We start from the raw sequence: 288,358 nt of genomic DNA on the forward strand, positions 1-288,358 counted from the left end.
TGCAGAGCCAGTGGTTGCTTTGAAGGCGATTACCAGTGCCTTGAATTTGATGCGAGCGGCTATTGGTAGCCAGTGGAGTCTGATGAAGAGATGCGTGACGTGCGCTCTCTTCGGCTCGTTAAAGATCACCCTCGCCGCTGCATTCTGGATCAGTTGCAAGGGTTTGATAGTGCATGCCGGAAGGCCTGCTAGAAGAGCATTACAGTAGTCCAGTCTGGAGAGAACAAGAGCTTGGACCAAGAGTTGTGTGGTCTGCTCAGATAGGAAGGCTCTAATCTTCCTAATGTTGTATAATGCAAATCTGCAGGACCGGGTTGTTGCAGTAATGTGGTCAGTGAATTTTAGCTGATCATCGATCACAACTCCAAGATTCCTGGCTGTCCTGGACGGAGTTATGGTTGATGATCCTAGCTGAATGGAGAGATTGTGATGAAGTGAATTTTAGCACTTCCGTCAGTGAAACAACACAGCCTATAAAACAAAAACGATTTTCAGTAAATAATGGTAACCTCAAGAATATATGAAAATTAAATATTAGTTAGAAAAATATTTGATTCATACCATTTCCCCGCAAAGATGCGTCATATAGGCTTACCGCTCTGCGCTTTGAGAGGAATGTGGGACACTGAATAGACACCTTCTTGAATATCTTCGTCTTCAGATGTTCTACTGATGTTGCAAAGCAACACTTGCTGTAAAATGTCTGAAGAGCGGATTTTATTTTCCACAGGGTCAAGACATTTAGGCAATGTTTGATTATTCACTGCCAGAGAAAACGAAACTAAAATCACCAGTGTGTGTGTGTGTGTGTGTGTGTGTGTGTGTGTGTGTGTGTGTGTGTGTGTGTGTGTGTGTGTGTGTGAAATGCGCTATTCAAATAAACCAAACTTGACGCGCCTTACCAAGTTTAATAACAAGAACAAACTGTGTTAAATAAAATTTGAAGTAAAAAGATATTCGTCTTACAGTGTTTTTTATACTTTCCCACAGTAAAGGATGTGAATATTTATAGGCTAATAGACTTAATTATAAGCAAACGAAAGGAAGAAACGTTTATAATCCCCTGCGAACATGGGTGCGACGTGAGTGAAGATTTGGGAAAAGAAACGAGATGTCCATGTCCATTGGGATAAAATGGACTAGGGCTATTGTTCAAATTCACGGAAAATCAAGTGACCATATCCAGATCGCAAAACAGAATGAAAAAGAGCTCTCTGACCATTATTTCCTTTCTAGGCTAAACAAAGCTTTGTGCTTCACTCCTGTGGTAATATTCAGGTGAAACAACATTCACATACAAAACACTGGGTTAGTAAAATAACGAAGTTATTTTTTAAAAAGTAGAAAATAGTATTTATGTAAAGAGATATATTAAAATAAAAAGAGCTCAACTCTTAAGTGGAAGGAACCTATTTTTTCCCCCTCACATGCAACCTAGCGGATGAATCATTATTTGGGTTAGTAAAAATAACGAAATGATGGTTTTAAGAGAATAGAATGTATATATGTAAAGATATATAGTATATTATCTACCTATTTACCTAATTCCGGTTCTTCAAAGCTAACGGATTCAGTGTATTTTCGTTTTGTCATCTTAATTTGGTAATTATTTAAGTGAAAAATATTTAGTGTAGGCCTATATATTTTATTAATTTTATTTATATTTTATGTGATCTATAGATCTATAGGCTGTTTGCACGGTAAAATAAAATACATTTTGGCTGCTGTCTGTAGATTCCTTCATGCACAACTCGTATTCTCTCGGATGTTTCATATGCAAATGTTTTAACAGCGGCTGTTGTTTAGGGTCCTTGTCATCACGAGACAAATCGCCATTGCAAATTGAACGCTTAGCTCAACTTGAATCGCCTTCTTTTGACTTAAAGTATACTGCCACGTTTTCTGTTCATGAGTTCCATTTTCACTTTCAACAGCGGCGTCATTACGTTCCACCAGCGCATAGTGCAAGCCTAGGGTTCAGGTTCGGTGGAAATAAATTCTGAGGTTCGGCAGAAACCGAACCCAGTCAAAAAGCCCAATATTCGGCCGAATCCGAACCCGAACCCTGGATTCGGTGCATCCCTAATTGTAACCTGTTGTCAGGCAAGTCTTTGTTTCAAGTCAAGTCAAGTCAAGTCAAGTCAAGTCTTTATGTTTTGATTTATGTTAAGACTTATGTTTAAATAAAATAACTGCACTTGGGTCCAACAACTTGCCTCGTCAGTGGAAACTGTTACAATATGTCACTTCCGTATTGGCTTCAAGAGAAACTGCGGGAGGTTGCCGCTTGGTTGAAACTTGTAAAGGAAGAGGTTTGATATTTCCGAAACACACTCAAAGCGTTTGACCAATCACAACACGCTGGTCCAGCCGACCAATCAGAAAACATCGCACTTTTCAACCCCCTGCGAAAGGAACGAAACAGGGGTGTGTTTCTCGTACAACGATGTACTCACTGCTGAACTGCCATAGTACGATGCATCACTGAAGAAATCAACTAGCTCGTCACGGCCATTTCCTAAAACCTTATGTTCCCTTTCTGGACTAGTTTTGGCTACTAGGGGCCCTCATTGTGTTTCATTTCATTTTTGTCATTGTATCATGTGTTATTCTTCTTTCCTGAGAGTGATTTTAAGTTGCTCTGTTCCTCTGTTCTTTGCTCAGTGTTTGATATGTTGAGACCAACCTCTCCAGTCTTTTGGTAAATCCCTCTTGTGATTTTCTCTGGATCTATTTGCTCTGTTTGATTATCTGACTTTTGCTTTTGGTTGTCCTTATTTTTTTCTCTTTGAAGTTTTGTGGGATGTTTTTATTTTACCTTTTTGGGAGACACTCATTTACCCTTTGATGTTTCTAGACCTTCTTTTGGCTTTTGGTATTGACTCCTTGGAACAACTTGGAGTTACAGTTTTGGAATTACTTGCTTCTTTTTGAAACATTTTGGATCTTCTGTTTGGAATTACTTTCTGGACTAGTTAAAGAGACATTAAGTGTATTCCCTGACTGAGCTCTCATTTCTGCAACTGGGTTCTCGCCTTCTTGCCTTCCTATATTCAGCCCTCACAGCGTAGTTCTTACCTTGGTCCTTACACCTTATTGCCCTATCGGTAAGCCCCTCCCCTCAAACGCAGATGAGCCAATGGCAGTTGAGTATCAGTTGCGCTGGGACCGGAACTCGGACATCTTTAGGTTTCAGCGCCATAGAGAAACATTGGAAAATCCGAAGCTCTCATCGATTTGATGGTGTTTATGCTACAAAAATGGTAAAACTATGTGTCTGGGGTACTGTAACACTGATTCCAGGTATCCTGAGAGGATTTTCTGGTTGTCATTCTCTCATTAAGTTACGATTAAAGTCCCTGTTAACGTACAAACCGAAATAACTAACTATTTCACAGTGACAGCTGTCATTGTAAGACATAGCAACTCTGTTTGTTTGTCCGAGTTAGCAACAGTAACTAAGGGGGGGCGGGGCTTACCAATAGGTCAATTGTCACAAATTTGTCGTTCAACCACGTTGGTTAATGATGTCACGCTCATGATGGAGTAATAACTTATTTTTTATGAATCAGTTTGAGATCGAATTATTTTTAATAACAGACATGTCACCTGAGGAATTTCTAATTTTTCTCAGTTATTTTGCCTTTATTTCCAAATTCAATCATAAGCTCGTTCTTGCATACTAGATGCTGTTTACGAATGTTCATTGGAACTATGGTTTCGGGAAACACTGACCCATTGAACTATGCTGACAAAGACGGAACTTGCCACCATAGATGAATAATGATGCTTTCAGGAAACGCACCCCAGAACGTTACTGACAGACTCGGAAGAGAGGAGCTGCAACAATATGAAAAATATTGTGTTTTTTGAGCGTTCAAGCATGAAAATGAAATGGTAGATGCCAAAAAATTTTACTTTGTAAAAGGGCATAATATGGCCTCTTTCAAATTCAATGAACTCTTAGATTGAATTTTAACATTTCCAACACTTGGAACATTTCTAAAGTGAATTTTCTAGTAAGCTAAATATTTCATCAGCTAGAAGTTCTTATCTGGGTAAAACCATGTTCTTGTGGGCCAATTTGCACTTGGGCCCAGATCTACAAAAAGCTTGCGCCAGCAAAAATCCTCTTTTGCTGTTAAAAACTACTGTCAGGATTTATTAAAGACATGCAGTGAAACATTAGCGCTGAAAAGGAGTGGACAGGGTTATTTTTGAGGCTGACCTTATTGCATTGTAGGAGTTTCCTTTTCAGACGCAAAAGTTATGGGAGGAGACTATTTAAATGAATCATGCAAGGTGATTTACTAAGGTTTGAGCTTGTCAATTTACTGGTGTTTGCGCCATTATTTACTGCCCACAAAAAGTCTTATATGTCTTAAACCATGTCTTAAGCACGATCATTCGAATATACTACCAGGTTTCTACTGATACAAAGCTTAATGCTAATTGCTGAAGTAACCCTTTAACAAAGATAAATAAATGATTTATAAGTGCAGTTCATTATTAGTTCATGTTAAAGGGTTAGTTCACCCAAAAATGAAAATTCTGTCATTAATTACTTACCCTCATGTCGTTCAACACCCGTCAGACCTCCGTTCATTTTCGGAACACAAATGAAGATATTTTAGTTGAAATCTGATGGCTCTGAAAGGCCTCCATTGGCACAATGGCACTTTACACTCTCAAGACCCTTAAAAGGTACTAAAGACGTCGTTACAAAGTCCATCTCACTACAGTGGTTCTAAAATAACTTTATGAATCGGCGAGAATAGCTTTTGTGCGCAAAAAAACCCTAAATAACGACTTACATAGTGATGACGATTTCAAAACAAGGCATCATGAAGCTTCGAAGCGTTATGAATCAGTGAGCCGAATCATGATTCGGATCGCGTGTCAAACCGCCAAACTGCTGAAATTTGGCGATTCAAACCGCTGATTCGACTCGCTGATTCATAACGCTTCGAAGCTTCATGATGCCTTGTTTTGAAATCGTCATCACTATGTAAGTCGTTATTTAGGGTTTTTTTGCGCACAAAAACTATTCTCGCCGATTCATAAAGTTATTTTAGAACCACTGTAGTGAGATGGACTTTGTAACGATGTCTTTAGTACCTTTTAAGGGTCTTGAGATTGTAAAGTGCCATTGTGCCAATGGAGGCCTTTCAGAGCCATCAGATTTCAACTAAAATATCTTCATTTCTGTTCCGAAGATGAACGGAGGTCTTACGGGTGTCGAACGACATGAGGGTAAGTCATTAATGACAGAATTTTCATTTTTGGGTGAACTAACCCTTTAACTAATGTAGGTAACTAATGTTAACTAATCAAACTTATTTTAAAGTGTTACCAAGAAATGTATACAGGTTTGGAACAACTTGAGGGTGAGTAAATTACATCATTTTCATTTTTGGGTGAACTATCCTTTAACATATTATTTGGAATGATTTATGAGCAGATGTCCATTTTTTTCCTATTGTTTTTCAATGAAGTCCTTATCTAGTAAAACCAGTGGAAAGGTCATGCAATTGGTCAGAACGTGTAGGAACCCTTGTGCTGGGTAATACCACAGTTTCAGGGTGCACAGCATACGGCATACGCAATTTCATTATCAGAAATGTCAAGTTGAGAAATCACTTGAACATTAGTGAAAGAAAAACTTTGCAACCCTTTTGACCTTAGCAGGCTCTGTTAACCCCACAATGACATCTGGGTAATATTGATCTACAGTTTCTTATTTACTGCCTGTGTTACACCAAGTGTGAAGGGGAGACGACAGCTGAGAAACAAACAGAACAGAACAAATCATGACCTCCTGCTAAACGTCACTGCTAGTGATATTGAGCAACCATTACTTAAGTTGATATGAGGATTTTAATATCAATACCAATATCGAGCAGTCACAGTTGAGATGAGAAGATATTTGGAGGCTGTCACCAGTTGATAAATGGAGTGTTTTGATTCCTGTCATTAACTTAAGAGATAATAAACAGTGCAGTGAGCTATTGGCATTGATCTGTGTGGGGCTATCTAGAGGAATTACTTCCTATTGTTTGACTCGCACAAGAGAAATTCATCGATTTAGGTGGGGACACCATTAACAAGAACTTCCATTTGAATGTAATGTTTTCAGACACTTAATTGCATTTTATTTGCAATTAAATGAAAATGTATTAGTTTCAATTCATATTAAAGGGGTCATGAATTGAGAAATCAACTTTCCCTTGAGCTTTTGATATATAAAAGGTCATGGTAATACCCTGTTAAAGAATATCTTGTAAGTTTCAGAACTGAAAACTTCCAGGTTTGTTAAAGAAAAGCTTTTATTGACAACTGGCTCAACAAACGCTTGATCTGGGAATGTGCCTCCCTGTAACGTCAGAGTGTGGTGAAACGCCGATTTGTGCATGGCATGTTATAGATAAATAACATAGGCCTACGTGGACTTCAAAACAATAAACATGCTGCATAAGCTTCATTCAGATTCCAATATTATGAATGCATGGATGAAATTTATTTGTAATGAATATCCAGCTCACGTGGGGAAGACATTGCACGTCTGTTCCATTTCACCACGGATTCGTTTGTAAACAAGAGACTGGATTTACAGACAGGATGAGATTACCTGAATGAATGAAGCAACACACTTATGTGAGTAAAACAGTTTTTATATGTGACAGTATTGTTACAGATCATTTTATTTCTATTGATTATGTGTATATGTCTAACTGAACATAAGTTAGGGTTGTTCACTCTCTTGACTTGATATTAGAAGGAACAATACACTCGCAGAAGTTTTGATCTGGCTGATTTGTCTGACTCTGCAGTGAGGCTTAACTGTGCGTGTGTGTGTGTATGCTAGTGATGCACGGTTCGTGGTTATATCCACCGATCAGGCGGGCCAAGTAATAAAAAATAACATTCCAATGAATTGCGGGTGGATGAGAGATAATGCGTGTTTGTTTGATAAAGACATTTTGCGAGCCCAGTGGGCGAATCATTCCAGTTGCCGTTTTCCCACACGCTTTCAAAATAATTCCTCACGTGTACTGACGGGGGAGCCCAAGCTCATTATAGTATGCAAAGCTTATCCAATCGTAGCAGTGGGCGTTTACTTCCAAGTCTTCAATGCAGCACGCCCATAAAAACCGAGCGTTCCATGAGAGAGCCTCAAAACCAGGGTAGAAAATAGCCTATTACTTATTCATTATGAAGTGACAAGTGTCATAGCAGCCGCCGAGACGCACAGAGTGCGCCATAACATCCTTTTCAACACACTCAGATGTATCTAATATGATAAACAGAGCTGTGTTATCTCATACTCATGACCGGAAAAGCGGAAATGGCGTTGGCATAATAAAAGTCCCGCTGCTCACGAGGCGTGTGTTGCGTTCATCTTATTAACAATCGCTCCAGCGGCCTTGCTCAGCTCCACAACACTCGGTCCTGCTCTGTTTCATACTACAGTAACGTTAATAATCGCATCCATGAACATGATTTCTCCCTGAGTCCTATCCTGATTCTTTCCCACCGGTTGTGAGGTGAAGACCACGTCCCAAGATTCTGCGCTCAAACTTGGCGTCATCAAACTACGCCTTTGTTTTGAATAGGCAACCTCTAGCAGACGGAAAAGCTACATAGTGCACCTTTAAGTGCACTGTAAAAAGTGATTTTTTGACCTTGTAAATAAAGATAGCATAATTGAAGTATATTTTACAAACAAATCCTATTTTGTCTTTTTACTTCAAAATGTCATGTTTAATTCAATAAACTACTTGAGTTTTCATTTTAATTTATTGTGCTTAAATACATAAGTAAATTAAAATGGAACTGCCCAAGTAATATTTACTTAGTGTTTTGACTAATGCAAAAAATGACAAACGCAAGTAAAACTTACTCCATGAAGCCAGGCAATCTATGCGCATGCTTTCTGGGGTCTTAATGGCGCGCAGAGGAAAGCAACGGAACATTTTCTCGAAGTCTGATGATACACGGTAAGTTGTGAAATATTTGTTCATTGGTCAATTTAGTTACGTTTGCTGAAAAGTATAGAGCTATTAGGCTGTCTGCAGTCATGGTGGTTAAAGAGTTTACGCATTGCTGTTAATATATAACTTCGAGTTGAGTTTGCTAAAGAACCGAATCATCCGTTATTAGCAAACAGTAGCTTTGCAGGTAGTAATTTGTGTCTTGCAGACAGTTCTTCTTGATTTAGTCTGTCTTAATTGTTTCCCTCTTTCTTCATGTAATAAGAGATTTAATGATGGTAAGAACAAATCTCTGTGTGGGACTTTTGTCACATAAAATTAAAGAGAACATACAACTTACTGTACATGATTGTAACCACTTTGCACTTATTTGTGTATTTGACAGGATGACAGCAAAGACATGATTAAAGATAGCTTCACCAATCATGTGATGAAGATCATTGTACTGGGCAGCACTGCAGGAGAGGACAATGCTAACATAGCTGACTTCATTGAGGGGACTGAGGTGCTGTTGTAAGAATCTCACAAATGCTTGCCTTGTGCTCATGGGCTTCATTTACTCCCTGAACTTAAGCTAACTTTTTTCAGCAAGTGAGATTGTTCTAAAAATGTTTTTTTTGTTTTGTTGTTTTTTTCAGGAGTGTAATTCAAATAAAACTCAAAGAAAATGTCTGTCAGTGTGTTTTTGTTGTTGTTGAAAACATCACTGTTATCCCTGAAATTGTTTTAATTCAAATTATTTAGGTACAATAAACATAAACTCCAACAGATTTGTTCAATTACGAAATGTTTTTCGTTTGTTGTACGATTTGCATGATTTTTTTCATTCTATTTAATTGTTTAAATTAAATGCACTTAAAGAAGCCTATTTTAGTCGGTTGTCAATGCAACGTAATACAAGGAAGATGCTGATTGGCTCTTTGAAATGAAGTCAGGCATGGATGCAGCTGCACGCATTTTTATCAACATTTGCTGCAGTATAGGCCTTGCAACTTTACATTTTGGTCTCAAACAGCTAATACATTATTAATCCCTAATAAATTAGATGTATAACAGTTAGCCAGTAAAACAAAATGTAAGTTTAGGCTGTGTATACACTAAAAAAAATATTTTACGATACTGTTGACTTTATTTAAACAATTTATTTTGTTTAAGGTTTTCATTTTGAAATAACTAAATAAATCAACAGAAGACAAAAGAAGACATTAAATCTCTGAAGATCTCAGCAGGATTAAACAACTCCACACACAGCATTACCAGCTTCACACACTACTAACCAGACTGACTTTATTTCTGTCAGACCATGATGGAGATAAGTGTTTGTTTTAGTTGGACTCTTGACCTTTTAACATTAGTTTTTTTTTTCCTTTGGCTGCTTTAACTGTGTGTTTAAAAAAAACACTTTAGTTATGCCAAGACAAGCCAAAGAGAAAATTTGATCAGGTGACTTTGCCTTATTGATGATGATGACATCATCATGTAGAGGTTGAATCACTAATCTCATTCAGACTCAAATGTTCTGTTTATAGAGGTAATGTGTTATCAATTTTGTGTTTACGTGACGTAAACAATTTTGTTTACGTTTAAAGCAGTCAGCGAAACATTTAGTTAAAGAGTCAAGGGCCAAGAGCCCAACTAAAACGAACACTCATCTGCATCATGGTGACCTAAAATTTAAGTTAGTTTGTTAGTTCAATTAACTAAAAGTTTTTAATTAAATGCTGTTGAAATCTTAAGTACATTAAACTGGAAATGTTTTGTTTTTTCAACAAGACAAAATTAACTTTTTTAGGGCAACGAGTTTCCGTAAATGTTTTAAGTTCAATCAACCTGTATAGGCTTACAGTGTAGTAACATATCACAAATTATATTAAGTAATGTTTAAATCATATTTGAAGTAAAGGTTACTCAGGATAACTAAAAAAGATAACTAGGATTCTTATGTAAAAGACATGCAATAAATCATATAATATATATAAGCATTACTTAAGTAAAATTTACAAACAAAGAGTCATTAAAATGTACTGGGAATTCCCAAGTAAACTTAACTTAAACATTTCTAATTAAAGCTACTAATAATTATGTATAGATTTTACTAGCCTTTTCTGAGTGAAAATTGTTTCCAAGCTTTTTTCAAGTAAATCCTACTCCACATTTTTTACAGTGTGGTGAAAGACTGAGAAAACTTGCAAAACGTCAAGTTGTCTAGTAGAAAACGATTACTCACTGAGAGGACACTTTTTCACAGACGACGTCACAGAGCGAATCAACTGAAAATAGCCTTAATTTACATGTATTTCCCTTCTCCTTTCCCCCCCACATCCCACTCCACTTCATACTGAGAGATCTCCCAAAATTTGTGTGATTTGGATGTAGGTTCTCACTGTACAATATTATATGTGTTTGATATCATAATATTTAGCATATTATGATGGGTGTGGTTTTTGGAGCATTTGGTCTCTTCTTTCAGTCCAAGCAAATGGGAGCTTGATCCAATTTAAATTCCCTTTGTTATCATGTATTTCCATTTGAAAGAGGTTTTGGTCTGGTCTGAGTTACTTAAAGAGTGTCTTAACAAGTAATATTCAGAAGTCAGGTATCAATATCTTATTCTTTGCTACAGAGTATTTGATGTTGTGTATGGATTATCTTTGAATTGATTATGTAATAGGCATTATACACTTACCTGACTGTTAATAAATTGTAAAATTTTTGATCCTTTCTGAATTTCTCTGTAATTATTAACTATCTCCAGTAGCCTACGGAACGGTATAATTGCAACAAAAAGTTAATGAACAGAATGGTTAAATATGTGACTAACTATTAAATATAAATGACCAAACAACCAATTGGCATTCTATCCTAAATTCGACAAAATGATAAATGGACCCTTCAACCGCAGCTCGTTCCCAGCATTGGAACGAGATTTTAGATTTCAGTGGCCTTATATTTCATTAATATTAGATTATCTGTAAGAAGTGTTTTAAAAATGTATGTTTAAGATTTGAAGTGAACTACAAGTGCACAGTCAGCACAATTAAGTGCACTTCATTTTCACAAGGGTGTCACTTTGGATATATTATATTTTCTTAGTTTTAATATTTTGTATTAAACACAAACACTTCTCCGTAATAATGATGTAAATGCAAGAAATTATAGTTCCAATTCATTAAGCCAAATTCCCAAAGAAACATACACATCATTATGAAAGGGAAAAACCACAGAGAAAATAATGTCCTAGCAGTTACTAATGAGAATTTGCACGCTTGGTCTGCCAGCTGTGAAAGTGACCTGATTTCATAATGCACATGTGAACGTTTTCTTTTTTTTACCCTCCCTTCTGCCATGTCATGAGTCTGGACTTCAAAATAAAAGGAAACTAAATTAAATTAAATAAAAGTTCCCAAGTTGGAAGAACAGAGACTCATCTGGGACTCTTGAAATCAGCCAGAAACAGCCTTTTACTTGCCACCGTCTTGTATCTAATGAATTATTCAAGCTTGAGCATGTTTCCTGATGTGAGTCCATTTTCTAGATTGTTGCTGGGGCATCCTGAGCTGCGCCGCTCACACACTGAGAGCAGAGTTTCCCTGCATGCCCTTTCCTGTAATGTGCTGCTGGGTGGAGTGAATGAATGCTGAAAAGCTGCTTGAAACTCTTTCACTGTGTGCAATGGTTTCTGATTCATGATGTCATAAAGGGCCACTTCAGGCAATTACACATGCATTAGCCCACACAGCGCAGGAAACAGCTCCCGCTCGCTCTCAGGGCTCCGGTTACCGCAGTCTCTCTCTTGCAATTGCCGGAATTAACTTTGTTTTAACACAAGTCAGATCCATTTGGAAAACAACTGATCAGCTTCAGCCTCTTGCCACTAACAGATGGATAAGTCATTTGCAGTCAACAGTAATAAGTCTCTGTATAATATCTAAAGAAGAGGTCTTAAACTTCCAGTCCACAGGCCATATCCAGCCCCTGAAGTTGATAGTTGAAATTTTTTTTTTTAATTGCCAGCTACGGGTCGCGTTTTTGATCTACAAAAAATTTAAAAAATAAAAAACCTGTTTTATCCTAGCTTCATGCATTCTTTTTTTTATTAACACTTAAATGTGGTTAAGTTTCATAAAATAGCAACATTTTGAGCAAAAAGCTAAGAAAGTCAATTTTTTGTCAAAGATTTCATCAAAACACAGATGGAGTAGATAAAGTCCATCCACACCCCCAAAGCTTCACAGTCCTACAGCACGTCCTGGGTTGACATTTTATTTCCGTAACATTAGGCAATTTTGATTTATATGAGGTTTAATGTTGATGATTGCGTTATTTTACATATACATATGATTACACATTATATTGCTTGTTTCTGAGTCTTCTTCGCATGTGTTTTGATCAGGAGATTCAGTACTCTTTCAGGAGATGTCATAGCGCCCCCCTACCGTATAACAGTGAAAACACGGAAAGCCGGAAAATTCTGTCAATGGCGGGGAAAGAGTTAATACACTTCCTTCTTCTATAAATTTATTATAGTTTAAATTTATATTAAATGCAATTAGCTGAACTTTAGAGTGCCCACTTAAATAGGACTTAAATGCAGCTTTATATGTAACTTCATAATTATTACTTTATTGTCTTTGAACTGGTTAAAGTGTACTGCTGGATGTATGACACAAATTTATGGTAAATTGAATATATTTTAATGTCATTTTTAAATTGTTGAGAGGAGAGGAGAAGCTAGGAGGGGACACTACATTTTCAACTAAATATCCAAATCAATTTAATTACTAAACTAAATTAAATACATCAACTAAATTACTGATCTGCCCACATTGTCACTGTATGATAATTGAAATGAGCTAGATGACATCACTGTTGCGGCTGTACAGCCGAATCAAATTCTGTTGCATTATTTTCCTGTTTAACACTGTGAAGCTGCTTTGAAACAATCTGCATTGTAGAAAGCGCTATATAAATAAAGTTGACTTGACTTGACTTGAGATAAACATGGCGGACTGTGTACAGCTCACTTAGGGCAGGGTCTATGCTAATATGGCGGAGTCCGTCTGCAGTTGTGGGCGGGGCCTAATAATATGTGACGTTACACTGCTAGAATCCGCAAACGGCTTATTCTGAGCCACTACTTATATTTATTTACCATTATAGGGTTGTGTACACACACTGCCGACACACATTCATGTTCAAACACCATGTAAAAGTCATTTTTTTGCATAAAGGTGCCCTTTAAATATTACTTTAAAGTAAAACTTAATTTGATATTATTACAAAGTGTACTTAATTCTTTACACTTAAGTGGCCTTTTTTATTAGGGTACGGATCATGTGACTCACTGAAGACTGGAGTAATGATGCTGAAAATTCAGCTTTAACATCACAGGAATACATAATTAAAAATGTATATATATATTCAAATAGAAAAAAGTTATTTTAAATTGTTATATTACTGTTATACTCTATTTTTGATCAAATAAATGCAGCCTTGGTGGGCAGAAAACTAATTTCAAAAACATACAAAAACACTTTAGACCGGTAGTGTATATAATAATAATAATAATAATACTCTTTTTTTAAATATAATTTTAAGATTTGAAGTACACTACAAGTGCACATTCAATACAATTAAGTAAACCTTTTCACAATGTATGATTTTGATATAATATGAATTATATGCTTTTTTTAATGTTTGTTTAGGATCTTCACAGATCTATGTCCGCATTTATAAAACGTGTGTATGCACATATTTGATCTTAGAGAGTGTATACGCTAACGATTCGATTTTGACATGGAAAAGTGCTTAGCGCCTCGTCAGATTCTAAGCAGGTGTATTCACTTTCCTTTTGACTTTTTTGAGTCAGAGTACTGCAGAGAAGCAGCAGCAATAATCCAATTAATTAAAGCTGCGAGCAGCGATGACGGGCCCAAGCCGGTGGCACCGCCACACCGGTGCACGTTTTTATTTGAAGTCAATTTGAAGTTTGAAGTCAATCGGGTGAAAATAAGATGGTGATTCAAAGCATTTTTGAAAGTGACACACTTCCTGCTGCCAGTTGGTGGCGCTATAACTTTGACTCACAAAATTCATATCCATGCGATCGGCTTCCTACAAATGATATCCTATATTAAATTCCAGAGCATGCGTTTTCGGAACAACCCATAATAGCTCACTTCCTGTTGGGCTGACGCATAACTTAGAGCACGAAAGTTGTTCGGCCCGATGAGGTCTATATGTGTACCGAGTTTCATACATGTACGTGCAAGTGTGTTTGATATATGGACCAAGTTTTCAGACCCCTCTTAAGGGGGCGCTGTCGAGCCCCCCTGCCACGCCTGGGTACCCGCTTCAGCCCGGGCCTGATGGCCGCGCATTCCGACGCGTGTGCAAAGTTTCAAGAGTTTTCGAGCACGTTAAGTGCCCCAAAAGTACCCGAGAAGTCAAAAAAATAAATAAATAATAATAATCTTTAGGGGAACAATAGCGCCCTTTCAGGGCTTGGGCCCTAATAACAAGCAGCAATACCGGGGCCAAGCGCAACAGAAGCAAACAAGGAAGCTAGCAGCAGACCAACTGAACAAATGAGTAAAGACATTTGGAGACAATTTTAAGCAAAAATGTTAAAACCCCACATTAAAACATTGAGTTGTATAGAGCCAATGTCATATTATGTTTAATTATAGCACCACCAAGAGGCACAATCCTACCATTTCTTATGTGTCCTCAGAGTGAGCCCATACATGTGTGTCAATTTTGGCGAAAATATCTCATTTCGTTATTATATCGTTATCATTTCGAGTTATAGACATTTATATGAAAAAACACGTAAAAAATGACTGACACCTGACTTGATTGGACAGCTCTTTGATTGGATTTTACTACCCCTTACTATCAATATTTTGACATTTGGGGATTATCGAATAGCTATCGGCCTGTTTCCGAACTTCTGACGCTAGTTTCGTCTAGATCGGACATCAGCTAGCGCTTTTTAAGCGCTAAATTACAACGCTGCACAAACCATACGCCGAAACTTGGCAAGTCTGGTATTGTTGGACTCGGCAAGGATTCAGGAGACAAAAAAAGTTACTGAAATGAAAAGAAGTCAACCACACCCAAAGTTATAAGCATTTGGGAAGAAAAAAAATTATCCACTGTTTATCGAAAACGATTTGAGAAATCAACTTGAATTCCATAACTTTTTGTCAGCATGGTCTGAAGAGGATCTGGTTAAATTTTTGTGAAAATATGAGCAACGGCCCAGGAGGAGTTCGCAAAAGTAGGTTTTTCGGTTAAATAAAAATGGCAAGAATATTTTCATGACGGAAAATTATGTTATAGGGTGCAATTTAATTTTGTTTCTAGCCCTTATGGTTCAAAAGTTACTAGCATAAACATGAGTCAAACTTTGGACTGATGGTGGCACTAGAGGGATTGAGTTAGAGACTCCAAATTTGCTTCACTGACAGTTGGGACTATCCTCTATCTGTGTGCCACATTTCATAACTTTCCCGCAAGCGGTTCTATGGGCTGCCATAGACTCGCATGGCGGAAGAATAATAATAATAATAGGAACGCTAGCGATTTCCATAGGTGCCTACGCACCTTCGGTGCTTGGCCCCTAATAAACCCCTGTTAGCATAATTACACAGCATTAAAGTTCACTTAGTAGCATTCTTTGTTGCCACACATGTACATTATTTAATCAAATCTATAGGCTATAAAATGGCCTATAATGCAGAAATTTGCATCTGGAAGTGGTGTATGTACCTCTTGTATGAGGTTTTTAGTGCGTACATTCCTTTTCTCTGAATCACGTGTATGCATATTTGAGAAATGATCTTAGATCAAATGTAGGACGTTTCTACAGAACATTTTATAAATGAGACTGTTGTTGTATTATTAAAAAGCTGTGAGAAGATTCTTTAAAAAATTCCCTGTGTGGCACAGACAAGACAAAAGCAATCAGGTTTGGAACAAAAGGAGCTGAGTAAAAAATGACAGAATTTGGATGAAATTTCACAAAGAAATGTTTTTTTTTTTTTTTTTGTGAGATTAGTGTGGAGAAAGAGACGAGGTAATGCTTTTTCTTATCAGCACTGCCCTGTATTGTGGACCTTCCAACTATGAGTCACCAGCGAGTCTTAGAACGAACTCAAAAATGGAGCATTCAGAGAAAAGCACAGGCAACCTGACTCATCTACAATAAAAAGCACAAGAACTTTGACAAACTATAGAAACAGGGAGAATTTATTTAAAGCACTTTGTCCCCTACATAGAAAAATATGATTGATTTAAGTCAACAATAATAAATAGAGTACCTGTATTCTTGCAGGCCCCGCTGATGCGTACAGTAGTACAATCAATATCCAGTTTTCGCAACACAGCAAAGGCACGGGTTTTTACCGTAAATCTGCAGTCTGATGGGGCGGAAGGGCATGGGTGGCGTATGAGGGGTGAACTCAATATGACCTGGAGGAGCGTTACTTTATAAAGACGGGACACAACATTGTGACAGCAGCCACCGGTACAATACATCGTACAAACTTTCTTGTCAGGTTTTCCGATGTTATTTTTTCTTTTACAACTTGAGTGACTGATGCTGAATTGGACATTGGATTATTACTTCAGGACTGACCAGAACGTGACATTTTACACAATAAATATCGCTTTCAATGACAGAAAGTGTTTCACCGACAACAAATATTTAGTCCTTGAGAAACTTGGATGCTCTGTTTTTTTTTTTTTTCATGGTCCCTTGAGTGGATCTCAATGCAAATGTACATATAATCATATATCGTATAATCATAGTTGATAATGTCATTTTTGAGTAACAGCATGTAGTGCAAATTTTTTAAAAGTGATGTGAGTTCAGAGCAGGTATACACTATGATACTGGATGTTTATAATATGCGCCATTTGTTATAAATGCAGCAGTTATAACGCTCTGATCATTCCTCACCAAAATCATAAATGACTAACATTCGGGACCTCCGAAACCACACAAAATACTCTCTACCGAGCATTCAAGCTTCTTTCGCTACAAGCAAATCAGTGTTTCTAAATTAAAAAAAAAATGCGATTTTCCTTTTTTTTATATCGTGTAAAACATACGTAGGCTGTAGGTCGTTGTTCATAAACTGTTTCGTCTTCGTTAAAAACAAAAAAATACTTTTAAATATTTTAAATAACAAGGAAATTATAAGGCTTAAATGTCCCTCTTGTCTTGATGGCCTCCTCACACTTCAGTCCAGCAGAAGAGTCTTTGGAAAGCTCATTCATTTCTTGTCCTTTTCAGCCCATCTCTACGTCATCGGATGGTTTTAGCCAGGTCCAAAGCTGCGTGGCGCCATGAATCACTAGCCGCAGATCTTTAGTGAAGAAAAAGCCCTGATTGTCAAAAAAGGTCTTTCATTTTAGACTATAAGAAAGTGAGTCGTCACAAACGTACACCGATGTCCTTTGCGCTTTTTTAGCAGTTGAAATGTTTGGTCGAGTTTTCGCCACCAGTCTGATGTCATTGGTTTTCACAGTTCTCTGCTGTATGACTTATCAAAAAGTTGATTAAAGCTCTGATTTTAGCAGGGCAGCTTCGTACCTCTAGACACCGTAACATGTAGCAGAGCAGCATGTTGGCTGTTGAGCCTCAAACGACTAGACCGAGCCATTCTCCTCTGTGCTAAAGTACATTTGAAACGGGTTTCAGATGTTCCTCTGTGCTGTGAGGTACTTGAGAGCAGCAGAACCGTACTTTCGAGAAAGGTCTTGGTGGAACTCGTCCTTCAGGGTCGTCAAGCAGTAGCGGTAACTTGGACTGGAGCGAAACTTTGAGATGTCAAAGCTGGGCGCGTGGGGCATGTGGATCATGAAGGCATTTGGTAACACGATAAGATCATACTCCTTTGGAACATGGAAAAGGGACAGGTTAGGGGCATTGGACACTTGAACTGGCGGTAGAAACAGGCCAAACGTTTTTGAAAAACCTTACCTGAGCATCAAGCTCCATGATATGGGATACTTTGTTCCAGCCAAAGCCAACGAATCTCTGGTCGTACTCAGGACAGTCTCGGCGCACAACGACATACGGCTCAAAGTCTGCCTCCCATTCCACCTTGTATGGCGTTGTGGCTGTCCTCCATTTGGCATAATTGGTTGGCGCATGACCCTTTGTCCAGACATGATACCTACATTTCAGGGAAGTAGTATGTGAATGTTAGTGCTAATGCATGAACTATTATGTCTGGCCTTTTGAAAACAGGCCAATGATGGGATGCTCATTGTTTGTCCTATTAATTCATTCAAAAATATATTAAACATCATCTTTATTCAATATCTTCTATAACAGGGAATCCCAAACTTTTTTTGTCAGATGAACCCCATTGATCTAAAATATTAACTTGAAGATTTTCAGTTAATATTTAAATAATTTAATAATTTTTTTATTTTTTTATTTTTTTTTATTTTACTTTTTATGATTTGATTATTAGCTTTTCTTGCAATTCCCCTAGTTTTAATTTCTGAATTCAAATATTTTTGGAGCAAAAAGTTGAAAATCAATCAATCAATCAATCAATTTTTATTTATATAGCGCCTTACAGCAGCCAAAAGGTGCACAAAGCGCTTTCCAAAACAAGCATCAAACGACAACATAAAAACAAGTCCAACCAATCAAGCCCAGCACTAAGAGTCAAAAGCTTGATTAAAAAAGTGTGTTTTCAGATGTGTTTTGAAAACACTCAGCACCGTGATGTTTCGGAGGTGCACAGGGAGTGCATTCCACAACTTTGGTCCTTGAACACTAAATGACCGGCCTCCAAACTTTTTATACCTGTATGTTGGGGTAACCAGTGCGATATGATCAGAGGAACGTAGTGTTCTGGCTGGCTGATATGTTTTTACTAGATCAGTGAGGTATACTGGGGCCAAACCATGGATGGCCTTAAACACAAACAACAGAATTTTATACTCCACCCTAAACCGCACTGGAAGCCAGTGAAGCGAGCGGAGGACAGGGGTGATGTGTGACCGTTTCGATGTATTAGAGAGAAGACGTGCGGCTGCGTTTTGTACCAGTTGAAGGCGACTGATGAGTGATGTATTTAGTCCAGTATAGAGGGCATTACAGTAGTCAATCCTCGAGCTGATGAAGGCGTGAATTGCTTTTTCAAGGTCGGCTCTGGACAAAAAATATTTGACCTTACTTAGAAGTCGTAGCTGGTAAAAACTCGCCTTCACTACTGCACCAATCTGTTTATCATACTGCATGTTTTTGTCCAAAATAACACCCAGGTTACGTACAAACGGAGCAAACTGAGGTGTCATAGGACCAAAGCTACAAGCACTATTAGAGGAATCCGGGCTGAACAGGATGTACTCAGTCTTTTCTTCGTTTAAATGAAGGAAATTCTGGGAAAGCCACTGTTTGATGTCCTGAAGACAATTATAGAGAGGATCCAGTGACGAACGATCACTCAGAATCACAGGGAGGTAAATCTGGAGGTCGTCGGCATAGAAATGAAAATGAACGTTGTGTCTGGAGATGAGTTGCCCAAGTGGCAATATGTAGAGTGAAAACAGAATAGGACCGAGAATGGAACCCTGCGGTACTCCAGATGACATAGGGGCAACTGAGGAGGCAAAGTCATTGAGCATTACTGAAAAGGTTCTATTAGTGAGGTATGAGAAGAACCAGTTCAGCACCACTTTCTGCAGACCAGCAACATGTTGTAGACGAGAAATGAGAATTGCATGATCCACAGTGTCAAATGCAGCGGTAAGGTCCAGTAAAACTAGAACCATAGAGTTTTTTCTGTCAAGTGCTTCAAGAATGTCATTATGTACCCTCAGTAACGCAGATTCAGTACTATGCCTGGTCCTGAAACCAGATTGGAATGTATCCCCAATGCTGTGTAATTGCAGATGAGCCTGTAGCTGGGAGTAAACAAGCTTCTCCATCAACTTTGACAGAAATGATAGGTGAGAAATAGGGCGGAAGTTTGATAGAATGGAGGGGTCAAGGTTGGGTTTCTTAAGCAACGGTCTAATGATGGCATGTTTGAGAACTGTAGGAACAGTACCCAAAGTAAGACAGCTGTTTATGAAGGAGACAAGGCAGGGACCAACGGTGTCAACAGCCTCCTTCAGAATCCTTGCAGGAACAATGTCTAAAGGGCAGGTGGTAGGTTTCAACTCAAGGACAGCTTTTTTGAGCTCCCCAAGAGTAACTGCCTCAAAGTTCTCTAGCACACATTGCGCCGCACGAGACGGCATGACAACAGTAGAGTCTTGAATAATGGATTGCCTAACAGCCAAGACCTTGTCCACAAAATATTGCTTGAATGCATTACATGTTCTTTCAGAAACATCAATCAAGGCTACAGACACCGGATTAATAACAGAATTAATAGTATTGAATAAGATTACAGGGCGGTGGCTATTGCTGTTGATGAGATGAGAGAGGTATTGTCCTTTAGCTTCTTTCAGTGCTCTCTGATATGTGGCCAGACTGGCTCTAAACATCTCCAATGACACCTGCAACCTATCCTTCTTCCATTTTCGCTCGAACTGTCTGCATCGGCGCCTAAGGGACCTAGTTGTATCATTGCGCCACGGGTCCAGAGGACCATTAGTCGACTTCACCTTAAAGGGTGCAACAGAGTCCATAATCTGGGAGCAGACGGTGTTGAAGGAAGAAATGAAATGGTCCGGGCAAAAAGGTGATGCTAACTCAACAGAAGCAAAGTCAGAAGCGGAAAATGAAGCAATAAAATCTTCAACAGTAGATGAGGTGATAATGCGACGACGATGAGGGGCAGTAGTTGTAGGTTAGGTCAGAGTGATACAGTCCTGATATCATAATAAAGAAAAAAGTCAATCAAATCTTAATTAGTTTATCATAATCTTTTATTATTATTATTATTTTAAAAATACTACACTGATTAAGTGTTACACCGAATAAGTCTTTTAAAACTTAATTTGACTTTTTTATGACAAAGTGAGGTTAGACCAGGTTGAAAAATGTCATGTGGTATGACCACCCAAAGACTAAATGATATTTATGAATATTTTTTAAATGATTAAGATGTGTACACATGTGTTCAAAGTGTAAGAAAATTGTTAATAATTGTAAATAAAACTGTTAAAAAACCATAAACAACTCAGCTCGTAATAAAAAGAGAATCAACATTGGCTTGGCTTTTCGGAGATGTCGAGAACTGAGGGATCTGAAATGTTGGAAAAGAGGCGCAGAGATGGCACAGAGATATTTTATTACTCAACAGGTGCGTAAAGTATTTTAATGAACAGATAAGAGTTCATTGTAAAGCATTATCTATTGTGAAGGGTCGTTTCATTATGGTTATTGTAGTGCTGTGATATAATTTATTTTCAAGTACCATGTGTATTTATGGGTATAGCTATAGTAATGTTTCTTAACTGCTAGAGGGCCAAAAGTTAGTAACTTTAAATATCTCTTGAAAAGAAAAGTTTTTAAAAACCACATGAAAGTACATTTCTAAAAATATGGTACATGTGTTTTAAATTAGATTTTTCACAAGAATTGTCATTTTTCTTTATTTCGGACAACAGGATTTTTCATTGATCCTATTATTAACCCTTAAATGCATGAATTTTTCGCCAACCATTATCGCATACTCGGGTCTTTAGTGACCCGGATCTATATATATCCAAAACGGATGGATCTCTACCTGCCGTTATACTATAAAACTCTCCTGATAACAATTACAGGAACAATTACAGAAGAATAAAATAAAGCATATTTCGTTACCTTTTGGAGCTTGGAAGGGTTCAGTTTGAGCAAACGTTTTTATACCATCATCACTGTCCTCGTCAGAGCTCATTTCCCAGTACATTCAGCATCTGGCTCATGTTCGTGATCTCAAACATATTCTCAAAACTATCATTTTCAACATCTTCGAAATTAATATTTTGATCGCTGACAGCTTCTTCACCTGATCCCCCATCAAGTGACAGTGACACCAATATTTGTTTGCGTTCAGTACTTGCACTGCAGTAAAACGCTGAGCCATTTCAAGTTTTCTTTTGTTTTCTGCCTGCAGTAACTATGAGTGAAACGTCACTTCATCACAGCGACCCTATACTATTTTTTTTACAAAAAATGGGATAACAGGCATTCTTTTATTATTGTTTTCTTGTTATATATTTATATTTTTACCTTTTTATATTTATTATAATGAATTGATGGAGGAATACTAAGAAGGTTGATGTCTAACTTTACAAAAAATGAATGTGGAGGAGGGTAGTGAATTAAGTCATGTGTCACTAAAGACCAGAGGTATGCATTTAAGGGTTAATTGTGAACTTCCTTGAGATAGGATTATTTTGAATGTCTACTGTACCTGAAGGTGTAGAGAGTCCCCATGTCGAGCATAGACAGCAGCTCGGCCTTGGATTTAGGGAATGAAAGGCGATATCTCAACGTCTCAAAGGCTGGCACAACCAGAGCCTTCTTGGTATTGGCCATGTCCAGTTGGACTATACTTCTTCTACATGGAAAAAAACAAAACAAAAGATGAATTACAGAAATGTATCCATTATATTAACAGATTATTCCTAACAAATTGACAGCCATGAGTCTTACCTGAGGTAATCATAGAGGCCGTACATGGGCAGAAAATCTACATCAGTCAGAAAAACGTAGGGTGTGTTGACGTTGTGGAGCGCCACATTGCGTACCAGATTGACAGGGTAGAACTGACCCTCCTTATAAACGATGTGATAGCCCACGTTCTTGCGGTTTTTGAGGACTTCAGAGGCCTGAGCGTAGCGCAGGAACTGCTGAGCCTCGGCATCAGACATGTAGAGGGCCAAACTAATGGGGCCCTCCCAGTGTTTACAGATCGCCTCCAGCATCTGCAGTCTGTGGACAAATACAGTGTCTCTGGTGAAATTTTGGGCAGTAATTGAAGTGAGGCAAGATAACAGGCTATTTTTGATACATTTTTCAAACCTGCAGGGCAAGCTTTCAGTATTAGCACAATTTGTTCTGATCTTCTCTACGTCTAACATTTCCAGTTGATACTTGTTTCAAAGACAAACAATGTTGCTATGCTGCATAACGCTCATCTTTGTGAAAATGACAAGACTACTTTATGGGAAACAAGTTACAATGATATAAAAAAAAGCCTGACTTTGTTTAAAATAGCTCAGTGGGGAATATTAAAAGACTCTGAATGGAACATATGTGACTCTGGACCAGTCAGAAGGCTAAAAATTCATGAATTTGAGATTTAATAAACTGTCTATTGATGTATGTTTTTTTTAGGATATGACAATATTTGGCCGAGATACAACTATTTAAAAAAAATGGAATCTGAGTGTGAAAAAAAAAAATCTAAATATTGGTAAAATCGCCTTTAAAGTTGTCCAAATCAAGTCCTTAGCAATACTTATAACTACTAATAATATATTTTTATATGTTTACAGTAGGACATTTATAAAATATCTTCATGGAACATGATCTTTACTTAAAATCCTAATGATTTTTGGCATAAAAGAAAAATCAATAATTTTGACCCATACAATGTATTGTTGGCTATTGCCATAAACATCCGTGTGACTTATGACTGGTTTTGTGGTCCAGGGTCACATATTAGCCTATTTTTTACCCAAAACTCAACTTTAAACAAGTTAATTTTAATAAAATTAAATACAAGTCATGGCAATTAATGAATTTAATTAATCACAAATAGAAATATACTGTATGCTAGCATTAATTATTATTACTTTTTTGGTATGCACTGAACACTTTTATATTTTTTGACCTTTTTGATTGTGTGCTTGCTTTCATGCCATTATACTATGATAATTAATTTTTATAATACATTTTTTTAAATAATTTATTCAATAAAAATCCATAAAATCCACAGGTAGACTTTCCAGGATGCATTCTTAAAAAATAATACAAATATGTAAAACATTTTTTTAATAAAAATTATAAGAAAACAACATTTCTTTATTTATAAAAAATATATATATTTTTTCTAATATTTTATTCTTCTATTGTTGGTCTATTTACATATGTACAGATCAAGGTTAACTGCACTTCTTTTTTCTGCAAAAAAAACAAAAAACTGCAAAGTCTTTCTGAAAATAACATGAAGGTTTAACATGTTTTGAAGATGTTATTAACTTGCAATGCTGTAGTAATCTTTTCTCATTTCAATCAAAGTGCTGCACAGGGTTCATTAAACACGACAATGACACTTCTGTAATTAAATTGCATTGGCATGAGTGGCACAGGCGTGTTTGCAGATTCGTTCAGACAGTCCGTCATCCTCACCTGTCCATAGAGAGCTGTGCGACCAGTGTGATGTCCGTGCCATCATCTGTAGGTGTGTATTCATACTGCAGGAAGTACAGATGCACCCTGTGCACCATGATTCGCTCCCTCCTAAAATCATAGCACTGGTCGTCCTCATCTAACTCCTCTAGTGCTTGCTGAAGCTGGAAAGAAACAATAATAATATGCTTTATCAGCTGTGCTGAGGAGGAAACAAGCAGGCTCTGGTCATGTTATCCTTTGAGACTTTACAATACTGTTTTTCCTTGTCCTAATCCAAGGCCGAGCTGCTTTTAGACATGGGTATTCATTACTTATTAAGAATGATCCATCTTAAGACTATAAACTCCCTCGTTTCTGTTCCTTTTAAGTCTTCATTTTCTCATAAGATATATAAGTATTGCCATCTGCTGCTTAAGGCCCTGATCAGACAGAACGCGTTTTTCAAAAAAAAATTTATGTTGCTAGTCAACCCCCGAATCAGCTGTCCGGTCAGGCTAATCAAGGTAACCGTCATCACAACGGAAGGCCCGCCTCTCCATTCATTCGATTGGATAATGGAGAAAAAAGACGTGATGACGCTGGGCGCTTTTCTGCTCAGAGTTGTTGTTTTTTTTCAACTTCAGGTGTTTAGAGCGCTCCTAGAAAAACGCGAGGCACAGCAGGCGGTTAAAACGTGAGGCGCCCGGGGGGCATAAACAGCGCACAAAACGCTCACTACCAATAGACAACCATTTTAAAAAGGCGCCTCTCACTGTAGAAACACATTTTGTCTGATCGGGCCTTATGCTGCGTTCACACCAAACGCAGATTGAGCGTCAAAATCGCATCTACCGCGTCTAATTTCACACGCGAACATTTTGAAAGCATTCGCGCGTCCGCAGTGAATTGGACGCGTGTAGAAATCGAGCACTGGAAGCGAAATTGACGCGCATTCAAGGCACTCCAGGAGAAATATGTCATAAAACACCACTCTATCTCTTTTCATTTTCATTAAACATATATATTAAGCATTAATAGCCACACAAATGTGGTCCAGGCAACTCCTACATTATCTTCACTGCATGTATATTTAAATATCCTTAAAATATAAAGTTATGAAACTTCTCTTTGCCCTCAGTCAAAACGATTTGGCAGACAACAAATTATAGATACAGATTTGAGCTTTAAACAACTACATTCTCACCTGAAAAAGTCTTAAAACTACATTTTGTGACACAATAGTAGTATTTTTAAATTATGCAGCGTTTCTCATCACGTCACTTTACCACGTGACCGCAGTGAGCAGGCTCCTGATTGGTTAACGCGGCGCGAATTGACGCCAAAGTTCAAATTTTTCAACTTGGGTGTCAGACGCAAATTTGCTTCAAACGCGTGAATGCACAAAAGCACCATTCGCGCGTATAGCGCAAGACGCTCAATTCGCGTACAATTCGCGTGAACTGGAAGCGCGAATGAGGCGGATTCGCGTCCTTCGCTCCGCGCAAAACGTGCCGCGGGACCTCCAGACGCGCGTCATTGAAATCACTCGCGCCAGACGCTCTATTCAAGTTTGGTGTGAACGCAGCATAAGGGTGCTGAAGACATGCCCTATCTTTCCAAAACCCAGCCCGCGTTCACGCCATGTCGTAATTACCGTACATAAAGCTCTGTATGCTTTTGAATTGCTCTCGAGTTACTTTAATGTCATACACCAATCAGCCGAACACACCTTAAATCTGGTCAGGTGGTAAAGCAGCCACGTGGTACAAGTTGTAGCTCTGGGAATATTATGAGTTTACACGTTGTAATTATAAGTTCTACAAGCACGCGTGAATGCACCTATATATGCACGTACACAGAGATCAGAGAGTTATTAGAGGGAAATCAAGTGCCTTTTGATTATCAGTCAACCTGAACAATGAGCTAATTGTGAAAAGCAATGCTAGCAAATAGCTTTTCGTGAGACCATGCTAAATGACTGGCAGGAAGAAAGATACTTAAGAACAGATTTACTAACTTGTGCCACAGCAAACCCTCTTTTGGCATTAAAAAACTACTGTCAGGATTTACTAAAGACGTGCAATGAAAAATTTGCGCTGACTTTAATGCATATGCGTTTGTAGTAGTTTCTCTTTCAGACACAGTATTTATAAGAGGAGAGTATTTAAACTAATCACACAAGGTGATTTACTAAAGTTTGCTCTAGTCTATTTTAGGTATTTGCGGCATTATTTAGCGCCCCAAAAAGGACATGTATTAAACCAGACGCTAATTTGCGCTGCTCTTGGTAGATTGCGTTGATCATTGTGGAAATGATCCGGCTTTGTCTGTTCTTTAATTTGCGCGTCATCAGTAGATCACTCCCATCAGCGCTTCCTTTGGTTTTGCGCTCTCACGCTAATTTGCCTTGTTTTGTAAATCTGGCCCTTAAAGATTTACTTAAAGGGTTAGTTCACCCAAAAATTAATTACTCATCCTCATTTCATTCCAAACCCGTAAGACCTTCGTTCATCTTCAGAATACAATATATTTTTGATGAAATTAGGCAGCCATGTCATCGCAACTTTCAAGGCCCAGACAAGTAGTAAAGACATCGTTCTACGTCAAACGCCGGCTTACCATTGGCCAACGCTGAGCACGTGAGCACCACGACGCATGTGTGTGATGCTGACGCAGGAGCTAGCCAATTGTTAGACACTGTTCTGCTGTAGAACTTGGAAGCGCTGTAATTTTTGTTTGATTTTTTGCAGACAAAAAGTATTCTCTATACAAAAAGTATAATATTAGGGTCGAACCACTGTAATCACATGGACTATTTTAACATCTTTACAACCTTTCTGGACCTTGGAAGTTGCAATGACGTTGATGGTTCAGGAACCTCTCGGATTTCATAAAAAATGTCTCAATTTGTGTTCCTAAGTTGAACGAAGGTTTTATGGGTTTGGAACGACACGAGGGTGAGAAATTAATGAAAGAATTTTCATTTTTGGGTGAACTAACCCTTTAAAGTTTTTTTCTTTTTGCTGTCTACAGATCCTAGTATTGGTTTCTGTCTCAGACAAAAAGTAATTAATGTGAGAAGTGAGAAAGATAATTTAAACTTAATATAAACTAAATAGTGAGATGGAAAATTACTACTGTGAGAAATAAAGTTGGGAGAAAGTCACAAGAAAGAGTGATATAAAGTGGGAATTACATGTAACTCATGGAGGGCAGGGTCATGAAACTCTAGAGGGCATCGGCTGATACGTCCTTTACATGCCATCAGTAATCAATCACATCATTACCGCATGACACAAGCTGATTGCTGCATGACTCTGCTGATCCTGCAGCCAATGAGGTTGCTTGCTCAACATTTAAATAGTCTGTGGCTGAATCCGAAATCGCCCCCTAAACCCTCATTAACTATTCCCTACGTTGGTCCACTAATGTAGTTCACTTGAAGGAGTGAATGAAAAAGAGTGCGTGAAGTCGGACAGCCGTTGAGTGTACATCGGCTGTACAATCGTTATTGCGGTGCAATGTGGGATTGAATGAGTGCACTCAATAATGTCCACTATGGTTTCAGACACCAAATGGCTGACCCCTCAAATAATGCCCTATTTGAGGGTATAGGGGGTGATTTTGGATTCAGCCTGGTTCATTGTTTGCTGTAGGCCAGTCCTGCAGCGTGCAATCAGAGTTCTTCTGAAACCCTCTACCTCCCCCAGCTCCACCTGCCTAGGTCTGCTATGGGATTTATGTCTATCAATGCAGCAGCAGCATATCTAGGGCTGTACAATTAATCGAAAAATAATCGAAACCGAATTCAGATCCTCTAACCGACGTATTTTTCCCATGTCGGTTATTTTGGTTTTAATCACGTGACTCCGCCCCGGACACATCAAGTGCAGTTTGCAGGCACACAGAGAGATGCGCAGGAGCAGTTATCTTTGTTTATAGATGCCCAGAATCACTATAGTAGCTGCATGTTTTACACAGTTTATACAGGTAAGTTAATTGCCATTCTTATAGCCTACGCGCTGCCACACACACACACACACACACACACACACACACAGACGGCGCGCGCAAGCCCCGAAAGCAGATCGCTTTCATTTTCGTCCTCATAAAGTTTGTCAAGTCAATGCGTTTAAAGGCTTGCCAGTTTGAACATTAAAAGCGATTGTGCACTATTCAAAAACAACAATACGGAAAACGTATCCCTTCAGTGCTCAGCTTTTTTCTGTGACACAGAGCCGAGCCGCGTCTCTGACAACGCGCGCGCGCCCTGAAGGCAGACCTCTTTCATCTGCGTCCTCACAAAGCTTTGTCATTTGTATGTGTTTTAAGGCCTGCCAGTTTGAGCCATTAAAGTGATTTTAGACCATCAGATGTGTATTATGTTGAACTAATGCCTGATATATTGTGACAAACGAACACTCAGACAGAAGCTCGCACATCACATGAAGATCGCGCGCAGAGAAAAAGTAAAGTAAAGTCACTAAAGTAGCTTAGAAACTCAACCGTTAAAAGCACGGTATGAGTAATTCACACACACCATCACTCTATCATTAATGCATTCAAATAAATGTAATGTAGGTCTACTGTGCTAATGTATCTGTATCTGATGTACAACAAGCAGAAATCTGCCCCATAGACAATAACTGCTGAAAGTGAACCGTTTCCTTCGAATATTTTAAAATCACAAAGAAATGCACTAGCACTTTTCATTAGAAAAAAAAAATCCACCTTTAATAGTAGAACATATTTACAGTAAAAACCTTATCAGGAACTTACTCAACCTTATGAGGGCAAAAAATGGAAAGCAAAAAAAATAATCGTTCATTAATCGTAATCACGGTAAAATGTTCAATTAATCGAGGTTTTTATTTTTGGTCAGATTGTTACAGCTCTAAGCATATCTTACATGCTCAGTGCAGCGTGTCTGTGTATCTATTAGCAGTAGAAAGTCCACAGGCGACTTATCCACGTGTTATCCTTGTTAAAGGATAACAAGGCACAGGTGAGACTGATAAATCACTATGTGATTAACAAAAGAAAACAAGGGCTGAGTCGGAAATCGCTCCCTATACCCTCAAATAGGGCATTATTTGAGGGGACAGCTATTTGTAGTGGTATCCGAAACCATAGTGGCTGTTACTGAGTGCAATCATTCAATCCCACATTGCACCGCAATAACGAGTGTACAGCCGATGTACACAGAACGGCTATACAAATTCACTCACTCGTTTTCATTCACTCCTTCAAGTGAACTGTATTAGTAGACTAACGTGGTGAATGAGGGTTTAGGGGGCGATTTCATATTCAGTCAAGGGAACTAAGTAAAAGAGGAAGTAAATACAGGGAACAACGGCAACAGAAAAACAGTTCAAAATAAAAGTCCATATAACAAAACCTCGAAACACAAAACCAAGGGAACATGTAACACTTCCATAGCTAAGCCAAATGTGCAGGATTAAATTGAGCTACTTTTTAAATTTTAAATTGATTTGTTCCCTTTTATGTATAAATAACATTATTATATTATGTATATATAAAAATATGAATTAAATATATCATCTCAGGTAGAAGCAAGCTTCCATAGCCCAGGACCATCAGATAGACCAATATATGATACCAATTAATACATACCAATTTTATCATGCATTTTGTATTTTTTGTCAGGTAATAGAAATATTTTCTGCATGCTATTCCAAAAAAAATGTAAAAATACTTTGGCATAATCCTGCATAATAAACTACTTAGGTAACTCACCACTGTGCTCTCTGAGCTGGCCTGACTGGGACAGCCGAAGAGTTCTCGTCGGAGAAGATTCCCATCGTACTCCAGGAATGTCAAGTAAAGATTACGGAAAAATTCCACATGCTTGTTTTTTACCCTCAGCTTTTTAGGAGAGTTCCAGTGAATGACCTGCAGGAGGGAGTAATAAAACTGAGCAATAAACAACTTCAAAGACATCGTTTCCATGCTAAAATGGAAATTTGACAGGAAATGAATGTGTCGGTTGGGTGAACATTTGCATTAGAGACGATTTGTAAAACAAACTGTGAATTTGGCAATGATTAAAGCAAAGCTCGAACCAGTTAAAGGGCCCCTTTTTACTTCAAACGACTCATAATTTTTAAATTCCTTTGGGTCAGTTTGGTCGTTTATACCCAGCATACGGAAACATTCCCCTAATATAGTTACCTTTAGATCTGACACCTCAGTGTAGCACTGCTCAGAGCGAGTGTGATCCGATAACTGTACGTTCCAGAAGCACGGAAGCTGATGCACCAGAACTGGGTTCTGTTTTATGAATGCGTTGAATATATCCTGTGAAGACATAAAACAGTAACGTTTTTGTTGCAATATACAACAATATTCAGCAATGCTTTCATCATCGTTTAGACAACTGTTGCACAAAGCACAATCTCACAAGTCCTATGAAATAAATTCTTCTTATAAAGTGTTTTTGAATTGTTCATGAAGGACATGGACCTGGTCTGCCAGGGATGTTGAAAGCATGCTCATTAGCTCTCTCTCAGCTGTCAGTCTCCACATCTGTTCCCAGCCGATCCTGCGCAGTCTCTCAAGGTAGAGTAAAATCACACCTGCAGCCCAAAAAAGAAACACCTGTTGTCAAATGGACCACCGGAGCAAACTATTTTCTATTTTTTATCCTGAAATGAAATTTGACATAAGCAGTGCGCTCCTTTTAGAAGTGATAATGCCTGTGTGCTCATTCCTGCGAAGGCTACACAGCAACCGATGAATAACCCCAAAAAGGGGAAAATACTTCAGAGTAATTTATTAGTTTAATATTATATATACACTACCAGTCAACAGAGTTTTTTTTTTTTTTTAAAGAAGACTTTTTTGCTCACCAAGGCTGCATTTATTTGATAAAAAATACAGTTAAAACAGCAAAAATTGTGAAATATTATTACAATTTGATATAACTGTTTACTATTTTAATATATGTTAAAATGTAATTTATTCATGTGATGTAAAGCTGAATTGTTAGTAACATTACTCCAGTCTTCAGTGTCACATGACCCTTATTAATATTAACATTTCTGATTATTATCAATGTTGAAAACAGTTGTGTTGCTTCATTTTTTGTGTGGAAACTGATACACTACAATTCAAATTTTTAGTAAAAATAAATAAATAAATAATAATAATATTCAGAATTAAATTGATAAAAAGTTAGAGTAAAGATATTTATATTGTTACAAAATATATTTCAAATAAACTTTCTATTCATCAAAGAATTCTAAAAAAACAATATGCGAATCACTGTTTCCACGTAAATATTAGGCAGCAAAAACTGTTCTCAACATTGATCATATTAATTAATAATTGAGCAGCAAATCAGCATATTACAGTGATTTCTGAAGGATCATGTGACACTGAAGACTGTAGTAATGATGCTGAAAATAAAAATAAAATAAAATATATTTTAAAATGCTTTCAAATAGTAAACAGTTATTTTAAATAAATTGCTTGATTATAAAAAAATTTAATTATTCCAAACCGGTATATATATATATATATATATATATATATATATATATATATATATATATATATACAAATGTTCAATGTATGTTCAATTATTAAAGGTAGGGTAGGCAAACACTTTGTTATATTGGTTGAAACTTTCTTCACATCCTGTTAGCAATCAGTAATAGAATAGAAGTGGTCTAAATATTAATAAGATGTACATACATCTTCTGTGGACATTTCAGGAACAAAAAAATTTTTGTCCAATCATTGCATTCGGTCCAAATTCAATCATTCAATTTCTTACCTGCCTGTAAAACTGAATTTCCATACCGACACACACCTGCTCACAGACATCACACATCATTAGCGTGTTCTGTAAGGCTACAGACAGTCACGAGTGCCATAACAACGAGCTTATGCTGCGTTCATGCCACAACTACCCTAATTAAGAGATGGCAACCCGTGACGTTCTAGATTTATGCATTTCTATGGCAGCCCTATCAACGCTGAAATGAATCTGCTGCAGTCAGGTGGTAAGTTGCTTACGTTCATTTTTATTATTGTAATGTTATGAGCTTTCAGACATGAGGTAATTTAACACAGTCACTCGTGACGCTTTGCAGACTCTGCTCTGGCTGTGTGCGTTCATGTGTTCTGGAGGAGGCGTGGCTTTGGAGACGTTCTGAAAAGGAGGGATCTTATGATTTCAAAGAAATTGCCTACCCTACCTTTAAATGAATGGCCATGCATTTTCCCCCTTTCATTTGTTCATTTATAAGACTCATATCAAACTAACTTAACCAGTTACAAAGACAGTGAAGGTTGATGAGCAGAGTTCAGATGGAAGCTGGTGTCCTCACCTGTGTTAAACCCCCGTCCGAGGGCTGGCCAGGGTTTGTGATTTTTCCACAGATTACCGAGGTACCAATCACTCTGATTCTCCACCAGACCAATCACCTGTTTCTCTGCAATCACAACATCAGGGTTAAATTTCACTGCCCCGATGCTTTATACAGTATGACTCGTGACGGAAAGTGACTGATTACCTGTGAACTTCCGGAAGATGGCCCACAGCTCGGCGATATCAGTGGCGAAGGTGATGTCTGTATCGAGGACGATGACCTTTGAAAGGTTGGATGGCAGAGCTTTGGTGAGAGTGAGCTTCATCAGGCCATAAATTCCCGAATAGTGTTTGTTTGGTATCCATGACACTTCTGACTATTCATAGCAAGAGAATGAGAGAGATACATCTGTGAGAAGCACGATAGTGACTGCCCACTTTTTTATCGGCACAAGTATTTTTCTCATTCATTTTTTACCAAGATAATTCAAAACCTTCTTTACTAAAAACTTCAATAAAATCAACCAGCTCTATAAATCACAAAAAAGTATTTAAAATTGTAATGAGACTAACTTTTCAATGATTTATGGGATTGTCACTATGATTAGTAGTCTAGCTCTGACGTATTGAAAATTACATTGAAATCAATCAAGTTTAAAAATCAAGTTGCTCTCTGTGCTGTCTTGAAAGGTTTGTGTTAAGGATAAAAATGTCCTTGATAATGATTGTAATTTTTTATATGGAAACCTACTTGGTAACACTTTATTTTGACAGTCCCCTTTAGACAGTCTGATGACTATAAGTAACGTTGCATCTTCATGTCACCTCTCATTAGAGTATTAATAGACTGTCTGCATAATATCTGCTAACACTTTTTTTTAAAGCTCCCCCAACAGACATTCTACTGAAAATACTTAACTTTGCAAGTAAATGTCAACTTATTCTACTAACCCTCATTAACCCCACCCCTAATAGTCTGCTAATACTTAACTAATACTCTAATGGGAGTGAATTGACATGTAGGTGCAACATTACTTATAATGATTACTTAAAGTGTAATCATTATGGAATTTAAAGGTGCACTATGTAACATTTTTTCAGTAAAATATCCAAAAACCACTAGGCCAGTGTTATATATTTTGTTCAGTTGAGTACTTACAATATCCCAAATGTTTCCAACTATTTGTAAATTGTGAGAAATTTGCTATTTTAACCAAGGAACCGGGACATGTGAGGGAGTCGCCTTTTAATTGCGCCATATCAGCGTTAGCCTCGTTTCCGGTTTTATTTTGCAGAAACGTTTTACTCTCACTGCAGTTTGAACAAGTGTCATAGCGAACGCACAGAGTAACGTCATAACATAATTTTCAACACACTCAAATGTATCTAATATGATAAACAGAGCTGCGTTACCTCATACTCATGACCGGAAAAGCGGAAATGGCGCCGGCGACTGTGGCATAATAAAAGTCCCGCTGCTCGTGAGGCGTGTTGCATTCATCTTATTAACAATCGCTCCACAACACACGGTCCTGCTCTGCTTCATATTACAGCATAGGGGTGTGAACCTACACTGGTCTCACGGTTCGGTTCGATTATGATTATCAGGCCATCGATTCGGTTCAGTTCGATATCACGATGCATCACAATGCATTGACAATTCACTGTATCCTCATACAATTTTGTCAGTCAATTATATGAACTAAACCTTTCATTTTACCTGCTCAAAGAAAACATGCTTCTTGAATGTATCAAACAAAACTCTGGGCACAGAAGACAACAGGACCATTTAGAACTAATAGAAAATACTAAAAAACACTTCAGGAGGTGGTCTCCGCTCAATAAAGTCAAAACTAAAGTCTAAATGCATCTGGTTGTTGAAACCACATATGTAAATTGTACTCCTCTCAACAATGCTAAAATAATTTACGTGTGAGCGTGTTATGGGTTATATGACATAGCCAGATATGACGCCGCTACTGAAGCGCGCATCCCGCAGACGAGCGGCTGAGTATCTCTTCATCAAGTAAACGCACAAACTACCGAAAGTAAAGTTGCAGGTGCTCAAAATACAATCATATTCATTAAGAGTAAAGAAACTGAATGATCTGACCAGTGCTTTTGCCGCGCGCTCTCCTACTGCGGTCTTTGAGTTCCAGACCGCAATAGGAGGGCGCGCGGCTCAATGGTGAACAATATAATGCAGCTCATAGCTGTTGTTTTCGGTGACGTGAACTCAAATAAATCTTTATTTAGTGCAGGAAATGTAGATCGGATTTATATCCGTTTTGCGGAGATACATGTATGTGCCCAAGTGTAAATGAAATCGTTTAGATAATTCAGATGATCGATTTACGATTGATTTACACACAGCACGTGTGTTCTCCAGGTCATGCTTACTAGATTGTTCATAAAAGCCGAAATGTGCCCAGATGTCGTCTTTTAAAGTTGTTGGAGCATTTTAATTACTCTCACTCGCGTCTCGCCTCCCTCTGCCATTGTATGCTACCACAACAACGAATATGACGTCAGAAAAGAATCTGTACATTATAATCGGCTATGGTCTATTACTGAACCGATACCGAATCGTCCTCGTCTGCATCGCGATGCATCGAAGAAACGATTAATTTCGACACCCCTACTACAGTAACGTTAATAATCGCATCCATGAACATGATTTTTGCCCGAGTCCTATCCCGATTCTTTTCCACCGGCTGTGAGGTGAAGACCACACGTCCCAAGATTCTGCGCTCAAACTTGCCGTGATCAAACTACACCTTTGTTTTGAATAGGCGACCTCTAGCGCAGGGGTTTTCAAACTTTTTGTGTGTGTGGACCACTAGTCGTAATCAAGAAATTTCGCAGACCACCTCATAATACACATAATAAAATTATGTCTACACACAGACCTACCTGAATTAATCCGCACCTCTAAATAGGCTTACTAGCACTAAAACTATAACTGGTCATCACATCAGTACAACAGGCTTGTTAAAAGAAAGTTTACTGTATACAACGGCTGCCACATATTTATTTTATTTATTTACTCAAGTGCATAATCGGGTTCATTTAAACAACAGGCTTATTTTGCAATGGAGTGTGAAATCTATACAGTAATAAGAACACTTGGATATAGTCAACATTTCAAAACCTTTGGCAAATTTAGGGAATTATTAGAGTTATTATTTAAAGTTTACAAGTCCTCAAAAAGTGAGGCACTGAACTTGAACGTCACGGCCGAGCGCCACTAGCCTATTTTAGTAATCACACAATAACATGACAATTTAATTTAAATTTTATATCAATATAGGTCTACATATTCTTTTTACTTTTTATTTTTATGGGAATTTCCTGGTAAAATGAAGGTAAAAAAAAAAGTATTTTGCCTTTCCACGGACCACCTGCAGTACCCTCACGGACCACTAGTGGTCCGCGGACCACAGTTTGGGAATGGCTGCTCTAGCGGACGGAAAAGTTACATAGTGCACCTTTAAATTATGTCAATTTAAAAGTTCAAAAAGCACTGAAATCCAATGCAAATGAAAGAGAAAGCCAGTAAAAGGTTCAATATACACCGTTTTGAATTATTGTGCACTAAATGTAAGAATGACACTATCATCGCATCGAGAACGGTGTAATAATGAAAACAGAATGTATACAAAACACGTGGCTGACTAGAATAAAACCCCCAAATGACTTTTCGGACAGTTCTCTCAAAACTGCATGTGTTCCCCATCACCTACTAGAGCTCATTGTCTGCTCCATGTTTTCTTCTGAACTGTATTCTGCGGTTATAGCTTCATCTGCACCCACTACAGTTCTTATTGTGCGCTTTATCTTTTCAGCATACATCCTTAATGACCTGAGCTCAGGTTTAATAATAATCTGCCGGAGAGGGGTTGATTGAAAAAGACTGGATTTCCTGCAGCTTAGCTTTCATATACTCAGGAGAGCAAAGAGGTCTCTATGCACAGCAGAGACACAGGATGTAAAATCCGCGTGATTAGAGACGGCTCCGAGCCAAACAGCTGACAATCAGAGGTGAACTCAGTGCGGGAGGAGGATGAGAGCACAAAACAGGACAAGAAAGACTGTGTTCATGTTATTGTGCATATGAGTGTGTGTATCCATTCATGTGAGTGTCCTTGAGTGTGCAGTGTAATGTAAACTAGAATGCTCCCTCCTAGAATATGTGCGCGCACATGTGTGTGTAGAGGAGGCAAGCTCTTTGATTGTCACTTCGCTCTTTCAGCGTACCGTGCGCTGCATAAAAAAAAAAATCACAAACAGACAGTGAATAATTCAACGCTACAGCAAAGGCAGCACTTGCATGCCAAGTCGTGGAAAAAAAGAGTCACACTGTCAGTTTAAATATATGAACAGAAATGAATAATTCTATGCTTCCGTCTCCCTCTGGAGCGTGCAAGAGTTCTCAGAAAGCGAAAGCTCTTGAGATCGCTGGAGTGTAAACAACAAGCTCAGTGTTTCCACTATCACAGACATGCCGTACTGTCCCAAGGGGACCTTTTGCCCCCTCATTACAATCCATAAGCACATGTGACACATATTTCATTCCAGTTGTTTGTGCCTGAATGAGCTCGGAGAGGATTGCGATCGGCATCATTCTTCAGACTTGTCATTTCCGCCCGCATCGTTTCAAAACTATCGCCTCCCATTAAGCCTCAATACTGATGCTCTGTGACATGGTCGTTATCTCTGGGTCAAAGGGCAAGGGTGGTTAATGACAGGGGTGTTATGGGAGCATTATGAGGCAGGTACTTACTTTGAGCTCATCAGCGTCATAGAAGCTGACTTGTACGGACGGCACCATCCATGACTGGAACAGAGTGCTGAGGATCTGATTGGCCACTGTGTCTGTGATGAAATGAAAGTGCAGTGGGTTTCTCCTGAAAAGGGAGATGTGAACATGTCGACATGTTAGGTTTTATATGAATGCATAAGGTAAAGTCTATATTTTAGGTGCTGTAAATGGTCACCATTTTTGATGAAATTTTGACTTTATATACTTACAGGCAAAATAAGTGTACTTCGCAGTATTTATGACCTTATTTGAAACTGTGAAATATAATTTCTGGTCAAACTGAATACATGAGCGCTGAACGGCCGCTGAATTGTAAAATAGTCACTATGTTTATATATGAGTCCCATATTTGAGGTCCAATTAACTAAATTTTCGCCTAAAAAATTGTCATGACACAACAACAGTAGTATTTTTACCACCATGACAGTCGCCACAAGCGGAGTTATACAAGCGATGAAATGGTTTGAGTGCCGATACTGGGTGGATATCTCACGGCTGGAAAAAGCCCTCAGCCAATCAGATTAGAGAACCAGAAATAACAGTTGTATAAACGGTTTCAACGGCAACAACATAAAAAAACATTACAGCGCATGCTTTTGTGGCCCAAACTTAACTTCTGGTAGACGTCCGCAAAGAATCAATAACAACAGAGGCTGTGCTATCTGTTTTATGCGTTAGCATCTTTCATTTTAATTGTGCAACATTATCTTAATTTATATGTTTTAATTATTTTAATAATCTCCCATTTCTGTCTGCAATATTGAGTGGGGGAAATACCCCCGCTAAAGGTGGTGTCGATCCCACCACCTTTAATGTCGATCCCAACCCGTAAGACCTTAGAGAAGAAGAAAAATATCTTAATTTGTGTTCCGAAGATGAACAATGGTTTCTTTGTTTCATAATATAAGATTAATGTTGGGAAACTTAAACTTGGAGATAAACTACCCTATTTGAGATTGATTATATATGAATACATATACATCACAAAAATCACTTACTCTATAGGCACTGTCATTAATAGAGGATAAAGTTTAAGTTGTTTTACACTCTGTGATAAAGGCCTATTACATACCTAATTTAAATATTTAGCGGGAAACAGAAATCCGATCAGTTATCAAGCCGATCTGCTTGATCGGATCATGGTGATCGCGTGTTAATGCCAAGTGTAAACGCAGCCAGAATAGATTATTTCTGATAACAAGCATAATAAATAACAAGTGAAATAGATCAGACATACAGTCTAAATTACATTAGACGCTGCTCTCGTATGCAGTCAGACTGGATATTTATGAAGCATTCAAGGCTTTTTGTTGAGTCACACACACTGTTTTGTGCTGGTGTCGTATGCTCTCTGCTTGATCGTTAATATGTATATCATGTTATCCAAGAAAAGTAAGTCAAAATTGCGTTTCTACTGAGTAGTGCGCCATACTATCCACTAGCTAACTAGTTAACTTCGGGCCAAGCGTGTAACCGTGGCAACGCGTGTGCGTCTGATGAAACCATCTATAAATAAAAGGATATCAAATCTACAAGAGAATGGCTAAATCCCAGTTGTTATTATTTTAAGCTCTATGTATAACCACACAATATACCATAATATTGCTATTTATTTACTATTAATTTAGCTGTCGTTGTTTCTTACCTGTGGAACAGGATAGATTTGACCAGAGTGACCACGTCCCGACTGGCGTTGTGACCCGCACATACACATGCCACGTGAATCAGCTGTGTGTGGAGAGAAGAGCCAACGTTTCAGATTGCATTGAAGAATTTCAGCTTTGTTAAAGTATTCTTGAGATTCATTGTATGTTCTGTGTAGACTTTAAAAAGCTTCTAATATGCAGCGTCCCATCCAGACAGAATATGCCTCACTAAAATGCATACAAATGCTGTTGCAATTAATACAAAATTTCAAACTACAGTGGAATCTGCCAACATGATGATGCCAATACTTTCCACAGAACTAACTCAACTTTTTGGATCATTTATGCTATTAGTTTTGGCTTTGAGGTGATTTTTACGTGGATATATGAAATGGGTCCAAACATATTTTGTCTTCATTTAGGACCATATATCTATTTCAACTTATCAAACCTGCTTTTGCTTGAAAAGTGTTTGTGAAAGGTTTTTTTCACTTGGAAATTCCACTTTGTTTAATCTTTTTTTTTTTGTCTAAATACTTTATGTGGACGCCATATGTTCCTAAAGACTTATTCTCACATCTGACAGGATGTAATATGCCATCTAACCTCACACTTCTCCGCGGTGGGCGAGCGAGAACACTCGCTGTGATTGGCCCGTTCCTCTGCTGTGTTTTCCACGTCCTCTGGACCGGTGTCTGCCGATGCCACCCACTGCTGGTTGCCATAGTTACCCTCGACAGGCTGGGCAGCCAAGCCCTGCGATTGGCTCAGCTGGAGTCGGATCTGCCGGTTCTCTTCCTCCACCTCTCGAACCCGCGATGCCAGGACATCCCGTTCCAGGAGTCGTGCTTCTGTAGATTCCACCAAGCATGCGGAGAGGAGCAGGGAACGCCCGTCTGATACGGCACAACAGATTTCATTTAATTCGAGTGATCTTGACAGATTACACCCCAGAGATGGATGGATGAGAGGTAAAGAAATAGGAAGCTTGAGGTGAATTTGCAGAGAGACAATATACGTGAATGTCATTCAGATTTAAGACAGACTCCAAGAGTATCTCAATCTACACATTGCTCTCTGCTGGAATGATTAAAGATGCAGAAAATTGGTTGTGATCAGGGAGAACAAAGTAACAGGCATTGAATTTATCGGAACGATTTGATGGATTTTCTTGCATTGCACTCATGTATAAGCAAGTGCAGATCACTCATCCCGGTTAACCAGAGTTGGGTCTTACTGAGCGTACCCATGTCGTCTCTCATCCATTATCTATTAGCCTTCACATTCATCTCAGGCAGTTGGGCACTGCAACCCTGGAAGTATGTGATATGAAATCTGCATTTTGCTTATGGGCCCTCAGTTCTGCAACCAGGTTGTTTTAAGCCAATCACCTGAGCCGTAAATGCCATGTGATTAATGACTCTAGAGCCACGGGAAAATTATGTGCACTGATTGGCTGACAACACACACAATAACACACACACAGTCGCCTCACTACCGTCTATCCTGAGCTGGGATGTCAAAAGGCAGCAGACGGAGAAAAGTCCATTTCATGCTTTTATGAGCACTCCAAAAACTACAGTCTATAATCTATCATTATGAGGTCATTCTACGAAACCCTCTTATTAAAATAATGTACAATTTTTTTTTAAATGGCAGGAAGTGAACTCTGTAAGTAAATAAATCCTTTTTAAAATGTCAACCATGTTACAAAAAGCCCTGTTTCCACCAAAATTACCTGGAACAATTTGTCCCAGGAACTTTCTTCCCAGGAACTATTTTTCCCCCAGACCTGTTGCTGTCTGAGTTACCATCACAAGAACCGTGAAGATTAGTCTGGTGACTGTTCGCGACTTTCCAGAACCCACTGGATTTCGTCCTCAGCAAATAAACTTAATAAAGCCTAAACCTCGTCACCGGTCCATCTGTCGTATTTTTTAAACTCCATTGTTGATTTGAATAGCAAACAACTCTTACTGCGCGCACCGCCGTCCCACCCCCGAAAGTTCCTGAACTTTGAAAAAGTACTACCTCATGAGCAGTTTTCCCCATTTTCAGGGGGAAATCTTTACCAGGAACTTTATTCAGACCCTGGTTTCTGCGGTCGAAACACACGAAGTACCACCCCAAGGTCCCTAGTTCCTGGGGAAAGTTCATGTGGTGGAAGTGCGGCTAAAGATTTTGTTTAGTATGCAGTTGATCATTAAAAATGATTATTTTTAGAAATATCAGTATAAATTTCAGCTTCCAAAAAGTACCATGTAATGCAGTATTTCTCAGCCTTTTTGACTTGAATACCCCCCACTGTCCAACACAATATCTGACAAACTGTTGATAGAGTAAATTGATGCACCACGATTTATTAAATGATCCCAGAAGTAAAAAAAATGCTGAACAGAGGAGATTCTGCTGGCAAAAAGAGCTCGTAATAAAACGAGAATCAAAATTGGCTTGTGAAACGGACGTAGGCTAGTAAGAGCTGTGCGTGTAGACCTCATCCTTGGCCTCAAGAGGCGCTCTAGAGACTGCGGTTTTTAGTGTTCTTGTTAGTGCGTCCGTCTCCCACGCTCGAGACCCTGGACTTGACAGAGTTCGTAATAAAACGAGAATCAACATCGGCTTGTGTAACAGACGTAGACCAGTAAGATCTGTTTTTGTAAAACTCACTCACTTGGCCTCAAGAGGCGCTATAGAGACTGCAGTCTTTAGCGTTCTTGTTAGTGCGTCTGTCTCCCACGTTTGAGACCCCAGTTTGAATCCCGCTCGAACGGATCGAGAAGGACCGGTTATCGAGTTAGGACGCGGATGGGAGTGAGGATTAGGGGGGTGAGTGTAACGGACGTAGGCTAGTAAGAGATGTGCGTGTAGACCTCACTCCCTCGGCCTCAAGAAGCGCTCTAGAGACTGTGGTTTTTAGCGTTCTTGTTAACGCGTCCGTCTCCCCTGATCGAGACCCTGTACGCGACAGAGTTTTTAATAAAACGTGAATCAACATTGTGTAACAGACGTAGACCAGTAAGATTTGTGTGTGTAAACCTCACTCCCTTGGCCTCAAGAGGCGCTATAGAGACTGCAGTCTTTGGCGTTATTGTGCGTCTGTCTCCCACGCTAGAGAACCTGGTTCTAATCCCGCTCGGAACGGGTCAAGTAGGACCGGTTATCGAGTTAGGATTTGGTGCCGTGACTCGGGTGGGAGTGAGGATTGGGGGGTGGGGGTGGGGGGGTGGGGGGTGTGTGTAAACCTCACCCCCCTGATCTCAAGAGGTGCTCTTGCGACTGACGCTAAAGGCTGCAGTCTTTAGCGTCCTTGTTAGTGTGACCGCCTCCCACGCTGCAGCAACCCCGGTTTGAATCCCACTCAGAGTGGGTCAAGTAGGACCGGTTACATTTGGTGCCATGACCCAGATTGGAGTGAAGTTTAGGGGGTGAGTGTAACGGACGTAGGCCAGTAAGAGCTGTGCGTGTAAACCTCACTTTCCTGGTCTCAAGAGGGGCATAAGCAACTGACGCTAGAGGCTGCAAACTTTAGCGTCCTTTTTAGCGCATCCATGCCGCAGCAACCCCAGTTCGAATCCTGCTTGGAATGGGATGAGTAGGACCGGTTACACTTGGCTTTTCGTAGATGGCGAGAACTGAGGGATTTGAAATGTTTTAAAAGCCATGTGAAGATGGTGTTTTTATTATTCAACAGGTGAGTAAGGTATTCTATTGCGAAGGGTCACGCTGAGTTGAAGCACAACCAAAACATTGTTCATCCCTAAAATGCATGCAGTTTTGTTTTTTAACCGCTAGAGAGCCAAAAGTTACATAGTGTAGGCCTATCTCTAAATAACTGAAATATTTACTTAAATCACAGGGAGTACTTCAAGTAAATATTTTAGGTCAAAGGCCACTGTTATAGTGTAAGGATGCCACTTTTGAATGAAAATAAACCTTTAATGAAAATGTCTTCATTACATCTTAATCTATTTTATAATTTGCACTTTGGAAAAAAAAAAAACAATCACTTTTGTACAGGCCATGTTGTATTGTAAATGTAATCACAGCTGAAGGGGTTTCAGGCTCTCATACCTTACTGCTTAAATATTAATTCAACTTGATATGGCACAATTCAGTGCAATGTATTACAACTTCAAGGCACTCTTCGAAAGAATGTTTAAAATCTTGCTTTCCAATGCACTCGTTTCAAAGAATGGCCCACAAAATGGTGCAGGAATACATCTCTGGCAGTCTTTTTAAAGGAGATGACAAGTCTTCTCAAACTCTTTCAGTCTTATGAATACTGATGATCATGTTCGGATAATTTCCCTTTCTGTGTGCTGCATGGGCCTATGTGTGCATACGTGGGACCTTTCTCATGATTATAGATAGATATGTTCACATGCCAGATCAAGAGCAAGTGAACAAGCTTTTATAATGATTAGCTTTCTGAGATCTGGCTGCAGATCAGTTCCTGTTATCAGCACTCCGCAGTGTTATTGTGCGTCTCAGAGGATGACAGACCCATCAGATGAGGATTTTAGCACATGGACCGAGATAAGACTGACTGACAGTCTCAACACCCAAGTCAACCCAGCTTAAGGGGAAAACTGTTTGTCGATCCAGCCTTTACATCAGAAAACAGAAAATGGGCCTGTGTCTGACTCATAGAGACTCATTCTTTCCAGAAATCTAAAGATCTGATGATAAGTGTCTTGATACTAACTTTCAGAGTTCCCCACGAGTAGGTAAAGCCAGGTGAACAGGATGACGAAACTCAGAGACACCACCAGCAACTTCAGCTTTCCTCGACAGGGGCAGAGCATCCTGGGATTGTGGAGGACTGGGCGGGGGAGTGGATGGAGCGATCAGGTTGGGCTTACTCTCGCACTGGTCTCCTGCAGCATCCTTTCTTCTGGAGGAGAGAGAGAAAGAGGTCATTTGTTAGTAATGCACAGGCCAATGACAGAATCTGAAACGCCACACAACTGGAACAGCCATCGGTCTTAGAGTGCTACATATCCACTGCCTCTTGCGTGTTGCTTTCTTCATTTTTAAGGAGTAGCATGCATAAAATGCCCCCACTACCAGACAGATATCACTGATAGGTGTCATGTGTATGTGACAGCCCTATTCGCCAGGGGGCCAATCAGAAAACTAAGAAAGCCTGTCAGTCATTTTGTAGATGATATTATGGAACTTAGGGGTGTAACAATCCAGATGTTTATAAGTTCTTACTAAATTTGCAATGTGAAGTCCAAGCTAGAGGCTTAGCTAGCTACTAGCTAGTTTGTAGTTTGTACTCAATTGGGATAGTTCAACCAAAAACAAAAATTCTGTCATCATTTACTCGCTCCCATGTTGTTCCAAACCAATAAGACGCTCATTCATCTTTGGAAAACAAATGAAGATATTTTTAATAAAATCTCTGAAGAGTTTTCAGTCCCTCCATTAAAAGTCTATTCACCTCAAAGTGTGTATAAAAAGATTGTACCATATTTGAGTGCTCTATGTATGTGAGTTGATCAATGTTTATCTGTGAATAAAAGCCTAAATTAAATCTGTTCATTATATAAAGAGATTGTCTCTTCAGAAGACTTTGGTTGTGTCCGAAATCGCCCCCTATATCCTTAAATAGGGCACTTTTTGAGGGGACAGCCATTTGTAGTGGTGTCCGAATCCATAGTGGACGTTATAGAGTGCACTCATTCAATCCCACAATGCACTGCATTAACGAGTGTACAACCAATGTACGCTCAATGTCTAGAGAATACCCATAACACATGTTGAATGAATTCCCGCGTCTGACCAGAAGATGGCGTCCGCAGTTGAATCATCCATCCATTCATTTTAAAGCCACTGGTCCAATGTAGCAACAGCGTAATATCATATGGGTATAAATTCCTTTATAATTTATTTATTATTTAACAGCCAATACAAGTGATCTGTCTCACTGACTGCCCAACTCAACATGCTCAATCAGATAAAAAGCCACAGACAAGGTCTGACTAGTGTAGACCACTGCCCGATGTTAAAGGGATAGTTCACCCAAAAAGGATTCTGTCATTACTTAGTCACACTCAAGTTGTTCCAAACCTGTATACATTTCTTTGTTCTGCTGAACACGAAGATATTTGGAAGAATGTTTGTAACCAAGCAGATCTAGGCAGCCATTGACTACCATAGTGGGGAAAAAAATACTATGGTAGTCAATGGCTGCCAAGATATGGGAGCTCTAGTGTAGTTCTACCTGGAAGACTCCAATGTCACGTCATTCACTAATTATCTAGCCAATCATTATTCATCTTCTGTAGTACATAAGTTCTGTTCCCAACTTCCCATCCATTACTATGTTCGCAGATACTGATGCTGGCGTTCACCCCCATCCTCCCCACCACCACCAGAATGCCTTCATCTTCAGGTAGGAACTGCAAGCATTTGCTACCCTCTGGATTCGGACTATGGACGGGGCCTACGCCAAAGAACTTTATCATTTAATCAATTTGATAGTCATTCTTTACAAACTGTAAATAAATCTTATTCAAATGTTTTTCTCGCCTCCTGAGTCTTTCGTGTAGAACTGCTTGGCTACAAACATTCTTCCCAATATCTTCCTTTGTGTTCAGCAAAAGAAAGAAATTCAAACAGGTTTTGAACAACTCGAGGGTGCCTAATTTCATTTTCATTTGAAATTTTCCTTTTTGGGTAAACTATCCCTTTAACCAACAGACGGCTGATGGCTTGTAGGTTGTAAGTGTTCTGTAAAGTAATGCATATTCTCATAATATGGTGTTTACCCTCAATGATCCATTAGCAGCCTTCACATATGTGAGCAGAAGTTGTTGAAATGTCATGAATTTCAGTTTATCCTTGATTCAGAACAATGTTTTACACCACAGAGTTGCAGTATTTGCATTTTTGTAAATAAATCTGTGAATGGCATGTTTATAGTTGTCTCTTTGTATTAAGGTGAGATAGAAGAAAGCATTTTATCATCAAAAAATAACACACCTCACCTTTAAATATTTAGGTAATTATGCCTTGAGCTACCAACAAAGCACATTTTATCCTATTTAAAAGCATTCCACAGAATTTATTCCCAAAATCAGTGCAGAAAATCTGATAATACATCACAGGAATGACTTTCATCAAAGCTTCTAAACACAAATAAATATTGCATTCAGCCGCCCTATAAAAGCGCCAGTATGACAAGACAGATTTTGCAGATATTGGAATAATAATAAATATCGATCCAATGTTGTTTTCCCTCCTCGTGCAGCATTGTGTCTGCATTAAAAGCATGACAGGCCTCCGGTCTAACTAAACTCCTGGCTTTTGGCTGGTCCAGAGTAACTCTCTGTAAGCCTCTCTGCACGGCACGCATTCATGTCTGTGTTCACGCCACGTGGGCTACACGACAGCCATTGTTGTTTACACCACTCTTAATTAAAGAGCGAGCCGTGGGAGGCTCTCCATCACCCCAGCAGACTCAGATTAACGACAGAAAAAAAGAGAAAGAGGGAGAGGGAGTGGGAGAAAGGAGACCGTAAGAGAGACAAAATCATCTTTGTTTTATTATGAGCTTAATTAATCATGCTTCTGTATAATTAGACATATGCCTGCAGGAAACAAGATTAGATGCTGACAGCAAAAAAACAACAACAAATAAATAAATACATAAATAAAGGATGGATGGATGGACGAATGTATTTTATTTGTATTTTTTTCCTGCTGTTCAAAGCTTATTTATATTTTGGGTTTATTGTGGTATTACAGTATTTGGCCATCCTGTGCAATGCCATGCTGTTATATCCTTTTAAAAACACCATGCAACCAACATTTTTGATTTGTTGAATTTGATTTATGTTTAATCCTGTATTTATTAGGGTAATGTATGCATAATACTTAAAGGGTTAGTTCACCCAAAAATGAAAATTCTGTGATTAATTACTTACCCTCATGTCGTTCTACACCCGCAAGACCTCCGTTCATCTTCGGAACAGAAATGAAGATATTTTAGTTGAAATCTGATGGCTCTGAAAGGCCTCCATTGGCACAATGCACGGTTCACTCTCAAGACCCTTAAAAGGTACTAAAGACGTCGTTACAAAGTCCATCTCACTACAGTGGTTCTAAAATAACTTTATGAATCGGCGAGAATAGTTTTTGTGCGCAAAAAAACCCTAAATAACGACTTATATAGTGATGACGATTTCAAAACACGACCTCATGAAGCTTCGAAGCGTTATGAATCAGTGAGCCGAATCAGCTGTTTGGATCGCCAAATTTCAGCAGTTTGGCGGTTTGACACGAGATCCGAATCATGATTCGACTCACTGATTCATAATCGTTTCATCATCGTTATTTAGGGTTTTTTTGCGCACAAAAACTATTCTCGCCGATTCATAAAGTTATTGTAGAACCACTGTAGTGAGATGGACTTTGTAACGACGTCTTTAGTACCTTTTAAGGGTCTTGAGAGTGAACCGTGCATTGTGCCAATGGAGGCCTTTCAGAGCCATCAGATTTCAACTAAAATATCTTCATTTGTGTTCGATGAACGGAGGTCTTACGGGTGTCAGACGACATGAGGGTAAGTAATTAATGACATAATTTTCATTTTTGGGTGAACTAACCCTTTAAAAAAAATGTATATATATATATAGTTTATTACATGAATAATCGTAACAACAGTTCAGTCAGGACCACTCTGTTTGATTAAGATTATTGCAGAGGCTCTGAAAGTTCTTTGAAAGCGACAGGCTTCACTCTGAAAACACAATTCCGTGTGGAAGTAATACAAGTACTGTAATGAGATTGGACAAGATTGAGCAACAATGAGCTGTATAGATAGATATGTCTCCTTGGACAAGCATCTAGGGATCATGTGCCTGCATAAGGAGGAGTTGGGGATGGAGGATGGGTAAGTGCATGTCTGTGCGACAGACTGAGGCATGTGTCTGTGCAAACTGAAAGCTGGCTTAACGCATGTCTGTGCAACAGACTAAAGCAGGGGAGTGTACAGATGAACTTGTGCCTTGATTAATTGGTAATGGGAGGAGTTACGGATAAGCTGGCTGTCACGCCATGGTCTGCCTGAACTACGCTTGAGCTCCATTTAGTCACTCAAACTCCATTTATAATGCATTATAATGCCCATTTGTGGTTTTAACTTTTAAGAGTATGATAACAAACACATACCCTTATGAATTATAGCATAGTTATAATGTATTATAAAAATGTTTTCCATTATGCATGTATTATAATGCATTAAGAATATCCTTATAAATACAGACTTCATAGAAAGTGTTACTAAAAGTTTTAGCAAGTAAAAATTAAAGGTGCGGTATGTAGGATTGACAGCTAGTGGTTGAAATGGGTACTGCAGTCCAAATACGAAATATTGGAGATTGTTGTTTTCCCCAGGCCCCTCCTACTTAGACTCGACGCTCATGCGGGTTGCCAGCTTGAGGACACGCAACAGGAGCGAGCGCAATCGTCAATGAATGCCACACTGTAAGTTGATGAGTTGATTTTTCTGTGTTTTAATGTGCTTCCGTTTATACGGATTTTTAGATGGATGCCGAGGTTTTTTAATGGCACCTATTATGCAAAATCCACTTTTACATGATGTTTGAACATAAATGTGTGTTGACAGTGTGTGTAAAAAACCACCCTATAACGATAAAAATCCACCCAGTATTTTTTTTTAAATCCCCAAAAATCATAGCTGTCAACATTGAAAATTGAAAATAAGTGAGATTTCCCGGAATCCATCCACAAAATAAGGGATTTTTTTTTCTTCTTAAAGTTGAAAGCGATTCTTACCCACAAACTTAAAAAAAAAAAAGAGTCTAAAGAGTTTATAACTACACAATATATTTTGATTTTGGCCGTCAGCGTCCTGATCCAACATTGCACATCACACTCATCTACTATGCTCTCCTTGAAGTTTACTTCCCGCTACTTTTTCCCTCTTCCTCCCGCCCGCCGCTGCAATTGTCTTCTTCTTCTTCGATAGTAGCCTAAGCCAGTGTTTCCCAACCTTTTTTCAGTCATTTTATCATACGTTACGCTAGGTGTATAACGGTACAGATTGCTCACGGTTCGGTTTGTATCACGGTTTTAGGTTCACCGTTTCGGTACGGTTCAGCATATTGTTTCAATATTTGCGCGCTGTGAGACGTGTGCACGCTCTCGGATGAGTGAACAGAGACACATTTTCTCACAGCGCGCGCGACTTCTCATTCGCGTCTTCTGGCAGCACTAAACCCGGGTGATGCCGGCGAAAATGACTGGTCATATTCGAACATACGGCATGCAATGAACAAAGTTTACAAAGAGAGAATTATTTTTAAAATTTGAACAAAAAAAAAATATTTAAAAGGACTTTTACACGGCACCCCTGCTCTCGTCAGACGGCACCCCGGTTGGGAAACACTGGCCCAAGCTACTGTCTGTGTACTGCCACCTGCTGGACTGGAGGTCTAGCAACCCAAGAGCAAGCCACTTCACAGACACAGATAGTTGCGTGTTCTGAGTTAACACAATCAGAACGTAAAAATACGGGATATTTTACGGGAAAATACTAAAACGGGAAGACCAAAACAGCGCTTTTTATAGACACGCCTCAAAATGACATTTTCAACAAGTTATAATAAATTATCTGTGGGGTATTTTGTGCATAAAAGGGGCATAATAGGTGCCCTTTAAGAAACCTGGTCTCATTGGAAAAATGTATCTGTGGCAATGTTTTTGCAAACCCCAAAATACATACCAATACATACATATCACTGCATTTTCCAACAGAAATGAACACTAGAGGCAGTAAAACAGCAAGCACTTTTTATCTTTTATTTTTACCGTAGTTCATGATTTGTAAACAAATACATTTTGGAGTGTGCATCTCCATATGTTCGGCTTTTCTGACATACCAAGCTTGTTCGGTAGTTTAGCTAGTACAGATGCTGAAAGCTCGGGTACGAATCCCGTGAAAGACGAGTCATAATAAAAAAGCTCAAAGACTAGAGTTCAAAACACAAGCTAAAATGACATGGTTACAATTGTATTTTTGCCACATTTGCTTTTGTTAACACTATCGGGTAGGTTCAGGGTTTAGTGTAGGTGTACGTTATTTAACGTGATGGAGCATTAAGCTTTTAGCGCCGCTCACCGGACATTTCAATCCAGAATTGCAGTGATACGTACAAAAACCAACGTCACAAAACATTGCCACAACTTGCCAGATTCTCGCTCATCAGTTCCAGAAAAAAAACTACGCTTTAGCGGCACCCAGTGGACATTCCACTTTGAAACTGTCGCGAAATGTGCACGACGCAACCTATTTTGGGGTTTGCAAAAACGTTGCCACAGGTACGTTTTTCCAATGAGACCAGTCTGTTTTTAGGTCGGGTAGAATCTGAGATCGCTGACCCAGTTTGTTTGCTGGCTTCCGTGGCAACAGTATACTGTGTTTTCCGCCCAACTGGCAACCTGGGGTGTCGAAATACTATTCTGTAATTTGGCAACATACGGTCTCGCACAGACCGAAACAAAAACATTCTGACACAGAACACACATTTCAAAGTAGAATAACTGGCTGTAGAATTGTTTTTCTGAGAAACGAGAATCCAAAATATCTGCAAGCATATTATGGTATTTTTATGCTTTAGTAAAGTGTAAAACTTACATACAGCACCTTTAACTCTATATTTAAAATGTAGAATCTTTCTACGCTCGGAAAACAGACCAAAATATTGATGACTCACCATGTACTCACTCATTTCATCCAATCAAATGCTCTTTACAATTAGAATGTCCCGCCCTCTAATAACGTCACCTCTGTCAAACTCCTGAAAGTCCTGCATTTAAAATGGGCAAAGTAAACCTACACATTGACCCTTAAAATTGGTCTTTAAAGTGGTTCTCAATCCTGGTCCTGGCGCGCCAACGCTCTGCACATTTTATATGTCTCTCTTACCTGACACACTCTGAATCAGGTGAATCACCCCCTGTACCCTTAAATAGGGCACTATTTGAGGAGACAGCCATTTGTATTGGTGTCAAAACCATAGTGGACATTATTGAGTGCACACATTCAATCCCATAATGCACCTCAATAGCGAGTTTACAACCGATGTGCACTCAATGGCTAGAGAACACCCATAATGCACTGTGAGGGTTGAATGAATTGCCATGTCTGAAGTGAAGTTGGCGCTCGCAATCATCCATCCATCCATTTTCCAAACCGCAATGTGGGTCCAGCGTAATATCATACAGGTATAAATTCATTTTTAATTGATTATTAAATTATTTAATGAAGGTTTATGCATGCTAGTTTCCATGACAGAGTTCAAGATAAATATTTTCATTTCTACTGGAGCTGCCAGTTTGCTACGTTTCAAATGCACAAACTATGCAAAAGCATCAGCCCTTTCGGCGCACACAGTGTCCGAAATTCACTCACTCATTTGCATTCACTCCCTCAAGTGAACTATATTAGTAGAGTAATGTAGGGAATAGTGAATGAGGGTATAGGGGCCGATTTTGATGCATACAAAATGTGCAAAGCAGTGGGGCGCCAGGACCAGAATTGAGAAGCACTGCTTTTAATGAATAGTTCAGTCAAAAAAAAGGAAAATTTATGTATTTAAAAGTACGTTTAAGGATGAAATCTTCATTACTATCAGAGAATTAAACACAATACAAACCCCAAATCTCCCTCTTAGTTTTTTGGAAGGACGAAATACAGCTTTGACATGATCTGACAGAATTAATGAACCCTTTAATCAGTGATCGCTACCATCAACAGCGTTATTTGGATGTATAGTCAACTGCTTTTCTGTACTGCGTACAACCCTTTTTACTAGTGCACAGTGTCTGTAGTCAGAATGTTTGCTTATTTGTGTGTATTGTTTGCCTCTGAGCTTGTGTTGAGCTTTCCTGTGTGGTCACTGGTCACCACCGTAATTGAAAAATGATGTCCTTCATCACCTGACTCTGCTGACACCAGCCTTTGTTTGTTTGTCTGTCGTCTTCTATGTGTGGCACTCTTGCACACTCAAGGCCATCCTGAGCTCTTCACCACTCGTTACCAGATTACAGCCACCCACACACACACACACACACTTGCCACGGCAGCAAAACACTCTCTCAAACTTTAGCGGTGGATGCCAAGTGTGTGCGGCTGGTGGGGGAAAAAAGAGAGAGGCAGAAAGTGTGCGGAATGACTTTGTGTGAACTACACTAAGTGCTTGCACAGTAAGTAAGTCTACTCGTCTTGAGTCAAAACTATCTGAATAAAGGAAAATAAGTTAGAAATGAACTTGGTGGGTCTCTATAAAGAGAATGCAGTCCTGTAGACACATAGTTGACCTTCATTAATGGGCCTTGTGAAATGTAACCTCAAGCAATTAACCCAGAGAAGAGGCAGCCGTTTTCTGGAGTGCATTTCGCCGCCTTTTCAAAACCAACAATACCGCTAAAAAACTTCTCTTCATTACACAGACAGAATTCACACTGACAAGGGTACAAAGAGGTTAACTAGAAAAAATTTACTGACTGTCTCCTTCAGTCGTACATAGCGTATAACTCCAATGATGCGATGTGGCTTTTTCTTTCATCCATCAAAATATCTCCATGGGTCAATTACGTGACTGTTATTTTTGTTTTGTTTCTAGAACTAATACTTAATTTTTTTTAAAATGTTATTTATAAAGACAATAAATGAGAAATCTAGTATAATCAACGTCAACTACTGAATAAAAACACTGTTCAGGCATAACATTATGACTATTGTGTTGGCCCCTATTTTGCTGCAAAAACATCCCTGACCCGTCGAGGCGTGGACTCCACTAGACCCCTGAAGGTGTGCTGTGGTATCTGGCACCAAGATGTTAGCAGCAGATCCTTTAAGTTCTGTAGGTTGTGAGGTGGGGCCTCCATGGATCGGACTTGTTTGTTCAGCACATCCCACAGATACTGGATTGGATTGCGATCTGGGGAATTTGGAGGCCAAGTCAACACCTCAAACTCGTTGTTATGCTCCTCAAACCATTCCTGAACCATTTGTGCTTTGTGGCGGCGCATTATCTGCTGAAAGAGGCCATAGATCCAGGGAATACCGTTTCCATGAAAGGGTGTACATGGTCTGCAACAATGCTTAGGTAGGTGGTACGTGTCAAAGTAACATCCACATGGATGGAAGGACCCAAGGTTTCCCAGCAGAACATTGCCCAAAGCATCACTGCCTCAACTGGCTTCTTCCCATAGTGCATCCTGGTGCCATTTGTTCCCAAAGTACGTCACCTGGCCATTCACGTGATGTAAAAGAAAACATGATTCATCAGACCAGGCCACCTTCTTCCACTGCTCTGTGGTCTGTGGTTTTGATGCTCATGTGCCACTGTTGCTGCTTTTGGCGGTGGACAGGGGTCAGCATGGGCACCCTCACTGGTCTGCGGCTATGCAGCACCAAACACAACAAATTGTGATGCACTGTGTATTCTGACACCTTTCTATCAGAACCAGCATTAACTTCTTGAGCAATTTGAGCTACAGTAGCTCGTCTGTTTGATCAGACCACACAGGCCAGCCTTCACTCCCCACGTGCATCAATGAGCCTTGGCCACCCATGACCCTGTCGCCGGTTCACCACTGTTCCTTGGGCCACTTTTGAGAGATACTGACCACTGCAGACCGGGAACACCCGACAAGAGCTGCAGTTTTGGAGATGCTCTGACCCAGTCGTCTAGCCATCACAATTGGCCTTTGTCAAATTCGCTCAAATCCTTACGCTTGCCCATTTTTCCTGCTTCTAACACATCAACTTTGAGGACAAAAAGTTAACTTGCTGGCTAATATATCCCACCCACTAACAGGTGCTGTGATGAAGAGATAATCAGTGTCATTCACTTCATAATGTTATGCCTGATCGGTGTATTATTTCTTATTTCTTTTACTCTCATATGACAAGAACACCATGAAACAAATGATATTGCAGGGACCCGTAGAGACCGGTACCAGAAATTATTAATTTCAAAAGAAATATATTTGATATTAAAGATTAAAATGTACTGTATATCCGGTAAAAGTCTAAAGAAAAATGTGCTATTTCTTTTTACTTGATGGTAAGACCACTTGACATTTTCAATAAACTTTTGATGGAAATGGTATCAACATATGTAACCAACATCAACACCAAGATTAGAACTTTAGAACAAGCACAGGGCCTCTAGCAGCAACAACAGTCTAATAAAAGACACTTATGTTCAATAAATAATTGCATGTAATGATGATAAAAATCTGAATAAATGGTAGTTAATCAGCCTGTTAATTAGACGGCTGTTGGTTGTTGTCAAGCGACATGTCACATTAATATAGAATGTGCATTTACAGGTGGGCATTAATTTGACAGCACTTTTAATCTTGCTCATCCATTTAGAATTAAGTGTCAAATTGACTTGCCTTATAAAAAATTTTATTTGCATTTTTATTACATCAGACATCCATTTGTCATTGACTACTATTTACAAAAAAGCATCCCACAATGCCCTGACAAAATCAGTCAAATATGAATTACTACAGACGCACACGCCAGCTAAACTCATATGGACAATTTTCTGCTCTTTCTCATTTAATCTGCATACAAATCATCAAGATGTGATTGGACACATCTACTTTTTGTCCCCTCTCCTACAGGCCTCCTGGTGGTGGACGTCCAGCACTAAAGGTCAGCTGTTTGTAAATCCAAACGGCCAGGTTCCCACTATGTGCCCCCTTGCAGTTAAATGCGTTTCAACTGCTGCCAGCTCCCTGTGTCCTCAGAGCACCTCTCAAGCACCCTCTCACCCACATTACACCCTGTTGATTCTGAACTGAAAATGCAATGTAAATCAATGCAATTGGACTGGGTTACTATATAGATAATTTAGAAACAGGAGTTATGTGTATTTAAAAGTCATAGGCCTCTTGTCATTTTAAATTGAATCAGCCAATCACAGACTAGTCAACTAATCAGTGGTTTCGGGTTCATCTGACCCCAACCAGCTCGTCTCTTAGGTGTGTTCTTGAGTCCAAAAATAGCTAGACGAAGCACAACAGAACAGAACATAGATATATTGAGATACATTTTTAAAAGTTTACTTGATATCTTAATATTTAAAGGCTATGCAAATAAATGTAAATAAAACAACTTTATTACTCAAATAGTGTGAGATGTAAAGCAACTACTTGTTATGTTTATGCAGCTCCCACATCTTTTGAACCATGAATTTTTATGATATTTCCAGTCCTTCGTGATTACTTAAAGGTGCACTATGTAACTTTTCCGTCCGCTAGAGGTCGCCTATTCAAAACAAAGATGTAGTTTGATGATGCCAAGTTTGAGCGCAGTATCTTGAGACATGTGGTCTTCAACTCACAGCCGGTGTTAAAGAATCAGGATAGGACACCGGGAGAAATCATGTTCATGGATGCGATTATTAACGTTACTTTAGTATGAAGCAGAGCAGGACGGAGTGTTGTGGAGCTGAGCAGGGCCGCCGGAGCGATTGTTAATAAGATGAATGCAACACACGCCTCGCGAGCAGCGGGACTTTTATTATGCCACAGACACTGGTGCCATTTCCGCTTTTCAGGTCATGAGTATGAGGTAACGCAGCTCTGTTTATCATATTAGATACATTTGAGTGTGTTGAAAATGATGTTATGACATTACTCTGTGCGTTCGCTCGGTGGCTGCTATGACACTTGTTCACACTGCAGTGAGAGTAAAACGTTTCTGCAAAATATAACAAGAAACCGAGGGTAACGCAGATATGCGAAAATTGACAGGCGACTCCCTCACGTCCTGGTTCCTTGGTTAAAATAGCAGTTTTCTCACGATTTACAAATAGTTGGAAACATTTGGGATATTATAAGTACTCAATTGAACAAAATATATAACACTGGCCTTTTCCACTGGCCTGGTTTTTGGATATTTTACTGAAATTTTTTTACATAGTGCACCTTTAATTTTGATGGTCCCCTTTAGACATTCTACTGAAAGATTCTGGAATATACCACCGCTTCAATATAATTAATATATATATATATCCTACTTAAATTCATAATCAAAGCCTCAATCAATATTCATCCTCCTATATAATTATTATGATTTTAAAGGGGCTATATGCAACTTTTCCCCCAAAATAAACGTAACAATAGCCTTTTTATTTTACCATTTATGACTCAAACATCTCCTGATGAGCATACTGACACCTTGTCCGCTCACAGTGGGTGCACCTATAAGCCTGTATCCTATTTTTCCTATTTTCTGGCGGGTCGTTTTTTTCCCACGCTGTCTGCGGATGTGACGTCACCACCGCTGCGAGAGCGAGCAGAACATAAGAGCAGTTCTGTTTTTTGGCCACAGGTGTCAGTCGCGAGTTTAAATTTCAGAAAAAACGCATATAGCCCCTTTAATGATTCTTTCCAGTTATGATTTTGCTTAAATCAAGAGGACCAATGACTATTTCTTCCTTTATATTTTCTAAAGTTTGTATTTGGTCTCTGAGTGATGACTGCTTCCAGAGATGAAATATGGATTTGTCTTTCATTTTATTTAATTTCATTTTATCTTTCCTTTTACTGAAACACTAAAGGATTGGCCTGTCTGTACCTCTCACTGAGAGAGAAGCACATAGTATCAGCATGTTTTGGTGAAGTGTTTTGTTGATAGTTAGTTAAGACTCTCCAACCTTGGGAGAGCTGTGATTCTAGGGAGCTTGTGTGTGTGCGTTTCATGATCTGATGATGATTTTCTGCACATGACACCAGACCTGAAGACGCCTTTCAGCAACCTCCGAGGTCAACAATGATCTAATTCTAGTGATGGGGGGACAACTAGTCTACCTAGTTTAGTGATATGCTCTGCTATCTATCCTTGTGTGGAAATTTACAGTGACTGTGCATTTTCTCTGAGCCAATCAGAATAATCCACATGGCAGTAATGACGTGGTTAGACCTTGAAAACAGTATAACTGTTGAGAAATTGTATGTACGATATAGGCGGAGGCGGGTAGGCTGGTAGGGGGAGCACGGCCTACGAACTCCTTGTGAGACTTGAAGCTGCTTCTGCTGATGAAACTGCAAACTATTCTTCAGTAAATTTTTCTTTAATTAATTACACTCCTGACTCTTGGTCTTTATTTTTCACTACTGGTCCTGGGTCCTAAGCTGTTACCCCAACACTACTAACGTAAGTGGTAAGTAGTAAGTAGTAGTAACGTTTCACCTACAAGTCAACTAACCCTCATTATAGTATTAGTAGAGTATTAGCAGACATGGTAACACTTTACAATAAGGTCTCATTTGTTAGCATTAGTTCATTTACACTGATAAAAATGTTCTGCTTGATTTACTTCAAATGTTTTATTTTTTGCATAATTTTATTACGTAGATCAAACAAGACTAGTCTTTGAACAAACTACTTAATTTTTCTTTCTGTTGAAACAAAATGTGCACATAAAGTAAACCTAATTTTAGCATTTCTCTAGTCTTTTTTGTGTGCAGTTGAAGTTTCCTTTGAAATACTTTTTACTCAAACAATATAAAACTGAATTAAACCATGCTTTTAAAGTGTATGGTTTACTTAAAAACATCTAAATAAATAATACAATAGATATTGTGTAGACACCATATCTACATAATAGAAGTAACGTGGCACCTGAACACAGAGACCTCAATACTTGGTACAAAATACACAATGATGGTAACATTCAATGAATCCTGTTTGAGTATGAATGTGTCATTTTGAGTAGAAAATAAACTCCATGTCCCAAAATAGCAAGTTACTAAACCTTACAAAAAAAACAATGATAAAACTTAAAATCAACGGTATTAATTATTCATGCACCAGTGCATGATGGGAACACCAGCATCAGATAAGTAGGTTTTACTTAATTTTATAACGTTGGTATTTCCACTTTAATTTCTACAAGCTTTACTAATATAGAATGTACTTTGTTTTTCTGAATTCTTGCCTGAACTAACTTTTTCAGGTAGAATTTACATTCTGTTTTCTGTAGTATTTACTTCACCACAGAATCATTTTTGTATCAGTGTATTAACTAACATGAAATAACAATAAGCAGTACATTTGTTACAGTATTTATTTATTTTTGTTAATGATAGTTAATAAAAATGCAGTCATTCATTGTTTGTTCATGTTAGTTCACAGTGCATTAACTAATGTTTCAACATAATGTATTAGTAAATGTTGAAATTAACATTAACTTAGATTAATGAATGCTGTAGAAGTATTGTTCATTCTTAGTTCATGTTAACTAAAGCATAGTTAACTAATGAAACCTTACTGTCTGATTAATATCTGCTAACACTTTATTTTGATGCTCCCCCAACAGACATTCTACTATCTGACTATAACTTTGCAAGTATGTCAAATTAATCTACTAACCCTAACCCCTTATTCTACTAACCCTAACCCTACCCCTAACAGTCTAAAGGCCCGTTCACACCAAGGATAACAATAAAGATATAGTTCTAAAAATCATTTAAAGAATAGCCACACCACAGCTATAACAATAACGGCACAGAAAAACGATATTGTTGGAATAACTTTCAAAACGATTTTATCCAACTGATGAACGATAAAAACATTGATAGCCAATCAGAATCCACCCTGCTGTAACAAGCTGGAGAATTTAAAGCGACAGACAAGCACACACTTAGAATAAACAGAGCGATATTGTCCGCTGGTGTTGACGCAAATATAGTTATCTTTATAGTTATCATTCTTTGTGTGAACAAGCCTTATCACTCAAATAATACTCTAATGAGAGTTAGTTCATATGTCGACATAAGCCCTATTCGGATGGTAATTGTTTCTCATGTGAAAGTCCATAAAAATAAATTAGCATGCCACCTCAGTCATAAAACTCATGCATTCGGATGGTGATTTATTCACTGTGGAGGAGCGAGTTTTATGATCATGCGCCCCTGGGAACGAGCTGCTCACGTGGTCAATAACATGATTGTATGCTGTAAATAAAATGTCATATGCTTGGTATAATAAGAATAAATGCATATTTCATTCAATAATAGGAAAATAATATCCTAATTATGATTTAATTATTTACATATTTTTAAAAATAGGAAGACGCACATTATAGTTAAAGGTTTTCTGTCTTGTATTTTATCTCAAAATAAAGGATGTCATTTTATTCCACATGGAAATGAGTGAAATAAGTTAATACAGCCTCTTATTTACATGAGGTAAACATAATGCTGCTTGGTTAGTAGAACATATATAATTGCTGCCATAATTACGGGCCATTTCAAATGTTTACGTGCCTTTCTTCTTTTTATTTTTTGAGCGGTGATGAAATATATTGCTCTTGTAAATACTTGCCAGCATTTCAGAAATACAAGTCTAGATCTTTAAAATGCATCCAAATGACAGCGAAGCGCAACCGTACAGTGCTCCGCAGTGGTCAAAAAGGATATAAACAGTGAATTTTGAAGTGATATATTCTTGAAAACTCAGAGAAGTGGATTCGGACGGCAATTACCACACGACCTTGGTGTTTTTCAAAAAAAAAAAAAAACCGGGTGGTGGGAGAAAAGCACTGATATTCTGGATTCAGAAAGCAATAAAATAACTGACTAGCCCCTGTCAATTATGAAAATACCTTATGACCCACGAGAAACAATTACCGTCTGAATAGGGCTTCATAGTCAACAGAATGTATGAAGGGTGCCATCAAAATAAAGTCTAATCCTTTTTTATTTTAAAGCTGAGCATGACTGTAAAACGTTAAAAATCCAAGACTTTTCCATAATAGCGTATATTTTATGTTAAAATACTTTCTAAAATCATTCTCTACATTATGTGTGGCGCAGAAATTACACACAATTCACCATTAAAATTCTCTGATTTTTCAATATCTTCCATGAGAATCCCAATCTTAAAACTCAGAATGCTTTCTTTATTTCTCTACCTACTCTTCTTCTCTTCATGTGCAGTAGAAGAAAATATCTTGAATTGTTTACTGAAGTGTAATGGATGTGGCACCTGTTTTGAGGACCCAGCAGGGAGAACGTCTCCTCTGTTTGCATTGGCACAGGTACGCTGAAACCAGCAGCACATAAATCTCCCTGCTCATATCTCTCATCTCCTGCTTATTAATATTCTCTGAACAGAGCGAGTAAGGAGAAACCACAGATGACACAGCATCACCTCAGGGCTTGTCTCTACTGCTTGGGGGAGTAGAACGGCACAAATGCTTTAGAGTTGAGGTCACATTGGGTTTTAACTCTCGATTTTGTGTCTTATATTGCAAAACCTGCCTATTCTTGCTCAGACTGAACACTAAAACGCCACCTCAGCCAAATCTGTACTGCGCAGTCAATCTTTCCAAACAGGAAATGCATGCAGTTTATGGCTTCGGTTTAAGATGCTTTTTAATAGGTCACTTTGTAGAGGATCTTTATGACACTTTCAAGAGGCGAAAGGCCTCCACCCAAATCCATTAAAAGAGAGAGAAAGAGTGATAGTGAAAGTAAAAAAGGAAGCAAAGCAAGCGAGAGAGAAGGAGAGAGCCGGGTCAAGGTGGGCTAGCTGGGCGGCTTTCATAAGGAACTTTAGCTGAACAAGCAACGTGCCTCACAAGCCTTCTCTAAAGGGACAGGTGCCCTAGTAAAACAAGAATTACTAAGGTTGTGTAGTGGAGGGAGGTGAAATACTATACATAACACTCAGCCCCCGCTGGCTTTTATAGCCTACATACTCATCTCATCTGCAGTATAAGGCAGTGCACATTAAACCAGTGAGCCCCTTTTAGTGCACTCCAGTATTGATCTGGGTGAACAAACAGTCCACACACCACCTTATCTCAACATTACACTTATCAACCTATATAAGATCCATGAATGTGTAAAAGCGCAGTCCCGTAACAGATTACATACCTCTATACATCCATTCAGATGCTTATTTTGTAGAAAATGCATTGTACACACAGTGTTGTTATATAGTGATTACAGAGGAGGGTAGGATTAGACTGGGTAAACCCAGTCTGATCTGCCGGCGATTTGATTTCGCCCTGCAACTCAATCTGGAAACACCAATCACAGGCTGGCTTATCCACCTGGCGCGCTATTGGCGGGTTTAACACGATGACGGCTAGAGAAGCGATGGGTAGTTGCCCGTTGTTCACGCCTCTTGTGGTCTGATTGGTTGAAGGACTATACAATTGCGTACAGAGTCATTTCATTTATGCCCGTTTATCACGCCTCTTGTGCAGTAGAAAATACAGAGCAGACTCCCCAGACCAATGTTCAATCTTAAATTGAGCTTGGTCTGGTGATAGCCAAACAAGGGTAGGATTGCACTGTTCATAAGGTAATACTTAAAGATGATGCGTGTATTTTTTCAGTTTAAAACAGAGATATAAAATGTCCACTTAAAAATTTCTCAAATCGGATTGGCCCGAGTAGCATTCCAAGAGTGCTGATACTACAGTAAACACTCACATAAAGGATTATTAGGAACACCTGTTCAATTTCTCATGAATGCAATTATCTAATCAACCAATCACATGGCAGTTGCTTCAATGCATTTAGGGGTGTGGTCCTGGTCAAGACAATCTCCTGAACTCCAAACTGAATGTCAGAATGGGAAAGAAAGGTGATTTAAGCAATTTTGAGCGTGGCATGGTTGTTGGTGCCAGACGGGCCGGTCTGAGTATTTCACAATCTGCTCAGTTACTGGGATTTTCACGCACAACCATTTCTAGGGTTTACAAAAAATGGTGTGAAAAGGGAAAAACATCCAGTGTGCGGCAGTCCTGTGGGCGAAAATGCCTTGTTGATGCTAGAGGTCAGAGGAGAATGGGCCGACTGATTCAAGCTTATAGAACAGTGATTTTCAAACCTGTCCTGGAGGACCCCCAGCACTGCACATTTTGTATGTCTCCCATATTTGACACACCCACTTCAGGTCTTGCAGTCTCTAATAATGAGCTCATGAGTTGAATCAGGTGTGTTAGATGAGGGAGACATACAAAATGTGCAGTGCTGGGGGTCCTCCAGGACAGGTTTGAAAACCACTGTTATAGAAGATCAACTTTGACTGAAATAACCACTCGTTACAACCGAGGTATGCAGCAAAGCATTTGTGAAGCCACAACACGCACAACCTTGAGGTGGATGGGCTACAACAGCAGAAGACCCCACCGGGTACCACTCATCTCCACTACAAATAGGAAAAACAGGCTACAATTTGCACAAGCTCACCAAAATTGGACAGTTGAAGACTGGAAAAATGTTCCCTGGTCTGATGAGTCTCGATTTCTGTTGAGACATTCAGATGGTAGAGTCAGAATTTGGCGTAAACAGAATGAGAACATGGATCCATCATGCCTTGTTACCACTGTGCAGGCTGCTGGTGGTGGTGTAATGGTGTGGGGGATGTTTTCTTGGCACACTTTAGCCCCCTTAGAGCCAATTGGGCATTGTTTAAATACCACGGCCTACCTGAGCATTGTTTCTGATCATGTCCATCCCTTTATGACCACCATGTACCCGTCCTCTGATGGCTACTTCCAGCAGGATAATGCACCATGTCACAAAGCTCGAATCATTTCAAATTGGTTCCTTGAACATGACAATGAGTTCACTGAACTAAAATGGCCCCCACAGTCACCAGATCTCAACCCAATAGAGCATCTTTGGGATGTGGTGGAACGGGAGCTTCGTGCCCTGGATGTGCATCCCACAAATCTCCATCAACTGCAAGATGCTATCCTATCAATATGGGCCAACATTTCTAAAGAATGCTTTCAGCACCTTGTTGAATCAATGCCACGTAGAATTAAGGCAGTTCTGAAGGCGAAAGGGGGTCAAACACAGTATTAGTATGGTGTTCCTAATAATCCTTTAGGTTAGTGTATGTAGTTCAAAGCCTTGTCAGAAAATGTTCAGTCTGGGAGATGTGTATAAATGGTGCCAATTTTTAAGGGTGTACTCACATTAGGCATGGTTGTCCAAGCGTGATTGTTACACCAGTTAGTGGTGACAATTGACCGTCTTTACAAGAGAGTCATTTGAATCATTTACTCAACCAATTCATTTGAAAGTGCTGATTCACTCAGGGACAAAAACAATTGACTGGCTGCATCTGAAATCGCATACTTCCATACAATATATATTAGGTGAAAAGAGTCCCAGCAGTTAGTATTTTTACTCTGCTTAAGTACATTTTTCAAGTGTATGTACTTTATCAGTGTTTTTCTTAAACTTTAACTTTACAACATTCCAAAGCATAATATTGTACTTTTTACTGCACTACGTTTCGTATTGAATATAATTTAATACTTAATTACATTAAAAATGTAGTTTTTTCTTACTTTTAGTCAAGTAAAAGTAATTCAAGTAAATCAAGTTTTACCTGAGTACAAGTAAGAAAGTACAAAAATGTTTATGTAATTAAGTATTAAGGGTAAAAAAAACTTCATAAGTATTTATGAAATGTAGTGCAGTAAGAAGTGTGACATATGCTTTGGAATGTAGTGAAGTAAAAGTTTTCCAAATAAAAACACTGATAAAGTGCATATAACTTGAAAAATGTACTGAGTAGAAAGTAAAAATACTCCCTACTGTCCCCCTCAGGTCCAAGCAAACAATAGCCGCCATTTCACGGTCTCGGTTAACTATAGACCCGATATAGTCCAGCATGAGTAACCCAAAATAACCTTGAATTTGGTTGTCGTTTTTGCGAGATGATTTATTCCATCATGTAAGCAAAGTCGACAGTGATTACAAGGCGTTTGGTTTCATTTCTTTGACATGTTCATGTTCTAGATGACTAGTCTATTCTTGGGCTATGGTTAGACGTCTATTACATTTTCACTGACAGACAAAATTTTGCTTTGTTTTAGCCTAGACATCAGGGCTGTGTTTGGACGGCTATTAGACAACTTTTAGACACAAAATTGATTGCTGGGGTAGTATGTCTGAATTCATAGTATTTATAAAACAGTACCCAAAGGACGTACAACTTTCAATGTGATCCCAAAGAGTGCATCCAATGGACACTTTACTATCCCATGAAGCCGAAGGAGAGGATTTGTGAATGGCAGTGAAATGACTAAATATAACCAAAAACTTTATATATAGGAAGACGGTGCACTCTGATTACTTATGAATGGGAGAAACTGCAACGCCCAATATGGCGAATAAGCCCCACCTTCTAAATGAAAGAGCCAATCGTTGATTAATAAAGTCACGAGTCTCTGCAGCTGCTGTTAGAAGCTACAGTTGCTATAGAAACTGTCAAGCGTTCTGAGACGCTGAAAAATTCAGTTTTTTGTCATGATTCAAGCGTTTAGAAACAACATTTATGAGACAGTTGTAGTCAGATTTCATTGGCGATTTCGAATATGAAATTTAACCGTGAGCTTGAGGAAAACTTTTGGAGAATTTTATGTTTCCCCATTCAAAGAGATAGGATCTGCACTTGCATGCCAGAGAGGCATTTCAAAGATGGCCGCCGAGTGAAATTACTTGTCTTCTAGGGACTTTGTTGAACGTACTTTTTAAATGGTCACAAAGTAATCACTTATTCAAAAGATAAAGCATGTGATTTTGGACGTAGCAACTTCATTCATATGATTCATTCAAAAACACTGATTGAGAAAATAATGAAACAACTGTCATTGAATCGTTCACTCAACTGATTCATTTAAAAAATCTTTTAGTAACAACAAATCTTTCAGTAACCAAGCATCACTACTGTTACTCATTATGTACATGGAAGTGTTAATATAAGCAATAACACACACAAAAATGTGCTACGCTGTGAACTATCACCATTGTGCCCTTGAGCTAAGTGCTTACGGTAACCCCATGTTACAGTGGGATTGTTCAGGTGACAACTGTATAAAATTCGACATTATTAAGATAATTATTTAATCTATTCAACTCTGTCTTTGTCATGTTCCTGTTCTGTTGGAGGACAGGACAAGTGGGACCGGATCCACTGCTGCTGTCAATCACAGTGTGATAATGCCCTTAATATGGAAGGGAATCTCTGTAGGGAAGACCTGGAATTACAACAGTGTTGCCCTTTTAAATGAGGGACTTTGTAATGTGAATATAATCAGTGAATATAATCAGGGATGAGATCTCTTTGATTGAAGCACAATCACTTCAGCACTTGCTGCACACATTGGGTTTTTTTACGGGCAGTTCTGAATTTCCAGCATCTAACTAATCTAATCTAGCAAGCTCTTCTCACATTTTAATCATAAACACTGCCTTCTAAGATACCTTGTTCAAAGGGATACCCAATATATCTATACCGTACCAGGTATTGGCTGACATTAGGGACTTTTTAATTCATTGCTATGAGTATTGGATGGATATCAGTCGATATTTGGATATTTATTTGGTCATTTAGATCATTTTTGCCATCATTTATCTTTCGCGTCACTTTAAGGAAATCTAAAAAAAAACATTGATAATTTAACACTGCTCAAAATGAATATACATGTTTTATACCGTACATGATAATGCTACTATATTCACCAAAATGCGTTGAAATTAGCTCAGTGAAAATGATCATGCATGATGGCAAAAAACACATGATTATTTTACTGAATGCTGCAAAATATAAATAAAAATAGCTCCCTCTACTGTACAATATTTCACAAAATATTATTCTTATTTGAATATTGTGCTGTCTGCTTAGCAGCATACTAGCAACATGCAAAGTATTAGTGTAATGACATGCAAAACTATTCTTTCCAACTGTTTGTGGATTTAAACACATGCTAGACAATTTGTGTCACAAGTTTGTGACACATCACACTGTTTTCTTAGTGTACTGCATTTCCCATTGCTAAGAAGCTGTGCTAAAAGTAGTAAAAAAAAAGAAGTTCAACCATTGCATTCTGTTCTATTTTGTGGCACTCCATCAAGCTGTTTTTGAACACAAAGGCCCCTAAGTGAGTTGCGGCTAATGCAGAGCATTTCTATCAAAGAGTTTTCATTTTGGTTAGAAGGGAGTTGACAGCTGACTGAGAGTATGTGCTGGTTCGATTATTTGTATTTGTAAAATTAATCTTATCGCCACCTTTCTGTGAGCACAGATTTGTTGAATGCTGGCTAAACACAACACCACAAAACAGTGACAAGTCGAGAGTCTGATCATTAGTGCCCTGAACTAACAACGGAAAATCTCTAGGCATGGGTAAACTTCAAAAGTTTGAAGAAGGAACCCCACAGACCCAGGTTTGAAACGTCTCATTCCATCTTTAAGCCACCAGAGAAGAACTGACAGCCATTAAGAACTTCTCTCCAGTGGCTTTGCAGCAAGGGATCGTGGGATATCACTTATAAAAACTCAGTGTGTGAGTCCGTCCCCCAGTCTGATTCTCGGTGCATTAGGGGGCTAATCTTCAAAAACACTGCTCTCTCCCTCCCTTACTCAATCCCTCTCTTTCCACTTAATATCTCCTCACATGCTGCAGTTGTCCCTTTGAGGCCTGAAATCCGGCTAATCTTTCTCTCTTCCCAGCCAGGAAACCAAATCAGTTTCTATCTCTTAGTGTCTTATAGTAAAAAAAACCCACAATCATGTCTGTGAGTGTGAGCGTGAGAGAGAAAGATACAGATACAGACAGAGTGATAGATGATAATGAGAAAGATAGAGCTGCCATCCACGAGACAACCAGTACTTGCTGCAGTTGTGAATCGGTGTAGAGCAGAGCTTCTCAAACCTATCAATCCCGTGGAGCTGATTTGTAAATTACTGACAGAAACTTCTTGTGAAAACAAACTGCTTTGTGGAGCCCCTGGCACAGTTAATAAAATACTATATAAAAGTACCGATATTCGATACCATTTTCGATACCACGGGGAAAAAATGCTGCATATACTGTCAAATAGATATTTTTAATATAATACTTTTTTTGTCCGTCTATCGAAAGTCTAGGCGATTAAAAATTTCTTCTGAAGAGATCACTTTATATGATAAAGCTTTTAAAGGTCCCCTTCTTCGCGATTCCATTGTTCAAACTTTAGTTAGTGTGTAATGTTGCTGTTAGAGCATAAATAATACCTGTAAAATTATAAAGCTCAAAGTTCAATGCCAAGCGAGATATTTTATTTAACAGAAGTTCCCTTTCAAAGCCTACAGCGAACGGCTGGCTTGGACTACATCCTGGTACTTCCTTCTTTAATTACGTCAGTAGAGCAGTAGAACAGACTAACCTCCGCCCACAAAGAAACGCGAAAAAGGGGGCGCGGTCTTGTTGCTGTCCCACGTGGAGAAGCGGACGGTCGCGTGGAGAAAAGGAACTGTTGCGTTGAGTGTGTTTATCGCCATGTCATCGAGACGCTGTTATTTTCATCCAGGAGTCAAATCACCTTTGTTTGGCTTTCCCAGGGACGCTGTAGAGATTATTGAACGCATACATCTCTCCGTTAAGAGGCGTGACCTTTCCAACGTGCGCTAAGCTGTGGTCGAATCACAGCACAGGAACCGCTTGCACAATCAGAACTCGTTACGTGTTTCTGAAGGAGGGACTTTATAGAACAAGGAAATCACCAGCCGTTTTTAGGACGGTGAGAACAGCGGTATACAGATAAGTAAATAGTGTGAAAAATACTGTGTTTTTTTACACGCGAAACATGAACACATGTTATATTGCACACTGTAAACACAATCAAAGCTTCAAAAAAACACGAAGAACGGGACCTTTAAGGTTTTTCTCATATATAAACGTTGATCAATTACCATTACAATTATCTCACAAATATTTGCTAACTAATTGTGTTGCAATAGCTACAGCACAAGGAAGCTTGATTTCAAATTGAATTTAAAAAGATGAGTAAACAGTAATAAAATAAGAACAAATAAACAAATGACTAACAATAGCACAAATAAATACAATAGAATAAAGATACAAATTAAATAGACTGCTTTATTTTTTCAGGTAGGTCTAACAGTATTCAGGTAAGAAACTGAATTTAAAAAAACAAAGTAATCAAATTTAAAATAACATTGGATAATCTTCATTATAAAAAATGAAATACAGATGAATCCATTAGAGTTTCACAAGTTAATGAGTCAAGAGCAGTAAGTGATCGTTTGTCTTTTTGTAGTTTGAATAATAAATAACTGCTGTCCCTTTAAGACCCGACGCACGCATGGATCCCAAACACTCCGGTTCAGACTGCACGATTTTCAAACTCGTCGGATCACAGTTCTTTTCACACTGCATGACTATCTTGGGTAGCATTCAGTCACTGCTGTGTTCACACTGCACGATGGATCGGCGACAGGGGGTTTGACACTGCATGACTTTACAAGAGGAAAAATCGCCGACAGCTCTGTCCCGTCCGCGAACTACGTTTCACAAGCAAACACACGCAAGAAGTGAGAAGGAAACAACGCGAGATCACACGTGCGTCAGACCGGAGTTCTCGCGCGAGACTGGAATTGTTATTAAAAATATAGACAGCAGTTCGGAAACTTGCTATCCAAATTGTCTGTGCGCATATTTGCAGCAAAAGGGAGAAAAAGAAAAAAGATTATGGTGGAGGACAATGTTGGGGAGACACAGGGATCAAGGATTGTGTTCTGCAAAGAGAGTTTGAGGTAAATAAATAATTTTGCAATGTGCTGCTGCTGGTCAAGCAAATGTTTGTGCTTTGTTTCTGCTTGATATAACTGTAAATATATATATAAAAAATACGGATATTCTGGTCTATAACTCCTCCCCGAACCTCCCGTTGCCCTGTATCTTGCTCTCTCATTGGCTGTCGATCATCGCCGATGTATTTTCAGTCAGAACACATTTCACACAGCAGGATTTTGAATCGCCGACAGGTCCAGATATTTAGCATGCCAAATATCTTGCGGGCGTCGGCGACTCATCGGCGAGTCTCTCTGATTGCGTTTTTTATCATTCACACTGCGTGATTGTCACTCACGTGCACGAGCACCGATTTGCCTATGATTTCGGGCATTTGTCGGCGATTTCGCAAAACCTGTCGTCGAGTCAAAATCGGGGCTAAAATTGGGCAGTCTGAACTAGGCATTACACATTCTTCCTGAACTGTTTACGACTGTGTTTACGTTAATACTCACCAAGATGGGCATTGAGACATTTTTGAGTGTATTTGACCATTAATAAGCTGGAAAAAGGAGCTCATTTTTGCCCTTGTATGTCAGAGGCGGCTTTATTACGGCATATGTGTGTGTGGGCTTCAGATGAGAGCGCGAAATCTGCGGGAATGAGTAGAATTAACGTTATGTGCAATCCTGCACGAAATTCAAACCCGTCACGCCAACACTAACACGCAGTCTTAAGGTAAAATCCAGCAGAACACGCGTTCGCCGTGTTTAGAGGGTTAACCGGACTGAATGAGAGGAGGCGGGTGCGTGTCGACTCACTTTCGGTCGGAGAGGAGAGCGCAGCTGATATCGATACTGTAGAAAAGGAATATCGTATCGTTTCAGATATTTCAGTATCAATACACATAGAAATATAGATATTTTTGACAACACTATTATGACAATCTTCCTAATATTGTGTTGGTCCTCCTTTTGCTGCCAAAACAGCCCTGACCCGTCGAGGCATGGACTCCACTAGACCCCTGAAGGTGTGCTGTGGTATGTGGCACCAAGATGTTAGCAGCAGATCCTTTAAATCATGTAAGTTGTGTGGTAGGGCCTCCATGGACTTGTTTATTCAGCACATCCCACAGATGCTCGATTGGATTGAGATCTGGGGAATTTGGAGGCCAAGTCAACACCTCAAACTCGTTGTTGTGCTCCTCAAACCATTCCTGAACCATTTGTTGCTTTGTGGCGGCGCATTATCTGCTGAAAGAGCCACAGCCACCAGGGAATACCGTTTCCATGAAAGGGTGTACATGGTCTGCAACAACGCTTAGGTAGGTGGTACGTGTCAAAGTAACATCCACATGGATGGCAGGACCCAAGGTTTCCCAGCAGAACATTGCCCAAAGCATCACACTACCTCCGCTGGCTTGCCTTCTTCCCATAGTGCATCCTGGTGTCATGTGTTCCCCAGGTAAGCGATGCACACGCACCTGGCCAACCACGTGATGTAAAAGAAAACGTGATTCAGAACAGGCCACCTTCTTCCATTCCTCCGTGGTCCAGTTCTGATGCTCATGTGCCACTGTTGCCGCTTTCGGCGGTGGACAGGGGTCAGCATGGGCACCCTGACTGGTCTGCGGCTATGCAGCCCCATACACAACAAACTGTGATGCACTGTGTATTCTGACACCTTTCTATCAGAACCAGCATTAACTTCTTGAGCAATTTGAGCTCCAGTAGCTCGTCTGTTTTTTACAATTTGGCCCTTGTCAAACTCGCCCAAATCCTTATGCTTGTCCATTTTATCCTGTTTCTAACACATCAACTTTGAGGACACAATGTATATAGGTATATATATATATATAATGTTTTTGTTATGAAATCTTTCGCATTGTCTTAAGAAAACAAGACCAAAAATTATGTATAACCCTGTGGGCTTCAGTATGTTTGGAAACACTCATTATTTTTGTGTTTGGAGCCGCTATAAACTTCAAATCTCTTCAAGTCTCACAAATGTATTAGCACTGCATATTCCTCCCAGCTTCAGGTCCATACTAAAAATCAATGACTCCAGTTAGAGATGTCCATTCATTCTTTTTTTTTGCCTGCATTGAAGCGACATCAGAAGTGCTGGAACGGAACATTAATCAACTCTGAAGGGTTCACCAGCAAACAGCTTTCTACAAAAGGTCTTTTTATTTTAAAACATATCTACACTACAAAACAACAGATGAGAGGGGTCATTTCAGATCAACTTTAGACAAACCAAGCCGACTAAGTTCAGAAGAGGGACATCTAAAGCGATAAAGATGAGCTTCCTTCTGCAGTTATTTACATTACAATCTCTGTTCCGCATAGTGAAGAAATCAAGGCTGACCTCAAAGCTCTTTTTAAGTAAAACAAGACAGTGAGAAGTCACATGACAAAAGTCCACACAGCTAAAGTTAATTAAAATGTAAATCATTAAGCCATTATCTTAAAGTTTACCATTCAAATGGTTACACGGGCTGACAGGGTAAGGCTAACCTGCTTTCTTCACCAAGTCATTACACACACACACACACACACACACACACACATTGTGTTTTCTTGTTTTATGGGGAACTTCATGGACATAATGGTTTTTATACTGAACAAAGCTGTTTTCCTAATTCACAAGGACAAGGATTTCGGATATTGCCATCTTTGAGGGAACAATTTCCCACCATAATGTAGGGTTTACTTGATCACACAGACACACACACACACACATGCACAAACACACGTTTAGCTATATAAACACAATATAGATTCTACTGGTTTTTTTTATAAAAATAAAATATAGCTAATTACTAATTACTATACAGACTAACTTAAAACAGTATGTTTTGCCATTTTATTATAAAAATAACACATTTTTATAGTTATTTATTATATTATATTCATGATATTCACTGTTAGTCAAAAGTTTGGAATCATTAAGATTTTTTAATTTGCTGTTTCGCACCTAATCAGCATATCAGATTGATTTCTGAAGGATCATGTGACAGTTGAGACTGGAGTAATGATGCTAAAAAAATTCAGCTTTGATAAAGGGAATAAATTACATTTTAAAATATATTAAAATAGAAAACAGTTCTTTTAAATTGAAAAAAATATTTCACAATACTACAAATTTTACTGTAATTTTGACCCAAAAAAACCAAGCATACAAGATTTCTTTCAAAAACATTGAATATTTTTTAATGATTCTAAACTTTATATATATTATTTGTCAAATGTATCTAATAACACTCCCTAAAGTGTAACCCCACCCCCCTCTCACACACAAAGGACTTCACCTCAGCAAACACCACACACCCATTAGACAGCAAACACACACGCACACACACATATTGGGTTTTGTTTTATGGAGACATTCCATAGACAATGATTTGTATTCTCTACAAACTGTATATTCTATTCCCTAACCCAAACCCCATCCTAAACCTACCTTCACACATGCTTTCCTGTTAAGTGCGGTAAATCCCAAGTATCTTTGCACCAATAAAAAGACTGCAACTTTTACACAGTGGAGAGAAAGTCGAAAAAGTGGGACAATACCTCGTGTTACAATAGAAGACGGACTCATATCACCAGGGAGAAAAACAGAGTAAGAAAAAGGAGCCACATACACAAAGCCTGCATTCAGAGCTGAAAGAGTGAGAAAGAACACACTTATCTTCACCTCTACTGAGCGCCAAGGCCAGTTCTCCCTCTCTCTTTCTCTCTCGTGCTTTCTCTTCTTCTGTCCGGCAGCTTGAGCGCTCTTTGACGACGGTCTGACAGCTGAATGAAGTTACAGTGCCTGACATGCATGAGATTTTAGGCTGATATGAATCTCTAGTGGCAAACTTTGAACTGCTCTACCTGTGTAGGTTCATGTGTGTCTGAGAGGGAAGGAGGACAAAACTCCTCCCTCTTTCTCTCCACCTCTCTGCTAGCGTGCCACGGCAGGTTTACGTCTCGCATTCGGATCAAAGGCACTCTCTCTCATGCTCTGTCTTTCTCCAAGTCTCTCTTTACGCTCTAATTGCTTTTTAAAGTTACCTCGCCGCCGCTGACTTCGCCGTGACAGAAAAACCTTCTTTGTGAGCCTCTGCTACACCTGATTTACTAAATGCCCTGACCTCCGCTGGCTCATTCACTCTCACTCCTCCTCCGTTCCTCCCTCTCTTCCTTTAATGAAAGATGACTGGCATGTACTTGGGAGAAAGAGGGGGGAAGGGTGTCACCTTTCAAATAACTGCTGCTGCATGACAAAAGATGGGTTGTGCAGGAATGCAGGAGTCTGGGAAGCTTTTCCTCTCCTCTGACCAGCGACATGATCCTGCAGCACAGATAGTCTCACGCAGACACGGCTCTAGACGACGCGGGCGAGTGTAATCAAGCATTCGTATCAGACAATGAAACGGCTTGTTTTGTCATTCAGATTTCTACAGGCTCTCATTAGAAGCTCTTATCGCAGCAGATGGGCTGGAGAGTCTCTTAATGAAACATATCATCTCCGCACCGTACTCAGTATCACTATGAGAATTACTATTTCAATCACTGACACACTTCCTGCGAAGGTTGAAATATACAGTAGTGGCCAACGTTTTTAATGACCCTGCACTGTAAAAAAAATTGTGCTATATGGCACTAAGAGTGGTTCTTTGCTCATAATCATAGAGGAACCACTTTTTGGTGATATAGCACCATATCTTTAAAGGGTTAGTTCACCCAAAAATGAAAATTCTGTCATTAATTACTTACCCTCATGTCGTTCGACACCCGTAAGACCTCCGTTCATCTTCGGAACACAAATGAAGATATTTTAGTTGAAATCTGATGGCTCTGAAAGGCCTCCATTGGCAAAATGTACGGTTCACTCTCAAGACCCTTAAAAGGTACTAAAGACGTCGTTACAAAGTCCATCTCACTACAGTGGCTCTACAATAACTTTATGGAGTGACGAGAATAGTTTTTGTGGGCAAAAAAACCCTAAATAACGACTTATATAGTGATGACGATTTCAAAACACGGCCTCAGGAAGCTTCGAAGCGTTATGAATCAATGAGTCGATTCAGGCGGTTTGACACGCAATCCGAATCATCATTCGGCTCACTGATTCATAACGCTTCGAAGCTTCATGAGGCCGTGTTTTGAAATCGTCATCACTATATAAGTCGTTATTTAGGGTTTTTTTGCGCACAAAAACTATTCTCGTCACTCCATAAAGTTATTGTAGAACCACTGTAGTGAGATGGACTTTGTAACGACGTCTTTAGTACCTTTTAAGGGTCTTGAGAGTGAACCGTGCATTGTGCCAATGGAGGCCTTTCAGAGCCATCAGATTTCAACTTAAATATCTTAATTTGTATTCTGAAGATGAACGGAGGTCTTACGGGTGTCGAACGACATGAGGGTAAGTAATTAATGACAGAATTTTAATTTTTGGGTGAACTAACCCTTTAAAGGTGCTATACACCACCTTTGTCAAATGGTGCCATGTAGAACCCATAAGAGGTGCCGAATCACATTTTATTTCTTCATCAAAAATTATGCTAAACAGCACCAACAGTGGTTCTTTGGCTCATAAAGAACCTTTAAAGTGGCTTAAAAGGTTCTTTGTACAGCAGTGGTGCTATATACCACCTTAACCACCCCAAAGAACCACTGAAAAACCGCTGAAGAACCATACAGACTCTGTATATGGTATATGGTTCCATATAGCACCTCAGTCATCCCAAAGAACCGCTGAAGAACCGCTGAAGAACAACTGAAGAAGCAAGATTTGATGCTATACAGCACTTAAAGTGGTTCCCCTATGATTACGAGCCCCAAAAAAACACTTTTAGTACAATAGAGCAGGGGATTTCAAACTTTATGATGCCAAGGACCCCCAAATATGATGAACCTTTTAAGAGGGATCCCTTCCTAAAATTCATCTACATACTTTTATTTATGAAAAAACATTGAATCTATTAGATAAATAGTAAGTGTGACATAATAAATACAACATTTTGTTTGCAAATTTAAATTGGCTATACATAATGTTGGATGTATAAACCTGAAGAAGAAAATTATTTGTATAAACAACTTTCACAATAATTGTATGTAAGCTTACGTATCGCGTTAAGAATAATGCCTTACAACCCCATTGAGCAAGATAAAGGGGGCTAAAGGGAGAAAAACTTTCTAGAAAAGATACAAAGCAAACATATACAATTCTGGAAAGTATAAGGAGAGAAACATTTAGAAATTAAACAGTTTGAATGCTTTATCCATTTTTTCTTTGTTTTTTACTCTCTGAAATTTTCTGGGAACCCCAAAAAACCTTCTGGAGGACCCCAGTTTGAAAACCACTGCTATACAACACAATTTTTAATGAAACCATCAAAATATGAGGAAAATATTTTAAATAAGAGGAAAGAGCAAAGCACTAAACTTGGTTTTTGATCAAATTATTCTTATTAAACAGCTACATGTTTTGTTTTACTATGCAAAAAAATGCATGGAAAAACAAAAAAAAAGCATATATTGACTACAACATAATCAGTTCTCTCGTGTTTTCCATATGTCAGCCTGACCAAAAATCATGATGTCCGCACAATTTGGCATGTTTCATTGCGTTATTACAAATAAAACATTTGACTCTAAGCACAACTACGCAATATCAGCCTGATCTCATGAAAATGCGTATCTATAGCACGAATTGTAATTTTTGTAAAAAACTTTTTTTTTTTTTTTATGTGCATATGTTATGCAGTTTTCGTGTGCATATGATACGCACTTTATAACGTGTTATATGCACGTAACCCACACCACTAAACCTACCCAATGGGGTGACAATGTGTATCATCTGCACGTAAAAATTAATTTCGCCGTATAAATACATATATACAAATACATACAGTGAATACAATTTGTGCTACATATACGCATTTCATGAAAACGTGTTGGCAATATGCTTACAAAATCTTTAACACATTTTTTGAATAAACAATGTCAATTTTCCTAGGCCAAACATCATTTCTGGCCATTACTGTATATTTGTTATACAGTTATACAAACTGGATAAAGATATGAAATCAACATATTCCTGGTTTTACTTTGCAGTCCATCTAAAGGCCCCGGGCCCTATACCTTGAACAAATACCATTTCACAATGATAACGTCACAGTGAAAATCATACGTATGGAGGCCCTAAGGGGACATGGTGATGGAAAAATTATATTCCAGTGCTTTTGTGTTCACTCGCAAAAGTTTTGTGTTCCCTCAAGAATCTTTTGCATTCTCTCACAAAAGCATAGCTTTTCCTCTCATTTCATTTATTTATTTTTTGTTCACTTGCAAAGGTTTCTCAGGGAACACAAACGTTTGAGAGTGAATGCAAAAGCATTGAAATATATATATATATATTTCTATCCCCATGTACCCTTAGAGGTTCTGTACATGCCAAAAACATTAAATAACAGCATAACAGTTTTAAAATGTATTATTTATTTTATTTTATTTGAGTTATAAATCAGTTGCATCAATTAAAACTCAGATAACAATGAATATAACAGAATAAATGAGACATTAAAGATGGCTTAATAAAATTGGTTACACTTGGTAGTAATTAATTTTACAGTGTCAGTTACACGTGTAACATGTAGTTACTGTAGTAATAACTATAAATTATGCATAATTACATGCAACTAAACCAAACCCCCATCCTTACCCTATAGTTAATTATTATTACACAGTACTTAAATGTATCATTACAATGTAATACTGACACCATAAAATAAAGTGTAACCCTTTATTTAAGGTGTTGTTGTTACAGTGTAATTACACAAATATGTACTGAGCAACATTTATTAGCTACATGCACTTACTATAGAGTTACGGTTAGGGTTACGGTTTCTTTAGGGTTAGTTACTTGTGATTATGCATCATTTTCTTTTATTACTAAAGTAAATGTCGCACATTTATATTTGTGGCAATAGCCGACAATACATTGTATGGGTCAAAATTATCGATTTTTCTTTTATGCCAAACATCTGTAGAATATTAAGTAAAGGTTGTGTTCCATGAAGATATTTTGTAAATGTACTACTATAAATATATCAAAAATGTATTATTAGTGGTAATATGTGTTGCTAAGGACTTGATTTGGACAACTTTAAAGGCGATTTTCTCAATATTTAGATTTTTTTTTGCACCCTCAAATTCCAGATTTTCAAATAGTTGTATCTCGGCCAAATATATAGGCCTATCCTAACAAACCAAACATTAATGGAAAGCTTATTTATTCAGCTTTCAGATGATGTACACATCTCAATTTCAAATAATTGACCCTTATGCCTGGTTTTGTGGTCCAGGGTCACAAATAACATGTGTAACTGTCAACTTAAAGTAAAGTGGTACCATAAAGTTTGATGGCTTTACACATCTCTTGTTTTGTCCTCTAAAAGACACTGTTAGAGAAGGAAAACATGTGTTGAAATCACTTAAGTGTAAAGTTGGACCTGTTAATGCAAAGCAAACATTGCATACGTCATGTGAATTGTCTGGCTGCACTTTCAAGGTTTAGTGTCAAACTTGCACCAAGTTACAATGTTGAAGGTGACACCTCATAATCTTTCATCAAACATAATATACAAAGTCAAAAATATCAGCCAATACTAATAATCCCTTCCAAACAATCCAATCTAATCGCAACTGAGAAATCAAGTCGCACCATTCAACTTTATTTATTAATTCACCGATATTTGGTTGTTGTGACATTTGTATTGTTACTATCAGACATGGTCCTTCTTCCTTGACAATAAACCTCCTGACTGCACAAGGTTTGTCCTTCCTCGGTTGTACTCAGGATAAGATGACAGCTAAATGAATGTTTGATAAGTTAACACCTCATTTTTTCTCCTCATTAAGGAACTAAAGGTCACTGGAGAAGCCTGGAGGGTGGAATTGGGAGGTGTGACGGTAAACCAAGACACCATGGAGTGAGATACTACTAATCTATCACTCGAATGGGAGTCCTTTACATGGGGAGGAGGGGGAGAATTGGGTTTCTCTAACAACTGTTTAAGCCACACACACACACACACACACACACACACACACACACACACACACACACACACACACACACTACAACAACAACTGACTGCAACTGATGAATCACTTCATGTACACAGCGGCTACATAAATGTGTCCTTTTTGTTCCCTTTCGGTAGCTTTTTATTTGTTAATTTAGCGACTAAATCTACTGAAAACGTGCCCAGTTCAAATTTTTACCCAAAAATAAAAAAAATGTATCTTTAATTATAAAATTAAACCCATTTTTAGGAAAATGTTTATTATTTTTTGCATTATTATTTCCATGATAACTTTGGACAAAATCTCAATATATGAAGTTTTACTTGTACTTCATTACTCTCAACGATTTAGTGTTTTATTTTCAATCATAATTAGATAATTCAATTCTCATTAAATATTACTGTAATACAATTATTTTTATTTTAATCAGATATTATAGACAGATTTAAATTATTGCACAATTATTCTACACCCTGCCAAAATAAAAGTTTAGTTTTACTTGAAGAAATTATGACAGAAATATATTACTCTTGTACAGTAGAATGTACTCCTCAAAGTAATACTAATAAAATGTATCACACATTTTTGTTTAATGCTTTAATTACATTTTGTTACACTTTAAAATATGAATTCAAATAATGTTTTATGCATTCATTTGATTATCACTGTTAATTCTGAAACTTAAATAGATGAATAAAATCAACGTTTCATGATTAGACATGTTTTTTGTATTATTTATATGTAATAATTAATTACACCATTAAAACGGAACCCAGAAACAATGGAAATTTAAGGAGAAAAACGTGAAAATAACCATGCAAAAATTATAAATATCGAATACTTGGTACGTCATTTAAAAAAAAAAAACATATTCAACATAAAAAAAGCAAGCTTCATTTTCAGTAATCAAAATACCATTACTTATTGATTTTGGGATGAACAAATAGTAAGGACATGATGGAGAGAGCACAGCATTCTAAATGAATCAGGAAATGTCACAAAACCTGCATTGCACATGAGTGGCAGCACCCGATGAGTTGGTGCATATGAGTTTATGTCTGCGACAGCTGCATATTCTAATCCTTGTGAACAAAATATCACAATCTCTGTGACAAATTCACTGAAAAATAATGGCTGTAGAAACCCAGAGATTAGCATTTAAGGACTAAGCTCTGGTTTAGCCGTTGTGTGAGGGATAAAAACTGAATCATCTGGAGCGTTTCCTCTGTTGTCCCCGACTATATCCACTAAAACACCCCAGCCTGACATCTGCCGTATAAATTTATTCACTATTTCACATGCGTTCTCTTCATCAGTCTTCCTCTCTCCCAGAATACAGATACCAGAACTTTTTTTGGCTCATGGAGTTGTGAAGAAAATTGTTGCCAGCCACCGCCAGCATTTAAAGAAAAAATCATTTTCACAAACATTTCATGGCTCCCAGAATATCCTGTTGTATGAATATCTGAAGATGCAATATATCAAAAGAAAGAACAGAGCCTCTGCAAAGTTTCATAAAAAAGAAAATCCAGTTTTTATCAAAGACTACATCCAGATGGGATTCAGAACGATGATCAAAACACGGATGAAGTTGATCGAGTCCATCAACACCCCAGAGCTTCACGGTCCTAAAGCTCGTCCTGAGTCGACATTTCATTCATAACATTAGGCAGTTTTGATTTATATGCTGTTTAATGTTGATGATCATGTTATTTTACATATGCATATGCTTACATAGGATATCACTTGTGTCTGCTTCTTTTTTCGCCTATGTTTGATCAGGAGATTCAGTACTCGTTCACAAGATGTGTCATAGCGCCCCCTACCATATAACCAAAACATATAGCCAAAACACGGAAAGCTGAAAATTTCTGTCAATGGTGAGGAAAGAGCTAAAGTTTTTTGGCTTTTAGTATACCTATGTTTGTTATCTGTGCTCCAAAACAATGACACAATTCACATTTAGAAGATTTAAGCATTCAAACCTTGCAGTCTCTCACTTCTGCCAATAGGGATCAATGATTTTGATGACATCACTCTGGTCTTCAGCTTCTCTTCAGATTTTCTGTCCAATCAAATGCTCTGTAGAATCTGAAGTAGTGTTGTTTTTTGGTGGCCTGTTTTAAATTTAGTTTTAGTCTAGTCTTTGTGTCAAGCTGTCATTTTAGTTTTTATTAGTTTTAGTCACGTTCATACTCTTTTTAGTCTAGTCAAGTTTCACTCGATTAAAAGTTTGCAATTCTATTTAACCCAGTCAATATAGTATAAGTACCTAGTAGTATAAAACCAAAATCTTCTTTTAGCCAAACCCATTTCAAACAAGGTTATCTTATTATATTTTTGTTACTTTGTAGACTTAAGAATACATCCATTCCAGATACGGAAGACGCTCTGATTTGAATTTACGACTCCCTTATTTCGGAGTGTTTATTCACACCAAGTGCAAAGAGCGTGCCTTGTTGGCAAGTGCTATTCGCACTAGCTCCGCCTAACAATGCCTGGTTGGGCCAAACAAGATTTAAAAAAGCGCTTGCATTTCTACATCTTCGGTGGTGCAGTCAGTAAAGTGTATGGCTAATGGATCTTGATTTTGACATGATTGACATGGGTTCGAATCCGCCTTTTGCAGAGTTTTTTCTTATCTCTTTTCTCATCACAAATTACACCAGAAAGGCATTTACTTTCAATAAAAATTAAGAACATTTTCTAAATGTGAAAATAAAGTGCCTAACGAAATGTTTAATAATAATAAAAGCATTTATTGGGTAGGGTTAGGGATAGGTGTAGGGAGGGCTTTTATTGTCCCATTAAGGCGGCATCCATTTAATAATTTTAATAAATATAATCTTTACACTATATGTTATTATTGCATCCTGTTAATGTACAACAATACTGAGGTGCAAATAGTGTATCTGTCAAAATAGAGTATAAATTACATGTACTTACTATTTACACATATTGCAAAGAACTGCTACTTTTATACGGTGTAAATAAAATATAGTCAAGTTAACTTTATTTATATAGCGCTTTTAACAATGCAGATTGTTTCAAAGCAGCTTCACAGTGTTAAACAGTAAAATAATGCAACAGAATTTTATTCAGCCATATAGCCGTTCTGGAGAAAATGGTGATGTCATCAGTTCATTTCAATTATCATAGACAATGTGGGCTTTAGATCAGTAATTAGATCAGTAATTTAGTTTATATGGTTAATTTAGTTTAAAGGGTTAGTTCACCCAAAAATTAAAATTCTGTCATTAATTACTTACCCTCGTGTCGTTCGACACCCGTCAGACCTCCGTTCATCTTCGGAACAGAAATGAAGATATTTTAGTTGAAATCTGATGGCTCTGAAAGGCCTCCATTGGCACAATGGCACTTTACACTCTCAAGACCCTTAAAAGGTACTAAAGACGTCGTTACAAAGTCCATCTCACTACAGTGGTTCTAAAATAACTTTATGGAGTGACGAGAATAGTTTTTGTGGGCAAAAAAACCCTAAATAACGACTTACATAGTGATGGCGATTTCAAAACACGGCCTCATGAAGCTTCGAAGCGTTATGAATCAGTGAGCCGAATGATGATTCGGATCGCGTGTCAAACCGCCAAACTGCTGAAATTTGGCGATTCAAACCGCTGAATCGACTCACTGATTCATAACGCTTCAAAGCTTCATGACGCCTTGTTTTGAAATCGTCATCATATGTAAGTCGTTATTTAGGGTTTTTTTGCGCACAAAAACTATTCTCGCCGATTCATAAAGTTATTTTAGAACCACTGTAGTGAGATGGACTTTGTAACGACGTCTTTAGTACCTTTTAAGGGTCTTGAGAGTGAACCGTGCATTGAGCCAATGGAGGCCTTTCAGAGCCATCAGATTTCAACTAAAATATCTTCATTTCTGTTCCGAAGATGAACGGAGGTCTTACGGGTGTCGAACGACATGAGGGTAAGTAATTAATGACAGAATTTTCATTTTTGGGTGAACTAACCCTTTAATAATTAGATTTATTTGGATATTTAGTTGAAAAATGTAGTGTCCCCAACTGAGCACGCCAAGCCAGAGGCAACAGTGGCAAGGAAACCAAAACCCCATCAGGTGGCTTAATGGAGAAAAATAAACCTTGGGAGAAACCAGGCTCAGTCGGGGTGCCAGTTCTCCTCTGGCCAATTAACAAACAGCATATGATTATTATTCTGACAACTTTACAGGTCAGAAGTCATAATAGATCTTAATATTCGAAAGATCGGAGGCAACACGCCAGAGACGGGTTTTATTGAGGATGTCATATCGATTTAACAATTATTAAATAGGAATATTCGAACAATCGGAGTCATCACGCCGGAGACGGGTTTATTGAGGATGCCGTGTCAATGAGGCAATTCCAGGGGGTGTCTAATTGACACGGTCTCTGCAGACACTTCAGGGACATGCGTTGGTCTTGTCTGGGCGCAGGTCCACCATCTGATCTGGATACGGCCCGGACCCGGCTGACTGCAGTAAACCTTGGGATATATCAACTTGGTATGCTATTTCACTTAGTAAAAAGCATTAACAGGTATAATATCATCTTAAATATCATCTATCGCTAAGAAAATATGTTATTTTCACTTAGTGTGAATAGCTGCTGCTTATTTATTTTACCAACCAAGCATGTTAAATGTCTCTTAAGGTTTGTGGTGTTTTTTCCTGTGATTTTGTGGCCGCATTTCTCCTCATCTTTTTAATGTAATGAACGTTTTGTCCAAATGTCGTTTCTTCTTTTTCTACCGAAGACGAACCCCGGCTGAGACACACAGAAATACTGCAAAATAATAATAACGTGACTAAACAAGACAAAATAACGTTATAACATTTTGTCTCGTCGCGTTTTGGTCAATGAAAATGACATTTTAGCATAGTTTTTTATTTTGTAAACCACATTTATTCTCGTTTTTTATTCGTCAACAATATTGCATTATACATTTAATTATAGTCATCGTCACATGACCAGCATTTACGTTGCGTCTCGTCTTCGCCACGTGATAAAGGTTCGTTGATGGCGATATTTAGTCATATTTTTGTTGACGAAAGCAACACTAATCTGAAGTCCCGCCCCCTACATTATAAATAGACGCTGAATCTGCGGCTAAAATCAGTCACTTATTCAGACATTCACTATTTTCTACATGGTGAAAGGCACATAGTGCACTATAAAGGGGATAGGGATGATTCAGACCGTGTAAAAATGCTTTCCATTGCGGCGAATGAAGTCTGGTTTCACGTTAGTGTCATGCGAACAGGTCCGGACCAGAGACACGATAGCACAGAGCGGATCATATGTGCAAGTCGACGCAGACCACAAAACATATCGGATTGAATTCTGCACAGAATGTTACATTTGAAAGTGATATAAAGAAGATTAGGATGAAACTATGGCTTTAGCGAGCTCAGCGTCTGTGATATAAACTAAACGCTTTTGCCTATTTTAAAAAAGAGGAGGAGCTGTTTGAAATGTCCCGCCCTGTCTTCCTGTTTCAGTGGAAATTCAGCAAACCCACTGAATAATGCTGTGCCTTTAACAATGCCAACCTGCAGTAAAAACACTTCCTAATCCTCCTCTCTTGGTGTGAACACACTCATGAGCGCCGTCAGGACAGACGGCTTTGACATGACCACTACAAAACAATAAGAAATATAATACCTATTCCACCACAAAGGATTTACACGGCTCAAGAGGTCAAAAAGTCTCCAAAACAAGTGGCATTGTGCTTTGCCTGCGCTCTCCGTGGCTGATGGGAACAGAATATAGCGTGAGGACCATGAGGTGTTGTTATGGGTGTGAGCGAAAATGATCGATACTGGCACACACACGCATAAAGCTGATGGAAAAGTGACAATTTATTTAGTCCTGACAAGTGCAGGATGAGACGCGGGAGAGGTTGGCTTACGGGTTAGCAAACTTTACTAAGTGCTGTCTCTCTTTGGCCTGCGTTCACCCCAATCGCCGGCTCCAGACAGCTTTTCTAAATAGAGTTTCACCCAATCGCAGCGTCAGCTGCTGGCATCCCGAACGCCGACTGTATCCGAGACCTCAGACATGACTAAAATAACACAGACAGCATCTTACCTCCGCCTGCACTCTGCGGAGTGAACTTAATCAGTTCTTCATACACCCACATGTCCACACTCTTTAAGAGTCTTACTCTTGAACGAGAGAAAACGTCTCATTAAGCAAACAGCTTGGATATAAAGAAAAGAATGTGCTCTTTATTCATATGACTCTTACTGATTGGACTAATTACACTAATTAAGAAGGCCGCTTTCTGAAATGTTGACCATAGTTACAGAACATGTTGCCATGGTGATGGGGGAGGTTATTTTGAGAGCTGATAGGCCAGTGCAGGGTTCTCTCTTCTAAGAATTTTCCATGAATTATCCAGTCATATATATTTTTAATAGAAACTTCACTCACAAAGTGCAGTGTGGAGTGGAATGAAATATCTAAAAGCTGAGCATAATTACAAAAACATTCAATATATTATTTTCCACAAAATTTCCATTCATTTGAAAGATTTTATCTATTTCCTATAACGTTTCAGGGCCTGGTTACTGCGATTTTAAAAATTCTCCGATGTTTCCAGATGAAACCCTGTCAGGAATGAAGATGAAAACACTCAGCATGTGCTCAATATGACAGATGGAGATAGTTTGTTGGATTTCTGTTATTATATATTGGCACCATGATTCTTTTGACCTTCTCACGCCCCACAAATAAAGGGTTAAAGGTCACATGTAGCTTAGGGGTGTGAGAAATTTCTGTGGTGAAGCCATCCATTAGCTTAACATCTCTTTTCATTAGCTAAATGTGACCTTTAACCCTTATTGCTGGGAGATTAAAAGGTCAGAAGAATCCTCATTTCAATAACTGCAACCCGGACTCACTGGAAAACCGTGCCAACGACGACATTTCTGCAAAATTATATTACATTGCTTCTTGGATGTTTCACAACTCTTTTAAAGTCAAATGTCCAATGAGTGGCATTCAAAGCACATTCAGTTTAATCCGAAAAAGATGGCCTGAATTTCCAACGTGTTTATTGTTGTATATATTGTGGCAGTTCGGAAATGAAATGTCTGATGAGTGCCACTTAAAGATAAGTTCTCTATTGTGTGTGAAAATAGGGTACAACGGGGCTAAAGAAAAATGTGTTTTTCACTATTCCCCTGGTGTTTTTTTTTATTTATCATAAAAGTGGTTCATTTTGTTTAAAAATCCTATAAATGTATGAGGTGGTGAGGGGGGCCTTTTACCCCTCACACACCCAGGCACACATGTATTGAAATAAATACTTTAGCTCAGATAATAATGTCTACTTTAAACAATACTTTTAGCAAAAGTTTGTGCTATTATTTGTTTATTTTGATGGATTAAATAATACATTTTTGTTCTATAAATATATTGTCATTAAAATAGTTTAATTTAAAAAATAGAGAAACAAAATTATTTAAAAAAAGCATTGAATGAGATCCCATAATAATGTAATATATTTACAGAAGTAACAAATAAATATGATATTTTATTATATGATGTGATTAATATCATATTTTGAATAGGATGGTTTCATATAAATTTTGTTATAATCTCCAAGGTAGAAACCCAACTTAATATATAATATTTACCATCTGAATATAACCATGCCATGTCAACAAATAGATAAGTCAGCAAACTATTTATCATCATGTTAATTATTATGTCTTTCGCCCAGACAGCAGGGGCGCTGTTGACCCCAAATCCCATACTTTTACATATTCTTCCGTCATTGAAAAAGGATTGCTTTAATTACCTTGAACAAAACATTAACAAGACCTTTGTCTCAAAATATTAATTAAAATCTCATTCAAGTCTCATTCAAATCTGCAACATTTTAAAATACATTAAATATTAGATCAAATTAGCACAGAATAAACTTTGCGTTGGTGTCTGCGATCGCGTCAAGGATCAGTGAAATTTTCACATGCATCATCAAAACCTGTTGTTCAAGTGCCCTTATTATGAACAACTCGACCTGCCCTTAAACTCTGTAGCTGTGTTGTGTACATGTCGAGAAGACGCTGTTTTCTGCTCTGCAAAAGCAAAATCTCTGTGCAAACACTTCCAAAGGATGAGGATGTGAAGAGTCATTAGTTAAAATTACCACAGCGATACAACAGCAGTATAACCTTTAAATGGGATTTACAAAGCGCTTATCAATTAAAGATGGGTCAGTACCCCGTGGACAAGCTTGCTCCTCAGAATCACAACCTGTAAGTATAAATATTATTGATGTATATATTTTCTACCGGGTGTTCAAAATATGTAATAATTTGTTACATTTATATACATTTTCTGGCTACTCAAAGCGCTTTACATATAGAAGGGGGGAATCTCCTCAACCACCACCAATGTGCAGCACCACCTGGAAGATGCGACGGCAGCAATATTGCGGCAGAACCCCACCACACACCAGCTGATTGGTGGAGAGGAGACGAGTGACGAAGCCAATCAGTATATCGGTGTATGGGGATTATTAGGAGGTCATGATGGACAGAGGCCTATGAGCAAATTTGGCCAGGATGCCGGGGTTACACCCCTACTCTTTTCCGAAGGATATCCTGGGATTTTTTATGACCACAGAGAGCCAGGACCTCGGGCTAACGTCTCATCTGAAGGACAGTGCTCTTTGACAGTATAGTGTCCCCATCACTACACTGGCACAGGGTACAACACAGACCACAGGGTGAGCGCCCCCTGCTGGCCTCACTAACACCTCTTCCAGCAGCTACTTGGTTTTCTCAGGAGGTCTCCCATCCAGGTACTGACCAAGCTCAGCCCTGCTTAGCTTCAGTGGGAAACCAGTCTTGGGTTACAGGGTGATTTGGCTGATGCTAGTCAGGTAGACTAGGTATGTAGTTTTGTGTTTTATATTGTTTATGTCTCCGGCTAACTGGCTAAGTCACGTTATTACTGTCTTACTGAAATAGTTAATGCTAAACAGCTGTCTGCCACTATTACCTAAAACTGTGTCTATTAATGCAGATTGTCTGTTGTTCTTACTACTTTGAGTAAAGATAAAGGGTAGAGCAAGATTTGTTTTACAAACTTTAATGTTACATCAGTCATTCACGTTAGAGCTCAGCTAACATATGCACTGTTATTAATACATTTGCATGTGCACCGCAATAAATTAGAAATATACACATGGGTTTGTTTATGCTGATGGTGAGGAATTACAGTTGCAACATCTCATAATGTACCTCAAAATGAGTAGCGTATCACTGAAAAACGTCCTGCTCAAGTCATCCTTGTGATGGAGGTTAGTGTTGAATAACTAGTTCTTCCAATGTTTCATAATCGGACTTACGTTCGGATTGATATGGTAAAATTAACATCATCATTACTGTCTTTACAGTGTGTACAATCTCTGAGGACTGTGTTAGCCTCCTGAGCTTAAGTTCAGTTATGGTAATGGTTGTTTAGCTTCCGACGTGCGCCGTAAGCAGACGACCAATCACAATAAACTGGGTCATCTGGCCAATCAGAGCAAAGTAGCTCGCGGAAAGGAGGAATTTAGAGAGACTGATTCATCCGACGAGTTGTTAGAGAATCATTAAAAAATATGGGGATTTTTTATTTATTTTTTACCTTTGATGCATGTGAACCTGTTCTAGGAGACCTCCAAAACAAAATTAGGAACCTTTAAAATAGCATAATAGGGGTGCTTTAAGAAAAGTGCTGAGCTGAATTTTTATGCCCTCTAGTGAGTTAGAAGAGAATAAAGTCAAATGCGCCTTTTTCTCATTTGAGAAGCCGCTTCACTAATATGAACGTCAAAATAGGGAAGAAAAGATGATCGCAACTTCCATTTCATGCCAACTTTAACAATAGCAAACATGAAGCAACCATGCCATTTTAGATTGCTTCCACAAGTCTTTGAGCTGTACCAGGTGAGCTACCAAAGCAAGGTTACTATACATATGAAAAAAGCCATAAATATGGAGCTAGATTTGTAATGCAAACTTAAAATGTTTAATTTTACAAATCAAAAAGTATTTTTGAAGTCTTTATGAATCGATAATCTGCCCCTGTAATCATAATTTAGGTGAAAAGGAATATAAATTGTTGTTTTTTTTCACTGCCACTGGAAATTGTAGGTTTTTATTTTCGGAAAATAGAGGCGCGTTTTCCCAATGAGCACGGGTTAAATAACTATTGACAAATGCAAACTCACCATCTCCATCTGTCATATTGAGCACATGCACAAAGGTTAATCTCCTGACTTCATGTCCACTCCTCCCTGGCAAGGCTCCCACGGTCATGGTAAACCAGGAGACATCAGGGAACAGCAATTTCCCAAACGAAAAACGAAGTGGGAGGACGTCTGAGGGACCAGCATCTAATATTATGACTGCGGTTGTGGAGGCTTTGGAAAGGTGTTCACACATCACGTCCAAGGCTGTAGCACTGCTGGCCGTCTGCTGTGACCTTCTGAGAATTAATCATGACCACTTACAAGGAATTTCTTTTGTTCTGGTCCCAGATGGTGGGGTGCAAGATCCAATCAGACTGCATGGGCTTCACAGCAAAAGTCGATACATACATTCACAAGCTGTTTAAAAAGTCTATTGTATAAGAATGAGTCTGCAGTCTTGAAGGTCATAGGACTTTCCATCTCACCCTGAGTAGATCTTAATCTATATTCTTATGTATTCATTTTCCACAAAGGAAAGCTGAAACCGCTCCTACATAACAACAGTGTTTTGAACCTGGGAGTTTGCAGAAGCAGCCTGGCCTTTCAACTCGGTAAATAGACAGCAGATTGTGAGCGGGGGAATGGGCTGCCAATATTGTTTTCACCCAGATCTTGGGTTCACTATCTATCCATCTACTCAGATGCTACTTCTCCGGCTGCTGAGACTAACTCGCCTCTTTCAATCTTCTCCATCTCTGTAGCCAACCGAGGCATATATGTCTCTCAGTTTCATAGCCCACAAAATAGCAGGCGGCTTCATGCACTCACTTCCCCTCACAGTAAACACACCCACGTTCACGGAAACGACACATGCATTTCAATAACAAACACTGAGCTTATTCTGCATCTGTGACATCATTTAACCTGCCTTTGCATTATTCATGAACCTTTTCGCACATAAAAATACGCACAGGATAAAAACCGAGAGGGAGCTGTCATGTCTCACACTGTCATCTCTCATTTACAAACAGCATCTCTAACTCTCTTTCACCACTACACATCAATAACACACACACACACACACACACACACACACACACACACACACACACACACACACACACACACACACACACACACACACACACACACACACACACACACACACACACACACACACACACACACACACACACACTTTAGCTCAGACGTTGAAGGATTTTGCTGGATCTCAGAGGAGCCAGTTAGCATTAGCAAGAACACCAGATATGAAAGCTTTTTTGGATGCCATCTTGTGTTTGAGGATACATTACTGAACACTTTGGGTGTGATATGTTTTCTAATGCAAAAATCATATATCAGAATAAAAAATAGCAGTACTAAAATAGACACTACAGCCCTCTTTAAAACAAAACCTAATTCAGTGGGCCAAAACATAAACCACTTTTAGGGGCTCTGACTTTAAAAGGTGACTCAGTTTGGTCAGTTTGGCTTCTTAATTGTGTCCTAGTCAACTTTCCATTTTTATATATTTATATATTTATATATATATATATATATATATATATATATATATATATATATATATATATATATATATATATATATATATATATATATATATATATATATATATAAGGCTATGTACAGTTTCTCCTGCTCTGTCTTCCACTAAAACGCACACACATACAGTACAGACACACACTCGCACAGAAACGTGTTGTCAGCGCTGCTCTGGCGATTTTATCAGTAAAATAGTTTAACAACTTAAAAGAAACATGACATTTCTCACTACCGAGGTAATAGCGCTGCTGTTCTTGAGTAGATAAACGTACAGTTTCGTTATTAGTAAAGATGCTGGTGCCAAACACTGTTGAGAGACGCACAGATTGAGATAATACTCTCTCTCTCTCTCTAATAACTGCATTAATAACTGCTTTAGTCTGCTATCAGTGGCTGAAGCCTCCATTACTAGCTCTAAAATTATGTTTTGGAATTAGCAACAGAGGCTTGGGGTTTGATGCCTAAGAAATTAGTCCTACACACAAGAGAGTTTTAAGATCAGAAACCTGACAAATGTCTTGAAATATTTCATCTGAACAAGGTGTGGTAACCGTAGTATAATTGACTCTAGGCCATTGAATTATTAAAAAAATATTGCGGCCCGAGGTGTAACGCCCACTCCACTTCATTACCACCTTGGGTGTGCATTATTTTTCTAATAATTCAATGGCCCGTCGTCAATTATTCCTTACATATTATTATTATTGTTGGATTTATTATTGTTGTTTCATTGGTATGTAAATTATTTAAAATGTTTTATTAGCCCTACTTAATATTTTACTTAATTTTTATTAGCTCTACTTCTAATTATTGTAAAACAATTTTTTGTAAATCAGATTTTGTTGTTGTTTTTATTATTATGACTATAAAATGAATACTCAATAAAAAAACTTTAATAAAACATTTATAAAACATTTCATGGGTCCCAGAATATTTTGTTGTATGAATATCTGAAAATGCAATATATCAAAAGAAAGAACAGAGCCTCTGCTTTAAACAAACAAACCAGTTTAATTCTAGCTTCATGCATTCTTTTTTATATGTACACTCGAATATGGGTAAGCTTCATAAAAAAATATCAACATTTTGAGCAAAAAGCTAAGACTTCATCCGGATCGGATTCAGAACGAGATCAAGTCCATCAACACCCCCAGAGCTTCACGGTCCTAAAGCTCGTCCTGAGTCGACATTTCATTCATAACATTAGGCAGTTTTGATTTATATGCTGTTTAATGTAGATGATCACGTTATTTTACAAAAGCATCTGCTTGCATATGATATTGCTTGTTTCTGCGTATTCTTCGTATGTGTTTTGATCAGAAGATTCAGTACTCTTTCAAGATATACTCTTTCTGTGTCTCAGCTGGCACAGGGAAAGGCATTAGCAACACAAAGGATAAAAAAGTGTTTTCCAAATGCATAAAAACCATTATGCATATATTGCTGTTGTGATTTCATCAATTTCATTTAACCTTTTTGCTTGAAACTGAAGGTAGATTTTTTTAAAGGGATAGTTCACCCAAAATTAACTCACCCTCAAGTTGTTCCAAACCTATGTGAGTTTCTTTGCTCTGCTGAACACAAAAGATGATATTTAGAAGAATGTTTGTAACAAAGCAGAGAGAGCAACCATTGACAACCATAGTATTTTTCCCCCTACTATGGTAGTCAATGGTTGCTCTATCTGCTTCTTCTAAATATCTTCTTTTGTGTTCAGCAGAACAAATAAACTCATACAGGTTTGGAACAACTTGAGGGTGAGTAAATGATGACATCATTTTCATTTTTGGGTGAACAATCCCTTTAACCGCATAATTAGTAACGGCATCTCCCGGACTGTCAAAACTCGACTCAGACTCATCACCAAAAATGGTCAAGTTCAGTTCGTTTAAAGGTGTCTGTTCAAGTTTGAAAACTCTCTGAGAGATCATATGCCAGTCAAACGCTTCGAGGAGTTTGTTCTTCAATTATGTGAGAGAAAGACGAGGAAACACTCCTTCCACTAAGACACGGCTGAAAGCCCCATAAATTGACCTGGAAACAGAAAGGTATCTGTTTCTGTGTCTTTTTTTTTTCCGAAGGCATTTGCATAAGACACTCTGTTTGAACTTCTTTAATTAGATCAGAGATGCATTTCAGGCTAACGGTGCTAAATTTCATCAAATTATGATAAAGGATGACAGCAGCAGCCAAATCCCAGCGGGCCACTTTCAGAAGGTAGGGGTTAACAGAGTGTCAAAAGATCAGGTCTGCATCCGAGGAAAGGCACCATTATCCCCATTGGTTCCCTTATTCTTCTACTTTCTAAGGGGGAACAAGAAGAGTTTTTTTCTGTGGATGAAAAAGTGTGAGTGTGTTGTACTAAAGTGTGTACTCCAGGGCACTGAGAGCTTTCCATTAGGGGAGCATGAATCACAGTGCGTTCCCCTCCTCTTCACCGCCCTTCAAAACAAAGTGATCTCCAGTAGGCTCATCTGAACTAGCTACTGCAATCTCTCATTCTGTCAGAGACAGCTCTTCTCCACACCAGCACGGCCCTGGGACAGTCTTTACAGCTTGCATCTGCCACGCTTATCCTAGTTTTGCCGCCGAAGGCCTAAGCAATCCAATTCGGCGTTGAAAGAGAGCACCATCAGGTATTAACACGGGGTGTACCAGCGGGAGACTGGGATAAAAGTTCCTAGAAATGGCTATAAAACACCCCAAAAGAGCATATCCTGTTTTGAACCCTGAGGGTTCTGAGATTGAACATGATTTATTTGGTCCATTTTATGGCCTTTTCTTGCATTCGCAGTACACCTTGTGGGAGAGCAAGAAGATCTGCTGAATCACAGGTGAAGGTCAAAGGTCAGAGCAGGCCGAGGCAAGGCTACAATTGACCTATCGGTAAGACCCCCCCCCCCCCCTTAGTTAATGTTGCTAACTCGGACAAACAAACGGAGTTGCTATATCTTACAATGACAGCTGTCAGTGTGAAAACCTTATCCCAAGATGTTTTTGGACACAGAATGTAGCGTATACCCCGTCCGAATGATGGCCAAACTTTACTGATGGTTTATCAAGTTTATTATGTCCTTTTTCACTCCAAAAAATCATCGTAAGAGCTGAACAAACAAAGCATAAGATGTGCGCATTAACGTCTCATTCACAAACTCTCTCTCTCCGTTGCATTACCATTAACATACACAGCAAATTACACAAAAACACTCATAAAACTAACAGTAAACAAACACTACACAGAGCTTATGACTTTTCGGGGGTGCAGTTAATAACTGGTAAACGTTGTATCTGCAAAACAACTCCGATAAACTGCGTGCAAGCTCTTCCTTTCACTACCCGTTAACTATAATACCCATCAAAATAGGAGTCCTCCTTAGTAGGACAGATAATGTAGACCTTAAACATATCTAAAATTACATTAATTTACATATAACCAGTTTAATATGGAGAGGCACTGAAATGTAGACCTTCAAGTTTTTGACCTACAGTGTACATGACATGAGAACAGTTACGTTAGTTATTTCGGTTTGTATGATAGCAGGGGCTTTAATCGTAACTTAATGAGAGTTTGACAAACAGAAAATCCTCTCAGGATACCTGGAATCAGTGTTACAGTACCTCAGGCACGACATTGTATCATTTTTGTAGCATAAACACCATCAAACCGATGAGAGCTTCGGATTTTCCAATGTTTCTCTATGGCGCTGACACCTAAAGATGTCCGAGTTCCGGTCCCAGCGCAACTGATACTCAACTGCTATTGGCTCATCTGCGTTCGAGGGGAGGGGCTTACCGATAGGTCAATTGGGCATCAAGAAACTTGTGCTAATGTTCTCAAAAAGCTTCTTAACTATTATGATGGTTTCTCCTAGATAGAATTTAAAATAAATGGAGAGTGAATGGAAAACCTTCAATAATCTCATATGTTTCTCATTTAAAGGGTAACTCAACCCTGGTCAGAGCCTTACTCCACCCACTCGCAGGATCAATAAGTTCAAACCTAATAGCCTATTATAAACAGATTTCCTCAAATAAAAGTTAGACTATATACGCCAGCACGTTATGGTATTGTGCGTTACCACAGCAACCACTTGCGTGTCCGGCTTTGAAAGTGCGTCTCATGGACGAAAAGTATGTGTACACATGACGGGTGGCAAAAATATTGCAAGAAAAGCCTGACGTGCACTGACAACTGCATTATTTAACCGTATTGTCTTCATTAGAATGTTGACAGCAAGTGTCAAGTAAGTTTCAATCATAATGTTTCTACTTCATGTAACGTGAAAGTTCATACTGGAGTGAAACCGATCTCATCAAGTGATCAATGCGGGAAAACATTTCTTAGGGCGTGGTGAGCTTGTGCCAGGGGCGTGGGTAGTGAGCCGTTGGAAGAAAGAACCAACGTCATGATGACCAACAACGTCCAATGGGAAAATTCAACTGCAGTAGTCACCGTTCAAGCACTCAGACATTTTTACACCATATATTGTAGAATTAAAACACTTTATACCCAAATGTCAAAACATTTACTCGAATCAATGAACAGCAATAAAGCCCCAGTCTTGCAGATCATTAACAAAAAAAAGTTAGCTACCCTTTAACATTATTACATTATACCCTTATCATTTTCAACATTGTCCACAATGAAATGTCAGAGATTGAACGCAACAATATTTCTCATCAAATTCTTACTCTAGCTTCTTCTCATCAAAGTAAGTCTTCTCCAAAGGATCCGAGTAAAGCTTATTTTATAGCTTTATACTCTTGCTGTAAGTAAACAAAACTGTCTCAGTTGTGTCTATTTTATTTCTTAAAATAGACTTTTAGGAGGAACCTGAAATAAAGTTGATACTTAAATGAAAAAAAATAACTCCAAGTCTCCTTATCTGTATGCAATAACATTTTCCTCAGGAGTTGCATCATCTTTATGCTCTTTATGCATTCGAGTCACACAAATGCAGATACTTTCCGACCTGCTCGCATATTCATTTTTTATTGTTTACACCATCTTCTGTTGCTTTTATTGACATGTTCCATCTTCTTCTTCACATACTTAAAAGAAATGAATGTTGCCACCAGTCAATACCAGGCGATTGTGCAGGCACTCACATTTGTAACCTCAGTTGCTATTTTTTGCAACACACAACATGTAAAAAGCATGTAATCATAATCTCACATATCTCTTTTTGAGATTTAGGAGAAATCTGAACATTATCTACAAATTCTAGGGGCATTTGGTTTCCAAAATGCGGAAAACGCAGACAGAATTGCGAAGTTCAGTCATAAAAATGGAATTCGCTTTTGGCAAATGGAATTTGGCAAATTTCATACGGCACTAAATGCCATTTTTATTTCAATAAATTAGACATGCCTTTTGATTACTAACATTTAATCTAAGCATTAAAACTAAAACATTTATATCTTATCAAAAGTTGATAGCTTACAGTTGTAAATATCGTCTCCGTTATCTATTTTTATTTCTAAGATATAAACCTGATATAAAGTTGATACTTGTATGAAAAATAACTCCAAGTCTCTTCAACTGGAAAAGCAAACTATGAGCAATGAAATGTACCTCTGGGAACCAGCAATACATCCATAAAAAAACTAGTTTCATCAGAAAATCTAGCTTCACCAGCTAAGTTTTACAGTACATGTATGGTCTTTCTGGTTAAAATAGCTCATTTCTGGAGGTTTTGCTGATTCCCAGAGAACATTTGTATTGCTCAGAGGTTGATCTTACATTACTAGCACTAACCCACACGGACCAACCTGGACCAGCATAGAAATCCATGGCGGTCTAAGCTGCATGTGTCAGCAGGCCTCTCTGCCCCCTTTATTGTTTCTCATCCTCTTCAAAGCCAATTGTAGGCCATGGGCTGTGGTCTGCACAACCTCCACACACGGTAATTCTCTAGCAACCTGCCTACACACTCTAGAAACATCAGAGAAACAATCACAGTGTTCTTTTTGATGAGAAAACATCACATTTGAGTAGAACGGTCGACTGCTTCTAATATATCAGTGCACGATTTTTCAATATCCGCTTTTGCCTGACAGTGGATGTAACATGAACTCCAATCCAGAAGATCCTACTGCCTGACCGAAAAGCAAACCTCTACAGAGCCTGATGGCAAAGCACCCAAAAGCCATTATCACAGATAGAACTAAATAATGCGCAACAATCAATATTTCATGAGCTCGGCTAATGCACCCTCTTAAATGTTCCAGTTACAAATCCGAGGGATTGTTTGTTTGTGGATATTAAAGTATATACGTGTGCATCTCTGCCCTTTAGATGCTGAAAACATAACATTTAAGTGAGTTGTTTAGGGCTTTAGCATTGCAGTGATTTGTTTCCCTGACAACCACTTAAGGAAGGACGAAGCCGAGCTTGATTCTGAGCAAATGAAACGTAGCTTTATTTAACATTTGCTGTACGTCCAGGGCTTGACATTAACTTGTTTGCTCTCCAGCCACTGTGGCTAGTGGCTTTCCAAAGTTTTTGACATCGATACCATATAGGGAAAAACTGCATATAGATATTTTTAGTATTATCTCATAATTTGGCAGGAGGTATATTAGGCTGTTACACATGCACTTTCTTTCTCAACTGGTTATATTCACTTAAAACAACTGATTAGGTTTAAGTGAATACTCGCCAAGACTGACATTTTGACATTATTTTGTGTGTGTTTGACTGTTTAAGTGCAATAAGCAGCAAAAAGAACTAGTTTAGTGCTGAGAGGCAGCTTTATGTGTGTGCAAAATCTGCGTGAATGGGTAAAATTATGCCCAATACGCGCAATTTCACAGCGAAATTCAAGCCCTGTAACACCAACTATATTCATCTGGAGCAAATGAAACAAGTGAGTGAGGGGAGGCGGTTTGTGTGTCAACTCACTGTCGGAGAGATGAGAGAGAGGGAAAGCCTATCGTCTAGCCGAAAATTAGTTTTGGAAGTCTTTCAGTATTTGGTAACACTTTATAATAACCGCATGTTATGAATCATTAGTGTTAAGCATTAGTAAATAGTTAATTCATCATTTATAAAGCATTAATAGACATTAATAATCAGTTATTAATCAGCTATATTATTATACAGCTATAAATGCTTTATTCTTGATTTCTAAGCATATCTATAATGTGTTTAATAATTGTATTTTCATACTTTATTAAAGCTCAGTTTCAATCATTTCTAAATTAAGTATTACATTATTTACAAATCAGTTATGTAGGAGGTCAGTGGTTCATCAGATCATTTAGAAAGTGTAAGTAAATGATTAATCAAATATTTGGTAACACTTTTCAATGAGGTTGTATTAGTTAACATTTGTTAATGCATTAGTTAACATTAACTAACCATGAACAACACCTCTGTTCAGCATTAGTTAATCATTGTTAACATTAGTTAATAAAAAATACAGCTGTTCATGTTAGTTCACAGTGCATTAACTAATGTTAACAAGATTTAAATAATGCATCACTAAATGTTGAAATTAACATGAACTAATAATTTATTTATCTTTGTTGATGTTAACTAATGTAGTTAACTAATGTTAACTAATGAACATTATTTTTAAAGCGTTACAAACTATTTAAATTTGAAAAAATGTAGTAATAAAAGAAGAGTAATAGTTATTCAGTGTGTATAGATAGATAGCTGAGCCTTTAAATCTCCTTTGTAAAAGCTGTACAAGGCATAAATAGTCCTCATTTTAGATGAGCTCACTGAAATAGTTAACTGACAACTACTAAATGTTTTATAACTACCTGAATTAATTATGAATTACAGTAGGAATACATGTTAATAAAGCATTTATTAACATACTGAGTAACTATTACTATATGTCTAAATATGTATAAAGTATGAAAATACAATTATTAAACATTATCGATATGCTTAGAAATCAAGAATAAAGCTGTATTTATTAACTGCTTATTCATGTCTATTAATGCTTTATAGATGATTAATTAACTATTTACTAATGCTTAACTAATGATTCATAGCATGCAGTAATTATAAAGTGTTACTTAGTATGGTGTATAGGGCTGGGCGATATGTGAATTTTTTGGGGGGGATAATCGCCTTCAAAAATATCGCGATATCTGATAATATCGTCTACTCCGCACTGACCACGCCCACTCGCCCGCGCGCGCAATTGCTCATGTCTGTGTCAAAAATTTCCAGGCATAAAATGGAGGACAACGGTTTAATATCCAAGAAAAGATGCACATCGGTAATTTGGCAGTATTATGGATTTAAACCAAATGCAAATGGTGAACCAGCGGATCCAACAGAGGCTATCTGCAGGCTGTGCAAAAAAAAAGTAAGGGTTAAAGATGCGCAGACCACTAATCTCCGCAGCCATATCAACATACACCATCCAGCAGTAGCGGCCTCATTTGAGCCCCGCTCTGCAGCCGCTTCTCAAAGCGGGAAAAATTCTAGTTTAACTCCGATTGCTTCTGCGTTCGCTTGTGGAAAGAAGTACGATAAATCCAGTTTAAAATGGAGACAGTGCACTCTAGCTGTGACCCGTTTTCTGGTTAAAGAGATGATGCCTCTTAGTCTTGTGGACCAGGCAGAATTCCGGTCCATGCTTCAAACTTTTGACCGGCAGTATGAAGTACCCAGTCGGAATTATTTCTCAAGAACAGCTATTCCAGAGCTGTATAATACAGTGAAAACTGAGGTTATGACTAGCATCAGTAGCGCGGATTATGTCGCTCTTACGACGGATATGTGGTCGAGCAGCAATACGATGACACCTTACATGTCAATTACTGCTCATTACATAGACAAAAACTGGGTACTTCAATCAAACTGCTTCGGAACGATTTATGTGCCTGAGAGCCACACAGCAGATTATTTGGCAGATAGTCTCTTGGATAGTGTAAAAGAATGGGGCGTCGATGAAAAAAAAATTTCATGCATCACCACAGACAACGGAGCTAATGTCGTGGCAGCAGTGCGGCAACTAAAGTGGCCATGGCTTAATTGTTTTGGGCACAATTTGAATGTCGCCATAAACAATTCACTTCAGAAGGAGAAGGCCAGTACAGACCGAGCATTTGGTGTATGCCGGGCCATTAATGGGGCTTTCTCGAAGAGTTGGCACCGAAGACGCGAACTCGTGAGAGCGCAAGAGGAGCTCGACATCCCTAATCACTCTCTCATAACGGTAAAACCATTTTAATTTAATATTATTTTGGTAACACGTTAGAACAAGGTTTCATTAGTTAACTACATTAGTTGCATAAACTAATAATGAACTTGATGTTATAATGAATGTAAAAATGAATTATTTTAATTTCAACATTTAGTAATATGCTTGCTTATTACTATCAACATTTGTAGTATTTGTTAACATTAGATAATGCACTATGAACTGACCATAACAAAGATAGGCTATTTATCATGGTTGGTTCATTACATTAATGTTAACAAATTAAACCTTATTGTAAAGTGTTACCATTATTTTTATATATTGTATTTTATTATGCTATTTCAAATAGCCTACCCATGATTTTTGTCATCACTTTAATATATTTTTCTTTCATTTTTTTATATTACAATAATTTTATTCTAACCTTTATTTTATATTATTTAAAATACAGGCCCATGGTTACCTTTTATATACATTTTCAACCGTTTAAGGTTAAGCTATAGGCTACAGATTAAAATTGGAGAACACAAACGCAGCTATTTTAAATCTATTTATATATATATATATAAAAAAAAAGTTAAACAAATGTTAAATTAAAAGATTGCTATAAAAATAGACACTTTAAATTCTAATGTTATTTGTTTTGTTTATTAATTAATTAATTGTAGGACTGTCCAACGCGCTGGGGGTCGAAGCTGAAGATGACACAAAGGATTCTGGAGCAGACTCCAGCAATACGACGGGTCTTTGCAGATGACAAAAGCCGACGTCCACTACCAAACTTAACGTGGCAAGATATTTCCGTTCTGGAGTCAGTGAACAAAGGACTGAAGCCTGTAGCAGACTTGACCGACGTTTTGTCAGGAGAAACTTACGTTACTGTTTCGTCTGTCACCCCAGTGCTACAACACACTCGTCGTGTCTTAACGGAAAATGACGATGACACACAATTGGGTAAAAAAATTAAGACTGGCATCTTGGAGGAATTAGACGCCAAATATAACAACCACGCAACCCAAAAACTTCTCAGAATCAGCACTCTCCTTGATCCCCGCTACAGAGGTGGAATTAATTTGAACGAATTGGAGCAAACCAAGACAGAAGTGCTTGATGCCATTACAGAGTGCCATCGTCACTCAAGCCCGGTAAATCACGAGAACATGGAAGAACATGCAAACACCAGCGCTCAAGAGGTGCCTTTGAAGAAGAAAAAAAACACACTGAGTGATCTCCTTGGAAAGACCAAAAAAACACCTACGAGTGAGGCGGGTCGGGCAGCGGCTGAGCTCACGGCCTATCTTTTGGAAGATGTAATTGACGGAGAGGAGGACCCACTTGAGTGGTGGAAAAATAATGAACGCCGATTCCCGCTCATGTCTCTCGTAACGCGAAAATTTTTGTGTGTGCCTGCAACAAGCAGTCCTTCAGAAAGGGTTTTTAGCGCAGCAGGTCAAATTGTCACCCCATTCCGTAATGCTTTAACCCCAGAAAAGGTTAATATGCTCGTTTTCCTGTCTAGAAACCTGCGTTAGATTGTTGCGGTAATGTTTTATAAATGCATGGTTCAATTAGGCTAAATAACGTGGTGTTTAGATTATATGTTATTTTTGAGAACTAGCCTAATGTATTTTAAAAAAAATGAAATCATATTTGTTTTAATTTTGAATGATAATTTAGATTTTTGATGATTTTAATTATTTTTTTAAAATGCATTTATGATACGCAACTGCCAAGACATGCATGCAAACCATACGTTTTATAGGTTTCTATTAAATAACGAGGTGTTTGGATTATATTTTATTTTTAAGGTGTCTAATTAAAAAAAAATGAATTGTATTAATTTTGAATGATGATTTAGTTTTTTGAAGATTTTACTGATGATTTAAAAAAATGCATTTATGATTTTCATACGCAACTGTTAAGACATGCTGGGTAAACCACATTTACGGTGTTTTACAGATCACCTGCATAAAGTTATTTTAAGGTGATTTTTGTTTACCCATTGTTTGATTTAAAAAAAAAACGTTTTGAATATGTTACTGATAAAAGCAATTTGTCTAAATGATTGAATATCGTTCGCATTGTGTCCTGAATAAAATATTTTGTTCAAAGGTTTCGCTCTCTCGTTTTATTTTTAGCGTTAGTATTTTAAATGTTTTCCAGGTTTCCATGTTTGATTAATATTTGTATTATTAATAGGCTATTCTATTTATAATTTAATAGCCAATAATATTTTTAGAGCTGTTTAAAACATTTAGCCAAGCCAACCTATGTCTCGTTAATTTGTAACGTGCTTCTCTTTGCGCATGTATAATGAAAACAGACACAACCAACTTTTTATCCATATACTTCAATGTTTTGCTTTAACACATATAGGTTACTGTAGCTATGCATCAAAAACACTAAAGAGGTAAGTGTATGGTAACTATAAGCTATTTATAATGTATTTGGCAACGCAATGTCCTGTGAGTTTATCAGTCGTCATTTTTATGATACTGTCGATTATCGTCTGATAACACTGACTGTTATCGATATCGAGATATTTGCGAGACATCGTCGATATACGATAATATCGTCATATCGCCCAGCCCTAATGGTGTATTGAAAAATCTATATTTCTGACAACACTTCATTGTACTTAGTTTATTTCAGAAGCCTTTTTAAAAAACTACAATATTTTTTTTTTTAATATATTATATATAAAATTTAACCCACCAAAATGGCTAGTAGAAGTGACTGTGTTACATTCCACTGCTGAAATCCACCCGCATCTGGTGGGTTGGTTAATGTCAAGCCCTGCTGACATGGTATTGCTTTTTTAATCTTCATTTGAAGGTGTTAAGGCCCTCATGCATGACTCATGTCAGAGCTTCAACACATCTCTCGACACATCATGTGTTGCTTTGACCTTCACATGAAAAGATTTGCAGATGGTTTCACGGCAGGGCTGCTAAGAAAGAAGTATGTACTAAACAGTGAACACGCTGCAAAAAGAGTAAAAATTTGTTTAGAATGCAAAAAGTCCTGCAAATTGCACTGAAAAACAGCAGAAAGAGAAAAAAGGTTGTCATGATATGCCCTTTAAAACAAAAACACTCACCAAATGAATCACTGACCAGCAATTTTAAAAGAAACATGGTTTAAGTCAAACTGTGAGAATGATTATCTGATCCACAGTGATGTAACTAAAGTGCACAATTCAAATCAAACCATCCACTAAACAAAACATCTGCCGTGACTTGCGTGTCTTCTAAAAAACTTCAACAATCAGAAGAATTTCTACCATCTAAAATGGCCGAATAATGTTTTTTCTCCATGTGGCAATGTGAAAAATTCAACCTAGTATGTGAAATATTCAACCCAGGGTCAATGTAAAAACATGTGTATCAATACAACATGTTGTATACACTAACACAAGTGGCAGCGAAACGACAACAACTTTTATTCCTTTTTACACAAATTATAATTACAGGGGCAGATTATCAATTAATGAAGTCTCATTGCACAGTTAATTGCACCATGATTTGTAAACGAATACATTTTTATATTTGCATCACATATCCAGTTCCATATGTGTGTCTTTTCCGACGTAGTAAACTTGCTCAGTAGCTCACATGGTCCAGTGTTCAGTTATGAGTCCCGTACAACAAGGTTGGACAAAAGAGCTCAAAGATGAGTTGTAAACAAACTGATCTAAACAAACCCAACGTGCATGAGCAGCGCATGGCGGAACGAGTGAAGGAGACGCGCACATTCACTCTCTGACAGCAGATGGCGCTGACGGAACAGCAGAAATGCAGCCGTTTCCCCGGTAACCCTCGTAAACAAACACTCACACTACTAAACACACAGACATTCAGGTTTCTGTATTCGCTACGGTGCTCATCCCATAACCAAATACTTAATCCTTAAAGACTTAAGGCGAGTCATTTTCAAATTTAAACATTTTATATTTAAATCTGGACAGAATGACATGCCCTAGATATTGTTTGAATATGTTCTGATTCTTTGTTGTTCGGTCGCACACTTTATAAGGCTCTATTATTAAACATTAGTTCATTCATTAACAAACTGACAATGAAAAATACTTCTAAAGCATTTATTAATCTTAGTTAAATGTAAATTTCAGCATTTAATAACACGTTATTAAAATCAAAAGTTGTAACTATTATTTGATGGACCTGAGCTAACACTAAAAGTTGCTTTTTTATCAAAGAAGAATAACTTCTGTAACAAATGTAGCTATTTGCTCTTTGTTAATGTTAATGCATTAAACTAGTGAGACCTTATTGTAAAGTGTTACCTATTGTTCTTTATAATTCTTTTGCACTTTAATCTGTTTTAAATATTTGTTTACTTTATACATTTTTGTGTATTGCATTTAAATGTTTGGTTCTTTTTGTTATTAGAAAGTTATTAAACCTGTTATAGCATGACAACACTTTTTTGCAACTTATTTCAATATCGTGATAATACCGTATACCGTGATAAAAGCTAGTGATAATCGCATGCCTATATAGGTGGTAGGGGAGAGCGGGGCACAACCTAATGTAGCGTTCACACCGGACGCGAATAATTTGCGCTATTCGCTTGAACATTTTGAGTTTACTCGCTTCATTCCCGCGTGAAATTCGCTTCATTTGCCCGTGACATTCACTTCACAACAGACGTGAATTTGCGTCATGGGAGGGGCTTCTGCCAGCCGGCTCGTCTCGTTGAGAAATGGCTGACATGGGCTGTGTTTACACGTCTTTTTTGTTAAAATCTACTGTTAATGTGTGACAAAACGTAGTTTTAAGACTTTTTCAGGCGATAATGTAGTTTATTTATAAAAAGAGTGCCTATTTGAACATTTTATCTGGCGTTTTCGGAGTTGTGAGCTCCAGTGGATCAGTGGCGCTCCACGCTCGTTTACCCCAGCGAGAGTAGCCTTTCCTCGGCCAGTCCTTCTGCCGTCTTCCGCTGGCTCCAATGTCTCTGTGGTGTCTCGAGCTATAATTCGTCTTGTGTATATGTAATGGGCGATCTTTGGTCTCATGGATCTATAATTTGTTCCCTGGCAAATCGTTTAGGCTGAGGGCAAAGTGAAGTTTCATAACTTTTTTTATTTTTAGGCTATAACTTTATGTTACCGTTGTAGCAGACTAGCACTGACTTTGAATTTTTGATTGAATTGTTTGCTTTATTTCATGTATAGCTTATTATACCTTTTACTTATACTTTTGTATTATTGATCAAACATAAACTTGCATTTAACAAAAAGAGACTGGGTTGTGTTTCATGTCATTTAATGTTATCACAGTGATAATCATATTGTCTGAACCAGATATTAATATACAGATTTTCTCCTCATTGTTGTCACTACTAGAGCAAGCTCCTGATTGGTTAACGCAGCGCGAATATCCGCCAAAGTTCAGATTTTTTAACTCGGGCGATTCACAGCATTCGTGCGAATCACGCGTCAAACGCTCAATTCGCTCAATTCGCATCGCGTCATTCGCGCCGCCTCATTCGCGTGAATTGCACTGCAGAATGTCTATTCGCGTCTTTGCATTGACTTAACATGTAAATCACTCGCGTGAATCGCGTCATTCGCGTCCGGTGTGAACGCACCATAACGCGGGGTTAGTTGTAACACACATGGTTTAACACTTGCCACACATGCCAGGATGACGAAACTTAGTGTATTTACTAGTTGCCATATCAACATTATTTAGAGAAAAAATTGACTTAAGTTAATTTAACTTACTTAAGTTTATTTTTCATCTCTGTTTTTTATGTTTATTTAAAATAAGACTAATCATATGATATTATTTTAATCTTATATCTGTCAATTAAGAGTTGGGTTATATGCTGATATAACCAGCTGAAAACACGAGCCGCGGTTTAAATCCCAGTTGCGCAGGTGGGGTGTGTTGTAACACTGCGTTACAATGAGCCCCTATTAGAAATATATATTCTATACTTTTAAAAATTCAATTGAGAAACCATGAGAAAAAGATGAATAATGACTGAGAGTCAATGTTCAGAAATTATTAATTATTATTATGTTTTTAAATATGCTTTATAGCTGTATTTAGCGATCTGTTTGTTGTCAAACTAAAAAAAATATATATTTTTAATGATTAAAAAAAGCCATTATTTAATTTTAAAAAGTTAATAATTGTATTTTATTGACAAAATATTTTAGTTTGTCTTGGATATTTGTTTTATTATATCAGATAACATTTTAAGCTGTCATTTGGTCATGTTACATTGTGCCCCACCATATGTTACAATGTACCCCCACCTATGGGGCATGTTGTCACATTTCACTTCCATTCATTTCACAAAAGTATACACTGTATCAATGAAACAAAACCACATAATTGTACTAGACATGTGTAATATTAATGTGGGAAAAAAGAAATCCCAAGTGGATTTACACAAACTGAGAAAGTCAAAAAGTGTTAGGCTGTGCCCCGCTCTCTCCTACTTTGCTTTCAAATGTGAGAGTGCATTAACCTTTTAGTGCCACTCACCAGACATTTCATTCCCGAACTGCCATGTGCATGAACCAACATAATAAAATATTAACACAGTCTTGTTTATCTGTTTTGGAGAAAATTGAATGCACTTTTTAGCCCCTCTCACTGGACATTTTACTTTGAAACTGCTATGAAACGTGCAAGTAGCAACATAGGCCTAATATCATTTTTGCAAAAATGTTGACCCAGGCACATATTTTTTATGAGCCTAGGTTGGAAATATTCCTTGCAGTAAGCCAACGAAACATAAAATAAAAAATGTTGGAAATAATCACGTGTCCATCCATTTTAGTCACAGGTGCCATTTCCCAAATAGAGAGAGACCGGACAGTGCTGCAATGATTGACTCAGTTTTTAGCTTATTATCTCATTATCATGAGGACAAAATTGATAATAAAAATAAGGCAAAATACTACAATGATTTCAAAGCACCCACCATTTTTGCACCTTATTGTATCTAGATTCACAGGATCAGACTCCTTTCCATCTCGCTCATTTTTTACCCTCTACACTGCCCACGTAATTATGAAAATCGTCCTGTAGTCTTTGGTTTCAAAGTTGAAATGTTTGAACCTCAGAGCTTAGCTTGATGCTTCACTAGGTATCATTGGGGAAAAAAACTGTGTGAAAAGGCCTTTATAATAATGTTTCCAATGATAAAATATAAAACCCAATGATGACTCACCAGAAAGCGTCCTGGAAGATCTATGATGCCAAGAAGACGTGACTGCCGAGTAATCACTGAGAAACCTTTACTTTCAACCTCTCTGAAACCTGTAACATAAGGTAATAAACACCATTAGACAGATTTTCAACCTTTTATAGGCATACTGCATTAAATATGTATATTCTATTGTACTTTAAATATGACATAAACCGAGGCTACAATGTAACTCGGGTGCAAGGGTGAACTCAATGTATCCACTCCTGTAGATTTGCTGCTAAAAACGAATGAGTCAAATCTCAAAAGTGAAACCACTTAAACGTATTCTTTTAAAGCACTTCAGATTGTTTGGATGCAACTTAACAAGTAAAATCATTATTGATTGAGGTTGACTGGAGGAAAGGTCAAACCCAGGACCGTGTGGTGAACAAATCATGAGTTGATACAGCATCTGTGCGCTGTGGGATGCCGTCTTTTCCGCACGTAGCTCTGACTCACACGTTTGTTGGGCTGTAAATTAAACGTGCTTTATCTCTCGCTGTTTCTCTCTATGCAGAGACATATTGTGTCCTCCTACCTACAACAAGAGCCTGTTGAACTGAGGATAGCACATCTCAGAGCTCCAGCTGAGAAAGCGTGATCAGTGTGCAGGCCAGAGACAGAATGAGGAGGAGGAGACAGAGCACTTGTAGAAAAATGATTAGGGGGATTCGAATGCTGGTGTAGGCTGGTTTGTGCTGGTTTGGTGTTGGCATTGCATAGAAATGCTGGTTGACCAAGGAATTATCGCTGAGAATATATGTTTTTGTTCATTCAATGAAAGCCAGTGGGGTTCAAGGTTGTTTGGTGCTTCAAAATATCTGAATAAAAAAGTCATACAGGTTTGGAATAAAATCATGATGGCTTAAAGTTAACCATTTTAAGCTAGTTAGCAAGTCTGCTAGGGACACCACCATCTTAACCCTCTGGGGTTCCTCATTTATGGGTCACACTCAGGACCTTCGGGTCAAAAATGACCCGGAGAGCGGGATTAAGATAAAAAAAGATTTGAATCAATCAATGAAATATATTTTTGTTCAATACTTTTTCCTTTCTTTTTTGGTGTTTTGAGATAATTTTATGATTTATAATTAATATTTATGCAATAATTATGACCCATTTTTTTCCATTGAATATTAAAAAAATAAATAAAAAATAAATATATATATATAATTTTTTTTTTTTTATTAAAGCTGTATTTCATTTTAGAGTCAAGCCTAGGCCTCATGAAAGCAATTTTTTAAATGAGATCGGTGCCATCCGGTGGACACATTGAGCATTTTTATCATGCAATAGCACATTTTTACCACTATAGTGGATCTTGCGTTTTATAATTAAAAAAAAAAAAATCGTAGCTTCATCGGAATTGTCCGAAACTTGTTGACTGTATTGGTACTTGGTATATGAACACCCCCAAAAAATGGGGACAGGATTTGAAAAGTCTAAGTGGTGGTAAAAAAAAATAGTCACACTCAGGACCTTCGGGTCAAAAATGACCCCCATAGGAAATGAATGGGAAATTAATTTTGTTGTGCATACAATCTACAAATCAGCCAGGATGCAGAAAAAAAGGACTCAACAGTGAAGGGGTGAATCTCTAAAACATCAAGCGTGCAAAACAGACAAAAACAACTCACACACACACACTTATACACACAAAAACACACGCACACACAAATTAACGCGTGCCATTCCAAAAGCTAATTGTGTTTTTGTGTGTGTGTGTGTGTGTTTGTGTGTGAGTTTTTTTGTCTGTTTTGCACTCTTGATGTTTTAGAGATTCATCCCTTCACTGTTGAGTCCTTTTTTTCTGCATCCTGGCTGATTTATAGATTGTATGCACAAAAAAACTCTATATGTTCATATTTTTGCCAATTTCCAATTCATTTCATATGGGGGTCATTTTTGACCCGAAGGTCCTGAGTGTGACTATTTTTTACGACCACTTAGACTTTTCAAATCCTGTCCCCAATTTTTTTGGGTGTTCATATACCAAGTACCAATAAAGTCACCAAGTTTCGGACCATTCCGATGAAGCTACGATTTTTAACATTTAGAAAAATAATAATTCGGGTCAGAAATGACAGAAGAACCTCAGAGGGTTAAGCTAGGAAACAGCATCAAAAATACAACATACGCTTGAAATGCACACAGGTTCAGTCTCTCACTAACTACTGTAGGTACCCGCCCAAAACCCATGCCATTGGTCAAACTGCCATGTTAGACTGCTCAAACACATAATGTTTTATTTTTTAATTGCACACAAACTCATCCTAGGAATGGCTTATAGTTATCTCTCTGTATTAAACTAGAAGGTATTATACGTAAAAATGACACACTTTGGGCCCTATTTTAAGGATCTGAGCACATGGTCTGAAGCACATGACACAAGTGAACTTAGGGTGTGTACGAATCCACTTTTGCTAGTTTAACAACGGGAAAAAAGTTTGGCACGCCAGGCGCATGGTCCAAAAGGGTTGTAGCTATTCTCTTAATGAGTCATGGGTGTCCATAACGTGCAATAAACCAATCAGAGGCTCATCTCCCATTCCCTTTAAAAGCCTATTTACATGGCAGAATTTGCGAGTGAAAAGACTGAACGCTTCTCCAGAGAGGAATCCTTTTATTTTTAATATTTAAAAATGTTTAATGTGCTGCTGTGCGTCCCTGTGTGTGTAATAATCAGTGTATGTGTGTTGTCCACTCGCCTATAGGCTCATATTACTAATGTGCCCTATAAATAACACAACAAATACTGCGCTATTGACTTTAGACCGGGTTCTTGTTGGTCAATGGCGCAATCATTTTCAGTTGCCTCAAAATAGCAACGCGCCAACAATGCGCATGAACACACCTCATTTTCAGACCATGGGCGCACAGAAGGGCGCAAGTGCATTTGCTATATAAACAGCGCGGTGCTGGACGTGAAAATGATAACTGTCGGGCTGAAACTAGTTTTAAACAAAATACTGATTAATTACAGAACTGAAATAAAACACCCAGTGATCATCACTGCAAGACAATTCAGCAAAAGTTCGATCCTGTGTGAAAAAGAAGAATGCTTAATACTGTAATAATATATTGGCGAAACCGATTTGGCAAACGCTCCAGTGCATATTTGTGTTTGCACTCTGGAGAATATCAAATGTATCTATTTACAACATGTTTTTGTAGCAGTGAGCAATGTAGCCAATAACACACTCACAGAAAAAAGGTACAGTGGAGGTACAATTTTGTTCCTTGGGGAACAAAACGTATAACTGTACCTTTAAAGGTACACAATTGGTCCTTAGGGTACAATTATACCATTGTTTTCCTCTACTTAGAGGTAAAAAAACTTACCCTTAAAGGGTTAGTTCACCCAAAAATGAAAATTCTGTCATTAATTACTCACCCTCATGTCGTTCGACACCCGTAAGACCTCCGTTCATCTTCGGAAAACAAATTAAGATATTTTAGTTGAAAGCTGATGGCTGAGAAAGGCTTCAGATGGGCCTCCATTGGCATTCAGTACATTTACACTCCCAAGACCCATAAAAGGCACTTAAAACGTTGTTACAAAGTCCATCTCACCACAGTGACTCTACAATAATCTTACGATGCGACGACAATAGTTTTTGTGCGCAAAAAAAAATTAAAATAACGACTTTATTCAACCTCTTCTTGTCTTCCGTGTGTGCCTCCACGACGCATGCGCGAGAATATGACGTAGCGCCGGGGTTCGGGAATCCATGAAATGCACACTTTAGCCCCATTTTGAGAACTACGCCGAGACCTAAAGCACGATCAATGTAGAATTCAACAGCTTAGACACGCGCGTCTTCCTCTGCTTGTAAACAAATCGCTTCTGGGTCATGTGTCCGAACACCGGATCTGCGTCATATTCTCGCGCATGCGTCGTGGAGGCACACACGGAAGACAAGAACAAGTTGGATAAAGGTGTTATTTTGATTTTTTTTGCGCACAAAAAACTATTGTCGTTGCATTGTAAAATTATTGTAGAGTCACTGTGGTGAGATGGACTTTGTAACGACGTTTTAAGTGCCTTTTATGGGTCTTGTGAGTGTAAATGTACTGAATGCCAATGGAGGCCTTTCTCAGCCATCAGCTTTCAACAAAAATATCTTCATTTGTGTGCCGAATATGAACGGAGGTCTTACGGGTGTCAAACGACATGAGGGTGAGTAATTAATGACAGAATTTTCATTTTTGGGTGAACTAACCCTTTAAGGGTGCCACCCCAGTGATGGCCACTTGTACATTAAAATGTAAAATTTTGTACTCTTTTTTTTTTCTTTTTGAGAGTGCAGACATAATTGTTGATCTGAACGCAATGGCCAATCAGAGGTGTTTAAGTTAGTCAGAATCCACTCACCACTCAAAACCTTTTACTCAAAATGACTTTAAAATAATCTTAAATGTCTCACTGTACACTGCTATGGTGGAGCCTTTGATTAAACCTACATCTGCACTTTACTAGAGCACCCTCAGTCATTCCAGAAGCACCCTCAGTGATCTGATTCTGGAACTGAGCCTGCGCTACAGTAAAAACACATATAAAAGATTGTGCTGAACATAAAGTCTACATTTAACAACAGACCAATGGAACGCTATATAAATTGAATACCTGACATTCTGAATCTGGTGCTGGGAATCACATGAGCTGTAAATTCCAGTCAAAATTCCAAGACTCTGATCACAGGACACAGTGCTGTGGGAGGGACGTGACAGGGGTCTGTGGCCTGTGAATTTGAGGTAGACTCTGTGGTTATTCTAAGTCTTCTGTGACTCTTAATTGCAGTGCTGTCACTCCGGTTTGTGTCCAAACAGCATAATAAGGGGTCATTACGAGAGAAGAGTGGAAAATAATGGAAGAGTCATTAAAGCCTGGGGGAAACGATATCTCTCCTCAGTGTGGGGGGACAGGTAGTCTATTGCCCTGAGGAGATTACCAAAATGAGGTAGAGTGTCTCTGCCAGAGGCTACGTTCACACAAACAGTTTTTGGGCTGAAAGCCATTTTCACAAGCAGGTGTGACTCTCAAGTTGTTATATTCAGACAGTTTGCAGTAGCAGCTTGAATTCTGTATGAATAACAATCAAGCTCCTTTTCTAATTCAAATAAAAAAACACGGGACAAGTAGCCGTGAAGTATGATTCCATTCTCACAGAGCAGTGTGTTCAGAGACATGATGACATTAGATACTTTTATATACTATACAGTAAATATGCTATAAATTACCATGGTTTCATTTATATACAGTGTAAATGTGTATATAATATCCATGGGTACATAAAACATACAAAATATAATATGTCATATTAGCAGGCCAGGGCTGAGCCTGGTCAGTACCTGGATGGGAGACCAACTGGGAAAACTAGGTAGCAGGGGGCGCTCACCCTGTGGTCTGTGTGGGTCCTAATGCCCCAGTATACTGATGGGGACACTATACTGTCAATAAGCACCGTCCTTCGGATAAGACATTAAACAGAGGTCCTGACTCTCTGTGATCATTAAAAATCCCAGAATGTCCTTCGAAAAAGAAAAAAAAAAGAGTAGGGGTATAAACCCGGCATCCTGGCCAAATTTGCCCATTGGCCTCTATCCATCATGGCCTCCTAATAATCCCCATACACCGATATACTGATTGGCTTCATCACTCTGTCTCCTCTCCACCAATCAGCTGGTGTGTGGTGGGTGTTCTAGGTCAATATGGCTGCCGTCTCATCATCCAGGTGGATGCTGCCCATTGGTGGTGGTTGAGAAGATTCCCCCCTTCTATGTAAAGTGTTCTGAGTACACAGCACTATATAGTGTAAATGTAACAAATTATGTAAGGAATAATTGACGACGGGCCGTTCAATTATTAGAATAATAATGCACACCCGAGGTGGTGATGCGGTCACGACGCAAAGCGGAGTGGCCGTTACACCTCGGGTGTGCATTATTGTTCTAATAATTGAACGCCCCGGAGTCAATTATTCCGCTTATACTACGGTTACCACACCTCAAGACATCGATCCGAAGATATATTTAAAGGGATTCGTCCGGTTTTTGTACTTAAATAGCTATTGTGAGTAGGACTATTTCTTCCGCGTCTCATCCAACGGCTCTTTTGCTAGTTCCGAAAGCTGTTAACGAAGGCTTGAGCCGCTGATGGCATTCTTCTGCAGTTATTAATAAAGTTATTAGAACGAGAGAGAGAGAGAGAGAGAGAGAGCGAGTGCTTGTGTGAATTAGGCTCCCTCTGTGCGTCTCTAAACAGCGCTGTTATTACCTCGCTAGTGAAAAAATGTCACGTGTAGCCTTTAAGTGTCTCCACTATATAGGCGAACTGATCAAATCGTCAGGGCAGCGCTGACACCTTTTTGTGCAAACTGTAGTGCGTGTGCGGGCATGTGTGATTTCAGTAATGAGACAGAAAAGCTTGCCTTTGATGTCCGCTTCCGTCTGTTGTTCTTCATCTGGACCGTCTAATACTGCTGCCGCCCAGTTGTTGAACGTTTTATATTCACCGTAAATATTAAGATTTACTTTAGGAAAATCGTCTGTCATATTGTTGTTTTTTAGTCCTGTAATTTCCGTTATTACAGTTAACTATGCGAAGTGATATGGAACTGTAATGCGGTCAAGAGAGCTGCCTGGAACTACGTTCGCTGTGCATCTCCCAGAAAATAATTGCACACCTCAGAACGTTCATCAGCCAATCAGATTCAAGCATTCAAGGCCCCGAAGTATAAAAATAATTATTACATTTTAGCTAAACTGAGTGAGAAACATCTGTCTCTTATGCTTACCATGGGTGCATTTATTTTGATCAAAAATACAGCAAAAACAGTAATATTGCATATTAATATTATTACAATTTAAAAGAACTTGTCTTTTACAACAGAGTTGTCTGTTTGAATATATTTTAAAATGGAATATATTCTGATGATGGCTAAACTGAATTTCACATCATCGTTCAGAAATCATTCCAATACGCTGATATGCAGCTCATAAGAAATGCTTATTATCTTTCATATTTCTTATTATCTTATTTTTTTATTTCTTATTACAGCTGTCCTATTTCTGAAAAATCTGATACATTTTTCAGGATTCTTTGATGAACAGGAAGTTCAAAAGAACAGCATTTACTTAAATATTTTAAATGTATTACTTTTTTGTAACACTGCAATTGTATTACTGTGACTTTTGATCAATTTAATGCATCCTTGCTGCAAAAATAAAGTAAAGCTGTAATGTAAGGGCGGATAGTGTGTGAACAAAGCCAAACAAAATTTTTTTTTTTTTATTGGTCTGGAGAAACTTTCCAGGGATGCATACCAGAATCTAATCTCCAGTCAAACAATTCATCATTCATCGGCATTAAAAAAAAACAGTCAATCATCCAATCAAAAGGCCCGGTTCTGTTAGTGACCTGCCATGACTGCTCCTATCCATCAAATCAATCTTCAGTCAATCAAAGAGTCGCCATGGCAAATGAAACTCCAGCAACTGGAGAGAGGGTCTTAATCTCATAATCAAACAACACATCTGTGTGTGCGTGCGGGCGCACAGCTCTGCTCGGTATTATGCAGCTATGCCAACACACGCTCCCAATCTAAGACACCTCACTGTGGAATACATTAGAGAGGTGTAGAGGTCAGGCAAACAGACTCTAATCAGATCGGCTGCCCTGCCACTAAGCTAACTAAATAGCCAGGACCGACAACAACTGCTTGGTTCCTCAGGGCTCTTCCTCACTAGAGAACAGGAGCTTGTTTCAAAACCTAGTGAGCTGCCTAGCATTTGAAGAACTCCTAGGTATGCATCTGGTGCAAGAGCTGTTCTAGATCGGCTCCATAAGTATGATGACTTTTAGGATACCTTCACAAAGAAGCCAATCTCAGAACGCATTTCACAGTGTCAAAATCCAAGATGGTAGACAAAAAAAGTCATTGTGAAAGTTACATTTTATTCAACATTGGAACGTACCTTTGAGAAAAAAGTAGTGCGCCTAATTCTGTTGAATGTGCACTTGTAGTCTACTTCAAATCTTAAAAGTATGTTTAAAATATTTAATTCCATGTTATTTACAATTACTTTAATTATTATCCCACTTTAAAGGGATAGTTCACCCAAAAATTTAAATTCTGTCATGATTTACTCACCCTCAAGTTGTTCCAAACCTGTATAAATATCTTTGTTCTTCTCAACACAAAGGAAGACATTTGGAAGAATAACCAAACAGTTGTGGGGCATCATTAATAGTTGTTGTTTTTTTCTTTAAAATATCTTTCTTTGTGTTCAGCAGAAGAATTTTTTATTTAATTTCTGTTGAAACTTGCATGTCATGTACATTTAAACATATTTCCTAATTATACATTTACATTTATGCATTTGGCAGACGCTTTCATTTGTAATTTAGTTTTAATTTAGTAAGTTTAAAATATATGAACTTTAAATGTAACATGGACACTATAGTGCACTTTAAATGTGCTTTAGTAAGTTAGTCAGCACATCAAAATATTGTACTTTAAAGCACAACAAAAGATTATTGAAACAAAATTATTTAAAACAGGGGTCTCCAAACTGTCCCGCTGTCCTGCAGAGTTTAGCTCCAGCCTAAATTAAACACACCTGAACCAGCTAATCAGTGGGAGCGTTCCATTCGACCGTAAGTGGACTGCGAAGTGGACTTCACAGGGTATTCCACCATCTTAAGTGAGATTCCAATCCAAAGGGCGCGAACATGTTCAGTTCGAAGGATACTGCGAACGGCGTAGGAAAGAAGGGAACATCGATGCATCATTTCACAGGAAGTGGAGAGTGAAAATCACCCAACTGTCTGAACTAACGATGGACTGCGATGGAGGAGTTTACGTATGCATTTGAATATTCATAGTTATTATACAAACTAGAGTATTTATGAATGGTTATGGCAATAACTGTAACATTCGCATATTGTATTTTATGAAAACTGCATGTAAACAAATAAAAAGTGTTGAGAAGCAGCTGAGCGCTGTCATTTTTTATATTTTACTTTATTTCCCTCAGGAATGTTTACTATGCAGCTGCTCGTGGGAAAGAAAGCGCACAAGATGAGACCGCTACAAAGACCATTGATTAAGAATACGTTTATACATAGTTAGTTAACCAAATCAAAATGTATTTTCATATTGAATGACAGGTGCAGCTTCAAATCTGTTCATAGTCAATTAAATATACAGGTATATGTAAACTAATAGACAATGTTTTGATTATAAATTTTAGATACATACTGGGTGCTTTGTAAATGTATATGCTTATTATATGGTTTTAAATTTTAAAGTAAAGTAAATTACTATATTAATTTATGTTATATCATAATCTATGCAACCCCGTTATTGCCTTTCTTTGATGCGTTCCAAATTATTGTCAGCAAAGTCTTAGACTTAGACTTAGAAAACTTTAATGTCCTCAGAGAGGCCATTTGTTATGCAGTACAGACATATTGACACATAAACCACAACACAGACATTTTCCACATACACAATATCATAAATACAAAAAAATCTAATAAAATATAAAATAAAATAATTTAAATACTTCACATATGTTCTCCAGTCATACCCCTCCCCATACCTTATTTGATTGGGTTATTGCCATTGGAATGAAGGAGTTTTCTGCTCTGTTGGTTCTAACCTTAGGATATCTTTATCTACGACCAGAAGGGAGAGGCTTGAACTCCACTGAAAGTGGATGGGTTGTATCCATGCTAATCTTATCTGCCTTCTGTGCCAATCTCGTCAGATATAGTTGGTACAGGTCTACCTGTTGTTTTATTGAGAGTATTCTACCAGTAGGAGAGAATACTCTCAGTAAAAAAGAGACAACATTTTGTTATCAACATTAAAATAATGACGTTTTCTAAGAAGATATCAACGTTGTTGACCCTTTTTAAAAACGGCATCCCAGGATAAATTATGGTCAATAATAAGGCCGAGATATTTATACTACGTCACCACCTCTATCTCCTCTCCTTTTATCAGAGTTGGAGTGGGTGAGGGAGCCCCGTGTCTAAAATCAAAGACCAACTCTTTGGTCTTGGACGTATTCAAATGCAACTGGGAGGCTTCACACCAGTCCACAAATTCATGCAACACTGGACCGTGTTCAGATTCATCTCACTCCAATAAACTAATCACAGCAGTATCATCTGCAAATTAAATTATGTGACGTCCAGGGTAACTAATGCGACAACAGTCAGTATACAATATATATAATAGTGGTGATAAGACACTACCCTGTGGTGTCCCAATTGAAGTGAGGCGGACCCCAGATAATGTGTTCCACACCCTTACTCTTTATGGCCGCCCACTCAAAAAGAAAAGTCCACTTCAACTGATATACTGTGCTCAGGGAGTAGGGAGCAGTGAACACTGCGTAGGGACCCTGTCGAATGGAACGCACCTAGTGTCTTATTGGCCCTTGTAAGACACTGATTAGTTGGTTCAGGTGTGTTTATTTGGGGTTGGAGCTAAACTCTGTTGCGGCTCTAAAGGGTTCGAGGACCAAATGACCGTTTCAGTGCAGCTTCAAAGGGCTTTAAACTATACCAAACGATGAATAAGGGTCTTATCTAGCGAAACGATCAGTTTCTGCGAGAAACCGAGCAGTATTTTCAGACGAACGTGATAATGACCACGATCGTATTTTGACCTCACTTAGCGGAAGTTATGGCGGAGCTCAGAGATGATCACGTTCGTCTGAAAAGAGGTAAAATAATAGCATAAATACTGCTCGGTTTCTCGCAGAAACTGATAGTTTCGCTAGATAAGACCCTTATTCATCGTTTGGTATCGTTTAAAGTCCTTTGAAGCTGCACTGAAACTGTCATTTGGACCTTGAACCGTTTGGAGCCCACTGAAGTCCATTATATGGAGAAAAACCCTGGAATGTTTTCATCCAAAATCTTAATTTCTTTTCGACTGCAGAAAGAAAGACATGGACATCTTGGATGACATAAATTATCAGCAAAAGTGAACTAATCCTTTAAAGTAAACAATATTTTTATAACTTTATTATGAAGAGTACTTTTTAAAGGGTACTCAACTGCATTAAGAGGCTTAGCCAGTGTACTCTCTTTAAGTACACTTAAGTGGTCGTTTATTTCATTAATATTATATTATCTTCAAGTATAATGATTAAAAAAATATACAGTTCCACTTTATATTAGTTGTAGGTGTCTTTAACCATTATGTACTAACATTTAAAATAATAATTTGGTACAATTCACTTATGTGAATACATTCTTTTACATTGTTCTATTTTTTTTTACCTGCCTGTAATTACTGTAATTATTTCTGTCACTGTTGACCCTTCCCTTACCCCTTAACCCACCCTTATTCACACCAGCAAACCTGTCCCTGACCGTACCCGTATCTCACCTCAATAGCAGCACAAGTGTTTTGCAATACATGAACACATAAGTACAGTACTTACTTTTTGATGTAAGTACATAGTTCAGGACACCAAATATAAAGTGTAACCATATACTTTTAAGATTTGAAGTACACTATAAGTGCACATTCAATACAAGTAAGCTCTCTTCTTTTTCACAAGGATCAATACCCACCAATGCCTTCTATTCAATATCATTACGTTCTGCAACAGACTCTCAAAAGGCAGCTGCCTATGTACTGTTGGTAGACAGCAAGGAGCCTTTTTTGTAACAGAGCTATATAATATTCAGAATATAAACATGTGTAATAATGTATGTGAGGAAATTACAATATCACGGCCTGAACACGCCTCACGTCTCTCTGAATTAGCCCCTGCTATTTGCAGCTGCGATGCGAAATTGCCTGTAAAGAAAAAGAAAGGACAAAAAATACACCAAGAAAAAAAAGAGAGATGTACGCTCCGGTGAATAATGCTAAACAACAAACGACAGCCCCAGCCTTCAAGTAGAACAATACCATCATTAGATAACGGGCTGTTCTCTTTTCAGGGCCGACCCTCGGGTTAATGAACGTATCTGCATCGCTTTATGCACCATTACATGGCTTTATCTTCCTACGGCGCTAATGCAATTCACGACAAATCTCAATGAAGAGATGTTTCAAAATAGCAGTCTATACCAGCCCTGAAATGCCTGTCATGACTATATCCCACAGGGCATGAAAAATACTGAAGAACTCGCAAGTGCCAGGGGTACAACTGAGCTTGGGGGTGAGCAGCCGTTTTCTGTCGTTTTTCAAGACCTTTGTGCACTTACTGTGAAATATTGTCACCGCTGAAAGTTTCTGAACATGTTTGAAGTAGAATGAATACGGGCTGCCCCCAAATGCCTCCCTTTTAAAATAACATCACAGGCAGGTGAAGGTGACATTGCCCAGTGTGAAACACAGTTCTCAGGAATTGTACAGAGAATATAAATGTTCTTTAATTAAAAGAGATTTTTAATGCTGATCTCACCTGAAAACACCTTGCTGTGCTTTGATCATGAAAAAAAAAGAGATATACCTGAGCTGTAAAATCGGATTGCATGAGGAACATTCAAAGCAGTTATAAAACAGCTGATATGCACACATTTGCGACCGCATATCAATTGAATTTTTTATAACTGTGCTCAGTTACTTGGCAACCATAGACAGCATACAGTTGACCTAATGATACTGATTATTAAAAAATGTCGTAATTTATGACACAACGCTTTCTGGCCATTGACAAGTTTTTTCAGCAATTTCACTGTTATGCAGTAGAGGGCACTGTTACGGATCATCTGAATAAATAATGCTTATACAATTCTAAGTTGCAAATATAACAAAAGATTGGAATCGTTTCTACAGTATGTTACTTGTTGTTTCTTTGTACTTATTTGCTAAATTTTGCAACAACAACAAAAAAACTCATAGAAGAGATATATGTGAGATTACTGGTGTCTTGTTCTCAAGTCAAGTCAAGTCAAGTCAACTTTATTTATATAGCGCTTTTAACAATGCAGATTGTTTCAAAGCAGCTTTACAGTGTTAAACAGGAAAATAATGCAGCATAATTTTATTCAGCTGTATAGCCATTCTGGAGAAAACGCTGATGTCATCAGTTCATTTAAATTAACATACAGTGACAGTGTGGGCTTTAGATCAATAATTAGATCAGTAATTTAGTTTATATGGTTAATTTAGTTTATTAATTAGATTTATTTCGATGTTTAGTTGAAAAATTGAGTGTCCCCAACTGAGCACGCCAAGCCAGAGGCAACAGTGGCAAGAAAACCAAAACCCCATTAGGTGACCAAATGGAGAAAAATAAACCTTGGGAGAAACCAGGCTCAGTCGGGTGCCAGTTCTCCTCTGGCCTCTCATACAAATGTAAAATGTCAAAAAGTTAAATTTATGACTTTTCAGGCCCCTTTTAATATCCTGGTCCTACCAGACTCTCGTACATTTCATTTGTACAGAAAATCTGGCCACTCTCCATTGGCAAGCGGTAACTTCCTTGAAGGCGGGTACTCTGTTGAAGTTTAAAACTATTGGATCTGCCCAGAGCCACTCTGGATCTGCCATGACCAATCGCTAACGTTTGGTCGTGACGCATGTCATGCGTTCGTCTAAGCCAACTCCTTCACCACTAATGGAGCGAGCTGGAAAATCAACCTTTTACATCATGGCCACCAACAAAACTCAGCAAAGATAGTTCTTGCTCCGGCTTTAACTTCTGGATATTCGGCAGCGTTTCCACAACGGACTGAATGGCTTCGCTCGCATCTTCGTTACTGAACTACACCTCAAACTAGCGCACGGCATCAACGTCATCGTTCTCGGCCACTCCCTCTGTTCGCTGATTGGTTTTAAAATACAGCCAATAAGCTCAATGTGCCGGCTTTAAATAGCTTGTAGTCTCAATAGGGTGAATTCAGGGTGATTGGGACACTTTTTCCAAGACATCTCAATGGCAAAAAATGTCCCAATCACCCTGAAATCACCCTATGTATAGCTCAAATTGCGTAAAGAGCGTTTTTTACAACTTACCATATTGTCTGAACTCCTCACTCACTTTCTTCCAAGCAAGATCCTGTTTATTATAAAGTACGAAGATGTATCGTACAGCTCCGGGTATCCACATATGATTTTGTCCTCATTGTTGTCACTACTAGAGCAAGCTCCTGATTGGTTAACGCGGCGCGAATATCCGCCAAAGTTCAGCGCGAATCGCGTTATTCGCGCCGCAGAATGTCTATTCGCGTCTTTGCATTGACTTAACATGTAAATCACTCATTCATTCGCGTCTGGTGTGAGCGCACCGTTAAAATTTGACCGGAGAAAACCAGCGAATATACCGCAAACCAAGACGACGTACTGAAGGAAAATGAAAATTGAGCAGAAGTACGTAGGAAGGCGGAGCCAGGCTACCCTTTTAAGACATGCACAAATAAAATGAACACTGTGTCCATACAGAACAAACCCATACAGTCTCTGCATGTATCTCAGATTCTTGTATTTACACAGGCCAGAGCACAGGGTCACTGCAAGTTTAAACTCCTTAATATAGGTTTTATTCAATATACATTATCAACATTTGTTTATGTACCAATTTATAAATGCATACACATTAGAGGCTGATCAATATTGGATTTTGCTGATATGAGAATAATGTTTGAATAAAGGCAATAAAAAGACTACGATGCCAATACTAGAAAAATCTATATATTGAATATGTTAAATTATGTTTGTAGTCTTTTCTTTCATGTGATGGGGCAGCCCAGATATAGAAGCCACAATAGTTTACATTGAAATAAATATAAAAATACCAATAATATCAAGGAAAAAAGACTTACATGCCCAAAATATACAAGGACTCTTATTTTGACATGTCAATGCTTTACTAATTCTAGCTGCTCATTCAAAAAGACAAGGGAGATAAAATCATAGATATCAATAATAAAGGCTAGATGTCTTATGGCGGAGTCTCTAACGTCATCACCGGCGGCCATCTTGTCACAGGCAGGGCTCTGTGGTACCTGCTGATGTAAGGTGAGTGATCTGCATTCACACAAATAATCTTTATCTCACTGAAATCTTGACGGATTTACAAATGGTTTGGTTTCTTACAAACGTTATTAACGTGGCTATAATTATGGATGCTTGAACAAATTATGAATCATTTTTCATAAGTATGCAGTGTCATAACTACATCTCTGACGTTTATGACAAACCAAACAGTTCGAAAATCGGTAGAAAATTGAGCAAGTTATGGTTATTTAAAAAGTGCAAGCACCATTAAAACACACTGTTACGAGTGAGCAAGCTGCCTGTGACAAGATGGCCGCCAGGTGCGGACGTCGACCTCCATTGGCCAGCAGCGCGGACGAGACATCTAGCCTTTATTATGGATATCTATGGATAAAATATGCATGCACTCTTACAACCACCAACACCATGAAGTAGACATTGTCATAATTCCGGTGTGGTATTTAATGATTGCAACTGCACTGAAACCCCAAGCCTGTAGAATGTGCAACAGAGTAGGATTTTGACTTTGAACATGCGGTGCTCATTTATTTAATTAATCATTGCCTTTTCAAGTTTAATAATCCCATTAGGCCATTTCACAATTCTTGATTTTCCATACCCAAAATTTTACAGAAAGATTCCATTCGCCATCTAGTTGATCTCAAGCTATCTAGGAGGGGAAAAAAATAGATATTAAAGAGATCTTGTTAGCGATTGCCCTGCTGAAAAAAACAACATAATTGGTAGCCAAGTTTTGGAAAACCAACTAATGACCATTTCTGACCGGATAATAACCAGCTTTCAAAACACATCTATCGGCTTAAACAAAATTGTCTTTCCTTCAGGCACGGAAAGGAAACTTTATACATAGACGTCAAGTGATGAACCGAAATAATTACATCAAAAGTTAATAATATAAAACTTAATTGGCATCTCTCAGCTTCCACACTCCGTCTATCACGTCTCTCTCTCTCTCTCCGTGTTACTGTAAGTTACAGTGATGAATGTTTGTTTCTCTGACTATCTGAAGCAAGTGACTCGAGTCTGCTCAATTCACTGTCAGCATTTTAGTCCCCATCCTGCAGGAATCATAATTGGCTCTCACCCACTTTCTCTGCCTTTTCCCTCTCCTCACCGCTTTCAAATTCTCCTATACCTCCCGCGCGCAATTCCATCAGGTCCCAATGGCAAAATCAGATCAGCGCCCAATAGCCATTAGCTCCTCTATTTAAAGAGATCTATGCAGTTGTGAAGGCTGCTTAGAGTTAATTACGCTGCCTGTCTGTGTTTAGCCTGTGGCCATACTGCACTCCGATGGGAAGATTATTGAGTTTTATCGCTCTTCTAATGGAGAACCCCTCCCTCGCCTCATGTCCATTCAGACCATAGACAGGGCTGTAAACCGCATCCAAAGCCTTAAAACCGACTTCTGCCCCGAACCGATAAGGAGCTATAACAAAGCACATTGATTTGGCCCATAAGGATTAAAAAGCAAAAGGCACCATCGTCCATCCAGAGTCGATGCAGTTTTATGACACAGCGCTAAAACTCAAATGGCTGCATAGTGCTAGGAGGTTGGGTAAAGTTCACTGTGGCGTTAAGGCATAAAATGGTCAGTGACAGCTGGGGTGAGTCTGTTGATGTAAAGGGCACTATCTGCTGTGTTATTTTGAATTATAATGGTCATACAACAGATAACTCAGGTAACTGTCTCAAGTTGACTCATTGACTGTTTCTCAGCTTTAAATGAAAGGAAATATTTAGGACAAGGAACTTTGTGAATGAATCTGATTTAGATGATGGAAATCCCATGGGGCTAAAGCTCAACAGGAGCATCTAAATCCCTGGAGGAACATAAAACCCCTGCAGATCTCAGAAACCAGGCAGACGGCTTCAAAGGAAAACACAGAACAGACCCAAAATACAAATTTCCCTTCCGTCCCAAACACACCTCAACACAGTTCCCACGGGGCTAGGTAACATGCAAACTGAATAATTGAACACAAGAAATGAATAGTGTTACAAACAACAGCACATAGCACATTCAACCCTTAACCTGCTATCAGTCTTGAGAGTTTGACTGGAGTGTTAAAGGGGTGGTTGCATGCGATTTCACTTTTTAAACTTTAGTTAGTGTGTAATGTTGCTACTTGAGCATAAACAGTATCTGCAAAGTAACAGCGCTGAAAGTTCAATGCAAACGGATATATTGCCTTTTAAAGTTATGGCAGTTTATTGCCTACAAAAACGGCCGGTTTGGACTACAACAAGCTTCTTCCCGGGTTGGTGACATCATAAACCCTTGCTATTAACATAAACACTGCCCCCGCTAACACGCGACAAAGTGGGCGAGGCCACGTCGCAGTAATTACCAAAGAGAGAGAGAGCTGTTGCAGAACTACAAACTACATTTGGCCATCTAACCAATCTAAGACCATTGCGTTTTTTCGGAGGGATGGGCTTCACAGAAGCAGGAAGCAAACGAGCCGTTCAAAGGACAGTGGAGACAGCGGTGTGGAATAAAGGTAAAATATAAGAAAAATACGCAATTTAAAAAAAAAAGGAAGTATTAAGACATGTTATACTGCGCCCCATAAACACAACCAAGCCTAGAAAAAAAACACGGAACCACCCCTTCAAGGGTCTTTATGATGTTGTTGAAACAGACATTTGGCCTCTCAAGCACTGCCACACAGTACGGTACAACCTTTTTTGCAGTATTCACTATGTATACTGTGCACACGTGTCATGTTTCAAATCTAAATTTATTTTCCCCATTTAAAAAAAAAAAGTACATTTTGACCAAAGTCAAAGGACCCTATCATGCACCCGGTGCAATGCGACGCCAGGCACGACGCAAGTGTTTTTTTGCTAGTTTCAGCCTGACGCAGTTATCAATTTCACGTCCAGCGCCCGTGTTGTTTAAATAGCAAATGCACTCGTGCCCATCTAGGCGCCTATGGGCGCGCTGGTCTGAAAACGAGGTGTGTTCATGCACATTGTTGGCATGTTGCTATTTTGAGGCAACTGAAAACGATTGCGCCATTGACCAACAAAAACCTGCTCTAAAGTCAATAGCGCAGTACTTTTTGTGTTATTTGAAGGGCGTGTTAGTAATATGTGCCTATAGGCGAGTGCACAACGTGCGTACACTCTGCTTATTACACACACCGGGAAGCACAGCAGCACACACACATGTCAAATATTAAAAATAAAAGGATTCCTCTCTTGAGAAGAGTTCAGTCTTTTCGCTCACAAATTCCGCCATGTAAATAGCGAATCCGCCATGGTGCGCGCACAACTGGCTTTTAAAGGGAATGGGAGATCTTTTTTTTTTTTGCATGGTACGCCCAAAACACACCCATGACACATTAAGAGACTAGGTACAACCCTTTTGGACCATGCGCCTGTCATGGCGACCATTTGTTCCGTCGTTAAACTAGCAAAAGTGGATTCGGACACGCCCGAAGTGCACCTACGCTGTGACTTTAGACCATGGGCTTAGATCTCTTAAATGGGGCCCTTAGGCATCAATTACGTACTTCGAGTATCATGTCATTTGCTCAGCAACATGCTTGCTAACAATAAATCAATACACCTCACATGAGTAGCACTATTTGTATGATTGTATGTCTGTTTAGAGCATTTCACATTTTGTCACTTTTTTTTTGTTTCATTTAAGATCCAGTCTTGAAAGACAGCTGCTTATGTTGGCAGTAGACCGGAATGCAGCTCTCCGGGTTTTCCAGGTCTTCCAACAGAGCTATGGAAGACCTGGAAAGCCTATATACTGATATTACTTGACCAGACTTGCAAATGTTCAAAATAAATAATAATATAAATGCACATAACCATATTTTTCAGAGGCAATAAAACAGCATTCAATGAATTAAACATGCAATCTAAAGAGGTCATGAGACGACAAGCATAAAGTTGTTGTAAAATGAAACCAGGGTATCTGCAGAATTTTTAAGTCAAATGTATGACTTTTAAGGCCTTTTTAAGACATGCACAAATAAAATTAAAACTGTGTCCATACAGAACAAATCCATACAGTCTCTGCATGCATCTTAGATTTGTAATAAAACAGGCTGGAGCGCACATTTAACTGCAAAACGAAATACACATTATAGGTTGATCAATATTGGATTTTGCTGATATGAGAATAATGTGTTTGAATAAAGGCAATAAAAAGACTACGGTGCCAATACTAGAAAAAAATCTATATATTGAATATGTTAAATTATGTTCTTAGACGTTTGTTTCATGTGATGGGGTGGCCCAGATAGAAGCCAGAGTTCACATCAAATTAAATATAAAAATACCAATTATTTTAAGAAAAAAATACTTTTTTTACAAGCCCAAAATGCACAAGGACTCTTATTTCGCTTTACTACTTCTAGCTGTTCATTCAAAAAAAAAGAAAAATCAGGGAGATAAAATATGCACTGTTACAACCGTCTGCAACATATTACAAAATAAACACCATATACAAACATTGTCATATTTCATCAACAGTAGATTATGAGTAATCGTTTGGCATAAATGTGTGGTATTCAATGATTGCAACTGCACTGAAACCCCAAGCCTGTAGAATGTGCAACAGAGTAGCGTTTTGACTTTGAACGTGCAGTGGTCAAATTTTTCCTTATACATCACAATTATTGATTTTCCATCAACAGCATTTTTAAGGACTGGTTTCATAGACATTTAAAAAAAACAGTAGGCAGTATAGTATATATACTGCATAGTATATAGTATACACACTAGTATTTGTTCTGTGACATTCTACTCAGAGTTGTTCACACGTGACATTATGTTTTTCTATGGCAACATTATCAACAACAAAATTAAAATGCAGTGGCCAGGTGCTACAGCAGACACATGGTACAAGTCAGAGCTTAAAGGGATAGTTCACGCAAAAATGAAAATTAGCCCATATTTTACTCACCCCCAAGTTATCATAGGTGTATATGACATTCTTCTTTCAGACGAATAAAATCGGAGTTATATTACAAAAGTCCAGGCTAATCCAAGCATTAGAATTTGATTCATAGTTTGCTCTGTTTTTGAAGTCCATAAAAAGTGCATCTGTTCGTCAAAAAACGTGCTCCACGTGGTTCCCGGGTGTCAATAAAGGCCTTCTGAAGCGAATCGATGCATTTGTGTATGAAAAATATTCATATTTAAAACTTTATCACGTAAACTTCCGACTGCCGCCTTCCATGGAAAAGTATTGAATGTTGACAGTGAAACTCAAGATGTGTACGTGACGTCATGACGAGCGGACCTGGTCGCATTAGTATTTTGATCGGCAGGGGAACTTTCAAAATTTTTTCCATAAATTGAACAGGGAAGGCGGTCGGCCGAAAGTTTACTTGATAAAGTTTTAAATATGGATATTTTTTCTTACACAAACGGATCGATTCACTTCAGAAGGCCTTTATTAACACCCCAGAGCCGCGTGGAGCACGTTATTTGATGGGCAGATGCACTTTTTATGGACTTCAAAAACAGAGCAACTATGAATCCAATTCTAATGCTTGGATTAGCCTGGACTTTTGTAATACAACTCAGATTTTATTTGTCTGAAAGAAGAATGTCATATACACCTAGGATGACTTGAGGGTGAGTAAATGATGGGCTAATTTTCATTTTTGGGTGAACTATCCCTTTAAGGTGCGTTCACACCATGTTGTAATTATGAGATTTCAACTTGTAAAAAGCGTTCACGTCCTCGTAGAGCTCGTAATTACAGCTTGTAAGGTGAGAATTTAGTGAGAGCTCCTATTTGTACCACATGTCTGCTGTACCCCCTGACCAATGCAGATTCATTTAGCCATTGATAGCGGTGCCATAGAAACGCATAATTCCCAGTCCGAGGACATGAACAGCTCTGAATATAACTTCACGTGTTGTCACCTTGAGACTACGGTAATTACGACATGGCGTGAACACAGTTGTTATTCTACAAGGATGTGAACGCTTTTTACAAGTTGGAATCTCGTAATTTCGGTAATTCCAACATAGTGTGAACACATCTCTCCGTTCCATTTCCAAATAAAGCAACACTTTTCCACTGCTGTTTTATAAAGTAGATCCAATGTCCCTATATGTATACACAATGTGTGAATGAAGTTCATAAATGCAATGTCCTGTGCCATGGCTTTTACTAACAGCACGTCTTTGAACACACACCACACCTCTCAGGGGAAAGACAACAGGTTGAATTATCAGGTAATGTTCCATTAAAAAGCAAGTGCTGCTAATGCATCCATAAACACAATTACAATGAAAAACAAGCACAGCGTGAGCAGGCCAACTGATATTTTTACCATTATTTGCTGATATTATGGTTGCGTGACCATTATAACTGGCAGAGCGAACACGTGACGCTGGTCGACAGCAAGTCTCACATGTTTGGGTCACCCTGGATCTCTCTCACTTACGCAGCAAAGCAACTGACCTTACTGAATATTTAACAATATCTTCCCCTTTTCCTCTCTCGTTTTCCACTTCCTCGGCTCGTCAAATGAGTCCTTAGTCAGCAGTAAATCCCACACTTCCAAGGATTTGGCCCGGCGTGATCCGTCACACAGTCTCCAGGCAGGAGAAGTAGCGGAGGAAGAGAGTTTGAGTTCAACTGGCAAGCAAATGACCATGGGGGATTATGGGCAACAGACCAGCCATTCCAAACAGCCCATCAGACAGTGACATGACCACATAATGATTATACATCTACTAAAAGTATATATATATATATATATATATATATATATATATATATATATATATATATATATATATATATATATATATATATATATATATATATATATATATATATATATATATATATATATATATATATATATATATATATACATACACTCACCTAAAGGATTATTAGGAACACCTGTTCAATTTCTCATTAATGCAATTATCTAATCAACCAATCACATGGCAGTTGCTTCAATGCATTTAGGGGTGTGGTCCTGGTCAAGACAATCTCCTGAACTCCAAACTGAATGAATGGGAAAGAAAGGTGATTGAAGCAATTTTGAGCGTGGCATGGTTGTTGGTGCCAGACGGGCCGGTCTGAGTATTTCACAATCTGCTCAGTTACTGGGATTTTCACGCACAACCATTTCTAGGGTTTACAAAGAATGGTGTGAAAAGGGCAAAAACATCCAGTATGCGGCAGTCCTGTTGGCGAAAATGCCTTGTTGATGCTAGAGGTCAGAGGAGAATGGGCCGACTGATTCAAGCTAATAGAAGAGCAACTTTGACTGAAATAACCACTCGTTACAACCAAGGTATGCAGCAAAGCATTTGTGAAGCCACAACACGCACAACCTTGAGGCGGATGGGCTACAACAGCAGAAGACCCCACCGGGTACCACTCATCTCCACTACAAATAGGAAAAAGAGGCTACAATTTGCACCAGCTCACCAAAATTGGACAGTTGAAGAATGGAAAAATGTTGCCTGGTCTGATGAGTCTCGATTTCTGTTGAGACATTCAGATGGTAGAGTCAGAATTTGGCGTAAACAGAATGAGAACATGGATCCATCATGCCTTGTTACCACTGTGCAGGCTGGTGGTGGTGGTGTAATGGTGTGGGGGATGTTTTCTTGGTACACTTTAGGCCCCTTAGTGCCAATTGGGCATCGTTTAAATGCCACGGCCTACCTGAGCATTGTTTCTGACCATGTCCATCCCTTTATGACCACCATGTACCCATCCTCTGATGGCTACTTCCAGCAAGATAATACACCATGTCCCAAAACTCGAATAATTTCAAATTGGTTTCTTGAACATGACAATGAGTTCACGGTACTAAAATGGCCCCCACAGTCACCAGATCTCAACCCAATAGAGCATCTTTGGGATGTGGTGGAACGGAAGCTTCTTGCCCTGGATGTGCATCCCACAAATCTCCATCAACTGCAAGATGCTATCCTATCAATATGGGCCAACATTTCTAAAGAATGCTTTCAGCACCTTGTTGAATCAATGCCACGTGGAATTAAGGCAGTTCTGAAGGCGAAAGGGGGTCAAACACAGTATTAGTATGGTGTTCCTAATAATCCTTTAGGTGAGTGTATATATATATGGTAACACTTTATTTTAGGGTTCAATTCTCGCTATTAACTAGTTGGTTATTAGCATGCATATTACTAGGGTTGGGCATCGAGAACCGGTTCCAACTTGGAACCGTTTAAAAAATAACGATGCCATTGGAATCGTTTAGAAATTTTGTTTTCGATTCCGATCATCGGTTCCAAACGCGCAAGTTTTCGGAAGTGCTTGCCACGCCCGTTTGTTCTGTTGCAGCCATGGAGCACGGTAATCGGCGCTCAAAAGTGTGGCTTTATTTCACTTTAAAAAAAAAAAGCCTGGGTCGGCACAGTGCAACACATATCACAAACTTATTTCGTGCACGGGAGGATGCACTACAAATATGTGGTGTATAAATTAACGAGTGTAGCGTGTTTAAAATGCTGCGCAGGTCTGTCCTCCTAGGGCAACCCTGCGCTAACCAACGTTACTAAAGGGATAGTTCACCCTGAAATGAAAATAAAGCCTTCTTTTACTTACCCTGATGTTGTCCCAGTGCCCTATGTCCTATGACATTTAAAATACTGTTCCTGCACGCGCTCCTTCCTATTATGGAATGGCAGTGAATGGCGATCAGCTAAAACATTACAAAAAATAAACAAATGTATCACGCAACGATACAGGGAGACGCGCGCCATATGGAAAGTGTTCAGGGGGCACACTATAAGGTTTTGCGAGAAAGAAACCGTATTATTCAGTAAAAACACTGAGCTCAGCCGTTATTCTGAGCGCGCTCCTCTGTGTACAGAGCCGTCAGCAGCCGCCGGCACTCATGCCTACTATAATAACTCGCACTGTTGTCATTGCACCCAGGATAAGCACACACACACACACGTACCATTTGGAGAAATCAAGCTCAATAGAAAAAAACGCGATTCTCGTCTTTTCTATAACGTATATGATAAGAAATAATACTAATAATATAACCTCCTTAAGTGAATATTGTGTACCGGTTGTCATGACAATATTGCACGAGGCTACTGCGGCTTGGAGTGCGCACACACATGAACACGCGCATTTGAACAACAGCTGGGTGAGTAAAAGATGGCTTTATTTTCATTTCAGGGTGAACTAACATTATCCCACCTCGTCATAATCAGGTAGTGTAATAACAAAGCCCTTGACCAAATTGCGAATTGTGGTGAACAACAACGTTACTGAAATTATTTTTCCCCCTCGTAGATAAATGTAGCTATACGCAAATTGCCCACGCTAGTAGCAGTCCTAATATGACTGCTGTTAATGCTATTGCTAAACCGGGACTCATGTGAAACTCCATTCACCTTTGCAGCAAAGCAAGTGAAAATGCCAGCGGAGAAAGTCCCAAAACTAAAACTCATTATTGAATCAAAATACAATTTTCCTCTGTGAAATGAGCCTGTGACATGTTGTGACTCCACCCCTCAAAGAATCGGAATCGAGAATCGAAAAGAACCGGAATCGAAACTAAGAATCGGAATCGGAATCAGAATCGTTCAAATCAAAACGATGCCCAACCCTACATATTACATATTACAATGTGTATTGTGCAAACCGCTATACAAATAAATGTGACTTTACCTGACAGTCTATGACATTTATTTTCGTACTTCCACAATGACGATAAAAGGAAAAGCAATAGCACACAAATATCAGATCACACTGTGGGCCGGCCTTTAACAATAGGCACACCGCTTGCCTTCCCCCAAGACTCTTGGGAGCTCTCTCTGTACGGAGAGATTTGAGCATTGAGGTTTTTAGATAACCCTCCACAGTGTCCTTTGAGAGCTCACTGCAGGGGCCGGACCCCGCTCCTCGTCCCCCAGGACAGCCATATTCTCTATTCTCATTCATCTGCCTTCACATGTGGAGAAAACCAATGAATGTTGCTTAATATAGCTGCAATTTGGTGCATTGTGGGGGATGAGACATTTTGATTGCGGACCTATGATTGTACCCAAATGGAAAAAGAGCCCGGGGGCCTTCATCGCACACTTGTCTCACTAAACATTTAATGAAGTAGATGTGATTCAGAAACTAGTTAATATGAAGCAGGCTGCAGATTGTTGTGCTAAAGTGCTCTCTTATGAAAAATAAGTGTGCTTAATTGTATTAAATGGGCACTTGTAGTGTATTTCAAATTTTTTAAATATATATATATATATATAAAAAAAAAAAAAAAACTGTAATTGCAGATAATATCATATTATTGAAATAAAAAGCCACTTAAGTGTACTTGAAGAGAGTGCAGAACACTTTTAATAATATAAAATAAAATCGAATTAAATTGACTTTGAACTACCTGTGCATTAAACAATTTTATTACACACCTTCCAGCCAATCAGAATCGAGTATTCAGAAAGACCATTATAATACAGAAATAAGTGTGAACTGAATGTAATGTTTTCAGACAATACAATTCAAATGTATTGCAGTTTAAATTTATATTAGGTTGAACTTAAGAGTACTTTTTTGAACCACTTAAGAAGGTCAAGTGGTTCAAAAAAGCACTCTTAAGGGTCCCATGGCATGGATTTTTTTTTTATTTTATAATGTATTCTGAGGTGTCCTTGTATTGTTAGTATGATTTTTACATCATAAAATGTCATAATTTAGAAATAAAAGGCATTTTTTCTATACTGATGTGTTTGCCCTGTGGCTGAATACCCTGTTTCAAGGGGCGTGTCTGCTGTGAGACTTCAGTAAAAACGCCCACTGTTGTGATTGGCTGACATCTTTGCATTTGAAATGGGTATTAGATCTTGTAGCGAAAAGAGGGCGTGGTTTAACGAGGTCTACGAGGCACGAGCAGAGCCTGCTGCCAGAGAGACGGATGGACCTGAGTTCACTTCTCTCAGCACGTCTCAGTTCAGTGAACTGTTGTAGTTACTAGCATATACTTCAGGTTATTCGTTTATTTCTAGTCGGAGGGGATGTCACTCATGTCAGAAAGTTAGTAACTTTAGGCAATTATGAATCAGCACTGACTCGAGACGTGAACCGCTTAGAACGATTCAGTCCTATTTGGTTCGACCGGTTCACTAAAAAGAACCGGTTCAAAAGAATGATTTGTTCGCAAACCGGACATCACGGACCAGAGACGGAGCGATTGCTAACAAAGTTATATTGTAACTACTGAGTTGTGATAGCGCTGTCAGCGCAAGTTTATTTTATTTGTATCTGAGAGTTCTGAATAAACACGAGTCCCTGTCACGCCGAGCCCGTCTTCCTCCTTATTCTACGAACTTTGTAACACATGTAATGTACCATTACAGGAGAAGAACGAGTTACGAGTAAGTGTTGATTATATCATTATTTTTAGATATTTTCCTATGATATGAAAAGCGTCAGTGACGCGCATTGATTACACAGCGCAAACAAAGACACAACAGCAGTAATCGAATGTAATCCAGTTTATTGTGGGGATAGCTGGCAAGCCTAGCCCGGATACCCGTGTATGACGCCTCCGCTGTGGGCAGATGCAGTACTGGGGGTCGGTGATGTTGAAGGCCGACAGGCCAGTGCAGCCCGAGCTTCGGCGTGAGTGAGGTTTATCTGTAAAGATGTAGCTCTGCTGATGTTGAGCAGAAACTCACGGCTGTATGCACATTTAAGAACAGATAGACGTGACGAGAACATACAAAAACACTGACTCACAAGATAGAAAACACGAAAACACAGAGAGAAGCTGCAGCGTGTGCACGAATAATAAAGTTCTGTGTGAACTTGAATAATTAGCAACACATCAGAAATCACTGATCACAGATCAGAGGGAACTGATAAAAGACTAGCTTTCCTGTAGCTCAAACACTAGAGCGTGGCGCTAACAACGCCAAGGTCATGGGTTCGATTCCCAGGGAAAGCAAGAACTGACAAAAAAATGTAAAAAAATGTGTACCTTGAATGCAATGTAAGTCGCTTTGGATAAAAGCGTCTGCCAAATGCATAAATGTAAATGTAAATGTAAGACTTCTGTTTTCATTTGTACATCCAAACACTGAGAAACTGCCAGCATTCACTCGTTCACAAGCCATGATCTCTCGAGGACAAACAAATATGGCGCTCGCATGGGCGTGCCAAATTCTCTGGGCGGAGGAAAGGGAGGTAACCGTTCCTGTTGTGATGTCATAACAGGAAAATTCAAGATCAGCTCGTCTGAGCTGTCATTTTCTCAAAGGCAGAGAAAGACAGCCAGAACTCGGTTTACACCGATCAAAATTTCTAGCCACTTGGGGACAATATTCAGCCCTGGGGAATTAATATTAATGTTGAAAAACCTCATAAAATGAAAATGTCATGCCATGGGACATTTAAGTTCAAGTTACATTCAGTTCACACTTAAGTATAACATTTCTGTATTATAATGGTCTTTCTGAATACTCGTTTCAGATTGGCTGGAAGGTGTGTAGTAAAATTGTTTAATGCACAGGTAGTTCAAAGTCAGTTTAATCACCGTTCTATATCAATGTGCTGCTTTCATTGCACACACACATAAGTCACTTGTGCGCAGAGGTCAGAGAGTGTAGACAGAAAGTTGTTGTCAGCGCTGCCCTGCGACTTTTATTAAAGGGGGGGTCTAATGCTATTTCATGTATTCTTACTTATTTACACTGTTAAAGGGATAGTTCACCCAAAAATGAAAATTCCGTCATAATTTACTCAACCCCAAGTTGTTCCAAACCTGTATGAGTTTCTTTGTTCTGCTGAACGCAAAAGAAGATATTTTGAAGAATGTTTGTAACCAAGCAGAGAGAGCAACCATTGACTACCATTTTTTGCCCCCTACTATGTTAGTCAATGGTTACTCGATCTGCTTGGTTAGGTTTAGGAATATTCTTCAAAATATCTTCTTTTGTGTTCAGCAGAACAAAGAAACTCATACAGGTTTGGAACAAGTTGAGGTTGAGTAAATTATGACAGAATTTTCATTTTTGGGTGAACTATCCCTTTAAAGAGTTAGATTCTCATGCTAAACACAGCCAAAATTTCCCAAAAATTAGTTGGACATATGACGGAGTATTTCCGTGCCAAATACACTCCTTCAGGATTCGAACAAGTTTCTGAAAGTTTTTTTTCGAGTATGGCCCTTTATGAAGTCATAAAGGGCGGAATTCCTTGAATGGGCACTTTATCGTCTGATCGTCTCTGATTATGACATTGCATTTATAAGCTCAACAGACTTGCGTGTGATTGGTTATAATAATGCACATTGCGAGTATAACAGATGCCTTTTGAGCAGACCTGCCAAAGTGGATAGTGTGAGTGACTGTGTTACACACCACAGCTGAAATCCACCCGCAAATGGCGGGCTGGCGGGTGTTAAAGAGCACCTATCATGGCATTTAAAATGTTCCAAATATTGTTTTAGAAGTCCCCAACAACAGTTTTGCATGCATGCAATGACAAAAAAGACTTTAGTTTTCTTATAATATGCATTTATTTTTACCTGTTTTGACAGCGATTCTCAAATGATTCCTTTAGTGATTCACTTTTCAAAACCCCGCCTTTACGTGACGCTAATCTGCGGTGATTGGCCCGATGACCCAGTCAGTTGTGATTGGTATAGTCTGTGCAGATATTTTCGGAAACGGAACGCCCATCAAAGTCTTATAGTGACAGTAATTTGTTAATATGTGTCAGGAGTTATGAATATGAAAACCGCGTCTGTACCGTTTGATTGTAATATGAGCCTCAGCTGATCTCATTCATAAAAAAACTCCTCTATTCTCCTCACGAAGACTCGCGACAAATCAACATCCCTCAGGGCTTTTAGTTCAAAAGTGTGCAGATGAGGAGACATATTGATAGATTCTCATATGTCTGTGTCAAATTTCTAAACAGAGGAGTATTTTTTATTCAATACTTCTTCAAAATGCGCAGATGTAGCCGAATCATGAGCGATTGAGTCTCTTATGTGTTGTTTTCAATTCATACTGCCAGCCAGAGGGCGCTCTGTGCACATGTAATCCACATATGGTACAGACAGACGAAGAAGAACCATGTGCCATAATAGAAGTCCATAATAAAAGCTTCCTGAGATCGCGAAACATGCAAATAGAGACATTTGACGACTAATAAACACTCAATCGCGACGATGTATGGTTTGTCTTCAAGCCACTTAGTCTTCAAATGCTCATCCTTGGGCAGATGAAAAAAGTTTGCTTTTGAGTCGCACTTCAGAACACAGCGTCTCGTCGCCATGATGTTTTCTAGTTTTCACTGGCGTCTTGGAGCGCAATAAGTGGGCGTATCGTATTCAAATAACTTTACAAGTTGACGTCATCTAGTCAGAGAAAAAGCTTCGGTCTTCTAACGATTCTTAAAAATGACTCAGAGTCGACTCTTACTTTTGAAAGAAAATAACTATATATACGGTGCACTGTCATATTTCAAACTTTGCAGGATGTTTTTGTTCACTTAGATCTATGTTACACACTACATGAAAGGTACATTTCAAAATTCCATGATAGGTGCTCTTTAATGTCAAGCCCTGCACTTGAATGACTTCTAAATGTTAAATTTTTACTTCTAATATTTGTTAAACAGGCTTAAATGTAGGCAACATGTACTAAAAATTATATAAAATATGCTATAATGTAAAATATGATCGAAAATAAAGGAATTATCTTGCAAACCAGTGGTTGTGTGGAGTATTTTTTTAAAGTTTAGAAGATTTAAGTTAATCCGTAAACATGAATTAATGTATGAAGTAAAAAAAACTAGTAGTACAAATGAATCAACCCATTAAACTGGGTTAAATAAGCCCAATTTGCTGGGTAAAATTAACTCAACATGTGTTCTGTCCTTTATTTGCCCAGCCCAACAACACAAAATGTTTTTTTAAAGTGTAATGTCGCTGTTTTTGAAGAAACGAAACTCACTGCCTCATTGCTAGTAGAGATCACAGATGCAGGTCATTCACAAGTAAATCCTTTGCCTCCATGTCATGCATCAAAATCGTTTAATGCACAGCTAGCCATGGATTATCCATTAAATAAGAACTCTTTTTATGCCAAAGTGTACTTCTTTTTCACAAGTGTTCACAACCAGAGCTAGCCTGCTGTAATGCAAAGGCCATAAACTGTTCACACCTATGGCAGCTGATCAGGCACATTCCCCACCTCCTACTTGAAACCAAAAAACACAAGATTGTGATCGCCTCCCTTGTACACAAAGGGCCTTTATATGTGTAAACGAGCCAGAGGGGGTTACGAATGTGAATGCAGAACCTTAACAGTGTGTCACGCATTTAGCTGAAGGGTCATCACAACTGGTCGTAACCACATATGCTGATGGTTCCTCAAAAATGACTCTAGAGCCTCGAAGACCAACATATTTTAATTAAAATAGGAACAGCGGCCTTTGCCATTGGCCCTATTATTCTCACAGTGCCTTCTCTGACCCTGGGTCATGGACAAAAGGGAGAAATGATGCAATGATAAGCATGGCTACGGAATGGCTTTTGTTCAAGACAATGTTTGTCACCTCATCCTGAGCAAATGTGAAGAATTGTAGACAATGTAAGATGAAAGCGAGTCAGACATGTTGTTCTGACAGGGTTTCTGTTGAGGCTGGATGTTGCGTTCTTGTACAGTGAGGAAACAAAGGCAGTTTGCGATTAAATATTTAATGTTTAGGAGAATATCAATTTTTAATCCTGACCATTTCCTCTCTTTTTCCCAGATTGATCATAGTCTCAGCACATACAAGGTACGACTAACAAAATCTCAAATATCTAATGAAATAATTATGGCACTGTCAAGGCAAGAACATATCATCAAACTGTCCTATGAACACCCTTGAGAAAAAGAGGTGTGCTTGTATTGAATGTGCGCTTGTGTACTTCTTAAAAGTGTATTTTAGAAAAATACCGTACTTGCAGATCAAATATCAATGAAATAAAACGCCACTTAAGAGACACTTTCAAGACTGCTTCTCAACACACTGAAAAAGTAAGTACACACTTTTAAAAAGTTATCTTTGTAATAATGTCAAATTAAAGTTTTAAAGTATATTTTACATCCTTAATATTCTTTTGTAAAAGTACACTTGTTTTGATGAGTTGTCTAACATTTTAGAGCACATCTAAAGTACTTGATTATGATTTTTACTGTAGTGTTGTTTGATATTACATTTTAATTTATATATTTTAAATGTCCTAAATTGCAATTTCATCATTACAAATGTGTAATTACAAATATGTTTGTTTCAAAAGATATTACATTAAAGTATATTTTAGCTTATTGTTAATACATGCCAGTACATTCAGCAGAACACTTTAGCCAAATTTAAAAGACAATAGAAGTAATAATAAAATTACATATTAAAATATTGTAATATATATATTTAAACTATAATACACCTTAATTTAATAGCAAATAACATGCAATTAAGTGTTTGAGTTAATTAAGTGCAATTAAGTTCATACTTAAGTATATTATTTAAAAGTGTTAGTTCCATAATAAGTACTATTTTTAAAAGTATGATAAAGTGTACTTATTTTACACACAAAACTGAAAACCTTAGAAACATTTGGCATTTGTTTGCATAAATCTTGGTCGCACGACATCTTTAGTGAGCACATGACACAGTGAGCGCAACATATTGCGCGCCTGCAAGTATGCTGGTTAAAATCGGTATATTTCATAACGCCTAACCCCATTCCTCCCCTATAATTTCCTGTCAGCCTTCACTACCCCAAGGAGTGAAGGCCAAAAATGAGGACAGTAAAGTTGAGAATTTGTCTCATGACCATTCATTTTCTTGCTACTTCTATGCGAAAGCAGAAAATCAATTAAAAACTGTTTTTCTGGAGTGCGCCAATACCGGCCGTGTGTCGTGGGTGCTGACCCGCTAGTCATTAATGCTCTCAGTGCGTTTTCCGTGGGTGCATTGAAGCAGGATGTGGGTGGTGAAGCCAATCCTCATTTCAGGGTCACTTGAGTTCTTCTCTCAGCACTGTCTTGTATAACACTATTCACGATATTCAACTTCAGTCTTTATTTTTATGTTTCAACTGACGTGAGTGTGGGATTATACGTTACTGCACCTAAAGCTCGGCCCTTTTAAACACCATCAAAAGCTCCTTTTCTGTAACTGACCTCGATGCTAAAAACAGCATTGTGGAGTCTTGCATTGCATAACTCATCTCACAACAAAGAGAGGCCTCTAGTGTTAGCGATGAGACCTGTGGCAAGGTTTTCCATTAAGACTGAGAGGTCACAGATATCTGTGTGTACCTGCGAGGCTGAGCTTATGATGTGTTAATCACTGTGTGTGACCATAGGCTGTAAAATCAGCATGGACACACCTCCAGTTATGTCAAACCAACTTTACACTAGTCATGTGTGACTTCGAGTGCATAAAGTGTGCAAGATGAGGTGTGTGATGGGGTGTACGGTGAATGTTGTAAAGAAATGTTTTATTCATATTTCATGACAAAATCAAAGGAAATTAAGATGGAACCATTTTAGGATAGTTAACCAACAAATTCAGATAGATAGAATGACAGACAGACAGACAGACAGACAGACAGACAGACAGACAGACAGACAGACAGACAGACAGACAGACAGACAGACAGACAGACAGACAGACAGACAGACAGACAGACAGACAGACAGACAGACAGACAGACAGACAGACAGACAGACAGACAGACAGACAGACAGATAGATAGATAGATAGATAGATAGATAGATAGATAGATAGATAGATAGATAGATAGATAGATAGATAGATAGATAGATAGATAGATAGATAGATAGATAGATAGATAGATAGATAGATAGATTTGACAGACAGAATGGACAGAGACAGATAGACAGAATTGACAGACAGACAGAATCCACAGAAAGACAGACAGAATCAACAGATAGACAGACAGATTCGACAGACAGATAGACAGACATAGATAGATAGATAGATAGATAGATAGATAGATAGATAGATAGATAGATAGATAGATAGATAGATAGATAGATAGATAGATAGATAGATAGATAGATAGATAGATAGATAGATAGATAGATAGATAGATAGATAGATAGATAGATAGATAGATAGATAGATAGATAGATAGATAGATAGATAGATAGATAGATAGATAGATATAATCAACAGACAGACAGAATCGACAGAAAGATAGAATCGACAGATAGACAGACGGATGGATGGACGGATGGATGGACGGATGGATGGATGGATGGATGGATGGATGGATGGATAGATAGATAGATCTCATCCATGATGCAGCATAAATGTATGCTGCTTAGAAATAAAAAATATATATATTTTTCCTTTTCATTTTGTGGTAAAACATTATTTTTCCCCATCTCTGGTCTCTCCTGCCCCTGGATATTTGGTTACATCCTTGCATCTACCAATCAGATTGCCCACATTAATGTGTAGCACACTGAATTTATGACATTTACTGAGAGTGACAACGAGAGAAAGATGAAGGAAGAACAGACGAGTAACCAGAGAAGGATGAAAAGGAGCTGTTTGAATGCGCAAATGTGATTTGAATCAGTAACGTGCATCACTCTGGGGGTCACTATCCTTGCAATTCTGTCAGCAAACTGCCCTTTTGGTGCAATCAGGGAGCCTGTTTCATTTCTTCAAACGACGCTGTTGATACTACACAGGACAAGGTGATAAAGGATCACTGTCTTTCGCAGAAGGAAGGCCATCTGTCAGACCTTGTGTGTGTGTGTGTGTGTGTGTGTGTGTGTGTGTGTGTGTGTGTGTGTGTGTGTGTGTGTGTGTGTGTGTGTGTGTGTGGTTCAGAAGTATATAGAGTGGGCATCTAATCATCCTAAGCCAAGCTTTAGCCATGTGTGTGTACACAGTTGGTGACCACCATCACAATCACAAACAGGGCCGGTTCACAACTTGAGGTGACGACCACTACAGAGACATAAGAATGAGTGACAAGCCTGCGCTCAGTACTGTCAGGATACTGCTTGCCGTCGTTCCAGCAGGCTATAAAATGAGTGTAAATGTCCTGCAAAACCAACAGAAATGTGTCAGCACTATTACAGGAAGAGTAAAGCTTTGGCCCGGCTCAGAGGAAGCCTTTAAAACTGCTTTACATTCTCCTGCTCGTTTATCATGAAGCGTTGCTCGGAAGTTACCTCAGAAAATGAGTTAAGTAGGAATGGCATTAAAAACACAGCGACGACGAGATCGCCAGGCTCTGACACGAAGCATTAATTTTATGAGATGTGAAACGAGGACAAGGCAATACGATATTATGACTGCGTTATCATACAACAAGATTCAGATTTTGCATTGCTGTAACATTCTGTTATTGACATTATGCCAGAGCTGCCCTGATCGCTGTCTCCTATTGTCTGTGATGTTTGTATACTGTAATATTTACTAGTAAATAGTAGGCTACTAGGTACTTAATTTAATTAATAAAAACAAAAAAAATTTCATTTAATTTCTATGACAAAAAATTCCCACAAAAGATGTGTTGTGTATTTTCTAGTAATCAAATGAAGACATTAAACATTCATTTAATCTTTTAATTTAAATAAACTTTTTTTTGTCAAACAAAGTGCTGCACAACTTAAAAATTTAAACACGAAGATAAATTTTTATGTATTACTTAAAACATAATGTTTTGATAATGTATTATTACATTAGTGTTAGTATAAATATTACATTGAGACTTCTACTGCACAACAGTGATGTATTTGTCAAGATAAACCAGACTTTTATTTTGACGGGTTGCTGTGAAGACCTTTGAGTTTCTGTGCGTTTATGATATGACGGTAGTTTTTCTCAAATGAAACGGTAAAATGCTCATAAAGTGACTCTTGGTGGCTCTGGAGATGACGTCCGTGCGTTCATGTCCTCAAATGAGACGGCAGAGATGGAAACACGCGACCGTCACGCGCGATTCTGAGTGAGAGAGTGTGTGTGTGTGTGTGTGTGTGTGTGTGTGGTAAACCACGCGTCTACGGCATTCATTTGCACAGAGATACGCAGGACATGCATGATTTGAATAGTCTTTTTGTGGTTTAATATTCACAGACACTAGTCTATATCACCAGATGCGTTCTCAGGTACCGAAATTTGGTACCGATTGATTTAATGTCCATTGGTCGGTGCCCTTAAAAGTACCCAACCCTAGTACCTAGTTATAACCCAGTTATTTTAATTGCTATAATAAGCACATACCTATGTACATAAGGAACAGGAGTTTAAAATAAAGTGCTACCGATATTATAAAAAGGTTTTGTTTATAACTATAAATCTTGTCACTGATATAAAGCCTAAGTGAATTATCTGGAAAATATTTTGTTTATCTTGACTAAGTGAATAAGTTAACTTTGAATGCCCTAAAAATGTATTTTGTAAAAAAAATGTTCTTTGCTCCTCTTGAAATTTACCAAATTTGTTTTACATGTATGTTCCTTTTTTGTTTTATGTATTATGTATATTTCACTATGTACTACATATTAAAGTCCACATGAATTGTTTTTTTCTGAAAGAAGATCACATTTGAATTTACTAAAACGATGACTAAATATGCATTTTGAGCCATTAACATTATCCAATTCACATGGCCCCATCGATTTAATCTGAAAAGCTAAATCATTTATTTTTGAGGAGAAATGACAAAAACATACCATGCTTTCTTTGGAATAATGTGCACAGATAAATCATTCACAATAAGAGTGCTTTTATGTGTATTAAGAAAGTAAATAGGGTCTATTTTGATTTTTACATTCACCGTAATTGCAGCGATTTTGTGAAGCACTGACAATACTAATCTCATCGTACCTGCACAATCACAACAGAGCTTGGAGTTCAAAAATAAGGACGTGCATAAACTGGGAAAGGTTGAACTGACTGACTTTCAGTCCCACAAGCTTAGCGTCACTAACAAAACGAAGAGATACACACCTGTTTCACACACGAACACACACAATTTCTCCCTTGAGTGTATACACACACACACACGAACCCCTCCCTGAGTGTATAAACACTCACACACACTGATTGAAGATCGCTCAGCTTGTGTGAAGTGAAACAGGGACAGTGCTCTGTAGAGAGCCGAGAGTGCGAGATTGCTAAACGCTGATATACAGATGTGTGAGTGGAGAGAGAGAGATACTGAAGTGTGTTAAGAGAATAACAGCTGCTGGGAGGATCACAGGGAGTCCTACATTTTGTGCTTCAGTGGAGAGAAATGTGGTTTAATTAGCAGTAACCTTTTCGGTATCCAGAGACCAGCACATCACATGGCAGTACACACACTCACTCACTCACTCACACGCAAACACACACCTCACCTCACGCACACAGCCAGTAGTTAAAAGGCGGCCATCCTCAGCCACAAGGGCAGAAAGTTTTAATGTGGCGCCCAGCGGCTGCTGGCGTCAAGGTGAGTCAATGTTTATGCGCAAATAAAGCATGTCATTTCTATAAATCTGTAACAGTGTGTTCACTACTGAAGGGATGCACAGGTTAGGGGTCAAAAATCTGTGACTAATCTGTGAGTGATAACAAATGATAGTTTTTTTAAATTACATATTATATTATCTAAACCATTTGAATGAGGACATTATAAGAATGTCTTAATATTTAGTTTAATGGCACACACGTTTATGTAAAACCTGATGATCATGTTCTCGGGCATAATTTGAGATTTAAAGAGCATCTTGAGCTTCACTGAAACCAAGAACATCTGACTGCCTGTACAAAGGAGTTCACATTCATTTTTAAATGTTTTTAAAATCCTGTTTATTTCTATGCTTAAACTTGCAGACTGTCTACATAAATATATAATTGTATTTAACCTTCAACACTGAATTTATATATATATATATAATGCATAAAATATATGCATACATACAGTGTTGGGGTTATATGATAATTTTCTTCAGCATATGACATTATAGTATATCTAATTTAAACAAAACATCATGCAGAAAAGTAAAACAGATGAAGAAAAGTTCTCACCCTTTATCACCTTGTCTTGTGCGGCAGGTTCAGCGTGAAATACACACAGCAATCCCAATATCCATCCCAATATCCATCCCAAAATTCCAGCTGCAGAGTTCTGGTTAGATCCACACAAGTGAGTGCATTTGAGAGACAGGTGTGCCTTCAGTGTACGAACTGATCATTTCAGTGTATGATCACAAAGACAGAGAGAAAGGACCTCTGATAGAATCACTGCGTGACACAAATATCCCTCACTCTTTTAGAAACAGGGTGAAAAAAGAAACTCCAAAATCTTAGAGGAAGAGTCCCAGGAAGGTTGCAATAATATGTAGTCCATGCCTCAAAGGATCAGAGAGACTCCTAAAAGAGACAGACAGGGGACAGTGAGTCCTTACCCTGTGGCACTCCTAGAAGAAGAAAGCAGTGCTCAGCATCCCTAAATCAGCTTTCTGTCCCTTGCACGGACACATTCACGCTCCTCTTCCATCTTCCTCGCGTCTCGGGGCTTGTGAACAGTGTTAATCTCTCGGCGTTGTGCTCTGATCTGCAGCTGAAAGGTACAGAACAAGCGAGGCACCTCCCCCACCTCCGCTAATCCGGCCCTCTCTGAGACAGCCCTTTTCGCTGCAGCCAATCAGAGCGAAGGCTCCGCCTCCAGGCCCGCCTCCATTCTCTGCCCCCTCTCTCATGCACTAACACTGACACATTATACACAGGATACGCGATTACACTGGACAGACTGATGCAATAAAAACCCAAAGCCTGGATCTGAAAATGTACAGATGGAGATTTAGCAAACTCCCCACTAAATGTTCACTTATAATTTGTGTTGATGTGAGTCATTTGTTTTCAATGAGAGTTTATTTGAGTCGACGAGTGACACTGACACTATTGTGTGTCAATCAAAATCGGAAGGAAAAAATGCAAATGATTTAAAGTGTCTCCAAGACAGCAATTATGTTTGCTTCTCAAATTTTTCTTCTGTGAAAAAGACACCTGGGTCTCCTCAAACTGCTTCGATTTTTGCCAAGAGACCAAAGTCTTTAATCAAAAGTCACAGGTCTCAATATGAAAATGTACAAATTAATTCAAATCAAATAATCTAAACTGCTATATGTGTTCATTTTATAGCTCTCTTACTGTACGTCAACAATTGACTCATTTTAGTTTTTCCAGTGAAAAAATAAGTCGATGACTTCAATAAAAATAACTAAGAACTTCATTAGGTCTTCTGAAGTATGAATGAACAACCTCTGAGCCTCAAAATTAGCCTCTGGGAAGTTTAACTTTATGAAAATGTTCCGAATTACAATGACAAAGTGGAGCTCACATTATCCTGCTCACTATACCGTTGGATACCGAAGTGTAGTCCAGTTAGGGACTCTCCTTTTCCACAACTCTAATTTAAGGTGGTAAAGATCAGAGGGTCACAATGATTTATTGGTGAAGAGAATTTAATGGGTGCGTCTCAATCAGCTCCCTAGTTCGACAGGGCACTGATCAGGGAGTCAGTCATTTTAAGGGCTGTCTCAATCCCAGAATCCAGGGTGCATCGATTCTCTCTATGTTCCCCTAACGGAAGTTCTGAAGTGAGAAACTTAAATCACGTGAGCCAACTCACTACACATATCGACCGATAACGACATGCAATATATGTTTTAAAAAATATAACCCAGCTAACAAAAAAATGTTCTTAGAATGTTGTGCTAACATTCCCAACATTATTAAGTTATGAAAATGTAATTTCTGAATGTTTTTTAAACGTTGAAAACATCCAGTGTTTTTAATGTATTAAGAACGTTTTCTCTCAACGTTGCGAGAATGTCTTTTAACTATGAAAACATTATTTCAGGAACGTTTATTATTAAAATTTATATAACCTTTACATAACGTTAGTGAAAGTTATGGGAACGTTCCCTGTTATTCACATCGTTAGACAGGTAATTAACACAATCTACCTTACATTTATCATTTATTTACGCTTGTTGCACATGTACTGTATGTAACAAGCAAAGTATTTATCATAATGTACTTTAAATAACATGAGAAAGATATCAGCACTGCTGTTGTTCATATATACCAGTATGCATCTGCAGAATGCTGTTAACCCTCTGGTGCTCTTCGGTCAAAAATGACCGGAAAATTTTCTGTTTTGAAATTGTAAAAATCACAGCTTCATCGGAATGATATGAAACTTGTTGACTTTTCTAGCATTAGGTATGTAAACAAAAAAATTGGGGTCATGATTCGAGCATGCTAATTGGTCGTTAAAAAAAAAAGTAGTGTTCATTGTCTTCGGTCATTAATGACCGACCATATGGAAATTAATGGGAAATCCTGTAAAATCTACTAATCTGCCACGATGCTGAAAAAAAGTACACAGCAGTAAAGGGGTGACACTCTAAAACATCAATAGTGTGATATTGACACATCCACTCACACACACACACAAACGCACACACACCTATGAAAAACTGAACCTATGAACCACATTTGGAATTTTTTAAAATCACAGCTTCATCAGAATGATATGAAACTTGGTGACTTTTTTAGCATTAGGTATGTGAACACACAAACAATTGATTTGATTTTGACAATTGCATGATTCGAGCATGCTAGGTTGTAAAAAAAATACTCCCACTTTGGCTCTTCGGTCAAAAATGACCACCATAGGAAATTAATGGGAAATCTGCAAAAACACAAATTCACAGAAAAAAAAGAAGAAGAAAAAAGATATATATATATATATATATATATAAAACTTTATAATAAATAGTCTTTGAGATTTTTTAAATATATATTCAAATCCATCAAAAAAAAATAAAAATAAAAAATAAAAAAATTAAATGTGTTCAAAAGAGAACTAGGGAATTCTCAAGCCTCTCGATAGAGACCTCTAGTGATTACACCCATGGTTGCATGATTTCTTAAATAATTCCAAAAGAGGGCGCTAATCTGCCTTCAAACTAAATTATTTTGAAGGCCTAGTCTCTATTTTAACCTGAAATACTGCAATAATAAAAAAAATATATATTTTTTATATAATTTTCAATGGCAAAAATAGACCATAATTTTTGCATAAATATAAAAAATACCATCAAATCATCTCAAAATACAAAATTAAAAAGAAAAAAATATTATTGAAGAAAAATAAATTGCATTGGTTTTGCTGGGGTGGAGGAAGTTTAATTTTTAGGTGTCCGGTCACTTATGACCGGGAAGACAACCAAAGCAACCCCTAAACGAAGAGCACCAGAGGGTTAAACACAGTACATCATTTGAGATGTGGTAGAAAAGACCTTCAGAAAAAACTGCTGAACATTGTAGATAAATTATATAAACTAGTTTGAGTGTGAAAAGTGGGATTAAAGAGAGTTTCAAAAATTCCACAATGCCCATAGTTTAAAAAAAAATCTTTTAGCCTAAGTGACACAAATTGTTTTAATAAAGGGCATTTACACTGACATTTTCAGAAAAAGCAACCAAAACTCAATCAATTTCAGTGAGAGTCTGTGACGCAGCCAGTTGCCGATATCAACAAAAAGTTGAGCAAAGATCAGTTTTATGTAAATACAGAGTTCAATATGCAAATACTCAGCAATGTGATGTAGTGATTCACTCTCAGAAAAAAAGGTACAAGAGCTGTCACTGGGACGGTACCCATTAAAAAGGTTCTAATATGTACAAATTTGGTACCAATATGCACTCTTTCGGTACAAAGGTGTACCTTTTGAAAGTGTACCGCCCCAGTTTTTGTACCTTTTTTTCTTAGAGTGTACAAATGCAGAAAGTGGAGCAATACTAGTGATTTGTGATACAGTGCCCTCCACAATTATTGGCACCCCTGTTTAAGATGTGGTCGTGGACTTCTAAAAATTCTCCTTTTTTTTAAACAACATAGAACCCAAATGCAAAAAAAGACAAAAATCCAACCTTTCATTTTATTACATTACTTTGGTGGTAAAAAAAAATCACACATTTAGAAAAAAACTAAAACTTGAAATCATGTGTCCCACAATTATTGGCACCCCTGATGTTAATTCTTTGTACAACCCCCTTTTGCCAACAAGACAGCACTTAATCTCCTCCTATAACATTTCACAAGATTGGAGAACACAGAGAGAGGGATCTTTGACCATTCTTCTTTGCACAATCTTTCTAGATCATCCAGTGTCCTGGGTCCTCTCTTATGCACTCTCCTCTTTAGCTCGCCCCACAGGTTTTCAATTGGGTTGAGGTCTGGGGACTGAGATGGCCATGGGAGGACTTTGAGTTTGTGACTGCTGAACCATTTTTGTGTAGATTTTGCCACATGTTTTGGATCATTATCCTGCTGAAAGACCCAATGACAACCCATCTTCAGCTTTCTGGCAGAGGCCATCAGGTTTTTATTTAAAATGTCCTGGTAGTGCAAAGCGTTCATAATGCCATGCACCCTAACAAGGTTCCCAGGGCCTTTGGAAGAGAAACAGGCCCACAGCATCACAGATCCTCCACCATACTTCACGGTGGGCATGAGGTGCTTTTCGGCATACTCATCTTTTGTTTTAGGCCAGACCCACTTAGAGTGTTTGTTGCCAAAAAGCTCAATCTTAGTCTCATCTGACCAAAGCACACGATCCCAGTTGAAGTCCCAGTATCGCTTAGCAAACTCCAGACGTTTACGTTTGTGAGTGTTAGTGAGAAAAGGCTTTTTTCTTGCATGCCTCCCAAACAGCTTGTTGGCATGTAGAGAGTGTCTGATGGTTGTTTTGGAGACTTTGTGACCCCAAGATGCCACTCTTTGATGCAATTCTGTGACAGTGAGCTTAGGACATTTTTTTACTTCTCTTACCATCCTCCTCATTGTGCGTTGTGGCAATATAAACTTGGGACCTCTTCCAGCCTTGTTTGTCACTGTTCCAGTTGTTTTAAACTTCTTAATGATTCCTCTGACTGTAGATACGGGCAAGTTAAGGCGAGTGGCTATTTTCTTGTAGCCATTGCCTGACTTATGAAGGTCGACACACATCTGCCTTACTTGAATGGTGTGTTCTCTTGTCTTTGCCATGTTGACAAATGAGTAAGAGAATTAGGCCTCTGTGTCACGTAATTTTTATACCCCAGGGAAACAGGAAGTCATGAATTACTAATTAAAAGTTCCTAGATACCCTGACCAACTTTAGCAACTACAGAAAAATATATTTAAAAAAAAATCAATTAAATTTTTCAGAGGAATTGTTAGGGGTGCCAATAATTGTGGGACACATGATTTCAATTGTTTGTTTGTTTTCTAAATGTGTGATTTTTTTTTACCACCAAAGTAATGTAGTTAATGTAACTTGTACTTTTTCTCTTTTTTTGCATTTGGGTTCTATGTTGTTTAAAAAATAAGGAGAATTTTTTGAAGTCCACGACCACATCTTAAACAGGGGTGCCAATAATTGTGGAGGGCACTGTACATATGAATACATCAGTCAAGCAAGAATGCCTATAGTGACCAACAGACGGCGACCTCCAGCGATTCAGTCGCAGTCCATGTGAACGTATGGTCACACAATACAATATTAGTTGCATATATCTCAGTATAGTAAGGAAGTTTCCTTATCTGCAGCACTAATCAAAGGCGAGCGGTAGAGGGGGACGGTGATTTTTATGTTTGACAAATTGTTTTCACAATGGCCGTTTATCCTGACAAAGCAACGAAAAGTCATTGAATTTGAACGTGAGTTGGCATTTTAAGAGGACATGACTGACGGCAACAGTTGCCGATGCAACAAAGTTCAACTTTATGTAAATGCGCAGCAATGTGATGCGATGACTACCAATCCGGAACCAGCGCCTCATGGTACAAATGGATACATCAGTCGAGCAAGAATGCCTACTAGTGACCAACAGGAGGCGACCTCCAGCGATTCAGTCGCTGTCATTGTGAACGTATGGTCACACTTTTAGTTGCATACTGTATGTCTCAGTACAGTTTGGAAATGTCCTTATTCGCAGCACTATTCCAAGGTGAGAGGTAGACATAGGAGGGTGACGGTGAGTTCTTGCCCATATGGGCCTGTCAGGACTGCATCTGGAGGATAGGAACTTGGCAGTGCTTTTGAGCGTTAGTGTGTTTGCACGCATGCTCAAGAGCATCAGGAAGTTAAGAGTTCCTCAAAGAGTCCAGTTGATGGTCAGAGGTCATCCTACGGGTGTGCGATATATGTCGTGAGCGATAATATCGTAATTGTTGTTTTAACTTTGTGTGATCTGATATTATCGAGTATAACACCCAGACAACACCCAGAGAGTGCATGCATTCACTACGTGATGTAGTCTTGTAGATCAGACTAAGCCGTAGATCAGACCTTTCACACCGGATGCGTAACGAAAAATAGAAGCGAAAAAGATAATATTTCGTTTGAATTTGCGACGTCTCTGACTTTTCAGAGCTCCAACATTCCAAAACGTTCGTGCCGACAGCTGAGAAAACACGGACACTTCCTCATCCAGTGAAGACGAGCTTTTCATTTTCTTTAAAAGACCGGAAAGAAGGCTTTGGGTGCACCAGTCTTAAAGAACAGAGTCTGAAGGGGGGAGTTTGTTAATCTTGTACAGGAGCTAAAACTTTATCATGGCCGGTTCCGCACTGACTTTCGAATGTCCGTGGGACAATTTTAGGAGCTCCTCCAGAGACAGTAGCAGCGCATCTGACGAGACAAACCACACACTTCAGGAAACAATCGATTCGGAGCAGCTGTGTTTCCAGCTATGTTTCCAGTTGAGTCAAAATGTAAACATTTAAGTGCCACAGACGTACTGACGGAAACACATTCACTTTCTATAGTCGCGGACCCAAGGTTTAGAAAAAAATCTACGAGTGTTAACTCAAAAGGTTATGTTATCGTTGTCTGTAGCCTACAGTGGGCAAACACAGCTGCATCTGTACAGCTGTAACTACAACTAACGCTGTAATCTCGTGAGAAATGCGACACCTGGCAAAGGTGAATGTTGATTGAATGGCTAGTGACATCAACTGGGCATTTCATCACCTTTGTTTCCTTGTATGTGATTTGTTGAAGTCTTTTCTGTCGCCGCTAGAGTTAAAAAAAAAATCGGCATCGAAGCGGAAAAAATAAACGTTGTTTTTTCGCCGCAGCACATTCGCGTTCGGTCTGGAAGCACTCATTACACAAACAGCTGATCAAAAGATAAAACCATTGTGTGAATTATTCTCGCGTCAAAATCACGTCCAGTGTGAAAGAACCTATAGAGTGCAAGCGTTCACTGTGTGATTTACTCTATATTTATATAATTTAATATAGTGAATAAATATCATACAAAAAGTGCAGTTTTTCTCCAGGTATGAGCATGATAACAAATGTGATATTGATTTTATGCAAGTTTACTAAGAAGTTAAGTGACTTACATTTTAGACTGCCTTTTTTTGCTCTTCGCCACCGAAAATAGTTTAAAACAAAGCCACAGCACTGTAATTGGCGGTGTTTTTTTACTGAATGAATCAGCAGTTTGAATGAATCAGTTGAATCAATGATTCACTGACTAAGATAGACAATGGCTGATTCCGAAATCGCCCCCTAAACCCTCATTCACTATTCCCTACGTTAGTCCACTAATAAAGTTCACTTGAAGGAGTGAATGAAAACGAGTGTGTGAATTTGGATAGTCGTTGTATGTACATGCGGTGCAATGTGGGATTGAAAGAGTGCACTCAATAATGACCACTATGGTTTCGGACACAGCTACAAACGGCTGAACCCTCAAATAATGCCCTATTTGAGGGTATAGGGGGTGATTTTGGATTCAGCCTAAGATACTCAAATCAGGGCTCCAGACTAACATTTGAGAGCAGTGGCATAATTAACCTTATGATAAATTTTCCTCCAGCGCCACTAAGTTCTACAGATGGTGGCGCTGGAGGAAAATGTATCATAAGGTTAATTTAATCATAAAATTACTATTGTTTTGCATTGTTTTGTTAATAAGTGCAGTTACTAATAATAATACATGTTTGTTTATTGGAAATTTAAACAGTGAAGCGCTGAGCTTGAATTGTTATGCAGAAAAAATTTACTTTTATTAACAACAGTAATGTGCAAAAAACACATTTTTATAAGGAAAATTGTAATATTCCACTCTTATTAAATGTACTATTGTTCTTCTATAGTATCATACTGAACTAAAAGGAACATTCTTTACTTATTTTCTGTGTAATCCAGTCACAATTTGAAGAAAAGTTTTAGTTTTTCATGAGACTTTGTGACTTCCTACTTTTTTTTTCAATAAATTAAGAAGTGGAAATGTCTAATAAGTCAAATAAGTGTTCCTATGCCACCACCTACTGGTTATAGTGGTATTATTTTTTTTATTTTTTATTTTTTTGCCATAAAGTGGCCAGCACCTTTAAACTTTTAGTTTTACAAATCATCACACTAAAAATAATATTAAAATTGGATAAAATTTAGAGCTTTGAATTTGCTGGAAAAAGTGTGAAACACTTGAAAAGTGCTTGAATTTCACTCTCATAAGGTTGTGCGAACCCTGATATGAATAATGTATAAAAAGAAGAAAAAAACATTTGACTATTTCTTCCACAATACCATGGGGTGTTACTACATTAAATTCATGGTGAATGTTTATGATTTGTGAACTGAAACCCCGTAATGTTTCAAAACGTTTCTCCTGGTCTCCACGTCAGCTCTGTTTGATCTGATATCTGTGGTTTATAACGGAGAATTCTGCAACAAACGCTTCCCACTAGGTCTCGCAGTAGCGATGTTATCAATTCTGAGGTGAATTCAAATGCTTTCTCACTGGATCTCCCAGCACTGTTTTGTAATGGTGTTGCGTGATCGAGATCGGCCCATGTATGAGCTGGCGCTGCGATGTCTATTCTGATGTCTGATAAACGTCCAATGTTTCTCATATGTAACAGAAATGGCAGCTCTTATCAGTTGGGCACCGCGGCGGTCGCACCAGTACGACGTCCAACCAAATTCAGTCGCACCAGCAGGAAAAAAGGTCGCAAAATGGATCATTTAGTCGCAGTCTGGAGCCCTGCAAATGCTTCGTTCCTTGAATGAATCAGTTGAATCTCAATGACAGTGAATCTTGAATGAATCAGTTGAAACTCATTGACAGTGACTTGTTGCCACCTACTGGTGTCTTTTCATGTTTTAAATCATTTAAAATATCAGTATTCAACGTTTCATGTTTTAAACATCAAAACATTATTTATGCATAACTGCAGGTTATTAATTTGTCACCTCTAAGCTGCATTAAACAGTCTGTGTAAATGATCTAAATGCATCTCTGCACTGCAAAGATGATTGTCGATACTTATTTAATTTTATTGGCAACAGCCCTATTGTGTCTTATTATTATAATTCATTTTTATTACGTTTATGAAACTGACACAAAAGATGAAGCATGCATATAATTAGGTTTAAAAAATAAATGTATAAAGGTAAAACAGATCATTTCTGTCACTGCTGTGAACTGAACCCCCACACAGAATATGAAGAATATCATAAACTTTAGGAGTCAGCTGACTACGGCAGTTCTAAACCTGCCAATAACACACTCAGCAAAATACCGTCTAATTATCGTTATCGAGAAAATCCCAGAAAATATCGAGATATCCTTTTTTGTCAATAACGCACAGCCCTAGGACATCCCCTCTCTGTAGTTTGTTGCCCGAGTCCTCTTTTCCGTGCTCTTTTTCACCCAGCAGACAGAAGGCATTATTTTCAGCCGGGCGGCCACAGACGTGCACCATCACACCAAAGCACTTCATGCTCCAGAAATCGAGTTGCGCAAGAGCTCTGGTCAAACACAGACAGCACAACCCCCCATGAAGCACCTGCCTCACACATGCAGGGAACTCTGACGGAGCTGTGAAAGTGGTCAGTTTGTTGACAGCTGTTTGCCGAGACGGGTGGTATTGATTATATCTTGGGGGTGGTGTGAGGTTGTCTCTGTCTCTCTCAGGACTATCCACCTCCATCCCTCTTTATTCCATCTCTCTCTCTCTTTGTGCCTACAGTACAAAGCGAACGCCTCTGGGGAGGATGCTTGCCAATGTCCAGACAAGTGCTGAATATTTGATGCGTCCCCGGTGGCATCGGGAGTCTGTTAATGGCTATCTTTAACATACGACCCCCTAGATCAAAGGCTTGACACTCTCTGTGAGCATACCCTATCAATAATGTACAGCAGACCAAAATTAACACACAGAAACAAATCAGAATTGAAAATGGAATGACAGACTAGATCTTTGTGGTTAGGCATTCAGTGTCAATGTCAGCTTTTTGCATTTACCTTTACCTATCGGCAAAAAGTCTTGTTCATTTTGCAGCTCATTCTACCAGTTATCAATATTTCATGTCCATCCATACATACATTTTCCAAACTGCTTGTCCTATGTGGGGATGCTGAAGACTATCCCAACATCAGTCACTCACACCTACGGGCAATTTAGTGTCTTCAATTCCTGCATCTTTCTAGGGGAAACTGGTGCACCCGGTGGAATCCCGACACTATAAAGCATCCTGCCTCTGCCGGGATTTGAATATGCCATGAAGGGCTGTGCAGCATGTTGTTCATTCCTTTTTTTATAGGTGCATACTGTCAGATAAATGACCTGTGTGCAAACAGGGCTGGATGGCGGCCCAATTCAACTCAACTCAGACATGCTCAAAGCACAAGCAGGAATGAAAGTTTGAACAACTGAAGTAGAAGATGCGCTAATGCTCCTTACCTCCAGTAGTTCCCATGATGTCGAGCGAGAGAACTTTCACAGGGAAAGAGAGAGAGAGAGAGCAGGGAATCTAAAGCACACAAGACACACGCAGTCGCATGTCGCATGGCTAGACTTTGACATAAATGCGACTTGAATCATCTGAACACATGAGCAGCCAGCAGACCCCAGAAAACAGCAATGACTCATGCCCACATGTCTGATTTCAGGCGAAACTTTCCATCTCCATTTCTCTCTCCAGCAAGTCCATGTATGTGTGTGCGCGTGTTTGCAGTTTCATGCTCCCATTACCACCAACTGTGTTTTACTTCCACGGACCCGCAGTACTTTTCATAAGAGTCAAAATATGGAAAACATAGAATGGTACATCACACCGCCAGCTCAGCGGGATTCAGCCGCATGACATGGTTGTCTAACCCTGAACTCCGTCAAACTCTGTTTAATGAGGCCAGCAGGACTGGGGCATGAGCCGGGCCAGGAGGGGTCTTAAAAAGAACTGCAATGCAGAGGAGGAAAGACTGGATACACAAGGACATCGCACTACCCGAGTGTTCAATTAGCATATAGTGTAAGCAGTCCACACCCAAAGCACAGTGAGGGGTCCAACAAGGACACTTAAAGCGTGCAACTTACTTTGCAAAGAGCTCGGAAGTTTGCTAACCCATTGTGATATCGTCAAGGGAGCGTGTGCTGCCATGAGCGGCCATCTTCGAGCACATATTTTTTAACAGTGACAATTTTGACACATCATTTATGTGATAAAATGTTTAAACCTCTTAAAAACCTCAATGCATCATCCAGAATCTACTGTCCTCTGGAACATTGGCAGAGGTCCGTCCGCCGCTTTAATTAAGCATTTTATTTCAGCATGATGCCATCTCAGTAGCTCTAACACTGACAGCCACGAGGATTTGGCAGAGGAATAGAAGTTTGGTGAAGTGAGTTGGAAACGTTGGGGAAGCTTCTTGGCACATGTAGACGGCGAGAGGTGCGTGTAGTTTTCTCGGCGTAGGCAGACGAGGAGAGGAGTATCCGAGTTGTGGAATGTCGTGGCAGATGGAGGCAGATGGCCATTCATATTCCTGTATCTCATTACAGCTTCTCTGAGTTTCATATGATCAGTAAAAAACTCCCTAACAGATGCATTAGACCTTCAGTCCGTGGCCCGTTCAGATGGGGGACAGCTTTTACTGGCCAAGAGGGCCGCTTTACACACACTCGGATGTGATAGATGTATCTGCCTTGCAAATATGAGACGGTAAACTGCAGGGTGGCACACATCTGACTGCTAGTATATCTTTGCTTCTAACTAAAATGCAGAGCTCAGGATTCCCATGGTCATAGAAAACCAAGAAAATAACTGAGAAATTTAAATGTGTGTTTAAATACTTTAGTAATTGTGAGTAGAGGTCGACCGATTAATCAGTTTTGCCGATTTATCTGCACCGATAGATGATTGGTGGAACAATTGGTTATCGGCAAAAACCGGTTGCGTCCGTTGCTGGGGCGGCTTAGAAGGGTGCGCTGTCATTACACAGTACGAGAGCATTGAGAAGGGTCTGCTGGCATTATATAGCACGAGAGCGGCCTCTAGAGGCGAAATAACAACTATCACTGACGCCTCATGTTGTTTAGATTAACACGAGGCTGCGCGCTGCCATAGTTGCCAAGTCCGCGTATAACATGTGACTTTGAGCTTCTTTTTTTGACAAGTCACGTTAAAAAATCACGGGTTGCGGGTCGCGTATTTTGGGGCTTATTTAAAAAAATGTGGTTGCTTGTTAGGAAAGTATGACAAGCATTTTGTTACATTTACGGTCACTGTCTTCTCACAGCTAATATCCAATCAGTGCAATGATACAAGTGCTGTAGTAATTCGTCCTCATACACACCCCCTCATTGAAGAAAAATGTGCAGGCATGTGACGTTATAATGATAGTTAGCCTAGTAGTTAGCCTAGCAAACAATGCCACTAACAGAGATGTACAGAGATGGAGAAGAAGCAGGGAGGAGAGGCACCTAATTTAATTTTTACAAATATTTTTAATAATAACAATTTATCATTACAGGCTTTAATAAAAAACAAGTATACTAATAATAACATATGGTTCCAAATTATTTTATTATAAATATGTGGCTATATAGTGAAGCGCTCCCTTAGTGCTTGCCTGCGTCCCAATGTGCATACTATCCATCCTAAATAGTGTGTGAAATTAGTAACTTTCAATACTATTTAGGGCAGATAGTAGGCTATGCCCATTGAGATGCAGGGCTTGTCTTTTTCACAGTTTGTAGTGTGTTCACTACTCCTTGCTCCTAATATGTGTGCACTATGGGTTACCATATTTGGCCTTCACGTCACTTTTTCTCTTTTTCCATCTCCAAACCTATGCACCTCACAGCTGATCGGATGATATTGTGTGCCTTTTTTTGCAATTTGATGATTTTAGTAAAAATCACATCTGATAATAAATAATATAATAATATTGGGCTTGTTTTTGAAGCTGCATTTGCTTATTTGTCTCACGAGAGTTGGCAACACTGCGCGCTGCATGGAGAGCGCTGCCACATCAGATGCGCGTTTAAAACACAGACAGCGAAACGGTATGAATACAGAACTACAGTAGCAGGGATTAGCAGGGAAAGAACAGTATCCTTTTTAAAAACTATCAGTCGATTAATCGGTTATTGACAAGTGTGGCCCAACCTTGTTATTGGTATCGGTAAAATCCACTATCGACCGACCTCTAATTGTGAGCAAATCATTCTGAGTCAGTCTTTTTCAATTAAATGGTCAAACTGATTCAGATTTGTATTTTTTTAAAAAAAATTTATGAATGAATGAAACTTTCCTGTAGCTCAAACAATAGAGCGTGGCACTAGCAACGCCAAGGTCATGGGTTCGATTCCCAGGGAAAGCAAGAACTGACACATTTTTTTAAATATGTACCTTGAATGCAATGTAAGTCACTTTGGATAAAAGCGTCTGCCAAATGCATAAATGTAAATGAATGAACGGATGAATCTAAAATTGAATGAATGATTAATCCAGTGGTCAAAAAACATGGACATGGAAGTCATGGAATTTAATAACATCGTAAAAGTCAGTTATATTGTGTAATAAAATATTTAATTTGCTAGATATCACTTTACTGTGCAATGTAAAATATGCTTGCAAGCCATTTTGATGTACAATTTTGTCAGCAAATGGTCCTGAAAACTCATTTGTCATCCATAAAATGTACGGTATGGATGGATTGATTTCAGCAGCTCAAACAGATGCAATTTAATGAAGTCAGACAGCCATGATGAACATGTACCATATTTTCAGAGTCCGGTTGTCGCTTTATAAGCGTTCGACCATACTTGGAATCACCTTTCCAGCTCAAAGGTCACCTCCTCTGTCATTACTGCAAATACCACAATAAAACTACACACTAACTTTACTTTCAACAAATTGAGAGATACTATGAATGGATGACATATCCACACTGACCACAGACGTTTAGCCGATATTTACGCTGGCAAAAAATGCTTTAGCAAATAGAATAAGAGTTTATATTGGCAAACTGTCATCACAACATGAAAGACGTTCCCAAGAAAAAGTCATTTTTTGGCCTGTCACAACCCTTCCACTCTATCATCCCGAACTCTCACAATAAGGCCTTTTGTCCAATGCTTTGCGCAAAACAATCTGTTGTCCTGGCATCTTTGACAAATAGAGGGATACAGAGACCTGCAGGAAAGATATTGAGAAATAAAGAAGGCAATAACTTTAATGTTTTATGAGAACTGTAGTTAGAAATTCAGAGCCATATTATGCCTTGTAGATGGTAACTGTTAGGGGATGTATACTGGATAATTCCCAAATGAACTTGTTTAAAGAGGTCATGGCTTTTTTTTTTATATACTCTTTTCTGAGGTGAACTTATAACGTTTGCGTGGTTTTTACATTCAAAAACATCATAATGAATAAGTAATAGGATCTTTTCTACCCTGGTTTTGAGCCTCTCTCCTGGAACGCTCGGTTTTTATGGGCGTGCCATAGAGTTTAGATTCTCTGCCCGAGCCCAAGCCAGAACTTGGGTCAGGCCGGGTTAGGCCGATATTTCCCGCCACTATCCCTCGGGCTGGGCCCTTCATCAAGCATTTGTGTTTTTTTAACCCTTAAATGCATGACTGTTTCGCCAAACATTCTTACATATTCGGGTCTTTAGCGACCCGAATCTATGTCTAGCATGGATAAATCTATACCTGTCGCGATAATATATAAAACTCCTGATTTTAGAGTAACAATTACAGAAGAATAAAATAAAACATATTTCGTCACCTTTTGTAGTTTGGAAGGGTTCAGTTTGAGCAGATGTTTTATACCTTCATCACGGTCCTCATCAGAGCTCATTTCCCCGTACATTCAGCATCTGGCTCATATTCGCGATCTCACGCATATTCTCAAAACTCATTTTCAACGTTTTCAAAATAAATATTTTGACTATTAAAGACCGGAGATATGCATTTAAGGGTTAATCATTACTTTATTAGCCTAATTGGGTGGACAGAAAGCTATGCAATAATCAGAAATAATATATATATATATATATTTAGCAAAGTAAGAACTAATACCACAACTACAACCCCAAATCAGAAAAAGTTGGGACAGTATGGAAAACACACACAAAAAAAAGAAGTGATTTCTAAATTTACTTTGACTTGTATTTCATTGCAGACAATATGAACACAAAATATTTCATGTTTTGTCTGGTCAACTTCATGTCATTTGTAAATATGCATCCTTTCCTATCATTCAGACCTGCAACACATTTAAAAAAAGTTGGGACAGGAGCAATTTAGGGCTAGTAATGAGGTAAAATGGTTAAATAATGATGTGATTTGGAACAGGTGATGTCAACAGGTGATTATAATTATGATTTGGTACAAAAGCAGCATCCAAGAAAGGTCTAATCCTTTAGGAGCAAAGATGGGCCGAGGATTGCCAGTTTGCCAACAAATACGTGAGAAAATTATTGAAATGTTTAAAAACAATGTTCCTCAAAGAAAGATAGGAAGAGATTTGGATATTTCACATTCAACAGCGCATAACATAATTAAAAGATTCAAGGAATCTGGAGAAATTTCAGTGCGTAAAGGACAAGGGCTGAACAACCGTGATCCCTCAGGCGGCACTGCATCAAGAATCGTCATTCATCTATGAGCGATATAACCACATGGGCTCAGGACTACTTTGGCAAACCTTTGTCAAGTACCACAATACGTAGTTACATCCACAAATGCCAGTTAAAACAGTACTGTGCCAAAAGGAGGCCCTATGTTAACAGTGTCCAGAAGCGCCGTCGACTATGCCGTCGATCTGGGATGGACCATCACACAGTGGAAACGTGTACTGTGGTCAGATGAATCAGTATTTCAGGTATTTTTTGGGAGGAATGGACGCCGTGTGCTCCGGACCAAAGAAGAAAAGGATCATCCAGACTGTTACCAGCAACAAGTCCAAAAGCCAGGGTCTGTCATGGTATGGGGTTGTGTCAGTGCCCTTGGCAAAGGTAACTTGCTCTTCTGTGAAGGCACCATTAATGCTGAAAAGTACATAGAGATTTTGGAGCATATTATGCTGCCTTCAAGAAGACATCTTTTCCAGGGACGTCCATGCATATTTCAACAAGACAATGCAAAACCACATTCTGCACACATTACAAAGTCCTGGCTGCGGAGGAAGAGGGTACGGGTACTTGACTGGCCTGCCTGCAGTCCCAACCTGTCTCCAATAGAGAATGTGTGGCGCATTTTGAAGCGCAAAATGCGACAACGAAGACCCCGTACTGTTGCCCACCTTAAGACTTGTTTGCAGGAAGAATGGGACAAAATTACACATGAAACACTTCATCACTTGGTGTCTTCAGTCCCTAAACGTCTTTTAAAGGTGAACTATGTAGGATTTTTGCAGTAAAACATCCAGAAACCACTAGGCCAGTGTTATATATTTTGTTCAGTTGAGTACTTAGAATATCCCAAATGTTTTCAACTATTTGTAAATCGTGAGAAAATTGCTATTTTAACCAAGGAGCCGGGACGTGTGAGCTATGCGTGTGAGGGAGTCGCCTGTCGATTGCGTCATATCTGCGTCACCCTCCGTCTCCGGTATTATTCAGTGAAACACTTTACTCTCACTGCATTGTGAACAAGTGTCATAGCAGCCGCCGAGCGAACGTCATAACTTCCTTTTCAACACACTCAGATATATCTAATACGATAAACAGAGCTGCGTTACCTCACACTCAGCACTGGAGAAGAGGAGGTGCTGCCGGCAACCGTGTCATAATAAAAGTCCTGACAGCGACTATGCCATAATAACAGTCCCGCTCTTCAATCGCTCCTGCGGCCTTGCTCAGCTCCACAACACTCGCTCCTGCTCTGCTTCACTACAGTAATGTTAATAATCGCATCCATGAACATGATTTCTGCCCGAGTCCTTTCCTGACGGTTTTCCACCGGCTGTGAGGTGAAGACCACATGTCCCGAGATTCTGCGCTCAAACGTGGCGTCATCAAACTACGCCTTTGTTTTGAACAGGCGACCTCTAGTGGACGGAAAAGTTACATAGTGTAGCTTTAAGTGTTGTGAAAAGGAATGGCAACATTACAAAGTGGTAAATGCTTTACTGTCCCAACTTTTTTTTAAATGTGTTGCAGGTCTGAATGACAGGAAAGGATGCATATTTACAAATGACATGAAGTTTACCAGACAAAACATGAAATATTTTGTGTTCATATTGTCTGCAATGAAATACAAGTCAAAGTAAATTTAGAATTTTTGCATTTTCCATACTGTCCCAACTTTTTCTGATTTGGGGTTGTAAGAAACAAATGTGTACAAAGTCAGGATTAGTCTAAAAATGCGTGTTAAACTCAGCACATGCAGTGATGAAACGCAGCATTCTGAACAGAACCGCTCTGAGACACCAGTCATAAGCTGCTCGCCTGAACACTGCGCTTCGCTTAAATATTTATTTTCGTTTCGAATTGTTTTGTTTAAAAGTAGACATTTTAAGCTTTCTATACACATATTTCTCATGTCTGTGAGGCAAGTAGCCTGCTGAGTTTCAGTTTGTTTATGAGACGCTCTCCAGTTCATGTGCAATTAAAGTGATGACTCCAACGCCTTCATGTCACGATTATCTGCTATAGTCTATTTGCTTCTTACTTATTAAATCCAGGCAATTGGCTGATGAAACACTGATTAAAATTAAATACAAAACGAAATTCACTTTAAAGAAATGCTTTCTACAAAACAAAACTTAATGAAGTGGTCCAAATCTTTTCTGACCCACTTTTCATAATCAGATGAAATTTAAAAATAACATTATAATATTTAAACATAAATATGAAACAAAATACAGAGTTTAATGGCTACAACAAGTATAGTAGGCTACAGTACAGATAAATGTCATGTCTGAGCGAGATTTGAGTGGTGAACGGTTCATGAGTGGAGCGCTGGCATAGACCGGATTATTGAGCTGAGCCTCACATTGCTACGCTTCGCTCATTACAGGCTCGTTCTCGTCAGAAGGCTCACGTATTAAAAAATGGTCGGGTTTAAATTGGGCTCGGGCTCATAATTACATTTAATGTGTCGGGCTGGGCTCGGACACAACGTGCACGGGTTCGGGTAGGGTCGGGCTTGATTTTTTGAGCCCAATCTAAGCTCTAGCGTGCCGCACTGAACACTTGGAAGTAAACGCCCACTGCTATGATTGGATAACAGTTTTGCATAATAATGAGTTTCTGCTCCCCCGTCAATACAACTTCCAATGTGGAGAAATGGCAACTGGAATCCGCCCACAAGGCTCGCAAAATGTCTTTATCAAACAAACACAATGATCATCCACCCGCAATTAATATGAATGTTATTTTTTATTACTTGGCCCGCCCGATCGGTGGATATATCTGCGAACCGCGCATCACTAACACACACACACACACATAGCCAAGTACGTGCATCAGCAAAACTTTACTTCAGACAAATCAGCATGTTCAAAACTTCCGCAACATAATCATATCAAACGATCTGTAACAACGCAGTACTATCACATATAAAAAAACATGTTTTACTCACATAAGTGTATTGCCCCATTCCTGTCGGATCCAATATAGAAGGCACAGTATTGTGTTTTAATCTCAATATGTTCAGTTCAGTTCATCTTTATTCATTTCCCGAGGGCAATTTGGTTGCAGCATACAAGCATAAGACAATCACCATATACAGTCAATACAAACATATAAAAACACATAAGTTCATCAAACAACATTTTTCCTTACATTTAAAAATTTGACAGCTGAACGGATAAATTAATGTCTAAACCGATTTGTTTTGCTAATAGGAGTTCTAAAACGAATACCAGAGGGGAGGCCATACTCATCTGCTTCTTCCCAATTATTTTACTTCCCTGGCTTACAATCTTTTCCAGACAGTTCTTATTTTTCATGTTTATGGAATTGAACCAGCACAGCAATGAAAAAGACAAAAACGACTCAATATAAATAAGTACGCCTGTCTGTGTCTGCAATCATTCCTACTTACACTCGTCTGCAAATCCAGTCTCGACCTGTGTCTTGTTTACAAACGATTCCGTGGTGAAATGAAACGAACAAACATGCAATGTCTTACGCATGTGAGCTGGAACTTCATTAAAAATAAAGTTCAACCACACATTCCTAATATTAGAATCCGAAGGAAGCATGTTTATTGCTCGGTAGCGCGCTACGTTTAGCTCCACGAGTCGGTGGGCGGGGCTACAGAATCAGGCGTACTTCTTCTTCTGTTGAGGCGGCGTTTCACCACACGGGTCAAGGGAAGGCATATTCTGAGGTCGAGCGTTTTCTGGACCTGGTGTCAATAAAAGCTTTTCTTTGACTAACAAGGAAGTTTTCAGCTTCGAAACTTACAGGATATTCTTATATTACGATTAACTTTTATATATCAAAGGCTGAATGAAAAGTTGATTTCTCAATTCATGACCCCTTTAAACCTTCCTAGCTGCCTGGTCCCAGTTTAAGCTGGTCTTCCAGTCTTCCAGCCTGGCCAAGCTAGCTGGTTTACCTGGGTTTCCACCTGAACTCCAGCTAAAAAGTGCCTAAAACCCCTCTAAAACCAGCTTAGATTGGTTAAAGATGATATACTCAACAGGGTTGCCACAATTTTAATGGCAAACAATATGTTGAACTCCGAATTTCTGGAACTCTTAATTATCTCTTATGTCGGATTTAATCTATACATTGCCGTTTTAACCAGCTCAAACTGGTATTAGCTGGAATGGTTGGTTTCTAACAAGGCTAAGATGGTTTGCTGGTCTCTCGGCCTAGCCAAGCTGTTATTCAGCTGGTTTTGCTAGTTGGGCAGCTGATCTCTTAGCTGACCAGTGCCCAAAAAAGTCAGTAAACAAGACAAAAAAGGAAACCATCTAGACCATCTAAGACCAATATAGACTGGTTTTGGCTAGTTTAAGCTTGGGCCGGGAGGATTTTTTCTAATTAAAGCTGATCAACAATGGCTGTTACAGTGATGTGTCTCACTGCTAATACTTAGAGTGAACTTGGCAAAGGTCTGCTCCTAAATTCTGTTGCTGGAGACAGAAAGTAATTGGACTCTAAGCTGGCCTCTCAAATAAATCAAGCCTTTATGGTCAACTATGGTCAACTTTGAGCCCAAAATTCAGCTATCTTCCGTTCACACACACTTAAAGGAATCTACAGGATGATACACACACAATAGGATTCTGGAAAAGCAGGTGGTGTTTGTTCTCACAAAGCGCCTGTTTTACACGGTAGAGAGCTGTTTACAGACTTAAAGCTGAAGATTGAAAGCGACTCCTGCTGTGCAGATTTTCAAAACGCACATATTTTCAGACATGCACATTCAGGGGTACAAATAAAGCTCTGTATATAGTATATAGTCTACAAAATCAGTTCAAGCACATTTTGACATGACCCTTGTTGCAGGTTAATCTGATGATGAGACATATTTTGGGAAATGTTTGAGCTTTAATTTATGAGTGTAAGTAGGAAAGATAGCAGATATTTAAGAGTAGTTCACCAGGGTTACATTATGATCCCTTTATTATCCTTATATGATTAGCGCACTTAATTTCTGGCCTCACAACCCTTGAAAAAGAAGTGCACTTACAGTAATTAGCCTTGAATGTGCACAGTGCACGTGTGGTGTACTTGCAGATAATATAATATTAATGAAATAAAAAGCCATTAAACAGTATTAAAAGAGATTAGACTTTCATGTTTCTAAACACTTTTAAAAAGTGGACTTTGTAATAATGTCAAAAGTTAAAGTACATTTAATGATTTTAATGATATCGTTTTCATGTCCAGCTCCACATTGTTTAAATAGCAAATGCAATCTGTTCACCCATGGGCGTGCTGGTCTGAAAACGAGGTATGTTCAGGCGCATTGTTGGCGTGTTGCTATTTTGAGGCAACTGAAAACGACTGCGCCATTGACCAACAAAAACCTGCTCTAAAGTCAATAGCGCAGTATTTTATTTTATTTTATTTAACTCTTTCCCCGCCAGTATTTAAAAAAAAAGTTGCCAGCCACCGCCAGGGATTTTGATCATTTTCACAAAAATGTAATGGCCCATAGAATATTTTGTTGTATGAATATCTGAGCAGACCCTCTTCTTATAACAAAAAAACCTTCATGCATTCCTTTTTTATCAACACTTAAATATGGGTAAGTTTCATAAAAACAGCAACATTTTGAACAAAAAGCTGAGAAAATCACGTTTTTGTCAAAGACTACATACAGATCAGATTCAGAACGATGATCAAACACAGATGGATCAAACACACCCTTAATGCTTGCACAGTCCTAGAGGTCGTCCTGGGTCGGCATTTCATTCAGTAACATTAGACAGTTTTGATTTATATGATGTTTAATGTTGATGATCACGTTATTTTACATATGCATTTGCTCACATGCGATCGCTTGTTTTTTTGCGTCTTCCTCGCCTATGTTTTGATCAGGAGATTCAGTACTCATTCAGAAGATGCGTAATAGCACCCCCTAGCGTATAACAGTGAAAATACGGAAAATTGCGTGTTTGGCAGGGATACGTTTTCTCACAAATAATGGAAAATTCCGTGTTTGGCGGGGAAAGAGTTAAAGGGCACGTTAGAATATGCTCCTATAGGCAAGTTTACAACGCACATACACTCTGCTTGTTACACACACAGGGACGCACAGTAGCACACAAACATTTTTAAATATTACAAATAAAAGGATTCCTCTCTGGAGAAGCATTCAGTCTTTCCGCTCGCAAATTCCGCCATGTAAATAGCCAATCTGCCATGGTGCGAGCACAACTGGCTTTTAAAGGGAATGAAAGATGAGACTCTTGATTGGTTTATTGCACGTTAGCCCAAAACCCATGACTCATTAAAAGACTAACCCTCTTGGACCATGCGCCTGGCGCGCCAGACATTTTTCCTTTCGTTAAACTAGCAAAAGGTGAGTGTACCTGTGCCATGCGCTTCAGACCATGTTCTCAGATCGTTAAAATAAGGCCCAATGACTCACTTGTTAAGACAATGATTTGCCACCTTTTGCCAGTTTTAGTATCATTTCATTTTAGTTGAGGGACTGAGAGAGTGACAATGACAGTTTGAATGCTGTTTTTTTTGTTTTGGTCGTGATTGTTACAATTGTTATTTCTGAGTTCGGCTTTCAACTGTGACCAGTGGATTGCAAAAATAAACATGATAGCTTGATAAAAATGTAATCAATAGCCGATAGTCTACAACACTATTTTACCTAATCTCTGGCTAAGGGCTTTTACACACAGAAAAAGAAATGCTCTGCATGAACACGCAGCATAATGAAGCAAGTGGCTTTACCTGATGGATCTCATAGCTAAGATGGATTTGTGTGTGCGAGGTTACAAACGTTTGTTTCTTGTCTACATGCATTTCTCAAAAATGCACTTAACACGAACGTGCAAGTACACGCTGAAGTGCTGAAATGTCAATCACTCATCACTATAACCTCATTACGTCTTATAACTTTTGGCGTAATGTTATTTACCTGAGCATAAAATGATTAAAGTTTATTTTAATCCATGCTGACAGCGCTCGTTGAAGCAAATGTGGCAAAAATGGGGAGCGACAGTCTAATTGCGGAAGCAACTGTGCATAAAGTCCATTGCACATAGAAGTGGGGTTTCAGAGAGAAATTAAAAAGTGAGATAATAACGTTGCCATAAAAGTTTGTTAAATGCACAATATAGTTTAAAAGAATTTGGGTCTTCCCGGATCCCTTCGGAAAAAGCACATTTATTTTAAATTACCCGAGGCCACTAATATCAAACCTGACCCATGTCCGAGGCATATTTTGGTTATATAGTTAGAGTTCAAGTCGGGCCTCAGGTTTTTGGATCCAAGTGGACCCGTGAAGACCTCTAGCTCAAACTGATTCTTTGAAATGGGCCTCTGAATTGCAAAAGCCGCCTCTGTTTAAAAGTATATGATAAAGTATATACTTTTTTTTTCTCAAGGGAAATTCAGCCCACCATGAGATTTCAGTGGCCTATACAATCTGGCCTCATTTTGTCTACTATTGTGTCTGCGGTGCAAGTAAATGACGCAACAAATCAGCAGGTTCCCGTTATAATGAATAAAACTGTCTACACTGCAAAAGAGACCATTTGATTCCAGTACATCTCTGTGCTAAGAGCACAAAGCAACAAAACTACATTCCTCCCATTGTAATGACACAAAGCTGCCTAAACTTTGCTAAAGTCATTAGCTTGCATTGCAGAAACGTCATTAAACTTGATATTTAAATTGAATAATTGGTAGAGTAACTTGATCAATTCCCAACTGCCCACATGGAAATAACCTATATGAACATATATGTTTTAATATAGGTTTTGATATGGGTTTTAATATATGTGACATATATAAAATTGGCCGTTTTCCTATATTATAAGTACATATATGTGTACATACACTCACCTAAAAATTATTAGGAACACCATACTAATACAGTGTTTCACCCCCTTTCGCCTTCAGAACTGCCTTAATTCTACGTGGCATTGATTCAACAAGATGCTGAAAGCATTCTTTAGAAATATTGGCCCATATTGATAGGATAGCATCTTGCAGTTGATGGAGATTTGTGGGATGCACATCAAGGGAACGAAGCTCCCGTTCCACCACATCCCAAAGATGCTCTATTGGGTTGAGATCTGGTGACTGTGGGGGCCATTTTAGTACAGTGAACTCATTGTCATGTTCAAAAAACCAATTTGAAATGATTCGAGCTTTGTGACATGGTGCATTATCCTGCTGGAAGTAGCCATCAGAGGATGGGTACATGGTGGTCATAAAGGGATGGACATGATAAGAAACAATGCTCAGGTAGGCCGTGGCATTTAAACGATGCCCAATTGGCACTAAGGGGCCTAAAATATGCCAAGAAAACATCCCCCACACCATTACACCACCACCACCAGCCTGCACAGTGGTAACAAGGCATGATGGATCCATGTTCTCATTCTGTTTACGCCAAATTCTGACTCTACCATCTGAATGTCTCAACAGAAATCGAGACTCATCAGACCAGGCAAAATTTTTCCAGTCTTCAACTGTCCAATTTTGGTGAGCTTGTGCAAATTGTAGCCTCTTTTTCCTATTTGTAGTGGAGATGAGTGGTACCCGGTGGGGTCTTCTGCTGTTGTAGCCCATTTGCCTCAAGGTTGTGCGTGTTGTGGCTTCACAAATGCTTTGCTGCATACCTCGGTTGTAACGAGTGGTTATTTCAGTCAAAGTTGCTCTTCTATCAGCTTGAATCAGTCGGCCCATTCTCCTCTGACCTCTAGCATCAACAAGGCATTTTCGCCCACAGGACTGCTGCATACTGGATGTTTTTCCCTTTTCACACCATTCTTTGTAAACCCTAGAAATGGTTGTGCGTGAAAATCCCAGTAACTGAGCAGATTGTGAAATACTCAGACCGGCCCGTCTGGCACCAACAACCATGCCACGCTCAAAATTGCTTAAATCACCTTTAGCTCCCATTCTGACATTCAGTTTGGAGTTCAGGAGATTGTCTTGACCAGGACCACACCCCTAAATGCATTGAAGCAACTGCCATGTGATTGGTTGATTAGATAATTGCATTAATGAGAAATTGAACAGTTGTTCCTAATAATCCTTTAGGTGAGTGTATGCAAATACTGTCATTGGTGCACCGTCAAACTGCGTACTTTATATTTATTATTCCAAAATAAAATCGGATGTATTATTGCCCGATGATAATAATGGACTAATTCTTAAGCTGCTGGACCTAATCAGCATCAACTATCATGAATTTGTTTTAAATATAGTATTAATTAATTACACATTTCTGGGAAGTGGCTCACGTATAATCTACTCTTCAAATGAAGCTAAGATTGGAGAAAATATTTTACCAGAAAAAAAAAAAAAAAAAAACATTTTCAGACATTGACCAAATGGTTAAAAATAGAACTGCACGCCTCCTGGGAATCTTGCAGGTGAAGTCAGAGATTTACGTTTGTGTTCACTGTTTGCGTCTCATTCCAGTATCTATTAATGTCTCTCACCCTTCCTTTCCTTTGCTTTCCTATAGGTTCCTGTTTATCTTTCTTCCTGCTTTAATAGCTTCCTCTGCTCTCTCCATTTGTCTCTCTCTAATGGCTTTCTTGTTCGTGCTCATGCAGTGTCTCCGCAGTTCCTTCAGAACCGGAGCAGCACCGCTGAGTCCGGACCAAAGGCTGAGTCCTTTCCTGAAACTCAAGAGGGATTAATTCTGAGCCCAGTTAATCAGAAACCTTTCCACTCTTAAAGCACAGTGTGTGTGCTTGACAAAGCGTGCGCTAATCTGCCGCTTTCCTTTGTGTTTTCTTCCTCTGATCAAGAACCCAATTACAGCTTTAAGGAAATGCAAACAAACAATCAGAGCTTCACAGAACACACCGTGCCGCCGTTTCTCACCCGCTTAACTAAATCAATCACCGGCTTCATGAGATTCCTGATTAGCAATTAGCATGAGCTGGAGGGGAGCTGTCGATACCTGAGTGAAGTGAAACGGTATTGATAGCATTAGAGACTGTGATTTCTTAGAATACAACAAAAGCACTATTGCTCTTTTATTTTTACAAAGATGTGTACCTCCGCCATTAAACAAGAGTTTATTTATATCGACTTTTTCAAATGCAGGGTTTAAATGTTCTGCAAGCACCTCGTTTTTAGTCAGATATCTTTTGTTGCAGATATATCCCAGCATGCCCTGTCAATCTACGTCTCTGAACTCCATGGTTTTGTTCCAAACCTAGTGAACATCCATAAATGCTTCTCAGTATGTTCTGCATATCCATATAAAGATGTACTTAAGTCCTATAAGTGGTTCGAAAAACACTCTTAGGGATAGTTCACCCCAAAATGAAAATGACCCCATGATTTACTCACCCTCAAGCCATCCTAGGTGTATATGACATTCTTCTTCTTTGACATTGGCTCTTACAAGCATTATGAATGGCAGGCCAAAATTTGAAGCCCAAAAAGTGCATCTATCCATCATATAACTGCCCCACACGGCTCCGGGGGGGGTTAATAAAGGCCTTCTGAAACGAATCAATGGGGTTTTGTAAGAAAAATATCCATATTTAACATGTTAAAAAAGTCAAATATCTAGCTTCCGGCGGACCGCCTTCCATATTTGTCTGATAGAAGAATGTCATATACACATGACTTGAGGGCGAGTAAATTCATTTTTGGGTGAACTAACCCTTTAAGTTTAACTAGCTATTTTTAATTTATAATACATTTTAATTGAATTGTTAATAACGTGTCCAAAAACATTGCATTCAGTTCACCCTTAAGTATATTCCTTTAAAATATATTTCCGTAATCAGTTCTCTTTTTAAAAGTATATGCTAAAGTGTACTTCTTTTTCACAAGTGAATAAGTTTTGTAAATTAACACTAGTTAATGTATTATGAATAAACATGAATTATCAATGAACAACAGTATATGTGCAGCATGTTCTGAAGGCAACATAATTAATTTTCCTACCTTTTGGGAAAGCTTTCAATGCCTATAACTGGTTAAAAGGCTCCCTACCTAGACGGCTCACTAAGTAGGCTATAATGCCAAGTGAAGCAAAAAGCACCAACATGCCATATTTAATCTTATCAACCTTTTATGTTGTTAATAGCACTATGAAAATGCAAATAGTGGAACCAGATTCCCTCCTGGAGTGATGCCCAATCCACGCGGTGCCTGATATGTAATTATATAATTACCATGTTTCATAATGAAGCTGATGAAAAAATCATGCATAGCAATCACACAGGGATCTTTCAACATCTGATTGCTCCTGCGTTCAGCTGTTTTACTGGCTGCAGAACTTGAGTGCTGGGTCCAAGGAATAAATATGCAAGTTTAAGTTTTTGCAAGTAAAGAGCTAGCGCCGTTGTCTTTTTCCTTCTGGTTCCAATACAATTCTGGAAACATCTTCGCCCAAAAGAAAATTGTTAGTTAAAGAGTACTCTCACAAATTCCCCATAGAATAATAACTTTAATTGGCGAGTTATTGACTTGTTACACAAATGACCACAGTAGAAAAACAGAGAGAAAATTGACATGGGATTGATCAATACATTTGTCAATGCAATTAAACATACACAAGCAATTTCACACCTCAACAGATCTGTGCTTAACATTCTATACCTGCATAGTTGAATATGTCTGGTAAAACCAGCAGAGCATAACAATTTACCCATCAATGCTAGATTAACTCCACGCCCCTTTACTCTCTCCTACACCTTATAAAGCATAATCTTGAATTACTTAATATTCATTACAGTTTACATTTGGTCAGTTCTTGCTTTCCCTGGGAGTTGAACCCATGACCTTTGCGTTGCTAGCGCCACGCTCTACTGTTTGAGCTACAGGAAAGCTAATATTCAATAATATTATTGATCTGACTGTACTGATATTGTTGTGTGAGAACTGAACTGAGCTGGATGATGATATCAACTGCGTTATAGATTAAATGAACTAATTTAAAAATTGATGATTTTTTTCAACGGAACTGACTTTTATCATTGTAAAGCTGCTTTGAAACAATTTGTATTGTAAATAAAGGTGACTTGACTTAGTGTTAGATCAATGTATTGATGGCTAAATTGTTCCCATGGGAAAGAGAATGTAAGCAATTGTTTTGAAACAACAGAGGTGCAAGCAAAAACCAAGCAGTTCAATCCTCTAGAATATATTTGAAGAAGACATTTTCAGTTCAACAGATAGTCATAGCTCAGGCTTTAATGTAACTTCAGCCTCGCCTCTCTGATCATTCTCTCATCCAGTAACCTCTCTGTTTAACCGCTTCATGGCGGCCAGCAAACGCTCCATCAGCTGCTCACGCACATGCGTTGCCATCCGTCCAGCACCGTCTCCACATCTCCAGGCCCCCAAATACTCAATTACTTTAATCCTCTTACTCACAAAATAATCTCCATCCTCCTTAACTTTGATGTCCCGTTCTGCATCCCATGACTGCAGAGAGTATTTGATATTTCGGCAAGCTTTTTGTAATGCTATGGTTTGAATTTGTGGAAAATTAGAAAAATTATCTGAAAAGAGTCATCTCTGCATTCAGTGTAAACCTCCAGTTAAAGGAACAGTTCAACTAAACATTTTACCTCTATTATCATTTACCTCATGTTATCCCAAACCTGTATGCAAAACTGTACACCTATTTACCCATTTTTGTTTTGTAGAAAGTGAATTGCTCTCTTTACAGTGAATTTCGTTTTGTAAAAATTGTATCTTAATTTTAATTATTTATTATTAAATTTTTTAGCATTAGACTACTTTCAAAAACAAAAAAAGTACAAAAAATGCTCTTCTTAGTCATTTTTGTCTTGTTTCTAGTCTAAATATTTAAACATTCTTAAATCAAGATGAGTTTACTAGATAAGTACAATATATAATATATGTCCTTTGTCCTGTTGCTCTCTGTCACATACCTGAAGCTCATTCTTTATGCAGGTCATTATGCGGGCTATTGTGTTCTTTTGTCCTCTCAGATGAATCCCATCATTATTCATTAGATATCACGCCTCCTCGCATACTGGCTTTGTGAAGAAAAACTGTCTTACAAATTTTAAATCAGTGTATTGTTTTATGTAAATGAGTAGGCTCAATGATTCTCACATCAGTTTAAAGCAAAAACGCTAGGCAGATACACCCATTAGTCAAAAGTCTTGTGGACACATATCTATTGTGTGTTTTGAGTTTTCTCAAATAAACATTTTTCTCTCAAAAATATAAGCATATACAAGCTCACATATTATGGTAGCCCAGTTTGTGCTGAATACAGTGTAATTACACTCTTGCCATTAATGTGTTTATAAGCAACTGAAAAAAACACAAATGTAAGAGCATGTCAAAACTTCTAAAGGGCCCCAAAACAGCTCAGACTCCTAGGGGTTAAAGGTAAACGATTCCCTTTATGACATGTGCACGGCTGACATTGACTCAAACATATACAAAAGTGTAAGAAAAAAAGTACTCTTAAAAAGAGAACAGTGACAATATGGGACAAAAGAATGCCAGAATGAGTCTTATCACTGTAGTGCAAAGGGCATCTGCATTCTCTCTCTCTCTCTCTCTCTCTCTCTCTCTCTCTCTCTCTCTCTCTCTCTCTCTCTCTCTCTCTCTCTCTCTCTCTCTCTCTCTCTCTCTCTCTCTCTCAAACTTCCTTACTTTGTCCTCTCTGTCCTTCCTTCTGCTCCTGTTCCAATTCAAGTCACTCCTAAATCCTCTTCCTCTTCGGAAGCATCTTATCAACCCAAACCGACTCTCTTCAGTATGACATTAATTAACCCTGCTTAATTAACGCTTTTGTTAGGAAGCCAAGAACTTGACCCAGCCTTTCACAAAGCTCTAGTCCAAAGCAGAGAATAAAAGCCAACATTTGACCATTTCTCAGAAGAGCCGTGTTTATCAGCCAGTAGATTTGATGCTTTACAAGCCCTTTTCAAAGCTACTGTTAGTATTAAAGCCAATGACGTTTATGTTCTTCACCCACGGGATGAAGACCTTCCTGTATCGCTTTGGAAGGTTTCATCCAAATGGCTGTATCCTCTACGGGGGACGCTCTCAGGAAAATGAATAACGATTTTTAATTGTCTGTCTTGCTAACTGATAATGCGGCGAGTGATTTTTAAATGGCCTACTTGCTTGCCAATTTCAGAGGGAACGATTTCTTGCTGCCTGACTGCTCAGAAGTAAATATCAGAGGAATGAAAGTGTACATTACTTCAGAAACCTGCCTCAGCTGGGTCTGAGGGTTCGCTCGCTTGAGCACGATAACTATCGCAGAAAGAAACGCAAGGTCATGGACTGGAGCACGTATCCACCGCAAGATCCTCACGGGAAAATAGCTCCAGCTCACCTTTACATTCAGACTTTATAAATTCAATCACTAAATGTTTTTTACTCCTCTGAGATTGAATTTCGTCAAAGTGATTTGTAATTTTGACTGCACAATTTGTCAAAGTGATTTTCGCTGGCAATAATTAAGCATCAGTCAGAAGTATGGCTAATGGAAAATGTTTATTTTAAAAGATAATTGCGCTTTTCATTGCAGTTAAATGTCACAGCTTAAAGAGAATTGAAGCATTGTGGCATTTATTCCATGTGTGTTAACTTTGAGGTCATCTATATTCTGTGCACTCCTAAACCATGACACAACTATTATACGCATTCCAAAGGCTATCTCTTGCAGCAGAACAAACTATAAATATTGATGATCTACAAATATTTGTTCAGAACAAAAAGGATCTCTACACTACAAATCTATATTCCACAAAATTGGCATATTCCATGAAAAACATTTAACATCCATTGAATTTTAAGATTCCGCTAAAGGTTCTGTATAGTGTAAAAAAGGTTCTTTAGTTCTTTAGAGTTCTTCACACAAAGAAAAAAAGTGTCTCTTTTAAAAAGGAACCAATAATGAAAAACCTTTTGGAACCTTTATTTATAAGAGTGTAAAACAAGAACATCCACTCACCCTAAATTTTTATACTACCTGTCACAAACTATCAATTACAATTAGAAAATCATCGCAATGGAAGTTGATCGGCTGGCACATACATGAAATCTACATCTTTGTTTTTACGCCAATCAACTGTCGGAAATGTCATGCAAGGTGTCATAAGATTCAGTTCCCCTGAAAAATCGGACCCGTTTGGGACTCCAAAGCGATTTCACTGTGCACCTGTTTGTGGTAAACTATTTGGTTTATATAGTCTTTTACTGTAAAAAATTTTATTTTACAGTATAAAACTGTAATTTACAAACAACAAAATTGCAATTTAAACTGGTAAATCCAACAATGCTACTAAAATCTATTTTGTACCTTGAAAGGGTTAGTTCACCCAAAATGAAATTTCTATCATTAATTCCTCATCCTCATGTCGTTCCAAACCCATAAGACCTTAGTTGATCCTCGGAACACAAATTGAGATATTTTATGAAATCGGAGAGCTCTCGACAAAATAACAACTTTATTCAAAAATCTCTTCTCTTCCCTATCACTCTCTTACGGCATTCACTTTGTTGGGCTTTTTACAAGGGTTTTATGGCAAAACGCCGGCTAACTATTGGCCGAGCACGATCCCATGATCATATATATGTGTTGTGGTGCTAAAATGAATTGCCTAGTAGACTTGCACAGAAAAGAAGTGATTATTGAATAAAGTCATTATTTTTGTTTGTTTTTGCACACAAAAAGTATTCTCGTCGCTTCATAACATTAAAGGGTTAGTTCACCCAAAAATGAAAATTCTGTCATTAATTACTTACCTTCATGTCGTTCGACACCCGTAAGACCTCCGTTCATCTTCGGAACAGAAATGAAGATATTTTAGTTGAAATCTGATGGCTCTGAAAGGCCTCCATTGGCTCAATGGCACGGTTCACTCTCAAGACCCTTAAAAGGTACTAAAGACGTGGTTACAAAGTCCATCTCACTACAGTGGTTCTAAAATAACTTTATAAATCGGCGAGAATAGTTTTTGTGCGCAAAAAAACCCTAAATAACGACTTATATAGTGATGCCGATTTCAAAACAAGGCATCATGAAGCTTCGAAGCGTTATGAATCAGCGAGTCGAATCAGCGGTTTGAATCGCCAAATTTCAGCAGTTTGGCGGTTTGACACGCGATCCGAATCATGATTCGGCTCATTGATTCATAACGCTTCGAAGCTTCATGATGCCTTGTTTTGAAATCGTCATCATATGTAAGTCGTTATTTAGGGGTTTTTTGCGCACAAAAACTATTCTCGCCGATTTATAAAGTTATTTTAGAACCACTGTAGTGAGATGGACTTTGTAACGACGTCTTTAGTACCTTTTAAGGGTCTTGAGAGTGTAAAGTGCCATTGTGCCAATGGAGGCCTTTCAGAGCAATCAGATTTCAACTAAAATATCTTAATTTCAGTTCCGAAGATGAACGGAGGTCTTACGGGTGTCGAACGACATGAGGGTAAGTAATTAATGACAGAATTTTCATTTTTGGGTGAACTAACCCTTTAAGGTTGAACCACTGTATTCACTAGGGCTGGGTAAAAAAATTCTCGATAACAATCGATTCTCATTTTTACGAACCGATATCGACTCTTAAATCCCAAGAATCGATTAGTCATCCTGTTTTCAGTTGATGAATGAATGGAACATTTTGTAGATCCAATAAATCGCAATAATCTTTATTATTATTATAGTGCTTTATTACTATTGATATGAAACAGTCTCAGATTTAAAATTACATCCATTTTATAACAGAATTCAAAAACATAAATACCATGTTTGGCGCTTTGGCACGAGATGCTCTGGTGTAGCACAGCTCAAGAGAACCTGCAGCGCGGAGCAAACATGATCTTCTCTTCCGCCTTAATACCAGTTACAGCGCGACATAAACATGAAAGAGCATCTGAAAGTGTGTTAAAAGATATAGAACAACTTACCGAAATTCGTATCATGTCGCATGGAATCACTGAATCAGTGTTTCAACCATAGTGTCAATAAAACAGCTGGTAAAAAATGTCATGTAACATCACATTTACCTCAGAAAAACCATATCCAGTGTCCATAAACTCGTTAGTCAGCTAGAAAAAATAACTCTATAGAGGAACATTTTGCTAAATATAGGCACCATATTATTCATTATAACCTTAAATGTTTTTCAATATTTAATATATGCTTGAATAAATCTGGCAAGTTTTTTATGCCACCACCATTAAAATGTTTATATGTCAAAAAACGAATTGGAGTAGAAATATGATTATGTAATTGTAAAGTTAATATTATAACTTTATTATTACAAAAAAAAAGCATAATTGAGTGTAAATTAAGTGTTTGTATACAAATCAGTTAATTTTTACCTTCAATAGTAGGCTAATGTAGCCTATAGGCTACAATTGACTCCCATAGTTTACAGCATTAGTTAAGAGATTTGTTTTCCTTGAGAACATTTGCCATGTATATATATATATATATATATATATATATATATATATATATATATATATATATATATATATATATATATATATATATATATATATATATATATATATTATATATATATGTATAAAATATTCAATATTGAATCGAATCGGAATCTAAATCAAATCGAATTGTGAAATTAGTGTCAATATTCAGCCCTTGTATTCACATGAACTATTTTAAAGGTCCCATGGCATGAACATTTCATTTTATGAGGTTTTTCAACATTAATATGAGTTCCCCTAGCCTGAATATTGTCCCCAAGTGGCTAGAAATTTTGATCGGTGTAAACCGAGTTCTGTCTGTCTTTCTCTGCCTTTGAGAAAATGACAGCCCAGACGAGCTGATCTTGAATTTTCCTGTTTTGACGTCCACACAGGAACGGTTACCTCCCTTTCCTCCACCCAGAGAATTTGGCACGCCCATGCGAGCGCCATATTTGTCCTCGAGAGGTCATTGCTTGTGAACGAGTGAATGCTGACAGTTTCTCAGTGTTTGGATGTACAAATGAAAACAGAAGTCTTTTATCAGTTCCTTTTGATCTGTGATCAGTGATTTCTGATGTGTAGCTAATTATTCAAGTTCACACAGAACTTTATTATTTATCCTTTACCTTCTCTCTCTCCCGACACAGAACGGTGTTTTCGTGTTTTCAATCTTGTGAGTCAGTGTTTTTGTACATCCTCGTTGCGTCTATCTGTTCTAAAATGTGCATACAGTCGTGAGTTTCTGCTCAACATCGGCAGAGCCACATCTTTAGAGATAAACCTCACACACGCTGAAGCTCGGGCTGCACTGACCGGTCGGCCATTCAACATCACCGACCCACAGTACTGCATCTGGCCCACAGCAGAGGCACCAAACGCGGCACCAGATTAAGCAGAAGGGGGGTAAGCGTGAAGGTATCCGGCTAGGCTAGCCAGCTATCCCCACAATAAACTGGATTACCTTCGATTACTGCGCTGTTGTGTCTTTGTTTGCGCTGTGTACTCAATGCGGGTCACTGACGCTTTTCATATGATAGGAAAATATCTAAAAAGAATGCTATAATCAACATTAACTTGCAACTCATTTATCTCGACAGCTGTAATGGTACATTCCATGTGTTACAAAGTTGGTAGAATAAGGAGGAAGACGGGCTCGGCATGACTGGGACTCGTGTTTATTCAGAACTCTCAGATACAAACAAAATAAACTCTCGCTGACAGCGCTATCACAACTCAGTAGTTTCAATAACTTTGTTAGCAATCGCTCCGTCTCTGGTCCATTGATGTCCGGTTCGCGAACGAATCGTTCTTTTGAACCGGTTCTTTTTAGTGAACCGGTTCTTTTTATTGAACCGGTCGAACCAGTTCACCAAATCGGACTGAATCATTCTAAGCGGTTTGCGTCTCGAGTCAGTGCTGATCCATCATTTACTAAAGTTACTAACTTTCTGACATGAGTGACATCCCCTCCGACTAGAAATAAACGAATAACCTGAAGTATATGATAGTAACTACAACAGTTCACTGAACTGAGACGTGCTGAGAGAACTGATGAGAAGTGACATCCGTCTCTCTGGCAGGCCGTAGGCTTGTGCCTCGTAGACCTTGTTAAACCCCTCCGCTCATTTCAAATGCAAAGATGTCAGCCAATCACAACAGTGGGCGTTTTTACTGAAGTCTCACAGCAGACACGCCCCTTGAAACAGGGCATTCAGCCACAGGGCAAACAGCAGTATAGAAAAAATGCCTTTTATTTCTAAATTATGACATTTTATGATGTAAAAATCATACTAACAATGTAAGTACACCTCAGAATACATTATAAAATAAAATAAAAAATCCATGCTATGGGACCTTTAACGATGTCTTTACTACCTTTCTGGTACTTGAAAGTTGAAATCACATTGCAGTCTATGGTCCACAGAGTCATTCACGCAAACACAAAACACCATCATGGTTAGGGCTGAAATGATTCAACAACATCGACAATAAAAAATTGTCAACAAATATTTTTGTTGTCGAATAGTCTTGATCAGGGCTCCGAACTGGTTCAAGGAACGAAAACGAAAACCGGAAACGAACGAAATTTTAAGAGGAACAAAAACGAAAACGAAATCAAAATCAAAATCAATTTGAATCGTTCTTAACAGAAACATTAATTTGAAATGACCATTAACCGGTTAATAACGTTATTTTATCGTTCTCTTTAATATTTTTATTTGGCAGTGACCAATTATGAAATGAGTAGTACAGCATGTGACGTTGACGTATCACGCGTGAGTGAAATGCCCGCGCACCATCATCTATGAATCTACCGTCAGTGTAGAGTGCGCATTTTCATGCCTCAAGTACATTTCTTTCCCCGCTGAGGTCTACAATGAAAGCGCAGGTATTGGAGGACATTCTTTTCGTACGTATAAATAAGCAGTACGGACTTTAAGCTCAAATAGTCTGATTTAGGCTAGTTTATGGATTCCTTTTAAGCCTATTCAAGTAGGCTATAACATCTATCAAACATTTTTCCTATAGTCTTTCAGATTGCCAATACAGGTCAATGTTTTCTATACGGTTGATGCTTCGTATTAAATGGTATGTTATATTGCCAGAGCCGGCCCAAGTCCTTATGGGGCCCTAAGCAGAATTTCATTTGGGGGCCCCTCGGTGCCACCAATACGATTGACTATTGTCAATTATTGATAATTCGCACACCCAGTATCAATTTTAGTAGTTGTAGCTGTGTTGATTTCATCATGTCTGGCTGTAATGGTTTTACCCTTATACGGTTTTTAATTGTACCAGTAGCAATCCCACAGGAGTGTTCAGGTGTTAATATTCAAAGCCTTACTGTACTACAGTTCAGACTGGGATATGTATTTTAAAAATAAAATAAAAATGTAAGTAGTCTCTTATGCAGAATATGCTCACTTTTCCCCAGGATTCTTTGATGAATAGGAGGTTCAAAAGAACAGCATTTCTCTGAAATAGAAAGCTTTCAAAAATCTTAAAAAATATTGTATTTTCACCATTGATAATAATCATAAATGTTTCTTGAGCATCAAATCCTCATATCAGAATGATTTCTGAAGGATCATGTGACACTGAAGACTGGAGTAATGATGATAAATTCAGCTTTGATCACAGGAATAAATCACACTTTACTATTCACATATAAAACAGATGTTTTACATTATAATTATATTTCACAATATTACCGTTTTTACTGTAATGCTCAAATAAATGCATCCTTGGTGAGCAGAAGAGACTTCTTTTAGGAACAAGAAATTTTGATTTCTTTAAAACATTAAACAGAGCTTTTATTTTGGCGGAAATACAATTTTATTTTTTGCATTCCATTCGACTGTGTAGAAAGAACCTTTTTATTTTCTAAATAAAAACTTCCAAAATATAGGCTACACAACTTATAATTCCAAGGGGACGATATAGCAGTTTGCAGAAAAACATTTATTGAGAAACTGGAAGCTATGCTGTACTCCGTACAAAACATGCAGAACGTCAGACAAGATATTCACACTAAACCATAGCATTCTCAAATCCATCCATTCATAAAAAGGTTACCGGGCAACTGACGAGTAACGTTACGTTTTAGCGCCGTTTTCTCGCACTTTGGACATTGAACCCTGGCTAACAATAGTGTATTGCCTATGGCGCCGCGAGCTCGTGCAATGCTGTCAGAATCAATCCGTGCATATATTAGAAAACTTAACATTTTGCAGTTTATTTAGTAATTGTTTAAGGCCATTTCGCGATTTCAATAATCAAAATAACATACAGCAAAAAGTCATTTAATGTGCTCTTGGGGGCCCCCTGGTGGCAAAGGGGGCCCTAAGCAGCCGCTTAGTTCGCTTATGCCTTGGGCCGGCTCTGTATATTGCATTAAATGATCCAGCTTTATTAGCTGACTGAATTTGATTATGTGATGCAAGGACGTGTTGCGCAGTGTTTGCTTTGAAATTACCAGTTGACGGTGCATTAATGGTTATCCAGTTTATTTATTCTTTATTTATACATTTTTTAAAACAAGTCGTGTTGAAAAAAAGTTACGTAACGTTACAAAGAATGTTATCACTCTTCTGAAAAGAATTAGGCATAAGAGGGCCACTTTCGATTGTCTAACGCTCCAAAACAGGTCCGCTGTTTATGCTTTGTAATTAATGCATGTATTTCTGTTGTGGTTTTAAAAATGTTATGAAATAAATATTCAAGTTTAATTACCATGCGTTATATTATTATTGAGTGAAAATAAGTCTATTTATACATATTTGTTTAAAGTATAGGCTAAATTAAAATAACGTTATTAACCGGTATTTTTTCAAATCAAACCGTTTTTGGAACAGTAATTTTTATTGAGGAACGCAAAAACGGAAACGTTAAAATATCGATTCTGCTCGGAGTGAACCGATTGATATTTTTTTCCGTTTTTAAGCCCTGGTCTTGATCTCACATGACCTATTTGAAGGGCCTGCGATAACATGGTTTGAATACTGTACTGCAGCCCTCCCGGATCCAATCCAATAGAAGATGACACGCCACTTCGGGGTAGACTGGGTAAACCCAGCCCGATCTGCCGGTGATTGATTTCGTCTGCAGCTCAGGCTGGAAACCTGTACATATTTCTATCCTACTTCTGATACAAATTTGCGGGGACCAATCACAAACCGGCTTATCCACCTGCCGCGCTATTCGCAGGTTTAACACAATGACGGATAGCGGAGCGATGGATCATTGGTCTGATTGGTTAAAGGACTATCCAACTGTGTACAGAGTCATTTGAACTATGCCCGTTGATCACGCCTCTTGTGCAGCAGAAAATACAAAGCAGACTTCCCAGTCCAATGTTCGATCTTAAAAGATTGAGCTTGGCCTGGTGATATCCAGACAAACTTCGCAGGGCCACCAACTCTCACTCATTCAAACTCACGCAATTTTCTCACACAGTGAAATATACATCGCAGAAAAAAGAGGACACAGACAGATCCAGACAGCCAATAGCCGTTAGATTAATCGATTATCAAAATAATCGTTTGTTGCAGCCCTAACACACGACACTAAAATAATGCAATAAACATTCATTAAACAACAGAAGAGGTAACATAAAACCCAAATGTGCATAACTGATAACAAAAACATAATTATTTAAAGCTGCAGTCCGTAACTTTTTGCGCTCTAGCGGTTAATGAACAGAACCGTCATCATGCGCCTTGCGGAAGAACATTGCAGCCGGAGCTACTTCTCTGTTTTACTCCGCAGCGGTTCCAACCAGACCGGTCTGAAATAGTCCCAAAATAAACACTTATTATAAGTGTACCATAATGATTCAGAGTAAGACAAAAACACGGGTTGGAAAATGGATTCATGTTGTACATTTTCATTATATAATTTTTGTAAATCTTAAAAAATAAAAAAATACTTTGAAATGTGAAGTGTCACAGGGAATTCAGGGAATGTCGTTTTACAGTTTTTCACTGTAAACTATAATTTGATTTGCCTTTTTTACTTATTAAAACAGTTTTTTTATTTATTTAACATTTAACCCTTCTCTGGTCTTCGGGTCTTTTCTGACCCCGAAGGATGTTTGCTCAAATAAAAAAAAAAATTCCCTTTGTCCAAATGGCATGAGACTTTGTACGGTGGTCAACACTCTCTAGATCAACAAATAAAAAAATTAATTGGATTGATATCTGTTTTTATGTTTGTGTGACAAAAAAAGTCACACTCAGGGTGACCTCTGGAGACCCCGCTTAGAAAATGGACAAAATGTATCCTCAAAAACAAAAACAACACAGAACACGCATACAGAAATGAAGTGGCACACTTTCAACAATGCATAAAACATCCACAATGCAAAATGATCATGCTCACACACACACACACACACACACAGGAATACATTTGATATTGCTTGTTATTGCTGTTCAGTTCATTGCATTTTGATGTTGTGTATTTTTTACTCAATATGTAATATAACTGTTCATTTTTGTTCTGTTATAGTTAGTAACTGAAGTGTAGATTAAATTTGTAAAATTATAAGAAAATATGAAATAAATGGTAAACTCTAAAGACTCCAACTTTTCTCTTGTTCAGGTTTGATTCTAATCATAATGGAAATAAAAATATTTTTTAAAAATGCTAAACTTTGACAAAATTAATTAATTTTAATTGCTATAAATGTGATTTCATAACATTTAGATATGAATCCAACGGAAATATATATATATATATATATATATATATATATATATATATATATATATATATATATATATATATATATATATATATATATATATATATATATATTTATTTATTTATTTATTTATTTATTTTTTTTTTGACTGGCAAAAATCTTACACTAAACCATGTCAAATTATCCACGTTATCACCACGGATGAAAGTTATAAATTTGAGTCTTTTATAAAGTGAATTTTACACTGATTTTGAAAAAACTGATTTTGTGTGAAAATCCATAAAAAAAATTGTTTTACATTTATTTATATACATTTACAAATTATTTTAAATACTCCAAAAACTGCACAGATATTGAGTTAAAACATTAATAAACAGAGAAAATTTGAATTTGTAAAAAAAAAAAATGTTTTTGCCTGGGGTCAGTGGAGACTGTAATTCCCAAACGAAGGCCAGAGAAGGGTTACATTTGAATGTCTGGTTGCAGTTTTTCCCTGTATATAGTATGGGAACTTACTGTTACCTTTTTTTCGTAGCATTTTACAATATTTTACTGTTAAAGTTACACAAATGTTTTAATTAACTGTCTTTTAAATTATATACAATCATATAAGCTAGCCAGTGACTAAATGCTAGCTACTGGCTCTTCAATATGCATTCCCTCAAATATATCCTTTTAGGATATCCTTTTAAAAAAAATACTTGCGCTTAATTGTATTGAATGTGCACTTGTAGTGTGGATATATTTAATAGACAACAGAAGTAATTATGAAATTACATATAAAGATGAGCTTGAGTTAAATTGCCATAAATGTGTCCGAAAACAAACTGTATTCTTTTAAGTATTATTTCCGTAATATAGTATGCTAAAGTGTACGTCTTTTTCACAAGTGTATACTGTATAACTGCTCTTGCAAACTATTTCAGGGTCTTTAATATCGGAAAGGTATTTATACATCCCAAATCTTTCTTTGTCAGATTGGTAGACAACTATGCCACAGTCTGAACTTGGATTCTTATTGCAAATTTGCAAAACAAGTGTATAATTTGATGAAGAGAAACGTCTCAAGATTTTCTGTCTGTATAATCATCCTCCCTCTGCAGAAGAAGCCACAAGCTGAAAATATAGTTGCGAGGAGACGCTTTTCAAAAGAAATATAACAGATCGAAAATATATCTGTGCCTATAACAGTATTTGATTAGACAGCCTTGACTCGACACTGTTATGGTAGGTTTCCTCATATCTTTTATGTCTTACTGAGACTTCTGCACACCGTATACTCTCTGATTTGATTGAAGCTTTTGCATGTCAGGATCTCAAAACCAGACAAGCAGGGCTTCAAATAACACCTCAGATACTTTTGCTTTTAAATGCATGTTTTGATGTGATCCAGATGGTCTGTTGGAGGTTTAATAAAAAGATATTCTGTTTGAGAGTGACTTTATACAGAACAGATCAAATGCTATCATCTACAATATGATGGATGCATCGTACTTCAGCTAAATTTAATTTTGGTTTTACCCTGAAGCATTTCACAGTGCGCCCATCTTCTGATGGCTTCTTCCAGCAGGATTACGTGCCATGTCACAAAGCTCAAATCATCTCAATCTGGTTTTGAACATGACAGTGAGTTCACTTTACTCCATTGGCCTCCACAGTCACCAGATTTCAAACCAATCGAGCACCTGTGGGATGTGCTGGAACGGGAGATTTGCATCATTGACGCGCAGCCGAAATATCTGCAGCAATTGCGTCATGCTATCATGTCAATATGGACCAAAATCTCTGAGGAATGTTTCCAGCATTTTGTTGAATCTCTGTCACTAAGAATTAAGACAGTTTTGGAGGCAAAAAAAAAAGAAAGAAAAAAAAAGAGACATATTCTCTGACAATTTAAAGGGATAGTTCACCCTGAAATGAAAATAAAGCCATCTTGTACTCACCCTCAAAAGCAAAAAAAAAAAACAAAACAAAAAAAACGCCCTGCATGTGCTCCTCTTTAAAGGGGTGGTAAACCACGATTTCACTATTCTAACTTTAGCTAGCGTGTAATGTTGCTGCTTGAGCATAAACAACATCTGCAAAGTTACAACGTTCAAAGTTTAAAGCAAAGGGAGATATTTGCTTTTAAAGAAATCAGTTTCTAAGAACTACAGCAAACGGCCAGCAGGCGACTACACACATTCCTCCAGGGTTGGTGACATCACCAGCCTCAATATTTACATAAACCCCTCCTCTGAGAATATTAAATAAGGGGGGGTGAGGCCATTTTGTATCGCTGTTGTTGTGGTATAGTTAGGCTGGAGTGGTGTTGCTGCAATGCCGACGAAACGCTGTTATTTTCATCCGGATTGCAGGTCTGGGGTACTTGCTTTGTTCAGCCTTCCTAGGGACGGGGGTGCGATATGCACGTGTGTATTAGACAGAGGGGCTCATCATAAAGCACGAGACAGACAGGGTCGGAGGAGAAGACTGGAAAATGTGAAATAATGGACAATATTCGTCCATTGCAATTCATGAGCAGCGGTTCAGCGAGACAAACACTGCCAGTGTGAATCATGCACGACGGGCGCGCCTCCCGCTGCACATTTCACAGAGGAAAACATCCACAATCTTCGCGAGTTCAATGCAGGATTTGCACAACGTCAGCTGTGCGAGACAAACACTGCCAGTGTGTGGATGCACGACGCGCGCGGGGCTCCCGCTGCACATTTCACGGAGGAAAACTTCCACAATCTTCGCGAGTTCAATACAGGATTCGCACAACGGCTTGTCCTGAAAGCTGGATTTACAAACAGAAGCTGTTTACGGCCCGCAACCTGTAAGTCTGATTTATTTTTCATCGATGTGTTTTCCTGTAATATGTTAATTGTACGTTGTAGCAAGGAAGTAAACAGATGACAATGCTGTTCTGCAAACCAGTTTGTTAAATGCTCATTCATACTTAACGTTATCCTATCATCTTCACTAAAATGTTCTGGGTCTGATTCGGGCTCATATGGTTTTATTGACGCCATTGTTTCTAATACTGACCAAAGCACAGTCTACCGGTAAAGGTAAGGAACGTGGCGTTTCCGACAAACGCCAAACACACTGGGCCAGCTAACCAATCTGAGCCCATCGCGTATTTTTGAGGGACTGGCTTCATACAACCCGGAAACCATCAGACCGTTTTACAAGGAGGTACAGAGCAGTGTAGAATAAAGGTCAAATATATGAAAAATAATGCAAATTTTTTTTTAAATGAAGCATGAACACATTGAACACATACAGTGCACCCCAATAACACAATCAAGCCTTCAAAAGAATGTGTTTACCACCCCTTTAAAATGGCTGTGAATGGCGACCAGGCTAAAACTTTACGAAAAGGATAAAAAAGTATCACGTAATGATACAGTGAGACGCGCGCCATATATGGAAAGTGTTCAGGAGGCATACTATAGACTTGGTCGGCATTACTGGGAACACCCACAAAACGTCATATTCGTCATATGCCGTGGGGGAAAACAAGCCATTAGAATGAATGCATGTAGACCTTGTTAGACGCTTTATCTTTACTCTTTGTAATGATTACGAATTATTTTTGTTAGGTGCAGTCCCGAAAAGTTGCCATGTGGCATTCTGCACCTCTTATAAGTTAAAAAACCCTGATCTGAAGTTTTATACTGCCGAATAACAGACGGAGCCGTTCGTCGATTCCGAAAGCCTATGCAATCCGTCAATTACAATGAAACATTTGCACCACATGATGCTGGTATTATTGTAAAGATTAAAAAAAATGTATTTCATTATTTGCAATGGCAAAAGTTTGTTGAACAAAACGCCAATACACCCTTAAAAATAAAGGTGCCAGTGATGCCATAGAAGAACCATTTTTGGTTCCCTGAATTGTTTTGTGAAAGGTTCTTACATTTTTTTTTTTCTAACCATTTTAGAGTCTAAAGAACCTTTCTGCGCTACAAAGAACCTTTTGTGCAATGGAAAGGTTCTTTGGATATTAAAGGTTCTTCATGGAACCATACACCCCGCCAAAGAACCATTTAAGAACCTTTATTTTTAAGAGTATAAAGTCAAACTTGTCACATTCGGGTGCATAATGTACAAAACATGCAAAAGTCTTCTTTATTTCATGATGGGAAGGGCTGGGCTTATGCTTGTGCTTCAAGCTGAAAGTCACATTATAGGACACTTGTAAATTTTTTCGTCAAAATGCTGCTCCCACAAATATTACACGACATAATAGCTAGGCTACTTCATAAATCACCCAGTCTTTTGATGAAGACGGTTGCTATAAAAAGTAAATAAAAAACTTCGCAACTGTCATTAATTCTAATAATATTGTGACACTGACATGTCAATTTCATAGCAAAAGACACGTTTTATGATCATTTTAAAATGTTAAATGTATCCATTAAATTCAGGAACACTGAATTAACGTCTTCATGGAAAGACTGGGTGATTTATGAAGTAGGCAAGTCATACCTATATGGGGGTCGGCGGAGCAGCATGTATTTTGATGAGAAAATGACACCCTTGGATCATTTATCAGTCACAGATACTGTACGGACCCAATATGGCTCAGTTTTTCTATATATCTTGCTCTGTCGAGCGGCAAAAGTGATTCTACACAGGCTAAACTGGGTTAACACCATTCATTTACATTGTGGGGGAATGGACTGTTTTCCCCCACGCCGACTCTGACCCCACGACACGAATATTATTTCAAATACACTTTTATATTATTATTATTAAAAATTAATATTGCCCCTGGATCAGTAAGGAACTCTTGTAATAAGGTAGCTGTGATTGGGACAAATTTTAAGTATCAACGCTGCTTAAAAAGATGCAATCTAAAGGCCCTTTCATACCGGACGCGCAACGGAAAAGCGAATATTTCGTGTGCGGATAGTTCGCTTCAAAACCATTCACATCAGCCGCGATGCGAGTTTGCGACGTCTGTGAAGTTTTAGAGCTCCAACATTCCAAAACGTTCGCGGCGACAGCTGAGAAAACACGGACACTTCATCATTCAGTGGAGACGAGCTTTTCATTTTCTTTAAAAGACCGAAAAGAAGGCTTTGGGTGCACCCAGTCTTAAAGAACAGAGAGTCTGAAGGGGAGTATGCTAATCTTGTACAGGAGCTTAAACTTTATCATGGCCGGTTCCACACTTACTTTCAAATGTCCGTGGGACAATTTTAGGAGCTCCTCCAGAGACAGTAGCAGCGCATCTGATGAGACAAACCACAAACTTCAGGAACCAATCGATTCAGAGCAGCTGTGTTTCCAGCTATGTTTCCAGTTGAGTCAAAATGTAAACATTTAAGTGCCACAGTCGTACTGACGGAAACACATTCACTTTCTATAGTCGCGGACACAATTAGGTTAGAAAAAAATCAACAAGTTTTAACTCAATGTTATGATATCGTTGACTGCAGCCTACAGTGGGCAAACACAGCTGCATCTGTACAGCTGTAACTACAACTACAGCTGTAATCTCGTGAGAAAAACGTTGTTTTTTCTCCGCAGCACATTCGCGTTCGGTGTGGAAACACTCATTACACAAACAGCTGATCAAAAAACAAAACCATCGCGCAAATTATTAGTGTGTCAAAATTGCGTCCAGTGTGAAAGTACCTTAATCCTGTTTAAATTAAATAAGCTGCTTGCGAGCAGGTTTAAGCTTCCGGACCTGTTGCTATGACAGCAAGTCCAGGATGAGCGTCGAAGAACCATACAATCCAAGATCATGCCAAATCGTCAACAATCAAATCCAGCTAACTGAGTTAGCGACGTACAAAGAACAAACCCCTGGAGGTTTACCTTATTATTAGTATTATTGTATTATTTCTTATTATATACATTATAGAGAAGACGAGAGTCGCGTTTGTTTCTATTGAGCCTGATTTCTCAAAATGGTGCGTGCATGTGCTTATCCTGGGTACAATGACAACAGAGTTATAGTAAGCATGAGGGACTGTTGATGGCTCGCACACACTCACAGGAACGCGCACAGAGTAACGGCCGAGCTCAGTATTTTGACTGAATAATACGGTTTCTTTCTCTCAAAACCTTATAGTATGCCTCCTGAACACTTTACATATATGGCACTTGTCTCACTGTATCATGTCATACTTTGTATACTTTTCGTTAAGTTTTAGCCTGGTCGCCATTCACTGCCATTATATGGAGGAGTGCGTGCGTTTTTATTTTATTCTGCTTTTGAGGTCTGAAAAAGATAAAAGGACATAGGGCATTGGGCATTGGAACAACAGCAGGGTGAGTAAAATATGGCCTTATTTTCAATTCAGGGTGAACTATCCATTTAAGTCACTGAGCCAGATTCACTAACAGCTTGCAGGAGCACAAACCCTGGTTAATGGCATAATGTCTAAGTGTTGTGGAGGATTCAGCTGACTGTGATCTAGCATACTTTCCTGTCTTGGACCGTACAACATCAACATTGCACTTGTGGATGCAGCAAGAATGTTTTTTGTGCAAAAGTACCACAGCTGAGGAGATCGGATGGAGAAGATGGACAGTGAGTGTGGCTAAACATGGATGAATGCATGAATGCAGTGGTAACAAGAGAAAGTGCTGACAGAGGAAAATACAATAAAGCCTGAGTGCTCTATTACACTGCTTGTTAAGTCCAGTAATGTTTCTCCCCTGGAGGAAAAGAGGTAAATGAGGAGAGCTTGTCCTTCTTTTTTCCTCCACCTATTCTCTAGTCAGCATCCTGAGCCCGGAAAATAACAGGTAATCAATCAGGCCAGAAAGCAGGAAGTGAAAAGCTAAGGCAAAAAAAAAAAAATCATAATCTATAGTGGGTGAGTAAGCAGATGACTTCAAATGCAAAAAGCAGATTTAAAAAAAAAACTATCATTCATGAACAAATGATAAGAAAATAAAGTTTACCATTTTTTAAGTCATTAAGTAAGCCAGCGTTTCAGTTTGACAATGTTTTCTTTACAGTATCAAATTATTTTTTTAACCATTATGTTTTTCAGTAATAATATCTGAAATCCTTAAAACAACCTGAAAAGCAAAACTGCATAACATATTAAGACTTTTAATTTAGTTTATTTGCTCATCTATTTGGCAATAATTGAGTTAGATTTATGCTTTTAAAAAAAAATTGACAATGGGTAAGAACATCATTTTAATTCAAGATAAATTATCATAAAACAAGTCCTAATATCTAATGCAGTTTTACTTATTTTGCTTTAAATATATTTTACTAGAAAATAAAAATATTAATAAAATGTTTTATTGCAGTGTAAAAATCAAAGATACATTTTTTTCTCATTTAATGAATCTATATTAATTAATTATTTAAAAAAATACACTGGCTGAACAAACACATTTGAACGACAATAACACTTTGGTTAAGAAATGAGACAATTAAAAGGCAGCCTGGGCCTATGAGTTTTACATTTTAATAAAACACCACAAACCAGCTTTTTGCGGTAGAACATTTTAGTATTATTGTGAAAGGAAGCAACAAATCAGAAACAGTAATTTGTAAGGCTTAAAGCCTAACTCTTGAAACACAAGCAATTATTAGGAGAGCGGAGAGCCTGGTCTTTTAATCTGTTAGTCTGCATAGGAAAGGATAGAGAGATGGAACAGAATGACTTACGGTTGAACAGATGTAATCAAGTTAGTGTAATTGACTGAGAGATTTCTCTACAGGAACTGGGAATGGAAACATGAGGCAAGAATGTTGGAATATGTGCAAAAAGACGGAAATTGAAGCAGATTTGGCCGTTGTAAAAGTCTGCCACAGCTGCTGCTCTAATCCGTGGACGCCGGTGAGCAGAAATCATACAATAGAGGACAAACCTCATGTTCGGATGAGTTTAATGTAAGAACTGTTCACTACAATCTTCTTCTATGTACCACATACGTTTCCATTAGGGCACAGTCATTTAAAGTGGCCCCTCTAATCATCTGAGGCTGGTGTGCAGAGGATCCCAACCCTATTTCTCAATTAAACCCCTGTGGTTCAAATTATTTACTTCAACTACCTCCTGAGAGTTTAAGTACTTAAAGGGACAGTTCGTTCAAAACTCACACGTCGTTCCAAACCTGGGGTGCGTTTCCCGAAAGTATCGTTAATCATCTAATGTCACACATTCCGTCGTTACCAACATAGTTCAACGATTTGGCGTTTCCCGAAACCATAGTTCCAAGTCTAGGGGGTGAACGACTTCAGATTTCCGATATATTGATGTGATGAAAGTCGAGTCGATGTCGACTAGTTGCTGACGACATCATTAATGAACAAATAACCCTGAACCTTGAGCTGAGACACGAACATGGGTTTTCTTGTGCACGTGGACAGCTATGGCATATGACAGAGCTTTCCATAAGGTTATTGCTCTTACTACATAACAAGTTATGTTGTCTTTGGGTCGTTATGTTTCTCACTAGGGGTGGGCGATATAGCCTCAAAATTATATCACGATATTTCAAGAATATTTGCGATAACGATATTCATGATGATATAGAATATATAGCAGCATTTATTAGTCCAAACAAAACCATAACATAACATTTTAGTTTAACAATTTATGCCATGGTCTGTCTGAATATTTGATTCTGATTGGCTGGAAGGTGTGCAATAAAATCGTTTAATGCACAGGTAGTTCCAAGTCAGATGAATCCTCGTTCTATATTAATGTTTTCATTTCAGGTGTGTTTAGACAGAGCACTGTAATCGGTTTAAAAGTCTGAAAGATCGAATGAAAATGCTGCATATAAACACTGCTTTCATAAGGATACACTAATATTTCTGAAGAGTAAAACGTTTTATTTTGTAACAAGTTATGAAGATAAATGTTGGAATAATGACACAGACATAGCCTGGCTAAGCCATCTCATCTGACAGCGTTTGTCCCAGGCACTTTCTACTTCAACTGCGCCTGACAGAAGAATTTATTTTTCTGAGGTGTTTCTTACAGCAACACCAGATCGGTTTAGATAACGTCTCGTGTAAACTGTCCACAGAATCGTTCAATCGGAAGGATTTTAATCGGAATGACATAAAAGTGTGCATGTAAACGGGGCTATTGAAGCGCACACACACTCGCATTCAGAGAGCAGAGATCGTGCTGCACATTCACGAGCACAGAAACTATTAGCGCCGCCCCGTGACTTTTAGCAATAAAATTGCTAAGTTACTGGATCACTACATTATATTTCTCAGCAACGATGGGGTTACATCGCTATTTTTCATTAATAAACGCACATCTACGTTAAGAGAGAAGCTGAACAGACGCAGTCACACAGGTACGAATCTCTCTCTCTCTCTCTCTCTCTCTCTCTCTCTCTCTCTCTCCCTCTCTCTCTCTCTCTAATTAATCCATTAATCTTACGCACTACTTTATCTCTGTGTCTGATTCAAAGAAGGCAGAATACTAGATCTAACAGCTGTAACTGACGAAAATAACTGTCAATGTTACCCTTCCGGTCAAATATTGCGCTACAAACATCCATAGCAGCTTTAAGTTGTCAATGTTTAGTCAGTTGTCAAGAGGGCTGACCTCTTGTAACCAGGTAGCTCCCTTTTTATGTATTAAGTCGTTATCGGAGGCTGACATGCTGCTCTTCGTGTATACTCTGACAGGTGTTGTTGTTGTGCGCGCCAGGGAACATAAATGCGCCATATTCCATCGCGTCGCTATATCATTGATTAATTTATACCGGTATTATCGTGGACGGTATGATATGGCACACTCCTATTTCTCACAGATTTAAAGATGTATGAAATTGAATGCATTATGAGAGAGCGATTGCGTGTGAATTAATTCTACATGTCTGCGTCTCTCTAATAGTGAAGCTGTGAGTTTTAGTTACTAAGAAATATATGCTAGACCTTTTCAGTTTCTAAGCTATTTTATTGATAAATCACAGAACAGTGTTGACAATACATTTCAGCGCTACTGAATGATTTTGTTAGCCTGACAAGCCAGACCCACATCAAGATGTTGGGTCTGGGAACAGACCATTGGCATTGCTCAATCCGAGGGATGGGAAAAACGGTTGTCTTTCAAATTCCCTCTGCACACAATAGGATAGCGCTACAACCAACCAGAGCAACGAAGAAGGTGAAGCTTTTGCCGTATCCGGTTGGCAAAACTCCGAGCACATCTTATTTTTTTAAGAATTACTTCAGTGCCGTTCTTTGTTCTTTCCTCAAAGAAAAGCTTCGTCTTCCAGAGTCGCAGCCAAAGCCGATTCGAAAGACCGCTGTTCGCCAGCTTCTTTGTTTACGAGTAGCACGCGGAACCGCCGCAACTCTGCTGTCATTATGTTAAGCCCGCCCACCGACTCTATACACGATGTGATTGGCCTGACCAGAGTTTGGTTTTTCCAGCTCGCAAGCCAACAGAGAGTTGCTAGACGCCCTAAGCGTCTAGATTTCTAGGCTATGGTTTTGTGTAAGGCGCGCGCAATCTCTGAGAGCTATGTGTGTGCATTACAATGGATGCAGCATGTATTCGTTTAGAACGGTGATTAACTTGTATAATAAGCGTGCATTCTCCCGATTCATTTTGAGTATCCAGATGGTATAACCCTTCTCCGGTCTTCGGGGTCTTTTCTGACCCCAAAGGACGTTTGCTTAAATAAAATAAAAAAATCCCTTTGTCCAAATGGCATGAGACTTTGTACGGTGGTCAACACTCTCTAGAAAAGTCACACTCAGAAAATGGACAAAATTCATCCTCAAAAACAGAAACAACACACAACACGCATATAGAAATGAAGTGGCACACTTCCAACAATGCATAAAACATCCACAATGCAAAATGATCATGCTCACACACACACACACACACACACACACACAGGAACACATTTGTTATTGCTGTTCAGTTCATTGCATTTTGATATTCATGTTGCGTATTTTTCACTCAATATATAATATAACTGTTAATTTATGTAAATCTTTGTTCTGTTATAGTTAGTAACTGAAGTGTAGATTAAATTTGTAGAATTATAAAAAAAATTTTTAAATAAATGATAAACTCTAAAGACTCTTTCTCTTGTTCAGGTTTGATTCTAATCATAATGTAACATCATTGAAAAAACTTTTTTTTTTTCAGTACAAAAAAATGCTAAACTTTGACTAAATGAATTAATTTTAATTGTTATAAATGTGATTTCATACTTGTGAAAAGATGTCTTTCAGTCAGTCAAATAGCACATAGCAAAAAGTGGAGTTCTGCAGCCATTTACTGTTTTTTATTTTTTTAAACTGTATTTTCCAAAAGATGGGCAAAAATCTTACACTAAACCATGTCAAATTATCCATGTTATCCCCACGAATGAAAGTTAGAAATGTGGGTCTTTTATAAAGTGAATTTTACATTTTAAAAAAAAACTGATTTTGTGTGAAATTTTTTATATAAATAAAAATATATTTTTTAAAATGTATTTATATAAATGTACACAGATGTGTAAAACTACACAGATGTTGAGTAAAAACATTAATAAACAGAGTAAAGTTACATTTGTTCTAAAAAAACATTTTTTTTTTTACAAAATTACATTTTGTTGCCTGGGGTCTGTGGAGACCCCAAAGACACTGAGTGTAATTCCCAAACGAAGGCCGGAGAAGGGTTAATCAAACATATCTTGTGGAAAGCTCTCTGAGTATGCATTTATTTGTCATTTTAACTGTTGCAAATACTCGTGCGAGTCAGGAAATGGCTTATCCTGTTGTGCCCTCTATAGGCCAGCGACTAGTCGACGTCAAGCTTAAAGCGTCATGGCAGAGCATTAAAGTCGACTAGTCGATTAGTCTGTGCAACCCCTAGTTCCAACGAACATTGCAAACAGCGTCGCACACTTATGTGGTTGGAACTACAGCTCTCGAGCTGTGGTTAGAAGCATATAGTTTCTTGTTAAATGACATCTGTACTTAAATAGATTATGCTCTTGGGCACAATAAGCAAGCTAACATTTAGTTCATTTTTCATTCTATTGGTGAATAGTAAACTCAAGCACTCCGGGAAGGGTTAAATGACTAAAATTGTACTGTGAATTGTTTCACAAATCACAATAGTGAAGTTAAGCACTCATTGAAGGGTTAACTGACCAAAACTGTACTGTGAAGGATTTCACAAATCAGAATGGTTAAGTTAAGGACTTAACAAAGGGTTAACTGACCAACAATTTACTGTTAAAGTCTTCACAAATCAGAACAGATGTTGGGGACTTAGGGAAGGGTTTACGGACCGAAACTGTACTGTGAAAGATTTCACAAATCAATTTAGTCCTCTATACTGTAGGTTTCTCTTTATAATGCCTCCGCTCACCTTTCTTTATTGATCTACAAACAATCATAATGTCTTGTTTTCTGCCAACTGTGCATGAGAATAAGCATTTAGCCATGACACACTGTGCCCTGAGATTGTGAGTCAAGTGTAAACACCACATAGAAAAGTAAAACACCTTATTTTTCTGGTATTTATACTGCTTGGTTGAAGATGGTTCTAGATAGGCAACTAACATTAGCTACTTACAACTTTTACACAACCAAGCATTTACACATGACTTGACTGAAGTGAATAAACAACTTCTCACAGGAAAAAAAACCCCGAAACCACCGTATATACTCCATCTACACTGCCAACCTCCACATTGGAAATGTGTGAAAACATATCAGCTGGGCGATAGACTGATTCCTCTATAGCAAGGAAACGAAGTTAATAGAAATGCGAGAGAAGGTCAACTCCACCACCTCTTATAGATCAGATAGTGTCCACAGTACAGCAACAGAGGAATAAAAGGAATGAGTCAGCTTGTAACTCCAGCACTGCCGGTCCTGCTGTGAGTTTTTGATTTGAGAGAGTGTCTTTACCTGCAAACACATAAGCAAGTTGTCACTTAGCAACCTAAAACTCGCCAACTGAAAATATCTTTCTTATTTTACAAAGCTGTGGGGAATGTGCTTGGTTGACCAGGGACGGATTTAATATCTGTTGTGCTCTTTAGTCCTCTCATCATATCAGTTGCAAGTGCTCATTGGTCAATAAATGTGTAAGTGTATGTGCACACATGAGCTATCTGCTGACATTTGACCTACTTAAACTACTTCAATGTGCCTAAGTTCTCTTGAGACTCTAATGGTTATTTCCCCTGAGTTTTCTAAACTCACAGCACCACTTGGCATTGTTGTATACTGGCGTCCTCAACTGCCTCGAGTCCTCTTGCATTTGCAGTTGTTGTGTAATAAATCATTTCTACTGTCTTGGAGAAGTATCAGTAGGAGGTGCACAGTGCATGGCTGCACATTGCCATCAAGCATAAGTTTGCTGTCAGACAAACTCTTTTAAAGGGACAGTTCACCCAAATTTACTCGCCCTCATCCAAACCTTATGCAACCTTTTTTTCTTCTTCTGTGGAACACAAAAGGATTTCTTGGATTTCTTCACGCATCCGTCAAACAAACAAAAAAAGTACCATAAAATAACTCATATGATTATTTCAAGTCTTCTGAAGCCATACAATTGCATTGTGTGAGGAACAGACCAAAGTTTAAGTTGACATCTGTGTCAATGACATACAGTATAAGAACATCCACAGTAAAGATAAAGAAATACAAAAATGTGTGCTTTTTGAATTCAAGTTGATTTCAAAAGTAAGTCCAAAAATGTCATGTGGTGTAACCAAGTAAAATTTACATTTATTAATTTATCAAATGCTTTTATCCAAAGTGACTTACAAATGAGGATTAGTAAACAAGCTAGAGCAGAGGTGAAATCAGAAAATAATCTATATTTATATACATTAACTGTCACACCGCTGTGTTGTTAGAGCACGATGAAGAAGGTAAAGTGGTGTGTTCACACCAAGCGCGAATAGAGTGTCAAAATCGCGTCTACCACGTCTAGTTTGACGCGTGAACTTTTGAATCCATTCGCGCGTCCCCATTGAGTTGGACGCACGTATAAATTGAGCGCTTCAAGTGAAATAGACACGTGTTCAAGGCGCTCCAGGTAAAACACCACTCTGCCTCTTTTCATTTTCATTAAAAATATATATTAAGCATTAATAGCCACACAAATGTGGTCCAGGCAACTCCTACATTATCTTCAATGCATGTATATTTAAATATCCTTTAAAAAAATAAAGTAATGAAACTTCTCTTTGCCCTCAGTCAAAACGATTTGGCAGCTAGACAACAAATGATAGATTGAGAGCAAAGATCGCCCGTTAGATCCACACAAGACAAACCACTACAGGACATCAGAGCCAGCGGCAAACGTCAGAAGGACTAGCTGAGGAAAGGCTGCTCTCGCTGGGGTTAATGAGCGCTGAGCGCCCGGTGATCGCCTGGATCTCACAACTATTTAACTACAAGACTATTTTTTTTTAAATAGGCGCCCTCTTTATAAATAAACCACAGATTTGAGCTTTAAACAACTACATTCCCACCTGAAAAAGTCTTAACCTCATTTTGTGACAAAATAGTAGTATTTGTAAATTATGCAGGGTTTCTCATCACGTCACTTTACCACGTGACCGCAGCAAGCAGGCTCCTGATTGGTTAATGCGGCGCGAATTGACGCTAAAGTTAAATTTTTTCAACTCGGGCATCAGACGCGAATTCGCTTCAAACGCGTGAATGCACAAAAGCACCACTCGCGTGTAACGAGCATATCGCGAAAGACGCTAAATTTGAACTGGACGCGCAAATGAGGCGGAATCGCGTACATCACGCTGCAAGACCTCCAGACGCGCGTCAACGCGCCTTTCCATTGACTTAACATTGAAATCACTCGCTCCTGACGCTCTATTCGCGTTTGGTGTGAACGCAGCATAAGGCAAACGTTAATAAATCCACAGGCAGATAAATCCAAACCGAGAGAAAGGCTTGCAACACATGTAACACAGACGAGACCCGACAGCAAATGAATAGACACAGAGGACTTAAATACAAATACAAACAAGGCTAATTAAATACACACACTTGAACTAAATGAGAACTAAGTCAGAAACCATGAAAACAAACTCAGTGGAAAATGGTGCAAACTGAAAACAAGTCCAAACTCAGTCAGACTGTGACAGTACGCCCCCTCCCGGAAGAGAATGGCGAGGAGGATGAGGATGTGGTGAAAGAATGGAAAAGGGGGCTGGGAAGAGGATGGCACAATCAAGCAGGATGAGGCTTAAGTGGAGGATGAACAACTAGGAGAGGGCCAAACAAAAAGGTCCAGGGTGGTGTAGATGATGGATTGATCCAACGGGTCGCCTTGAACCGAGGCAGGCGATGTTACCCCAGTGCACAACCCAGGCTGTGCTCCACGGTGGCGTTGCTGGAGGAAAGAGCCATGGAGGAAGACGACCAGATGACACCATAGCGACAACAGAATGTGATGGTGACGTAAGAGGTGGAGCCCACCGCATAGCCAGACATCCGATGGAGTGAAACGGCAGCGATGACCTTGGTGACCACGAAGGAGCTGCAGCGATGATCCCCCGAGGTGGAAGCAGGAATCTGAAGGGCAGAGGTTGAGCTGGAGCGACTGAGAGTGGAGGTTGAGCCTAAAGGCTTGTTCACACCGGGATGATCGCCGACCTTTAACGCCTCGTGACTAAACAAAGGGCGCCAGTGTGTGTGTGCACACCAACGCACAAAACGGCAGGTGTAAAAGCATCATAAAAAATAAAAATAAACGCCTCAGGATCGTTTTTTTGGTTTGACACGCTGACCAACTGGCCGATCAATGAGATTGACGCTTTTGTTCACGTGCCTGAAGCTGCTGAAGTTATAGTAAAACATGACTTGGTGGCGCTCAACCACAAAACGGTCTTGCCGAGCACACATTGATACCAAAAAAGAAGACGACGGAGAGGAAGTAAGTAGAAAAAGAAGAAGATGCAACTAGGCAAGATGAATGTAGAGCTGCTGGTCTCTTTGGTGTCTGAACACAACGAACTTTATGACAAACGCCACAGCGACTACAAAAATCTCGATAAGAGGGAGTTGTTATGGGGAGGAATTTCAGATTAACTAGGATTCAATGGTGAGTTTCCATCCTATTGGATCTGCAATCAAATCAAAAGCGCCATCTACTGTCAGGGAGTGAATTTGCACATTCACTTGGCGCATCGCCAGTGAAAATCACTTGGGTATGAACACAAAGACACAACAAAAAAACGTGGCGATAAACGCGCTCGATAATCGGCCCGGTGTGCACAAGGCTTAAAGGGATAGTTCACTCAAAAATAAAAAATTTGATGTTTTTCTGCTTACCCCCAAGGCATCCAAGATGTAGGTGTCTTTGTTTCTTCAGTAGAACACAAATGAAGATTTTTAACTCCAACCGTTGCTGTGTGCCAGTCTTATAATGCATGTGAATGGGGTCTAATTCTATTAGAGTAAAAAAAACAACTTCAAATGAAACCCTGCGGCTTGTGACGACACATTGATGTCTTAAGACACGAAAGCGGACGGTATTTATGCTATTATTTCACCTCATATCAGACGAATGTCATCAGCTCTCCAGACCGCCATCACTTCCTATGAGTAAGGTCAAAAAACCGGCGCGGTCATAGATATACACATAGATACCGCATTAGTGCCTGCGCGGATCGCTCGAATGAGGAATCTACGTATATATATATATATATATATATATATATATATATATATATATATATATATATATATATATATATATATATATATATATATATATATATATATATATATATATATATATATATATATATATATATATATATATATATATATACATATATATATATATATATATATATATATATGACCCAGTCGGTGTTTTGACCTTACTCACAGGAAGTGATGACGGTCTGGAGAGCTGATGACATTCATCTGATATGAAGTGAAATAATAACATAAATACCGTTCGGTTTCTCGCAAAAACCAACCGTTTCGTGTCTTATGACATCAATGTGTCGTCACGAGCCGCAGGGTTTCATTTGAAGTTGTCTGTGCATGTTTTTTTTTCTTCTAATAGAATTAGACCCCATTGACATGCATTATTCGGCTGACAGATGAAAACGGTTGGAGTAAAAAAATCTTCATTTGTGTTCTACTGAAGAAACAAAGACACCTATTGGATGACCTGGGGGTAAGCAGAAAAACATCAAAATTTTCGTTTTTGGGTCAACTCTCCCTTTCAGGGACAAAATAACAGCTAATGGGAGAACTAACCTTTTAAACAAGTCCTCCTCATAGAATTCGACTTTGTGTATCCATTTTTGAGCACTGAGATGTAGGCTAGTTTCAGATACTTTCTCCACTACTGTGGCCAAATTCAAAGGGTTTCCCTGGGTGTTGCACTTCACTTTAATCGAAAGTGCTTTGTCTGCAGTTCTGCAAGGAGCGAGGAGGCCATGCCCAGCGGTCACTGAAGTGTACTAGCTGTAAGGAACTGCAGAAGGGAGGGTACAGGGTCAGATCGGTCAGAAGAAACAGTAAATTTGCTTGAGTGAATCTTAACACAGAAAGTGAAGCGTTCATTCAGGTAGAAAACGGCAGAGGAGAGTGGGCGTCTTTTTTAACGACTTATTGCTACCCATGCTTCTCTGCTCACTGATTGAATAATTCAGCGGGGAAACCCCTAGGGGTATGAGGTGATGCAAAAGTGAAGCACTGTTGCTTTAAGAAATATCTGTGGCAAAAGCATTAAATGAATTTGATCCCGACACTTTCCCTCTATCGTTAAATTGGGGACAGGAACACACAGCAGAGGGGGGAAATAATATCTGCTTGAGCGGCAAAATAGGGTTATGTAATCTCTCCCAAAGCTGTGTGTAAATTTGTGAGAGGACCGACACTTGATACTCTGGTTGCACACAAATAATTCAGCATGAAATGACAGTAAAATGTTGAAAATTAATGAAGTTTGTTTCTAGGGTCAGTGACGATCCTTGCATGAACCCATTTACCTCCCAGTCTCTCCCTTAAAATATTCTGTATTTTTAAAGGAAGAGAGTCAAATGGATGACTCAGACAACATTTGCTGAAGAAGCGCTTGAGAATACCTATACACATAATTTCTTAGGCTTGCTGAGTTAATGTTAAAAGACGCTATTTAACCTGTCTCTCTGCAGCGGATGCCAGCCAATTTTGCCTTCTGCTAAATGGGTTACATTGCGTTTTCTTTCCTCCCATAGTTGATAACTCGGCGCTCAGACGTGCCTCTCAAAGATAAATTAGTGAACTGCTCTGAAAAACAAGATCAAATGCATGCAGTCTGAAACAGTGAAAATTAATAATTGAGGAGCTGTGATGAAAATTTGACAAATTTCTCATTGTAAGAAATTGCGATACGGTTTCATTTGGATGCTAATGTGATTATAATACTTAAAAGTTTCCTGTGCATAAATCAGCAGTGTCAATCAAACCATCAAGAAAAAAATATAACCGTAATTAAATCTAAATGTGTCTTGGCTTTCTAAACTGGTTTATATGACTTTTTCACATTTCAATCCATAAAGGTGTGTTGTTTCCAAAGTAAAACATCATCGCAGCAAGCATTCAGACACACATCTATCACAGAACCCTGACAGTCTCCAGTATCTCGTTATGTATCGGATCTCAATCATGGCTCTCGCTCCTCCTCAAAGACGCTTGAAGCGGCACTAACAGAGCATGTAATGTGACATGACAGTATGTTATTTCCTGAGACAGTCTGAGTGTAGTTCACACATACAGAGTAAGAGATGGAGACGTTCAAATACACATGGTACATTCCTTTTGTGTCCATCAGAAAAGATCACAAATGAGATATCTTTAGGATGGCAACGGTTTATCTGGGCAGCAATGAGATTAAATGGGAAGCAAATTATTTTTGCTGATTTCTCCTGCCCCTAAAGACATGGAGGTGGAAAAATATACACTCTAAAAAATGCTGGGTTAAAAACAACTAACCCAGCAATTGGGTTGTTTTAACCCAGCGATTGGGTTGTTTTAAGCAAACATTTAACCCAACCGCTGGCTTAAAAAGACCCATTCACTGGGTTAAAACAACCCAATTGCTGGATTAGTCCACATTCAACCTAACTTTGGTTGTTTTTAACCCAGCATTTTTTAGAGTGTGAGATTTGCGACATTTGCGAGAGAATACAGTTGCAAAAAAGCTTGCAGGACTACTTGCAGAATCTGTGAAAATTTAAAAAATATTAACTAAATAAGAGAGATCATACAAATTGCATGCTATTTTTTATTTAGTACTGTCTTGAATAAGATATTTTACATATCAAAATATTTACATATAGCCCACAAGACAAAAAATAGCTGAATTTATTAAAATAACCCTGTTCAAAAGTTTATGAACCATTGTTTCTTAATACTGTGTATCTTCCCTGGATGATCCACGGCTGTTTTTTTGTTTTGTGATGGTCGTTCATGAGTCCCTTGTTTGTCCTGAGCAGTTAAACTGACCAACGTTCTTCAGAAAAATCCTCCAGGTCCTGCACATTCTTCAGTTTTCCAGCATCTTTTGCACATTTGAACCCTCTCCAGCAGTGAGTGTATGATTTTGAGATCCATCTTTCAGCATTGAGGACAATTGACCGTTCGCAAAGACCCGCCCCCTTTAGTTACTGTTGCTATGTCCGACAAGCTGTGCTCTCAGACCACTCATCATGTTCTCACGCAGTGAAAAACACATCGTAGAGCAAAGAGAATACTAATAACGCACTGACAGACAGGACAGAGCAGGTTACTTTTAATATGAAACAAAGTCTCTAAACTTGTGTTTTTAAAGAAATGTAAACACTAAATACCGCTTTTTGGCTCTTTAATGTGTGGTGACAGGTCACTGTAGCACCTCAGTTAAAGCTGCTTGTGAACCGATCATCTCTTCCTTCTAGTTCATTTATAGTATCAAATAAACATGAATGAACTCCAGAAGGAATGTTGTTTCAACCGCAGGAAGATGTCAGTACACACCGTTTTTCAAGTTCAAGTTCACCAACGTTAATCTACGAACTCTCTTGACTAGTTTGTTGGACAAAAATGGCGGATTCAGCAGATGGCGGATTATGATTGGTCAGATCACCTGTCAATCAAACTCCCAGAAGGTTGAACTGAGGGACTCAAACACAACTACTAAAAAAGGTTGAAACATTCACAGATGCTCCAGAAGGAAACACGATGCATTAAGAGCTGGGGGTGAAAACTTATTGAATTTGAAGATCAAGGTAAATTGTACTCAATTTGTCTTCTGGGAAACATGCAAGTATCTTCTGTTGCTTCTGAATGGCAGTACTAAATGAAAAAAAAAATGATATTTAAACAAAATAAGAAACATTTGGATGTCTTCATCCTGCTCAAAAGTCCCCCCCCTCCAGCTCTTAATGCATTGTGTTTCCTTCTGGAGCATCAGTGAATGTTTCAACTAGTGGTGGGCCGTTATCGGCGTTAACGTGCTGCATTAACGTGAGACTCTTATCGGGCGATAAAAAAAATATCGCCGTTAATCTATTCTCAAAGTTGGGTTGGGAGCTGGGTCTATACTACGCAAGCTATGATGACTTTCACCTTGATATTTTAGCGCGGATGTATAGCCGAATTGCACTGTAGGGGGCGAGAGAAAGAGTCTTCGAACCTGTGTGTATGCCTACTAGTGTTGTCAAAAATATCGATATTTCGCTATGTGTCGATACTGAAATATCTGAAACGATACAATACTCATTTTCTACAGTATCGATATCAGCTGCGCTCTCCTCTCCGACCAACAGCGAGTCGACACGCACCCGCCTCCTCTCATTCAGTCCGTTTAATCCTCTGAACATTGCGAACGGGTGTTCTGCTGGATTTTTCCTCATGACAGCGTGTTAGTATTGGTGTGACCGGTCTGAATTTTGCGCGGGGTTGCACATAACGTTACTAATTCCTGCATATTTCGCGCTCGCATCTGAAGTGCACACACACACCGTAATAAAGCCACCTCTGACATACAAGTGCAAAAATGAGCTCCTTTTTCCAGCTTATAAATGGTCAAATACACTCAAAAATGTCTCAATGCCCATCTTGGTGAGTATTAACGTAAACACAGTCGTAATCAGCTCACAGGAACAGTGGGATCCATGTGTGCGTCAGGTCTTAAAGGGACAGAAGTTATTTATTATTCAAACTTGCAAAAGATGCTGGAAAACTGAATTTGCCGGACCTGGAGGATTTTTCTGAAGAATGTTGGTCAGTTTAAGTTTTTTAGTAGTTGTGTTTGAGTCCCTCAATTGTTCTCAGTGTGAAAAGGTGGATCTCAAAATCATCCAGTCCCTGCTGGAGAGTGTTCAAATATGCAAAAGTACCTCAAAAACTGAAGAATTTGCCGGACCTGGAGGATTTTTCTGAAGAACTATGGTCAGTTTAACTGCTCAGGACAAACAAGAGACTCATGAACAACCATCATAAAACAATAAAACAGCCATGGATCATCCAGGGAACAACACACAGTATTGAGAATCAATGGTTCATAAACTTTTGAACGGGGTTATTTTAACAAATTCAGCAATTTTTTGTTTTGTGGACTATATTTTAAAAAAAATTCTGTAAAATATCTTATTTATGACAGTACTAAATAAAACTTAATGCATTTTCTGTGATCTCTTTTATTTAGTTAAAATTATTCACATTTTCACAGATTCTGCAAGTGGTTCACATACTTTTTCTTGCAACTGTATATACCGAATCAGAGATCTCAATAACAACTCAAATATTTCCCATCAAATTCTTCCAAGACCCAATGATCAGTTTTAATATCCGATATGTTTTTTATTTCTCTTAAAGGGGTTCAGGAGATTTAAATCAGAATAACTGAAAACTCCATTATTCATCTTTAGCTATGAAAGTGCAACTGCACTGAGCAACAAAATTTTCCAGCATAATCACATGAGTTTGTATAATTACAGTCTGTATTTTAACCTCCATTTCCTCCACTCAAAGCTCACTCTGGATCTCCGGTTCCATGTTTGCTAGTTCCTACGCGCTGAAACTTATCACAGTGTTTATTCAGCGTCTGACTCATAAGTGACATTTTAGTTAGGTTGTTTTTCTCACAATAATACTGCAAGTGGATGTAAAAAATTCAGCGACCAAGGGACAAATGAAGTCTGAACAGTCACCTTTCACGCCAGCAGACACTCGAGGACTGGTCGCTCCCTGATTGTGCACAACACTGACACACTTTTGGCAGCTCAAGAGTTCACTTTGATTGTAAATTGGGGACATTGTGACCCTCATCAGCACAATATGCCACTTAGGATCAACAAGCCATCCGTAAGAGTTTACAAACATCACCGTAAAAATACAGAATTGGTCGGCTGCAGCCAAAACTAGCTCTCCAGTTGGTCACTCATACCTCAGGAGAATAACAGAGGACAGAAAAGAGCTATCAAGTCAAGTATCAACCTCACCTCAGATGGTTCTCTTAAAATTCCTTAGAACAAATGAAAATTGCTGAGACAATTGTTGGCATACAGATAGCATAAAAGAGCTATAATGTAACGGAGTGTCTATTTACACCAAGTGCCTTGTTGGCAAGTGTTATTCACACTAGCTCCGCCTAACAATGCCTGGTTGGGCCAAACAAGATAAAAAAAAACGCCAATATTTAAATGTCATCAGTGGCGCAGTCAGTAAAGTGTAAGGCTTTAGGATCTTGGTTTTGACACGATCGACCCGGGTTCGAATCCACCTTTTGCAGAGCTCCCTCTTATCTCTTTTTTCATGACATATCACATCGAAAAGGCATTTACTTTCAATATAAATTAAGAACATGTTCTAAATGTGGAAATAAAGTGCCTAACGAAACGTTTAATAATAATAAAAGTAATTATTGGGTAGGGTTTGGGGTAAGTGTAGGGAGGGCTTTTATTAAGGCGGCATCCATTTAATAATTTTAATAAATATAATAATTTACACTCTGTTATTATTGCATCCTGTTAATGTAAAACAATACTGAGGTGCAAATAGTATGTATTTTTAAAAATAAAATATCAATTGCATGTAATTACTATTTACATATTGCAAAGAACTGCTACTTTTATATGGTGTAAATAGAATATATCACTATTTTCACTTAGTATGCTATTTCACTTAGTAAATAGCTTCTACAGCTATTTCCACTAAGTGTAAATATCATCTATCGCTAAGAAAATATGTTATTTGCACTTAGTGTAAATAGCCGCTACCATAAAATAAATGTATATAGCATAGCTCAAATAATTTGGTCAAGGAAAACTTTTATTGAAATATTGAAACTTTGTAATGCAGAATTTTATGGCAAATCTGAGCAGTTGATGAGATCATGTATTTGTACATTGGCATAGATACTAAAATACCTGCATCATCCTGAAGGGGTTTATTCTGCAATAACAACCGGCTGGTTTATTACACAGCTACTTGCCACATAAGTAAATAATTAGACACAAAATATTGACTTGAGTTCAAATATTTGATTAGCTCTTTAAATACAAAGCTTCCATGAAGAAAGCAGTTGCTAGCAAGCGGCAAGTTCAAACTAGATGGATATTTAAGGGATACGGGACAGTCATACCACTTATTACACAGTATTTCACCACATAAACAATTAAGGGGATCAGAGATATTGATTTGAGATAAAACTGTTTTAAAATCTTATCTGTTTATTATCTTATAATCCATTACAGCGTACAAAACAATCGTTGCGAAATGACAGCAGCTAAGTTTATAAGAAACAAGAGAGTGAGTCTGCAATACCGTATTACATCATTAAAGCTGCAGTCCGTAACTTTTTTTGGTTAAAAATTATCCAAAATCAATTAAAGCATGTCTTTGCGTCATTATGTCACGTCTGTATACATAAAGCAGGAGTCCGGCTAGTAGTAGTATCGCGTGTGAGGATGCCTTTTCTCACAGCAGCTGGAATAATTAAACATATTATTTTGATGGCAGATTGTAATCCAAAAAGGTCCAAACGACAATCATCAGTCACAGCTGGAGACCAGAGTCCTGCACGAGTCCGATTTTGTAAACCCGCACCCGCCCGTAAAAACTGAAAATGATGCCATTTATGTGTTTCAGGAAAAGAAAGCATCGCTACAACTTCTGAAAGTGACCAGCAGTGTTTTAGCAAAAAATAATGTCACAAATCGGACAATATAATTTTAATGTAAACAAACAAAAAATGTAATGCCAATATTTAAATACCAAAAACTCTTTGACTTGGTAATATATAGTTATATCAACCTAGAACTTAACATCAAGAACATCCAGGTAAGCAAAGACACCTGAACTAGGGGTGGACGATTATTTTTGTTATTTTAATTTATCTTTATTAAAAATAAGAACTAAAAACAGTAGTCTTCACATTAATTAAATATACACTGATACATAATAAAGCTACAAAGGTTATTCAGCCGAGAGCACTGAGTGATTTTCTCTTGTTCTTTTGTTGTTTGACAGACAGCGGCAGGTTTACTGTATTAGCAGGTTTACTGTATGAGCAGGTTTACTGTATTAGCAAGTTTACTGTATGAGCAGGTTTACGGTATTAGCAGGTTTACTGTATGAGCAGGTTTACTGTATGAGCAGGTTTACTGTATTAGCAAGTTTACTGTATGAGCAGGTTTACGGTATTAGCAGGTTTACTGTATGAGCAGGTTTACTGTATTAGCAAGTTTACTGTATTAGCAGGTTTACTGTATGAGCAGGTTTACTGTATTAGCAGGTTAACTGTATTAGCAGGTTTACTGTATGAGCAGGTTTACTGTATGAGCAGGTTTACTGTATGAGCAGGTTTACGGTATTAGCAGGTTTACTGTATGAGCAGGTTTACTGTATTAGCAAGTTTACTGTATTAGCAGGTTTACTGTATTAGCAGGTTTACTGTATGAGCAAGTTTACTGTATTAGCAGGTTTACTGTATGAGCAGGTTTACTATATGAGCAGGTTTACTGTATTAGCAGGTTTACTGTATCAGCAGGTTTACTGTATGAGCAGGTTTACTGTATTAGCAAGTTTACTGTAATACCAATTTACTGTATTAGCAGGTTTACTGTATGATCAGGTTTACTGTATTAGCAAGTTTACTGTATTAGCAGGTTTACTGTATTAGCAGGTTAACTGTATGAGCAGGTTTACTGTATTAGCAAGTTTACTGTATGAGCAGGTTTACTGTATTAGCAAGTTTACTGTATTAGCAGGTTAACTGTATGAGCAGGTTTACTGTATTAGCAGGTTTACTGTATTAGCAAGTTTACTGTATTAGCAGGTTTACTGTATTAACAGGTTTACTGTATTAGCAAGTTTACTGTATGAGCAGGTTTACTGTATGAGCAGGTTTACTGTATTAGCAGGTTAACTCTATGAGCAGGTTTACTGTATGAGCAGGTTTACTGTATTAGCAGGTTTACTGTATTAGCAGGTTAACTGTATGAGCAGGTTTACTGTATTAGCAGGTTAACTGTATGAACAGGTTAACTGTATGAGCAGGTTTACTGTATTGGCAAGTTTACTGTATTAGCAGGTTTACTGTATTAGCAGGTTTACTTTAGGTTTACTGTATTAGCAGCTTTACTGTATTGGCAAGTTTACTGTATTAGCAGGTTTACTGTATTAGCAGGTTTACTTTAGGTTTACTGTATTAGCAGGTTTACTGTATTAGCAAGTTTACTGTATTAGCAGGTTTACTGTATGAGCAGGTTTACTGTATGAGCAGGTTTACTGTATTAGCAAGTTTACACTATGAGCAGGTTTACTGTATGAGCAGGTTTACTGTATAAGCAAGTTTACTGTATGAGCAGGTTTACTGTATTAGCAAGTTTACTGTATGAGCAGGTTTACTGTATTAGCAAGTTTACTGTATGAGCAGGTTTACTGTATGAGCAGGTTTACTGTATAAGCAAGTTTACTGTATTAGCAAGTTTACTGTATGAGCAGGTTTACTGTATTAGCAAGTTTACTGTATGAGCAGGTTTATTAAAACGGACACTTTTCACAATGTTGAAGTATAGCCTATTAAAATCATTCAGATATTGCGTGCCGTTGCGATATGCATATGTGCATTTGCAATATTTCGATATATTGTGCAGCCCTAATATAAGCCCTGAGTTTCCCTCATTCGTTTGTCCGTTATCTTCAATGTTAATGTGGTTGAGATCTAATATCTCCTGCGATCTCTTTGTGGATTATAATAAAGACTGCTTTTGTTTTCTACTCTTGCGCTGTGCAATACAGCCACATCTGTGATAATGAGATTTAATTTGTTGTTTTTCTGTACTAAGGGTCTGCACTGCAACCTTGACCAATTTATTAAAACATTTAACCTAGAATAAAAGTTTTGATCAATTGCCTGTTCGGAGAAAAACAGTATTTGTCAAATGTTCAAGAGCTGAGCGTGTAAATTTACTGTCGTTGCTTAAAATAAACAGGCATATGCTTTGCACAGTTGAATTGCCGGTACATTAATTTGTGTCAAAAACGGCAACAAAAGAAACAGTGTCCTCTCTTCAGTGTGAATTGACTCCAAGTCTATAGCCTGAGCAAAACTTTCAAGAACTGCCGAATTCTTTTGAGGATTTTGAGGGTTAGATTAATATTTCTGTAGCGTTGTGTCATTTTGATTGACGTCTCCGACATCTCCTGTTATTTATGGTGGGCTCTGAAAATGACAACTAAGAATAGAGAAACACATAGCTGTCATCTTTAATGAGCATCACTCAGCCTGCATGCCTGATGGATTTCAGGTAAGACACATGCAGTCTCACAATAGACGCTTTCAGAAGATTCAGTCAGAGCACAGTCTCATCTGAGGACAGCCCGAAAACCGACGGCATCACAATCGATTCCAAAATGAACAGCATGAAAACATTATTAGCTCGCAGTATGATGATTTTCTCCATGTTTTATGATTGGCTTTCTTGTCGTGAAGTGAACATAATCAATTTTTTGTTTTATTCAGAGCATAATCAATTTATGTAAGAGATTGACTGAACAACGCAGTGTGTACTCTTGTCCTTCGTCTTCATAATATAAAGCCTCAGGGCCGAATATGGTGTTCCCATGACGACCGTCCATGACATGGGGCCATTTTGTGTAAACAACATTATGGAGAGTGGACCGACTTCAAAGAAAGTCACAGTGAAATAGTATTAGTTCAGACTGGAGAATAACTTCAATTAAGGGAAGTTGCCTGCCATACACACACATTAAGCGTACATGTCATCTTTCGTACACATTTGAATATGCACACTAGTGTTGAGCAGATATTTTTTGGGAAAATCTGTGTACAAATGGCTTACTTTAGTTGTCACTGCATGTAAAGTTAGAATATAGAGAAAATTATATTTTATTTTATATTTTGTTAATATAATATAATATAATATAATATAATATAATATAAAATAGTAATAAATATAATATAATATAATATAATATAAAATAGTAATTAATATAATATAATATAATATAATATAATATAATATAATATAATATAATATAATATAATATAATATAATATAATATAATATAATATAATATAATATAATATAATATAATTATTAATATGCAAATTGAACCAGGTATTTCACGTGGTCATTTTTACCTGAAAAATGAATGATTTTAGATTATAACTGCATATTTTAGTTCCCGTGACTGGTTATTGTTTATTTATTATGATTTTGATGATGCAGGTTCTGAAAAAAATACTGTATGATCGTTGTTGACTAAACGTTTGTGTGTAATACATTTTGAACCAAATAAAATATTTATTTTAAAGCTTTTTGTAATGTTTATTTGATGCTTCTCATTTAACACAATAATGACTTTAAATTATATTTGATTAATTTCTTAATTTATTGAAATTAATTAATTTGATTCAAATGTTTAATTGCTTGACAGCCCTAATGTATGTATATGTATACAGATCAGACATAACATTATGACATTATGACAGGTGAAGTGAATAACACTGATTATATATATATATATATATATATATATATATATATATATATATATATATATATATATATATATATATATATATATATATATATATATATATATATATATATATATATATATATATATATATATATATATATATATATATATATATATATATATATATATATATATGTATTTGTCTTGCATTATGGGCATCATATCATTCCCCTATAAGCCTGAATTGTGCTTCCATTCTATTTCTGTATGGCTCTGTGTTTCCCCAACACTCTGGTATCATGATGATAAATATAGCTCAATTCAAAGACATATAACACCAAAACAGTTTAGCGTGCAACTTTAAGTGAAGTCCACCCATATAGAAAGAGATGAAATTACACGTGATATTGCTTTTCTCTGAAATTAGATGGGTCAAATTGAAGATCATAATCAGTCACAGCAGGCAGTAGATTATATTTTATGATGCAGTTGACATTCCAGGAAAATTCCTTTGAAGTATTGCATTTCTATTCCATATAATAGCCTATATATGGCCTTTTCCACACACTATTCCTTATTTTCCACACTACATATTACATTATAACATTCCCCAGTTCTTAAATTGGGCTGTGAATTATGAGTGAACAATGGATTGTTTACTCTGACCCACTACAGTATGACCAATACCAAGAGTAAACGCAATTAAACTAAATAGCCTTTAAGAAAAGAGCAACACATTTGTGAGTCTCATTAAAGTTAATGACATTCCCAGCTCAAACATGCCTCTGGCTATCGCTTTCTGCACAGATGTCAGACCAAAGTTACCTATGAATTGTTTCCATGGCACAGTGTCATGCCCTTTGACTCGTTTCCATAGTTACAGTCCAAGAGGTCAAAGTTTAGAAGGTCCAGCATAGTCCATTTTGCTTCTACTGGTAGCTGCTGAAACCACACCATAATAAGGACAAAAAGGCATCTTACTTCATTGAGGGTCATTTAAAAGTCACGTTCAGATGTTCTCATTCCTGCTACCTTTGATGTCATAGCACACTGAATATTTTTCATATTGTATTACAGTTAATTTACTCAACATTTTGCTAGTTATCATTTTCATGTCCAGCGCCACGTTGTTTTAAATAGCAAATGCACTCGCACCCATCTGTTCGCCCATGGGCGTGCTGGTCTGAAAACGAGATGTGTTGGGCATTGTTGGCACGTTGCTATTTTGAGGCAACTGAAAACGACTGCGCCACTAACCAACAAAAACCTGCTCTAAAGTCAATAGCTCACTATTTTTTGTGTTATTTAAAGGGCGCGTTAGTAATATGAGCCTATAGGCGAGTGCACAACACACGTACACTCTGCTTATTACACACACAGGGACGCACAGCAGCACACAAACATTTTTAAATATTAAAAATAAATTCCTCTCTGGAGAAGAGTTCAGTCTTTTCCGCTCACAAATTCCGCCATGGTGCAAGCACAACTGGCTTTTAAAGGGAATGGGAGATGAGCCTCTGATTGGAAAACACACCCATGACTCATTAAGAGAATAGGGACAACCCTTTTAGACTATGCGCCTGGTGCGCCAATCGTTTTCCCATCATTAAACTAGCAAAAGTGGATTCGGACCAGAGCATGTGAGCGAAGCGGAGCGGTGTGACGCTCAGCTCAATATTCCGCTCTATGCCAGAGCACTCAACTCAATTGCTCACGGCCCAAGCGAAAGCTCCACTCATGAACCGCTCACGCTCAAATCTCGCTTCGACATCTGTTGATTATGAAAAGTGAACAGCAGTATAGGACACATCATAAGATGCACAATATGTTGGTAGAAGTGGATCAGAAAATCACTTCTTTAAAGGTCCCCTTCTTCGCGATTCCATTGTTCAAACTTTAGTTAGTGTGTAATGTTGCTGTTAGAGCATAAATAATACCTGTAAAATTATAAAGCTCAAAGTTCAATGCCAAGCGAGATATTTTATTTAACAGAAGTTCCCTTTCAAAGCCTACAGCGAACGGCTGGCTTGGACTACATCCTGGTACTTCCTTCTTTAATTACGTCAGTAGAGCAGTAGAACAGACTAACCTCCGCCCACAAAGAAACGCGAAAAAGGGGGCGCGGTCTTGTTGCTGTCCCACGTGGAGAAGCGGACGGTCGCGTGGAGAAAAGGAACTGTTGCGTTGAGTGTGTTTATCGCCATGTCATCGAGACGCTGTTATTTTCATCCAGGAGTCAAATCACCTTTGTTTGGCTTTCCCAGGGACGCTGTAGAGATTATTGAACGCATACATCTCTCCGTTAAGAGGCGTGACCTTTCCAACGTGCGCTAAGCTGCTGTCGAATTACAACACAGGAACCGCTTTCACGTGCGCTAAGCTGTGGTCGAATCACAGCACGGGAACCGCTTGCACAATCAGAACTCGTTACGTATTTCTGAAGGAGGGACTTCATAGCACAAGGAAATCACCAGCCGTTTTTAGGACGGTGAGAACAGCGGTATACAGATAAGTAAATTGTGTGAAAAATACTGTGTTTTTTTACACGCGAAACATGAACACATGTTATATTGCACACTGTAAACACAATCAAAGCTTCAAAAAAACACGAAGAACGGGACCTATAAGTTTTGTTTTGTAGAAAGCCTTTCTTTAAAGTGAATTTCGTTTTGTATAAATTTTATCTTAATTTTGATCAATGTTTCATCAACCAATTGCCTCGATTTAATAAATAATATGCAAATATAATCATGGCGCTAATCATAGACTAGAGCGAGTCTAATAAATGAACCGAAACTCAAGAAATATGTCTATAGAAAGCTTGAAATGTCTACTTTAACACGAAACAATTCAAAACAAAAATAAATACTTTCTGTATGACATATGCATTTCTCTCTTGGTGCGTCCACTACTGCGGAGATGGCGAGTCAGCATCGTCAACTTCATCTTTGCAGCCGGTAATGACAAAGAAAAAACTTAGTTTATTAATAAACAATTCAATTGTCTCCTTGCTATTTTTGACACATTCATGATTATTACTTTTGCTGTTCTTTGTGGTAAGCTTTATGCGTGCGCTTGAGAGTGGAATAGGCTAATGTATTACGTAAACGCTCGTTTAGAATTCTCTCCAGTATATATTTAGGTAATTAAATTAGCCTAATATAAATGTGTACTTAGTCATCAACTAATGGCTTAAATGAACAACTAGGCCTACTAGTCCAGTAGAAAAATTGTACCAGTCTGACCATCCAGAGAGAAAAAGGGCAGCCCTACTAATTTCTCATATTTTCGAACCAGCATGTCACAAAGGGAAATCTAGGTTGAGCGAGCGGCGGTGAGCGGAATGAGAGAGCAGAGCGGGACACGCTTGACCGTTAAAATAGGGCCCTATAACCAGAGGTGGACAGTAGTGAAGTATTTTTACTTTTTACTCAAGAACATTTTTCAAGTATATGAACTTTAACAGTGCTTTTCTTTGGAAATGTTTTACTTCACTACATTCCAAAGCACAAATTCATACTTTTTACTGCACTACATTTAATAAATTAAAGTTGTTGTTTTTTTTACCTTTAATACTTACTAACATAAAAAATAGTACTTTCTTACTTGTACTCAAGTAAAACTTACTTGAGTAAAAGTTTACAGTACTTTACATTTTTAAGTATTAAATGTATTCAATATGAAACTTAGTGCAGTAAAAATGACAATATTATGTTTTGGAATGTTGTGAAGTAAAAGTTTTCCAAAGAAAATCAATGATAAAGTACATATACTGGAAAAATAAAATTACTTGGAAAGTAAAAATACTTCACTACTGTCTCTGCCTACAACTCACAATTGGGAATTTATATCTCATAAAAAATATATATTAAAAAAGATATAAACTCCCAATTCTAAGAAAAACAGTCCGCTCACTTTTCTCTTCCAATTGTGAGTTTGTATCCTGCAATTGTGACTTTATAGTTGGCAATTGTGGCTTTAAATCTCACAATTCTAAGAAAAAAAAAGTCAGAATTGCTAAAACCCACAATCAAAATTCAAATCAAAATTTCTCAAAATTGTACGTATATAGTATATCACAATTGTGATTTTACAATTGTGAGAAAAATGTCCGCATTGTAAAATAAAAAAATAGCAATTACCTTCTTTTTTTCCACAACAAGCTTCAATTCACTGTAAATTATATGATCCATAAGTTGTGACAACATATGTTTTTTTCTGTTACTTTAACTCATCAAAGTTAAGCGATTTTTTTACTTTTTATACAAGATTCAACTCATTTTTAAAGTCAAAGTTGAAATGACTTATACAGCCAAGTTAAATGTACTTAAACATTTAAGGGAGCATCTTTTTTACAGTGTAGAAATGAATGTGTAACTAGTAATCAGGATTGGTTTCCTAAACCACACCATGGTTCCTCTTTGACAGCAGCAGCCCAGCTTTGATGTGATAGTATAGTGGCCAGCATCTGAGTTCATAAAAAATATATAGTAGACAAGCAATAAAACATGACTATTTGAGAAGGGATCCAATCTCTCCCAGCTGAAATGATCTTGCAAACACACGCTCTACATCACACTCACAGAATGGCTGCAGACAGACTGGAGAGTTCCCTTCCTGTCACACATCTGACAGTGCACACAACTTAATAAGATCTTGGCAGTTTGATGCATAAAGTAATACTATTCAAATCATTATAACAGATTTACTTTCACTACGCAACCTGACCTTTCGAATAACCATAGCAACTCTCAAACTCTATTTACAACCCCATGTAGGTGGTCTTCAATTACTGCTATCGTAGTTCCCTGTGGTTGGTCTGTTTTTAACCCTGTGACTGGGACGGACTCAGAGGAACTGACATGGCATGTGTCAGGGGGTTTCTCTTCACACTTGTGCAGTCAGGTCTGCACGCCTCTGACCCTTAGCTCAGCCCTGTATGCTGGGTGACACAAGGTTCACCGGTGAAAGTGTGAAACCCATAAATCCATCTGTCAAGACTTACTCAGACACCTGGCACCTGAGGCTCCTGGGAGTGAAACTCTGGATGGCCAGACTGGTACTATTTCTTGACAAAAATAGATCCTTCCTGCCATATTTTTGACTGCACTGATGTGATGGAGTTGGCACTGACATATTCTGTCATGACACATTGCAAGTGTTGTCCATGTGCAATCATTTTTAATAACAGTTTTTAGGCTTTGCATTACACATCAAAAGCCTGCGGCCGGCACAATTCCCTAATATTATTGAAAAAATACTTTTATGGTCATCAAGAATGCATTTGATTAACATTTTTATTAAAAATACAGTAATAACAGCAATATTGTGAAATATTATTACAATTACAAAATAACTATTTTCTACTTGAATATATTTAGAAATGTAATTTATTCCTGTGATCAAAGCTGAATTTTCAGCATCATTACTTTAGTCTTCAGTGTCACATGATCCTTCAGAAATCACTCTAATATGATGATTTACTGATCAAGACATATTTCTTATTGTCATCAATGTTGAAAACAGTTGTGCTGCTTCATATTTTTGTGGAAACCATGATGCATTTTTTCTAGATTCCCAGATTAATTGAAAGTTTAAAAGTACAGCAAATGAATTAGAATATGTTGTAACATAAACGTTGTTACTATCACTTTGAGATCAATATAATGCATCCTTGCTAAATAAAGATATTCATGTCATTCAAAAAAAATCTTCCTGACCCCAAACTTTCGAACAGTATACTGCATATAAATATAAATAAATCATGTAATATATTAATATATTACATTATTTATTATATGATAAATAAATAAATGAAAAAAAATATCTAATCAATTAATTATTGTCATATATATATATATACACATTTTTAATATGTAATTAATTATATCATTAATAGCCAGCAAGTCCTTGGATATTGACATGAAATTAGCTGGTATGTCGTAACACATTTAAGTGTCCATAATCTTATTTCTTGCCTATTCAATATTGAATATTCTGAGCTTGGTCGAAAAAGTGCACGAAAAATAAAGTTATTGTCTCCAAAAAAGAAAGAATCGACTCTGAATCGCCTTAAAGAGGCGTTTTTGTTTTGAATCTTTTTGCGTGACGGTTCTACGGCTCTAGAACAGACATTCGCAAAATTCCCGCCTATGTTGTACGTTGTCCGCCCGAGAAGGATTCGCAAAACTCGTACACTTACAAAAATAGGTCATTACTCAGTTTGTTTGGACCATCTTGCTCCTCAGAATCACAACCTGTAAGTTATTCATTATGGATGTATATATTTTCTACTGTGTAGTTTTGTGTATTGTGCAGGTATCTGGCTAACCGGCTAACTCACATTATTACTGTCTAACTGAAATACTACTGTAAATCAGCTGTGGGCCACTATTACCTAAAACTGTCTATTAATCCACGGTTAAGGCCTGTACACACCGGGACAAATATCGCGTGCGCTTATCGGCAGTGTTTTTTGTGATTTTTTTCGGCGCGTCTTGAGTGTTCACACCCAAGCGATTTTCAATGGCGATGCGCTGAGTGAACGTGCACATTCAGTAGATAGCGGCACACAAGGTGGTGCTGCGGCACTTTACGCTTCTGACACTCGCTCATCACACAGAAGAAGAAGAGAGACAGTATTTACGTGCTTGCCAAAACCATTCACACACTTTTTGCTAGCTGGCAAGCAGCATTAGCAGCTCATCTTCGTGCTCGGTTTTGTGCTTGAGCACCACCAAGTCGTGTTTTACTATCACTTCAGCAGCTCCAGGCATGTGAAATAAAGCGCTGATCTCATTAGTCGGACAGATTTTAACGTGCCGGGTCAAAATAAAAAAAAGAACCCAAGGTGTTTTTTTAAAAAATTACGCTTGTACGCCTAGCGTTTTGCTCGTCAGTGTGCAAACTCACATTGGCACGCTTTGTTTAGTCACAAGGCGATAAACTTTGACGAATAAACACGCGCAAAAATCGTCCCGTGTGAACAGGCCTTTAGGGGTTAGTCACTTTTACTACTTTAAGTAAAGATAAAGGATGGAACAAGATTTGTTTTACAAACTTTAATGTTACATCAGTCATTCACGTTTGTGCATGGCTAACGTATGCACTGTTATTGATACAGTTCCCGCATGTGCACCGCAATAAGAAACACACACACACAAACACAGGTGACGTGATGACTAACAGACAGCAGACAAACGGCTAGTAGTGACAGCAGCGGAAATCCACCTGTCACTCAAAGTGGCCACACCCTTGATTATACAGAACTTTAAGGCTTAAAGGGTTAGTTCACCCAAAAATGAAAATTCTGTCATTAATTACTTACCCTCATGTCGTTCGACACCGTACGACCTTTGTTCATCTTCGGAACACAAATGAAGATATTTTTGTTGAAATCTGATGTCTCAGAAAGGCCTCCATTGGCAGCAATGACATTTCCTCTCTCAAGACCCATAAAAGGGACTAAAGACGTCGTTACAAAGTCCATCTCACTAGAGTGCTTCTACAATCATTTTATGAAGTGACGAGAATAGTTTTTGTGCGCAAAAAAATGACTCTATTCAACAAGTGCTTGTCTTCCGTCTAGGCCTCAGACGTGAACTCACGAAGCACCACGACGCATAAGCACGCATGCGCGAGAATATGACGTAGAGCCGGCATTCTGACACATGACCCGGAAGCGAGGAGCTTTGTTTACAAGCAGAGGAAGATACAGAGTATCTAAGCTGTTGAATTCTACATTGATCGTGCTTTAGGTCTTGGCGTAGTGGTCTGGGCTAAAGTGGTGCTAAAGTGTGCATTTCCTGGATGCCCGAACATCGGCTCTACGTCATATTCTCACGCATGCGTCGTGGTGCTTCGTGAGTTCACGTCTGAGGCCTAGACGGAAGACAGAAACCTGTTGTATAAGGTCGTTATTTTTTTTATTTCTTTTGCGCACAAAAAACATTCTCGTCGCTTCATAAAATTATTGTAGAACCACTGTAGTGAGATGGACTTTGTAACAACGTCGTTAGTACCTTTTAGGGGTCTTGTGAGTGCAAATTACATTGCTGCCAATGGAGGCCTTTCTGAGCCATCGGATTTCAACTAAAATATCTTAATTTGTGTTCCGAAGATGAACATTCTTACGGGTGTCGAACGACATGAGTAATTAAGTAATTAATGACAGAATTTAAATTTTTGGGTGAACTAACCCTTTAATATAATTTAAACGATGTCCAAGAGACGTGTGTGTTGCGTTCTAAATGGTCCGCATGGAAACAAATGGTGTGACGCCAAACTCCCTCGTGGAAGAAGAACTCCGTCGTGTTTACAACTGTGACAATGAGTGCTTCAAGGATCAACTGAACACTGGATTTTCAAAATTATGTGAAGTTTGCAGCTCCATTGTTGCAGTAAACTTGCACATTGTTCTTGAATTAATAATTTATAGACAATGCCGGTCTGTTATTACATGGACATTGACGCCCCTAAACATGATGTGGAACAAAATGAACTGTGATTGGTGGCATTACATGTCAGTCAAACGTCATCTTGGGTGGTCATTGACCAATGAAAGCTGCGAAAGACTCCAGACCTTCTGCCATCAGTCTGAAAGTCTGGCTACGCGAGACTACTTCCGTAATGGCTTCAAGAGAAACTGGGGGAGGTTGCCGCTTGGCTTTAAAGAAGCCTCCTGACGGAGCTGAAGCTCAGTTATGGTAATGATCGTTTAGCTTCCAGAATACGTGATGTACGCGGTAGACCAGTCACAACAGACAGGGCCAAGCAATTTCACTTTTCAGAGTTTGACAGAGTCCAACATTGCATGCACCAAATTTAAAAAAATGATATATTCATAAGTGACATCTGGGCTCCCCCCACTTTATAAGCACCAGCCATCACTGGCGTGAATATAGTAAACCGTTTCAGAATGTGCCAGGCCATGAATAAATAAATAAGTAAATAATATATTAGATTAAGAAATCATTTCGTTCCACTGAAATGCTTAGACACGCTGCACTCCAACAACTTCAGTTTTCTCTAGGTGTCATTCATATTGTGTTTTTATTCAAATTATTCATGATATTTTAGCTGCTGGAACAGCTCACTCATGTATCAGTTTATCAAAACATAGTTTTAATCATAGATATCAGCATTGAATCTTAAATACCGTGGTATTGGTTTACGGAGGGAAAAACATGCCCGTCAGACTGAGCTATCTTATCTATTTTTATTTTACCTGTAATAAAATCCACAAATTAAGGTCTACTGTGTCAAATACAGTATGCCAAAGTAGGTGTTGGACTATTTGTGCAACTTAAAATAGTGTTTGAGCTTTCAGTTCAGTCAGTAGTGTTTATGTTCTGTTTTCATTTATGTTTTCCCTCATTGTGCAGCTATTATTGTTTGTGTGTACAGTCTTTTTAAAGGGCATTTAGTTGTTCAGGGGTGTCCAAAACACAAAGGGAGACCTTTGTTCCAAAGGCTCATTATTTTATTCTGAATCTCTGTTGCACACTGTTTGTGTTTTTGATTTTATTATGGCAAATTACACTATTTGAATAATTCATGTTGTTCACAAGTTGCTGTGTTCCTTCTTTTTATTCATGCCACATCCTGACTGTTAAAAATACATGCAACCAATGCTTCTAAATTGCCCTATAAACTGTTAAATCTAAGATTCAGAGGAAAAATGTATTTGATTATGATCTCTCTGAGGTCAATTCCTTTATGTCACACAGTAGACAACAAAGCAAAAATATCAACAACAATGAGATTATTAATGAGTATTATGTCTAAACACCCATTCAAAAGAAAATCCAATCCCAGGCTTCCTTCCAATTCCAAGAAAAGTTTTTGAGGATTTCTGAAGGTATGCACATGAAAACGATGTACTACAAACATAAAAGTTTATCCTTTGTTTGTCACATACAGACAACATTGTCAAAACGATCCTCATTCACATGGATCCGCGGAAATGACTAAAAATGCTGTATTGTTCAAGCCAGGCCAGTAGTTGGCGATGTAAATTTGTAAAGAAACACTAAGCGCCTATAGACTGAACACATAATACACATGAAGTCACCGAATTAAATTTTCACAAATTCGTGTTTTGTAGTTTACACAGAGACAATAACAATATAATTTTCAAAAACGTGCACTTTGAAACCCATTTTCAAAATGTTGTGTTTTCAGGCCCCCAAAATGCCGTTGTCGTGTAAATGAAATGGCCAAAATGCATAAAAAGTTTTTACGTTTTTAGTTGAAAATAGTGTCATGGCTCTTGAAAGTTTGAAGGCTTCCCAATTTCTTGACTCTTTGAGCTGAAAAAGAAACACAGCTTTGTAAATAACAAATGATTTGTTAAAATGTGGTGTAAAAGGACAGGCACAGAAAATAAGTCTACTGATGTTTGACATCAATCCAGCCATTTCAAGGTGTTTGTCATGACTTAGAAAACACAATGGGACCAGATAATTGTTTCATGTTTGTTTGGTCATCCTCAAGATGACCTTCGTGTTTCCGCTGTGACCTAGTTTTGCTGTGTTCTGATTGGTTCATTATTCCCACCTTTTGTTTCGTTAATTATCCCATTAGTCCCAGTGTTTCAATACCCTTAGTTTCCTTCTAGAGCTGCTTTCTACATGTTTCCTGTGAAGATTTCCGTTAAAGTGTGTTCCTGTTGTGGCTGGAGGAGCAAATGACAGACACAGTGGCTGTGACGTCAGGCCTCGAAGAGGTTTTTCTTAACATAAAAAAACAGAACATGTTCAAAAAGGGGAATAAAAGTGTCAAACAAAATAGGGGATCTGGTGTCCTCGTCATGCCCAGAAAACGTGAAGGAAAGGTAGTGAATGGATAGGATGGGTCCAGGTAAGGGGTGGGGTCCGACGGCCGCATGTGCTTCTCTCTTCGGTCCGAGGCGCGAGCGGCGGCGGCTTCGACCCGGTGGCTCTTCCTCTTTAGCCACGGCAACCGAGGGGAATGGCGGCCCGGCATCCTAGCCCGTCAGCGGCGTTACGCGTGCATCTCCATTCTGGACCGCGGGTCCGGCAACTCACATCTTTTGCGGCTTGGAAGTCCCTCCGCGCTCCCTTCCTGGACCCACGACGACACCAGTGTGCATGCACGGGGAGAGAGAGACTAGCCACCTGAGGAGAGGCACGCTCGGCAGTTAATAGAGGCGGTGATGAGGCTTCATTAGATTCAGATGTGCCTCATCACTCGCTGCCATTTCTCATCATTTCAGCGCCCCTACTCTCTCTCACACCCACACCAGTCGGGAACCTGGCGGAGGGCAACAATTTCAGGGATGGGGTGGTGCTGATTACAAGGGAGAGGCAGCCGTTCCGTCACACTGTATATTCCTTCGTCATGCGAGTCATTGCTACAACCAAGATCATTACAGATAGACCGACTTGCAAAGTTTTTATATTTTAGTTTTTCTCATGGCCCTTCCCTCAGTCCAGCTTCTCTGCTTGGAGCAGGGAGATCGTCTGCTGATCCACACCCAGGACTTTTTACATCTCGCCTACCAGCGGATTCCCCCAAAGAGGATAGTGCCGTGTTTGTGGAGTGGGTACTGGTGAACAATCACTCTCCATTCACCATCGGCCTGGAAGATGTCCACACCAGCCCGCTCCACAACCAGAGACCAGCCATCCACCACTGACAGCGACTGGCACCCTAGAGTTGTCTGTGCCCTCCGCAGAGACCGGCGGAGACCGTGATGGACAAGCCCGTACCAAGGATAAGGATGGACGCCACTGAGCCCAGACCATAAACAGAGTTTGACAAGGTGCATGAGCCAACAACATTGTGTGTCACAGAATTGGAGTGCTTGTGCAGCTTGAGGTTGAAGGGGTAACCACCACTCAGTGTTACCACTGTAAATGAGATGCCCATAGATTCTGGCAATTACTATTCTGAGGAACTGAAGGATAATTTTGAGGAGAGCCTCGTAGACTGGTTTGGTGAGGTGATTTCTGTTTCTCCAGCGCCCCCTGTATCTCCAGTGTCCCTTGTATTGCCTGAATGCCCGCCCAGCCACCCTTTCCCACCTCTTCAATCAGCCAGTTCCTCGGCCCCACTTCCGCTGCTATCATTCAACCCCTCAGCAGCCCCCATAGGAATTAGGAACCTGCCAAGTGTCTTCAGACCATCAGCTCCACCTAGCCTGGAGGATCCCCTGTCTTCGCCTCCAGGCTCCGGGCCCATCACTCCACCTCAGCCTGTCAACACTTTGGCGCCACCTTGGCTCCTCCCCCCCTCGGCTCCACCAGAATCCATCGGTCATACAGCTTCTCTGGGTTCCCTTGTCCCTCCAGCTCCACCTTGGTCAGCCGTTGACCTGCTTGCACCTTCGGCTCTGTCAGGCTCCGTCTTCCCCCCGGCTCCACCTCCATCCTCAGACCCATTGGCTCAGCCTCTGTCCTCTGGATTTCTGCGGCTTCACCTCTGTCTCCAGGACCATCAGTGGTGCGTGGGCACATAAGCTCCATCCGGGTCTCCTTCATTGGTCGCTGCATCTCAGTCGGTCATCCTGGCTGGTCTCTGGCATGTCATCTGGCTCCTCCTGCTCCTTGCTCCCCACTGGTTCCTACCACCTTCCACTCCTTCTTGAACTATTTCTTTGTTTATTAACTGTTTACTATTTATTTAGCTCCACGCCCTCTTTTAAGGCACGAGGATGCGCCTACCCAGGAGGGGGCGATTTGTTACATGTTTGGTCATCTTGAGTTCCTTTGTGTTTCCTCTGTGACCTAGTTTTGCTGTGTTTTGATTAGTTCATTATTCCCACCTATTGTCTTGTTAATTATCCCATTAGTCCCAACGTTTCAATACCCCGTAGGCCCCGTCCACACGAAGCCAGAGCTTTCCCTATCTGATCTTTTTTTTCCCTCGTTTCAAGAAATAACTGCATACACACGAGAGCAATAAAAACCGACTCAAAATGATGTAGTATACATGCCAGGCCAGTATGTGGCGCTGTAATTCTGCCACAGAAATACACTAAAAACAGAGAAGAAGAGTTGTGGCAAGAAGAGGTACAGCAATGGAAGGAAGTGAGGCAAAATCTGACAATAAAATAACAATAAATAAATTTGCTACTTACCAGATGTGTTTTATTAACGCATACACCTACCCCAACCTACCCTTACAATAATGATGTGTGCATATGTTCATTGATGTTTGGTTTCCTGTGAAGATTTCCATTAAAGTGTGTTCCTGTATATTCCTTCGTTGTGCGAGTCATTGTTACAACCAAGCTCATTACAATAATGTAGTGAAAATAACGATAAATCTTATTTTGTAAAAGTGCACTTTAGCATACTTTTAAAAAGACAGAAATTATATACTTAAATGGATAGTTCATCCAAAAATGAAAATTCTGTCATTATTTACTCACCCTCAAGTTGTTTAGAAATATTTGAGGGTGAGTAAATAATGACAGAATTGTAATTTTTGAGTGAACTTTCCCTTTAAGTTGGAACCGATTGTAATATTTTCAGACATTTATTGCATGTTATTTACAATTATTATACTTCAAAATTATATTAAATGCAATTAGTTGAACTTAAGAGTGCTCTTCTGTGCACTTCCTTTTTCGCAGGGATTTATTTATTTAGGGGGGCTCTTAAAAGCATAAAATGTACTTACATTTTCTCTGTCTGCTGCTTTAGACGTCACAGTTCACACACTAGCAGGATTGTCATTAGTGAAAGTGTTTTTTTTTTTTTACTTATTCACATGAAAAGAGAGCATTTGCATAGAGGTCTTAACAGTACAGTAGTAAACAACAGTCATTATCATTTCAAGAGCCAGAGAGAGAAGCCAGAAAATATTAATGTAAAACCTTGCTACCTAACTGTACAGTAGTGGACCTCAGGGAAAAAGATAACAAAAATGTGAAAATATGATGATATGAGACCCCTCGCAATATCAAAAACATGAGAGTTCACAATGCAAACAAGCCATTTCTCATTCTGCATTGCAGACATGGAGCATCATAGTGCATTTCTGTGAAAAGGTCTTTCAGGACCAGAGGGGAGAACAGACCCCAATACGCAAACAAACCCGCCCAGAGACAGACTAGTTCCAATCACCCATACTGCGAGAAGACACAGAGAGAATAAGGCAAAACAGAGAAAGAGAGCGAACTGTTAAGGTAACTGAGAGAAGGACGAGCTGGAAGTCTCATGAGGACATGAACACTGAGAGAAAAGAAAAGAGGTGAACAGAGACAGAGTTAATCTAGGACAAATCTGAGCATTGTGCATGCATGGCTCCCACAGTCATCCTTGGCCATGATGGTGCAAAATGTGTCACTCAGGAAATACATTTGCCCCATGTCACAGTATATACTATGCAAGATTATCATCCCAAACACAATCAGACACTGCAGTCACCCCTCAAAATACTCTCTCCATAACACATGCACAGTGACGTTAGTTATTAGTGCCCTGCTGTGAGTCACCGATGTTCTGTTCTATCTTAGTGACTGCAAATGATTCACTGCCAACTGACCCCAATGCCAGTGAGTGCGCAAAGTCACAAATACACCATCGCAGAACACACAAAAAGCATGCTTGTTGTCTAATCCCAGGAACAAGGTGTAGGTGGGTAAGAAACATTTTAGTCAATAGTAGTGTATCATAGCTGTATGATATGACCCCCAACTATCAAATCCTGACGGATAAAATTAATTCCCGACACATTTTGTATTATGTTTCGATTTTATAAATAAGTCAAAATATCATATTCTCCAGAAAATACATTGCACTTGACAATAAATCTCACTGGGAATAATTGCATTGTTGAGAGAAAGAAAAAAAACATTCAGAAATTATGTAAAGTGGATAAAATGAAATGTTTTCAAACATTATAAACCCTATAACCATGTGTTAATGAGTTCCTCACTCCACAACAAATCCATTAACGGTATTCAGAAAGAACAACAAAGATAAAGTATAATGGTATTCATATAAACAACATAAACGGCAAGCCGACAAATTTATTTAAAGCAAAATTGAAAGGCACTATACAAATAATCTTCCGCTACATTTGGCACAAATCCAAATATGTGCAATTTGTGCATGTTTTGCATGCTTGAACAAAAAAAAACTTATGTTATGTTGAGTTATGTTATGTAAAATACAATACTAAAACTGAAATGAAAAAATTTAAATTCTGTCACTCACCGTAATGTGGTCCAAACCCATAAGGCTTTCATTCATCTTTGAAACAGAAATGAAGATATTTTAAATGAAATCTTAGAGATTTCTATCCCTCCATTGAAAGTCCATTCCATCAAAACTCTCAATCTTCAAAAAGTCCATATGAATCGGTCAGTTTAATCCAAGTCTTCTGAAGAGACATGATCGCTTTATGATGCACAGATTTAAGTTAAGCTTTTATTTACATATAAACATTGATCAACATACATACATAGAGCACTCAAATATTGCAAACTAATAAACTAAACTAACTTATACACTACAGTCAAAAGTTTGGAAACTGTACTTGTTTTTGAAAAAAGTCTCTTCTGCTCACCAAGGCTGCATTTATGTCATAAAAAAAAAAAAAAGCTGTCTTAAGACACGAAACTATCGGTTTCTGAGAGAAACCGAACGGTATTTATGCAATTAATTTCACCTCATATCAGACGAACGCTTTCAGCTCTCCAGACTGCCATCACATCCTGTCAGTGAGGTCAAATAGCAGCCGGGTCATAGATATATACATAGATTCCTCATTAGTGCCTGCGTGGATCATGGCGTGGATCGCTCAAATGAGGATCTACGTATACATATCTATGACCCGGCTGCTATTTGACCTCACTGACAGGATGTGATGGCAGTCTGGAGAGCTGAAAGCGTTCGTCTGATATGAGGTGAAATTAATTGCATAAATACCGTTCGGTTTCTCTCAGAAACCGATAGTTTCGTGTCTTAAGACATCAATGTGTCGCCACGAGTAATATATTGAAATATTATAAAATGTAAAATAACGGTTTTCTATTTGAATATATTTTAAAATGTAATTTATTCCTGTGATCAAAGCTGATTTTTGAGCATCACTACTCCAGTCTTCAGTGTCACATGATCCTTCTGAAATCATTCTAATATGCAGATTTGATGTTCAAGAAACATTTATGATTATTATAAATGTTGAAAGCAGTTTATCAATGTTTTAGGATTCTTTGGTTAATAGAAAGTTCAAAAGAACAGTATTTATCTGAAATAAAAAGCTTTTGTCACATTGTTCTACCGTTCAAAAGTTTTGGGTCGGTAAGAATTTTTATTTTTTCATTTTTTGGGGGAACGACCTTAAATAAATTAATACATTTAACACACATAAAAATATATTCAAATAGAAAAAAGTTATTTTAAATTTGAAAAAATACTTCACAATGTTACTGTTTTTGCTGTATTTTGGATCAAATAAATGCAGCCTTGGTGAGCAGAAGAGACTTCTTTCCAAAACAATCAAAATATTACAGTTTCCAAATTTTGACTGGTAGTGTACATAAAATATACCAAATATACAATAGAGATAAATAGATGTCAGCAGTTAACTGATATGGTGCAGATGTGCTTTAAATGTGACAGTCATTTACAAATCATCTTTAAAACCACTTTATTTCTTCTAGACTTAACCCCAAGCTTCCACAGCAAATGATGACTGATCAAAACAAGCTTTATCTCCTAACAAATATTATATTTCTACCATTAAATAACCAGAAAACCACTCCAGAACCATCACGTATTTGACTTACTCTCTGAACACTTTTAAGATGAGAATTCTTCTTGATATATATCGATTCCAGCTCTGCAGATCTACGATTAAACTTCAGTGAAGAACTTAAAGTGCCAAACCAGCTCTCAACATCTGTGTCCACCTCTCTGAGCTGAAACATGTTACAAACACAGAGCACCTGTTTCCAGATCGCGCTTATTCAACTGCTTCCCTCTGAAGGCCTGTGGCACAGTTAACTGTGCTCTCAGGAGACAAGAACCTCATATTTCTGCTCTATTCTGAGTGCTTTTCAAGAGCAGCTAGTTTCAAGACAGCAACGGCCCCTTGATGGGAATCACTGCTGCTATATTCAGGCTGGAGAAGCTTTGGCTCCTCACTAGAGACGGCTGAAAATAGAGTCTGGACTGCTGTGCTACAATTAGCTTACCATGTAAGCTCTGCATCCGCTAGCATATCACAGGGGGAGGGGGGGGGGGGGGGGTGAATGTTGTGATATACCCTGTGGTTCATACCTCACTGGAGAATATACGCAATTCTATGAGTCAGTCATAAACAAGTGACATTTTGATGATCCATTTCCTCAGGGGGCATCGCTCTATAGCACGCTTTGAACTCTGAAAGTCCAGAAGTGTTTTTGTTATTTTCTGTGAATGAGTAACAAGGCCTTTGTGGAAAAATAAGTGTTCTTAAATATGCAAAAAGTAAATTAATATTAATGAAATACAAGGCTACTTATGTGTACTTAAAGAAAGTAAGGGGGATTGCATTAAATTCAAACATGGCGCATTTAAGATAAGAATCAGCATCAGCTTTGATGTCAATGTTATTGATACTTCTAGTTATGACCTCTCGCCATTAAAGGGATAGTTCACCCAAAAACGAAAATTTGATGTTTTCTGCTTACCCCTAAGGCATCCAGGATGTAGGTGTCTTCCTTTCTTCAGTAGAACACAAATTAAGATTTTTAACTCCAACCGTTGCTGTGTGTCACTCATATAATGCTTGTCAATGGGGTCGAATTCTATTAGAGAAAAAAAACATGGACAGACAACTTAAAATTAAACCCCGCGGCTCGTGGCGACACATTGATGTCTTAAGACACAAAACTATCGGTTTCTGAGAGAAACCGAACGGTATTTATGCAATTAATTTCACCTCATATCAGACGAACGCTTTCAGCTCTCCAGGCTGCCATCACATCCTGTCAGTGAGGTCAAATAGCAGCCGGGTCATAGATATATACATAGATTCCTCATTAGTGCCTGCGTGGATCATGGCGTGGATCGCTCGAATGAGGATCTACGTATACATATCTATGACCCGGCTGCTATTTGACCTCACTGACAGGATGTGATGGCAGTCTGGAGAGCTGAAGCGTTCGTCTGATATGAGGTGAAATTAATTGCATAAATACTGTTCGGTTTCTCTCAGAAACCAGTTGTTTCGTGTCTTAAAGGTCCCATGGCATGGCATTTTTCTATTATTTTATAATGTTTCCTGAGGTGTACTTATATTGTTAGTATGATTTTTACATCATAAAATATCATAATTTAGAAATAAAAGGCATTTTTTCTATACTGCTGTTTGCCCTGTGGCTGAAGGCCCTGTTACAAGAGGCGTGTCTGCTGTGAGACTGTAAAAACGCCCACTGTTGTGATTGGCTGACATCTTTGCATTTGATATGAGCGGAGGGGGCGTGGTTTAACGAGGTCTACGAGGCACGAGCAGGCACGAGCTGCTGCCAGAGAGATGGATGGACCGGAGTTCACTTCACATCGGTTCTGTCAGTCTCAGTTCAGTGAACTGTTTTAGTTACAGCATATACTTCAGGTTTTTAGTCTATTTCTAGTCGGAGGGGCTGTCACTCATGTCAGAAAGTTAGTAACTTTAGTAAATGATGGATCAGCGCTGACTGGAGACGCGAACCGTTTAGAACGATTCAGTCCGATTTGGTGAACTGATTCGGTTCACTAAAAAGAACCGGTTCAAAAGAAAGATCGTTAGCGAACCGGACATCACTAATGTACCAGAGACTGAGCTCAGCGATTGCTAACAAAGTTATTTATAGTAACTACTGAGTTATGAGAGCGCTGTCAGTCAGCACGAGTTTATTGTGTTTGTATTTGAGAGTTCTGAATAAACACGAGTCCCAGTCACGCCGAGTCCGTCTTCATCATTATTACCAAATTTGTAACACATGCAAAGTACCATTACAGCTGTCGAGATGAACGAGTTATGAGTAAGTGTTGATAATACCATTATTTTTAGATGTTCCTATCATATGGAAAGCGTCAGTGACGCGCATTGAGTACACAGCGCAAACAAAGACACAACAGCAGTAATCGAATGTAATCCAGTTTATTGTGGGGATAGCTGGCTAGCCCGGATGTGCTCACGCTTACCCCCCTTCTGCTTAATCTCGCGCCGCGTAAGGCGCCTCCGCTGTGGGCCAGATGCAGTACTGGGGGTCGGGGATGTTGGAGGACGACCGGACAGTGCAGCCCGAGCCTCGGCGTGTGTAAGGTTTATCTCTAAAGATGTAACGACTGTATGCACATTGTAGAACCGATAGACGCGACGAGGACGTACAAAAACACTGACTCACAAGATAGAAAACACGAAAACACCGTTCTGTCGGGAGAGAGAGAAGCCGCAGCGCGTGCACGAATAATAAATAATTAGCTACACATAAGAAATCACTGATCACAGATCAGAAGGAACTGAAAAAAGACTTCTGTTTTCATTTGTACATCCAAACACTGAGAAACTGCCAGCGTTCACTCGTTCACAAGCAATGATGCAATGATCTCTCGAGCGTTTGCATGGGCGTGCCAGATTCTCTGGGCGGGGAAAAGGGAGGTAACCGTTCCTGCTTGGACGTCAAACCAGGAGACTTCAGGATTGGCTCGTCTGGCCTGTCATTTTCTCAAAGGCAGAGAGAGACAGCCAGAACTCGGGTTTACACCGATCAACATTTCTATTGTTCTATATTGGGGACAATATTCAGGCTAGGGGAACTCATATTAATGTTGAAAAACCTCATAAAATGAAAATTTCATGCCATGGGACCTTTAAGACATCAATGTGTCGTCACGAGCCGCGGGGTTTAATTTGAAGTTGTCTGTCCATGTTTTTTTTACTCTAATAGAGTTCGACCCCATTGACAAGCATTATATGAGTGACACACAGCAACGGTTGGAGTTAAAAATCTTAATTTGTGTTCTACTGAAGAAACGAAGACACCTACATCTTGGATGCCTTAGGGGTAAGCAGAAAAACATCACATTTTCGTTTTTGGGTGAACTATCCCTTTAAAGGGGACCTATTATGCCCCTTTTTACAAGATGTAATATAAGTCTCAAGTGTCCCCAGAATGTGTCTGTGAATGTGTCTGTGTCAGATCATTTATTATCTGCCATGTTGTTAACGGCCATTTTTGAGTGGAGGAAAAAACCAACGCTATCTCACGACCAATTCGTACGTATTTGTGCGAAGTGGCTCATTCGTATGAATTTGTACGACCTGTCTATACTGCAGTGATGGGTAGGTTTAGGGGCAGGGGTTGGAGGTTAGGTCATTCGTACGAAATCATACGAATTGACCAACTCGTCAAATACGTACGATTTACCAAAAATCATACCAATTCGTACAAGTTAGTTTAAGACTCACGTCAGTTTCCTGCTCACATCGAGTTCTCTTTTGCTCTTGAACAAACAACAACACAGAGGATTTGGAGTATTCTCATATTAGGAGTAGCCTGGATGCCAGCCGAATTTAGCCCCGCCCACAAATTTTTTTGCTCGGGCAATTCGGTCTGGACTCGCTCCATAGAGGAGTAATTATGCCCGAACAGAAACTGTTCGGACCAATGAAATCATCAGGGCGGGCTTTAGACGATGATGGACAGATGTTCAACAGTAACGTAATCATCCACGTCATCGAAGGCTCTTGGGTTGAATTTGCTCTTATCCTAAACGGAGAACTTGTTCGTATATGCATTCACCTTCACTATTTCTCTCAGAAACGATGATCGTGTTGGTAAGTACTCTGTGTATCCTTAAATTATTTTATTACTGGCAAAGATCGTTTACACTCATCTTTTTCTTGAAACGTTACTTAATCCAGCGTGCGTGGAGACAGGGTTGCCAAGTGTTTTTGCAATGTCGCGCACAATTGCTACTCAAAACTATAGCCCAAAACAATAACTTTACGGGGGGTTCTCCGGAAAAAAATGCCGTTTGGTTGGTAAAATATGTTATTTTGGCAAGGTTGCCTGCTAAAATTCGCATTCCTGGGTTTATATAATCACATAATTGGGGTCGCTGTGCAGTTGAGTTCTGTTGACATTTGACAACTAACGTTACGCGTCGCTCCGTTGCTCTGATTGGTTGTGGGTCTATCCAATTGAGGTCTTTCCTGGCTCGGTTGAAACACGCCCCATAATCAAAGCTCAATGGAGCGGGACCAGACTCATATTCTGACTAGAATTGAGTATGGCCACGCCAGGCTATATTAGGAGTCTTAAATGAGTTAAATAACGTCTTAAATTAACTTAAAGAGTTGTGAGGAGATGAGATGCGCGGGACAGCGCGTGAGATCCGCATCATGTTCGGCTGTGGCTGTTCTTAAAGTGACAGTAGCACTGATGATGCCTGTCATTAATGTTCATCACAGAACAACGGGAACAGAGAAAATTGTAGCTTTAATGATGATAAATCTATATTTCATTTATTATTTATGCAGTTAAGAAAGGTGTTTGATAACTATTACATTTCTGTATATGTCTAACAGGGTAAATATAACATTTATTATTTTGGGTTTATGTAAAGATTGTTTTAAGTTCACTTAAATTAAAAGTGTTTTTTTTAAAGCCTAATAAATGTTGAAATTGGGAGCTTTCAGTTATACTGTAATGTAACGTCATTAATGTTTCATAGAGACTTTAGTATCAGTGATACTGGCCTTCATTCATAAAAACATGACAATACAACACATATTTAAAATATGCTGTCTTTAAATTGTTTATACATTACATTACATCACTGACAAAATGGATTTTAACAAACAAATCCCTGCACAAAACCATGCAGCAGCAGCAAAAGTCGCATTAATGGTAAGTGTTAAATTCACTTGTATTTATGTATATTGATACACCGTTTACTATTTCATGAAACTATCAAAGTTAACAAAAACCAAGTGCTACCGGCACCTACAGGCCTATTATGTGAAGTGTAGGCTGGAGAAATGGTTATGTGAAAGGACTTTATTATATTACCATTTTTGAATCTTATGCAGCATTATGAAAGTCTCTTATGTTCATCAAGCCTGCATTTATTTGATAAAAAACAGCAATATTGTGAAAATATTATTAAAATAATGGTTTTCTATTTTAAAATAATTTAAAATATAATTGATTCCTGTCCTGTGATCACAGCTGGATTTTCAGCATCATAACTCCACTCTTCAGTGTCACATGATCATTCAGAAATCATTCTAATATGAGGATTTAATGTCAATGATGGAAACTGTGATACTATTTTCAAGATTCTTTGATTAATAAAAAGTTAAAAAGAACATAATGTAATAAAATTTCACAATATTAGGCTACTGTTTTTTCTGTATTTTTGATTAAATAAATGCAGGCTTGATGAGCATAAGGATATATATATATATATGTACATATTGCCCCTTTTTTACATTTGAGCCCCTGCCTCTGAAGAACTCTCTGCACGGCCCTGCACATACGATTTCGGATATATCATTCACAGACATAACCGACTGTGTTTATGTAAACTTTGTGTGTTTTTGACATAACCTTGTCTGTATTTGACAGTTTAAGCGCAATAAGACATGAAAGAGAACTTAGTTTAATACTCACGGGTTTCTGTGTGTGTGCTTCGGGTGTGTGTGCTCAGAAAACCATTTATCAGAAGTTTAGCCTGATATGGCTTTAAAACGCATGCAGATAATAAAGTTTCATAATGATGAAGAACTGCAATGCCGCGTGACCCCAATAGAGATGATAATCAAAATCAAACAGATGTTTTAGTTTTTGGCAGAGTATCTGAGGCACGAGCTACGAGGCTACGAGTATTTATATATATTCATTAATTTATATACAGAGCTATCTATTCGTTTTCTGACAGGGAACACATGGAACGAATCACCGCTCCACATTTTGATTGACAGCCATTACAACCTACTAGTGACCGTGTTTACTCCTTTCTTTTCAACCATTGGATATGGTTTAAAAGACGGCTTTTGTATTTGTGTAAGGCGGGATGTTATTTCTGACGAAGCGCTGTTAAATATAGGTGAAAAACGATGCCGCAAAAATAATAAATAAAATGCTTTCTTAAAAAGGCAAAAGAACGCGTGCATGTTTTCTCAATATGATCATTAAAAATCAACAGACTGGTGAAAATGCGGGACATTTTCTCAATATGGGACATGCGGGACAAGGGGTGAAAATGCTGTGCGGTACAACGCAAAGCGGGACAGGTGGTCACCCTATACACACACAGACAGGACATTGGCATACAGCGCGTTCTCTTGTGTCTTGTCGCATTTAAATGAATAACGTTAGGAGCGTGGTCATGTAACGCTAAGCAAAAATGGATATAAAAACGGACGCTGCGTTATTTGCGTTAAATATTTTTAATGCGTTAAGCTGAAAAAATTAATCACCCGCGTTAACGCGTTAATTTGCCCAGCCCTGAAATCAACACATTAGCTCTGATTATGGATGAAAAAAAATATTTTTATATAAGATATTTTGTTATGGCAACGCCTCAACAGAAATTGTCCGACTTTTGAGCCGTTCGTTACTATTGTATACATTGTCATCAATCTCATGTTATAATAATCACATTTATTTAGTTTTATTGACCATGATATTATCATTGATATTTGTCTGAGAGGGGCACTTTTGATTCATTTTGAAAAAGGGCAGGGGCTCGAGCACCCAAAGCCCCCCCTCTGCACGTGCCTGCGTATGTGTATATTAGATCTGTGTATTAAAGTGAAAGCAGCATAATATACAGTACCTACTGCTATATGCTGTTAATATGAATCAAACAACAAAAGAAAAACAGTAAATCACTCACTTCTCTTGATTGAATAACTTTAGTAGCTTTAATAAAAATAAATTTCTTACTTGAATGCTGCTGTTAAATGTTCCGGTGAGGAGATAAACATGGCGGACTGTGCCTAGCGATCACTGGGTCTATGGTAATAGGGCGGAGTCCGTCTACATTCATGGGTGGGGCCTGTGAAATGTGACATCAAATTGTATATAAACTGCAAAACCGAGTGGGTGGATTTTTATCATTATAGGGTGGTTTTGTACACACACATTTATGTTCAAACACCATGTAAAAGTGAATTTTACATAATAGGTCTCCTTTAATGTCAAACCTGGTAAAACATGTATTGAAACATCATGTTTGATTAGATGCAATTTTCACACATTTTCTCTTTTGAATTTAGTCAGTATTCCATTCAAATATAATTTTAGTTAATGAAAAGCAAAATTGAACCAAATACTCAAACATTTTACATTTTTATTTAAAAATGTTTCAACATTTGACGAAAACAACATGGAAAAAGTTATTCAGAGTGATTGGAATAACAGACAATAATATTCTATCTATATTTGTTTTTCAAAAATAATGATGATCAAAGGCTTCTCATCAAATACTAGTCATCAAATCATTAAATTATCATGATGATGAAACTTTTCACCTTCATTCAATGGAAAAGAGCAGCTTAAACAATTTGCTAAATATCTTTATTTGTGTTCCACTAATGAAATGAAGTCATACAGGTTTGAGACGACATGAGAGTAAAAGATGACAGAATTAAAAAAACAAAATTGGTGAACTTTTCTTTAAAAGGCCCACTGAAGTGTCTTGAAACGCGTAGCATTATTCAGTGTGTTGACGACATTCCCACTGAGACAGGAAGACAGGGCGGGACATATCGAACAGCCCCTCCCCCTTTTTAAAAATAGCCAATAACATTTAGTTTATATCACAGCTCGGCCAGAGCCGTTGAGCTATGTAAAGCTGCAGTTTCCTCCTAATCTCTAACCCAGTGTTTCCCAACCTTTTTTCGGTCATGGCACCCTTTGAAAATTTTCTCCATTTTGTGGCACCCCCTCGCATACATTACGCTAGGGGTGTAACGGTACAGATTGCTCACGGTTCGGTTTGTATCACGGTTTTAGGTTCACAGTTTCGGTACGGTTCAGTATTTGCTATGTTCAGGGGAAAAAGGGACTACTGTCAAATAAAATTAAAGAAACTAATAAGAACAAATAATTTAAATACAAGCAGCAGCACAAATAAATACTATTGAGCAAAGATACTAATAAAATAAACTATGCTTTCAGGTACGTCTAACAGTTTTCAGGTACACAAATTGATCAAATGTAAAATAACATTGTATATTTGAGTGTATAACTTAAAGATTAATCCTATTAAACTTACAAAAGCTATTCAATCAAGAGCAGTGAGTGATGTCCTTGTCTTTTGTTGTTTGACATTAAACAGACAGCAGTAAAGGCTACTGCCCCTTTAAGACCTATTGCATGGATATGCGTCGTCTTTCTCGACTGTATAAAGTTTACTTAAGGCATATACAGACTATGTCTGCTAGAATACTCATCAAGATGGACATGTTGACATAGTTGTCCGTTCAAGATCAAGACTTGAAAGAGAACTCAATATTTGCGCGCTGTGAGACGCTTTCGGATGAGTACACAGAGTGTACAGAGACAGATTTTCTCACAGCGCGCGCAACTTCTCATTCGCGTCTTCTGGCACTACACCCGGGTGATGACGGCGAAAATGACAGGTCATATTCGAACCACATAGGGCAGCACTCGCATGCATTGAACAAAGTTTACAAAGAGAGAATTATTTGAAAAATTTGGACAAAAAAAGTATATATTTGAAGGACTTTTACACGGCACCCCTGCTCTCGTCACGCGGCACCCCGGTTGGGAAACACTGCTCTAACCGTTTCTCTTCCTAATCTCCTCCATATCGCTTTAACCCATTTGTGCCCAATTTTTTCTGAATGGTTTCATGCATATAGTAATGTTAATAGTGTCCTATATGAACATGTTCTGCATTTATTTTCCCCAGGTTTTAGTTTTTTTTCCTGGAAAATTGTATTTCAATGTGCGGCAACTATAGTTGCCGGTGGGCAAAAATGTTGTATGCACCCCTTCAATGTCAAATTTGGCATCTAACTCAAAATAACTGCTTTCAACAGATCAATCTTTATTCATAAACAAATGTATTATGTATAAAAGTGGAAGAACAATTGATGCAAATTCAAAAAAGCTGCATCTATATTATAATCTGTTGAATATGAAAATACAACAAACAACAAATACATTTGTCTTAAAGTGGTGGAACATAGTGCAGAACAAAGTGCAGCCATTAAGTTGCCCCAACAGGGCATTGTGTATCAAAAAGTTAAATGAAAATAAATTAATATAATGACGAAAAAAAAATACATCTATATAACAAAAATAAATAAATAAATAAATAAATAAATAGTCCGGCTCGGGTTATGTATATAACCCTTGTTCCCTGAGAAAGGGAACGAGCACTGCATCGGAACGACGAATTTGGGGACACTCCCTAAGCAACAGCGCGTCTGAAGTATGAATGAAATCAGGCCAATCCTGATTGGTGTTGCGTCATGACGTAACTATGACGGCGTACCCGGAAGGTACATAAGGGGAGCCTGGGCATAGTAATGGCAGTTATCGCGATGAAGCATGCGCTCCAGGAAAGCCCCAATGGCAGCCACGTACACCTTGAGTGTGGACGGGGTAAGCCCTGCAGAGAAATGATCTTGGAGGAACTCCAGCACTGAAGCCACTGGGCAGTTAACTGGGTCCACCTCACGCTCTCTACACCAAGTGGAAGATACATTCCACTTGAGGCTGTACAGTCTCCTTGTAGACGGAGCCCTGGAACTGAGCATGGTCTCAACCATATCCGCCGGCAGGCCAGCCTCTAGGTATCTGGCCCCCTCAGGGGCCAGACCCAAAGGTTCCATATCTCTGGCCGGGGGTGAAATATTGTGCCCCCTGCTTGAGACAGGAGATACCTCCTCAGAGGAATCTCCCACGGCTGACCCGCTAGCAGAGCTATGATGTCTGAGAACCAAACTCGAGTCGGCCAACGTGGCGCCACCAGAAGCAGGCTGGCGCCTTGTCGACGGACCCGCTCCAGGACTCCCGGGAGCAGAGCGATCGGGGGAAAAGCGTACAGACGCAGCCTCGGCCACGTCTGCACCATGGCATCCAGCCCCAGTGGGGCCGGATGCGTGAGAGAAAACCACAGTAGACAGTGGGTCGTCTCTCGAGACGCGAATAAATCCACTTCCACTGGGCCGAACCTCTCGCACATGGCCTTCACCACCTCAGGGTGGAGTCGCCACTCCCCGGGCCTCAGCCCCTGCCTCGACAGGATGTCTGCTCCCTGATTTTGGACCCCCAGGACATACATTGCCCTGATGGACAACAGTTTCCCTTGGGACCACAGGAGGATGTGATGCGCCAGTCTGCATAGAGGGCGCGACCTCAACCCCCCTGATGCCGTGCCCCAACCAGTGAGGGAGGCGTCTGTTGAAACGGATTTTCCGGCAACAGGACGCTCCCAACACTGGCACCTGGGACAGAAACCAAGGTTTCTTCCATATGACTAGGGAACGAAGGCCACTGCGCGTTACCCTGATCATACAGAATGGATTTCCCCTCAAGGAAAGCCACCTGGTTTACTTCCGTATTAGGGCATGGTGGCCGCGGAGGTCCGGGAAAAAGCTCCTTAGAGCTTTGTAGACCGCCAGCATTTCCAGGCAAAAGATGTGCCAGGAGAAATGCCGGGTCTCCCACAGACCTCTCGCAAGGCGGCCGTCATGACCACGTCCCAGCCAGTGAGGGAGGCGTCTGTTGAAACGGATTCCCGGCAACAGGACGCTCCCAACACTGGCCCCTGGGACAGAAACCAAGGCTACTTCCATATGACTAGGGAACGAAGGCCACTGCGCGTTACCCTGATCATACAGAATGGATTTCCCCTTAAGGAAAGCCACCTGGTTTACTTCCGTATCAGGACATGGTGGCCGCGGAGGTCCGGGAAAAAGCTCCTCAGAGCTTTGTAGACCGCCAGCATTTCCAGGCAGTAGATGTGCCAGGAGAAATGCCAGGTCTCCCACAGACCTCTCGCAAGCGGCTGCCATGACCACGTCCCAGCCAGTGAGGGAGGCGTCTGTTGAAACGGAATCCCGGCAACAGGACGCTCCTAACACTGGCCCTTGGGACAGAAACCAAGGTTCTTCCATATGACTAGGGAACAAAGGCATCTGCGCGTTACCCTGATCATACAGAATGGTTTTCCCCTCGAGGAAAACCCCTTGTTTCCCAGCCATCACTGTAAGGATCTCATGCAGCAGGCCAAGAGATATTCTGTTGGACACAGCCGCAATGAGCCCCAGCAGTCCTTAAACTGCTTCACAGTGATGCTGTGGCCTAGCTTCCTTCTAGAGACCATCGCCCGTATGGACTCGATACGTGCGGGAGACAATTGTGCCCCCAACGTAGAGAATCCCATACGACTCCCAGGAACACAGTTCTCTGAGAAGGCGTCAACACGCTACTGCGTGTACACTGCGTGTAACTTCCTGTGACACAGAAGGATGGATACAGGGAAGTATGCGTCCTCTTCAGACCCATCGTGACAGACCAGTCCTCAGACTGGATCTGAATCACAATGGAGGAATTGCTAAGCATCTTGAATCTGAATCTCCTCAGAGAACGATTCAAGTACCTCAGGTCTAAAGTTGGACGCAACTCGCCATCCCTCTTAGGAACTATGAAGTACCGGCTGTAGAATCCGGACTTCCTGTCTGCCAGAGGGACCCGTTCTATGGCCTCCTTGGCTAACAGGGCTGTACTTCTTGTTCCATAACCCGAACCTGCCCTGGGCCGACCACAGTCCGGACCACCCCGTTGAACTTCGGGGGAGGAGAACCGAACTGAAGCCTGTAACCCAGCTCTACAGTCTGCAGGACCCACGTAGACACACTCGGAGGCTGGCCTCGGGTGTCAACCGAAACTCATTCCCGACCCCCTGAAGCGGCTAACCGGCAGGGAGCAGTCGAGAACGTTTTTCGGTTGGCGCACACGTTCGCTGCCCAGTCGCAAGTCCTACTGGAGGCGACGGCGGCGGCGTGCGTGCGCGGGAAATCAGTGAGGCCCGAAGCGTCTATGACGGCGGGAACACAGCACTGATTTCCCGAGAGCTCCTGGGGGAAAACGACCTCGGTCGCTCCTACCCAGGAGAGGGGGCTGGCCAGCAGGGGCCTCATCTAAGGGAGCAGCTCGACAGGGCCGCAACACTAGGGCGGACACTGCGATTAGCCCTTGCCTTAACCTGATGTGTCCCGCAGGCCACAAGGCGGCGAGAACGACATCACTTCAGGAGGGCTCCATCTTAGATGAATATCCAGTTCACAAGTTAAACACGCTTGGGTGACAGAATTAAAGTATCCAATTTATCAAAGTCGGATAACACGACACTCAATTCCTCGGAATTAAATGCCATCATAATCACCAACCCCGTGCCAACTGAACTGAATGACAGGCTGAATAAAAATACATATAACTCCTCAAAGTCAGATAATATTTTAATTTAATTCCTCAGAATTAAATGCATCCACAATAAGTTGAAACAAAGTCTGAATGATAGGCTGAATATCTAACTCCTCAAAGTCAGACTATATTTTATTTAATTCCTCAGAATTAAATGTGGCCGTAATCATCAGACGAACTGTTTATTTGTATTTATATGGACTCATAAACCCCGCGTTGCCTCAGCAACGTGGTTCAAGCCGTCATAATACAATTGGCTTTCATCCCTCGAGAAAAAAGCCAAACAGTTTCAAACAATACGGTGAAACATGGTCTGAATGACAGGCTGAATATCTAACTCCTCAGAGTCAGCTCATATTTCATTTAAATCCTCAGATTTAAATGCAGCCATCATTAGACGATACTGTTTTATCATACTATACGGACTCGTAACCCACACGTTGCCTCAGCAACGTGGCTCAAGCCGTTAAGCCAACCAGTATCTCATGCACACCGATCGCGTGTGTTCACTTTAATTGCATATATAAGGAGTGCTTATGACTTTGACTGCCTCGATGCTGAGCACGTCTAATTCCTCAGAATCAGACCGCTGAAGCATCGGGTCCTCCGCCCCGGGGGAAGAAGCCGCAGCGCGGGCTTCCACACGGGGAAGGAGAACATCTGAACTGTCAGACAAAGACTGGGAAGATGCCTCAGCAGTCCCAAGTCCCGCTGACAGTCCATCCGTGAGCCCCATGACCGGCCTCGCCGCACCGCCTCGGCGGATGCGGGACCGATCCACAGGGCTCACGAGGCTGGCCGGCCTCACTGAACACGGCCAGCCGAGAGCGGAGCAGCCTGAGTGTCAGCTTTCAGAATGCTCGTAAGCGGCTCCCTCGAGAGCCGCCCGAGTATGCTGAACACCCAGACACTGCACACACAGCTTAAACTCTCTCACTTTCCAGTCGCCATTTCACACACACTTTCACTTTTTGACAAACAACAATAAATAGACAGACAGATTTCACACAGAGCGCTATGCTGAAGAGCGATAACTGCCATTACTATGCCCAGGCTCCCCTTATGTACCTTCCGGGTACGCCGTCATAGTTACGTCATGACGCAACACCAATCAGGATTGGCCTGATTTCATTCATACTTCAGACGCGCTGTAGCTTAGGGAGTGTCCCCAAATTCGTCGTTCCGATGCAGTGCGAGTTCCCTCGAAAGGGAACCATAGTATTCAATGGCTGACTGTGGTAGGTGATTTCATATAATAATGTAAATGTAAACTCATTACTGAATTTCCACATTATACTGGAATCGTAAGCTACTAGTCATAAAAAGTATTTGGGTCCTTGACCGATTAGAATGAGACGCATCCATTCCAAACTGGATGAAGGGTCCTCAATATTTTGGCCCTTACAAGACATAATATCATAAAATATGATATTTTCCCCTATCGAATTAAGGTCTACTGTACAGTAGAGATGTAAGTTAAAGGGTTAATGTTTTAGGTGGGATATTATGAAAGCAAAATGCACTAAACAAGACCAAAAATCTTGATTTATTAACCTGACAGGAAGGAAGTTAATACCTTTTTTGTTCTTTCTTGAAATCCTTTGTTTGGTTGTTTTCTTGCATGTCATTGAGATATAAAACATGGATACTATCTAGAAAAATACTTACAAAGGGAAAATTACCACTATACACTGTGGCAACTCTAGTTGCCGGTGGGCTTAAATGGGTTAAATACAGCTGTAACGATGTTTGTTCGTGTGGGAAGAAGGAGGCGGGAACCGGCGAACAATAAACAATAAACTTTAATCAAATAAACAAACAAACAAAGTGAAAGTAAAAGCGGCAGCCCCTCACGGACGACTGCCGCACACATACATAAACAAAACCATAAATAAAAATACAACTTAAAATCCAGGCCTGGTCCTCTCTCGTCCTTCACTGTCGTCGCTCCTCCTTTATACTCCCGTCACTCCTCCGCGAGAGACGAGGCCAATGCGGCATGCAGCTGGCGCTCATCATCATAATAATGACCGCGGCCTCGTCCCGCTCTCACGGTCCCTCAGCCTCGCTGCTCGTCACAACAGCATTCCGTGATTCTAGACAGCATTTGATTGGACAGAAAATCTGATGAGAAGTGCAGAGTGATGTCATCAAAATCATTGATCCATATTAGTGTAAGTGAGAGACTGTAAGTTTGAATGCTTAGATCTTCTAAATGCCAATTTTGTCATTGTTTTGGAGCACACAAGCTTAGATAACAGTAAGGCTAACATATTCATACTAAAAGCCAAAAAAACTTCAACATAAGCCACTGCTTTGCTGCTCTTCACAGTGTTGCAGTGATAGGGAGTCACAGAGTGTCATGGGTAATCTGTTTTTTACTTGTTATGTTTGCTCTACAAAGTAAACCACTCCTGCTATTGAAGCAAAAGTCACACTGAAGAACAACAGAAAACTCTATGACAGAGCGCGAATAACTGAATTAGACACTGGGAGTTTCATGGAACTGTATATTAATTTGATCAGTCTGTCTGAGGTGTGTGTTCCAGACAGCTCAAATATGATAAGACATTGCAACCATGTGGGAGAATGTCAAATCCTTCAGACTGCTCATGCTGGGTTACAAAGAAACCACACAGGCTCTTATCCAATGCCATCTGAACTGACAGATGGAAACATTATTTGACAGAGAAAGAGAGTAAACATGTACAAAGTTCTCTCTCTTCTTGACAAAGACCCACATGCTCCAAAAAAAAAAAAAAAAAAAAAAAAGCAATGTAGGCATATAAGGGAAGCTGTTGATGGTGCCTTTTGGTCCACCTCTCCCCTATGTCTGTATTGTAAATAAAACTTTAATGAAATCTTTCAAACCTGGAGAAAGCTATGCAAAAGCATTTCCATTCATCTTAATGGCAATTGTTCGGCTAATCCAAGACCTCCTGAAAGTATGTGATTTGAAATATGCCATCTTGGCTCATGGCTGATCGGTTCTGCAGCCAGGGGTTTTAAGTCAATCACCTAAACCATTAATGCCATGTGATTAATCATTTTGGAGGCACATAAAACTAAAATACTGATCAAAAGAACACACATATTCACAAACCCGTCCTGAGCTATTACATCCATGTGTTTAATACTGCTAAGAACAAAAAATGCAATTGCTAAAAACATCTATAATGAAACATTTGTGACATTTATTTGTCACTTTTTGACTATTTTTGTTGCATTGCACTGGGTAGCCAAAGGTGAAATGTCATTAAACTGTTCCACATTAATGTATTCAAACTCATTTAAAAAACTTTTCACTTTTTGAAAATTTGAGTTTGGAGTTTGCTCAATAATCCTCAGTTTTTATCTTAAAATCAATTTTATAACCTATCATTCTCTGTTTCTACAGCAGGTGAACATATCCGATATTTTACATCAAAAACAATCAGGGCTGCATTTCCCGATAACGCTGTCTCTTAGCACGCTACCTATGAAGACTCTAAAAGTATAACTTAACTAAAGGTATAACATCTCTAGGTGTGTTCCCCAAACTATACCATAGGATGTTGCTTAAGGTATACGTTCATAAGTGCGATGTTACCAGGAGCTGTCCGTGGTGGTGGATCTGACTTACACTCACCTAAAGGATTATTAGGAACACCTGTTCAATTTCTCATTAATGCAATTAACTAATCAACCAATCACATGGCAGTTGCTTCAATGCATTTAGGGGTGTGGTCCTGGTCAAGACAATCTCCTGAACCTCAAACTGAATGTCAGAATGGGAAAGAAAGGTGATTTAAGCAATTTTGAGCGTGGCATGGTTGTTGATGCCAGACGGGCTGGTCTGAGTATTTCACAATCTGCTCAGTTACTGGGATTTTCACGCACAACCATTTCTAGGGTTTACAAAGAATGGTGTGAAAAGGGAAAAACATCCAGTATGCGGCAGTCCTGTGGGCGAAAATGCCTTGTTGATGCTAGAGGTCAGAGGAGAATGGACAGACTGATTCAAGCAGATAGAAGAACAACTTTGACTGAAATAACCACTCGTTACAACCGAGGTATGCAGCAAAACATTTGTGAAGCCACAACACGCACAACCTTGAGGTGGATGGGCTACAACAGCAGAAGACCCCACCGGGTACCACTCATCTCCACTACAAATAGGAAAAAGAGACTACAATTTGCACAAGCTCACCAAAATTGGACAGTTGAAGACTGGAAAAATGTTGCCTGGTCTGATGAGTCTCGATTTCTGTTGAGACATTCAGATGGTAGAGTCAGAATTTGGCGTAAACAGAATGAGAACATGGATCCATCATGCCTTGTTCCCACTGTGCAGGCTGGTGGTGGTGGTGTAATGGTGTGGGGGATGTTTTCTTGGCACACTTTAGGCCCCTTAGTGCCAATTGGGCATCGTTTAAATGCCACGGCCTACCTGAGCATTGTTTCTGACCATGTCCATCCCTTTATGATCACCATGTCCCCATCCTCTGATGGCTACTTCCAGCAGGATAATGCACCATGTCACAAAGCTCAAATCATTTCAAATTGGTTTCTTGAACATGATAATGAGTTCACTGAACTAAAATGGCCCCCACAGTCACCAGATCTCAACCCAATAGAGCATCTTTGGGATGTGGTGGAACGGGAGCTTCGTGCCCTGGATGTGCATCCCACAAATCTCCATCAACTGCAAGATGCTATCCTATCAATATAGGCCAACCTTTCTAAAGAATGCTTTCAGCACCTTGTTGAATCAATGCCACGTAGAATTAAGGCAGTTCTGAAGGCGAAAGGGGGTCAAACACAGTATTAGTATGGTGTTCCTAATAATCCTTTAGGTGAGTGTAGTTTATCAATGGCTCAAAAAACGATTATTATTATGTGAGATGTGAGAAAGCGGTGTTCTTTATAACAGAAGCACTTCAGAAATAGTTGAAATTGTTGTTATCAGGACTCGTGAGATCTTATAAATATAATCCAAATAGCAAACTAAATCCAACCGTAGATATTTTATATAATTTTGAAATGATTGTGTGAACCCGCAACCTCTCATGCCCAAACATATCATGAGTCAACCTACCTAACTGGCAGTATGCCATTTATATTATCATCATATATTTAGTCTTCATTTACTTCATTAACTCCACAAGCAGGGATAATTGGTCACATCACATTATTGGTAAATCACTAATTTTTGTTATTGGATGACCTACTCAATAGCGGAGAAAAAAGAAAGAGAAGTGTGGCGGCAGCAGCTGAATTTCGGGGCGCTCCGTCGGGTTTGTCTTGACAAAGTCGGACCAACAAGATCTAAAAGCTGCTGAATTTGCTGCCTTGGCAGACAAAATTTATTTTGAATGGCAGCTTCTGACATGGTAGCCAGATGACTAAAGTTTTCACGGATGAAATAGTGCAAAAAACGAACCCAAGACGTTTAGTTTTATTTAGATGCCGCTTTTACATCTGCCGTTTTTCACGTTGGTGCCCTTTGTTTAGTCATGAGGCATTAAACGTTGGCGATAAACGCACGCAAAAATAGTCCCGTGTGAACAGGCCTTAAGGCTGTGTCCGAGATCGCCCCCTATACCCTTAAATAGGACAGTATTTGAAGGGACAGCCATTTGTAGTGGTGTCCGAAACCATGGACATTATCGAGTGCACTCATTCAATCCCACAATGCACCGCAATAACGAGTGTACAACCCATGTGTAACGTAGTTTGTAAATAAGGGAAGAAGGAGGCGGGAACCGGCGAACATTCAACAGACTTTAATCAAAATAAATGAACACAAACTGAAAGTAAAAGTGGCAGCCCCTCACGGACGACTGCCGCGCACACACATAACAAAACGTAAACAAAACACAAATTAAAATCCAGGCCTGGTCCTCTCTCGTCCTTCACTGTCGTCGCTCCTCCTTTATACTCCCGTCACTCCTCCGTGAGACACGAGGCCGATGCGGCACGCAGCTGGCGCTCATCGTCCTTAATGACCGCAGCCTCGTCCCGCTCTCACGGTCCCTCAGCCTCGCTGCTCGCCACACCATGTACGCGCAACGGCTAGAGAATACCCATAATGCACTGTGATAGTCGCGCGTCGAATGAACTCCCATGTCTGCCGCCCACAGCTGAATCATCCATCCATTCATTTTCCAAACTGCTGGTCCAATGTGGCTACAGCATAATATCATACAGGCATAAATTCCTTTTTAATTGATTATTAAATTGTTTAAATAAGGTTTACATGCTAGTTTACATGATAGAGTGCAAGATTAATATTTTCACTGCTGTTGGAGCTGCTAGTTTGCTAAGTTGTAATGATTATTAAACAGCAAGTGCAAACTATGCAAAAGCGTCAGCCTTTCCGGCGCACACAGTGTCCGAATTCACCCACTCGTTTTCATTCACTCCTTCAAGTGGGCTATATTAGTGGAGTAATGTAGGGAATAAGGAAGTAGGGAATAGACGATTTCGAACACAGCATAAATGAAACTTAGAGTATGACAGACATTTCTATAGTCAAAATACACAAAACTGTAACTGTAACTGTAAAGGGTAAAAAGTTATAATTTCTATCACATATTGATCACTGAAGTAGAAATGTCCCCGGTTTTCTTGGGCTGTTTTTGGATTTGAGTGTTCTGTCTTTCTTATCATCCTTCACTCGATGTCCTCTCAGCAGGTGCAATTCAAACCTAATTTGTTTTTGGAGCTGTAATTGCATCCATGGTGGCAAAACACACATACATTATCTGTTTACATCCTTTTTTAGGGTCACGTAGTCCCAGCTGACCCAAATTTCTGCGTCATCTGCCTAAAAAAAAAAATGCTTTGTAAACACCACAAAAACCCACAAACTGTTTCAGAAATTAAGATTTGATATTCATTGAGAGTGATTTCACCAAGTGCAACATGTTCCTGGATCAACATCTTTGTTGATCCTGGAACAACATTCCAATCAACCAATCAGATTTGAGACACAAATTTACAGCTAATGTTAAGTTTCCCTCCGATTTTAGGGATAACTTATGGGTAGGGTTAGGTTTAGGGGTAGGAATAGAGTTAAGACTCAATTTTCGGACAGGAATGTTGTTCCAGGTTCAACAATATTGATCCAGGGACATGTTTTACTTGGGAAAATCACGGTGACCTAACACAAATCGACCATTCAATACCACTACCACAGAATTTTAATGACCTGAAAGAAGTGGATACACTAAGAATATGTATTTAGCACTTCAAACAGGCATAAAATCTGTATTCTGTTGAAAATAGCCATTTGTAAGGGAAGCCAAGGATACAAAGCATCACTGCTAGGTAGGATCTGTCCCCATGAAACACACATACACAACAACAAACCACTTCACCAGAGAGACAGCTGCAGAAGGAAACACCATTTGTGGAGTACTTTAAACGGTAATCAAAGAGCAAAAACAGAGCCAAAGCAACAGATCTTTAATTTGGGCAGAATGGTTGAGATGACAGCATTGGCAGAGAGCTCTGAGTCTGAGAGGAAGCTCCACCACACAAGCAATCTGCACGGTTGAATTCATTTGGAGCGACAGAAAAGATGAATGGCAACCTGAGATGGGTCAGAACCTGAAATCTGTCGTCTCAGAGTAATCGGTTTTGAGGAATCAGTCACCTGGCTACATACCACAAAAATAAACCTATAGAACTCAAAAGAGATCTTAGGGAGAGAGTAGGGAAAACTAAAACATGTTTTGGTGATTGCTTATCTCTTTTCAGTATTACAATGAATAATTTGTGTGTGTGTGTGTGTGTGTGTGTGTGTGTGTGTGTGTGTGTGTGTGTGTGTGTGTGTGTGTGTGTGTGTGTGTGTGTGTGTGTGTGTGTGTGTGTGTGTGTGTGTGTGTGTGTGTGTGTGTGTGTGTGTGTGTGTGTGTGTGTGTGTGTGTGTGTGTGTGTGTGTGTGTGTGTGTGTGTGTGTGTGCGTGTGTGGGTGTGTGTGTGCGGTCCTGGTAAACACTACATTTGGGAAACGAGGAAAACAGCTTATAAATCATATGGAATGATGTCTTTTGAAAATGTAAAAATGCCTCACATTTTTCTGTGTGACTTGTGTTTGAGAGTAGGAATGTAGGAAATGTAAGAAATACCTGAAGCACACACACACATACACTGCCTGGCCAAAAAAAAAAAAAACTATTTCAGTGATGTTTGACAACAGTTCATCTAACCCTAATTGAAGGAGTGTGTAGCTGTTCACTGTTCAAACAACCATGTAGGAAGACACATCACGGCCATATTCCAGGATGACAATGTCAACATTCATCAGGTTCAAATTGTGAAAGAATGGTTGGGAGGGAGCATGAAGAATCATTTTCACACATGAATTGGCACCTCTGAGTCCAGACCGTAACTTCATTGAAAGTCTTTGGGATGTGCTGGAGGAGACTTTACAGAGTGCTTGACTCTTGCATTGTCCGATACCAAAAATGATGCATCGCTTGATGAAAATAACTTCAAGAGGTGCATAAATTCAAGGTCAAGATCCCAAAGACTTCCAATGAATTTAAGGTCAGGTGTCAATTCATGTGTGAAAATGATTCTGAATCACTGAAATAATGATCTGGGCTGGATTTCCTGAAACCTTCTTAACGCTACGTCATTCTTAAGTTATACCTTAAGGTGTACCTTAACGTTATACGTGTTTCCCGAAACGATCTTAGTTAAGTATGCCTTCTGTAAGTCATACTTTCGTAAGGTTGGTGTGGACCACTCTTATCTATACCTTATCACTGCTGACTGTTCATTCCGATAGTGGCCACCACTGTTTCTTTACATCTCAGTCTATAGCCTACCAATATAATTCTGCTAATTGAAGTGTTTTCATGCAAAGAATAAAATTGTCATTAAATTGAAGTTTGTTAGCTTTTTAATTATATTATCCAATGGTACATCCGCTGGCAAAAACCATAATGGAGTCTATTTAAAGGGAATGATTGTGGAGGGGAGTTTGGTTAAACTATGGCAGTGATACAGCGAATGCTGAATCAAAGACGCCACCGTCCACCGAGCCATTTAGTGTATGTGCATGTGCACTATTTTATCCGTGACAACTTTGGTCCCCTTTTTACTATGTCAGAATCTGCAATTCTAAATAAAATTTGCCTGCCTCGGCAGCAAATTCAGCAGCTTTTAGATCTTGTTGGTCCGACTTTGTCAAGGCAAACTCAACGGAGCGCCCCGAAATTCAGCTGCTGCCACTCTTCTCTTTCTGTCTTTTTTCTCCGCTATAGTAGCTGTTGATTATGTTTCGCGTGTTGCGCCTTTATTGAGTAGGTCATCCAGTAACAGAAATTTGTGATTTACACCAACAATGTGCTGCAAGCAATTAACCCTGCTTGTGGAGTAAATGAAGACTATGGCAAAATATATTATGATAATATAAATGGCATACTGCCCGTTAGGTGGGTTGACTCATGATACGTTTGGGCATGAGAGGTTGCAGGTACGCACAATCATTTCAAAATTATATAAAATATCCACGGTTGGATTTAGTTTGCAATTTTAATTATATTTATAAGACCTCACGAGTCCTGATAAATGCAATAAAAAACACGCTTATAAAGTTATAAAGAACACCGCTTTCTCACAGTTAAACAACCCCTGCATAGAGTGAATAATCGATTTTTGAGCCATTGATAAACCATTGCAGCATCACCTCAACAGACAGAACCTGCTAACGTCGCACTTAAGAAGGTATACCTTAAGCAACATCCTAAAATATAGTTTGGGGAACACGCCTAGAGATGGAATACCTTTAGTTAAGTTATACCTTTAGAGTCTTTGTTATCGGGAAATGCAGCTTTCTAGTAATGTAGTTTACTAAAATAAAATAAAAAAATATCTTTGTCTACCGTTAATTGACTGTCCATTTTTAAGGGAAGGTAGAGGACTGAATTATGCTTGATCATACTAGACTGCAGTCAGTGTGCATTAAGGTATAACCAATTTTACATTTATTGAGTGATACAAACCCTGCATTCCTCTATAGCAAATGTGAATAATCCAGAATTCCTATATTCTGACACTGTGAAACCGTGACAAAAACCCATGCAGTATAATGCCAAGAAGTCTTTCTGAGCCTCTTTGGATTAGACTGTCAGGCACCTCTCAGCCCTGCATTGCACTGGGGTGAACCCAGCAGTTCCTTTAACCGTATGAACGCTTTGTAAGCTGATCAGAAGAGAAACTCTATACTAGCTCCATTAGGATTAACTGTAAACGCTAGAATACATTTTTGCATTGTCTAAATAAAAGAGACTGAACATTGCCCATGTAAAACCCTGCCGGTCAGTTATATTTTCTGAATTCAATATGAAGTTGCATTTGCTTGTGCAAAGCTCACTTCCATAATACAATTATGCACCTACCACTTTGACGCTTCAAAAAGTTCATAAAGAGATCATAAAACTAATCCATATGATTTGAGCGGTTTAGTCCAAATTGGCTGAAGAGAATCGATCGCTTTATATGATGAACAGATTGAATTTAGGCTTTTATTCACATATAATCTTTAATCAGCAAACATCAACAGAAGCTCAACCAAACCTGCTTGACACTTGAGAACAAACCTCATTGGTTCTTGCTAAAGCTCAAAAGTGCTGCGTAACACGAGAATGAACCTCATTGGTTCTTGCAGAAGCTCAAAAGTGCTGCGTAACACGAGAATGAACCTCACTGGTTCTTGCAGAAGCTCAAAAGTGCTGCGTAACACGAGAATGAACCTCACTGGTTCTTGCAGAAGCTCAAAAGTGCTGCGTAAGATGAGAATGAACCTCATTGGTTCTTGAGGAATTTCAAACGTGCCGCGTAAAACATGAGAATGAACCTCATTGGTTCTTGAGGAAGTTCAAACATGCTGGGTAACACGAGAATGAACCTCATTGGTTCTTGAGGAATTTCAAACGTGCTGCGTAACACGAGAATGAACCTCATTGGTTCTTGCAGAAGCTCAAAAGTGCTGCGTAACATGAGAATGAACCTCATTGGTTCTTGAGGAAGTTCAAATGTGCCGTGTAACACAAGAATGAACCTCATTGGTTCTTGAGGAATTTCAAACGTGCCGCGTAACACGAGAATGAACCTAATTGGTTCTTGAGGAATTTCAAACGTGCTGCGTAACACGAGAATGAACCTCATTGGTTCTAGCAGAAGCTCAAAAGTGCTGCGTAACATGAGAATGAACCTCATTGGTTCTTGAGGAAGTTCAAACGTGCCGCGTAATACGAGAATGAACCTCATTGGTTCTTGCAGAAGCTCAAAAGTGCTGCATAACATGAGAATGAACCTCATTGGTTCTTGAGGAAGTTCAAACGTGCCGTGTAACACGAGAATGAACCTCATTGGTTCTTGAGGAATTTCGAACATGCCGCGTAACACGAGAATTAACCTCATTGGTTCTTGAGGAAGTTCAAATGTGCCGCATAACACGAGAATGAACCTCATTGGTTCTTGCAGAAGCTCAAACGTGCTGCTTAACACGAGAATGAACCTCATTGGTTCTCGCACGTCAAGCGAACATCCCTGAGCCTCCGTTTAGCACAACTGATGTGTGAGTTGATGAATATTTACATGTGCTTATAAGCCTAAATTCAATCTGTTAATCATATAAAACGATCACATCTCTTCGTTCATGAACTTTTTGAAGCGTCAGTGGTAGTTGCGTAGGTTGTAAATGGAGGGACAGAAAGCTCTCAGATTTCATCAAACAGATCTTCATTTGTGTTCTGAAGATGAACGAAAGTCTTACAGGTTTGGAACGACATGAGGGTGGGTAAATGATGACAGAATTTTCATTGTTGGTTGAACTATCCCTTTAAGTAATAATGCATAATCTATAGTTATTACTATTGCACAACATGTTTAACAAGGTGTTACCAAAAAAATTACTTAGCAGTTGACTTAAGCACCACTGGTACATATTAGAAACATAATGGACACTTCAACCAGCCAGTCATATAACAGATAACATGAAATAAGCCCATTCTTTTCAACATTCAAAGTCCTTTTCAGTGTTACAGGAAAAGGAGGGCACAGATTGGTTACTGAACGGCCCTTCAGATCAGTTTCATAAAGCATCCTCTGCTGAGCTCACACGCAGTCACTGGTGTGCTATTCTTGTGTGAAAAGTGGGGGGTTGGGAGTGGGCAGAGGTTAAGGAGTATACTTGAAGTCTATTAAGTCTTGGCATATAAAAGGTAGCGCTGTCGGTAATGCACTAAGGCGAGGAAAGCAATATGTAGATTAGATTACACAGCAGCTGCAGTGATGCACTGGTTTATGTTCTCATCAGGGAGAGGTGACTTATCCACACACCCTACTGTGCTGTCTCAAATGGAGGGTCAGGGGAATTCTGAGTTAATGTGCATCTTTAGTGAATGAATGTTGACAGCACACTCCCGTTATCACAATGAGCATATATAGCTTGTTAAGTGTTTTGGCAGGCATACAAAAGCTGCCTTAGTCTGGACAAGGTCATTTCAGGTCAGTAAGCTAAGCACACACAGCCACTTCCACATACACATAACACACTGAGTGTTTGATAGATGTGCTTGGACAAATGTTTTAAAAGAAAGCCAAGAGAATAAGAACGGAGATATATAGCCTACATACACTGATGAGGCATAACATTATGATCACTGACAGGTGAAGTGAATAACACTGATTATCTCTTCATGACGGCACCTGTTAGTGAGTGGGATTTATTAGGCATTTTGGCTGCATCCGAAACCTGGAAAATGCTGCCTTCGGAGGACACATTTCAAGGCAGGAAGGCACCAAGGCACGTCCGAATCTAATGTTAGCTTCACTTCCTGTCTCCTGAGATACCTTCATCTGATCTGATTTTTGAAGGCAGCATATATGTATCCTTCTCTGCCTTTGCTATCCCACAATCCTATGCTTTCCATTCTGTGACAGTTGAGCTGGAAAAAAAGATGGCGTCCTAAAGTTGCGTTTGCTGGTCAGTTTGTGTGTAAAAGTACGTTTTTTTACCAACATTTTCCACTTCTGATGTCATTTCTAGCGAGAAATTACTAATGTAGTAATTAAATATGTGTTTAGTTCTCACTAAAGCTCTCTCTATTTTACTGAAGATCATTAAACTGTTACCCTGCCTAAGAAGCAGGGCTCTGAAACGGTTCAAGGAACGAAAACCGGAAACGAACGAAATTTTAAGAGGAACAAAAACGAAAACAAAATCAAAATCAATTTGAATCGTTCTGAACAGAAACGTTAATTTGAAATGACCATTAACCGGTTAATAACGTTATTTTATCGTTTTCTTTAATATTTTAATTTGGCTGTGACCAATAATGAATTGAGTAGTACAGCATGTGACGTTGACGGATCAAGCGTGAGTGAAATGCCCGCGCACCAGTCATCTATGAATCTACCCGTAACGCAAGTCAGTGTAGAGCGCGCGCATTTTCATGCCTCAAGTAGCCTACATTTCTTTCCCCACTGAGGTCTACAATGAAAGCGCAGGTATTGGAGGACATTCTTTTCGTACGTTTAAATAAGTAGTACGGACTTTAAGCTCAAATAGTCTGATTTAGGCTAGTTTGTGGATTTCGTTTAAGCCTATCCAAGTAGGTTAGGCTACTAGCATCTATCAAACATTTTTCCTATAGTCTTTCAGATTGCCAATACAGGTCAATGTTTTCTATATAGACGGTTGATGCTTCATATTAAATGGTACGTTATATTGCATTAAATGATCAAGCTTTATTAGCTGACTGAATTTGATTATGTGATGCAAGGACGTGTTGCGCAGTGTTTGCTTTGAAATTAGCAGTTGACGGTGCATTAAAAGAGCAATGGTTATCCAGTTTATTTATTCTTTATTCATGCAATTTTTAAAACAAGTTGTGTTGGAAAAAAAGTTATGTAGCCTACAAATAATGTTATCACTCTTCTGAAAAGAATAGGCATATAGAGGGCCACTTTCCGCTCCATTAAAACAGGTCAATATTTGTCCCGCTGTTTATGCTTTGTAATTAATGCATGTATTTCTGTTGTGGTTTTAAAAATGTTATGAAATAAATATTTAAGTTTAATTATCATGCGTTATATTATTATTGAGTGAAAATAAGTCTTTATTTATACATATTTGTTTAAAGTATAGGCTAAATTAAAATAACGTAATTAACCGTTATTTTTTCAAATCAAACCGTTTTCGGAACAGTAATGTTTAATGAGGAACGCAAAAACGGAAACGTTAAAATATCGATTCTGCTCTGAGTGAACCGATTGATATTTTTTTCCGTTTTTAAGCCCTGCTAAGAAGTCTATCCGAAATTAGTTTTGTGCGGTGCCATCATGCTTAAACGTTGCCTTACAAGCCATCGTCTGATAAGGACGCGAGGCAACGAGTCAGCTGCCTAGGTTTTCGGACGCAGCCTCTGTCCTAAAAGTTGATGTGTTAGAAGCAGGAAAAATTTGTTTGACCATGGCCAAATTGTGATGGCTAGACGCCTGGGTCATAGCATCTCCAAAACTGCAGCTCTTGTGGGGTGTTCCCGGTCTGCAATGGTCAGTATCTATCAAAAGTGAAGGAACAGTGGTGAACCGGAGACAGGGTCATGGGCAGCCAAGGCTCATTGACACACATGGGGAGAATGCAAGTGCAACCACTCACAAACAAAAATTCTATCTAAATACATGAACATTTTCCATAATATATATTTGAAAAAGATAAAATTTGCATTTATCAATCATGTATTTTAAGACTTTAAAAATATTGTGAAATTTAAATGTATAAATTAAATATTTATTAAATTATAAAAATATATAACTTTAAGCTGCGCTGCTTAAGCATATATTTTGTTCTTTTTTTTCTTCTTCTTCTTTTTTTTGCCAAATGGAACATGACTTTGACAGGACAGATGCTTGTCAAACACGATAACACTTTTGTGCTAGCTCTTTTAAGTGAACTCTCTAAAAGTCTCTATTCCCTGTCTCTCTCTGTGTCTATCTTCATTCTCTTAGTGTCTCTCTGGGGTTTTCCGCTGTGTCTTCTTTCATCCTATACACAAAAAGCAATTTGCTCCACAAAACCTGAGTGCCACCCTCTCTCCTGTCCCCCCTCTGACCCCCAATAGACAGAGCAATCAGACATCCAGCCCTCGTATCCTGACCTCACTGGTACCTATTATGGGCATGCACACTCCCACAAATGAGCACTGTCTCACTGACATTCACAGTAGAAATACTGTAATATTCTGGTAAACGTATGTCATAGCCATCTAAGTGTCTTCTACACATGTCTTCTCAAACCTCTCTAATTTCACAAACATTTTAGTTTACTTTTTAACAGAATGCCCTTAAATTATTCCCTGGGTCATGTTGAGGTAAATTACATCTGTTTAAGTTCCCACCCAACTGTATTTCCCAGCATTTTGAATTTTGTTGAAAAGTTTGTTTTAGCAATTCAATTTCTTTGAGATGAAGCTTGGTAATTATTATGGCCTCAGGGCATCTAAGCAGTTTGGGAGAATAGCTCCCATTTAGATCACAAAAACTGCTTTGTAAGCAATTTACTCTTTACTCAGCCCTCTTTCACAATTTCCCACTTACATAGAATTAAATAGAGTAAAGGTTATGTGTATTTGCCAATTTGGCCCGAACCATTGACCAGAGAACTCCCCCTTTCCCAGGCTGGGAAGGAGAGTGAGGAGATGGGTGGTGGAAGGATGCTGCAAAATTGTCATGGAACAGAGGTAAGTCTGCTGTATACTGTATATACCTCTTATCTCGTTAATTGAGTTGATTAACTGAATGTGCTCCTCCCTTGTTAATTAGGTTAATTATCTGAACATGCTCCTCTCGAACTTTGTTAATGGATGCTTCTCAAACGGAAGACTGAGGCTGTGTCCTTCCCAGTCCAGTCCTTCGGAGACTTGTAGACCACAGTCCTTCTCAGCATTAAACGCTACAATCTTAAAAATAAAGGTTCTTAAATGGTTCTTTGGCGGGGTGTATGTTCCATGAAGAACCTTTCATAGAACAGAACGTTTCTTTGGACTATAAAATTGTTCGAAAAAAAAATGTTCTTTAAAGAGCCTTTCACAAAATGGTTCTTCAGGGAACAAAAAACGTTTTTTCTATGGCATCACTGTGAAAACCCCTTTTTGGTTCTTCCTGGCAACTTTATTTTTAAGGGTGTAGAATGAGAAGGTCTATTAAAGGATTACTTCCTGCTCGCAACACGGTTGCTGTCTTGAGATGACTTCTTCTGAACACCTGCCCTGCACGGCCCACATTTTGCAACAAACTGTAATGGTATCCAAACACAGCAGTGGATTCAAAAGTGTTCTAGCCAAATGTGTTTGGAACAGTTTCTGGAAATTTCCGGGACTACCGAATTAATTTATCAAACAATGCATCATACTTTGGTAGTAAACAACAAGTTGAGTCATTGTAAACTACAGGATTAAATCAGCATATGATCTGTGAACCAACTGCCTTAAAATCATTATTCAAATCATGATTTATGCAATGATTGAGAATATTTGGCTTGCTTATTCCTGTGTGCATTTTTCATTAGGTCTTGTTTTATCCTGAACTTACTCCACTCCACTGGCTCCCAGTTGTGTCAAAAATAATGGACTGCCACTGGAAATGCAACTCCTTACCTCTATTCACTCCAACAAGTGTACATGCAGTCACTGAACACACAGCCCCTTGTTGTATGATGGTATTATTGGAGCCAAACAACTAAGTGCCTGTGACAGAGGAATTTGTAGTGGTAGAGAATAGCCACAGCGGCAGGGATGGCCATTGTTCAGAGATCAAAGAATTTTGGCCAATCAAAGAACCTTATTTGGTCGCCTGGATGATATAGGCTGAAGTGACACCCAATTTCATTGGTTTATTAGTCTGAGGATGATAACAAATAACCCTAATCAATGAAATTGGGAGTCAGAACCTGCAATGAAGATAGTTTGACTGTTGTGTTTTGTTTGTGGGATTGAGCGAAAAAACTACAAGTTTTAAAACTGAAGTTTATTGACTTCAAATTTACTGATACTCATGTGTGTCTAACTACAAATCACACTGTCACAGCTGCCGCTCAGATGTTTTCCTCCAATAATACCCTCATATTGTTGTGTGTGTGTGTGTGTGTGTGTGTGTGTGTGTGTGTGTGTGTGTGTGTGTGTGTGTGTGTGTGTGTGTGTGTGTGTGTGTGTGTGTGTGTGTGTGTGTGTGTGTGTGTGTGTGTGTGTGTGTGTGTGTGTGTGTGTGTGTGTGTGTGTGTGTGTGTGTGTGTGTGTGAAATGTAAAAAAGCAAACATAAATAAATAAATATACATAGATAAGCAAAAAAAAGCAAAAATAAATAATTATTTATACATTTATTTCCTTATTTATATTTATTTATTTTTTCCACATTTATTATTTTATTTATTTATACATGTATTCATTTTTATTTATTTCCACATTTATTCATTTCTACATTTCTACAATTATGCATTTTTACATTTCTTTGTGCGTAGGGTAATGAGGAGGGCGTGGTTTACCTCAGACATAGCAATCGAGCTCAGAGTAGGCGAGGGCGAAGCATTGAGGCCACAGTGACACCTTGTGGTGTGGCCGAATTACAATAAGTATAGCCTACTGACGTTGATAATGTCTGTGATGAATGACTTGGATAGGTATATGGCCAAAATCTTATATCACAGGTTAAGTCATATCACCCTAACTGTACTGTGTGACATGGATAAGCTACTCTTTATTCCGGACATGGTCGTAGAACATCGTCTGGTCTGGATTTGTAAAATGTCCTGGGCCAACAAACATGAACAGCAACATCTTCAACAGATCTGATAACAGGGAATTTTCCATTACCGGTCTGAACACACGGGAAGGAATCAGCGCACATATAGGCTACAGTGAAGTCGATGCAAGCATATTGATCAATGCATTTGAAACGAGACCACAAATTCACTTCACATTCATATTTCCCATTTGTACATGCACAACGTGACAAACGATTAAAATACAACGCATATTTCAAAGATCCAAAATAGAATAGATCTGAGCTTGATTGCTATGTCTGAGATAAACCACGCCCTCATTACCCTACACACACAGAAATGTAAATATGCATAAATGTAAAAAATAAATAAATGCATAAATAAATAAATGCATAAATAAATAAAGAAAGAAAGAAAGAAAGAAAGAAAGAAAGAAAGAAAGAAAGAAAGAAAGAAAGAAAGAAAGAAAGAAATGTAAATATAAAGAAATATATAAAGAAATGTAGAAATTAATAAATGTGGAAATAAATAAAAATAGAAATTAATAAATGTATAAATAAATAAAATAATAAATGTGGAAAAAATAAATATATACATAAATAAGGAAATAAATGCATAAATAATTATTCATTTTAGTTTTTTTGCTTTTCTATATATATTTATTTAAATATTTATTTATTTATTTATTTTTGTTGCTTTTTTACATTTCATTGTATATTTATTTATGTATTTATTTATTTTTAATTTTGGCAACTTTGCAATTCCATACTATACGGAAGTGTTTAGTTTGTTTGTATTGTACGGTAAGTTGCTTTGGATAAAAGAATGCATAAATGTAAATTTTATACATTAGGATGCCTAACTTGGCCCCAGTTTACTAGCAGTGGCAAGTAACTTAATTTAGTCTCTGCTGGTAGATATTGATGGGCTTGTGACTGTCATTCTTGTGGCCAATCACCTCACATTCAGTCAATGTGGCATCAGAGTAATTAGTCACATTTACGGCTCAGAATTGAGTGTCCATAAGAAAATCAAATCAGATGTGCCTTGCCGCCAGCCAAGCAATTGCCATTGAGATAAATGTGAATGCTAATGGTAGCTTTCTCCAGGTATTCCAAAAATCCTCGATCTTGGCTGTGTATTTAATCCTCTGAAACAACGCTTTCTCTGCTGCTGCTTATTTGTCTTTGTCACAAGAAAATACATGCCCCAACTGTTCCCTTCCATAATATTTAGAGATTTAAAAATGAGAAATCTACTCGAGCAAACCGAAATCTCCAGCACTCTCTCATCCGACAGCTGCCGCGTTCGTCTCCCACCTTTCCTGCCAGCTTCTCTGTTTTTCTGTTATAAAAATGTCTCCCCGGAGATGCGGGCCCGGACACGATTCATTTAGTTAACAAATCGGAGTGATTACAAGCCCAGATTGGTGCTGAGGCAGGTTCTCTGTCATCAGTGCCTGCTCAGAGTGCAGCGTGTGCAGTATGAAGGTCTCACCTGAGCTTTATGTAGCTCGGCCCTTTCTCTCTCTCCACCCATTTCCTCCACTAAAGCTCAGCCACCACTCTCCTTTCAGCTGACAACACATAACGCTTTAATTAGCGAACCCATTGAGAAATATAACCTTCACTTTTTGGTCTCCAGCAGGGAATTTGCGTTATTTCCCGTAATTGGAAAAATAAGTTGAATTGAACGATCTTCGAACGTTTTCTTCTGTATCTTAATCACACCCACATCATCAAAAGGTTGGTTATAAAGACCCTAAACTCCTGATTTACACCCCTTAATCCACTCATTTGGATGGGAATAAGGAGTGTTTGTGTGGAAAGAGCAGTTGGTGTCTTTAATAGGTCCCTACCCTCTTCAGACTGATGGAACACTAGAGGAGAAAGCCTTGCGTAATATATTTCTGAAAAGGAACACCAGCACTTATCAAGAGTGCCTATTAACCACTAATGAGACATTAAGCATCTATTTGCTTGTCAGCAACTTTGGAGCCATTACAGACCATATAGACATGTGTCCAGACCTGAGGGCAAGGAATAGCACAAAACAAATCTACTCCCAGTAACCGGGACATAGTCCGGACTCAATCTAATAAGATTTGTCACGCTGGTTGGGAAGGGTCTGAAGATCTTTCATGCCAAATTTGGGCTCTCCATTTCAAACGGTTCACATTTTCATGTTCATTTAAGCTTTTAACTGTTGAACCAAATGGCCTAAGGGGGAAAAAACTCTATTTCCTTGGGTCTTGCCAAGCTCAGTGACAAATATAAAGCTTTTGGTACCATTGTGTTTTCCCAAAAAGAATCAACCAGAAGTGAGGCTATGCAAACCCATCATTGGGCTGATCTATCCTCAGGAACCAGGGGGCGTACTACAGAAAAATCTTAACTTTAGAGTCCTATCTTATCTGTTTGGTAACCATGGCAATTTCAGTTAGGACCTCATTTAGGACAAAAGCTATTACAGAATGACATTTCTTAAGTGCATCGTTTTATCTTAACTATGGATAGGAAACGGGTATAACAGAAGCATCCTAACTCGACAAAAAAATCCTTAAAGCTGTCTTAACTTTAGGACAACCCCACTGGTGTTCTAACTTCAAACCTTTTTGAAATCCAACGGTAAAAATCACAGTACAAAGTGGCCGGCGCTACGTCATATTCTCGCGCATGCGTCGTGGAGGCACACACGGAAGACAAGAAGAGGTTGAATAAAGTCGTTATTTTAATTTTTTTTTGCGCACAAAAACTATTGTCGTCGCTTCGTAAAATTATTGTAGAGTCACTGTGGTGGGATGGACTTTATAACGACGTTTTAAGTGCCTTTTATGGGTCTTGTGATTGTAAATGTACTGAATGCCAATGGAGGCCTATCTGAAGCCTTTCTCAGCCATCAGCTTTCCACAAAAATATCTTCATTTGTGTTCCGAAGATGAACGGAGGTCTTACGGGTGTCGAACGACATGAAGGTGAGTAATTAATGGCAGAATTTTCATTTTTGTGTGAAAATAGGAAAAGGTCTTAGGTCTTAACTCCCTTTAAGTTAAGACCTAAGATAGAACATTTCTGTAATACGCCCTCAGAACATGTCCCTGACTCCATTTTGTCCTGATTAAAAATTTACCTCCAAATGAGGGCAGCCCATGTTCGATTTTAACACGTAACTTTGGACACAACGTTAATCACAGAAGAAACATCAATCTATGGATCTTTTTATCCTTTCAACCCACCACAGAACTGCATTCACAGAATTTTGGGATATCATAGGCAGCGACATCTATGGTGTCTTTAAAACGAAGGGAGGCACTTCATATCCCTGTCTGTGATCCAAAGACAAATTAATTTACTAAGCTCAAGACATGAGGCCATTTCTTGACACAATGTTGTTTAAAGCCGAATCATTTGACCCAATTCCATCAAATTATCTTCATTTTGACAGTTTAGAGACCAAACAAGACAATTTGTTCGGTGAGGCAGAAAATGATTCTGCTGGTCAGCCGAAGGTCAGTGACTCAGCACAGCTGATACTATGGAAACGACTTCAGCACCAGACACTCTAATCACCAATAATTACTGGCTGAATACAATCTATTACTAATTAGAAACCCTAATCTAGCACTCTGTCGACTGTTTGTGTGGGTGCTAGAATGGCTGTAATATTCTCTATTTTAGCAGAGCGATATAACATTATTAAAGTATATCAGACAGTATTAGGCAATTAGTGTGAGTCTCACACTATAAATACAAGCACTCAGAAACATTTCAATCTTGTGCTGAGATGAGCAATACATGTGTGCCAAAGACTGCGCCTTCCTTTATTACATTAAACCAATGAAGGTTCAACTTAAACGAGTTTAATGAACTAAAACATTTATGGCCTCCATAGTAATTAGCACTACGGATATTTTAGACTTTAATTTGAATGTACATTCATTCATACCCCTATACATGCACACGTGCCACTTCAACAAATTAGCTGTCTTGTCACACATTCAGTTTACCAGATAACAAGCTAAATTTGTGGCTCTGATTGGAGTCACTGTTTCTCAGTATGGATTCTCCAAATGATATTGCTGAAGGTCTATCAAAGCAATATGCAAAACTAAACAAATAATAAGATGCAGCTTATTTTGGCCAAGAACCACTGAGTAAAACAGGAACAGATGGTCTGATCGACATATGAAGCAACAACAGTCTCAGTGAACAAATTGTGATCAGAATATCTATCTGTCGAAAAGCAATATTTTCTTTTTCTTCAGAAAAGACAACAGCAAAATACACATTTCAGTTGGTAAAAATTAAGTGTTCCGCACACGTCCTGAAAAGTGAAGCCAAAGCATTTCGATCACCCCCTGGTGGATGGATGCAGTACAGGTCATAGACCCTACCCTCTCCATGTAATCGAATGGGACGGGATTTTTTATATACAAATACGGTTTCTGTCATTTCAGGTAGTTTGTATGTTGAAGTTTTTTTTCAAATAAATTTGGTTTAAGTAATTTTCTAGTAGTAACGTCATGATTGACAGCTGTGCTTGTGATTGAGTCTGCGGGAGACGGGAGTGTGGGCGGGACCTTGATACCGCAGCTCCACCTCAGGATCCCTACTGCGCAGACCAAATGATGTAATGGGTAATTTGGCTTTATTTTATTACAGTGGAGGGAAGTGGAGACACATCGTCCATCTTTTTATAGTCTATGGTAAATATCTATTAAGGCACCCCACACACTACAAGATAATCTGGCCCATTTCTCAATTTCTCTTACTATCAAAAATATACTATGGAAGTCACTGGGGACCAGCAATTGTTTGGTTACCCACATTTTTCAAAATACTCTAACCAAACACGTTACAGTACCCTCCCCCTCCCGGAAGGAATGTCCTCGTGCCGTAATACATCTGAGGGTTGGGAGGTTGACAAGGAGTGGCTTAGGTAGAAACATTTCAGCCTCCAGGATGAGGCCGGCAGTTCAGGGAACCAGGGTGAAGCCGGCAGTTCGAGGGACCAGGGTGAAGCCGGCAGTTCAGGGAACCAGGGTGAAGCCGGCAGTTCGAGGGACCAGGGTGAAGCCGGCAGTTCAGGGAACCAGGGTGAAGCCGGCAGTTCGAGGGACCAGGGTGAAGCCGGCAGTTTAGGGGACCAGGGTGAAGCCGGCAGTTTAGGGGACCAGGGTGAAGCCGGCAGTTCAGGGGGACAAGGGCGAAGCCAGCAGTTCAAGGGACCAGGGCGGAGCTGGCAGTTCGGGGGACTGTGGCAGAGCTGGCATTGCAGGGCTGAGTGTCTTAGGGACGGCCTCTGTGGTCATGTCAGGGTAAGAGGGTGGCTCATGGACGGCCTCCGTGGATGGGACCCTGATCAGGGGCTGGAGCCATCACGGGACTCTGGACAGGGGATGGAGCCCTCTCTGGACTCTGGACAGGAACTGGAGTCATCTCTGGACTCTGGGCAGGGACTGGAGCCATCACGGGACTCTAGACAGAAACTGGAGCCGACTCTGGACAGGGACTGGAGTCATCTTTGGACTCTGGACTGGGATCGGAGTCATCTCTGGACTCTGGACTGGGATTGGAGGCATCACAGGACTCCGGACAGTGGCCGGAGCCATCACTGGACTCTGGACAGGGACTGGAGCCATCTCTGGACTCTGGACAGGGACTGGAGTCATCTCTGGACCCTGGACTGGGATTAGAGCCATCACTGGACTCTGGACAGGGACTGGAGCCATCTCTGGACTCTGGACAGGGACTGGAGTCATCTCTGGACCCTGGACTGGGATTAGAGCCATCACTGGACTCTGGACTGGGACTGGAGTCATCACTGGTGTGGTGGTCATCTTGGCTGAAGACCCAGGCGTGGCGGCTCAGCAGGAGGGCATATAGAACGTATTGTTCTAATGTGCAGTTGCTAGTAATCAAGGGAATTCATAAATACAATGGTTCCTCCAAACCCACATTTAAAAGTGTCATCAGCTCAGCATCATCCAGGTAAACTGCTGAAGATAACTCCAGGAACACCTCAGCAAATTCGGCAAGGGGACGGCCATTCTGAGAGAGGGTGTATAACTGGTCCAGGGGACGGAGTGGAATGCTCACAGCTGTAGTTGGTAAAGGTCTAGCTTTCTGTCAAGATGTGGTTGCAGTACTGAAGTGCACAATGAAGGAGATATATTCAAGGAGATCCAAACTATAAACTTAACTATCAACGAGGAGAGAACATACTAAAAGCACACTGACGTAGAACAAGCAAACCTTACAATCTGTTCATTTTATGTCATTATTTCATTATTTATTACTTAATATAACATTACCCGTTTGGAACATTTAACATTTAGATACTGTTTATCCTAAGCTAATTTATTTGTAGTTGATTGTCCTGCACTTTTTGCATGTTGCTATTTTTTTTTTTTTTTTTTACCAAAAGCAATTAGTGGTTAACTTGTTTACAGTAAATGCATTGTCTGCTGGTTTATTTAACTTCTTTTCAGTAGACACATTAAAGTGCAAAATAACACCTGACCACTCTTGTGGGTTTGCCACTGTTACAATTAAAAACCGTAGAAGGGAAGCATAGAAGAACATGCCAGGCAGACATTAGTATGATGTAAGCAACACAGCTTCAACTAATAAAATTGATAATGGGTGTGTTAGATTTATAGTGTACGAATAATTAAGCATTGACAATAGTCAATCGTATTGGCAACACAGAGGGGCCCCCAAATAAAATTCTGCTTAGGGCCCCATAAAGGCTTGGACCGGACCTTACCAATTTTAACCGGCTAACTTCGAAACATTTAAATTTCCCAGCAGACTGGCAAATATCTGTGCACCTCTAGGAAGATACATACACTCTAAAAAATACTGGGTTAAAAATAACCCAAGTTGGGTTGAAAATGGACTAACCCAGCAATTGGGTTGTTTTAACCCAGCGATTGTGTTGTTTTAACCCAGCAATTAGGTTGTTTTAAGCAAACATTTAACCCAACCTCTGGGTTAAAACAACCCAATGGCTGGGTTAGTCCATTTTCAACCCAACTTGGGTTATTTTTAACCAAGCATTTTTTAGAGTGTAGCAGTCAGGCAAGCTTATTCCTACAAATGAATGCCAGTTTTTTGTGCAATGTGCACATGGGCGGCCCATGTGCGGGGTTAAGACTGTATTAGACCATCTAGATTAATGCTCCTGCAACACTTCTTCATAAACGACAGTGAATCAAGCTCATTCTTGATCATGTACTGTAACATCTCATAAAAGAGTTTTGCTAATATGTGCTTAAATGCAGTATAAAGAGAGTGTAGCGTGATGGTCAATGAATCAAATTTCAATGCCACTTACCTTACTTACATACCTTTCCTGAATTGAGTGTGCACGTCTTCCCTTTTACTAAGAATTTTTAAAAAAACAGCTTGTGCCTGCAGTGAAAGCTGGGAGCGGTGCCTCGGGTAAAACAGCATTGGGAAGTATCAGATGCTCTCAATGCAAATACAGTCACTGACTAATAAACACATCAGAAATTCATATCTGAGGATGTTTTCAGGGCCTCTAATTAACCACAGCCAACAAGATGCAATGCAAGCATGATGGGATGACACTAAAAGAGAGGAAGAAAACACAGAGAGAATAAGAGCGAGCTTAATGCAGTCAGTGGCCATGAAGGAGGCAGGCAGTCTTTTTTTCAGTAATGGCCTTTAATTGGAAGTGGAGTCATGCATTACACAGACAGCCAAAGACAGGGAAATAAAAATATACGTCACGCACCATTCATCACGTGGCATTGGACCGACAAGCATTTTAAAACAAAATGAGGCATATTAACGTCAACATTGGAGACTAAATAAGAATAATTGTAGAAAGAGCAAATAAGACGCAGCTCAGGAGGCCCTGACAGCTCTTCAGAACTGAATACAACAGACATCAATACTCGACAGCTCTAAAGAAGTTCTCAATCATTATGAAACTATGGTCAGGGATGTTCAGATGCCCATATGGCACTGCACACTCAAGCAGCTTCAACTAAATAAAGAATGGAAACCCAATTAGCATATTGTCTGTAGGTGAGACCCATTTTTGATGTGGCCATGACTCATGAATAACTGCATTGTGGGCTACTCGATATGCTGTTCACACCATTTGTCTCAAGAGATGGTTTTTATATAGCAACCTTTAATAACACCGCAATACATATAGTGATTGCAGCAGAATCCTCTGTTCAATTAAGCAGGTTTGCCTCTCATTTTTCCTGAATATAATCTTATTTTGCCAGTATGTTGCATTATGGAACTGTAATTACAGACTTTTTTTTTTTTTCTTTTCAGGGCATTGGCTGTGGGATGGACAGTTGTTATGGGTTAGTCCATTTCACAGCAGCTCATTAGGCTTGTGTTTCTCTTGACGGAGGCTGAGTTTCATTATCTCTGTTTTAGTGCAGAGATCAGCTTGTGCTTATCAAAGTTTGACAGATGACGAAATGGAAGTCTTTGTCATTGCTTTTACCAACGGGCCTAATTGAATGTGTCTCTCAGATGCTCAAAAGCCTGTAAATGTCTGGTAAACGAAATCAATATGGTATGAATACAAGCGGATGGATCTGCGCTAACTGGTGGCACGTGGATCTTTTGTTCTATTTTCCATAGTGTTGCCAAGCAACGTTACCAAAGGAATCAAAGCAAAACATAGCTAATATCTAATACCAGAGTAAATCATGGCTAATATACTAAAGCATAAAGAGGAAAATATGCATTGCTGATCTTCATTTGCTGATTTATTACAGTTACTATGATGCCTCTGGAAGTTAATGTGATCAAAAATATGTATTAACAGCTCATACTGACAAACACAACCAGATAGGACAACCCAACGCTATCTCACGACCAATTCGTATGTCGAGGTGACAAATTCGTACAAATTTTTACGACCTCACTACAAATTTATACGTTTAATCTAAACCCCAGTGATGGGTAGGTTTAAGGGCGGGGTTTGAGGTAGGTCATTCATATGAAGTCATACTAGGGATATAAACGATTAATCGATTATCGATTAATTGTCAACAAGAATTTACGCGATTAAATTAAATTAATTGTCGGTTAATTGAACATTGCGAACGTGACACGAGAGACCCGACACAAACTTGAGGCGGCAAAAAAGAAACCAAACGCCGGCTTCACACCGCACACGCAAGCAGTGTGTTGGCAGAGCAGGAGCAGTGCGTATGGAGAGCGGGAGCCGCGCGCGCCCGTTGTGCATTCACACTGGCAGCGTTTGTCTCGCGCAGCTGAACCACGGCTCGTGTATTGCAAATGCAGACGAATATTGTCCTTTATGTCACATTTTCTGGTCTTCTCCTCCGACCCCTGTCTGTCTCGTGCTTTGATTTATGATGGGCAGCATATATCTGCCCATCTATACCTGTTCCTCTGTCTCATACACACATGCATATAACATGTTGTATATAAGTAGTTCACATGATAAATGTTACATTAAAGTGAAGATATGCTTCTAGTTTTAATCATTTAAACAGGCTTTTGAAGTTTGGGCAAAAACTTCTGGCAGTGTTGTGTTTTTGTGTATTTTATTTTATTTTTTCACAGCGCTGGATGTCATATGGTGATCATGAAACACACGGGACACTTCACTACATGATTTCATGGTGAAATTTGTTATTTTCCATGTTAATCAGGTCAGTTTTGATCAAGAACAATCCACTGTGGCTTTAATTCAGCGTGAGCAGCGCGGCAAAAATAGACTTGGTGCTGAAACGATCGCGGCACTGCTGCTTCTGCTTTGCTCCTGCTCTGCTCCTGCTACACGCTGCCACGCCGCCTCTGCGTGCGGTGTGAATGGGCGTCAAAAACTGGGCGCCGAAACATGTGCGCCGAAAAAAATATGCGCTGCTTACGCCCTGCTAATAAGTGCAGTGTGAAACCGCAGGCCAGTAATTTACCAGATAGATTATTATATGTAGGCTTAATATAGTGTAGGCTAAGCCTACCCATATAGATTTTTATTTAAAAAGTATTTTATGTTGCTTAATGTTTCACATGCAACAGGTGAGCCCGTGCACAATTATTTTTTTATGTATTTTAATTTTCTGTGCATAATTTATTTTGTTAAACTACATACTGTAAATGCCATTATCTGTACCATATCCCAACTGTTACAAAAAAACATCAATTGAGCAATATAACATGCATTTTTATTCAATATATAAGCAATGTTTTGTTTTTTATGTTAAAGGGTTAGTTCACCCAAAAATGAAAATTCTGTCATTAATTACTTACCCTCATGTCGTTCGACACCCGTAAGACCTCCGTTCATCTTCGGAACACAAATGAAGATATTTTAGTTGAAATCCGAGGGCTCAGAAAGGCCTTTTAAATAAAATGGAAAGCTCGTCTTCACTGGATGATGAAGTGACCGCGTTTTGTTGGAGCTCTGAAACGTCACAGACGTCGCAAACTCACGTTGTGGCTGATGTGAATGTTTTTGACGCGAACTATTCACACACAAAATATTTGCTTTTCCGCTTCGCTTTTTTTCGTTAGGCGTCCAGTGTGAAAAGCCCTTAAGGTCGTACAAATTTGTACGAATTAGCCACCCTTGTAAAATATGTACAAATTGCGGTGAGATCGGGTTGGACAACCGCTATGTCATTGATTAAAAGGTAATGGGCTGGGAAAATCTCAGGAAGCCTGTTAAAAACATTCTGGCCCCGGGTCGTATTTCACATCAAAAGCAAAATGTATACTAAAGCTAATATTTTTGTGTTGTAACATCATGATAATTACTGTAAACACAATTCTTTTTGAAAATAAAAATGTATATATTATTTAAAGTACATTTAAATGCATGAGAACAAACCTCATTGTGCGTTTTTGAATGTTTGTATATGAATAAAAGCTTACAATTAAACATGGTCATTATATAAAGCGATCGTGTTAACCCTTTAACTACATAACTACATACTTTCCAGAACCCTGCATTGCAAACACCCTGAAGGGCAGAAAAATAAAATAAAATAAAAATGCAAAACTAAATTTCTTAAGACTCTTGAGGTTAAAAATGTTAAATTGCCAGGCTTTTGTGAGCTTTGTTATGTAAGATTGAAAATAATCAAAGATATTTGAAATTGAAAAAAGACATTTTCTTTACTGATTTCAACCCTCATCTTTCTTACCAGAAGGGCCATTTGGAATTCCTAAAAACAAAGAGATGTTGAAGGCCTGTAGGCCAAAATGTGTGTCACACCTTAACATTGGGGGAAGATGCCATTATATGATTGGTCAGTTTGAATGTCTCACATTTAGGTTTAGTCACATAGTCAAGAAAAGGATAAAAGAATATAGTCTCTTGATTCTCTGTCTCTCTCTCTCTTCTCGGGGCCTGCTCTTTGGCTCTTCTCTTCTTTGCTCTCTTCTTCTCTTTGTCTCTTTCTCTCTACACTTCCTCTCTCTTTCTTTCAATCCCCCAGGTAACATTCTATACAGGCTGGGTATGATTAATGGTATAAGCTATTATCATCTCATACATCTATTTTGTAACTAATTTAAGTGTAACCATAACCAGATTTTGTCATTAAATCCTTTCTATTACAAATGTGTGCTAACTAGTTTTAATTCTGTATTGACTTTGAGGTGCTACCTTTTACAATACAATATAGTCACATTACAGCGATGCTCTCCCACATATTTTGCTATTGTAACTGCGCTTATTTCCATCGTTAGTATAAGTTGCAGTGGGTGGTAATAGACGAGAAATGTACAGTTTTCTACAATCTTGCTGATAACGTTTCTTTAGTCGTTCGGCAACCCTGCAGCCTGAACCACTGTAGGTGAACCACCCTTACAGTTATTAGGTCTAAACGTCAGCTTACAAGTGTTCTCCTTTCTCTCGTACACTAAAAGCATACACTCACAGTCCTGCTATTCTCTTCTACCACTCTCTTCTGGTGATGGGACGAGGAACACGCTGGTAAACAACCCTATGCTGATATTTTAGAAAGGCTCTACTTCTTTATTTTAAAGTGTTCTATGGTCACTGACTGCACTAACACGACTGTCCCGAGAGACCTCGCAGTATGGAACGGAAATGTTTCTAGGACAGGCCGATCTGATGAGTTTAGGCTCTCTCCACCTCTCTCTCTGTAAGTAGTCTGAGAATGGAAGGGCTAGGTTTGAGGTATTTGAGGACATGGTTTTCTCTATAAATGCATTAGAGTAGTGCTGAGACATGAACAGGCTGAATGGAGACCAGCTGAAGTGAAGTGGCGAACGTCTGCGGTTCCTAACTTCCAAATGTTGCACAATGGGTTTTTTTCCCCAAGTGGAACATGTTCCTGTTCCAACCGTAGTTACACAGTCCATTTTAAAATAAAGGGCACGTGGCAGTCGTGCATCTGCCTGAGAGATGAATTGGAATGCAACTGGAAAACTACTTACAGTGGATAAATAAATAAATAAATAATAAAAGAATGCTAATGGTATTTGGAACTTATCCTAAAAGGTGCATATAAAAATCCCTTAAGACTTCAAATATGATCCAACTGGATATACGCCCCAAGTTTCACTTCCTCACTCTTAGCTAATTTTGATTTTATACCATTTGGATTGGTTTCAAATTAGGACAGAAACCCATTAGCATTCCTTTAGGATTTTTTGACTCAATTAAAATTTCTTGAAGTCATTACATTAAATCATAAAGTAATAAAGTAGTGGTGGCATCACTGGGATATAATGCCATATATACACATAAATATATCTAACTATACTATACTATATCTATTCTACAGAATCATTTTAGTAACACTTTTTAAGAAAGCCTGGTAGTGTAAATGCAGAGAGAACACATGAATAAATGTAGTGCACACGTTCATTTTCTCCATTCACCCTCAGGCTATCATCCCCTTCTGCAATCATTACTTCCACATTAAATACTCTCTTCCCCATATAGTCGTAAAAAAAGCAGGGACTAACACTTACCTGTCAGAACCAATAAAGGGATCTGCTTTTTGTAGTTCATGATCAGGTTAACTCAGGACAAGCCAAACAGACTTTGGAGACTTGAAAGAGGACAAAACAAGCAAATTGAGGTTAATATTTAATTTGCTCTCGATGTAGAAGTCCTCACAGTGACACATTTACTCTCCACCCAATGTGCAATGTTAGCTTCACTGTTAACGTGCTGGTCCCAGCTTGATGCTTGGATAAATCAAAAGAATAGCATGTGTGTTTTTTAAAACCCATGATATTACTAACCCTACGAAAAAGAGGTAAAATGGTAAATGGACTGCATTTATATAGCGCTTTCAACAGACCTATGGCCATCCAAAGCGCTTTTACATATTGCCTCACATTCATACATCTGACACCATGCAAGGCGCCATTCAGCTCGTCAGGAGCAGCTGGGGTAAGGTGTCTTGCTCATGGACACCTCGACACTTTGTCAGGTGGAACCGGGGATTGAACCACCAACCTTCCGGTTTGTAGACAACCTACATGAACCACTGAGCCACTGTCGCCCCAAGTACAGGTACAGTAGAGCTGTGTGCATATGAGGATATCCATTTGCCTGTATTTTGAGAAGAGGAGAGGGCCAAACACCGAACCCTGGGGCATTCCAGTGTGAGTTATACATCTCTACCCTACAAGATACCCTGAAGAATTTATCTGTGATCTACTGTAGGACTCAAACCAGCAGACAAATAGATATTGATCTCCACTGAATGTCTGCTTTTTAATCATGACTGACTGCCAATAGGGTGTTCTGTAAAATTAAAGAAGCAACCTAATCGAAAATTCACTGTTTTTGCCATGAACGAGTGCAGAACAGTCTGTAATTTTCTGAACCTTTAAACACTGTTTAGTTTTGGGTCTTTTATGCACTTCAAAATGCTGCCTTATCAGGCAGTATCTAGAGATACCAAAGATTTGTCTTGTTTTTCATCAAAAATATCTATATGCCTTTGACACTCTCCAGAGCACAAACACAGATATGCAACAGCTCGTTTGCCAAATCTGTTTCGCCAATATGCTATCATTATGGAAAAAACTGATCCTAGACCAGCAGTTGTGGGCAGCTTTTCCCTTTAAAAGCAATCAGAAGCAGCAGGCAGTGGTTTGAGTAAGAAAATTCCTGTGGTCAGGGGAAGACTAAGCCTTGCCCAGCCTTACATACGTTCTGCCCATGTTGATAATGTACTTGCATACTCTGTGTTTTTCTCTTCGCAAGACACGAATACCTTTTGTGTAATGAACTCGTAAGGCGCACGGAGAGAAAGACAGTAAGACAACTCTTGAAAAGCTAACACTAATTAAGTACAGTGTTGGGGAAAGTTACTTTTAAAAGTAATGCATTACAATATTGCATTACTCCCTAAAAAAGTAACTATTTCCATTATTTAGTTACTTTTTATGGAAAGTAATGCATTGCGTTTTAATAACAAAAAATAAAAGTTATATATTTGACAAATGTAAAGGCCCTTTCACACCAAAAGTGAAAACGTTTCAGCCTCAGACTGAAGGAAAAGCAAATTCACACCTGTACACCAGAGGGCGCAGCTCAAACAAACCTTTCTGGATTTCAGAAGAATAGGACACAGGAGAAGAAAGTTCAACAAGCAGCATTAAGTCACAAAAGTGCAGACAGTCATTTTTTTTCCATTTGGGAAAGGGCCATACTTTAACAATAAAAACCAAAAAATGAAACACAAATGTGATGTTTAAAGGCACAATATGTCGGCACAGCCGGTGGAAAAGAATCGGGACGGAACTCGGGCAGAAATCATGTTCATGGATGAGATTATTAACGTTACTGTAGTATGAAGCAGAGTAGGGCTGAGAGTTGTGGGAGCTGAACGGGGCCGCTGGAGCGACTGCTAATGAGAGACAAGCATGACATGGCTCGAGAGCAGTGGAGCTTTTATTATGACACAGTCGCCGCTTCCACTTCTTCAGGTCAAGCCCACGTGTGGTAACGCAGCGCTGTTGATCATATTAGATACATTTGAGTGTGTTGAAAATAATGTTATAACCTTACTCTGTGCGTTCGCTCCGCGGCTGCTATGAGACACTTGTTGCACACTGCAGTAAGCTAGATCGATATTAAAATATCATATTAATAAATGCTGGATGGTTTGTGTTGCTAAATGGCGTGCAATTAATTTGAAAATATATTGTATGACGGAGAAAATGCTTTATTACTGTACAATAATGAGTCTGTCTATAAATGTCTCCAAGCATTTGTTCCCTTTGTTTAATAAAACATATAATATATTAGGTAGGCGATGCATTGATAGGCGATGCACGGACACGCTTCGTGTCCTGGTTAAAATTGGAAACATTTGGGATAATGTAAGTACACAAGTCCACAAAATATATAACACTGTTCTAGTGGTTTTCGGATATTTTAATCCAAAAATCTTACATATTGTGCCTTTAACTAGTCATTTTTGTTTATTGGTTGAATTGGATCCTCAAATGTCAGCCGCAAAGACATTGGTTAGTAAAGTGAGATTAAATACATAAAGTATACTTGTGTATTTAAACATATTTAATTATTGCATGTATACTCTGAGTTTGCATTTCACAGTTTTATTCATTTAAAGTTTTTGCATGCTCACATTTAGTTTAGAACTACAATAAACATCATGTTTACACACAGTGCACAAAACGCCTCTAAACCTTACTCACAATTTCTATCAACATGGGGACAGGAGAGCTGTCAGTCAATGAATGGGAACACAAAGTAACTTGCGCTACTTATTTGAAAAAGTAACTCCGATATTTTGTTGAACATTTAAAAGTAATGTGTTACTTTACTAGTTACTTGAAAATGGAATCTGATTATGTAGCCCGCTTTACTTGTACATTGTACATTATTCAAAACTGATTAAGTATTGAGTAATGAGCATGTTAAAATGTTTAAGAAGATACTTTATAAAGACAGTACATTACGCGTATACAGACAGGAGCCATCTTAGAAAACAGTCTCGACAAGTCGAGCAACGAACGCTGTGCTAAGTTATGAACTGTGACTTGGAATCTCATATGGTCCGTTGTTTCCGGAAGAAAGCACTGAACGCAACAGAGAAAATAAATAAATAAAACAATTTTTTTTAAAAAATTTAACGCAACAGAGCTATACTAAAGAGATGGCGGATTATTCAACCGTGGCTCGACTTGTCGAGACTGTTTTCCAAGATGGCTCCTGTCTGAACACGCGTAATGTACTATCTTTATAAAGTATCTTCTTATTAAACTGTTTGTACACTTACAACGTTCTCAATGCTTCGGTTTGCATGTAGGGACCCTCATTATGCTACCGTGTTAGTGTGAGGCTATTTTGAGCCTTGTTAGTGGTATTAACTAGCGATTTAATTTTACTTATAATATGCCCCATATACTAGCGTTATAAGCTAATCTGTTTTTAGAGATAAAACTCTTTACATTCGATTTTCATGAAAACGCATCCCAGAGAACGATCTACTCGGTAACCATGTTTTAATTACCCCTAGGTTCATTTTTCACCGGAGTTGTCCTTTAAGTGGCATTTGTTCTATACAGTATGTGTATGTGTCACCTTGCTTAGCTCAGTTATCATTTTAACTTGGAAACATAGGTGAAAAAAGTGTTTATATTTAGTTGGTTATGGTTTTTGCACTTGCAAGTTTCCAATAAAGAAAAATAAGAGATGTAGGTGCGTTTGTCATTGCAGGGGGTGGGGGGGTTTGGTCTGTGGCCACCTGAAGAAACATAAATCAGCACTTATGACTATGAAATCATCAAGTTAGCTTCATTAAGTTTTAGACTGTCTATCTGGAGACATGGTCATGAAGGACATCGGGAGTCCCAAAGTTTTAATTTCAAAGAAAAATGAAATGAAAAAGTGTCTAACGTTTTTCAATGTCATCTCAGCATTTGTCTATGAGCACTTGCCCCGCCTCCACCCTACCTTTCTAGGCCACTACAAAGAGCAGCAGGGGCACTCCATCAGAGAATAATCATGCAAAGTCTCCTGACTCCACAGAAGTAGGGATCTAGAGTGCAGCTGTCAGCAGTGGGAAAGTGAAAGAGAGAGAATGAGACATGTACAAAGAGAGAGACTATGGCATAAATGCATCGTTTCTGCTTCTCTTTGAGATAAGCACTTTTACCGCATGTCTGTTACTCTCACTTGATCTATTTTTGTTATCCCTTTCCATCTTCTTTCTAAGACCATGGTCAATTTTTTATGAAGATGCATTTAAAAGTAACTCAGACCCACTTTATGCGTGGCCTAAACTACTATGTACTAACATTTTAATGAATCGATACAATGCACTTATTGTGTACATTTTACATTGTACTTACATTTTAAAAATTACTTGGATGTAATTACATCTGTAATTAATTTCTGCATTTACATTTATAATTACACAGTTGACACTTCCCTTACACCTAACCCTACCCTTAAACTTTCCCGTACCACCACACCTGTCCCTAACTTATATCCCACCTCAATATCTGCAAAAGAGCTTTGCATTACAATATGAACACAGTAAATACATTGTACTTATTTTTTGATGTAAGTACATAGTAGTTAAGGACACTTACTAGGAAGTGGGGCCAGTAACTCTATTAACAGTCGCACATGAATGCACTGTATTCTTTTTCCTGAAAGACATGATGTATTAGAGGAGTCCTTAAAAATATGGACCAATATACTGTGTTAATATGAAGGAAAAAAATCTCCTTATTGATTTTTTACATGTGTTTTCCCCGTGTTTTGAATTACGCATTGCATTTTGTGTTTTAGGATTAAAGGACGTGAAAACTTAAAGTCCCCCTGTAGTCAATAATTGTATCCCTTAAAACTCATCTTTGATCACCAAAAGTACATATTTAAAAGTTTTTTCCTGTGAATTTTTTTGTATTCATGCCTTGAAATAGCTTGAATGTAACTCTACACCATTAATACGCGGATTAAGGAATATGCTAATTAGCCCCGCCTCCACTCACTCGCGCCAGCTCAGAGATCCACTCGGTCAACTTTTACACAAGTAAATGTAGTAAACGCTGCACAAATGTATCGCTCTTTACAACGTCGGACACATAATGGTAATTAATATGATAGGGCTTTTTGCTTGACTATGTTATCAAACAGTTAATAATGATGCTAATGTTACACAACACAAGCAATGTTCCCGTTCGCCCATGTTTCACACATACTCCATATGCGTTGCGTATTTTTTGCCGTACCCATGTTAACCGGTCAGAGCTTTCACACTTTCACAGAGCTTTCATGTGGTCCGGCAGTGCGTTCCAGGAGCGGTGCGTCTGCAGCAGTGATCGTTTCCACAACGAGTCTATTTTTTTCTGTGCTGGACGCGCTGAATTAAAGTGACAGTGCATTTTTGCATTAAAATAAACATGTATTGACGTGAAAATCTAGTAATTTCACCGCAGATACATATCATTTGAATATAATTTATAATTCAACTCTGTTTCAAAGTCATCACATGGCTTTTTTGCTCCAGGTAAAGCAAGGAATACGACACCATACCAGGCATAGCACTTGTCCTTTCTCCTTTCTTGGAGGTGGAAAAGCAAAGTTCTTAATGACCTGCAGGATATCTTAGAAAGAAAAGAAAGATAGATAGATAAAATAAAATACTTTTATTTTTTTTGTCTATTGTAAATATTAATTTAAAATGTTTGTGATTTTAACATTGGCTATAACATATGTTAAAATGTTTTACCACTTGCGTTGCATGAGCAACGTAATATATCAATCTGAAGTACTAGGCTATATAAATATAAAGGAATTTAATAAAACGTTGTTTATATGTAGTGTGTTTAAACCTGACATCTATGAAAGAGTGTTAAAGGGTTAGTTCACCCAAAAATGAAAATTCTGTCATTAATTACTCACCCTCATGTCGTTCGACACCCGTGAGACCTCCGTTCATCTTCGGAACACAAATGAAGATATTTTTGTTGAAAGCTGATGGCTGAGAAAGGCTTCAGATAGGCCTAAATTGGCATTCAGTACATTTACACTCACAAGACCCATAAAAGGCACTTAAAACGTCGTTACAAAGTTCATCTCACCACAGTGACTCTACAATAATTTTACGATGCGACGACAATAGTTTTTGTGCGCAAAAAAAACCCTAAATAACTACTTTATTCAACCTCTTCTTGTCTTCCGTGTGTGCCTCAACGACGCATGCGCGAGAATATGACATAGTGCCAGGGTTCGGGAATCCATGAAATGCACACTTTAACCCCATTTTGAGAACTACGCCGAGACCTAAAGCACGATCAATGTAGAATTCAACAGCTTAGATACGCGCGTCTTCCTCTGCTTGTAAACAAATCGCTTCTGGGTCATGTGTCCGAACGCCGGATCTGCGTAATATTCTCGCGCATGCGTCGTGGAGGCACACACGGAAGACAAGAACAAGTTGGATAAAGGTGTTATTTAGATTTTTTTTACGCACAAAAACTATTGTCGTCGCATCGTAAAATTATTGTAGAGTCACTGTGGTGAGATGGACTTTGTAACGACGTTTTAAGTGCCTTTTATGGGTCTTGGGAGTGTAAATGTACTGAATGCCAATGGAGGCCTATCTGAAGCCTTTCTCAGCCATCAGCTTTCAACAAAAATATCTTCATTTGTGTTCCGAAGATGAACGGGGGTCTTACGGGTGTCGAACGACATGAGGGTGAGTAATTAATGACATAATTTTCATTTTTGGGTGAACTTACCCTTTAACAAGAGAATTGCAAAGATGACAAGCCATGTTCAGTAGCCTAACAACTTTAATGAATACAATGCTGTGTTTGTGGTTTATTATCAGTTACACACTGCAAACGCGGCATATGTGAAAGCACAACAGCGCGTGCGGCTCCTGCATCGCATACGTACTGCAACACGCACCGCATACGCACTGCAGACGGAGTATGTGTGAAACAGGCATCAGTTTGCCTTCTAAAAATCAACCTTCTTAGAAACGCTTTGAACACCATAGAACGTCAGTGGAGAAAGGCATATAGTTCATCATAACATCGTAATAATCATCATATACATCATTCACACGCTATATCGCTAAATGTACACAATATCTTATATCAACAAAAAATATATACTGGTATGGCTTCTCTTGAGACTCCCCTGCTTCACAGCATAGTTAATGATATGCTAAAGCCCGCCCACACATTTGCGTGATTGGTTGCAGGGTAGTTATGACGTCAGAAACACCAGCGATTTCAAACCACGTTTTTGAGATTGTCTTTGGTTCACTGCAGTTTTAAAGAGAAAATACTCAACAATGAGGTTGACTTGTTGAAAACACCACATAGACAAAAAAAAACATTAAAACCATGATTTTCACCACAGGGGTTCTTTTTTAGCGTAGCTGTGGAAGATGCCCTTGAATTACTTTTTCCTCAAAAGTCTCCCTTTAAAACTTTCACAATCTTTCAAAGGAGTATAAAGTCAGTTTGAGCTAAAGAATGATTTAGTTTGCCATGACTTCCTCTGTTTTAAAAAGGACTAAATTCCCTGCTGAAAAGATACCCTGTTGCAATACCGTTAAATATGTTAATGCATTAGGTATCATGAACAATGAACAGTACATTTTATTGCTCATTGTTAATTCATGTTCGTTCATAATAAATGTACTAATGCTAATTTGTACAGTTTAGCTAGCTAAGAAGCCTGGGAAGACTAGCACAACAGCATCCAAAACATAGCATATGCTTTTTATGCTGTTAAATCTTTTCAGCAGAATGGCCACATATTTGGACACACACACAACATCTGTTTCACATAGGAATGCGATACCTTCAGATTTCTTCCTCACACACATAAACACCTCAGCATTGTTGGCCAAGGGCAGCTCCTGGTGATTAGTAGTCCAGCTGCATTGCTGTTCAAGGACTAAGACAGGAAGAGCCCCAGTTATTTTAGGATGACACGCTTGGTAAATTACATCAATGAGACGGAGGCACTTTCATTTCAAACACGCCGTAAAAAAACACCAAACCACAGAAAATATCTCAATAAACTTCGGTATTAATATCTAGTAACCTTGCGAGGTCAATAATGCACCATCGACTGAAGAAAAAGGTACAACTATTTTAAATCTGAGACAAATCTGGTCTTCGTTTTTCATAAGACAAAAGAAGCTGAAAGAAGATGAGAACAGAGGACAGAAGAGAGAGAACAAGGGCAGAAAAACGCCTGATTCAATAACCGAAACATCCTTCTCCATTTATTCATTTACTTGTTCGTTCTTGTGTTAGACTGTTTTGCTGCAGCTGTCTTCAGCAATGCACATCCTCTGCAGTGTTATACTAATGATAAATACACCCGTTGAGATGAGAAAGTGGGGGGAGTGTCTGTCTATTTAGTTAGCCTTGTACCGGCAGTCTCAATGAGTGCAATATTGATCTGTCAGACTATACCCCTAAAGTCAGCTGATGTTCTTCTTACTGGAATCTTAAACTTTCTGTTCTTACAAAAAGTACTGTGGCGGTACCATGGGACAGTGATGGTATCAGATGGTAATACTTTGAAATGTACATGTAGGCAATTGAAAATGTATCATATTCATGTTTACAAAAAATAAACAGAACATCAATTTAGTCCCTATAAGGGGAATCAAGGTGTATAATAAACATAGTAATAGTCTAAAATAGACATCCTTGATCCTCACCGTGCCTGTTTAATTTGATTAAAAGTAGAGTGCGCCCTTCCTCTGGAGGAGGGCACAAAAAGGGCATCAGAATTTGTATGCACAAACGTGCATGGCATTGAAATATTGCAAACACACATATACACACACATCTTACAAACAGGAATACATTGAGGAAAGTCAAAAGGTAAGTCTGGACACTGGAGCTTTTTTTTTTTTTTGCAAAGTTATATGCTACGGCGTTATGTTTTAGATGCTTTCTTATGATTTCAGTTAATATGAGACACCCTGGAATATAATTAGGTAGGCTCTATTAGATGTCCATCCATTTCTCCTTGTCTAGAGCCTAGGATGACTCTGCATATTTCAACTCGGCACAAACCAATAGCGTCACTGACGTCAGACTTGGCATGACATATGATCTTGAGGTGGTAAATTTGCATATGCACAAATGCAAGTGAGAGCTATGGCATATAGGAAGGTTAGCCGCGAACCTCACATACTTTTGAAAATCCAGCATTTAATTGATCCTTGTAAGCGCTCATTGTCACAGTTGTAAACTCGGCAACGTTCTTCTTCCACGAGGGAGTTTGGCGTCACGGCATTTCTTTCTAGGAAGAACGTTAAAGAACAGAACGTTGTTGTAATAAATGGAGGCCAGGCATGGGTTAACAGAACTGTGAAAGCTTTACTCTTAACCACTGACTGGCCTCCATTTATTACACTTGTCTCGCGGACATCCTGTAGAATTCAACCAATCAGATGACGACTTTGAAAATCCTGAAGTGTTTCCAGAAAAGTGTGTCGTATGCATCAGACGTTCAGCCAACAGTCCGTGGGCGTGACGTCTGAGGCTGAGACTAACGAATACCTAGTCTCATGTAGCCAGACCTTCAGACTGACGACAGTTTTCAATGGTCAAGGACCACCCAAGAGGAAGTTTGACTGACATGTAACGCAACCAATCACAGTTCATTTTGTTCCGCCAACTTCCGCGTCATGTTTAGTGGCGTGAAAATGTAAAGTCGAAGTCCCTGTGTAGCGTCTGTAGGAATTGTGGGCGCAGACACATAGTTTAATGAATCTTCCAAATGATTAGATCAGAAATGACCCCTTTACAAAGCCCAATTCAGCTCCAGACCCCAGGAAATCGACCATCTATCACCAGAGAGATGGAGGCTCCATTCTGCCCGGAGCTACTACTTTTAAATAATAATTACTTGATTGCCTATGGACTTTTGACCAAAACTTAGACAAAGAGGACAAAAGACTCGTTGTGATCACAAGACAAAGAAACAAACCAGACCTCTGTCTTTTCAATGACTGGTAAATTAACTCCACGTGACAAAGCCAAAACTCCAAGCAAACTCACAGAAACTGTTACATATGAAGTGCATCAAATCATTGATTATTGGACTTGCATTCAAATAGCCTTCGACATAGCTTGTTAGTGTGTTTACAACTGATACACGTGACTATTATGCATGTATATCACTCCCAATTCATGCAATTGTAACTATGTAACTATTGAATGAGTGGATGAAAAGGCACCGTGTTTGATATCTTTTTGTTTGTATGGGTATAATCCAACAGATGAGCTGAATAAAATCTTTATAGAATTGATCACGTCCTTATAGTAAGAAATTAGGTCTAAATGTACTCTCTGCTTAAGAGCAGGAAACTAAATTACCATAGATAACCCAATTTTATGGGAGGGGTGGGCAAATATTTGAGTTTTAACCTCAGAATAGGATGAAGAGTGCCAGTTCGCAGCCTGTTCGCAGGCTGTTCACAGCCAGTTCACAGCCAGTTCGCAGTTCAGAGATGAGTTGAGTCCTAGCAGTTGACCAGAGTTGAGTTCTGAACGGAGAACTCCCAAGAGACGATCTGACGATCGTGGCAGACCAAGATCAGAGAAAATGGGTTAAACAACGATTTCATTCAGGCCATCTGCTCTTGTCTCACTTTCCTTTCTTTTACTTAAAGTTTATTTTCTTTCCGTTAAGTCTCTGGTTCTGTTACGTTTCGCCGCAAAGTTTCTCAACGAGTCTCCAACAGCGCGCTTCAACTTCAAACAACGCCCACAAGACTTCCACCCAGCCGCCAACACGCCACGTGATTGGCTTCCCAAGATGTCGATCAAAAGACACGACAAGACCTTCAGCGAATCAAAGACCCGGGAAACCCCTCTCCCCAGGAAAAGGGAATCCCCCTTGTCAGACGACACACGAGACACAAACGCAAGTAATACCTCTAGATTCCGAGCTGAACAGGTGCATTAGATCAAATTTAATAACCCTGTCTAAGAAAACGATAGGAGGTTAAATTACTGATCAATGGTTTCTTCAGGTTATGTGTCATAAATGCATATATTGCTTGAGATTTCATAATTTCTCTCTCTTAAAACGTATTCTTTTCCTCACTTTCTCCCTTTCTGCAACGCATGTGAATGTGCGAGTGTGTGTGTTTATGTTAGATATTAGTTTGATGTGTTAGAGTAATCAACAAAGTTCCGTTTGTCTTCAAAGATAACTGTTCTTGTGTTATGTGCTTACGAATTTAATGTCTTAAACTGCCGATCTAAGTTATCTGGCTGTTAAATAGTGTTTCACTATTGTTCGGATATTAATATCCGCTGCAGAGTTGATATTTACGGCACTTTTAAATGAACGCTGGAAGAGTCATTTGCTCGGCTGTAAAATGGACTCTCAAAATTCCCTATGAATTCATTAATTCATTAATTTGAGCTAAATAGACCTGTTTCCCTTTAACAGAGTCCCCTTTAAGTTCTTACATATCGGTGGACGAATAAGTTAAGGTGTAAACATTAATTCTGAATTACTTATAAATTATAATGTAATAATGTAAAACTCTTCCATTTTAATTAAATTCCCCGTTGAGTTATTATTTTATCTGACTCATAGTCGCTACACCTGCAATAACAGACCGGTGTGCATCTATAAATGATTCATTCAAGAACATTGTGCAAGTTTACTGCAACAATAGAGGCGCTAGCTTCACATACTTTTGAAAGTCCAGTGTTTAGTTGATCTTAAAGAGCACCTATCATGGCATTTAAAATGTTCCAAATATTGTTTTAGAAGTCCCCAACAACAGTTTTGCATGCATGCAATGACAAAAAAGACTTTAGTTTTCTTATAATATGCATTTATTTTTACCTGTTTTGACAGCGATTCTCAAATGATTCCTTTAGTGATTCACTTTTCAAAACCCCGCCTTTACGTGACGCTAATCTGCGGTGATTGGTCCGATGACCCAGTCAGTTGTGATTGGTATAGTCTGTGCAGATATTTTCGGAAACGGAACGCCCATCAAAGTCTTATAGTGACAGTAATTTGTTAATATGTGTCAGGAGTTATGAATATGAAAACCGCGTCGGTACCGTTTGATTGTAATATGAGCCTCAGCTGATCTCATTCATAAAAAAACTCCTCTATTCTCCTCACGAAGACTCGCGACAAATCAACATCCCTCAGGGCTTTTAGTTCAAAAGTGTGCAGATGAGGAGACATATTCATAGATTCTCATATATCTGTGTCAAATTTCTAAACAGAGGAGTATTTTTTATTCAATACTTCCTCAAAATGCGCAGATGTAGCCTAATCATGAGCGATTGAGTCTCTTATGTGTTGTTTTCAATTCATACTGGCAGCCAGAGGGCGCTCTGTGCACATGTAGTCCATGTACAGACAGACGAAGAAGAACCATGTGCCATAATAGAAGTCCATAATAAAAGCTTCCTGAGATCGCGAAACATGCAAATAGAGACATTAGAAGACTAATAAACACACAATTACGACGATGTATGGTTTGTCTTCAAGCCACTTAGTCTTCAAATGCTCATCCTTGGGCAGATGAAAAAAGTTTGCTTTTGAGTCGCACTTCAGAACACAGCGTCTCGTCGCCATGATGTTTTCTAGTTTTCACTGGCGTCTTGGAGCGCAATAAGTGGGCGTATCGTATTCAAATAACTTGGCAAGTTGACGTCATCTAGTCAGAGAAAAAGCTTCGGTCTTCTAACGATTCTTAAAAATGACTCAGAGTCGACTCTTACTTTTGAAAGAAAATAACTATATATACGGTGCACTGTCATATTTCAAACTTTGCAGGATGTTTTTGTTCACTTAGATCTATGTTACACACTACATGAAAGGTAAATTTCAAAATTCCATAGGTGCTCTTTAATAAGCATTGTCAAAGTTGTAAACACAACGGCGTTCGTCTTCCACGAAGGAGTTTGGAGTCGCAGCATTTGTTTCCAGGCAGACCGTTAAAGAATGCAACACACTCGTCTCGCGGACATCCTGTAGAATTCAACCAATCAGAAGACGACTTCGAAACTCCTGAAGTGTTTCCAGTAAGTGTGCCATATGCATCAGACGTTCAGCCAAAAGTCTGTAATCGTGAAGTCTGAGGCTGAGACTAACTAATACGCAGAGATGGACAGTAACTAAGTACATTTACTTGAGTACTGTACTTAAGTACACTTTTTGAGTATCTGTACTGTACTTGAGTATAATTTTGTTCTGGAAATGTATTACTTTAACTTCACTACATTTGAAAGACAAATATCCTACTTTTTACTCCACTACATTTCTATCAAGGACCTCGAAGTCGAAAGTCGTTTCTGTAGCAGCTTTGAAAGTCAGTGGATGAATTTTTTTTTTTTTTTTTTTTTTGCAGACAGCCTATCAGTAATCAATCTTTTAGGGTCATGTGAAGTTTCCCAAAAAAATTTGAACACTGATCAGTTTATAGCAAAATGAAAGAAGGCGGTTCCTCTGCACAGTGTGTGCACCCATGGCCATTCTTAGAAAGTGTTTCAGTTTTCTTAAAAGATTAAAGATTAGTTTAGTAGGCATACACTTGACGCATGTCTCATAAAATGTTCAAAAATGTAAATGTCTGGGAGAATGAAAAGAGTAAACAGTTGGGAGAATATTGGATGTGAATCAGTGTATAGGATCTGTGCATTCAGCCTTAAAGTGACAGCAGCTTTGAAAAGAGCGTTGTAACTTTTATACAAGTATTGAAATGAGTTTAAGGTAGTCGTATGCTAGCATGTTGGATGGAGCATCACTGACTGGCTTAAACCACCATGGTGGCATAATGTGCATTTATACAACAATGCAACAATAATAAAATAATGCATTGACATAAAAAAGGAAATTTACTTTTGATACTTAAGTACTTTTAAAAACAAATACTTCTGTACTTTTACTTAAGTAAAATCAGTTTTTAGAACTTTCACTTGTAACAGAGTAATATTTGACTAGTAGTACTTTTACTTTTACTCAAGTAATAGAGTTGTGTACTTTGTCCACCTCTGCTAATACCTGACTGATTAAAAATAAAAATATATTTATCTGATAACCAATACGATACCGATATATTTAGCACGTGCCTAGTAATTTATAGGGCTTGTTTGTCCTTTGTGCAGCTTGACAGCACAAGGTAGCATTGTATAGAAAAGAGCAGCCCACAAATAAGAAAGTAAATGAACAATGAATGACTCATCTTATATGCTGCATCCATTGAACTAACAGTGTCATTTTAGTATTTCAAATTCAAATCTACACTATGTATTTAAATACCCCTTTTTGATACTTGCGTTTTACACTGCGGCCTACATGAAAAACATCAATATCATATAAAATAGACAAATTATACAAATGATAATTGCACATGATAATTATGTGGCCCACAATCATGACAGTGATAATGGGTTGAAATGACAGAGGTATTGTGCAGTTGACAGATATTTGTGTTTGTGTGATTTTAGCATGCAATCACTTCATTTATTGGACTGAGTGATGTACAGACAGAGAGAGAAAGAGAGACAAGGCTTTAGCGTGGATAAAAGAAACAAACAGGCAGCTTGTGTGTCATGTTAATTGCATGTAATTGTTTGTAGACTGCCATAGTATACCATCATCCACATGCAACAAACACACACAAAGAGGTAGGTGGTGAAATAAAAACAGTGCACATTGTGTATTGAACAACACAAACAAATGGAAATCCATTATGTGTGATGAATCTCATTATGTCACATCCAACTGTGCAAAGCGTCTACAACTCCCACATGTGCCTCTGCTAATGCTACATACCTGCATGACTTCATAATCATCTGTAGTGCATTAACACGCTAACATTTGTATTCTTTGACAGGCAACTTCTACTTTCACCTGGTAACACTGACAATAGGGGTAAATATACTGTATGTTGGAAATGAAACAAACAGCTACAATCAGTCCAGCTCTGATATTTATTTGTTTCTGTGGACTTGCACTATTGAAATACGGCTGTAATTTAATGTGGTGTTTAAAAACGGAGCAAAATCCAATCATCCCATCTACAGATGCTGTTTCTGTCGGCAGCTCTGAAATAATGATTTGATTGCGGGCGTCCTCTTGCCTCACATGCCCCGATCCACCAAGTAAGCCTGGATGAAGCTTAGTGCGGACTACCCAGATGGACAATCCCTAAATGCATATACTGTATATGCACATTTTCGGTCGGGCGTATTTGCGTGTGGGTGAACATTTCGATATGGTCCGCTAGGTCAGTGATTTTATTTTAATTACATAGGCCAAAAACATGGTGCATAGCTAGGGTCAGGGATCAGTGATTAAGGTTTCCCATCATGCCTTGCACATATAGCCTCTGGCATTCATAGGGAATGTGGCTTGTTTACTGCTGTGAATAATCAGTCACCAAATGTTGGTTATTTAGTTCCTTCAATCCCTCTACATTATAATAATCCCATGATGGCAGATGCAGATATGGGCTATATTAGAATGCCTCAAAGGAAACAAGATTCAGATTCACAGTTGAAAATCCCTGGGATCAACCTGCATTCATTCCTGGCTTACAGTGTAAAGGATTTGTAAGGATAATTTATGGAGTCTCTGTGTACTGGAAGCTTCTTCTGCCACCAAAACAAATTCCTTGTGTGTGCAAACATGCTTGGCAATAAAGCTCTTTCTGATTCTGAACCTGATTCTGGAGTTAATGAGGAATTAAAATATGCCCAATACATTTTACATAGTGAGGAAAAAGCATTGCTTGCCCATGAAAAACTGTAATGCTAGGGTAGATGGGTGCCAGGGCATTGTTAAGTGGTTTCTATGAGGGATGTTTAGCTTTGTTCACACTGCAGGCGAAATTCCATTTCTTAAATGTTACTCTTTAGATGTCTTCAAACTTTCCCAACACTTAGATGATACAATTAAATAAAAATGTATTATAGTTTAAATTGATATTAAATGCAATTAGTTCAACTTAAGAGTGCTTTATTGACACACTTAAGGACTTAAATATATCTGTATTTAATTTCATAATTACTGTTGTCTTTGTACACTATAAAAAAAAGGTTCTATATGGCAGTGGTTTCAGTGGTTCTTCAGCGGTTCTTCAGAGGTTCTTCACCAGTTCTTTGACTAAGGAGCTATATAGCACCTCTGAAGAACCGCTGAAGAACCACTGAAGCACCAAAATTGGTGCTCTATAAAACTAAAAAAGGTTCCCCTATAATTACGAGCCAAGAACCATTTTCGGTGCCATATAGAACCTTTTTTTAGAGTGTACTGAGAAGGATGATACTATACTAAAATGTACAATTCTATTGAAACATCTATATCATGTATTTAAATATATTTGTAATTACACATTTGTAATGATGAAGTTGCAATTTAGTGCATTTAAAATGAATTAACTGTAAATGTAATATCAAATGAAATTGAATTATAATCAAGTACTTGTAAATGTTAGTATGTTAGTCAACACATCAAAATAAGTGTACTTTAAAGCATGACAAAAGATTATAAAACATGAATAAAGCAGCAATTATCAGGGTTCAAACGCTTAAATAAAGCATGTAGCCTAGATCATAGATGGAAAAGAACATTTACAGCCAATACAGGCAATTTAATGAGGAAATATAGCAGTTTTAAAGTTTTTTAACAGTTATCGAGGTTGAGCCAAAAACTTAGGACTAGTTCGAGAAAGTAGGTTTTTGAAATAATCTCCAATATTTAACAAACGGTTCGATTGACTGCAGTGGTCCTAGAGGCAGAGTTACTCAGAATGGGGAGTTCTATGTAGTATTATTGTCGTGGGCATGTGCGAAAATGTATGTGGTATACAATCCTTTACACATGTAAAAAACGCAAACTTTCTAATTTCTCACAGGCCTCTAGGGCCATAAGTCAAACAGGCCCTAAGAGATTCATTCCGATCAGCCTCCGTTAACCTTGTCTGACAGCCATTCGAAGCTCATTGGCCGATGGCGGCCGTGTTTTTCGAGATATGCGAATGTCCACGTAGACGATCGCGGCACCTTGGACAAAGACACCGCATGCCAAAGTCAAACAGACTGACTGTTGCATAGCTATAGCCTTTTTCGTTTTTTTTGTTTTTCATTTTATAGCGCCACCAAGTTTCCAGTCACCACATATTTTTTCACGTGACCACAGATCGAGGCCATACATAGGTGTATCTTTTTGTTAAAGTATCTCATCACCATTTAAGAATGATAGCCATTTTAGTAAAAGTGGCCACAGCCACTTTGAACATTTTGGCGTCTCATTGCGGACGTCAATCGAAACTTCGACTTTTGTTGATAATTATTGATAATCAGACTCCAGAGAATCTTTCTGCACAGGATTAGGAAAACCTAGGACTAGTTCGCAACAGTAGGTTTTTCGGGGGGGAAAATTTCATAATCAAATACTTTGTATTGAGCCAAGGAATCCAACGACATAAGACACTTGAGTCTGCAACAAACGGTTTAGGAGTTATGATTCATTATGTACTTTTGATCGCTGCACAAAAATAAATGGTGCTATATGGGTGTGCTGGGTGTGATCTTTGATACCAATCACTCATTTGAAAGCCACGCTTCTAGCATCTGTAAAACTGCATTCTACCATCTTAAAAATATTGC

General features: G+C 38.7%; 1 protein-coding gene across 3 annotated transcripts; it reads right to left on the reverse strand.

Annotated features, from left to right (window-relative positions):
* Positions 1 to 16,225: 16,225 nt before the first annotated feature.
* large2 (LARGE xylosyl- and glucuronyltransferase 2) lies at positions 16,226 to 143,627 on the reverse strand. 3 transcript variants are annotated; one of them, XM_079825708.1, is made up of 16 exons: positions 143,035 to 143,627; positions 105,961 to 106,049; positions 43,806 to 43,994; positions 39,707 to 39,996; positions 39,100 to 39,182; positions 37,416 to 37,539; positions 32,838 to 33,009; positions 32,652 to 32,756; positions 30,781 to 30,893; positions 30,490 to 30,615; positions 30,055 to 30,210; positions 24,316 to 24,479; positions 22,615 to 22,893; positions 22,373 to 22,519; positions 17,983 to 18,178; positions 16,226 to 17,894 (listed from the first exon to the last, which is right to left on the reverse strand). In XM_079825708.1, exons 3-16 carry the CDS (start codon positions 43,903 to 43,905, stop codon positions 17,697 to 17,699), a joined length of 2,253 nt encoding a protein of 750 aa, XP_079681834.1. In that variant the 5' UTR covers positions 43,906 to 43,994; positions 105,961 to 106,049; positions 143,035 to 143,627; the 3' UTR covers positions 16,226 to 17,696. The 3 variants fall into 3 exon arrangements, with proteins under 3 accessions (XP_079681834.1, XP_079681836.1, XP_079681835.1); XM_079825710.1 differs by having other exon boundaries at positions 143,045 to 143,567; XM_079825709.1 differs by lacking the exons at positions 105,961 to 106,049; positions 143,035 to 143,627 and adding an exon at positions 72,415 to 72,882.
* Between the last annotated feature and the right edge of the window lie 144,731 nt (positions 143,628 to 288,358).

Source organism: Gobio gobio (assembly GCF_949357685.1).
Source record: "Gobio gobio genome assembly, chromosome: 9".
Classification (NCBI taxonomy): Eukaryota; Metazoa; Chordata; class Actinopteri; order Cypriniformes; family Gobionidae; genus Gobio; species Gobio gobio.

Bases quoted from the DNA above. Each gene is read 5' to 3' on its own strand.
- large2 (XM_079825708.1), bottom strand. From the start codon at position 43,905: ATGCTCTGCCCCTGTCGAGGAAAGCTGAAGTTGCTGGTGGTGTCTCTG. The intron at 39,997-43,805 runs GTTAGTATCAAG...GTGCCGTATCAG, and splicing joins ACTCGTGGGGAACTCTGAAA to ACGGGCGTTCCCTGCTCCTC. The intron at 37,540-39,099 runs GTAAGAAACAAC...CTCCCTTTTCAG, and splicing joins AAATCTATCCTGTTCCACAG to GAGAAACCCACTGCACTTTC.